Raw genomic sequence first — 267256 nt, 5'->3', positions numbered from 1 at the left:
AGTTCATTTCTGAGAAAGCGAGTTACTGCTTTAAGCCTGGAAAATGGGAACCACTTATCTCCTAGGTAATATAAACTGAATGAGTGAAACCTGATCCTCTCTGCTAGCACACCGTGCAAACCAGAACCATAAAGCCTCTTGTATCATCAGAAGGATATGAGGAGACTTTGGCATTTATTTGAAGTCATAGGATTTATCTGCATCTTTTGAGCACGCATCAGCTCAGATGCTGTACTCTGTGTTTTCACAGTACCACAGCCTGAAGACACGTGTGCTGTGAGCCTTAACTCACACCCTGTTTGCTCCTTGCCATTTTACATCAGATTTGCATTTTGTGTTCTCCTGGGCAAGTCAGCTGTCCACAAAACACGCATATTCTTTTAGGCATACATGACTCCTATCAATGCATTACACAAAGGCTCAGAAAAGCCTTTCTCTCAGAATTTTAAAATACAGTGGTTTTCCCGAGCAAGTGAAGCCTGGGTTTTTGTTATTGAAATGTATTTTGTTTACTGTACATGCTAATCAGTTCCCATATTGGCCTAGGTAGCTGAACTACTCCCTACCAGGAAGCCTATAACTTTACTTTTAATAACTAAGCAATGGAATAAGTGTTTATGTCCTGCCTTATACATCTCATATCAGTGCTTTGGTGGCCATTGTTACCTGTGGCTGTCCTGCTGAGTAACATTACAAAATAAGCAGAAAGACTGAACTCCTTGACTCTTAAATGAATTCTTCACACCATAATTTATTCAGAGTATAATTTAATTAGCTCAAACTTACTGTGGTCTTTATCTAGGAATTACATGTGAATGTTTGGTAGTTTTACAGAGAGGCAGCTATCACATAGCCTTACACATGTGCCTGGATCTGCACCTTGGTACAGTCCCCAGAGAAGCTGATGCCTTCAGAGGGTGACCGAAGGTGCCAGAGCTTGGAGCTGGACTCCAGTTAATGCAAAGCTTCCCAGATATCTGCTGGCAGCTCATCACAGCAGAGAGCAGGCAGCCTAGGAAATTTCTGGAGTGTGTGGAAGGTAACTCCCTGACACAGCTGGTAAGGGAACCTGCCAGGGGTGGTGCCCTGCTAGACCAGCTGTTTGCAGATGGAGAAGTGCTGGTGGGAGGTGTGGTGGTCGGTGGCCCTCCTGGGCATAGCAACCACAAAATGATTATTTCTGATCCTTGGTAAAGTAAGGAAGGGGGATCAGCAGAGCCTCTACCCTGAACTTCCAGAGGGTGGACTTCGATCTGTTCAGGACACTGGTTCACAGAGTCCCTTGGGAAACAGCCCTTAAAAACAGTGGGATCCATGCATGTTGGACATACTTTAATACAGAAATCTTAAAGGTACAGGAGCAGGCCACCCCCATGTGCTGGAAGATGAGATGGTGTGGAAGAAAATCAGCCTGACTGAATAGGGAGCTTTTACTGAAACTCAAGGAAAAGGGGCAGGCAACTCAGGAATTGTACAAGGATGTCATTAGGTCATGAAGAGAGAAAATAAGAAAGGCAAAAGCTCATCTAGAACTTGATCTGGCCACTGCTGTGAAAGATAATAAAAAGTGTTTTTATAAATACATTAACTTAAAAAGGACCAAGGAAAATATCCATCTTTTATTGGTTGGGCAGGGGAATATTGTAACCAAGGATGAGGAGAAGGCTGTAGTACTTGATGCCTTCTTTGCTTCAGTCTTCAACAGAAAGACCAGTGATCCTCAGGGCAACCAGCCCGCTGAGCTGGTAGACAGGGACAGGGAGCAGAGTAGATCCCCTGCACTCCAAGAGGTAGTTGGTGGACTGCTGAGCCATTTAGGCCCTCATAAGTCTGTGGGACCAGATGGAATTCATCCAAGGGTAGTGAGGGAGCTGAAGAGCTTGCCACTCTCCAACATTTATCAGGAGCCCTGGCTAACCAGGGAGGTCCCAGTGGGATGGAGGTTCACCAGTGTGACACTCATCTACAACAAGGGTTGGAAGGGGGATCCAGGAAACTACAGGCCAGTCTGCCTAATCTCGGTGCTGGAGAAGGTTATGGAACAGAACATCTTGAGTGCCATCATGCAGCACATACAGGACAACCAGGGGATCAGAGCCAGCCAGCCTTGGCTTAGGAAAGACAGGTCCTACCTGACCAACCTGATCTCCTTTTACGACCAGGTGACCCACCCAGTGGATGAGGGAAAGGCTGTGCAGGTTGTCTACCTGCCTTCAGCAAAGCCTTTGACACCGTTTCCGAGGGAATTCTCCAGGAAAAGCTGGCTTGGACAGGCACACTCCTCTCCAGGTTTAAAACTGGCTGAGTGGCCAAGTCCAGACAGTGGTGGTGAATGGTACTGCATCCAGTTGGCATCCAGTCACTAGTGGTGTCTCCCAGGGATCAGTATTGGGACCAGCCCTGTTTAATATCTTTATTAATGATTTGAACAAGGGGATAGAATGCACCTTCACTAAGGTTGCAGATGACACTAAGTTGAGTGGGAGTGTTGATCTGCTTGAGGGTAGGAAGGATCTGCAGAGGGATCTGGACAAGCTGGATCAACAGGCTGAGGCCAATTTTACAAGGTTCAACAATCAACACTTCCATCCCTGGAAGTCTTCAAGAAATGACTGGACATGGCACTTAGTGCTATAGTTTAATTGCATGGTTGTGTTCAGCCAAAGGTTGGATTCACAGATCACGGAAACCAGAAGGGACCCACAAGGATCATCAAGTCCAGCCCTTAAGCAGATGGCCCATACAGGGATTGAAGCCGCAACCTCAATGTTATCAGCACCATGCTCTAACCAACTGAGCTCATCTCAGGGTCAGTGATCTGGAGGTCTTTTCTAACCTTAATGATTCTATTATTCTGTGTGGTGGTATTTATATATTAAAAGGAAACTGTAAGGTGCAGAAAATCTGAAGAGTTCCAGATTACTATGTGTCCGAGTCCCTTATTACAGAGTTTGTTCTGTTGAAACTGAAATTTCTACCCTCTGTAGTCTCCTTAGGAGCTGTGTTCCCTGCCTGAGATTAGAAAGGGTGCCTACATTAGAAAGGATTTTAAATTCTCACAGCTTAAACTGATTGGGAGTCCTGGTGTCAGAGGCAGGAGTTAGTCCCAGTCTGTACCTCCACTTCCAGCTGCCTTCCCAGCTGCATTGCCCTGCTTACATTAGACTGTTTTGCCTATCCCACTGAAAAATAAACTTCATTCTTTTTTCTTTTCTGGTAATGGACCAGGGAGCAAAACTGGCATACTCTAAGGGTGAGCAATTATGACATTGCATGCAAGGAAGTCCAGAATGATTACAAGTGAAAAGAGGTCTCCCCTTGCCCTTCCTTTTTGGAGATGTAGTCTTAGCTCAAATTGTCTCTAGACTCCACTTTAAGGTATCTGGCTGTGTATTGTTGTAGCAAGAAAATTCAGGGCTGCACATGTTTCTCTGCTCTTCCTTTGTAGTAGAAACCACCTTTTTCTTTCCAGAGGGCACGCTTTGAGTTTTGATATTCTGTTCCCAGTCAGAACCAATTTGCCCACTCAAAAATGAAAGTAGAACCAAAAGAAGTGCCTTTTTCCTTCCATACTGAATTCAGTTGAAAAAGATTTATAAGCTTGATCAGTGTTTGAAGAATAACAATTGCTTTAATCTTTGCTGGAAAGCACAGCTGGGTGATTTGTTTGTCTCACAGAGACACGGCTGGCTAACAAGTATTATAGAAGATATACACAAAATGTTATGAAACAAAGAAAATTCGCACTAAGAGATTTTTGTTTTAAAAATGTATATTGCCTTAGAACTGTTTTGGATTGTCAATGGTAGGGTCCCGAACAGTGCATGCTGCTGTCTGAAAACAGCTTTCTTTCAATGGGAACAACACAAAAGAGCAAAAGCTGCTGAAAATCACCATAAGGACTCTTGATACTGACATGAGAAGAGCAACAATCACACAGAAAACCCTCAATACCCTCAATGGCACCCTTGTCTAGCTGGTCTGTTTGTTTCTTATGCATTTATGTCCTTAATATGGCCATACTGTTTCACATCCCTCAGTGCAACAATGGTTACGCTCATAATTAGCTTTCAGCAAGGAGGAAAAAAGTACTTCTAATTACTAATTTTTGCTTTCTCTTCTCCCCCAGACTTGTTCAGCACAAAAGAAAAAAAAGTCCCAGTTGTCAACTCTAATTAAAATATTGTGAAACTCATGGTGTCTAAAACATTTTAAAAATAATTTTAAAATGTGAACTTCACATTCACATATCAAAACATTAACAAACATGTGATGGTAGCTGCCCCTCTCACTACAAGTCATACCAGTGCTGGAATCCCAGTGTAGATGCAAAAACAATTGTTTCTGCCCACAACAGCTCTGTTACTGTGTCTCTAAAGCAAGGATAAGCTTATCAGTAGCTTGAGGCACCCTATCTTTATTCTGAAGACAATGTGAAGCTCTGTTCTTGTGCAGTACTTGAAAGAAGCAGGAGCTGTGAGGTCAATCAGCAAAGGCAGGAGGCACAGTGCTGCTCCCCGGACTGCACCAGGCTGGCTGTCGCATGCTAACCATGTCTGCGGGGCACAGCACCGGCTTTGCTCTGCTCTCTACAGAGGCTCTTCTGCAGCTCAAATGATAAGGACATGTGAGTCTCAAGAAAAGCAGAAATTGCTGTTAGGTTGTGAATGGCTATGGCACAAAGCACAATACTGAATGCAGAATCCCAAAGGAATTTATTTAAAAAGAAAATAAATCTCAGTAACAGCCTCAGGTTTAGAAAATGAAGGGGTTTTGTGTGATTTCTTTTCAGGAGAGATACTCGGATATTAAGAGATGGGTGACTCAGAGATACCACAGATGTTTACTATTCTACACTTTATAGAGTCTCTCCTATAAAATATGCCAAACAACTTCATAAGCCTTAATGGATTGAATGTTTCAACATCCTGTTGGGTCAGATTATAGCAACATAATATTCACATTAAAGATAAAATACAACACTTTCCCACAGTCATAAAGCAAAACTAGGAACAGTAAGCAGTCCAAGCTTTTCATCACTGCACAGTTAATCCAGTCAGTTGGCACATGCTTACCACATGCCAAGTACCAGCACTCACATCAAAGCCCAAGCCCATTTCTACACCCCCCTCTGCTTCTCTTTTTACTCACAAAGCCTTATTCCACAGCTCTTCATATGGAGAATATTTCCTCTTCAGCCAGTGGTGTTCTTTGTACAGTGCGGGATCTTCCCCTGTCAGTGATGCCTGGGACTTACCTGTCCTTTACAAGAAAGATGAGAAGTGCTAGAGAACTAGCAGCAACCTAACAATCCTTGCCATCCATATATTGCAAATGTGTTCTGGCCACAATCTGGAAAATACTATCATGACCCTGGCTGACTTTGGATCAGAAGTTTTATTTGCATGGATGGTATAACTGCTGGGAGGGGGTGCATGTGCCAGTAAGCGAGCGCACTTTCTCTGTGTGGTGACGTAATTGTTTTGCCTTCCCATATTCCCTTCCTAGGAATTGCCTAGGAGCTGTATGCAGAACATCTCCTATAGCATGGTAAAAAGTCCCCCTTCCCCTCAAGAAAACCAAGCTACCTTCCCAAAAACAAAGCTCATGCAAAAACCTCACATTGGCTTCTTTCAATTAGACAAACATGAAAACAAACGAAAGCAGCTTCACTCAGATGTTCTACTCAATAGTTTTCAAACAAAATCAGCTGCGTGACATATGCCACCAAAACAATAGCTACCAGACTAGCAGATGGTATGTTGTGAATTAATTGTTGACACAAACCCCAGATATACCACCCCATCCTCTCTTGACACCTAAACTTATTTCCCTGCTATTTTTCTCACCTCATTATATTTGCTCACAACAAGAAAAAAAAAATTTAGATATTCCTCCTGGATTTAGACATGAAAAGTCAACCTGCAATTTATTATTACTCTGCCATCTTTAAAAAAAACAAAAGGCAGTTTGATTACTGCAGAAAAAAAAACATGGAACAAGAAGCTCTGAGAGCCTGGATACCTCTACATTTCATAGAATTATAGAATCACTAAGGCTGGAAATGACCTCTAAGATTATCAAGTCCCACTGTACACCTGGGGTCACTGTTTTTACCACTAAACCATAAGCTTTTGAGCCATTCCTGGGCAGCCTGTTCCAATGACAGACTACCCTTTCAGTGAAGAAATTTTTCCTAATGTGGAATCTAAATCTTCCTGGTGCAACTTGAGACCATTTCTTCTTGTCTTGTCAATTGTTACTTAGGAGAAGAGATCAACCCCCACCTCACTACAACCTCCTTCCGGGTAGTTGAACAGAGCAATAAGGTCCCCCCAAGCCACCTCTTCTCCAGGCTGAAAAACCCCAGCTCACTCAGTGTCTCCTCACAGGACTTGTGCTCCAGACCCTCCAGCAGCTTTGCTGTCCTTCTCTGGACATGCACCAGCACCTCAGTGTCTTTCTTGTAGTGACCATGCCCAGGTGCTAGGAGTGGCTCAGTGGTGAAGGGCCCATCTAATAGAGCCTGCTCCTTCCCCCGTCTCCCACTTTTTGAGTACTGCATTCTGTTCCGTGCCCTTCACTTTAAAAAACACATTGATGTGCTGGAGTGTGGCCAACAAAGGGCTACAAGGCTCTTGAAAGGTCTAGAAAACATGTCTTATGAGGAACAGCTGAGGGACCTGAGGTTGTTTATTCTCACGAAGAGGAGGCTGAGGGGGCCTTTATCCCTCTCTACAACTCCCTGAAAGGAGGTTTTGGGGTTGGTCTCCTCTGCCGCGTCTGCAGTGACCGGACTAGAGGGAATGGCCTTGAACTGAGAGAGGGGACGTTTAGATTAGACATTAGAAAAATATTTTTCACTTAAGCAGGTCAGGCACTGAAATATTTCCCAGGGAATTAGGTGGTGGAGCCACCATCCCTGCAGGGGCTCAAGAGGCGTCTGGATCCAGCTTGGGTGATTTAATGGTTATGGGTTACAGTGGTAGGGCCGCGTGGACGGTTGTACGGGACGATCTCAAACTCCTCTTCCAGCCGGGACGGCTCTATGAGTTGGGAAGCAGCTCCGCAGCCCCGCCAGAGGCGGACGCGCTCCGCCCGCTGCACGCCCCGCCGCCCCACGGCTGAGGGGAGGGGCGAGACCCGGGCACCGCCCCGCGCCCCCGCCCTGGAGGGGGCGCCGGCGCGCAGGCGCAGCCCCGCCCCGCGGGGAGGTGCCGCCGGCTGCGCGCGGTGAGTAGCGGGGGCGGGGGGTGGTGTGAGCGGGGTTAATCGCCCCCGCCGCCCTGTTCCGTGAGGCCGCGGTGCCCAGTGCCCCGTGTGCCGGGAGTCCCCGCTGGGCTTTTTCAAACTGGGGCTAAACTGCCCTCTTCGTCCCGGTGGCGGCTCCAGGAGCCCCTCGCCGCCCGGTGTGAGGTTGTGCGACTGCGCTTGGCCTGCCCTTCCCAGGGGATCCCCTGCACCGTGTCTCCTCTGCCCCTCAGTAATCAGGGTTAGCCAAGGGCGTGTTTTTGCACCTTTGCTCAGGTGCTCGTAGGATGGTTTGGGTTGGAAGGGACCTTGAAAATCATCTCGTTCCAGCCCCGCTGCTAGGGGCAGGGACAAGACTTCCACAAGACCAGGTTGCTCACAAGCTCTATTCAGCCTGGCATTGAACACTTCAAAGGATGGGGCATCCAGAGCTTCTCTGGGCAACCTGCTCCAGTGCCTCACCACCCCCACAGTAAATTCAGTTTGAACCAAAGGTATTTGTGACATGCCCAGTGTGTGCAAAAGTGAGACCTGAGTGCTGGGCCTGCTGAGGTGTGTGGTTAAAGTGACTGCACTACAGCGGTGCTTGGGCTGTTCTGTCATGTAGAAGAGTTTCAAAAAAATAAAATTTTTCCTAGCATTGTCTTTTTAGCCAGTGGTCTAAAGACTGATTGTGCTTGGTCCGCAGGTAGATAAAGCATTAGCCAAAGGCAAGTGAAAAACCCCAAGCCCATTATGAGGAGACTTAGATATGCTGTATGAAGATGTGACTCTCCAAAAGTTAATTTTAGGATGTACAAAATTAACAGAATTGAAAATTGGTGTGCTTAAGTTGGGAGTGTTAGATGACACCAGAGGCGATCAGTAATATTTACACCAGCTAAAATTCATGCTGTAAGAAGACAAACTGAGTGTGAATTTGCATTCATTGAATGCAGTTCTTCCAGTTTTTTTACAGAAATTACACTTGCTTTTCATTCTACTTCTAGGAAGTATTCAACGTTAAGTAACATGTCTTCCACCAAACCTCCAAATGAAAATGAAACACCCAAAGAGAGAAAACCAGGACTGAGGAGCGTTCAGACAACTATGCTTTTCCGAGCTGTGAACCCAGAGCTTTTCATTAAACCTGTAAGACAGTCGTTCTGAGCGAAACTAAATATGCTTGAAGAGATAACAGTTGCTTTAAAGTAATCATTACAATTCTCTGTGCATTATATAACCATCTCTTGTTATGCAAACCACTCAGAAATGTAACTAAAAATATTTTTACTCTTTTCCATTTAGATTGTTGAGAGCGCAGAACATTACATTGTTTATTGCAGCTTTTATTTCACTGCTATATTGTCTGATTCTTTTGTACCTAGCCAAGTTGCTTTCAGAAAGACTGTTTAGAGGCATATTACCCATCTAATTTGACAGGTTAAGGAATATTATTACGCAATAAAAACAACAGGAGTTGTTTTTAATATTTAAATGGGAACAAATCATAGAACGCAAACTTTTTTGGTATGAAATGAGGCAATTTTTGGTAGCTTTTCAATATTTTTGATTTTTCTTTTTCTTTTATAATTAAGTTGATGATACTCAGGTTTTGTTAGCATTTTCAGAACCCAGGAATGAGTGAAATTTTTGCATATAATAAATACAGATTTAGTATAAGAAAAGTAGGTTTTGTGATAAGAATACAAAATCTGGTTTAGAGGATTGTAATCAAGGTTGCTTGGCAGGAGCAGAGTGCATTGTCCCAGTAGTATATCCAGATGAACTCTGTTAAAAGTTTGTAGTAGAGACCTTTAGTAATTGGGTTTGGCTTGTTCATTCATGCTCAAGCAGCATTTCCAAACAGCAAAATACAGAGTACTGGGCAATGTGCTGCTCTGTCTCCAGAAAGAATCTTCTTTTCCAAAGGGCATTCTTTTTGCTGTCAGAAAATTCAGTCTGCAAGAAGGCAGTGATGATTTTTGCAGATGTCACAGTAGTTTACTGCTCCGTTTCTAAGCTGAGATAGAAGAATGTAATGTTTGAGTTTAATGAAAAGTGTTTTGACTAAAAACATGTACCAAATTTTTTCTTGTCAGAACAAACCTGTGATGGCATTTGGACTGATAGCAATTAGCCTCTGTGTGGCCTACCTTGGTTATTTGCATGCAACAGCAGAGAACAAAAAGGACCTCTACGAAGCAATCGACAGTGAGGGGTCCAAGTATATGAGGAGGAAAACTTCCAAGTGGGACTGAGAATGTAAGAAAGGAAATCAGTAAATCACTCACAGAACTTTTCAAGGCAACTACTGCTATTTTCTCTTTCCCTTGAAATAATGTATTAATGTCTCTCTTGCTGTTTAATTCAATTCAAGTTCCTTTATAAAATGCTGTGCCTGTACAAATAAACTGCAGTAAAGATACATAAAAGTGATTTTAAGAATTGCTCTCTGCGATCTCCACAGAGATCATTGTCAGAAGACATGAAATCGCCTCGGACCTGCAATCAGTACTGGTAAATGCCTTAGAAACTGACATGAGAGTTCAGCTTTCTCTTTGCTTTGATTAAATGAAGTCAGGGGGTTATCTTTTTTTTTTTTTTAACAGCAAGAATAATGTATTATCTATGAAAAGAAAAGTTGATATCTTGATCTGTTGATAACAGTGGTCCAAGTAAACTAATTTTAAGGCAAGGAAGATCTGATAAAGCAATTGGTAAAGGGTTTTATTTCATCAAGGAAACTGTAAAATAGTGGCCAAAATAATCTTTGGATGCTTAATATACTCTTCCTTGCAAATAAAAAAAAGGAAATCAGTAGCCAGGTAGAGGAGAAAAAGTGAAACAAGTGCATCTCTTAAGAGAAAGGTAGGAAGAACTCAACCATTACCTTTTCTGTTTGGCATCATACAACAGATCAGTGAGCATGCTGGCATCAGCCTGCCAGTTGATAGCTTTAGCTCCAGGTTGGCCAGAGTTTGTGTAATATTCTTCACTAGTCAGCAGGACTAGTTTTATTTCAGCTGCATTCAAAAATTAAATTTCTCTATATTGCGAAGTACATTATATGACATTAATTTATTGCAGGTTACTGAACTCAAAGTAAGGAATGAAAGTCTGAAATCCCTAGGTACTGCTGTGAGTGTGGCAGGAGGGTGGGTGGGCATTGTGGTGTTTCCCTAGCACACGTGGTGGTCTCTTGTGAGCCTTTGAGCAAACTGTACAGGCAGGTGTCTTCCTGTTCCAGCACTGAGTCCTTCTCCTATGAACCTCCCAGCTGCTTCTGAGTGCCTGACATTTCCTAGACAGTGTCCCATTAACCAAACTCCAAAACATGTGGTGGGAGGGCACAAACCAGGCTATGACCTGTTTCCACCATGGACCCTTACTGATGTTCTGTTGCAGTTTTCCATTCAGTTTTCTTGTATTTACAGCCCCAACAAGGGCTCCCAGGAAGCTGAGAGACCTCTTTATTAACTCTCTTCTGACTAAGGTGGCTTCTGTCAGGCCAGTGAAGGAACATGCAGGAACTCCTGCTTTGCCACTCTGGGAACTGCTTTGGGTTTTATCCAAAGATTTTGGTACTGAAGATAAAAAAGGTGACTGACTGCCTTAAGGGACAGCAGTTGCACCATGGGATTTCTCTGTATCTCCCTTTAAGTCCTTCACTTTGAATCTGTGAGCTTACTCCTATTCTTGTTTTATAGTTAACTGTATCTTAAATTCAGCTGGGCTTTGGTTTAGCTACCTCCTTCCTGAGAAGGGAAGTGAGCTCTACCTGTAATAAAGCTTTTTTTTAAAAAAGGGCATTTTTGCAGCCTATAAAAGCAGACTCCCCTCTGTGAGCCTGCTGCCCTACAACAGCAAGGTTCCCGAGCAAATCTGAGTTTGCAGGTGAGGAAACTACTTGCCTTTTGATTGGTGAAAGGAATTTCCAGGTGAAATTATAAAATATTCAGAACTCTCATATGCTGTGCATATCCTGCAGAATATATTTTGTTTGGTGTTTGTGACGGATCTTTAGAATAAATCTGTTCTTTTAAAAATGGTCGCACAGGATTTTAGCTCTTTTCAGTTAATTGAAATGCACAGGTCTCGTATGTTTGCATGAATTTAACTAAATTATTCCCAAATCAGTGCTACAAGTAAGTATTTTTCCCTGTTTTTCTGCAGGCTTTTAAAATACACACTTTGTTCCTCTGCAGATGTCTGCAGATGAATTGAAAGCCCATTCTCTTATTTTCACATATTTGAGAATAATGCAGGATTTGGGTTCTCAAGATTTTCAGTTACGTTTTGTGAAGTGAATAGGGATCTGGCAGTTACTGGGGAAAAGGAAGTGGGGCTGGGAGGCATGAAAGATACAAGACTGACCTGGACAGGGTGTAGGCATGTGCAGGCCAGTGACACTTCTTGCAAAAGCTGTCTGAGGTGGGGCCTCTTGAATGTTGGCTGGAGTCAAGTCCTGTTAACCAGGTTACTTTAGAACTTTGAGTTTGAAAGAAGAATGAGTATTTAAATTTGTCCTATTATTTTTTTGGCAGCTGCTGTACAGATAACTACTAATGATACAAAATTTATATATAAAAAAGAGAGAAAGCAGTGCAAATACAGAGAGGTATGTGGTAGGTTAATGGATGTTACAGTATCAACACAGGCATTTGCTGTTTTAAGTACCTGATTTTTATCATAAGAACAATGTGTGTATAGAGATTAAAGGGAAAAAAACCCCACCCAAACAAAACTCCTTCGATAACAAAATTTGTTTGCTCAGCTTTGAAAGCATGGCACCCCTTATGCATCTGGAGAACGAGCGCACAGCACCAGTATAGTTTCTTTTGTTCTGTGTTTCTCAGTTTCAGTCTTCAATATAGTGATAATTATCTATAATGGATGATAACTGGCTTGACAAAAACTGTGAGTCAAAATGATTTCCTGGGCAGAGGCACTTTCAGATTTTTGCCAGTTCCTTACTGTCTGTGCTGACTTTCACATCTTTTTCCAAGAACAGCAACAAAATGCTGATTAAAATATCCAAAACTATAGCTGTTGTACTGCTCCTAAGATCTCCTTAAACTACGTGGTGTGAATGGGAGTTGTTGGCATTCAACAGCAAAAAACAATTGAACAATTAAAAGGCCAAAGCATACTGTGATGCTACTTAGCTATTACCTGGGAAAGTTAGTCCTCTGTGGGCGAAACCAGCCCTGGCCAGTAACGGTTGCTACGTAGGAAGCTGCATTTGGGCTGGAAAGGGGCACTTCATGAAACCCTCCCTTATCATCTGACTCCTGCGTGTTACTGAATTGTCAGCATGTGTAAATCCTAATTGGAAGGCAAAAAAGCTAACTTGGTAAAAAGTAATTGCCAATGATTTTTCTCCTTTCACTGGCTTGCTGTTTCCTGTAGCAACAGTAAGAGTTTTGCCTGCAAGTGAGATCTGTCAGGAATAGAGTTCTGATACTTTAGTAACTATTACAGAACAATACTGGAACATCACAATGATTCAAGTCCTGATATGGATTCCTTTGTTGTGCTGTGTGTTCAAAAAGGGTACCACCACCACCTCCCAGTGCTACTTTTGATCAGATTCAGGAGTATAAGCCTTCCAGAACACGGTATTAAACTCCTCATAAGATAATGGGAAAGTTCATTTCTGAAATTCCTTTCATTGCAATCTGAGATTTAGGAAAACCCCAAGACCTCTTGCCTCTATGTGTTCTGGCCAGTTGTGAATGCATTCACATCGAACTGCTGCACATTAGTAACTCCAGTATATTTGAGAGGGAACAGGGTCAGCTGTTCTGCGGTGCATGAAGCACTTGGAGTTGGGCATATGTAATGAAGTGTGAAAGGCTTTTAGCAAAGGAGTTACAGGACCATTAGCAAGTGTTTTCTAAAGCTCAAGTACTTTGGTAAGTACTATGTTTGGTTTGACATCTGTGCAGATCAAACCCATCATCCTTCAACAAGACACAGCTGGGATATTTTATCCTGAATCTCACCATCTTACACCTGATTCCAGCACCTGACCTAAGACTGAAGCTCTGTACAGTCTCTTGAGGTTTGCTTCTTTCATGGCATGCCACAGTGATAACCGCAGTGATGAAGGGCACATGGTAGCATTTATATGTTTGAGGATCTAGGAAGAATCTGAAGTATATGCTATGCCTAATTGTCATAGAAGTTTTGTTCAGCAAAAGTGTAAAGTTTTGTAGAAATCACGTTGTGCATGGTTTTTTAATGTGTGTTGTGAAGAGGATTGTTTGGTTTCTATTATAAACAATATCAGGAGTTTATTAGTGTCCTGAGAGCCCTGGCAGCAGGGTGAGTGCCATGCATGCCTGGGAACATGAGGCTTCAGCTTTGCATTGACACGCATAGTGTGTCACACATGCAGAAAGCCAGAGGCCTTCTCTTTTTCAATTATTTTCTCTTCACTGCTTGATAAAATGGACAGGCAAGAGCTGTGCCATCAAAGCACAACATGCTTTCATTACTGTGCAAATAGGCAGCATGACAGAACTGAGTGTTTGACAACCACGATTGTAATTCTGAATTTAAAAAAAAAAAAAGTTTGGGCTGTTTTTTTTTTTTAATGCTTGGCATAATCAGGACCTGAGATTTGAACTCTAGTGCCAGAAGAACTACTTGGCCAGAAAACTGACTGGCTTTGTCTTTGTGCTTGACAAGATGTGAGCTTGAGCTGGCTGGATTTTTAATTCACTTTCAGAACATTTCACTATTTTTCTTTTCTTGAATGAAGTTTATGGACTTCATTTTAAGTTCATTGTTAGGCCTTGTTTCAGCCAGCAACAGAACCTGATTAGGTACATTTCCTGAGAGCAGTAAAATACAGAGTTAACTTTAAATCTGTCCTGAAGGTTCATGTCCATCGAAGCTTGGAAAGTGATTAACAGATTTGCTGAACCTGGGCCCTAAGGGGGATGGAGGAGAAGGAAAACTGCCAGCATACTTCCTAAATGAAGCACACCAGCTGTAGCTTTATGTTCCTCTGTATGCTTGGCTCATGCTTTATATGGCTTTTTTGGATATCTGAGAAAAGACTGAAATACACAAAGAGATCCTTCTGGATCTGACCCTTCCTGCTTTCTGCACCACTTCACAGGGCTTTTCACCGCCGGAGCATCCAAGCGCTCCTCAGCCAGGCATTACTCAGCATGTCTAACACCTGTCATCCTTAGTCTTGAAGCCTCCCACCAGATGACAAAGGGCTCACAGAGAATTGCTGGAGTGTTTTGCTTTGGAATTTTATTTTATACAAGTTTCTAAATAGCTCTCTGTTTATACTGCAGGCAGTCAGAGCAATGCACTTGGCATCTCAAGAGGAAAGGCAGGGATGTTTACAGTGGTCTTAAGTTTTCAACAGAGTTCATTCCATTTTATGGAGCTGTTTTCCAACGGAATTGTGTCTCTTGCTGTCATAGTATCTGCTGACAATAGCTGGCAGAAGCTTAGTTCCTCCTCGTGTTCAACCATTCAATTACTTGCCATAAGACTGTTACATATTTTCATAGACCTGAGTGCTCTGGATTTGAACATGTACCATTTGCCCTGATAATACTGGCTCCAGGGACTAAGGGCTGGGGAGCAGGTGCAGAATTCTACAGCTGAGACAAAATAAGAGATAGATATAACTGAGGTAATTGCAAGATGTTTTATATTTGTTGGGGTTTGTTTCTTGCAGTTCATTTTGAGAACTCTTAGCTTAGCTCTTAGTGAGCTAAGTGTTAACTAACAGTGAGCTTGGACAGCTGGTAGTGGAAAATTTATTCATCATCTGTCTAAGCAAACACATCACTGCATGAGTGATTGAAGTGGGGTTTTAAGTGTAGGATAGATCAAAGTTCATCACTCTACCAAACTGGAAAGTGAAGACAAGTGAAGTCACTGATTTCTTGTGGAAGAGTTTAATTCATATAAAATACTTTGAACAGGTATTTGGCACACTCTGGCACTATTTCTGACTGAAAAGCCTTACCTCACTGCACTGTGGAAGCTCTGTGGATAGCTGACATTCCCTGTTCATTTTCCTCTTACATCTACAATGAAAAAATCCTAACTGCATGTTCACAGTTGTCTAATTAAATGCATAAACTGCACAGAACACACTGTTTGCATGTGTGTGTCTGTGTGTAAGGCAACACGAGGGGCAGTTCTGCAAGCTGCATGTTAGAAAACCAAGATGAGGTTGAAGAGTTTCAACTCTCCTTGAACAAACAGTTCAAGTTCTCTTACACTGATAGATAAGTAGATCTGTTAGTTCTTCTCTACTAGGGAGGACATAATATAATCATCATTTGCAATGCCTTACTGATCACATGGAAGGAAGAAGTCACCCTGTCTTACAAGGTTAGCCCACTTTTTGTCTGGGATACAGTGGTAGGGACTGATACAGACCATGGCTGTCTACAGGGGTAGGTGTTCTCTGTGCTGGACCTTACTCCTGGGCACCTCATTCATCCAGACAAGACCAAGGGCCCTGGTGAGTGCACATCCCAGGCCCTTCTTGATCTACAGCCTTTGGAGGCATGTTTGGAGACAGGCAGCAAGGGCTTCAGATCTGGCCAGCTGTGTCTGTACGTATCAGTGCTGCCATCACGCTCTGGGATGGCATTGCTCGGCAGTGTATGCACAGCACATACAGCTCATAACAGTCAGACACTGGCATTGCTTCTCATTGCCTCTTGGGAAAGGAAAAACATTTTGTTTTACTGCTTTCAAATGTTAAGTTGAAGGTGTGTTTGTTCTTCTTAAAAATAGACTGTCATCCTAAGTCTGTGTACTTGGTTTTGTAGAGATGAAAGGAGCCACAGCTTGGCCTAAGTGAGTAGCTTGGTAATATAGAGGAATAGACAAGATAGCAAGTAGTAGGATCACTGTGGGATCTGAAGAGCTGTTCACCATGGACACTATTTGTTATTTCAAGGAAATATTTTAGCAAGTAAAGTAACTAACCCTGATTTAAGAGATTTTTTTCCCCTTGTAGTTGTACTCACTGCACAATATTAATTATGGTTGACTGGCAAGCTAAAATAAAAGGGCATTTCATATTCTGTAAATTTCTGCATATCAGGTACTGTGAGTACATGAGCTACTGGTAGCTAAGAAAAATCATGGGTTCAGACATACAAGCAAGCCTTCCACTGCATGAAGCAGAGACACACATGTTTGTTGGCTTGATTTTGTTCCTGTTTGAGAAGTATTGCAGCATAAGAAGTAACACTACCCATTTTACTTGCAACTCTGATTCTGAGGGAGTGTGAATACATTCTTTATGACTGTTATGTCTGAATGATGCAAATAAAGAATCTTTCAGATAACATCTGGACCCTCGAATGCCAATGATGGCACATATTGACAGCAGAGTGCATGAGACAAAGCCTAGAATGGGAAGCTGTAATGCTGCAGTGAATAATACAGAAAGCAGGATTTCTCTATTAGTCATTCAGGAGATGTCTAATAATTGCCAAAAAGTACCACAGTCTCAGGAACAGTCAAACTTTCTCTCTAAGGCAGTGCAGTAGAAGACTGAAAAGTGGGTTGTCTAATTACTGTAGCTGAGCAGCTGAACTAGTAGAGAGCTGTGGAGTATGGCTGAGAAGCAGCTAATTAATAAAATAGAGACATCTTGCTCGTTAGTCCCTCAAAGGTCTGCAGAAGAGCTCTGTGACGTCTTAAAAGGAAGATATGCAGATTGTGAAACCTCTGAATGCCTCGCATGGAGAAATGAAGTGTGAAAGGAACTAATGAGGCTGGTAGCATTTGGAGTGGGAGCGCGCACTGTGTGTGCGTGTGAGGCAATTAAGGAGCCGCAGCTCCTGACGGGCACCGGAGCACAGAACAAATGCACTGTGTCTGTGCGTGGGTGGAGGGTACCCACACTGAGAGAAACCCCGCCATTGGGACTGGGGTTACTGGTGTAATTTCCTTTGCTGGGCTTAAGTGACAGAAGTGCAGCGTTACATTTGCTGCTACTTAAAATACAGACAGAGAAAAGCAATGTCAGTGACTAATAGCAGAATGCAGCAAGTGTCAGGTGGGAGATGCAGATGCTGGAACAACTGGCATTAATATTGCCTAGTAAGTACAGTACATGGGTGTTTTGGGGATATCTAGGCAGGGTTCTGCCTGGGCATGTGTTGGCAGTGACCAGAGAGAAAGACAAATCCTGGAAGGAAGACTGAGCCAATAACAAGAATGGAAATACCCTCAGGAGTGAGAAAACCTGTGCTCCCTTCATTGCAGTTTACTGAGACAAGCAGTCAACTAGCTGTCTTTGGGTCTGTGAGCAAACCAAGAGTAAGGTAAACAGCTTGACTAACAATAGGTAGTAATCTAACTCCAAGCCTCATTCTTATTGCTGGGTCTTGCCTTTCTTTTGTATATTTGGACTTTTCCACTGCACAGCTGCAGTCTGCTGTTGCTTTTCCTAAAACTTGAGTGATTAGCAAAAAATCCTACTCATCAAGGTGTCTGAGCACCATATTTTTCCCATTATTTTTCTTATAAGATTACATTCTTCCTTCCTCAAGTCAACTTTCTTAAAGCCACAGGCACTTCCAGTTTGTTTATTCAAAAATTTAATCCACAGTATAAACGGAATATTGCTGGCTATTCCACTTTATTCTGTTTTCCTTCACTGCTCCTTGGCAACTTAAACTGCTGATGCCAGATTAGTTGCAGGGCTCTGGGTGCTATTGCTGCTAGTCACAATAGCTGCAGTCCCTTTCCTGTGTTGCCTGTGGTATCCCACAATGATTCCTGGGGTTTGGGGAGTTTTGGATTTTTTTACCACACATTGCCACATGTGCCACACATTGCAAGAGTTGGATTTCAGAAAAAGAGTAATTGAACTTTGAGTCTAGCCAAGTACTGCAAGTACTAGGTTTTGTAAAAGAGTAGTTTAACTCTGAGGCTAGCATCTGACCTACTTTGACTCTACACCTAAGGTGTTAACCAACTTTGAGATGTTTCTGATAGTCCCTCTTTAGTATGAGGTATATAATCCTGATTTATACCCAGTTCTGATTTTCAATGTGGATTTAAAAGTCAGTGACCTGGACCTTCAGCCTTAAACTTCACCTTGAACGATCTTATAATTTCATTATATTGGTAGGAATTTGATGCTGGACACTTAGCTATTCTACTGAGTACCTTAAGTCCTTCTATCACATTCCCTTTAGAATACTAAGTATGTCTGTCTGCCATATATGCTTATTTCTGGGTCAACTGACTAGGTGATTCCCTCTCATCCTGTTTTCTGCTCTCCTGCTTCTACCTGGACAGCATCACCATTCATACTGAGTGACCTTTCAGGAGTTGCATCTAATTTCTCAGTTACAAAGGACATTTCTATTATCAATAATGATCTCAACTTGAATGTATCTTTCCTATATTTTGAGGAAAGTGGTTTTCTGCATACTGTTGTATTATAAACACATTCTTTGTATATAGGAATGAAATTTCGGGACTTTTGAAATAAAGGTCATTGTAATAAAAGGAGATTAATTCTTAGGTTACCTGAACTAGAATATTTAAATGCATTAAACCTTCAGAGCTGACTGTCATGAGAAAATGACTGAGGAACTCACTCTCAAAATACTGTTCAAGGGGATACACATTCTCTTACATTTCCAGTCTGACTTGATAACTGACCTACATAAGCTGTTCTTTACAGACATAGCTTTAAATAACCTTGGAAAGTGTCTCTTGGAGCTCCCAACCTCCTCCTCTAAGGCCTAACATCTTCCTTCTGAACACCAAATGCTTGCACTTTTTGGCTTGTGATTTTCACTGGCTGCAGGTTGGAGGACTCAAGATGCCAGCACCTTTTAAGTAAGCTAGCTAGAAGGTTTCCCTAACCGTATTTTCCACATTCAAAGCTTTTCAATAAACCATGAATTCAAACAAAGTGTTCTTAGATGTCGTAAGTAGTGGTTATGCGAGTAAATGCATCACTGCTGTGCTTGTGTCCCATTCCCTTTAACCTGACTTCTAGCCCAGATGTGGTGACAATATGACAGGTATGTTCCACTGTGTCACCGCAGTGAATTCTGGTCAGACTACCTGAATACAAGCATATTCTTGCTTATGTGTGCATGGCTGTGAAAATGTGAGTGAATCAAATTTAGTTTAAAATCAAAATTGCCCATAAATGTAATACACAAGAGCCCTTTGTTCATTTGAGGAAGAGGAAGGTATAACACTGAAAAGGTATTTCAAAGGGAGATCATAATGCTTCTTTGAGCCTTTTCCTTAGTTTGCTAAGTAGAACCAACACAGAAGGTTTTGGGAAACTGCATTCTCAAAGCCAATGTTGTCACAGTTCTTGTTTAGCTACATGCAGAGCACATTTTCTTTTGGGCACTGGCTCACAGTATTTCAGGCACTTTATAACTAAGGTTGTGTTACAATCTTTATAGTAGCACACCTAGATAATGAGTTACAAACTAAACATTTATACAGCTTACCTGGTACTTCAGCAGAAAAAGTACGAAAAAGCCATAGCAGAAACTTGTGGAGGCTCTTGCCAAGTCATAATAGGAGCTGCTATGGTTGAACATGCATACAAGTTATCTGAAGATGGGCAGTCCTGGAAAAAGAAAAGTGTAGCCTATGGCTCTTATGAAGAAGACCTTTATGAAGAGTTCCTGTCAAACACTACATAAAGTGTAATAAAGTATGTGAGGCCTGCAAACTCGTTAATCCCAAAGAACCAGGGTGCATGTGCCTCAGATCTGTCAAAGCACAAACTAGACCTGAAATATTTCCAGCTAGTATCAAAATGCCAGCTGGGTCAGCACTGGAGCTCAAGTGTCAGTTTTCCTTAAGGTACTGTAGGGCTGCAAGGCAGCACTAAAGAGGATCCTTTGGGGGTAACTCTTAGTACAGCCTCTCCCCCTTTGTACAAAAGGAGAGTTTTCTAATTAAAACTGGAAAGTTATTCTGGAGTTGGAGCTACATGTTGAAAAGAGATTGTGACCCTTCACTTTCTGAATCGGGTATTAAAAGTACCCTCACCTTGCTAAAAAGACATTAGCATTACTTTCAAGTAAGGCCACATTTTCACGTAATGAAATGTTCTGTATTGTCCTTCCCACCTTCTTCTTTTATTATGGCCCAACCATTTGCTCTGGTGCTAGGAACTGGATCAGGGACCTGATTCCACTTTAAGAGGGGAGAACTGTGAGTCCAGTCAACACATATATTTGTTACAAAACAGGATCTTTGCTCTTGATTCAATAGAGAACAAGGTAAATGCTTGCTGACATGTTTAATGCATTATCATTAATCATGTGGGGAATGCAGAGGAGGAAGTGGCTGCTGCTGTAATGTCTGTGCTAAACTTCTCCTAAACTCTCTTATCTCTGAGATTGACTGTTTTGTGGGGTGTGTGTGTGTGTTAAACTTATTTCCCTGCTAGAAATTAAAAGTCATATTAGTGGTCACTTTTGAATAATAACTTGGACAAGCCTAGGTTAAAGTTAACTGCCTGAGGTATGTTTGTTTTTACAGGGCAACTCTTGAATTCTACAACAGAAAAAAAACTCCAAACCTGTAAATGTGTTTGTCTTCTGACTTTAACCTAGAAGTATATTTATACATTGCATTCTTGTGCCAATGAAAAACCAGAAAACAAAGACAACAGATGCCATCACTATGATGAGGAAGAGGAGGCAGCTCAAGGAAATGAAAAATCTCCCATTTCTTAATGTGTTTAATCAATATCAGAAGATAGCTGTGAAATTATTATTCTTGTGACCAGCTTGTGTTAGTTTCCTATTTCTATTTAAAAATAAATGATTAAATAAATGGTAATTTGTCTATGGATAGTTGAGAATGGAAACTGGGTAACATTCAATAATATATATATATTTTTTCAATAATATCCATCTCTTAGTTATTAAACAGATGGTGCTCTTCTATAGAAGGCTTGCTGACCTCTCCTGGATAAAGACTCCTAAATGGTTGGGAATGCTGTATTTGTTAATGAGAGAAGTCTGATCTCCATCACAAGCTGGATCGATCCTTTCATTTGTTACAAACCACATTAGATGAAACCAACTGCTGTAGTCAACAGCAGAAAATTCCTATTCCATCTCACAAACCATGTGAAAGAAACTGTGTTTCAAAGTGTGACTTGGATAAGACTGTAATACTGGGTTCAGTTCAGTAAGCTGAGCTTTTTAAGTGAAAGCTTGGAATTACTAACTTTGCTGCCTGTGGCTGTTGTCAAGGCAGACATAAAAGCCACACTAGTCATAATCCATTGTCGAGAAGGGTAGAAAGATTTTTTATTTTCTCTACTGCTATTCTTATACCTCTTCACAATGGCTGTGGCTTGATTTAAGATTGGCTACTTAGCAAACAATGACCATTCAGGCAGTAAACAATCAGCTGTACAAGCAAAAGTATAGTTGCTACATATTATCCACAAGTTCTTCCTTGTACACTCTCAATGTCTCATAACAAGAACATCCTCCCCCCATATCCAGAACATCTTCTCTCATTAATATCTGCTTGGCCTTCTCTGTGGGTTTTACTAAAGTTTCAGATTTTCACTGTAATATTCTCACAGGTAAATTCTGACTGGTTTCAGGTCTGATTCTGAGAGACTGTTAGTCCAGCTGTCAATCTCCTCAGCTACCAAGGGTAAGTTCTTTTTTTTAAAATTCTGCTGCCAAAAGGAGCTCTATTGGCAGGTACTGGAGAGTTCCTGGTTGACTTTGCTGGAAACCTTGCAATGTTACAGAAACCACCAGCCACCCAGTGTGCTGCATATGGGACACGAACTGTAATTCACTGACATTATTGCTGGTCAATTAGAGGTGCACCCGTGTGACTGAGGCCTTGATCTGTGTCTCTGCTGTGCAAGCTGACACATGCTCTTGCAGGCTTGCCAGTTCTGCACTGAGCTCTGTAGAGACCATCCTCTGCAGGGCCTTCACTGAGGACAACGGGGAGTTGGATTCCTTTCATAGTATGATGTGGGACCACTATGATCTTGCCAGAGGATTCCTGGGAAGCTGCCAAAAAGACAGCAAAACTTTCTTTTATTCCATTCAGAAGGAAAATAACCTGGGATTCTCTACACACACCACACTAGCAGAGCTCTTTCAGTATGTGCCCCCAATCTTTTTAGCTTTAAATCTAAGGTTAAGATGTTGGAATGTACATGGTTCAAAGATCCTCCTGAACAAAAAGCTTCTAATACTGTAAAAGCCTGAAAGCCTAAGTTTCATCTGTTCCTGTGCTTGGTTCTATATAAGCAGCAATATGTTGAGTGACTTGGAGTGGGTCTTGAAAGTTTGGCAGTGTAAAAGGACATACATGGTATTGAAAGACTTCTTGAAAGAACTGAGCTCATTTGGAAGTGAATAATAAGGGTTCAAGTGTATAAGCCCTGTTAGTTTCTAAAGGCTCTGCTGCTTGCATCTTTTTTTCTTGTTAACTAAAATTATTTTTCCTTTACTAAAATTATTCTTCCTCTAAGAATACTAAAACTGCATCTCTTTCTGTTCCTCTAGTGAAAAAAATTACTTTTTTTGATACTGTAATCCTTAACATAAAATCATCATATTTTAATTGCCTTGCAGCCTTACTTAGGACAAAAAGCTCTGTTCTGCTGCAATTTATTTACCAAATGCTGGTACAGGAAGCAGGCTGGAAAACTTGAGCGGTACAGTACTGTCTAAAGCCCAGAGGAACAGTAAGAACCCTTATAACCCCACAGGAGGATGGCAGCTGGTGTTAGGTGGTGGCTTTTTCTTGGTTCTGAATAGGTTCCTGTCAGGCCTCTTTCCTCTTGTACACGAAGTGTTTTGTTAAATCCAACTTACGGCATTAAGAAGTTTCTGAGTTCAAACATGCTGTGCGGATTTGTCACTGTGAGTTGCTGCAGGTCTTCCAGAGCTCCTGGCAATAATGCTCTTACAGCACCTTCTACTGAACTCTCTTGAAAGTGGGAATTGTCCTTCCGGTAAAAAGTCATGCAGGCTTGATACCATAATGTGCTGGAAAAGCTGTTTGTTAGCTGATATCAGTATGACTTTTTACTGAGGATGGCAAAATTCTTCCCCTTTGCCCTTTCCTTGCAGGCTATCTTAATGAATCTGATGTGTGTGGACAAGAGAAATGGTGAGTCTGCCAAAGATTTACAACATTTAAAACCACCCTCTAGAATGTATGCTGGAGGCAGGAATTCTTGACTATTTTGCAGCAGTTTCTTTCTCCCTCCCCCTGAAAGTGACCATCCTACAGTGTCACTGTATGTGCACACAGAGGGGAGGAACCACAACATTTTTTTCAAAGTATTTAAATGATTTTGACTAATCTACTGGAGTCAGAGTCAAGGAAACGAGAACTAGCACAGAAATGTGTGAAAAATGGCAGACTAGCTTCTTCAGGAAATACACAGAATCACAGAATGGGTAAGTATTACAGCTGGTGGTGGGGTCCGAGGCTGTGACCCAGGAAGAGGTGCCCGGTCCAGGGAGATGGTTCCGAAAGGAATCGCCTTCCCGAGGTCCGGTGTCTTCCTCTCAGCTGCTGGCAGAGGAGCCCTTGCAGAGGCTGTCAGCTCTTTAGTGATATCAGCTCGTGATTCCAGCTCAGCTCTGCAGGGCAGCCTCTAGGCCAAACCAGACCAGAGAGAGAGACGAGAAGGCTCGTGTGGCTGGTTCCGCACGAAGGTAGCTTTATTGTGGGTCCCCTCCGGCAAAGGGGAGAGCCACGGATGACCTCTCTCTCGAGGGGTTCAAGGGAGCTTGCCTTTATAGGGATACAGGGGATCAGCAAGGGGACCAATGGATTACAGAGGGTCTGGGACAGACCAATGGGTTGCAGAACGATCTGCATAGTGTCTCCCAAAGGATTGTGGGTCTACCTTTCCTCGCCATGACCCAAAGTAGTTGCCTTTCCAGGGAGTCCTGCTGGGCGGTTGCAAAATCTTTTACCTCAGCAGACATCCCTCCAGGGCAGTGGCTGGGCATATCCCACAGGTAAGACTGGAAGGGACCATAGTTCCCATCTGGTCCAACTCCCCTGCTCCATCAGGGTCATCTTAGAGCACATTGCACAGGATTGTGTCTAGATGGTTCTTGAATATCTCCAGTGAGGGAGACTCCACAGCCTCTCTGGGCAATCTGTTCCAGTGCACAATCACCTGCATAGTAAACAAGTTCTTCCTCATATTCAGGTGGAACTTCCCATGCATCAGTTTCAGCCCATTGCCATTTGTCCTATTGCTCGGCACCACTGAGAAGAGCCTGGCTCCATCCTCCTGACAACCTCCTTTCAGAGAGTGATAGACATTAATGAGATCTCCTCTCAGTCATCTAAAGGCTGAACAGCTCCCTCAGGCTTTCCTTGTAAGAGAGATGCTCCAGCCCTCTCAACATCTTTGTTGCCCTCCACTGGACCTGGTCCAGGAGCTCCATGTCATAGACACATACACAGTCATCTCTCAGCTTTATTTCCCCCTCACACACACCCCTCACTCTGTATGCATAGCCCATTTTTCTTACCTGTTGTATTTTTTTCTTCTCTTCTTGACTTCAAATGGTGGAAATGTTGCCTCTGCTACTGTCAGTACAGGTAAGAAGCAAACATCTTCCCTTTAACTACAGGCCTCTAGTTAGCCCTGAATCTTCCACGGGACATGGAAACAGTTTTTTTCTTCACATGCTGATCAGAAGTCCCTTCTGTAGCTCATTACAAGACTGCTCTGAGTCACTCGGGTAGAAAATTTTTGACCAGCAAAGTAGACTGCCTCACCCACAGATGTGTGCTAGGAATATCTGTCTTCATTAGAAGTAGGGGGTGCAATGCAGAAACAAAGCAAGAGGATATTTCGTGCATGCCCTAAGAACAACAGCATTCCAGTCAGGTATTGTGTAAATGTTTGATCTGCTGCTCATGTTTTAAGGTGTGACTTGGGCCAGATTCTACTTGATTGGGATGTAAACAAGTTTACTGCCAGATATGCCCACTGATGTATAGTCATTAACTCAAGCTTTTGGGGGAAGTTTTACATTGTGGGTATTTTCCAGACAGTTCTAGAAGAAGTCTTATATAGGGAGGATACAGCTCTTAGCAGGCTGTAAACTTATATTCTTCCTTTTGATATTCTGTATTTATTTGCCCATCTATATGTCCATTATCTAAAATGCTGTGAAATCTCCACTGTAAGCAAAAGGTCAAAGAAATACCAGTGGTCTTTCATCAAAACATCCTTCCAGAATTTCACAGGTTCTTTTGAGAGCAGTCTGTGCACTAAGGGTCATCCACAATGCTGAGAAATAAGCTTTAATGTCAGTGTGTGCTTCCTTCAAAACTCTAGGAAGAAGAGGATATTTTTCAGGGTGAAGTAAAAGGGAATGTAATTTTCAGAGCTGACTGAAAAGTTTGAAGGTCTTCTGAAATAAAGAATTGCAACAAGTGCAGCCACCAGGCTTAGAACTGGCATGAAAATCCTTGCTTTGCTCCAAATGTCCATTTCTCTAAATATGTAAGTTACTGCTTTGATAGTGTTAGAGAGTTTGATCCTGAATTCTGTGTTTATGAAAGACACTTGGATCAATACTTAATGTGTTGTCTTTTAAATCTCATCCTGTAGGGTGCTTACATTTAAAGTTAATTCTATCCCAACTGAACTTTGAAAAGGGGTTGTGAAAGTTGTCAGTTGGAAGTTCTCAGCCCGGTGTGTGAAAGCTTAAAGATGGCTAATATGATGTGTCTTTTATCAACACAAGTGATTCAGTCCTTCAAACACTATAAACCAAGAATTTTACAATCAGATTAAATTGTTAATTGGGAGGCCTATTGGGAGGAATTATACTCGCCTAAGAACAGAGCAATGACATGAAATGAGCTAGGAGTAGCACTTCAAGGTAACTAATGCTTAAACATCAGTAATATGGTGACACACAGGTGGAGAGAATTATATGAAGTTCAAACAGATTAACAAAACTGTGGACTAAAGTCCACAGAAAACTGATTAAAGTCACAGATTAAAAGTAAAACAAGAACGTCCTTCTCTCCTATAAAAGCAACCACCCAGATGATTACCGAGATGACCCACCTTAGCTATTTCTGAGAACAAATATCCTTTGTCCATTATTGGAGAGCTTAATATTGAAATAGCATGATGTTGCACATGTATTAAGATAGAACAAACCATGAAGAATAGTAGAAAGAAACTCGGTTGAAAGAAGAGCATTATGCATTATGGTTAGCTGTTTCAAAATTTGTTTCAGTAAAATAATCCTGTTCAGTTCCAAATGGAACAACACAGGGGTTCAGCCAGTTAAAGAAAATCAGATTTTAATTGAAACTATTATGAGGAACTTTTTTTGTACATAAATATTGTGTTTAAATATGTTTGTTCTAGCCTAAAAGATCACCTGACAACAAATTAAATTTTCTACTAAAGCACAGCCAAACATTCTACAGTAGAGATAAAAATCAAACCTAGATTTTCAGATTGTGGTAGATTATCTATAATACCTTGTCGGGGTCCCTTCCCCCCTGCCATGTGGTCCTGGGAGAGGGGCCCTAGGAGGGAGACACGGGGTTTCCCTGCCCCTGGTCAGCCTCGTTCCCCATTGGTTGTTCTGTGTTCCCCTGCATGGGCAAGGACCCTCGGGTCCCGTGATTGCCTCAGTTCCTCGGCAGATCCCGGCCATGCGGGTGGGAAAAGAAACATATCTGAAACATCTATCAAGAATCAGTCCATAGATATTTCTTTTCCATGGGCCTTGTTGATTGATATGTGTGTTGCAGTATCCCCACTGTAACAAATGGTGGGTAATGCGAGCAGAACGATCCCCGATCCCTAAGGACAGTGACTGATTTGTGAGGAAACTCTGGATTTCTCTTCTTGTTTTTGTTTTGCTGTTCCACCTCTAAATTATGGAGGAACTGTGGGAAGACTCTTGGCTCTCAGAGTTGCATATGGACATTTATCTTAAACTTGAAAAGATTCTAGAACAACGATTTGTAAATTTTAGCTTAATTCAAGCTCAAAAGGAACTGAAACACATCTTGGCATGGTTGTTGAAGAACTTTTTCTACGTTTCTTGGGATTTAATTCTTACCAAAGACTTTTGGAAGACTGGACACAGTTAGTTTCTGAGTCAAAATATATGCCGATGGAAGAATATTTTTGTGAATATTATTTAATTACCAAGACCATTGAACAATGTCAGCTGTGTCCTTGCGAAGTTAAAACTGCTTCAGGGACCGTGCGACCCAGGCCACGTGGACCGAGCCCTCTGCCTGCAGCAGCGAGGCAGTTCCCATGCGCGGGCGGAGCGGCGTGAGCTGCAGTGTCGGCGGCAGAGTGAGGCGTGGCGGGAGTGGCGCAACCCGGCGGTGCCCGCCTGGCCCCGCGCAGGCATGGTGGAGTGAGCCCCGTGAATGCCCGACCAAGAGGGGAGGTGCACGGGCAGCAGCTGGTGGTGGAGCGGAGCCGCGCCCAGCTGAAACTCGCGCTGGAGCAGGGTGTGGGGGGGTCGTCGCTTGGGGGCCTGGCCGAGACGTGGGCGCAGCGCCAGGCAGCGGCAGCGCAGCTGAGAGCAGAGGAGGCGGCGTGCAGGGACCTGAGCTCAGCGGTGTGGCCCAGCCGGGCCCGCACGGCCCTGAATGCAACCCCAGGAAGAGCACGCAGGCACGAGCAGCCCTGACGGCCCCAGCAGCACTGACAACCCTGGCAGTTCCAACACAAAAGCGAGCGAAAGCGAAAAAGAAAGCAAATCCGCAGTGAGACAGAAGACAGCAGCCACTTGGAAAAAGGAAAAAATCACTGTAGCTAAGGTTTTTGGAATAATAAAATGGTATAATGTTAAACAAAATTATGGTTTTATAACAAGATGTGACAACCAAGAAGAGATATTGGTTCATAGAACTGCTATTAAAAAGAATAACCCTAAAAATTACCTGCAAAGTGTAGGAGATGGGGAAGTTGTACAATTTGATATAGTGCAAGGAAAGAAGGGTTTACAAGCAGCAAATGTTACTGGGCCTAGGGGTATTCCAGTCAAAGGCAGCCATTATGCACAAAATTATAAACAATATCCATCCCAGCAACTTCCCTACCCACAGCCTACTCTCCCCTTTTACCCTATACCCAATATGAACCCTTTCTTAAGTTTACCCCATTCCCAGTTTATTCCTAATCCGTTTTTCACCCCATGGCTTCCCTATACAATTCCCTTTCCCTACAACTCCTATCTGATGCCGAGGGGGGGATGGAAAGGGGGAGGGAAGAAATTAACTATTGTTGTTTAGAGTTCCAACAGGTACAAATAGAAGAAACCCTCTCCTGCCTCAGTTTCCCCACAAAGCATGCCCGGAGAGTCCTGTCTCCCTTCTGTCAGCCCTTAAGATGTTCCAGAGAATCTGTTTGGACGTTTAAAGACTCAGGAGGGTGGCTTGTTTTGTTTTGAAACTGTCCTTGTTATGTTTATCCAGTTGTTTTCAATGTTAAGTTTTAAATCTCTTTTTTTTAAAAATAAATGGGTGAAATGTCGGGGTCCCTCCCCTGCCATGTAGCCCTGGCAGAGGGGCCCTGAGGGCACAGACACGGGGTTTCCCTGCCCCTGCTCAGCCTCGTTCCCATTGGTTGGTTTGTGTTCCCTGCGCGGGCAGAAGGACCCTTGGTCCCGTGACTGGAACAGTTCCTCGGCAGATCCCGGCCATGCAGCTGGAGAAATAAACATCTCTCTGAAACACCTATCAAGAATCAGTCCATAGATATATTTCTTTTCCATGGGCCTTGTTGTTTGATATGCGTGTTACAGTATCCCCACTGTAACAATACCTCTTGTCCGCGTGTGCAGAATGCCCACAATTTGCAACACTATGGAATCCACATCAAGGCAGATGGAAGTCCTTACACCACCCTCAGAGTGGGATTTAAGGAGTTTCAAGAGTCACAAGGCTTGCAAAAGCCAAGAATTCTGAAAAGTGAGTAAAAGCCTTGAAAGGTTCCAGCAGGAGTGAAAATGAGAGATTCACTTCCCTCCTGATCTCCCCCTAGAAGGCAGCAAGGGCACTTCTCATGAGAGGCCAGATACTGGCCACACCTCCTCTTGGTTCATGTCTGGGTGAGGAGGAGTCCCTTGTTGCTTGGGCTGGGACTGAAGATTTGGACTACAAGGTCAGACCCAGAGTCTGAAAGGCAGAAACAAGAGCAGAAATCAGGGCAAGTGATTTGCTCACCAGTGAGTGAATTCTGAAAAGATGTAAGAAAAGCTGCAATTCCGTAGAGGCCCAAGTCAGGTATATGAAGTTTCTGTTTCTAATGCAGCCAACTATAAGCAGCTATCTAGTTAAAAGACATGTAAATACTGACTAAGAACTCTGGGAGATGTCAGTTAGCCTGCTCTGGGCTAAAAGGTATTTCTTACAGCTTTCTGCTCCTGGTTGATGCTTCAGACCAAGAAAGCTATTAGCATGCTGCTTCCCTCATGTGCAGGTATCCATATGTGCATGTCAAGATGTACGTAACTTATTAATAGTCTTCCTCCCAGGCACCACTACAGATATCTCTAGAAAAAATTCTGATTAAAATGAGACTTAATGTTTACAAAAAAACAGGGTTGTGTAAAAATGTGGTCTCCTTCAGGATGAGGGGGTTGTAGCATTGGCTGGTGACTCTCTTGAAATGATGACTACCTCTGGCACTTCAAGGGAGCAAGGCATGCTCATGACTGATGGTCATGTGTTTTACATCCTTGTATCTCCATACAGAGCTGTTACTGAGGAAATGCCAGAGGAAACAACTGGCAAAGCTTTGGCAGCAAGAATTCAATGTGAATGTAGGGATTTTCTTTCTGCTTTTCCCAAATAGTCCTAGATGTTGCAAGTGACCAACTTGAAAGAATTGCCCAGAACTAGGGCTTTTTGGAAGCTGTTACTTCACATTATATTTCTCAGTAAAGCAATGTCTTGCTGCAGCATGGGAGAGCACTTGTGTTCTACATTTATTAATACTGAAAAGTTTTAATCTGCCATTAAGGTTTACTGTGCTCAAAATTATGTGCCAGCAGTCACATTTCTAAGTGCCTCAAAACTATAAAGGATAGGTATTGTCTTGCCAAAGTGCTCCTGACCTCAGTCCTGTGGTTGTGCACTGGAGTCAGCCTGCACGTCTACATGGCCTCCAGCTTACACTTTGATAAAGGCTTGAAGAAAACTCCAGCTTCAGTCATGGGAAGGACCTGAAGAGAAAGTCAGCATGGTAAACTGTCCTAGCAAAGGGCTTTCAAAATTTTTTTCAAGACATGTCTTTGATGCAAAGCAAGCCCAGCTTGTGCTTCTCCGATGTTTGTGCATTCCAAGGAATAGGACTTCTGCTCTTCTGTCAGCAAGATGGATTTTATGACCATCTCTAAATCCTTTCATTTAGATTTTATTGCTATAGTTGAACGGTTCCTTCCGTATCACGTTTTGTGTACTTGTAATTTCACAAATTAGTTTCCTACCTCCTTAAGTTATTTTCTATCCAAATATTGTTTTCCATTTCTATTAGCAAGATTAGCTGACATGCCAGATTGAAAAAACAATCACAGCTGGCCAGTGCTGTATAAAGTCTTAGAATTCATTTCTAAAGTAAAAGGTAAGAAAGAAGTGCTACTTCAGCAATATTTCTGGTTTTCCAAAGGTTATTAGGCATCCCATGATGTTAAAATACCCCTTTTTTTCCAGTTCTTAGTGCTGCTTTTGAAGATTGCTACAAACAGGCACAGCTCTCTAAAGAGTTTTCCTGCCAAGTATTCAGCGCAAATTGACAGGGTCTTAAGCCTTAATAGTTGCTTTAGGGGAGAGAGGCTGTATTGGGAATAGAACTGCTTTTGGGCTAAAAAAATCAGAATTTTGGAGAACAGTTGAAATCTGCATATAACTACAAGGGTATCTATTTTGTTCCCAGCTCATTTCTTGACATGGGGAAAACACTGCAGGGAGGGCTCTGGAGTACTGTGGATAATAATCCTCTTGCCCTCCCTGTCTGATTCCCTGATCATTCCCTTCCTTTCTGACAGATGAATTAAGAGCATCCTTGTACATCAGTGAGAAGCCTGTAGCTGGATAAAAGTAAGCAGAATGAGAAGTTAACTTACAAACTGTGGAATAACCACATTCCCATTACTAGTACATTTTTTCTTCTCACACTAATGGAGTCAGACACAGCAGGATATTTGCTGTAAGATTCTCTCCTTCATCTATTTATTGGATAGTTGTAGTTCCATAACTTTGAAATAAGTTCCTATAGCCTGAACTGAGAAGAAAGTCTTCAGTCCTGCATCTCCTCAGGAATCCCATCAGTGCAAGGTGCTGCCCAGCAGTTGATTCTTAAAATTATTGAGCTCGAAAGAAAATTACAGCACCAGGGATTTTTTTGTTGTTGTGTTTTGTTTGTTTGCTTTTGCATAGTGGTGGGACATTCTATATGTTGCAATGACTCATCTGAACACTGTACAAGGAGGTGGTCACCTGTAAAAAAATTTAATGTTTCTGAATTATTATCAGGCCCAGTTACTGTTGAGCTAACCCATGAAATAGCAGTGTGTGCTTCTGGCCAAACTACTGCTCTTTTGAAACATAACTCATCAGGAATATGTGGCAACTACTTGATAAAGATCAAATCTATGATAAATCCTGCGTCTAGCTTTGAGCAGATTTTTTTAGAGGGATGATTAATGCAAAATTATCTTGATTACTTTTATAAATGCCTTTAACTGAAATGTTAATGTAATGTTAATATTGTTTAGGAGCCTTAAGTAGTGATTCATCTGAACACAGCTGAATAATGCATCTTTTGCAGGCGTTTCCAGTTGAGGCACTGATGGTATGTCTGGAATCTCTCCACTCCCTCTGCACAATGATTGCCAGAGCTCTCAAGGTTTGAAGGACAAATAATTGTGCTCTGCACCCTTTTCTGTAACCGGGCAAATACAGTGCATTTATTGTGCCTACTAAGGGATCCAGGCTAACAATAGTGAATTTATGAACTGGGTTTCTATGCTTCTGGGGGTTTTTTATCCAGAAATGCTCAAATGAAAGGTAAAATTTTTGTGCCGTGTTATCTGTCAGTGATTTTTTTTTTTCTATTTCTGAGTTAAAAGCCAAATTGGACTTCTTTGTCCAGCAAAATCTTGCTGCCCTGGTGACAGTTTCATCCTGGGGTTAACTGTTGTCTTCCCTGATCTGAGTTCCCTGTACAATGATTTAGTCTAAGGCCCCTTCTAGGTAGCCTCATATTGTACTGAGTCTGGTATGTTGGGACTGAGGGGAGACACAGCACTAGCATACTCAGACATACTTTCTTTAATGCAGAAAAATGATGGAGCTGGGAGAGGTAAAGAGAAGAACAATCTAACATTCCTTTATCATATTTCAAAAGGGAAGGTCAGACCCTAAACTGTATGTTAAATAATTGCTATAAATGTAATCTAGGATTCCTTTGAATGTTAACCATTAGTCTGCACTGTGCCTCAATGAGTCTGCAGTGGTTACATACCTAGCACTTATATAGCTTTCCAGGAAAGTCATGGGAGCTTAAAATAGCACTGCATGCTCTTTTGTGACTATGTCATTAAAGCTGAGCTGGTCAGCTCTGTTGGCCGGCACCCCAACTCTGTGCTCCAACCAAGGCATCACAAGCACAGAGGTTTCCATTTGTTGATATACAGGTTTGAGGAAGAAGAAAGAATAAAAATCCTTGCACCAAAACATTCTCAGCTTTGAAAGTTGGCTTTATTGTGAACTAATAGACAAGCTAAAAAAGGTGGCATGACTTGTCTGTCCTCACAAAATGGATTTCTGACTGTGACACTTCTCCATGACACTTTGGAAATAAAGCCAGATAGATGGAATGTATCTTCCTCTTGAAAGAGACAGGTCTTTGATTCCTGTGTGAAGACAGCCTTTCCCTGCACGGCTCCTTTGAAAGAAGCAAGCATAATAAAATGCACTTCAGTTTCTGCATCAAGGTGCAAGGTAGTTTTAGGACTCTGAAGAGTAGAAAACAAAAACCTGCATCACACATCTTATGTTTTAACTTCAGAGATGGTGAATGTGTCTGTGTTAATGGAACTCAGACAGACTCTCCCTCAGCCCAGCATCTCCACTGGGCACAGGGCAATGGGTGAAGCTTCAGAAAGCAGTGCTTTTTCCATCCTGGCAGTCATTATCTTCTGGGGTGCAAGCTCTCTGTTCACCTAATGTGACTCAGGCTGTGCCCTGAACTGGACTGCTGAGTCATGTAGCTGCTTCTGGGTTGTGTCCTCTGCAGCTCAGTGGTGTAAGAGCACCCAGCTGCAACTTTGTCCCCACACTAGCAAAATGAGGGTATGAGCTCAGACTTGAGCAACCTGTTAAGTAAATCCCATTTTCTGTATGTAGCTGGATAAAGGGGTGACTTCCTAGATGTCAGTCTATCTTCCTAGATAGCCAGTCTAATGCGACAGCAAATTCATCAAACAGCTGATATGCTTTCCCATGAATAAAGCACTAGGGTGTCAAACTTTGCAGAGATTTTTAAAAAACTGTGTATGTTGTTTTTAATGTCTCTTCAAACTAATTCGGGAATTCCTCCTACCCCAAAACCAGAAACTTTTTACTGACTGTCTGTCAATGGCTCAGATACGCCGCCAGGGGGAAGAGTTTATCTGTCTTTCAGGTACCAGGCCTCCATTCCTGGAACTGTTTAAAACTTGATACTAATTCCAGGAGAGAAACCCAACTGCTTTGGTTATAACACAGTGTTCTGCAACCTAAAGTCTTCGGTAGGTTACAAATAAGTTAAAGTAATCTTTGTGGTTTAGTACAGATTACATACCTTCCCTGAAAGTACGTTTTTCTTTGGAAAATAAATAATTCCCTTCCCTTCCTGTCCCCTCCCCATGTTGCAGGCAATTTGTAATTTTTGGATTCTAGTGCTATCTGAAATACAGGTTAATGCTACTGAAATGCTTAAAACAGTAAAAGAATTTAAATTCTCAATATGCTAAACTGAAAATATATTTTTCTTTCCTTCCAGCCTGCAGCCTAAAAGTGTACAGGCAGTTGGACATCTCCTACTGGGATTTATGGGTGTGGGCTAGCACTGATAGCTTTTCAGAAGCTCCATATAATTCAAGTTTTTGCAAAAGGAATGCAGTAACAGTGTGATACAGTCACTCATATTTATTCCCAATATTTTGTCTTTTGAATTAAGTTCTCTTCGGCATATAGGTGTCCTACTGACAACAGCAAAGTTGTATTTTTCAAAGAATGTCAGTTATTTCAATTGAAGTAAGATGTTCTTATATCTTATTTTTCCCCCGGGAAATACTCAAGCAGACTAAAATGACTGTGAATATTGAGGCAGGGGGAAGTGGGATGTTAAGGTGTGTGGTTTTTAAATTTAGGATCAAGCGTGTGTTTACTGAGAGACTCTCTACATAGTCCTCACCTGCTGTGCTTTGGTTTGCACAGTACAGCAGGCTTTGAGCACGTGAATATTTTGGGTGAAACTAAGCTTGAAGGAGAGCTCTGGCTCTTAATGCACTTAATGCACTTCAGCCACAAACAAAGGATCAGTCATTGGGACCAGACTAAAGTTAGTCTGAAGGAACAACTGCTAAAGTGTGTGTGTTGTGACTGTCAGGTCCTCAGCACCAAATGTTGTGCAGAGATTGTGCTAACTGCAGATATAGACACAGACACACATTGAAATAGTCTGTAAATCATCTTTAAAAAGTCCTTTAATTGCTAGGCCAAAACTGCACAATTATACGGGCTGTGCATACATACTAAGAACCTGGTCACATCCTACCTGCAGATTCATGCTCTCTCTGAAAGTATTTGTTTACTAAGCCTGTGAATGTGTCATCAGAAAGTCTCACTGACTGTTACAGGATGGAAACTGACTTTCTGCATCGGCAAAGCTGCAAATTCCACCTCCATCTCTACTGCAGACAGTGTTTGGTTGAATTCTGTAAAACTGCCCACTTTTAGATGATAATCTTTTCAGGAGGAAGTGTTACCATCACTGCTTTGAGCACCAAGTTTTAGAACTAACTTTTAAAATTTGCTTTTGTAGAAAGAAAGTTGGCACTAGCACCTTCTCTTTTTCCTTCTAATCCCAAAAACTACGTTCTTCTTCTCCTCTTGCTCCTCCCCACCTGCAACTCCAGAAGAGCTGGTTCTTGTGTGATTTACCACAAAGCACAGAGGAAAATCTCTATGACCCTAAGCTCACCAACAGCAACACGCTTCTGCTCCAGGAAGGACCCCAAAAGCTTCTCGTCCTGCAATTTGTAGAAAAAGAAAGGGGTCCTGTAGATTTTTATTCTCTTGATGAAAGCCTTGCTACAATTACTGAGCTTAAGGGTATTGAATTTTTAAAATGTCAATGCAGAAGACATATTAAGAAGCCCCATTATCTGTGCTACTAGAATGAAACCTAAGACTTCACAATGTCCGTTGCAGGATTGTTTTGATGCCTGTTCCACAGATCTTCCCAAAACATTTCCCATGGTGATGCTGGCACTCCTTGCATTGTACCTTTGTACACACACTGACAACATGGATGTAACCCTGCAGCTACTTGCCAGGTAGCATAGTATCATCTTAATTTTACTGATAAGAGTGACTTGTCTGAGGTCACAGTGGAAAAAAATTATCATTTTGATCTCATTGTGATTCTCAGTGGAGTTCCCTATGTCTGACAGCATAAATCAAAGGGAAAAAAATTAAATCAGTGGAAAACTTGTGCAGCTTTTCATCTGTTATCCCTGCATTCCCTGTGCCTTTTGAGCTTATTTGATTGCCTTTCAGGGACATAGCTTTTAAATTTAATTAGCATGTTATTGCTCTTTCCTCTATCTGATATGGAAAATCTGGAATTAATTGCATATTGACTAACTGAACCAGTTACAGCAAAGCATTGCATTCATCCAGTGGTGTGCCCACTGGTGTGTGCAAGAACTTGGGGGTCACTGGGCTGCTACTTGCAGGCACTATATCTGGAGGAACTGCCACCTCCAGCAGCAGGGATGAGACCTGAAAGCAAAGATGGCTCTCTTGCTTGTGTTGCAGAGCAAAGTTGCCTTGTCTGTATCGCCTCTGCCTGCAGCACTCACTGTGTACCACAAACACATTTTGTTTATACATGTATGTGTGAATTTATCTACATATTATATGCATTTATAGGTGTGTAAATACATTTATCTGTACCAGGTCTGGCTGGGATGGAGTTAGCTTTTTTATCAGCATCCCCTGTGGTGCTGTGCTTTGGATTTGGGGTGTGTTGTTAACACACAGGTGTTTTGGCTGTGTGCTTGCTTGGCCTGAAGGTTTTCTTTTTCCCACTCTACCTCCCCCCACCCCTGCAGACCATTCATAGAATGGTTTGGGTTGGAAGGGCCCTTAAAGATCACCTAGTTCTGATCCACATATACTCATACATACAATATATATACCCCCCCTGCTGCCATGTGGGGTATATATATTGTATGTATGAGTATATATGGGTCCACAAAAAAACCATTTGGGATCTGGAACATCTCTCTCATAAGGAGAGGCTGCAGGAGGTGGGCCTGTTTAGTCTTGAAAAGACTGGGAGGGGATCTCATTAATGCACATAAATATCTCAAAGATGGGTGCCAAGAGGATGGTGCCAGACACTTTTCAGTGGTGCCCAGTGAGAGGGTGAGGAACAACGGCCATAAACTAAAACAAGAAGTTCTACCTCAACATGAGGAAGAACTTTACACAGAGCGTGGCAGAGCACTGAACAGGCTGCCCAGGGAGGTTGTGGATGTCCCTCCGGAGATGTTCCAAACCCACGTGGACACATTCCTGAGTAGCCTGCTCTAGGTGACTCTGCCTTGGCAGCAGGGTTAGACTGGATAATTTCTAGAAGTTCCTTCCAACCCTAACGATTCTCTGGTATTAAGGTATGTATACCCACGGACGGTATGCATGTGTCTTTATACACACGTATGTATGTATATTTACACGCACCTACATACAGCCATAGCCGCAGACGTCCACGCACACGGTTTGTGTGTGCACTGAGATGTTCATGTACCCATACACACCTACACTCCTGTGCCTCTACAGCTGGGCATATATGCAGGCGTGTATGTTCTGCACGCACACCGGCCCATACATCCTGTACAAACACGCGTCTCCCTATGCGCTGTGTGTCAATTCACACCGCCGCGTGCCCCTCGCCGCTCTCCCGGCAGGCCGGGCCGGGCTGGGCCGCGTCCCCACGGCAACGCCCGGGGCTGGCGCTCGGCCGCGGCCGCTCCCGCCCCTCGCCAGCGGCCGCCGGCGCGCTCTGGGGTCGGGACGGGCTGCCCGGCGGGGCCGCGCCGAGAGGAACCCTCGCTGAAGTGAATGTAACCCCGCTAAGGCGTGTGTGCTTGGCCAGCATGTCCGGCGAGCTGACCCAAAGCGTGATCAAGAGAATAATCCGCCAAGTCGGCCTGGAGTGCGCTGCCCAGGGACAGACCCTCTCTGAAACCTTGGTGGCCTTCATGGTAAGCGCGAAGGGAAGCGTTCAGGGGCTGGCGGCAGCTGAGGCTTTCAGGACTGACCTGAGCTTGGAAATCTCTTGGTTTCCAATTGCCTGCATTGAGAAATTTTAAAGGGGCATCCAGCGACATCTAGTAAAGGGTCCTGTAAAAGTATTTTATTCCCCTGAAATCTGTGTGAATATAATGCCCCAAGAAGGCTGCAGGTCCTGAGTCTTGGAAACTCTCTGAACTCCAACTCAGAGCTCTTTCTCAGTTTTGTTATGCAGGCAGATTACCATTATTTTCTTTCAGAAATGGAAAAGAGAAGTGCTCTCAAGTTTTAATAACGTTTCTTCACAACCTCATAAATGAATGTGTGATCCATAGGTGAATGTTTAATGCAGCACCTATATTTGTTCTTCGATGTTTACCTCCTCTCTCTATTGTGATGGATAATTTTTTTTGTTGTTTCTCTGTTCACACAGGGCCAGGTAGTACAAATGGGCTGAATATTTGAAGGAGTGGGCTCTGATCCCACTTAAAGTGAAAATTTAATGGAATCAGTCTCAGTATTGTCCTTGGTAGACAACCATAAGTATCCTAAAAACATTTTACATTTTGGCTTCTCTTAGGAGACATAGCACTGCTGCAGAATATAGTCTGAATGCACCTCCAGAGATGTGTCTGAAGAAAGATGGAGCTAGGTTCCTTTTAAATTGTTGATCATCTCTTGATAAACTTGTGTATAAATGCAAATGGTTCACAGCAGTACTGTTGATCTGCTGTTTTTTCCCCTAAAGGTGACACTACAGATCTAGAAAATAGATTGGGCTCAAAAGCAGTATTAATCAATTAAGCAGGAAAATTTTAATGAGTAAAAAATTCATACAAGTGGCTGGCAAGGCACCCAGCATGAACACCAACTGCAAACATTAACATATTTTGCTGCATGCAGAATACTATGGGTTTTTTATTCAAATGGTAAATGTTTATACTGATGACTATAACAGCAACAAAGAAGTTTATAAACAACCATGATGGATTTTCAAAAAATGTTACTTAGGAAAATATTTTTCCAGGTAATTTTCAAAGGAGCTGTATTTAAATGTTTTTTCCAAAAAAAAAGGTTTTTTTCTTCATTTGCACCTGAGAACTGAGATTGAAGCTGACTAGATGAGAAATGAAGTGATTTTGTTTCATTATCAAAGATTGAAATGGATAAAAATGAATAGTAAAAGAAATACTGAATGCATCTGAGATTTTTCAGAAAATAAAAGGTGAGGTGTGAAGATGATATTTTGAGATGTAAATTAGTATCTTTGTTTTGGCAATCTCTAGGTGAAAGCTGTTGTTTTAGATCCAAGAAATGACTTTAATATGGATCGAATCCTTACAGAAAACAATATGCAGGATCTTATCCAGGTAATTCTGACATGATGTTGAGAGTCAGTATTTAGCTAAGACTACAGCATTATTTTCTACCTGTTCCTGTAACTAAAATGACATGCACACTTTCAAAATTCTAGTGCTACTTTATTCTCATGGTTCTGTTGCTAAAGACAGCAGTTTCTGTAAATAAATGCCTTAGAAAAGCTTTATATGGAGAGAATGGTAGCAAGGGGGCTCTACAGCTGTTGTGAAACCTGTAGTAGATCCCTGTCAGTTCAGATGTTTCCCCAGAGATGAGAAAGAATTCACTTCTCTGACTCTCTTTTTAGCGCTGTGTTACCAGACTGCTTGACACAACAAACCCATCCCTAAGCACAATTAAGATGCAAGTTTATTTTGATATGAACTATGCAAACCGAGGTAATTTCTAATATGTTTTCATAGAAGTTGATGCTGAGTTTAGAATTTAATAATAGTAATTACTGTTAAATGAATGCTGGCAGTAAAGCAAAATAAAAATCCCATGAGAAATTTACTGTACAGGAGTCTGATGTTTCAGTATGGGTATAGTAGGGAAAAGTGTACATAAAATTTGAGAGTACACTCTTCTCATCCTGTCTGAGAGATTTACTGAATAGAATGTATTAGGTTGCTTGAGGACAATTACACTTTCAGGTTCAGTGGTTAGCTGTTTTCAACCTGCACCTGCACCTGCACCTGTGTGTCTGAAGGCACTCAGAACTCTGCTCGTGTATCTCAAAGAGAACTCAGTGTTTTATCAATATCCCTAACCGGGAGATGTGAGTAATCTTGAACAATCAGTTACAGTTTTAATTGAGTACATTTTTGTCTCATCAGTAGTAATTTCATATGGTCTGAGAATCGGAATGTGAAAATAAAATGAGATGGGGAAAATGCCTCTGCTGTAAATGTAACTTCAGATCTCAATGGGACAGTGGAGGCTGGCTGGGAAATAGAAGACACAGAACAAGTACAGACATGAGAAAAGCATTTCTGTGTGGGGAGATAATGAAAATATTTTCCTGGTAGCATGGATTAAACCCAAAAATTAGCAACACTGGGAGCTGCTCCTAAATCCTCTGAACTCTATAAGCTAAGTAACTCCAGCAAGTTTTTGAGATCTTGAGTAGTGTTCAAATTTGAGCATGTAAGTTCTGGTGTGTTTGAAATATGTCCTACAGTCAGAGGAGTCCAGAGAGCCAGAGACTTGCTGTTTAATTTGGCCTGAATAGTTCTCAGGACTCTACTGGCTGATGTTAATCATGCTAATTATATTAATGTGTAACTCTTCTGTATTAAATTCTAATGGTGTGGTACTATGAACATCTCTTCCACATACCTGTCCTTCAGAAACCTTAAGAGGGTGCTCTGACTGTGGAAATGAATTGTACCCTCTGTATAAGCCAGATTTCAAAGAATTTAGATAGCACTTTCTAAGCATCCTTGTTTCCTAGATGATTTACTCAGTGAGCAGCAGCGTGTTCTGGAAGGAAAACTGGCTCCTATGGTCAGAGCTATCACAGAGGCTGGTGCACGTGCACAAGAAGAAAGAGAGAATATGTATCAAAAGATTGTTACTTATGTGCTGCTGAGATCTGGCCTGGGAGCCCCAACAGATATTGAGGCTGTCAGGGAGGTAACAGGTCAGTAAACTCCCAGCTGTGAAATTGGGCTTTTCTTCTTGAAAAATAAAATTTCACCTTCTCTTTGCTGACATTTAGATACAAACAGGGTAAACTGTGATAAATGCTTACTATCCAAACTGTCATTGCTCAGCCTTGAAGTGTAAATTTCCTATGGGTTTCCTACTTTTTGCATTTGTTCAGGAGAGGGTATTTTTTCTTATTTAATGATTTTCTTTTCTGTTCCCTCATATTGAGGGTTTTCTCCCACTTTGTAATGCTTATAGCTGCCTTGCAGAGTGTATTCCCCCAGGCAGAGATGATTACTTTCATCTCACTCAGTAAGAAGGACAAAGAACAACAGCTGAAAGATCTTGCCATGCTAGTCACAGGAATTCGTTTGTACAACAAGCAGTGCCAGAAAGGAGGAAGCGGCATTGAGGACTGTAAGTAAACAACTGCATTTGATCTGGGTATTCCCAATTCATTCTTCCCGGCCTTCTTCACTGGAGCTGCTCCAATAATTTCCCATCCCAGGGAGGCCTGTAACTGTTATTAATATTTTACAAATTAGGAAACTGAGAATTCAAACTTGTGCAGATTCTCTCAGGAAACCCATGTCAGTTGTAGCAACAGAGTTGCATCTAATATAAAGCAAGCTTTCTCACATTCCTTGACTTCACTGTGATATTTCCACACCTGTAATTCTAAATATTTGAAACAACCTGACTAGTGAGATAGGGTGGTTGAATCTGGTTCGCAAGTATTTGGAAATGCATGAATATGAGGACAAAATTTAGAAATTAAAATTTTATTAGAGGATCATTATGCTCAAATATTGCACTTTAACCATTCAATAATGATTTCATTATTTCTTTTTATACATATTTCGTATTTATTCTACGTGAATAGTGCCAGCCATCCTGAATGAAGCCATTCCGTCAGCTACACAGACTGTCGATGAACGTCTGAATTCCTGCCAGCTGCTAGCCCACCAGTACACAGCCCTGCTGGAATCCATGCAGGAAGACCCCCCCAGATACTCCCGGCTTAGTACTTTTAAATTAAAAGAAGCACTGTTCAATGTGAGACAGTACGAAAGCTTCCTAAGCATCCTTCTGGTGAGATATCATCGTGTTATATCCTGTGGACTTTTATTGCAGGTGGAATGTCTTCAGCTTACCTACTTGTACAGGACAGAAATATAAGAGAAATTATTCGGAAATAAATGAAATAAAATAAAATATATTTTTAGATAAAGAACCATAGATTGTTTAGGTTGGAAAATACCTTTAAAATCATCAAGTCCAGCCATTATCCTATTAGTCTGGCACTGTCAAGTGCACCATTAAAGAGTTGTTTGCATAATGATTCTCTGCCCCAAAAGGCATGAGAGAAAAAATCTCTGTGATGAATCCATAAATTATCTCAATTTTAGTGTGCAGACACCCCCAAAATATATGGAGTCATCAAAAATCTTTGAAGAATACAGCTTAAATGCTTGTTAATGAAGAGCTTTTCATTTGTGTTTTGAGAAACTGCAGGCATTTATTAGTCTTTCCTATATAAGGCATTGAAAAAATATTTTTTATTTTATTTTGTTCTCTTCATTGGGAAAATGTAGAGGATTTTCTATAAAAATTGGTAGTTTATGTGTGAGTGAAGTGTCTAAACACCTGAACATTTAAGGAAAAATGTATTTTGTAGAAAGCTAGAGTACATTTTGTTCCCTAAAACAGTTGTTCTGAAAATAGTTGAATGAAGAGATCCAAGTAAATACTTATTACTAAATACTTGATTTTTTGAGTATGATGCATCTTACCTGGAGTTCTCTTTCCAGTCTGATGCAATTACAAATGCTCAAGAAGTTGAATCATTGGGTGTTCAGGTTGAAGCAACAATGATGGTACTGAAAAACAGAATGCAGGATAAGACTTCCATAGAGTCCAAAGACGTTTTTGTAAGTATTACAAATGGAAAACCCATTACTTCTTCAATAGAAAGAAATTATTAAAGTAAGATACTTTGCTGGTGTGTTTTTGACTAGTTTATATTAAGAAAGGGGCTGCATATTTTTTCTCTATATTACAGTATCATCTGTGATTTTTGAAGGGACAACTAAAAGACTTGCTCTTAAGGCATAAAAAAGGCAAGGTACAATAAAGGAGCAAAGGAATTAAATGGTATTTTACTGTAAGTGTCTTGAGTTATTTGTCAGTATTTGTAGATTTACAGTGATATTTTCCTTTTTTGTGTGTGTAAATATTCTTTCCTGTTCCTTGCAGAAACTGTAAGAACATAATGGTTGCAGAAAACAGCACATCAGAGTGTGATTCTTTAAAAGTTCCCTTAGATAGCAATCCCTGTAATTACAGTATGAGTCACTGATATAATTTTTCTGAAGAAACTGGGTTTCTGTGATAGGGGTGTCAGCCTCTTTTCCCCTCACAATAGCTTCTGAACCTGTTGGCAAGTTTCAGTCACATTTGTCAGAGTCCAAAGATCTCAAAATATGTCATTTTCTGCAAGTTTTGTGAAAAAAAAAAAAAGAAAGAGCAACTAGAAACACACAATTAGAGCCTTACCAAGATCAAGTCTGAAATGGGCAGCAGCCACTGAAGGTACCTCTGCAGGATTGATATTCTGTACTGTTGCACCCTTGGTTGGGAGCTACAGGACATGGGAGGGAGGTATTGGGGGGAGAGGGAATGAGTGCTGTGAACTACAGGTATTATGGGGGAGGCTGCTTGATGAGCCTGGGAAAACCTGGGATTATTATGCTGGCATGTTATAAAGGAAACGGGAGAGAAATATGCTAGAAACCAGCTTCATTTAATTTGCTTTTCATGTAACAGCTCGTTATTTTGTGTGATTTGATTACCATTCCAATTCCTTGTGGTTAGCTCCTGCACCAGCATGCAGTTTCATCCATATTTTAGGTTATTTTTCAACATTCTAAGCTAATTATTAGAAGGCAAAATAAAGCCTACTGTGGAGGAAGAGGAAGATTATGACCTCCACCTACTCAGTTTATTTTTTACACTTTCCATAAGGGCATCCAAGCTGGAAACTCTTAGGAACAGCACTTTAACTGAGTGATCCAAGCTTCAGTTTATGTATGCTTTTGATTTTATAAACCAGATGTTCTCATTTGGAGAACATTTTCCCCTCTTGTCCAGCTGTTCAAAGCAGTTTTTTCTCTTCTGTATCTTTGTGGGGCTTAAGTGACTGATATACCTTATCCCTTTCCCTAAAAGCTGACTGTTGTTGTTTGCTGCCTTCCTAGAATTTTTTTTTGCTCCAGGTTGGTTAGTTGTTTTGTCTTCTCTGCTGAAGACAGAATATATAATGCCTTTTGATTTCAGATCCTTTCCAGATTTTTATATTAACACACCATTTAAATAACTTCTCTTGTCTTTGGCTTGTTGTTGACAAGCTGGATCCTCTACAAAGGTAGAGAAGCAGGGCATTCTGTCTTTTAAAAGCATAGGATAAGGCCTATATCTGTAGTAAATATTTGTTTTAGGAAAAATAGTACATTTCATTAGTATTCCTTGTTTTTTCTATTAAGAATGTTTTTGATCTTGCTGCCCTTCCTTTAATTTCTTCCATTTTTGTAACCATAACATTTCCACAGCATTAGCAATGCTGATGAATTCCAGAGCTGGCTCTGTTGGCTGTTCTTACGATAATGTTGTTAACATGCATAAAATGTGTTGTTAAGTGCACATTTCAGATTGGTTGAATCTCTTCCTGTAAATGCTCTCTGTGTGTTTAGATGTAACAGGGCACTTTTTATGTCATTGTCATTGAAAACAGCATTTATACTTAAAGCTTATAGGCTGCCTCTTTATGTGCCTACACCTGTACACCAGCGTCACTGCCAGGAAGGGCAGCTTCCAGTTTTGCCCTGAACCATGGACCACTCTGAAGAGGCCTGCACCCCTTCCATTTGGCACACGTGGGGCTGCAGTACCTAGTCACTCTGGAAACAGGGCAGACAAAATAAAAAAGCCTCATAGTTTGTACCTAGGTGTGGTTTTACCTAGTTTGGTAATTAATCAGCTGTGTTCCTTCTGGTCCTTATTCCTGTACACCATATTTTCAGTTATAAAACTGTATGTCAATGAAGTGCTCAATTCAAGGCATGGTCACAGAATACATTTATTTGGAGTAAAATACAGAAAAGTACTATTCTTGCCTGTGGGATGACATGCTGGATATACTTGCTTTAGGCATATGTGGTGGAAGCTCCTCTTACAGTGTCCCTGAGTTCCCCTTGAATTTATGGTTGCTGAAGGCCTTGGAGATCAGCCCTGCTTTGTTCATAGCGGAGACTTTTGTGCACAGTGCTTGGGTTACACTGTAGACATAAAACAAATCTGCAGTTCGGATCATTTTCTTTATGTTCTAGCCTCTGTTTATGGAACTTTCTAAGCTTTGGACCGGCTTTCAGGATGCAAAACTACTGCTAAGCTTCCTCACAAATATGACTGACAATCTGCAACAATTCTTGGAAATCCAATCACAGCTTTTTCCAGAGGAAATGCTAACATCTTTTCTGGAAGGAGTGACTGTGAAAAGTGATGAGGAAAGGATAAAAGAAACCATGGGTATGGAAAGTTAATACTTGTTTGTTTTCCCTCATTTTCCAGATTTTGTAGTTGGAATTTTCTTTACAAAAGGTGCTTTACAGAAGGTGGTATATATTGATTTTTTAATACTCAGAATTTGCACAGTAAATTAAAATAAGCATTGTAGGGTATAGATTTACACTTTCATGTAGTGTAGCTTGGAATTTTATTTTTACATGTAAAATTTAAATGTAGCTTCTAGATACAAGCATACCTTACAAAAATGGCAGAATGATCAGAGAATATATATAATATTTTAAAAGACTTTAAAGTGTATTTGTGTCTTTTTATACCTTTCAGAACTTTGGAAATGGAGGGGTAGGTGATAAACAAGATAATTTAGCAGGGTTTCAGTTACCAGAAGTGTTTGTTTGTAAGATGGTATCCCTAGGAACCAAGTGTTATGCCAGGGAGTTTGTAATACATGCGTGGGTGAAAACAAAATGGAAGAATAAGATATTACCTTCCTGTTGTTGTCCCCTGTTTCCAGAGAAAACTAATGCTACTAAAGAAGATTCCTGCAGGACTTATTTTTCAGTAGGTTCTCTTTCAAGGCAGGACTAAAGTTTGGCTTTTGGGATCTGGGCACTGCAGGTCATCCTGTGAAAATCAGAATAATCTGGTCATCCTGTAATATTATTATCTTTTAAACATCTGATATTTTAATATTGAAATCCTTCCTTTGTTTTATCTTTTCGTAGAAACCAGAGTGAATGTTTCTGATTTCAAGAACCAAGAATGGCTTTTTCCAGAGACTACTGATGATTTTGATGAGTTGCTAATCCAGTACCATGGTTTCTGTGCACATTCAATTGGTGTGAAAGGTCTCACCCTAGTAGGTATGCTTTGTAGTTAGACATTTTCCATACTATATATTTACACAAGGACTAGGGAAAATGTAAAGGCATTGTGAATGCATCCTCTTATGTCAAAGCTGGAATACTGTTTTTCCACATTTGCAGTTTTCACCTCAGCTAACTTATTTCCCTTGTTAAAGTATGGTTCTTTAAATACATGAATAAACTGCCCTTAGTAGAAGGTAGGAGGGCTTGAAGAGCAAGCAGGGGCAGAAACAAGATGGGATGGAGAAACGTTTCTTCCTGCTCTATGTGCATCTGTATCACCTCCACTGTAGCAGAATACAGGTTTGTTTACTGTTGTTAATGTGCTATAATGCAGGCATAGGGAAATGACCATTCCTTCTATTTTGTGTGTCTGTATGTTGCAAACATAGCCATTCATGCCTACATCACATGTATTTTTAAATAGTCATGAGAAAGTACTAAAAATCTTTCCTGAAAAGAGTGCAAAAGTGCACTTGATTAAGTCAACTAATTGTAGGAATTTTTGTCTCTCTAGGCTCATTTGTCTTGAAAGTAAGCCTTATTTCAGCTACCCTAGTTCATGTTTTCTGTCTCCCTATCCTTTCTAGAACCTGTCCATATAGAATTTTTTTAAACCTACTGGAGTTTGGGAGGAAAATATGGCCATTTACTTGTCAGTATTAAAGAACAGCTGTTTCAATAGCAATGTAGTTTATTTACACTTATTTAGTATTGCACATGAGAACATCTGTCCTGAGTTGGACTGAAGGTCTCTCTAGCCCTGTATCTGATTACTGCTCATGGACAGTCATGAACACTTTAAAATTACAAGAATTCCAGTCAGAGTGATCCTTCCTTTATTATATCTTTCCTTGTTCTAGCAGTTATGGGATTTCCTCTGATTAATGTTGAGTCTGTAACCTTCTGTTAAATAATCCTTCAAAGAGGTTTTTCATTTATCTAATTGATTTTTGAATCCATCTAGAGTTTGCCATGGGATATTCTTATTCTCAAGAGCCCCACAATTATATATGCTATGAAAAGGTACCTCTTCTTGAGATGGTTTAAGCTCTGGCTTGATAATTTCAACAAAGACTTGATAGTCCTTCTATTAAAGGAAAGAAATCTAGTAAATAGTAATTTTATATTGCACACAATTTATGGTTTTATAACCCACTATCATATTATTTCTTTTTTTTTCATGCTGAGGAGGCTTCTTCTTTAACCACTCCTTCTATGAAAGGTATCACAAGCCTTTGATCACTCCTAGATCCCTTTTACTTGTTCTGTTGTATTGGAACAAAATGTATTATTACAAATGTAGCCTACAGGTTGTTATAATGTTGGTTTTCTTCTCCTCTGTTTGCATACTAATAATTCCTTTTTTGACTGGGTATTTTCAGGGCACTGTCTATGATGATTCTGGTCTTTCCTGGGCAATGACATCTGAAGCACAGCCTGCCACTGTCCTTGATATCAGTTTGTGTTTTCCCATATAAGTTATTTGGCCTTTATTGACACTTCATTTTCTCTGTTAATTTATTGTTCAGCTTCCCAGCTGCTTTATCTGCTTCTTCAGTTATTCTCAGTGTTATGCTCTTTGGTATAAATGCACTGCTGATCTGCAATCAGATATTTGCTGGAGATTATAGGGGAAACATTTGAGAGTAGAGACTGGTTTCTTATGCCTTTGCTATATGTGTTTGATTTGTTGTTTTTCTGAGACATGCACTAAGGCATGCTGGATGTGAACTGATCAAAAGCAGTTTTACTGGCCTAACAAAACAGACTTTTCTATATTTGAAAAAGCTTGCTTTCAAGGGTTTATACTGAGTTCAGAAAAAGAAGGAAGTGAAACTAACTTGAGGGAAACACAGAATCTTGATTACAAATGTCTTTTGTATTGGATATCATACTGTTCACTATTTTAATTTGTGGAGTTTATTTTGGGTTGGCTTTTCTTCTCATTTTTAGGAAATCCTGCTATTGGAATTTTGAAGCACAAGGAGAAATGTTATGTTTTCAGTTCAAAAGAAGCTGCATACATCTTTGCTCAAGATCCAGATAAGTTCATTCAATTGAATGTAGAAAAAGCAAAAGAATATCCAGAGCTAATTCAACTGCTTGAGCTCCATCATCAGTTTGAATACCTTGTTCCACATGCGCAGGTACACACTGCCCATGCCTCTTGCTGAACAGCTGCTGCATCACTGATTGGCCTGTCCTTTCTAAAAGAGAATAGATGATACCTATCTTTAGTGAAGAATAAACTCTTCTGCCTATCTGAAGGTCCATCTTTTCCAGGTCTTCAGTGTTGAAAAAATGTTCCTACTTAATGTCATTTTCACCTTATCTCTTCATAGGAGAATATGCAGATCCAAAGCATTCTGGCAGTGATAAAAGCTATTAGTCCACAGCCTAGGCAGGTCTTGTGTCTGATGTTTATTTTCCTCATTTTTGCAAAAGTAGCTTAAAAGAACAGTAAATAAATGCAACAGAAGATAAGTCAGATATCGTGTTAACTGGAGTTTTAGCTTAGCAGTCCATCCATGTGTGCTGGATGAGGGTGTAGTGATACCTGGGGACAGAAGTTATGGAACATACTACAAAATAACAGACAAAGTAATAGGAGAGTTATGTGATGGTCCTACTATGTGAAATTCAAAGACTTGATTTGGATTTATAGACAAGATTCCCTGTGATCCACTTGTGAATTTTAGGTCCTTAGCAGTGGAAAGAATGTAGTCTTGAACTGGCCCTTGGTGTGAAACATAGTTTATATCCCAGCTGTAGCAGAGATGTGTGCATTTCTCCCAGTTATGATTTGTGATACTTAGTCCATTCATAAAGACAAACTGAGGTGCCTGCATCATAAAATACTGGTGGTAGCGGGACCCTTTTTTTTCCAAAAGCCAACAATTAAGTACTCACTAGGTATCCAGGAGCCTGCAACTCAGCTGTGGCCTCTGCCTCAAGGGTTTTCTGTCAGAAATTAAATCTATCAGATACTTAATGTTTTCCTTTTAGCAGGGGTATGGGGAACAAAAATATTGTTGAATGTAAAAATCATTATCCACTTGTGGTTTGCAGGTCTCTACTTGCTTTTAAAGAGTAGCATATCCATATGCTATTTCTCTGTATTCTTCTCATTAATGCCTTGCTTGGCTTTGGTTGTTTTTTTTCATTCAGGCCAGAAATGCAAGCAAATATTCGATGAAACCACCCCCAAAGCGTGACAGTGGTACTCAAACTGATACTCATATCTTGCCTCCAACTATTGTGAGATCCTATGAATGGAATGAATGGGAACTGAGAAGAAAAGCTATAAAATTGGTTTGTACTGTTATTACCAGATTTTCATTGTTATATAACAAAGTTGAGAATAAATTATTCTTAACTTTTGTTCCTTGAAACATAAATCTAACCTTTTATTCAAAGACATACACTTCATTACAACTGGGTCAGTTTTTTTTTTCTAGGTATTTTCTCTCCTTATTTCTAGACTTCTCTCACTTCTTCCATATTTTTCCCTGTTTTTTGAGCAGTGCTTCCACTGCTGTGTCTATTAATTTCAAATTTTGCAGTTGCCTTCCTTATGTAATAAGAGTATGTTGTTTTGAATTGAATTGCATGGAGTATTAAAGTTGTTCTACATTCAAATCGATTTAATGGGTTGAAGATACTATATATAATTTATTTGGGAAAAAAAAAGCCAGAGCAAATGTTTGTCATACTATCATGATGATTTTCTGATGGATTGGAAATCAGTCTGTCCATAGAAGGTTGACCACATACGTACATAAAAACTTTTCAATTAACAGCATATATTTCAGAAGCTTCTTTCTAAGGTTTGCCAGCACAAGTAGTTGTCAAGGTATAGCACCTGATTTTCACAATTCAATCAAAATGAACAACTTGTGAGTACAGGGAATATTGCAGTTAACAATATCAACTGAACACAGAATATTTAAAGGGATTTTTTTTTCTTCTGTGAACAGATGCACTGTGAAGGCCTGTGGTCCGCTGGGCAGCCTATTTCCTTTCTGTTTTTCTTTTTGCCATGAAATCTCTAACATTATAAAAGGAATCCAGAATTTTGAACTGAGGAGTCTTGCCAGTGTTGATAGCTTATAAAGGATTCTAAGAAATAGTTGTTACTGAGGTATATAAAAGAAGCCAATTAGGTGTACAAGAAACCTAGCTAAAAGCCTCTTTTGCTTCTGTAAAGGACAAAAGTACATAAATAAACATAAGATGTGGTCAATGGCTCTTCAGCATAAGCAGAAGTGGATATCTTCCTATGGATGTAAAATAGACAAACACTCCTAAGTATATACTAGTGCTAAAATGTTCAAAGTTTACCTTAATCTGATTCTTTTTGTGTCTTTAGGCCAATTTGCGCCGCAAGTTAACTCATGCCATGCAGACTGATCTCAGCCACATGAGAAGAGAGAACGTCACCCAAGTGTACTTGCCAAAAGATGTCGGCACCCAGACTAAGCGTGACAACTCAAGCAATGTACCCAAACCCCAGATTTTCCTGAAGGGTCTCCGAGGAGGATCATCTCCCACTACTCATATGGTTGCAGTAGATTTAACAAGACCACTGGATGAAACCTAAGTGAAAATGAGAAACCTGAAGATACATCTTCAATGTGTATATAAAAATCCCTGAATATATTCGAATTTAGACACTAAAGATTTTTCTGTGTCTGTTGATTCCAGGAACAGTTGGTCTGTTTCATTTATCTTATCTGTTGGGGCTGCTGACTGGCATTAAGTGACAGAAGTGATAAGACTGAAGCACAGATTTTAAATAGCAATTTAGAATCAAGATGTTCCCAAGGACTTTCACTTCTAACATTTAAATGCATAGCATTGTGGGATTTTACTGAAGTTTTAATGCAATGGTTGCTTGTTGAAAATCTGTCTTTAAGTGAAAAAACTTAGCCCAGGAGAGTCACTCAAGTGTCACAGCTCCAGCCTTAGAGCAGAACTGTGAAGAAGGTAAAACCAACAAAATGAAACCAGTCTGGCTGCTTGGGCCTGTCCATTTGTGATGGCGTTAACCCAACCCAATGAGTGTAGGCCAAGGCTGGGAGGTTGAGAAGAGGGAATCTGTCTTGGATGGTTCTGGCACCCTTTTAGGTCTCTAGCAATTTCTTGACAAAACAGTGTACAGGTGAGCACACTGCAAACCGTAGGAGCTTGACTTCAGGGGACCTTTTTGAAAGCTCTGTTTTGCTTGTGTTTGAAAAACTAAAGCACAACAGAGAAAAAGTTTCTAGCTTTATGTCATTGTGGCAAATATGTACCAGGTCTGACCAATGCAACTGCGGATAGCATTTCTGTTTGTGAAACCCTGAATCATTTGAGCTTTAGGATGAAACATCTTCTCAAATGGAAGCAGGGGGTACTTTAAAATAGATATTCTTTTCATGACAGTAAAGACTTCCACAAGCTGCTACCTGCACAATGCCTAGGTGCACAACTCTGATTGCATAGGGTGTGCTAAGGTTTCTAAATCTCTTTTTCTTGTGTGCCTTGTAATGCAGTGTGGTTTCCTGGCTCGTTCTTAGACAAGCTTGTGACAATGAAGCTCAAAGATTCAAGCTGCTGAATGATTTTTCTGTGGCATTGTGCAGGATAGCATTCTCTTGTTGTTTAACTGTTTGCAAGACACCTGACTTCACTTTTAGAAGTTATACAATAGGGATTAATCCCCAAAGCATTATTTAAAAAACAAAGGAGCGTGAGGGGAGCACTAGGAAAGAACTTTGCTAAATGGTTTTTGACTAGGTGATTTTCTCTGTTGGGAAAATAAACTAGTAGCAGCCAGATGTGCTGCTCCTCCATGTTTTTAAATCATGAGCAGGCACCAATGATTAGATTTATTAATTAAAATATCAATTCAATTACTAGCTGCAGTTTTATTTTTTTCCCCAGAGAAAAATACCCTGTCACTTCTTTATTAATAAACACTTTTTCTTGCTGTGATCTTTCTATATTATCATCATTTGCTTTGAGGCTTTTATGCTACAGTTCTTACCAACCAACTGGTATTTCAAGAATCCAGAAATACATTTTATTTAAAAGTAAACTGATGATTGAAATTTCATTTTATCCTACTTTGTTCTTTTCCACTGGAGAAGGTACTGCAGTGCTGTAAAATACTGGAGAATACAATTGTAACCTCCATCTCGGTTTTGTCGCGGCAGAAACGTGTCGGTGGCTACGAGCTTACTCCTGGCAATGAGAAATGCGTGTGAGATTTCCTGGATGTTTGCTGCCAGTAAAACAGTTCCGAAAAGCGGCCGGGTGGAGCAGGATGCTCTCCAGGATATCCAGGCAGGACGGAGCTCGACTCGATGGTTCGGCGCGGGCGGCGGGGCGCTCTGGGCGGCCGCGCTGCACTCTATGGTGCGATGGGAGGAGCGGCGGGGCACGGCGGGCGGCTCCGGCCCGGCGGTCCTGGCGCCTTCGGCGAGCACCATGTCGCCTCCGAAAGGTGAGGGCGGCGCCGCGGGGCGCCCGGCGGGTCCCGCGGCTCCTGGTGGGCGGCACGGCCGGAAAACGGGAACAATTCCCACCCGCTTCCCCAAGAGGAAACGCGACCCGCGCGCAGACTCCCCCCCGCCTCCCCCCTACCAGGGGGAGTGGAACTGGCCTCCCCGCTGGGGAGTGTGGCGCCGGGCGCCACCACCGCGGGAGCGAAGGGGGGGAAGGGGCTACGCGGGGCCGCGGGGTCGCGCTGGGGAGGGGCTCTCCCCGCCTGCTTTCCCGCCCTGCCGCTCTCCTCCCGCCGCCCGGGAGCTTCTTCCCGCGATGTGGCACCGCTGCGTCCCCGGCGTGTGGGCGGCGGGTGCTCCCGGTACGGGGCTTACCGGGTCCCCGGGACGCCTCCGCCTTTAGGGTCAGCCACAGCCGCGTCTCTCCTGCTGCCAGTTCCCCTCTGAAGGCGTCTGACCGTGGCGCAGCATCTTTGGGGCTTATTTTTTGGGGCACCTTTGGCGCAGGTGTTCAGTGCATGGGGACATCCCCTGCACCCACCCTGTTTGCGCCGCAGGTGTCCCTGAAAATGCCGGCGCGCCCGGGTGCCTACTGGAGTGTGTTTAGATTGGACATTAGGAGGAATTTCTTCACAGAAAGGATGATTAGTTGCTGGAATGGACTGCCCAGGAAGGTGGTGGAGTCACCATCCCTGGAGGTGTTGAAGGAAAGACTGGATGTGGCATTTAGTGGCACGGTCTAGTTGACTTTGTGGTGTTCAGTCATAGGTCAGACTCGATGATACCAGAGGTCTTTTCCAGCCTAATTGATTCCGTGATTCTCTGTGATTCTGTGTACAACGAGGCCAGAGCCCACACGGTCCCGAAGCCAGAAGCTCGGGCAAGCCGGGAGGGTTTAAATCGGCCAGGAAGGCGCCGCCTGCCCCTCTTCCAGCTCCCCCATGGAGGGCCTTGCCCAGGGCTCCCCAGCTCCCGGCAGTGCCTTGGCGGGGCCTGGAAGGGTGAGGGGCAGGAGGCTCCCAGCGGTGTGTGCCAGGTGCGCAGCACCCCGGATAACCTGGCAGGGAGCGAGTTGTGATCCCTATGCCAGGCTTGGCCCGCGGCTGCCTTCCAGGAGCCCTGGCGGGGAGCCCTTAGATGAGCCGTGGAAATGTGTGGGAGGCCCGCACTTGTAGCCCTTAGATGAGCTGTGGAGATGTGTGGGATGCCCGCACTTGTATCCTGAGGCTTTTGGCCTGTCTGGTCCCTTTTTGCCAGAAATCATTTCATCCAAGTGGGATTTACTATGAAAAAACCAAAAGCTTCTTCCAGTTCTTCTTTTCTTTAGGCGAGTATGAGTTCAGATTTACCAGCAAAAGTTACAGATGCCCCAGCTATGTTTTTCTTCTGCTCCCCTCACTGCACTGGTACTAATGCAGACATGTGAGCCAGGCTGGAGAAATGTCCAGGCTGAAAATAATTACAAATACTTTTTTACATAATGCTGGAACTATCTAGTCTAGATACTAGATTCATTATGTCTTGCTGCATTTGATTTACCCAAGTTTCCAAACCATTGACAAATTGGGGCGCTTTTTTTTCCCTTTTTTTTTTAAAAGGGTAGTTAATAGAGGCAAGAATTAAGTTTAGCTTTAGTTTGGTGGTGCATAGACTTAAAATCTTCACATGTCAAATCACAGCATTAGTGTAATTTTTGTCAGCACTGAAACATCATTAGAAAATACATTTTTGTAAAACCATATGGGGTTAATTATATTTCCTGGTTGTTATGCCGTTGGATTCCCTCCCCACAATCCAAACTTAATTTAAAAATGGATTACAGCTTGTAAGTCTCTTCTAAGCATTGTTAGTCCAGAAACTAACTGGCTCTGCCTTATGAAAGTGGTTACTGACGTGGGTAAGATTTTTATCTATAAGGAAGTAGCTAATTTAAATTATTGCAGTGGCAGGAGGTATTAACTGTACCTTGCAGAAATGTTACGCAATTGAAGACATCTCTGGCTTGAAAGAAACATGAACCAAAGCATTGGGCGCATTGGATTCAGCAACTCATTCCTATATTAAATAGCAAAGTTTTTACAAAACTGCTTATCCTGTATCTTGTTTCCTAATCAGCAGAGGAACACAAACTTCCACCAATTAAAGCACATTTCTTTAGGATATTCGAAACATGACAGTGGCCCTAAAGGTGCTGCTGAATGACCAGTATCTACCAGAGAGATGCCAAACATAACAATCTACCAGTTTGAAAAAGGATTTTGTAGAAGCCACACGTTTGCTGATGTTTCACGTTGGGTTGTGCCTTTATGTAGAGAAATCCCGTTTGGAGTTGTGTGCTGTTTTCTTTGCTGATTTAGATGTTTGCTTAGCCATTCCCTGACCTGGGAATGCACTGGAGTGGCCTGATAGAATTCTCAGGCCTTAGAGGAGTGCAGATTTATGAAAAACTTCCTTGTGCCAGGAGAGCTTGGACAGGCTAACTCCCAAATTTTGCAGGATAGTAGTTGGTCCAGGTCAAAACTGTTACAAGAATTGCTACTGATGTAGGAGTATAGCAGTGGGGAAGACAGAGGGCATAACGCAGATGATACACAGTCCTTGTGGTGTTTATTTTACTAGGAGAGCCTTAACCTTAGACCTTTATACAGGGAGTTTTTCAAGAAAGCCCTTTGTGTGAAGTCCCATCACCATTCAGAGCAAAATCTTCTTTTTTACTAACTTAGGTGGAAAATAGGGCTGAAGGAAATTCTGCCTTATTTATTAAGATTTGCTAGATTTCTTTGCTGATACTGAACTTTTCTTCTTTCTGCTTTTGCTAGTCTGCCAACGCTCTTTGTGTCAGAATTCAGTGTATTATGTGAAGAGGATCAGCTGCCATTTCAGTGTGAGTGCCTAGTGTCAGCTAAAGAGCAGGAAAGCATAGAAAGACTTTTTGATTTTTATTAGATAAATATTAATGTATAATTCGTTTTTCTAGAGCATCTATTTTCAAACAGTTGGAGTTCCTGTACCAGCTTCTTTGAGAAGGCTGTAAAATTTAATGAAAACTTCTTTATGGAAAGTGTTTCCTAACATGTAATTATTGTCTGCTGACACAGTGGTGTTTGATACAGCCCTCCAGCTGGAGAACACACTGTTTCAGTTTGTAAATTAAAATGGGGGTCACGCTGAGTCGTCTCCTCTGTTTTGTTTCAGAAAATGTCAGCTTACTGTTCAAGCTGTACTGCCTCACGGTGATGACCCTGGTTGCTGCCACATACACAGTGGCACTGCGGTACACCAGGACAGTGGAGACAGAACTCTACTTTTCAACGACAGCTGTGTGCATCGCTGAAGTTATCAAGTTGTTCTTGAGCGTGGGCATCCTGGCTAAGTAAGTGTGGGAGTGCTGATCAGTGTTTTGAAAACCAGTCCTTGCTTCTAACCTCAGGTTCTCAGGTACTGAAGTGCAGGTACATGCGAGAATGTGGCTGGATAATCGTGCTGTGGAAGGGTAATTTTAGAGCGGGTTAGAGTTTGTGAGTCCTCATCAACTGAAACTGCTTTGTATACAGCATGATATTGAGGTGTGTCCTCTCTGCATATTTTCTATTTTTGTATGCTTTGGAATCAGTTCAGAGTGTCAGCATGGATTATCCACGATGTTTTGGGTCTTTAAAATGTTGGTGTAGATGAAAGTTGGACTTTAATCATCTGCTGTGAGCCATTATCTGCTGAGTTACATAAAATTCTAGTGTTCCTACTAATAAATTTTCCCAAACAATGTTGCAGACAGACATTTTGCTGTCTCTAATAATCTGCAAACCAATGCTGAAAGACTGTGATCAAGAAATACTCGTTTCTGTAATCCCAGACTGCTGCTAAGAACTAGAACTTGTCCATGCATGAGCCCTCCCTCAAGTAGGGAGGCTGTCAGTCTGGTGCCTTTTCTGTCAGCTTGCCTGTGCTACATCCTTCCTAGGAAGAATCTTCATATTCCGGACTTTTCCAAAGCCCAGTTCTTGCTGTTGTGGTAGAATTTGTTCTTTTAGGGTCTCTGTCTCTCTTTGTGGCTTTTGGTACATCAGAAGGCTGGCTGTTATCTGCCAGAGGATCGTGGAGTCACATGATGTACTTCAGATTTTCATCAGATCTTTTCCTCTTAACATACAAATGGCATTTTATTTGAAGTGAGGCAATATTTGAGTGTGATCAACTGCCTTTTTTTTTAACCTTTCATTAAATGGAATGTGTTAGAGTAGGCAGGTGTGAGCAGTAGGGAATTTCTGTTTTTCTCTTCATGCACCCTGGGCTTCTCACTCTGTCAGCACAAAATGCTGGCAGAAATGACTCTGCTGACATGTGCTGTGGTTCTCACTGTTGTGACCAGTGAGGATCCCACTGGCTCTCTGGAGACTGTAGCAGCCCATGTTTCCCAATAGTGAGGGACCTCTGGGTAGCCTCACCTGTGTGTAATTTGTCAAATCTTGTGCACCTGGGACCCAGGCTGTTTATAGTACACCTAGTGCAGTGGGGTAAGGCATCCCTTTTGTTAAGGGTCTGTGTTCATTAAATGTATGAATGGTCTTTTTTACTTGAAATAATTAAAAACTAAATTACTTTTAACTCGGAAAGGAGTCTTAGCATGTTGTTGTTTTTAGAACAGCCCTGCACAGCCAAAAGTCTCTGTAGCCCCTCATCGTCCCTTTATCAGCAGAGGATGTGTAGAATAGAAGTGTAGCCAAGGGGGCAAGCATGGGCTGAGCTTTTCTTAGCTGATGGCAGAAACATATGGATTCTGTTGTCTTGTGTTGGCAGATGTGATGAATAATCTTTCTTCCTTCATTTTGCTTTTCATATCTCTACGGATTTGTGTTTTCATCTCTAATTTATTTTCTAAGCTGGGAATCCTTGTTTAATTTTCTGTGATCATTATAGTTCCCATCCTTAGAGCATTTCCAGTATTGTTACATCCCTTTTGAAACAGGATCCAGAGCTGCATGCTGTATTCAGGATGTGATTGTGCCATGACATTAGGCAGAGGACTGAAGGTGCTTTTTCTCTTGGCCTCAGTTCTTTTCCTAAGGATTCTGCTCATTTCTCTGAAGCTGAGCCTTGAGCTGGTGCTATCCAAGAGCTACTTGCATCTTTTTGTCAGGTGCCCATGACTAGATTAGAGAGGGTTGCTGTATTTAGGGGTTGTCATTTCCTATGGTTCTTTCTCCTTTATTGACACCTGAGCCTTATTTACCAGTTAAAATGGGAAGAATCAGATTCACTGAGCTGTTTGGAGGTTATAATGTCTATTCTGATCTGGTCAGCTGGTGGGGTTTTTCTCTCCATAACTGAGAGAGATATGGGCACCTGCAGGCACCATTCATCAGGCCATGCTCACCTCTCCTTGGTAGGATGCCTGGCATGCTGATGGGTCCAAAAGATGCCAACTTTCTAGTAACCTCCCTTTTCAGATCACTTATGAATATGCTGAACAGCATCAATTCCACGTAGCTTCATTCTATGTCTCCTTTACATCTTCCTTCAGTTTTAAATCCTAACCAATTTGTCTCACCCAAGGCAAGGTGCCTTTGTAGTTCAGTAACCAGTCAGAAGATAGAGTGCCATCTCTTTTTACTGTACAGCAGGATACATTTGTGTGGGTACCTTTTCTTTTTGAAAGAGACAGCATTGATAACTGCAGTATACAGGATACAAGAGTACAACTCCCGCGTTGTTCCATCTGCAGAATTTGTTTTCTTACACATTATTATATGGTGCCTTCACTGTTTACTCTTAAGGTATCTCCTGGAGGACACATTGAATGGATAAATGCCAAAGAATTGTCTTTCAAAAGTGAAGCTTACGATAGTTTAAACTGTGCTAAAAATTAAGTCAACTGTACCCTCCATTTCTCATGCTTATTTAAAGTCCTGTTCACCATCTGGTAATAGCATTTGCTACATTCTTAGCTGGTACATAACTACTTAGCAATGGATGAAGAAAAGCAGAGGTGTTTTGCAAACTCTAGTTTTAACTTCAGCTTTGCTAACAAATGCGTGTTTCTGTTGCACAGATGATAATTATTAGTATCTCTCACCTCTTCATACCTAGGAATTTGCTTTGTGAATGGGGTAATGAATTTATGAAAGGAGAAATGGCTTTAAAGTGAAAGAGAATAGCTTTAGGTGAGATATTAGGAATAAATTCTTTATAGGAATTCCTTTATAGGAATAAATTACCCAATTTTCTTGTACATCTTATTTCCCAGTCCTAGACAGTGTAATAAATACATTCAGAAATGGAATAAACAAAAAAAAAACTGCCCATAATATCAATGACTCCTAACATTTTGTACAGTTCTGTATCTAGTGCAAGTTACCATGGTGAGCTGTAGCATGAACTCTTCCCCTTTTCTTGTATTGCAAACTTCACTTTGAGTGCTACTTGTCCATGGATTTTTTTGTCATGGTTGTTGTCTGTGGCCAGACATGTCTGGTTTTTTGTGTGTGCTTTCTGTTATGGAAAAATACAAAAAGAATCCTTTGCAGCTGCCTGTATAAAGACTGCTCTTCCTACGGGGGGAAAAAAAGCCAGGAAAAGGAAGTATATGCTTGGTGCAAGTAGGGAGGAAGGTAAGGAAGGGGAGAAGTTTGAATGGAAGGATCATGAGAGGGTAAAGCCTCTAATTCTTTGTAGAGGAAAAGTTGAAGAACTGGAGTACAGAGTCAGGAGTTGATCAGGAAAGGAAAATATGCTGAAACGAGGTGGTTAAAGCTATTTATTTATACAAGTGTGCAACAGAAGCACAAGGAGAGTTAAATTTAAGAGCAGTACAGTTTGCAAGTTGAAAGGCCTGTGGGAGGGGACAGGAATTATTTTGGATGTTGGTATTTGTCAGTGCTAAGCCAGTGAAGATTGGAAAGGGGGGCTGTGGGAGAACTGGGAAGAGGACTGGAGCAGCAGCAACAAGTAAGCAGCAAATGTCAGATTGATGTGCAAGTGATAAGGGAGAGCCAGTAATGCAGAGGTCAGCTGTGAACAGCTGAGTAGCAAACTGCAAAAGGGGGCAGCAGCCAGCAGCAACGCGTTCTTCCCCATTGCCTGCTCTTTCACACGCTGTAATTACTTGAAGGAGAGGTGTGAAATGCAAGGACAGGGACAGGCACAGGGAGCTGCCACACACCTGCCAGACCTCTTCACGTGTGTGCTGGTGCTGGTCCAGCATCTCCCACAGCACAAGTGAGACCGGGAACCCATGGCTGACTGAGGAATGAGAGGTTTTTCTAGGTAAGTAGTGTGCAAGGGTACAGTCCTTTTTTGGCTGTACTGTGAGGCCCAGTTTAAAGGGGATCTGGAAAATCACGAGCATTTGACATCACACACAAACATTAATACCCAGTAAAAAAAGGGAGACACAAACAACAGCCTTCTGTTCCACTGCCTGTATTGACCCACTGCTACACAATAATGCATCTAACTTCCTGATTCCAGAATGTTTCTCTCACCTTCAGGGCTTTCTACTTGTTGAAAACCTCACTTGTTTTTTGCCAGTTAACCTTTTTTTTCTTGTATGAGCAGAAAGTACAACTGATTGTGGAGAACAAAATTTCAGGCCTCCCAAAGGATTCATTGATTTGATTTCTGTTGTAAAATACCAGTTTAAGAATGCCCTCAGTTATGCTAATATTTTATTTTGCAGAGAAACTGGAAGTCTGACAAGGTTAATAACATCTTTAAAAGAAAATGTATTTGGAAGTCCTAAAGAATTGCTAAAATTAAGTGTTCCATCTGTGGTGTACGCTCTCCAAAACAATATGGCGTTTGTGGCTCTTAGCAACTTGGATGCTGCAGTCTACCAGGTAATACACGTTTCTGTCAGTAACAGATCTGGAAATATATTTCTCTTTCCTGATTCATGAGGCACATGTATCAGGTATTTGTCTGCTGTGCACGCAGCACTCTCTTCAGCCTCAGTGTTAAAAGCCAAACTGTGCTTTGTTATATTCAGAGCATACACTCTGCTGCAGAGCTCTGGCTTTCTGAGCTAAGCCACTCACTGCTAGAGTCACTTCAAATTCACTTTGTTGTAGTTGGCGATGGATCTGTAGGAAATCAATGAATATAAAAATCTATTGTTCTGTAGTTGAATTTTCTATTTTATTTTCTTGTCTTGGAGGAGTTTCTAAAACCATGTCCTCTACACTACATTCCCATCTTCTTTAGGTGACGTACCAGTTGAAGATCCCTTGTACAGCTTTATGTACAGTCCTGATGCTGAACCGTACCCTTAGTAAGTTGCAGTGGTTCTCTGTCTTCATGCTCTGTGGTGGTGTTACCCTTGTTCAGTGGGAGCCTGCTCAGGCTACAAAAGTACAGGTAAGAGTTAGTATTTTGCCTCTTCAGCTAAAGAATAAACGATCATTGATCACTGGCTTTCACATTTATTGTGTACCAGTTCAGGCAAGCTTATGGTATTGCTCCAGTCTCACTTGTTGGAAGCGCAACTGATTGCTACAATTAGTATAAATTACTACAGTCATCATAATCAGTCTAATGCACCATCCTAGGAGTCTCTGAGTAATAGATTGTTTCCAGCAGTTGGCCTTGGTAACATCATAATTGTTGGAACAGAGAATTTGGAATCAAAGCACTGGGAGGAATTAGGAGCTAAGCTCCAGCACAGTGTGGGTATGTCATTTAAACACACCCTTCAGAGGTACTGACCTAATCCGGTTCTAGGGATGAACAAGTGTCTTCTGTTTCTTAGGTCATAGCTGCTGCTCAGCTACATTAGTGGGAAAGGCAGGTCAGGCCTCTGGGAATACCGGCCACAGCCCAGTAGACAGTGCCTCTGAGCACTGCATGAGTACCCACAGAAAATGAAGCACCACACAGCTACACCGAGCTGAGCTGAGGGACAGCCCTAGATAAGCAAGTGCATGTTGTACTGCAGTGAAATGCTGATAACTTTGCTCCACTTAATGAACTACTTCTGTGTCCTGATTTTGGCTGGGATAGAATTAATTTTCTTCCTAGTGATGCCATGAAGATTTTTTGCCTTCTCTTTTATACCCCTCTTACACCTTTTTTACAAGTTCTATATTCTTAGTGCTTTTTGCCTACATTCTTGGACTTATTTGTCCAGCTAGAAGACTAAACATTTTAGAAGCTTCATAGGTAGGGGTTAGTGTGCCCCAGACCCCAAGGTCCTCTCCAGAACACATTCTGTAAACTAAGATAGAACCATCCAGGGGAAGGCTCCTTGGGGAGGGGGGCTCATTCAAGCCTCTCATTAGGGAATTTTTGATAGATATGCTAATTAGTAAGACCTATAATGTTATACCAGATCTTTTGGGGGTGTGCACTGTGGTGTGCATTTCGGTGCATTCGACCTGGATGTAGTGCACCTAAGGATCCTTAAAATAAATACAAAGGTAAAATCCCTTTTCCCTTCTACCCATGTTTGACTCTTGATTTTAAGATGAGGAAAAGGCATCACTAGTAGCTGGTTCAGTGCTGTGTTTTGGATTTAGTATGAGAACAATGTTGGTAACATTGGTGTGTTACCACACAACACAGTTGTGGCTCAGTAGTGCTTAACCATGAGTCCAGGTCTTTTCAGTGTCTCCTGCTCTGCCAGTGAGGAGGGGCACAAGAAACTAGGAGGGAGCATGGCCAGGACAGCTGACCTGAACTGGCCAAAGGGATATTCCATACTATAGTATGTTACATCCAGTATTGAAAATCAGGGAATTTGGCCAGGAGGGGCTGATTGCTGCTGCAGGATGGGCTGGGCATCTGTCAGCAGGTGGTGAGCAATTGTCTTGGTTTTCTTGGGTTTTATATCTCTCTCTCCTTTTGTCAATAGTAGAATTATTAGTAAATTTTATTTTGATTTAAGTATTAAACTGTTTTTACATCAACCCACAAAGTTTCCCTTTTGTTTTCGATTCTCCTCCCCACTGTGGGGCTTGGGGGGGAATGAGTGAGGAGCTGGGTGGTGCTTAGTTGCCGGCTGGAGTTAAACCGTGGCACTATGGAACTGATTACTGTGAATTACTGAAGTGTTGTATCTTTTTTAAAGTAACGGCTGATGTTGCAGGTGGAGCAGAATCCATGGCTAGGGTTTGGAGCGATTGCTGTGGCTGTTCTGTGTTCAGGATTTGCAGGTACAGTATTATTTCTGTTCACGGGCTGCATCTAAAGGACTGGAGAACTCACAATGTTTAAAACTGAACATTCTACATTTGTTAACTGTCTTCCTGTAATAGTTTATTCCCTCTGCCCATAATTATCTTCTACTTCTGGTAATTATGGCAGATTCATAATATGATTACTCCCATTGTCAAGCAAATGATAGGAGCATGTGCCATTGGTTTTACATGATGCAACATAGAAGGCTGGTTTGCAAGTGGAAGTGTCTTTCAAATGCTGTGAATAAGACTGTAGGGAGCAGCATAATGACTCACTGTGTACATTTAATTAATGTACATCAATTTTATAAAGTTTACTTTGCAGTGAATAGCTCCTCTATGGTGATCACATGGAATAGTTGTATTTTTTTAACACAGGGAACTGAGCTCCTCTCTCAGCTCTTGCACCAGCCCTGAAATACACATTGCCATAGTTCTGTAGGTGGAAAATCTAACTGGGATGCAGAGGGAGCATGAGGAAAGCAGAGAGGTAGATTAGTAGCAGGAAGTCTGGATAAACTCAGTGAAGGAGTTTTGGTTTTATTTATTTTTGCTTTGTTCTAAAGCCAGTGTCTCTCCTCAGGGTAGTTTTTTCTTTGTCTTCTGGAGAAGGACACCAAAACTTTAGGACAAGTGAACTGGTGCTCAGAAATAAAGAAATGCAAATTACTTCTTAATTTGAAGTTTGGCTCACAGGGGCATTTTCCCCTGGCTGTAAACTGGATTCTTCCCCCCTCCTCTGTAAAAAACCAAGGTACTGTCACCCACCTCTAGTACTGTAAAATCCTGAAAGAATAATCTTATCCTGTGCATAGATGCTCATTACTCATGGAAAAACATTCTGGTGGGCAGAGGAGGAAAGGAGGAGAGTGTCATTCTTATTTGGTGGTGTTTCAGTGAAATGGGCACTTTGGAGCAGAAATACTAAATAAAACTGTGTAGAGCTCAGTCAGCTTTTCCTGGAAGGTTATGAATTTCCTCATTTAAATAGATGCTCCCAGGCCACAAGACAAAATACAGCCTTCAGAGTCTCCTGAAACTCCTGCTTTCCCCAGTAATGTGGGTCAACAGCTGTGCTTCCAGAGGTCTGCAAATTCAGAGCACTGACAGGCTGATGCAGACAGCTTGAGACACTTAGGGCTTTCTTCTCCTGCAAAAGGATTGCAGCTTGGGTTTCCTTGCTGACAGCTGAAGCTCTGGGGCAGCTGGGAGGGACAGTGTGTTTCATCCGCAGAGCTCCTTATGCCCTTGGGGCTTTACATGTTGAAAACATAAATCCTATTCAAATTCCCTTCCTCTTCTTCCTTCCCACGCTCACATGAAGCAGTTATTTTGGCATTAGACCTCCAGTTTCTGGACTGACCATGTTCTACAGTGTGTTTTATTATTCAAGCAAAAGAAAAAAAGAGGTTAAGTGTTTTTGTCACTTAGAGATCAAAAATAAGGTTTTTCTTCAAATTGCTGATCCTGTGATAATTCTCAAGTATCTGGGGCCCCAACAATGCTTTTAAAAGTATTGGACAGATAATTTAATGGCAGATCCTTTATGACTTACAACAGTTCTGAAGAGTGAGTTCTCTTATCGGCCCCCATACTTTCCTTCCTCTTGCCTAGTGGATTTGTGAACTGTATATTCACAAATCTAGAAGCATAGTTTTATTGGTTTGCCTACTGTTTTCTCAGTTTATAAAATTTGCAAATATGGTTCATACTTGCAAATTTCATGCCAAATTTCTGTTACATTGGTTACACCTGGTTGTGCTCTGTGGGTCTTCTCAGGGGGCAGAAATCTCAAGGTAGTTATTCTGAGTTATTTTAAAGGTTGCAGTCAACTAGTTTGTTGTTGTCTACATTTCAAAAATTTATATTCCTATGAGGTAATATAGTATTTCCTTGTTTTTGTAATTATTTGAACCCCTGAAATAGAAATCTGCTCTGTCATTTATTCACCATAAATACTCACTATACTCTATTAAATTATAAATTGCATTTTTTGTCAATAAAAGAATAGCAAGACCTTCCTTGAAGCTAACTTGGGGATTTTAGAGGGGGGTGTGCCTAGGCCTTCTAACACATGGGTCTTTGTGCCACCTGTGTTGGTTCCATATTATTTTCTCATATGGTATGAAGGATCTTGTGTGATATTAATCACCAATAAACTTCTAGTCAATAGGGCTCTCACCAGAAGGTCATGGAAGTGGCTGGTAAGAGTCTTGCAAACTGCTCTCCCTGTTTTGAAATGTGGAGGAAATTCCAGAACTTGACAGAGTCGTGATGGGTGAGCAGTGGTTAAAAAGGCAGGTGGTGATGGCCTTGCCAAATGTCTGCCTTTTAGTCTGACAAATGCCTCCCAAGTAGGATAATGAAGAAGTATTTGGGGAGTTTCTGTAATGCAGAACATAAAAATAATGCTCTTCAGTATGAGCTTTAGATTAAAATGAATTCCACTTCCTCAAAACCAACCTGTAGTTTCAATTAGCAGAAGGCTTCGATTTTGATTTGCTCTGTAATCCTCTGAAGCTGTGGTTTCAGAACGAGCTGCTCTGCCAAGTGCTCTGTGAGCACAAAGCTCCTGAGGAATTTTCAGTTTCAGTACTGAGGTAATAGAGATCCTCCCTTCCTCCCCTACCCCCCAAGAAAAATTGGACTAAAATCAATCAATCTAAAACTAAAATCAACATTAAATTATTTACATGGAGGCTGTGGATTGAAAAAAGGCAAAGATGGGAAAGGGTAAGGATAAAATGGATTGAGGGAAACCTTCCTGTTGAGTCAAAGCAGATCCTCTTGCTAGACTGAGCCCCAGGGCCTGACCAATGGTTTCGGCCTAAAGGTTTTAACTGCACTTAACAGCCTAATTTGAACAATTTAACAAAAGATTCTGTAAGACAACAGTAACTCGCTTATAGGCCTGAGTTAGTTATGAATCTGAAGTGTTTGAGAATGTAAGAGAGGAACATCCATAGTCCCTTTGCTGTAGCATATGCATGCTCACACAGATGTAAAGGAGTTTGTACAGGGCAAAGAATGCCCCTGGAGTTCAGTGAAGGGCTCACATGGGATGCCTTTTCATCTTCTCAGAGGGCCAGGGGTTGAGCCTGGAGGAGTGGGGGCACCAGCCAAGGATCCATCATTGGCCTTCAGCAGTGGTCTTCCAGGGATAGTGAACTTGAGAGTTTGCTGGCTCTAAGCGGTGTCCCACTCTGAGCGAGGTTGTCTGGTTTTAAAATGCAGTAAACCGTGAATCATTCTTCTCACTGAAATGTTTTTGGTTTTTTGTTTGTTTTGGTTTGGTTTTTTTCAGGAGTTTATTTTGAAAAGGTGTTAAAGAGTTCAGATACTTCCTTGTGGGTGAGGAACATTCAGCTGTACTTATCTGGGATTGTGGTGAATTTATTTGTTGTGTACATGTCAGATGGAGCCCAAGTTCTAGAGAAAGGGTTTTTCTATGGCTACACATACTACGTCTGGTTTGTCATCTGTAAGTATCTTGTGGTTTTAGTCTTTTGGCATTGCTTTTCCTCTTTAACAATGATATAACTGATTGCAGGAAGCTACAAATTCAGTCTAACACTCCTTCTACTGTGTTTTGATGGATTTTATTTAAAAGTATCATTTCCTTGGAAGTTACTCACTTACTCAATTTAAAATTGTGCTGAAACAGCAGCCTAAATAATTGACTAGCAAGTAGATCATCTTTAAGTGAGTCATATCTTATTTACTGGATGCCACATAGACATCCCATTCCACTGAATGATATGTTAAATCACTAATTAGGACAATGTAGCCCAAACCAGGAGCACACTAGTGGAGTAAAATGCATCATTTCAAGAGTAACCAACTGCACCTGTACTAATGGTAACACCTTATCTACTTCCTAGTTCTGGCCAGTGTAGGTGGCATCTACACCTCGGTGGTTGTTAAGTACACAGATAACATCATGAAAGGCTTTTCTGCAGCAGCAGCCATTGTTCTCTCTACTGTGGCATCAGTCATCCTCTTTGGCCTTCAGATAAGTAAGTGCCTTTTTGCCTTTGATTTGATGGCCGTGCATGTTTCCTGCCTGTCCAGCCTGCTATACACAGCCCATACCAAAGCCATCATTTGTGCCCCCTCTCAGTTTTTCTGGTTTTAGCTTCAAGTCTTCTCCAGGACTCCTGTGCACTAATGCATCATTGTCTCTGTTGTGGTGCACAAGGTGCCTGATGACTCTGTGCTTTCAAAGGCATCGGTGGTTTGTTCTTTCAGAAGCATCTACAACATCAAACAGAAAGGTTCTTTTGGTTTAAACAGCTTTATTTTCATGCATCACTTTCTGATGCAGTTTAGTGTGTGATACAGCTGTTTATCTGGAACTGCTGTTGATAGGTTATTATTTCTTGTTTGGTTTAGTACAGCCAGTGCCAAATTAATTCCTCAGCTATTTCTTCAAAGGGCTTTACACATCCCTGTTGAGTTACACCCACTACAGCATTAACTTCTACTTTCCCCATCTGCTGTGGACACCATGTCAGAAAGTCAAAGAGCAGCTGAGGTTTTGACTGACTGATGTGGTGGATGTTTTTGAGGGCAAACAGCAGATGGCTCTGGGCTGTTCTGCAGCTACAAAGGATTTTCTCCCCAGTCAAGTCTGCATCTGGTACTGTGCCCAGGACTCTTACTCAGTCCTTCACTGTTTAGTTGTGGGTAGTTTCCTACCTTAATCCAAAGATGATGTGGCAAAATAGTGGAAAAACTAGCTTTCTGATGTAGTATTAGTGAGACAAAACTTAGAGAAAGTTTGCATAACGAGAAGACAATCAGTGTTTTGCTGCAAAAGAGCATCATAAAGCAAGGGATGAAAAAAACCCCACTTAATTTTAAAAACTTACTTGGGCAGAGTGTTTTACTGACAGTTGACACAAATCAAACCTGGACTAATGAGTTTCCTTACTTGTTAATAGTTTCTTAACCCTGTCTAGACATGGAAAGGCAAAAAAGATGTGTCATCACAGGCTACTTTATTACATTCACTGCTTTTTATTAATTTTATCAATAAGCAGTTAAGTTTTTGTAATGTAAGCCTGTCCAGATGGCACCTGGGACTGCAGGAGATGCTTCACTCTTGCTTTTATGACCACCACCACCACATTCTTGCTGATGAGACTAACGGGAGACGCAGGGATTGTAAACACTCAAGAGTTCCCAGTGACAGAGGATGAAGCTAAATGCTGTGACTTACCAATAGCTTGCTGTCTGTTTAGTTATGGGTGACTTCAATACTGTCATTCAGATCTCATCATAACTTACACAGCTTGCTGAAGGTTTCTTCTTACATGAATATTTATTTAAGCTATTTTGTCTCCTTTCAGCTGTTACCTTCTCCCTGGGTGCTCTACTGGTGTGTATTTCTATTTACCTCTACGGATTACCTCGACAAGACACCACAAAAATCCAGCCCTCAGAGACTAAGAGCTCAAAAGAGAGACTTGCTCCTGTGTGATGTTGTCCATAAAAAAGGACAGATGGACAAGAGAAAAAACAGACTTTAAAAATGATTTTTTTTTCCAAAATTAGCCTTAAGCTAGTCATGAAATGGTTTAAGTGGGATAGACTAAAAGCAGAAGTTAGTTCTGTTTTACGTGTGGAGTTTCCAGTGGCTGACACTGAGGCTACACTGCAGCTGAGGAGCTGGCTGGGTATTTTATGGAAGGTATTCTTCATTCACATTGACAATGAAGAGTCTGATTTACAAGGAAAACCCAATGAAGGAACTGATCACTCAATTGTATATAATGTATATAACAGGGAAATCGGTCCTTTGTGTATTTGATAAACTGTCTTGCTCTTTGAGGGCAGAAATGCCTGAAAGCTTCATAAGAAATTATTAAAAAAAGCAACTACTGCCAGCATTTTCTCTTAAAATACTTGGCAATTGTAGTTTGATTAATGACAGGAACTGTTTCTCTTCTAGGCAATAGGTACAAGATGACACAACTCTACAGGGACTACCCCTGCTTTGAGCGTCACCTACCTCAGAGTGATTAGAGGCAGCCCTTGCTGTCTGGTTTAAAAAGTCAGAGAAGACTCTGAAGTTGTGGATTTCCTTATCTTCAAATGTTTTCTATACCTGCTGTAAGGGGTAGAGGGATCTTCTATGTGTAGTACAGAGGAACATTTGTATTTGTTCCTGTACCTCTGGCTTAATTATGAGTTAGTCAACACAAAGTTTCTGTCTACAAGAATTTTTCTCTCTAAACTTCTCTGTGCATACAGAGTGATGCTTGAAAATGGTTTCTGTGCACGTTAGCCTTTAATTTATTAGTGCCAACTCTGTAATTTCAACCTCCTTCCTCATCTTGTTAGGCTTTCTAGAAATTTCAGCTCTACATTGGGGGAAAACTGACCCTGGTGCATTTGGGCAGCTTGTTGACATTCACAGTGGAGTTGTAACATGACCAAGTTCATACTCTTGGATATATTCCTTCAGCCATTAATTAAGCAGCTGGGTTTTACTTGAAAGTGGGGCACATTAAACACAGCAGTAACAAACATGCTTAAATTCTCTTCCAATGGGAGAGGATGTTCCCCTCTGCCTTTTACTGACTGTTCTGTGTATCAGAGCAGCCACCACAGTGCTGCTCTTGGGAGTCGAGGCTTCCATGGTGGAGGGTAGTGCCAGGCACCTGCAGGAGCTCGCAGGTGCTGCTCCACCTCTCTCCAGCAGTGTGAGGCTCAGGGCTGCCAAGCAGCACCTGCCACGTGGGTCAGTGTACACAGTGCTGAGGGAACACTGCGCTTCCTGTTCCACCAGGTGGCCAACAGTCTCTTCTTGCTGGCCATCACGTCAGCGTGACAGAGGAAGGGCTGAGGAACAGGGTGTGGTGTGACAGCTGCCAGTTGGGCTTGGCTGAGGCTTCTGAAGGGGGAATGCAGCACAACACACAGGAAAAGGTCTCTGCATGGTCTGAGTAACTCTGTTTGTTAAACAGACAGAGCACCTTGATCCATTGTGGCATTAGGCCTTGGTACACAGTGGCAACCACAGGAATGGAGAACTTTGCTTAGGGCAGCACAGTTAACACCACTTCCTCTACCAAAAGGATGTGATATTTACATGGCAAATACACAGTGAGTATCTTTTATGGGAAGTTCCAGGTAGAAGTGCCACCAAATGCCCGAAGAAAGTGATTGTGACAGCCTTGCCCCCTGCAAATGGCCATGCAGCACCTGCTCTTCTGCAGTTGGTAGGATGGAGAACACAAACTTCCCAGCACAGATGGAGTTTTCAGCCTGCAGGAGCGGTGACACACAGGAGAGGATTCATATCATTGTGGAAAAAAATCATTTTACTAAGAGATGTGACTTTACATCACATATGGCCTCGTTACATTTGAGTTACGGGTGTAATGCCAAGAAGTTTCATTCCGTTGGCTAGAACCAAGCGTGCAGCTTGGAAGAGACAGAGCCGTGCCTGGAAAACAAGAAAAAAGTCATTTTAGGGTAGTGCTACAGAATAGGGTGTGGTTCCTGGAACAGCAGTTTGAAGCAGAGGTGAGAACACCGTGTGCAGCCTGTCCCTGTGCAGTCTCAGCCCCTACCAAGATTCAGATCTGCACATAACCTGAGCACTAGGGAACACACCAATGCTGCCAGAATTCACACCAGCTGCTGGCAGCCCATTATTGCACTGTCAACAGAGGGACACTTTGTCAAACAAAGGAAGCTGGAGAGGAATGTCCAGCCCAGCCCTTGTGGCAGAGCAAGCAGAGATGCCTGAATAAGAGTGCAATGACTAAAAACTGAAAATCTTTCATGCACCACGGGCTAGTACAGCCTGAGGATACTGCTGGAATCCCTCCCCTCGCTGTGCCTGGGTGACAAGCTGTCAAACAACTATGGGCTGCTTTGAAAATTTCACTCTCCCTTGTCAATGTCTTGGCTGTTATACAGCTGGCTGTTGGGAAGGGCTCTATCAAGCTTGATCCAAAAATCATAGTTCTTGAAAGCTGTCACATTGCAAGATATTTAGAAATATTTTTATTTACAGGATAAGGTACTGAAACTTTCCTTTAAATCTGATGTAGTCCATCTCCAAAGGCACAGATGCCTACAGTATCTAAGCTCAAACACAGACTGCAGCTCCACCATTTCCACTGAATGCTTTTCCCCTACAGCACAACTCAAGACTTAAATGTGACTTCCTACCAAAATCAAATAGGTAATTCCTTTTGAAATAGATGAAAGAAAACAAGAGAGGCAGTGTAATTAATATATCATTTACTGAGTCATTAGGGGGTCAAACATTGCCTGGGAGATCAGTTAAAAGAATTTGCATTTATAAGGAATGGCACATTAACAGTTGTCAGCCTATGTGCTTTAGCTAGAGAGGCAATACCAACAACTTGGGATATGTAGGTGGCAAGAGGGAGGAGACAGATTCAGTTCTCTCCTAATTCTCTATCTTCCCACATAACCACTAAAGGAAACCATCAAAAGTCAACCACCAATTAAATGCTCAAATGTTTACTCTTAAAATATTTAGAAGGAAAGGTGATGAGAAGGTGTTTGACTGGGTCTGGAGCAGCTGTCCTTAAGGAACGTTGTGTTTTGGGAGGATCAAGCAGAGCAGCCCTTTCCAGGAGGCACAACTGTGAACAGCAATCCCTGCATTCCCTAAGCAGTGCTGGCCTCGGGAGAGCCTGACTGTCGGCTCCTCCACCTGTGGGTGCGTATTCCCCCCAGTGGTGACACAGCTGGGCTGGCAAAGCCCTGATGGATCCTTCCACGGGGCTGCCTTGCCAGGCTCCAGCCCCCAACCCCGCGGTGCCGTACCTGTGCCATGTCAGGCGTGCTGCCTTTCACGGGAAGGGTTTTGTGTGCCACGGCTGCCAGGTGGCTGAAAGGGAAAACACGGGAGAACAGTGAGAAGGAGCAAGTCACTTGACAAATGCAGCGCTGTGGGCTACAGAAAGCAGCAGAACTGGAAGAGCCACCCACAACTGCAGCATGCCAGAGGCTGATTTCCAACAGCTTCTTCACCTGGCTGAAGGAGGGCATGGTTTTCTGTAGCCTGCATGGTGTTGATGGCACGCCCTGACAACTTAATTCTCCTGAAATAACCCCAAAATAATCTCCCTGCTAAACACATACCCTCCCACTCCCTGCCCTCCATCCCCCCAAAAAACCCACAAAACAATCTCAGGACTGCTCTGGGAAGATCCTTGACAACCTACCCTATCATTCCAAGATGCATGATTCTTTGTACAGTTTTCCTTAACTTGTTAAAGCCTTCCCCATACACAGGCTCTACAGCTTCCTCCACCAAGCCTACTCCAGCATTTCATGGTGCTGTCCAATCCCTATGGGAATCAGATACACAGTAGAACTTACACTAATAACAAGCTTTGTTCATGGGCTGAGATAGTGGTTAAAAGCAGTTTGGATAATATCAACATTTCAGCTAGGAAATTTTGAGAGGATGTTATCAGCTCAAATCTGCTCCTTAAGACATCATTAGTCCACCATGATTTTGGGTTCAGATACTGTGTTTCAGCCAAGTGATTATTTTTTCTTAAAAGCTGTTAAGCTTCTGAGGAGGGTCCTGGCTCCAGCCTTGATCTCTACTATTTATTACATTATTTGCTATCCTACTTTATATATTTCCTGCTTCATGGAAACTGTCCCACACATTTGCATCTTCCTACTATTTTTACTCTTCAAAGCAGTGCAGATATGAGGGCTGCAGAGCCAACTCAGGAAGACCTGTCCTCACTGGAGACACCACCAGTATCAGCAAACACCTTACCTCAGTGTGAGGAGGTAGCTGACAATGTGCTTGGGTTGCAGATCCTGAGAAGATCTATACAGGACCTCGTCATACCTGTGAAGGAAGAAAAGGATTGTTTGGTGCTGAAGTGGTACAAGGTGTACTCAGATAGAAGGCTCGTCAGACTTGCTTAAGTCAGAACAAGCACACAACCACCGCTGTAGAGTTAGCACAACTAATCTTCTGAAGCAGACCTAAGCCATGTCATTAGCACACAACTGATTATTCCTTCCTTGTTCACTTGTTACTGAAGGAGATTGCTTCTGCTCCTTATCATGCAAACACCTCGGAGAGGCAGGCTATAGCAAAGAGAACACGAGAGCTATATTTGCTCCTGGAACATTATGTCTGGTTTTACATCTCAACACTAATTGTAAGTTTCTAGGAGCAAAAAATGTGTTAAATAACCAAGGAAATCAAAATAGTCCGTTAGAGAGCATTGCCTTTAGTAAATGCAGATTAGAATTTTAAGTAGATAAAAAGAATATTGCAACATTAGAAAAAGACAAATCCTGGAATACAGAATCACACAGAATGGGTCAAGTTGGATGGGACCACAGTGGGTGGTCCAATATCCCTGGTCAAGCAGGGTCATCCTACATCACTTACACAATACAGTTAACTTTGTAAGACAGTATTAAACAGGGTAGTGCAAGCAGAGGCAGGAGATCTATGTTTTTTCTTCATGTGTTTTGCTGTCCTTTTTCACAGCCTGCAAGAAGGTACCAACACCTCTGGGGCTGAAGAGATTTCAAATTCAAAGTGGGGAGTGGACTTCTTGATCTCTGCTCAGCTCCCAGGCCCATCACTGCCAGCATGCCCAAGCTGACCTGCTGTGGAACCTTCCTCTCTTAAAGACAAGCTGCAGAACTGGGGAGTGCATCCTGATAACGAGGGCTCTGCAGTCATGTAAGAGTATAAAAAAAATCCCAAGAAACAACTCACATGTTTTCTGTGAAATACAATGGCACTGGATAAATAAGACACTACTGGTTTTACTGAGAGCTGTCTGGTCCTGCTGTTGCACAAGAGAGCAGGCAGCAAACCATGGACTGCAGGCAGACCTCTGGAGGCAATTACAGTTAATGGTAGGGCTCTGCAGCCAACATGTGCAGGTCAAAGGAGCCACCTGGTGCCCTGGCATGACTTTTGGAAGTCCTAGTTTTAAACAGATGGCCTCAGGAAGGTCTTAGTATGGTCAAAAGAGTTAACTTGCTGGCACTGCACAGTGTGCAATGCAGTACATAGGAATTCTGAAAGCTTTGGTCACCTCCAACTCCCATCACAGGCTGCACAACATGGACAACTCCCTTGTCTCCATAGTTTAATTATACACCTACGAAATAATGAAAACAGAAACTGCTACACTTTAGGACTGAATTAATGAAGAACATTACTGCTATTAACAGGTACCAATTGTGCATGCTCAGTAGCTCTGAAGAATCCATTTACCTCACCTCCTCTCTCTTTTCTCACATGACAAAAACAGAACATGAGGGACCAAGCAAATCTGCAGCTAATATTTATACAGAGCTTAGCACACTTTTGTGAAGACAAGAAATAATTAGGAGGCTCATGTACACAGAGTACGTTCCGAATACTGCTTTTTCCATCATATGGCTTCTAAAGCCACAAACACTTCAAATGTTGCAATCCATGTGGCACAAAAGGCAAGTCATTGCCCCAAACAGCCATTTTTTCTGATGACCATGCAGTCTGTGCCTTCTCAATACGTCAGTGGCATATCCAGATATTTATTTTAAGGGAACTGGTATTTGGAAAGAACACTAGACAAACCTGAGAAGATGCTGAAGAACAGAGATGGCATCTGGCTCTTGCAAGCACGCCACATTAACGTCAGTTAGCTCTGCATTCCCATGCATCTGTTCTAAACTAAAATGTAAGAATGGAAAACAAATGCTGGATGTAAACCACCTCTTAACAATGCTGAACAAAAAAACCAGTAATCTGTGTTTTTAAGAGAACAGGGTAGGCTCTGCTCAAGCTGAATAGAACACTGAGACAGACTAGCTGACTGCAACCTAAGATAAAAAACAAAAAGATTTGTGCTGGCCATTCAGTTAGCAACACAGTTAGAGACATGCATGGACAACAGGTCCAGAAGCTAAAAGGACTAGGGAGGTAGTCAATCCCCCACTAATGGTACCCTGGCACCACCAATACCTACACGATAAGGGAATACAAGAGGAACAGACCAGAGAAAGGGATCAGGCTTGCATGTTCTCCCCGAACACCATGTCCTGCTACCATTGCCTCAGAACATCAGGCTGCTACACACCTTTGGCCTGACCCAGGAAGGAATCTTACATGAAAACACATATTGAGGTCCGCTCTGGCAGTTCAGTAAAATTGATTAAACTGTTCAAACTGGACTCTTCTGAAACTCTTTTAAAAAAATAAACATGTCAGGTGTTTGACCTAAGCCAACAGGAAGAGATCTCCTTTTAATCTTGGTTACCAACAGTGGGAAATAACAATGTTAAAAATAATCCACTAGTTACTGTGCTAGCCAAAACATCCAAGTTCTGTGATGTGGTGTATTTTACAAGTTTTGTAAAATACATTTTGGCTTTTACATCAGTTTCCTTAGCTCTAGGCTACCATTCCTCATCACTGACACCAGCCACAAAGAGGCTGTTCCTAGAACTGAGAAAGTACATGAACAGTTAGCTCAGTTCCGTGGAAACGAGGTAGAAAATTAATTTTAATTGGCCTGTTCTTCTGGGAAGTCTCAATGATTTCCATCTTAAACTCACACCTCTGCTGAAAAAGTGAGCATGTGTCATATTTAAGGAGTTAGCACTACTACTACTTAGCAAAGCAGTAAGTTAATAAGGTTAAAATTCATGTCAAACTGTACTGTGCAGAAATGCTCCTCTTACCTATGGAGTCTGGCATGGGTGTACTGCAAGAACACACCTGTATCTCCCCGACTTTGGAGAGCTCGATCCCAGCTAAACTGGTAATCAGATGACAGAAGGCCCCGGAAGTCCTGCAACAATAAATTGGTGTCACCCAGATAGGGCTCTTCATCTCAATTTGTAACTTCTCACAGATGATGCAAACACCTCGTGAGGCAGCTCAGACTCACCTGAATTATGAGTGCTGCAAGACCAACCTTCTCTGCTGTCTCCACAGGATCTTGTACCTCTTTGGTTGCTGAAGAGAAACAGAAAAAAATCATTAAGTCTGCAGTATCATAATGACCTCTTGCTCAGACCTGGAGATGCCACTAAAAGAGCTTATCTTCCATAACTGTAAACTAGCAATATGGAAATTGTCAGCATGCATGCAGCAAGGAGTCTAGGATATAAATCTCTCTTAAAAGCTGAAAACAGCTGTTTCACATGGGCTTTTTCCCACTTTCCCAGATTTTGAGGTAAGAAGGATTCATTATGACAGGCCACACAGGCTACCCCGAATTCCTTTTCACAATTCTGACAGCCAGTCTCCAAGATCAGGGAAATGCAGATTTTGCTGAAAAACTGACAAAAAGCTCCAAGTGATACAAGATACATAAACAAAAAAAGGAAAAGTTGTTCTAATGGCTAATGGACCATTTGGACGTACGTTTAGGGAGTATTCACACCATCCACTGTAGATATCTAAACTGACTATACTAAGGGCATCTGAACTGGGAGAATCATGGAATGCTCTGGGTTGGAAGGGACCTTTAAAGATCATCCAGTCCGAACCCCCTGCCACGTTCAGGGAACACCATCTCCTTGTCCAGTTTACAAGGAAAATCATCAGTTTTAAAAAAGCTGAGAAGGCAGAGCAAGGAAGATGCATACTACTTAAGATGATCACATGGCTGACTCAATCCAGCACCTAACTCCAGAGAGCACAAGAGGGGGCAGCATTTCACTGGGAACTGCCTGAATCTGTACTGCATCAGGAGGAAACGATCCTGGAATCACAGCCCGATCGAGGTGCAGGCAAACTCTCCCTTCAGTACAATCTGGGGCAGAGCAGTGACCTCCCGGGCACTTGGAACAGCCACGAGGCTGGCAGGGTGACAAGGCAGTAGTGGGAGGCAAGCAAAGGTCACTCTTGCCAGAGAAAGCTGTCAGAGCTATTTGGCTGAAATCTGACTGATCCCTGAACTCCAGCCCCAACCCCACTATTGACTAGTTTGTCTCTCCAGAAAAAAGAGATTGTTGTCCCCAAAGGCAGGTAGTTCCTTCCCAGGGTATGATGAAATAATTTCACTGAATGTGAATTTGCAAATCTGTAATTTAGGGGAGTTCACAGAGTTGCAAAGAATTATTTTAACATTGTTTATATTATGGGAAGTACTAAAAGGAAGAAAAAGGGTGTATCACTGTGATTAGTGCAATGCAGGGAGAAGTGAAGGGCGGAAAAGATGACACAATTTGATCAACACAGAACATCAAAAGAAACTAATAAGACCTGAAATAGCTAACTTTTTGTGGAAGTCATGTTTTCTAACATCCTTGAGCGAACTTCATTTAAAACATCTTCCAGAAAAATTACTTCTCCTCTCCGAGTCTTCATGCCTTGAACTAGACCAAAAGACACATGCTGGCACCTGTGTTGAGAAGCAGCAGGACCAAAATTACATTTCAGTTGAGAGAAATGTTTGTGGTGTTTGTTCAGAGCTGGATTCTCTATCAGGAAACAGCAATAACAGCTGAATAAATAACACTCCAACGTGGGAAGCTTAGTGATATAATCAGCAACTCTCGTTTCAGCAACCAAGCTCCATACTTATTATATAATGAGAAAATTATGATCAGAATTATGATAGCCTGGTCATTTGTGTGCTCTCAGGAATCTCTCTTGCTACTAGCTTTAGTACAGAGGCCTCAATGCAATAATTTGCAATAAATTGAGGAGAGGCAGGATACAGACAGATCAAATTACTGTGGCAACAGAGATCTGTTAATATAATTAGAAAAGGAGTCATCATAATTCTATTGTGGCCACATTAAACTAAAAGTATAATTAATCATTGCTAATAATAAAGTATTCATTGCTTCTGCTCATAATAATCCCAAGTATTATTCATGATTGAGACTAAGGTAATTTTAGCACAAGCTTAAGCACTGTGAAAGGAGGCAGGTTGGTATTCCTGAAGGCTAAAACCCTTTATTTAACCACAAAAGACACACAGTCTGGCAGAGAAGAATATGATTTAGTCTGTAGATCCATTACTGACCTTTGCTCAGATTGCTAACAAGATTGGTAATTACAAGGAATTACAGCAGGGATACAGTTCCCTGCAATAGATACTTCAAGCCTGAAGCATGATTCAAACTCTGATTCTGATCTCTGCTGAAATAAAATACTTCAAGAGCTAATAATTTTATATGTGACCACACAATATCCCAGAAGCTATGCCACAAAGTCTCTTAAAAATTGTTTACCTTTTTCACATCAAGCAGTTATGAAAAACCTGTTAAATGAAAGACAGGGCTGTTTTTCCCATCCTAAACACACGGCAATGACTCCATTCACAAATAAATCAGACCAGCAGGAGTGGACACATAGAATGAAAAGGCTGCTCATGAGGACCTGAGGCTCAACTGCACATAATTCTGAGGGTTTGTTTCTCTGCTGGACTAGTATTAGTTGGGTCCTACAGACCAAATGTCTGCTTGTACCCTGGAGTCCATTACTTGCACACCAGCACCACATCTTGTAGCTTAGTTTCATCCAAAATGCCTTCATGATGTGTGCTATAGCATGGTGGTGGATGGACACCATCAGAAGATTCTCTTCAAAAGAGCACTCCACTGAAATTTCAATGTACATATTATACACATTCTTGGGGGAAAAAAAATTAACCACCAAACCCAGTATATAATTAAGATTTTTAGTACATACCTTTCTGCCCAGTCATAACCCATGAGCTTCAGTATTTGGAATAAATGTTGAAAGTGATTACTTTGACTTTTATCTGTCTAAGGAATAGAATTGATGCATATCAGAAAACACTACGAGTCTGATAAGGAGTAGCTTTTAACACACAAACACACAATACCACAGTGCCAGTAAGTCACTGCAAGCAAAATTAAGACCTACAAAGACAAGCAAGACTTGAAAATTGTGACAGCTGGAATCTATGGCAACGGGACTTCGAGTTATGTTAGAAAAAGAAATCCACCTTTTCAGAAATTATTATTCTCAGGTCATGAAGGCAAAGACACAAAGTGAAAGGAAACCTTGATGTTCTTTAGTTTCTCATGATCTGTGAGTTGCCCATCAAACAAAACATCTCCATTTTCACTTCAGAACCTTGCTGCCCGTTATACCCCTGTGTTACATCACCAGACTCCAAGGGTCTTCTGGCTTAGATACAGAACACCTCTTTAAGCTCTCTGCCTCCAGAACCCACTAGTTTCTATCGTCTCCAGTGTGATTTGTAGTTTTACATCATAAGGCAGGTACCTAAGTTTTTTTTAAAAAAAGTACACATTATCACAATTTCGTAATGATACATCTTGTGCTCTCTTCTACTTTCGGTTACTCTCCTACGAATTGAAGTAGTTTCTGACTGTATGTTATGTCTAACAACAACTACCATATGGGTTTCTAGCCACAGCTGTTGCTATGAGGTTCATTTTCCTACCTAGTTGTTTTGACTGCCTCACTCAAACTCCTTTTTATCCCTCCTTAAAGAAAAATGCAGAGATAACCAAATAATCACTATTTCCTCGTTTGTTTGGTGTTCTGCGACAGGGAGTGAGCAGTGCATGAAGTGCTTATCTTGTATTCATTCTCAACTCTACCACTGTATCAAGCACCTGCCTCCTCTCTCCTAGCCCCTCATAAGCTGCTCTGCTCCTGGGAGTCACCTCCCCATGCCAACTCACAAGCAAGGCTGATAAGTGGACAGCTGATAAGTGGACAGCAGTGGTCAGTGCTTCAAACAAGGCCTTCCTTTTCCATGCACCCTACAGATGAGGGGCATCTCTGCACAAAGCCAGACCTCTCTCATTAAATGGCTGGCTTTAAGGTAGAAGCCTGCAGTCTGACAGCATGGATTATATTTAATTCTTCATATATAAAAGCATTTTCATCTCCTTCTTGAGTGCAACATTCAATGGAATCTGAGTACTTCTTTAATAATATGCCACATCTTAAAATGTTTTGAATATTTTGCTCATATCACTGCCTTTTTATGAAATAAGTAGGATTGTTTTAAAACCTAAATTGGTGAATGCACTGATTTACAGCATTACAAGTAGTAAACCAAATTAATGTTCTTTTAAACAAGTTGATCTGATGAAAATAAGATCATCTTATGAAATAAGACTCTAGAGTCTCTAAATAATTTTCTTGTAACAAGATTAGGATTCTGAAATACATTTGTATTTAATTATTAAAGACTAAAATCATTAGCATTCTCATTTAAACCCATTAAGTCCTCCTGCCTCTGGTAATACTGAATAAAGTCCTAACTCACCACAAAGCAGTGCCACAAAGCAGCAAAGCTCAGCAAGACTGGCAGCTCCCTCACCAGGTTGTCTGTCCCACAAGAGTCTCCTAAGAGTTTGTTTCGCTCTTTTAGGACCCACTTTCTCAGCCCTCAGAAAGTCAGAAACGATAAAAATACTAACCAGGTCCTCTGAAAACTATACAACCTGAGCAAGGCTGAGAGGACAGGCCAAGGCTGATCTGTCATTTCCAACTTGAATGAGACATTGGCTATGATGGACAAATCAATCACATCACAGTCTAGATGTGCTGTGCATCTCTTTGGACTTGAAGGAGACCAGGGAGGCCCAGGCACGGAATTAAATAGTGACTGATGTTCAGGTACAGCAGCAGTCAGCTCGAGACTATTGCTCCTATGCTTGCTCACTCCATGAGCTGAACATTCAGCTGACACCCCGATTTGTGCAAAGTAGACCCCCAACTGTTCTTTTTCCTAACTGTTCCTTCTCCCTTGCTCCCTGCTACCTCCTGGTATAATAAACACAAATAATTACCTACCCACATGAACTAGACAGGAAACATCCTGAACATCTAATGCACTGAATTTTAACAGCCAGACTGCCCTTTGATACCAATGAACCCACTGTTCCAGCCAGCAGGGGCAGAAAAACTGCCGCCAAAACCAAATGTTGGGGTTTTAGGAGTTTCCCTTCTGTTTTCTTTTTCTGTTAAAGAATTTTCCCCATACATGTTTCCAGGGGGACAAATTACTTGGTGCTTAAGAAAAACGAAAGACCTGGCCACAGGAGGAGGGGTGCATCTGGCTACTCTCTTTCACCTGGGCTGGTGGGCAGTTAGTTCCCGGCGTTTGGACGGAGAGAGAGGCTGGAAGGAATTCGTCAGCATAGCAGGCTTCTGCTTTTTCAGCTGCCTTCCTTCTACTGGAGAAACCCCGGGATCCCAAGCCCACCTTTCCCTGCCCCACTGGGAGCCGGGCTGCGGCTGCCCTGCCCCTGTCGCTGCTTTGAGCCTTCACTGTATCGTAGCCCCGCACGCCCTGCCTGCCGAGACCTCCGGGCGTTCCCGCTGCAGCTCTGGAGTTTGATACGTCTCGTCTGCCACCCGGGATTTGTGCTTGTCCCTGCCGTTCCAGCCTGCTGTTCCCGAGGGTCCGGCCGGACACCGGGATCGGCTGCCCAGGGGTTTGTGAAGCTCCTTTGTTCCATCCCTTCCCGGGATCCCAGGGCACCGGTGCCGCGCGCTCCCCGAGCTCGCTCCGCAGCGCCCCTGCAGCCGCGGGGGAACCATCGCACCTGCCCTGCTCACCAGGAGCCGCCAGCGCCCCTGCCGGCTGCGAGCGGAACTGCACCCGAGGGGAAAGGGCCCGACAGCTGAGAAGGCTGGCACTGGGTTTGTGATTGTTTGCTGTCACTGCCATGGTTATTGCTCTTTGTTTGACTTGTTATACACATATAGATATATAATAGTAAAGAACTGTTATTCCTATTCCTCATGTCTTTGCCTGAAAGCCCCTTAATTTCAAAATTATAATAATTCGGAGGAAAGGGGGTTGCAATTTTTTTTCCTTCCATTTCAAGGGAGACTCCTGCCTTCCTTGGCAGACACCTGTCTTTCAAACCAAGACACCAAACGATTTTCCCCCAAAATAACCAAAAAGTTCCTGTTCTATGACAACATGTAAGAATAGTAAGCGATGGGAAACTTCCTGAAGACTGAAGCTAAAAGGAGGAATGTGGTTTAACTAGAAGTTGCACTTTGAACTATCTCTCTATTTACTGTTTTGCTTACTGATCTCCCTCCCTGCATCTTGCTATGTGTCATATTATATTGACTTTTGAAAAAGCTGTACAGAGTAGGTACAAAGACATTACCAAACACATCATGACCACATACAGATTTTTTCCACGTTACTAATTCTGGACTTCATATAAAAGAACATGGCTTTCATGATTAATTTTTTTTCTAAATATGAGAAGAAGAAGATTTAAAAGCATCACATGATATCTCCTTGTTAATATGAGATCAAAAAACAGTTTCAGACAAGTAAGGAGATAGTCCTGCTATTCATATCCATTACTGATACTGCTAGAATTGTTAAAAAACAAAATAATGAAACCAATAAATATAAAAAGATTCCCTGTCTACAACTGCTTCATTTGGATTGATTAAATAGTACTTTATGTGCAATTTCTACATAATGAAACTAAGGCATTGTTCAAAGCCATAAAAATGTACATTTCAGATAAGATATCAGGACTTCAGAGTAGACTGAGAAATTAACGGTCTAAAATTAATCTAAATTAGCATTTTAAAACCCTTTATAACACTAACAGCTTTTTCTGGTTTGTTTAATTATTAATTACAACATTTATACAGAAAATATGTCAAATCAAGTAAAAGTTCCTTTCAAACTAATTGCAATAAATTTTTTTAATAGAGAATAACTCCAGAGCTTATTTCCATAAAATCATGGAAAGGCTTGGGTTGGAATGGACCTTAAAGATCATCTTGTTCCAACCCCCCTGCTGTGGGAAAGGACATCTTCCACTAGAAAAGGTTGCTCAGAGCACCATCCAACCTGGCCTTGAACACCTCCAGGGATGAGGCAGCTTTTCTGGGCAATCTGTTCCTATGTCTTAGCACCCTCACAGTGAAGAATTTTTTCCTAATACCTAATCTAATCCTACTCTCTTTCAGTTTAAAGCCATTTTTGAACCATTGTAGGGGTCATGCACTGAAACAGAACCAAGAAACACTGCCACACAGAGGCACAGCTGCTGGGCAGTAAGGGCATCTATTTTACTGCCAAAAATACTGTGTGTCAAAGTCGTATTTCAAGCCAGAGGCCCCTGGGTTACTGGAGAGAGTCAGCACAAAAGTGTGTGCTGAATCTAGAATTACTTACCACATAAATCATGGTATCCCAGCTGTGCTTGTTCATTCTGTCTATGGCAGCTGCGAGATCTCTGAAAGAGATAACGAGAAACTATTTGGACTTTCACTCAAACATACCTCACTATTTGCCTCTTAGAAAAATAATCTGCTTTTTATGGAGGGGAGAGGACTTCCTGAATAGAAGGATCCATGTATGCCTTACACATAAAAAAGGATATGTATACTTTGCTGATGACACATTTGAAATGTTTTTTTAAACCACTACCTAATAAAATAACTGAGAAAATAGTTCTTTGGTGCAGAGTAAGTCCAGTCTCTGTCTGTCTATTGGGATGTGAGAAAAACAACCCTTCCCTGGAAAACTAACCCAGTGTTCAGCAGCAGCTGAAATAGTACAAAGCTCACTTTCACACACACACACACACACACACAGAGGAGTGTCACAGGAGAACCATCAGCCTTGTATTCCAGACTGAAACCCTCCTCAGGGGTCACCACAGCAGCCCTCCAGACCACCTGGCTGAGGGAGGGTACTTCCTAAGGGACATGCAGGATGAAAGGGAAGAGCATTTGCAATTGCACAAGACTTGTTATGGGATGCTTAGGGGAGGAACCAAAGGCAAGAAAAGAGAAGGAGAAGATGGTAACCGGGATGGGTGGCTTTGATTGCTGGTTTTACGTTTGCCTAGTTCTGCCCTGCACCTCATCAGCACAATCTGTCCTCTCTGCCCATGAAACTCCATTTCAAACTCTCCTGGGGTCAGGGGGCTCTCTCCTGTGTCTGCATGCGTGTTTGGAGTGTCAGTAGCTGGACCTGGGGACTACAGCTCATGTAGGCCCTGCATCTGTGGTGCCAGCAACTGAAGGAACTGGGCATAAGCAAAATGAAGTGATAACAACTGGAGTCTGACCAAGGGTCACAAGGCATCTCTGCTGCCAACAGCTGGAGTGAGGGCACACACATCCACGCATGACTGACAGCAAATATCAAGCTGAATAGCCAAGCAAGTAGGTGAAGTATCCTGGGAAGTCTCCAGGTGTGCCTTCAAAGATGAGGTACCCAGAGGAGTCTGTACTGTTGGCATCAGAGGGTCCAGGCCAGCTGCTGGAGAGACCACAGGGACCTCCAGCTACTGGAGGGATACATACTGCACATACAATACATATGTATATGACTTAAATTATTAAATAACATATATATCACATACATAATACAAGTATATATCTCAATATATATCACATACACATGTGTATCTATACACATACATATATATATGCCTATTTCTTCACAGTAATAGATACTCATCCTGATCACCCAGAGGGCAACAAAATGCCCAATGTGCTGAGTGGTTTTGGCCCTGTGCATGGGCCTGCTGAGATCAGGGGTTCAGCCTTATTCCTGGCTGACTGGCAGACATGGAGCTGTGGCATCTCTGTCTCTATTTGGCTACAGGATTCAGCAGCTCCCTCATGTGCAGGATTGACTGTAGCATCTCTCTAATACCCTTGCCCTGAAAAGCTGTGCAGAGTTTACCTTGAGGGCTAGACACTAGATTTATTTACGTTCCTGGCACAAAGAAACTGTTAAGGCTTCCATATTAAAATACCCAAGAGGAATTTTAGGATACTGATGAGATGGCAGGAAAACAGCAATAAAATTGATGTTACAGTGCTGGTGGTCCACTGAGTCAATGAAGACATGGCTGAACAAGCAATTTTTTTCTGCATCACACTGTCAATAAATATTTTAAGCAAAGGTCTTTCTAAAACCTTTATCATTTGGCAACTATTTATTAGATCCAGAGATCCCAGCTTTGTTTTCAAAGTTAGTAGCTGGAGAGAGTATTATGATTTATGCGAAGAGGAGATTTACTAACAGATTGCTTAGGGGGAGGAAAAGTATTTAAGAGCCATTTTCATCCCACCATAGTTACATTGCTAGTTTCACTTACTAGCGAAGGTGTTCCATCCTAGAAATAAAAAGCTTCAAAATCCATGCTATCAGTTACAAATGTGCTCATGTTCACAAGTTCCCTGGCAAAATAACTGGCAACGAACAAAGATGGGCTTGCCTTGTTATATAAAGAGATGTCCCATCACTGCGCATGACAGTGGAAACTGTTGAGAGGTCTTTCTTCTCCGAGAGATCCACAATTCCTGTCCCTTTTCTGTAAGTTGAGGGAAGACACTGATGTCACTGCAAGCTAGTACACAGGTATGTTCAGGTAAGACTGAGGTCAGAGCCGAAACAAAGGCCTCTTGCCACAAGGAGGCCTCCCTCTAGACACTCTCATACTTTTTCTTTGAATGATTGTCTCCTTTAAGTCTTTTTGTCACCACTGTCACCACTGCTGATGCCAGGGAGCAGCCTGCCCACATTCTGGTGCATTCCACGATTACAGCTTCCACCCCAATTCAGCCAGGCACCTCTTTCATCAAGGCAAGGGTCTCATCCAATTCCGCTCATTAAATGGCACATGCAGCTACCCAACTAATCAACAGGCTAAAACACCATTAGGAGTTGAACATTGTCATTGTACCCAGTTTGTCACAGCCAGGCTTCTGTGCTGGCCACAGAAAAGGAAAATGTAATTTTTAGCTGTGACTGCACAAATCCTGATGGTCTACCAGAACAGCTACCAAAACCATCTAGAGAAAACTCTTCCCCTCAGATTATGTACAAACCTCACTCATCGTATCTTGAGTGCAACTGAGATGTTAAATAAGCTAACCAATAGACTGCATGAGTTCATACATTGTTTTCTGAAGGAGTCCTTTATCTTCCAACATCTTTAGAACTTCCTGGGCCTTCTCTTGGTAAAATGATTCTCCAGAATATTCATCAAAGTGCACTCCTAGACGCTGATAAGTTCCAAGAATATCAAAGAAGGGTAACATCGTTAAGATTAAGGCTAATCATTTTTCTTCAGACTAAGTCAGATTATAGGTGACAGATCAGATACAGTGCAAAGTTTAATTTTATTCCAGTAAATGTCACTTCATTGTTAAAACAAAAGGATGCTTGAATTTTGATTTAATCAATTTCTGCATTAGAATGAATCTCTCCCTGAGTTGAATACAGTGTTGGATATAACATTCATGAGAAATCAGGTATAAACTGGTTAGAGCAATTAGTACACAAATTCTGAGACAGGTTTCTAACTTGCTGTGCCAGAGGTGAAACAAGTGGGTTTGGACATGAAACCAACCCTATTTTAAAAGGATGCTAAAAGGAATTTTAAAAAGTAAAAGCTACTCACAAACATTGCTGAGCATACAGAAATCACTATCATGAAGGCTAAGGGTACACTCAAGAGAGACAAGATGACCTTAACTGTCAAACCTGGTCAGGTCATCAGTTCAATACTTTTTAGTTTGAATGAAATTGGGAGAGAAAGACCTAGCTGTACCAGTCATCATGTGATCGATGATGGGTGACCTTCAAGATCCAGCCCAGCACCTACTTGCCCTCAGAGGTCAGCTTTCCACAAGAATTATCAAGTGTCTTGCTCAGGAGATCTTAACTTACAGTACTTTCTTGGCTCCAGTGATATGTTTCAGGGAAGAAGTTAAAGTACAGCGAGGTTATTTGGATTATAAACTGTTTCCCAATTTTTTAAGATTAATTTTTCAGTCAGTGGCACAAACATGTCCCATGGAACAGCAGACACTGGCTCCAGTCACGAGATCACAGTGTGCAACAGATGGCTGTATGTTACCTCAACTCCACCAGCAGTGAACTCCTGCTGCTACAATTTCTTACACCCAATTTAATATGCAACATTATAACATTAGATCAGAAATGTGAAAACAGAGTTATCTTCTAATAAAATTTATTACATGGAAACTATTAAATTTGGTGGGTTGTTGCTGACTTCAAAGATAAAGCAAAACTGAGCAATATTTATCCAGCACTGATTTGCCTTGCTGCTTAGCATCACACTCTGAACTTCAGGACTTCTGAGAAAGGAGAATTAGTCTAAAAGCCAGTTACGTGGACACCATTAGATAAAACGTATCTAGGATGTCAGCAACTAAAGTAACAGCCTGCTTGGATGAGAAATCAACTACTGTGCTTTTTCCAAGCAGAATGGGGCTTAACTGGGCATACTGAGAAAGAGCGTCCCCACAACATTCTAAAGTTTATGGGAAAGGCAATGAATTGATAACATTAGAGCAATCTCTGATCCCAAGTCAGTTCACTGCTTGGCAGTTTCCTGGATGAAAAGGTGCTGTGCACTGTCAATTATATTGATGAAACAATGGAGAAACAGAGACCATTTTACCAGCAACACAGAAAAAACATTTGGATGATTGGTACCTTGTAAATCCGGATGTATTCCTCAATACTGAGGTCTCTAAATAGCTTCCAAATTGACAATGTCTGCTCATCATGTTCCTCCAGTTTTCTAAAGAAATCCTTAGCCAGCTTTTTTGTGTTTTCATCTTCTGCTGCTTTGTTAATCTGCACATACACCTAAAATATAATGACACTGAAAATGTTGAAGTAGTATAATCCTCTCCTCCAATAAAAACAGTTCTACAAGAACAATACAAATTCATTTAAAGATGACATTTTTAATGTCAAAATTTTAAAGACATGTTAAAGCAACACATTTCCCATTTAAAGAATGAATGAATAGCCCAAAGCCCAATAGGAAAATGTTCAGCTTATCTTGAAAGAAGATGAATGTCCTAATTCCTTACTGCTGTCACTATCATCCTCTTCATAACCTTGAAACAACTGCAGCAGCAAAATATGGAAGAACTAATTTATGCATGAAAGGGAACCTATCGTGGACTTTTAAACCACAGACTTGTCTTCAGAGGACCACAAAATTGACATTTATAGCAACTGCACTGCCTAAAATTGAGATAGCAGTTGAAGCAGCAAAATCCTTGACAGACTCAGTATTTTACAAGCTCATATTCATAAGAAAGATTGATTTCACACAACAGCAGAAAAAGCACCATTTTGAAACACATCTCAGTCTTTGATATAGCTAGGGATACAGCTGAACAAACACTTAAAAACTGCGAATAACTGAGAAACTAATTTGGTCTCAAACAACTACTGTTTTAGAATCTTTTCCGTCTTGACTGAATACTGTTCTTTACACTTAAAGACAATTTTTTTAAGGTCATAAAGCCTACATGCTACTGCAATAGCTGGTATTTTAAAGCTTTAGTGCAAAATTCAAGTATTAAAAATTTAAATTCTAAGAATGGACTGAAATTATAAACAAAAATTAAGTAATACACAGTGACGCACAACCACAAAAATATGACTGCTTCTTGTTTTCTCTTTCAATCAGTCCTACAACTCTAGAACACCTCAGTGTTGAAAATCTATCAATTTAAATCCGCAGGGCTCAGGGACAAGGGAACAAGGGAATAGAATTTACCTGTGTCAAAGAAGCTGGCAAGCTCAGAAGAAGCTACCCTGCCACATAAACAATCTGACTAACATGCATTCAGCTGTTGCGTGTCCAAGTATTCAAACACAGTTTGCTCCTTTGCCGGGAGACAGATTTATACTGTCGTGTTTGTGACACGCTGCCTGAACACCAGAATCAGCCATAGCTCCCATATCCAGCTCCAAGGGTGAAGCACAGCTCAGCTTTGCGATAAGCAAACACTGACAGTGCCACACAAGAACCCTGACTGACAAAGCCCCATTAACATGTGAGATCTTTCTTTTAGAGGACGAGGGCTTGAACATCAGCCATTCATGAAATTTTGCTCATCTCTCCTCATGGTTATTGGATCTGTGCAGGAAAGTACATAAATCCCTTATGTGCATTGTTACACCCAGCACCGCTGTCACACAAAGATCACTTACAAGTACCAAAAGATCAGCAAAAAGTAAATAGTAACTCAGATGGTATTAGGCGTATTTGAATGAAGCATGCCAACAACCAAACCCCTATTAATCCTGGAAAGACAAATCTAGTTGGTCTTCTCTGAACTTACCTCAAAAAGGTGTTGTAAAGGACTGGATTTTAGTTTTTCTTTGCTGCCAAAGGATTGGAAACCAACACCCAATAAGCCTTGAATAATAATTAGATACAGAGTTAGACAACAGACCAGAGTATATTGAGAAGTTATTTTTGTAAGTCTAGTCTTAACACTGTAACCAAAGCCTTACATTTTAAAACAATATAATGGGTGTATGCTACAAAAAAAAAAATCAAAAGCATAACCTATTATTGCACTGCAAAAACACCCCCTCTCCCCCACCCCAACCATGGAAAATATAATAGCTAGAAAATAGTCAGAAATACTATGTTGATTTTTCAATTCCTCACGAAAGGAATTTGTGTTTCTGGACTTGTACAGAAAATTATCTTTTACACAGCAGCAAGCAGTAAATGAGAAGCCACACAGTGGAAACTGTCCAGCAACAGAACATACTCAAAATTCCTTGTTTTGCTTCCTCCCTTATTAGTATTACCATTTCAAGGACGGTAAGAACTGGGATACAATGTGGAATTCCTCGTATCACTCATGCCATGTTTTCAAGGGAAATTTTTGCTGCCTGCTTACAATATGCAGCTTTTTTGAGCATCCAATTTGGCTTCAGGACTTTCCAAAAGCCATCCAAAAGGGCAAGAAATACAAATCCCAATCTTTTTGCCTAAATGAAAAGACCCCATTAACTCTGTCAGTAATGTAGCAATATTAACATGTCAGTCTCTTAGATTATCTGAGGCTGGCTTTAAGGTCAGTTCATTCCTCTGAGCTGACAAGGACCAGGACCGATGTAGGAAAAGGTATGCAGGTATCCCTTTGGAAAACTCTCTGCAACTAAATAGCACTGTCTCAAGAACTTCCTTCTTAGAAACACTGAGTACAGAAGAAGATATGGCAGACTTAAAGAAGAGGAACAGGTTAGGTTTTAGGAAATAAAATTAGTCTAATCCAACTGACAAGGAGTTTAGTTAAGGACAGCTTGTTCTATGGGCAATCAGAGCTCGGTTTCCTAATGATCTCTCTTAAATATTAGTGTATCTAAACATTCCACTATTCAATGTTGACTTTACACTCCAATCTCCAGCACAGCTGCCAGTCTTTATTCAACCAAACACATCCTTCCACACATTTGCTGTCTTTCCCAAATTATTCCCAGACCTTGTTACACTCACTGGTTAATGGCAAGATGCAGCACATGTTGGGACTGATTGTGACTTAGAGGTGCTGACTGGTTAGCCAGCAAGTTAAACAAAACAGTTAACATTCTCTCTCAGAGGTTAATACATTGTATTTCTACCCTTACTCAACTGCCTACTGCCATTAATTCCGAAAGAAATTCACTCTCTCGGAGATATCTTTCTTTGTCAGATCTGGCTAAAGTTGCCCAAAGCATTCAAAATTTATTAGGAGCAGAGTGACAGGAAGACAGATGGACAGATAGTGTGACTGCATAAGCTTTGTTACCTTAAGAAACCTGCCCCAAAACTGCCTAAAGGCTGAGGGTTTCTTTGCTATGTTTCAGGAAAATATGTTTTCAATTATTATATTTTAAAGCTTCTGACAACAGCAGTTGTAAAACCAGCTGACAGATCGTTAATTACAGCACTGCTTCTGAGAAAGGACCCTTACAATAACATTGCTATGCTATAATTCTGTGAAGCCTGAGTATTATTTGTTATAATACCTGCCATATATTTGAGCTGAGCCAGCCCAAACAGAGAGGGGAGTACCTACTTTGAAAGAAATAGTTGGAACTACTAGGTCAAAAGCATGATTGTAAGAGCTGTGTGCTGCACAAATGGCACACATGTAAATAACAGGTATTGTGATCTCATACCTTCAGGAACCTTTTTATTAAAATACATAAAACTCCTGATATTCAGACTTCAGAGTGCTATTTAGTACCTTCAAAGGCAGACTGAATGAGGTCAGCTGAGAAGCCTTTTATCCACATAGCATTTCACTGCTTAACTGTCACTGCCACATTCATTATACAATAGTGCAGTGATAAAATTATGTCTAAGGGGCAAAAATGAATGAAATATGCAATGATGAAATTTACCAAATTTTTGGTGAACTCATTCTGTATTCAGTTCTTATGAAACAAATCATAAGTGAAGCAAAGCTGTGCTATAAGCTACTGTTTCATCAGAAACAGGATCAGGAAAGACAAGCTGCAGGGGAAATAATTTAATAAGGAGCATTCTATTACCGCTCTCACAGTCCTGAGAATGTTATACTGCACTGTCTAAAACCCAGGAATTTAGTCTAGAAGGACAAGAGGTAGAATAGAAATATTCTCGGCACTCTGGGTTCCTACAGAACTGAACATATTTTAGTTTTCTACACTTACAAATCTGAATATAAAAATGGAGTGAAAGTAGGTATTTACATTCAATTTTTAACCCAATTCTCTTCATAAAATTGATTCCTTGATGTCCCCATAAACAGCAGTACCATTGAAACTTGAGGAGGCAGCATAAGGGCTGGAATAAACAAAAGTGACCATTTAACAGACACTGCACTTCGTGTTTGCCATTTAAACATCAATAAATGGATGGTTTCCAGAGCCTACTGCCAAAGTGGTGGGGATTTTTATAGTTTACAGAGGTGTACCAGCTTTCAAGAATGAGGAAGTGGGCATGACTGCCTTTTTTTTAATGCCTAAAAATATTCCAAAACCAGCTTTTTGGGGGAAATTGGAAAAGTAGAAGAGAATATAGATCAATTTCTAATGCAAGATTAACAACAGAAGTCAACAAAGTTGTGAATGCTATGGATGGGTCAGCTGCCATAACAGAAGGATAGCTACAGATCCAGCAATGGGACATAAATGATCTCTGGTCAGGGAATAAATACCAAGGCATGCATCCTCAGGCTACACTTGAGAGGACTTTTCAGTCTCCACTGATCTAATGGACATTTCAGAAGAGGTAGGGGTGTCTATGTGTGTGCACACAGGACTGATAGTCTTCCAGGCCCTATTCACTTGCACATTCTCCACCTACACACCTCTCTTTTGCTACATTTTAGGGGGAAACAGTATTTTGGGGAAAGTGCAGGGATATCTCTAAAGATACAAACTCTCTGGGCCCCAACATGCCAAAATGTGGTTGTTGCGGAAATTAATTATGATCTATGAATAATGAGAAAAGGAACAACAACAACAAAACCCTCAAAACCAAGCAACCAAAGAAAAAAAATCCAAGCCCAAATGAAAAAACCAAACCCCAAACCAAAACATATAACCCCCAAACTACACATTTAATCTGAGAGAGGAGCTACTGAGGGACAGAAGGACAGTTGGATAAATTTGGTCCTGTCTTGTACATCAGTACAGGTCAAACTGCTGATGGATCAGTCTGGATTGTTTTCTTCAGAATTTTTTAAGGAGATGTACATCCATGGAAACAAGATACCATTCCTTATGAGTGCAGAGTGAATCCAACGGGCCTACAAAAACTGAAGCTGGAAACCTAGATCATATCATACAGTAGAAAAGGGCACAGAGTAAAAAAATATTGAAACGTACCAAACTGCATGCCCCAATCACCAAGGTAATTTATTCTTACTACTTCATGTCCCAGTGCAACTTTGAGATTTGCTATAAAATTCCCTGGTAATGAAACAAAAATGATATTATTCTTCAGTAGTAGGTAGTCTCTCATCTCTATAGAACAGTTTTCTGGTTTTGTATGATCAGTATTCAAAATGAAGAGGAAAATACTCCATAGAATTTGCTAAAATACCTGACAACCGAAAACAGCAGTAGCAGTAACAAGCAAGTTCCTTTCTGAGCAGGAACAGAAAGGCTGGGCATCTGAACTGTGCAACAAAGTATCTCACACAACAGGTATAAAAACACACACAGGTGTATGTACTGCAAAGTATAAGATCATGAAAAACCTTTTAAAGTCTTCTTGTATTCTCACAAATATGTGGCATTATACGCAATTCCATCACAGTCAGGCAACCTCATACCAGGTTAGGCAAGCACTCAAAATTCACGAACTGCTGTTAACTGTGATGCCAAAAAGAGAACATCAAGTCCTGAATCTCTATAGGCTGTTGGAGCACTTTTGAGTTCTACAATTAACACACTATGCTCCAAACTTGTCATATCATATAAGGACTTCTTACTTTCAACTGCTTTTACAACAAAAACCCTTCATCTCTTTCCTGAGCTTAGTTACAGCCTTAGAATTTACACAGTAGAAATACCCACATCCCTTCCTCTACTTTCCTGTGCTTCAAGGGTACCTTTTAATTACAATACTGTTGTAAAGGATGCAGAAAGCGCTCTCTTCTGCTGCTGTTACAACACCAGATTACAGCTTGCAGTTACTTTCAATTCCATTCTCTGTAGTTAATTAATTCTCTTACTCTGGGACAAACATAGATCTACAGAACTATTTTTGAAAGTGGTTTTCTTTTGTAACGAAGGATCCAGAAATGGAACATAAAAAAAGCTCAAGATATGTCATTTCACTCAACTATCTGTCCATAGAAGAGGCAATTACTTTATGCAATTAATAACTATACATGATACATTAAGTGTAATTAAAAACTAATACATTATTAGATACAGAGATTTTGTAGGATCTTCTGCTATAACCTACTAGTTTTTATTGTGAGATCAGGAAATGAGGGAGAAGTAAAGTTTTCCACTTACCATTAGAGCACTGCACAAGAAATTTATTAATTATTCTATTAGAAATTACAGCAACTGTGTCAGTAACACCGGCATAAAGTAATTAGCATATAAAAGCAAGCTTTCTGCAGGACAGCCACCAAGACATAACCATCTGAACTGCTCTGCAGTCCAGTGCAAATTGAGAATTTAAATTTCAAAGGACTCTCATAACACCTCAATGAAAACTGCCTTGGGTGTCTTTGAAGACCAATTTTTAACTACTTCATTTAATATTCACAGTCGTAAAACTATATTATGTGTGACTTAATAAATCTGCCAGCAACACACCATGTTCTTTTCTTCACTGCATAATGAGCAGAAGGGTTTTAATTAGCAAGTTGAGCCTGACACAGCCACTCACACCCAAGCAGTGAAATGCTAGCAGTGCTCTCCTGTCAAGGGAAGCAGGCAGACAAAGCAGCCCTCCCAGGAGACAGTGAAATGCACACTCACCTACTATGGTGGAACGCAGATGTCCTATGTGAAACTTTTTGGCAATATTAGGGGAGCTGTAACAGATTTTTACAAATAATGTTTGTTCAGTGTACAAAACTGCCAGATCACCAAGTTAAAAGAATTCAACCCATGCATCTAGCAGAGCTGAAATAAAACCTCCATTTTCAATCTTCCCATAAGATTCCCTGATTAGCTTCTGTCCTAGACAGCAAGTTTTCCTATCCAACCAGCTTTCCCTCCAGTATCAGATAACAGACAGGGTTGTGGTTAAACCACCCCACAAACCAACCCAACAACAACAAAAAAATCTAACCAAAGCCCAGCTGTGCTAGTGACAAAGAACCGAAAATATCTCCTCCCTTTTTTACATGTTTAGGACACATGGATCATTCTCCTCTTGTCTTTATTAGAGATAAATCTGATACCAGGATGAGAGACCTTGTGTACAAGGATCAGTAAGCAAAATTAAATCTTTCCAGCAATGCCCACCCCCACAATGAAAAAAAAACCCAACAAAATCCAACTCTCTACACAACTGTTTGCCCAGATTAAAAAAACAGAAAGTTCAGCTATGAAAATTCAACCTCCAAATTAAAGCCAAGTTCTTACTTTCTGTGACTATGGAAGCCTGTAGAGGGAATACTACTAAACAAAAATATTTATCCATAAAAAAATCTGAGTCAGCCACATTTCATTCCGTGAGTAGGTGACAGTCAACAAAATTGCACTGGAAAAAAATTTAGGGGGCGGCAGTTAACAAGATTTAGCCAGACAAATGCCTGTCTGCTTTAACAAGTCAGGGAGGAAGGTATTAAGGTGAAAAAAGAAATGGATTAGTGGCTGGAAATTCAGATTTTGTTGCTTCATAACAAAATAAAAAGATGCTTTCTTAAAAACTGAATGCTATTAGGCATTAAATGACAATATTCTTAATGGAGGGCAGTGTAAGGCACAAGCTCCTTAAATACCACAAGCATGTTTTGGGAAAAAGCCTCAAATCCCCGAATATAATTTATATTCTACTTGGTGAATATATCAGTGTCAAATACAGCTTAATATAATCCTGTAAAAATATGGTTTAACATCACAGGCATGACACTTTACAGCAATGAATGTCAACCGGAAAATATCAATCAGCAGACAAGGCAATTACCTCAAAGGACCCCTCGAATGGGCTTACCTGAACTCAATCACTGCCTTTTGTCTGGGAACTGTAGAGAAAAGTTCACTTTTTACTCCGTACTCTGAGCCATCTTTCCACACCTGCTGCAGCACAGTCTAAATAAAGCACAGTTGGAAAAAAACAAAAACACACACAAAAAAGTTTCATCAACAGAAAGTATCACCAAGAAAACTGTTTACCAGCCACAAAGGAGACTGATCCCACATCCTTTACTCACATTAGTAATCAGATTGCTGGTTTGCCAAGCAAACAAGGTCTCATACACAGATGAAAATGCCACCAACTTTTGAAAGCTGTATCTGATCAAGTAAAAAATTTAAGAGAAATTGTAGGCAGAATTTTGGTGAAAATAAAGGCTGAATTTTGTGGAAACCTTCTACTTTTTCAGTGCCAAAGAAAGCCAACTCTTCAATTCCCATGTGTCCAAACACCCCTTCTTTCTCTCTCCCATCTGCAAGTCTGTAAGGCCACTATGAATGATCTGTACTAAAATGTGTCCACTTTGCAAGTCTGGAGACTGTGTAAAATGACTTAAAAAATTCCTCAAGACAGTTTGTGTGAGTATTGTCAGTAATGTGTTCACAGCACCAAGTCAGTCCCTACACAAACTGAAACATGTAAGATCACACAGGCCAATGCTCTACAGACCTAATCCACAAAGCTGTATGCACTGGACAAGTTTCCTGAAGATAACAGAAGCCTTTAACAAAGTGAAATAAAGTGGAAATCTCACTTCATTCAGTGGAAATTTTTCTTATTTTTCCCACTCAAAAAAGCACTTTAAAATTTTTCTGTAACAGCTATTGATTTTTTTTTTTTAAGGAACAGCATCTGTAAAAAACCCTTTAATTCTGTTCTTACTATGACACCTAAGAAGGCAAGCTAGACACACATACAAAAATTACTTATAGATCTATTCTCTAATAGCCATTGACTCGGTTACAATGTATATGTATACTTCAGTCAGGATATTGAGGAATATATCTTCCCTTTGGGTTTTTTCCCCCTTGATTTTTTTTTTTTTTCCCAGTCAAGTGTGTAATGAAGGATCTGCTATCAAATACTTCTACTTCAGGTAAAACCAAGAGTATTTACAAGATCAAAACTTTTGAGCTGTATACTGTAAGAACTCAAAGTAGATGTAACCAAGCCTGCCTTTTAAAGCACAGAGAGAGAGGAAAATAGAAGAGTTATGATTATCAGTGAACATTGGATGCATTGTTTCCTCACAAGAAGAAACTTTCTTCAGCCTCATTCCAAATTCTAGGCCCACATAGCAAACCAGCAACAGGGATCCTCAGGGAAAACTTGTGAAAGACAGTTTTACATAGAAAATACCTTCCTAAGACAACAATAGGTATTCTATAGTTTTATACTGAGAAATTTATTTTTACATTAAAGCACTTGAAAGACACTACTCACCTTTGCTAATAATTCCCTGTTTATTGTAAAATTCACTGTTCCTGGACCAGCGCTGATTTCATTCACTACTGAATCACATTTTAGCTAAGAGAATAAAACAAAACAGAAACTCTAAATGAAAACAGGTAAACTGGAAAACTGTAATTCAATCCACTGTAAATATTCATTTAATCCCCTGTAAACATTAAATGTGATTTATTGGTTTGAAGCAATCACAAATGGATCATTTCATCAATGCTGTCAGAAAAGGGATGATTTTATTATTTCCCATACATGCTTAATAAGCTCTGAATATAACTCAGCTTGAAATGTCACACATATGTTCCACTTCAGACCCTTCCTGTGCACAGTCTGTGTTTTCTTTTGATTGGGAACAGTAGTTGAACTCTTTGTACAGACAAAAGCTGAGATACATTTGACAACTTACATGGTGGCTGCCAGCAGTTAACAAAAAAAAAAAAAAATTTAGTGACAACATTCTTCAATACCCAGTGTCACAAAATAAAGATATGAAAGGCCAATTGATTAAAAAGTTCATTTACAATTTCCATAAGGCACATGTCTTGAAAATTCTGAACCCATAAGGAATATTTGGCCAACCAACACCTAATGTCAACACAAATTTGGGTCTCTTCCTGTTGAGAACATTGGATCTCAACCTGTCAGCATTGAGAGTTTCTTATTAAACTAGCTGTCTTTCATAGTCAAGAAATTGTCTAAAAAAAGGAAAAAGAGGGAGGGAAAGTATATAAAATTATGACACAATCACCTTATCACTCAGTTAATATCTTTGAGAGAGGCAAGCTATACATTCCTACTGAAGCACATCACCATGAAGAGGAAATTGTACCCCCATGCTAGGTCTCCAGCTTAAAACAGTGACTTAACCAGGAGAAATCACAGCTAGCTTTGAAATTCCTTCATTTTCACAAGCTCTGCTGACAACAAATTCCAATGCTAACTGACAAGCTACAGGAAAAAAGCATTTATTGTGTTGACACTCAATTTCTTACCTTACTGTTTTACAAATGGTCCCTTGTACTTATGGGGCAGAGAAAAAATAGAAATACCCACTGGACTTTCTCCATAACATTTGTTCTGATAAAGGTATTTCTACATAATCTGTTATTTGTCATTAGCTTTTATCTCTCTTTAATATGAGTGCTCATTTGTCCTCTCCACAACTTTAACAACTTCTTTTCCAAGTGCCCTGTGGTCCTTCAGTAACCAGATGTCCCCATGCCCAAGGCTTGGAGTAGGATGCCACTGTGCAGTACAGAAGCACTAAAAAACCCAACACAATGTGCCCTCCACAAAGAACTAACAGTACAAAAATGAAACAAGAATCAGACAGCCAGATGAAATCAAAAACCCATGGAAACAAGACCCTTCTGACCTTTCTGACTATTTTCAGTACTTCAGAGCATATTGCTTCATTTATTGTCTCACTGCCCTACCATTTAGGCTATTTTAGTCAACTGGAAAAACTTCCATCTTTTTTTGCCTAGCCTAAATATCTGTATTTCAAATATTGTGACCCATTTCCTCAGAAGTCACTAAGAACATTCTGTTGAACCCTGAGGCACTCCATCAGCTGTTTATCACGACAAAAACTGGTAACTGCCTGCATTTTTCTGTCTCTGCTAGTTTTTGATACGTGGTTATATTTTGCTAGTTTATACACTGCTTATTACACAGTAGTATTATCTTCTTTGGAGAAGACATGACCAGTCTAAACAAGTTAAACTAAATGCATCTCCTATATTCACCACCCAACAAAAACACATTCTGAAGAGATTACGGATTGATTTTTTATTTTTCCCTTTGTCTAGTTGGCATGGTCTATTCATTTTGGGGGCTTATATTGATGGTCTATTCTTTACTGTTAAAATTGCTCTTCCATGTAAAGCTGTCCGGCTAAACGGCTCAGGATTATTTACTGAGCCACAAACAATAAAGAAGGGAGGAAACTTGCAGCTTCCTAAACACAGGGACTAGCAGCTGAGTTTAAAATGACACACAAGGAAAAAAAACCAAACTTGTTACTGTGATGATACAATCATTGAAACAGATTGAGAGGGAGGCTGTATAATCCTTGAAGGGCTTCAACACCTAACTGGATTTCAAAAGTCCTCAGCAACCTTATCCAAAATACCTGCGCTGGGGAGGATATGTGAACAGATAACTTCCTGAGGTACTTTCCAACCTGAATTATTTAATGTTTCTACATCATCTTTAAGTTGTGTCAGAACTTTTGGTTGTATATCTGTGCATCAGCAGTTCTTCTTCCACCTGAGTCAGAATATTTCTTGCTAGAAGAACAGGTCCAAGATATGGATAACTTCAACACCTCAGCAGTGAAGAATGACATGAGAAATAGTTTAGCTTCTCAGCAGTATTACAAATGGTTTTATTTGTCCTTTTTTTAGTCTTAAAACCTCAGCTACTGCCATTTCCCAAACAAACACACCTGAAAAAACTGCTGTTCTAAGAAAACTCCATTTCAAGCAGTTATGGATTTGAAAGTTTGGCCTGTTTGTCCCACAGGCTAACTTTATCCATTGCCTTTCCAGAGGCAGGTTTCGCAGTCTTTGGTTTTCCAAGCCATCACTCACTCAATTTCTTCCTCAAGTGCTGGACAACAGCACAGACCATGGTACACCCTTCAGATACCCACCTAACTTCACCAGTACTATTCACCTCAAACTGTTTGAAGACAACAATTTCACAAGAACCTTAACCAAAGCTGCTTCTCCTGATGCCTTTTCCTCATCTTAAAATCAAGAGTCAAACACGGTTAGAAAGGAAAAAGGGATTTTACCTTGCTATTTATTTTAAGGATCCTTAGGTGCACTACATCCAGGTCGAATGCACCGAAATGCACACCACAGTGCACACCCCCAAAAGATCTAGTATAACATTATAGGTCTTACTAATTAGCATATCTATCAAAAATTCCCCAATGAGAGGCTTGAATGAGCCCCCCTCCCCAAGGAGCCTTCCCCTGGATGGTTCTGTCTTACTTTACAGAATGTGCTCTGGAGACGACCTTGGGATTTGGAGCACACTAACCCCTACCTATGAAGCTTCTAAAATGTTTAGTCTCCTAGCTGAACAAACAAGTCCAAGAATGTAGGCAAAAAGCACTAAGAATATAGAACTTGTAAAAAGGTATAACGGGGGTATAAAAGAAAAGGCAAAAAATCATCATGGCATCACTCCAATTCCCTGTGAAGAATTCTGTGTACAATTACAGAAAGTACAGTCATCAAACTACTTTGACCCAAACAGATCCTTGAAGAAAATAATACTTTTTACCTTATGATGCCCCTTACACCTCTAGTCTGTAAGTTCATTATCGCATAAATATATAATGAAATCATTAGCATACCCTTTCAACAAGCTGCTGAGCTTGAAGATGCAGGTCTTGTGCTGAGCAATTACTAGAACTGTTTTCTATTACAGAAGCAATGGAAAGCTGGAAGTCAGCAACATGCCTGAAAAAAAGAACATATGAAAATCAGGAAAAAACCTTGGTGAAATGCTGGGGAGATTTGGCAGATCCAAGCTGACTCTGCATATGACAGCTGTAAGCATAACCCACAGATATCTGGAGATTCAGTACATTTAGAAAGCTGGACAAGAAGGCCAAATATCACCTTTGCTCTAATACAATCAAAAAGTAGATATGGTGAGAACACCATCTCTAAATAAACAAAAACTATGCTCATGAATAAGCAAAATTTACTTGCTAACGTTATTGCAACTCTTGAGCACAAGACTGAAAAAAAATCCTTTATAATTTCTACATTGGCTCTAAGCAGTTTCACATTCAGGTCATCAATGCTGAAGCATTTGCCATCCATGCACTGCCTATAATTTGCACAGGCTTGTAAGCAAATATATTTACTTTGAACTTGCTTGAATAAATACAGGGATTTAATTCGATTGAACTATCTTATAATTAGATTGGTATAAAAGGTTTGGGCTTTTTTGGTGTATTTTTTCCCCATAGTTCTGTTAAGCTTTTGCAGTAATAGGTATGACATGAAATAACAAAACATGACCAACATTGTAAGATAAAATGTAAACAACTACCGTTTTTTGGACACAGGAACTGCAGATATGGACTTTATTAAATTCTCTGGTGGCAGATCCAAAACTTTTGAAAGCTAAATTGAAAATAAAGAAAAAATTGGCTTAAGCAAAACGACAAAAATCCAATGAAAAATACGGCTCCCTGTTTAAATACCTACAGGGGATGCATCCTTTATATCAGAAATCTAATTTCAGCCCAGGTAAAAAAAGCACAAAACCTTCGTAACTATTATGAACAATACAATAAAATACTAGCCTAAGAGATGTTAAAGGACCCTTAGAAAAAAGGCAAGGGGAAACACCACAGAGGGTTGGGGGGTTTTTTCCCCACGAAGGATCCCATCGAACCCTCGCGTGCCATTATGGACTGAACTCGCCACGGAATGTCAGAACTGTTTGGATTGGCAGGCACTTTACACATCCTCTCGTTCCAACCTGCCATGTGGAGGGTCACCTTCCACCCCAGGCCGGGTTGCTCAGAGCCCCATCCGCCCTGGCCTGGGACACCTCCAGGGATGGTCGCTACACCTCCCTCAGCTCCCCCCGACCCCAGCGGGAATCCCAGCGCGCGCCCCAGGGACGGGCGGAGTGGGGCGCGGCGGGGAAGCGCGGGCCCAGCCCGCGGCTGCGGGTCGCGCCCACTGTGAGACGCCCGCGTAGGGGGGACCCGTTGTGAGGGCACGGAAGGGACGTCTGGCTCAGGGTGCACTCCCGCTCCGCGCCAGCCGCGGGAAGGAGCGGTGCGTACCTGGGAAGCAATGCTCCTCCGGAAGGAACCTGCTGCCATGACCGCACCGCCCAGCGGAAGCTCCACGGCCGACCCTTACCCCCCCGCCCCCACTCCTTTCCGCCCGCCCAGGGGCGGGCTGGGCCGTACCACTCTCAGGTTACAGGGGGAGGAGGAGGCCATTGGTTGCCCTAGGAGCGGAGGAATCGCGCAGAGAGGGCTGCACCACTGCTCAGGGAGAGGGTGGGGGGGCAGCGGCACGGGGACGCGCGGGAGGCGGGCGGCGCGGCGGGAGCGCGCGTGCGCGGTTGCTGCTCCTCTCCGGTACCGGCGGGCGCGGGGCGACATGAGCACGTGCTCCGTATCCAAGGTGAGGAGCGGGCGAGAGGGAGGGGGCTCCCCAGGGAACAGCGCGGCCTGTGCGGGAGCTGGACCCGCGGCACTGCCCGCCGCGCCCTGTGCCTGCTCCTCTTCCCGTCTCCTCCAGCTGCTGCTTTTCCCGCCTCCCTGGTGCCCAGGCTCCCGGTTGTCCCGTTCCGCTGCCCGCCCTTTCCCAAAGCCTTGCTGGCTCTGCGTCCATGCTCGGACTCGGTTTGCCCAAGGCGCTGTTTGTCCTCACTGCAGTCCCACAGAATCATGGAGTCTCCTGGAAGAGACCCACAATGACCGTGGAGTCCAGCCCTTATCTCTGCACAGGGCAGTCCTGGAGTCACACCATGAGTGTTGAGTGACGCTGCAGTGTCACCTGCCCGCTGCCTTCCTGGCACAACAAAAACCATTCCTACTTGGAGTAAATCTCACCCAGAACAGAGCCAGGGGTGTTGTGGCTGTAGGTTTTGTCACTTCCAACCGAAGTCTGGTGCTATCGCTTGCTGCCACACTCATTGCTTCCACTCCACCAAGTCTAATTAAACAAAGAAATAATAAATATGCTGTCTCCCACACGTAATGTTAAATATTTGTTATTGCCTTGATATTTCCGAATTGAAAGCTTTTATATGGGCTGTGTTCAGAGCTGGCTGTAGGGATAGTGCATTCATCAGAGCGTCAATGCACAGCGAGACTTGAAGTGTTGGATTGAAACATTTAACTTCTTACTTGATCATACAGTGACCAACAGCAGTGGTTCACAGCGTGTGTTTTATCATCACAGGAAAACTCCTGCCCCTTCTATTGTTTTTCACTGAGTTGTGATGTGCAGCTGCATCCTTTGGTGTGGAAGGCACTGTGCAGGTTATTACTTCCAGGAGTAAAGTGCTTCCAACCAAACTTAAAACTTAATCTGAAACAGCTGGATTTCACTTTTGACAATGGCTGTTGCCTGATAGTTTTGCAGTGAATCATGTCCCCTTACCTTTCCTCCCACATCTTACATGTAATACTTCTTTGCAGTTTTATGTTCTGGTCTCAGCTACGTTCAGTGGTGTGGAAAAGCCAATGCTTGTAAAGCATTGAGCAGTATTTGTGTTTGGTTTGATTAAGCATACATTCTTCTTTTGTGTATATGATTCGTAGTTAACTGTGGCCAATTCCATTTGTGCATGCAGCAGCACAAATAAATCCAGAGGATAGATTTTTTGCAGTGGAATTGTTCCAGAGTGTTTAGCACCTGTAGAATAACCACAGTTTTTGTCCAGCTGGTTTTAAATGGCCCTTAATATACTCAGTAAAATGGAATGTGTCTGAAGGCATCTCCAGTTCATGAGGCCGTTTTTCAGAGAAGGTCAATATAAATTGGTGTTTTACTGCAATTTCTTATTTGTGTAAGAAAGGAAATAACATGTCTAAAGTCACTCAGACTGGCAACTGTGATCAAAATTGAACACATCTCTGGTGTTTGATTTTCACTACATCATTCTTACTCTAGTGGCTGAACTATCCTAGGTTGAGTTCAGTAATCCTTGCTTGTGTAAGCATCTCCATTGAGAAATACAGGATTGAATCAGTCTGTTTATCTATTTCCAACACTTAGGTGTTTCCTTCCCCCTTGCTGCAGCACAAGAACCTCACAGTGAGAGTTGGGCAGTGCATGTGATTTCTGTTACACAGGAAATCTTTATAACTCTTTGAAAGAGATGAGCTTCTGTAGAGAGGATGGGGGAAGAAATTTCAGATTTTCTAGAAGAAAATGAAAAAAATCTTCAAGAATTCAAAGCTTAATACTTGTGTGATGAAATAGGTCTAACTGAGAGATGACTTCTCTCTACAGGAATTCCTTGGAACAGAGGGTTTTATATGAACCTTTTCCCAACCATTTGTCATTCTGCTTCTAACCATCTACTTTTTTTGAGTTGGGATGCAGTTCACTGTGGCTTGGGCATGTCATTTCCTTTTATAAGTGACTTAATAATACTCATTGCATTATTCTGGATTGTTTTCCATTCATCTCAGCCTCTTGCCTTTTGTTTTGTTTTTAACTGTACTGAGAAAACCGTACTGATGTGTCCCCAGGGAATAGTTTCCTTTTAATTCTAAACCTATTGGAGGTTTTGAGACATTTGAAGAATCTGCTGCTGGTCCAGTTAATGGTTGAGTTGCAAAACATAGTGGAAAAATGAAAAATTCCTAACAAGTGTGCTGGGTTACTGCTTCCACTAGTGTTCTACCTTGAAACAGAAATATAAAGGGGCAATATGTAACTTGATATTCTTAAGAGGCTGGCAATTCAGTTCAAATTATTTGTTTAATGGAGCACTGAAATAAAAGGACAATAAAGTGGCCTCAGGAGCCAGTCAGATTGATGCTTGTATTGAAGTCTGTTTGGGGTTTTTTTGCTGTTCTCTAGGGCTGCTTTGTTTTTAAACCAAGTACCAAGAAGAGGAGATCGTCTGAGAAAGCAGGTTAGTGCATTTTCATTTGTGTTTCTGTTTGAGAAGGGTTAATCCTGAAAGGTTCATCACATCTGATTGACTTCATATGATGAGTTCTGTAATTGCTGTGTGATGTTTTCTCTTGCTCCTTGATTGCTGAAAATGCATTTCTTAGGAGGAATGCAAGCAAATTATTGGCTAGACTTTTTTCATCTCCAGAAATCAAGATTGTGTAGCCATCTTTGTCTTTGCACTTTTTTTTTGCAAGAGAACTCCTCATCATGCTACCGTAAGGTTTTTACTCACTGACAAACAATTCACCTGAAGGTCTGAATGAGCCATTTTTAAGCTGTGGGAGTCAGAAATCATATCCCATCCGTAAGTCTCACATTCTGGGTATTTTGCCCAAATTTCTTGTGGAAAAGAAGGAAGAAAAGCCATTTGTGGCTTCTGTCCACTAGTATTTGCTGCATACTTTTTCTCTAGATGTGTATGCAGGTTTGTTTTTGTTTGAGGACTGACTCTTCTTAGAACCAGAAATAATGCATCTTAAATAGTTGCTATTTGAGACTCAGTTGGGAAACTGTTTTTATTCCTTATCATCACTAGAGCTGTCAAAAGATGTGACAATTTGTATGAAAAAGATGGAGAGGAAGGTAACGAGGCCAGATTTTTGTCATTGCAAGTTATTGCAACAAGCGAGGCCTGTGTCCTTAGACCACATTGAAATTTTACCCCTTACTGGATATTGTGGGGTTTTTTTGCAAGATTAGAAATGCTTGGATAGAAATGCATAATGTCCTAGGTAGGAAATACTTTGAGGTGGAAAAATAAATTTGGCTGGACTAGCCCTAAAAGAGAGAGGCAGAGGTGAGCTGGTTTGGCTTTTCACAGCAATTGGTTAGAGTGTTGTTCTAAAACAGTACTTGGATGTGCATCTGTTCAGTCTGGAAGCCCAGTCCTGTCCAATGTGAAGTTTTAGTTGTGAAACTCCACAGCATCAGTAGTTGATAATACTGTCACACCTCACAAAAGGCCTTCTGAGAACATTTGCACCAATAGTTTGACTTTTGGTAGTGAAAAAAGGATATTATGCCTTGGAATGTTATCAATAATATGGTGGCTGGATTTTCTTCAACTAAAAGCCTAAGATCTGTGTAATCAGAGCTGGTTATGTATTTTAAGTGATTTCTCTTAGGGATACAAATGAGGTGATAGTTAGGGGAGACAATGAAAATCGAGGCAGAGGGATGTCTCATTTGTCATTTACAGACCTGTTTTGGGTGGGTTTAGTGCTTTAGGAGATGGTGCTCATCAACTGGCTCTTTTCTAGAGATCCACTAGAAACCACTGCTGGTGTTCCACTGAATGGCAACCAGGTGGACCCACAAAACTTTCTGAAGCAAGAGAAAGTTGTTTTTTTTTTAAATTATTATTATTGTTTCTTATTTTGTTTATTTAATAATAAAGGCTGTTTGCTCTGATTTAGTCTTTAGCTTATCTGGGACTTGAGATAGAAGCTACTTCTTTACCTTTTGCCTGCATACTTGGGTAATAGATTCTGCTTGTTCCCTTGCTTATTCTACCAAATACTAGCAATTAATTAACTGCTTAAGAGAAAAGTCATCTCCCTGAAATATGTATGTACAGTTGGGTCCTTTGTTTTATTCTCAGGGAAAAAAAATGTTTTGTTTTCATGAATTTATTTGTGCTTTCCTTTGCTTTCTTTGTTTCCAGCTCATGATTTCAGAAGCAGAAGTGATGATGCAGAGGATACTGAGTTACGGTTTGTCACTTGTCAGTCTTTATGGAAACAGATCAAATCAGAAACAGAGGTGAGTCTTGTGCCTCACGCTCAAGGGGTGTTTTGCATTTGTGACAATGCTGCTTGCTTCTTTGTTTCTGGGGATCTTTTTGACATGCTTAAAAGTGCATGGCAGTTAGTTAAAGCAATAGGAGGGCCAGAAATACTGCTATCTGTCCAGAATATAAAATAGTAGTAATAAATGCATCAAGTACACCTTACTTGTAACCACAGAACTGTACACTTTTGAGGTTTCAAGCTGCTGCTTTTAAGCTTCTCTTCCTACTAATTGTCTTTTTTATTAACTCCTGGCATACTGCTGTTTCCTGCCTTCAATTCAGTTAGTGCTTAGGTGGCTATGAGGATTTTAGGCTGGTCTTGACCTTAGTGTTCCAGAATTCATACACAGCAGCCCAGGATTCATAGTGGATTTATGTGAACACAGCTGCATGGATGTCAAATACAGAATGATACTGCTGCAAGTAGGGTCCATTGAATTAGTATGGTTGGTGTGAATGGGGTTGTCTGGTGGGGGTCAGAGTTAATTTCATACTGAACTGTGGTCTCCTGACTGCTGTGTGTTACATGGCATGCTGTTGTTGTGTCCCTATAGCCAGCTGGCTTGCATTATAGTATGAATAATTGCTTCCATACAGCAGGAATTTCCTCCTCTATTCAGTGTCACAGATTCTGGGCAAGTATTCTGTATTCCTCTGCTTGCTCTTGGGCTCTAGACATTATGAGAATTTTTTCCCCGAAGTTTGTTTTGGGATGTGCAGTAGAAGCCAGATGGATGTAGCTTAAAATCTGGACCCTTGGGCTAAGCTCATAAATTCCTCTAATTCTGTTCCTACCCTTGTTTTCTTTGAGGCTGTTAGGAGTTTGCCAGATACTTTTTTCTTGTCTTACTCCACCTGATGGAATACAGTTCCTCCTCTACTGACATACTGATGAGGGCATTTCCTTAGAGTTTTAATTGCCCAAGGGCAGATTACCTGTAGTTAATTCTGCTGCTACACAAAGAATTTTCTTCGTACTGCTTCTGAGATATTTGTGATTTTTTTCCTTCTGAGTTTTGAATCATCATCCTTTTATCCCACTGTTGGCAAACGTGGAGCTGATGGTGGTTCTTACATATAAAATAGTGTGATAATTTGGATTGGAAGGGACTTTAGAAAGTTTCTAGTCTGAACTCCTTAAAGCAGCATCACCCATGAGGTCAGGCCAGGTAGGTGAGGGCTTTAGCTAAGTCAGGATTTCATTTCTTACATGCTTTCAATCCCTAGTGCAGCAAACCTGATCGGTGGCAGAGTATGTGGGAAGCAGGTGTCTTGCTGGTTTGGGCTTCTATTCTAGGGGTTCTGGTAGTGTGCTAAGGGAACCTAGCAGGACATTCTCCAGAGGTTTTGCCTGTGCACTGCTGCCTGCTGATTTGTTGGCAGGCCTTGTGCTTGTGCTGGTGTTTTCCTGATTCTCTGGTATCTGCTCGAGGTGTTGAAAAGACAAGAGGATTTGCCCCCCAAGGCAGAGCACTTTTGGCCTTTATATGTCCATCAAAAACTGTGGTGTGGTTGTGGCAGCACCATCTGTCATCTGGCATTGACGTCCTTTCATGCTTCTCACAACTGGAAAGCTGACAAAAGTATGGCAGGAACTGCCCTTTGTTTTTGGAAGGTGAATTTTGGGCTTCGTTTTTCTTCAGTATTGCAACGTATCCCAGTTTTGACCCCTGCTGTCAGAAGTGGCCTTGCAAATGTGCTTATGATTAACCTCACCAAGGGCTTGCAGAAATATTCTTGTCCTGTGAGGTGAGAATTCCATTCTACCAAGGTCCAGGCTAGAAAGAAAAAGGTGAAGTGCAGGGCTAAAATACAGTAATTTTAGCTCTAATATGAAGATAATGGTTTTCAGACCACATAACAAATAGTCATAACAAAACCTGGTGTCATGGCAGTGACTGAACTTCGAGTTCCTGTGACTTTTCCAGAGTGAGCAGTGTCATGCAAGCAAATTACTTGGTCACTTAGGATGCAGAGCAGCCTGGTGAACTTTCTGGAACATTATCAAAACAATGCTATTAGCAAAGTTGTTTTGACAGGAAAAGACTGATGGATTTTAGGAAAGTGAAGTAATTGTGTAATGCTATGGCAGACCAAATTCCATCATTACAAGTGCACAGTGGAAGAAATAATATATACTGTAATTGTGCAAAGTAAGAATTGAGGTTCTTGTTAGGTCATCTTAGCAAAAACAGTAGTGATCACAGGAAGCTCAGGGTTTGATGGAATCTGAAACAGAAGCTCAGAGGATTGTTACAGGATCTGTGATAATACAGGAGTTGTTACAATGATGTTATAACACTGATGGTGTAAATTCTTTCAAAAATGTCATGTTACAGTTTGTTCTGAGTTGCATAGAATTTATCAGGTGGGAGTTCAGAGCTGCACAATCAGAAAGGCCAGAAGGACATTCTTCAATAAGTAGAGGATGAAAAGACTAAAATTACTCTGTGTACAGTTTTATCAGTTGTTTAGGAGACCAACAGAGGCTCTTCTGTATTATGGAAATAGAGTTCAGGCTATTGAGCAGGGAGCATCTGACCTTAACTCTTTTATAGTGGCCTCTTCTATGCTGCTAGAGATGACCTTTGCCACCTCGCTTAAAATCAAATTCACTGCTGTGTGTGTCACTTTTTGCTGCTAATAAATCTTGATGATGATTTTGTTTGGGACAGGGGTTTAATCTTGTTTCTAACATCTGTGTTCTAGAGTATATATTGATATCCTGAACTTCAGAGTACAGGAGGGTTTTTTTGTCTGTTCCAGCAGAAGGCATATCTTGGTTTAGGGACAAAGACACACAGATCAAGAAAAGAAATACAAAATGCTGCTGATATACATATATTTGTCTTTAATATTTATATGTTCCTGCTTATAGAAATTCTTGTGTGAAAATCATCCTGAAGGTCAAAAGACAGTGTAGCAAACATGGCAGTCATGTGGTTTAGTATTTTTTCCTATAAAACATACTTAATGATTTCCTTTATTATTATTTTTACTTCTTTCATCCTGAATTCGATTTGGAAGAGCAGAATATTTTCTTTCATTTAGCTCTCTCAGAAAAATGTTTACAGGTGTTTTGTGAGGTGAGAAGGAAGAATAAGAATTTCTATGAACATTGTTCCAGAAACGAATTATACTGTTTTATATTGCCTGCATCACTTCGGCTTTGTCAGTGTGTTGGTTTTTTCTCCTTCTTTAAAGTGTGTGATGTGACAACACAGTTAAGCTCACTTGCTTTCCAAACTGTTGTTGAGGCACTTGACCAGAAGTTCCAAGATGGGAAACGTGATGCCTTAGGTTTTAACTTTTGTATTTTTTAAATCCTGTACTGCCTAGTGTGTAACTCTGAAGTTTCTTGTAGCCTGTTAACTTCTGCTCTCTCATGCTAGGTAGACATAACAAAGCCTCTCCAGGCTTTGTCTTCAAGGACACCCAGACCGTCCTAGGCCCAAAAAGTATAAACCAAAAGCCTTTGAGAGGGGAGCAAGCAGAGGGGAATTACATCATTAAACTGAAGCTTTAATTGGAGAATTAACCCTGATATGCAAATGAACCAAACCTACAAAAGTGTGAAGAACTCGTGACCTGTTGTCCATCTTGGGGGGTCCATCTTGGCAGCAGCCTCTGGCTCCCCAGGGTGTACCTCTGAAGGCCCTTCAAATAAATACCTACCTTTATTCCCTTACTCCTGTCTAGTCTCTGTTTTTAGGTGGACTCTCAAGGCATCAAATGTATGTTTGCCACACAATGAATAAGTTAGTGTGGTTTATAGATCACAGTAAAATTTAAACCCTGGAGTTTTAAGGGTTAAAGATTATGCAGGAAAGGAGTAGAAAAAGGAAGCTACAGTGGTGTTTTCACATTTTTATAGATAAATTCTCTCTGTGTATGTTTGCAGCAAATACAAGAAGACTTGAATAAGCAGTTGCTTGATAATCTGGTGAGTTTTTTGAGCCGGTCTCATTCTGAGTTTCAAGAGAAGACAACAGAATGGACTTGCAGGATGAAGTTCAGAGAAATCCCTACTGCAGCTCTTGTCTTAGGTAATTTTTTTAAGATATTTTTTGTTATGTACATCTGATTAAAACTCAGACAGATCAAAGAAATTTACATTGCTGACTCCTAGCAATTACTGTGAGTAGTATCAGCTTCAAACATGTCAACAGAAGAGATTGGGCGGGGAGAAGGAAGTCAGATAAAGCCTCCTTCCCCTTTTGCCTATGTTGCTTAATAGTCCAGTAAGTCAACAACTCCCCTACAGGTCTGTCTTAAGCAGCTGGTAGTGATTTGAGGTTTTTTTGTTTGAGGCACTGGAGGTACTTTGATTACATCCATGTTTCTGCTACCAGCATGCTTGGTGGTTTCTACGACTTAACCCTGGAATTATGTAGCTTCTGTATTTCTGGTCTGTGTTCTTGCAGAGCATCTTTACATGTAGGAAAGTAGTGTCTTTATCTTGGGAAAAGAGCAGAGGGTGAAGAAAATAGCTGGAGATGAAATTAGTGAAGTTCTGAAGTCTTTTTTTTTTTTTCTTCCCTTCTCCTTTCTTTCAGAGGTTTGCAACTGTAAATCCTAAACCTGATTCAAGGCAAGTTGATTACATTTTCAGTGGATTATTTTAGGGAAATTAAGATCAGGCCTGTGCTTCAAACTTACCATGTAGCCACTAACAAAGAGTGGAAGGTACTCTACTTTTGTAGGTAGTATATTGAAAAACTACTGCTTCAAATATTTCTGTGGAAGCAGCTCTGGATTGCCTTCTGGAGGGGTTTGCTCTTTTTTTTGGTTGATTTAAGGATATTAACAAAGACAGTAAATACTACGTTGGTCATAGTGAATTCAGACTGTGGTTCACAGTAATTTATGGTAATTTTCCTCTTTAGATGAGCCATGAGAGGATCCAGGTATGGTTACAGTATCCTTCTAGAGAAGGTGAATTTAATTTCTTGTCTGCAGGCCTTACATGGCTGTGGGTGGATTCTGAGGGATGTTAGAAAACCAGTCCTGGTTCTTGCAGGTTTGCACCTTGAGAAGACTTTCTTTAAAAAGCCCCACCAAACTATATGATAAAGGGTCTTCACAGTGGCTCCCTGTTTCTCTTAATTCGGGAGTGTCAACATGTGTGTCTAATCTTTTGCTAGTTTTTCATCTTTCCTCACAGCTGATGTGATACTTTTCATTCTTTCCTTAAATATTTGAGGTATCTTCTGGTTTTTGTCTACTGTTCAGTTTACTGTTCAGTCATTGTGCTCATGAGTCATGGAAAAATGCGCCTTAAAATTTTGTCCTTTTCTTTCTAGGTGTGAATGTTACAGATCACGACTTGACTTTCAGAGGTCTCTCAGATGCCCTTCAGGATAACATTACTCCTTATATAGCCTTGCTGGAAGCCAAAGATTGCCCAGGTAAATACTGCAATAGTATTGCTGCTTCTTTTGAATAAGATATCAATTAACTAGGAATTCTAGCTTTTGACCCTAAATGTAAGAATAATGGACAGAGGGATCTTGAAGACTTTCCGAAGATTTGCTCAAACCTATGTCACCAGAGCAGTAATGCCTAGTGTATTTTGAGAGGTAGCCAGTTCTGTTTAGAACAGTGAAGATTGACATGCTAGTTAGCTGTAGCATAAGTGTTAAGAACATGCTGCTTAGTGTATTGCATGTTGATATTGTAGGTTGGTTTTCTTCTTGTCTAATTGGACAGTGTATGTATGCATTCCACTTCTTAAATGCTTACAAGTCACATTATTTAGTGAGAGAATGGGTAGAATAAAATTGCCCCACCCTCCTTGCTCCTTCTTTATTTTTTAAGTAAAAAGATTAAAGTCACTTATGGCAGCATCTTCAGTTCTGTGGATTGGCTGCCTTACTTATTCTTAGGTCACTCTAAAAAGCATATGGCTGGAGCTCAGGGAAAGATGGAAGACCAACATCTTAACCTCAGTTGTTGCTATCTAGGCAAATTGCATTAACAGCATACATATCATTAATGCTTTCAGGAGCATGAGATGTGCATTCTTGAGAGAGAAGGAGAATAATCAGAAATGTGAAAAATAATGACTAATAACTTCGGGGTGGTTTTTTATAGTATGAGACGGAGAACTGTTGTCAGATAACCAAATGTTTTTACCACGTGTCTAAAAATGTTTTGTGAAGGCATAAAAAACCTGATGCAGAAGCTGATGGGGCAGCTGATGAACTGTGATATAGATGTGGACTCACTGGAAGATGAGGACTGTGTGCAGGTTTCACAGAATAGAATACGTTGTTCAATGTCTTCTCTTATCAGCTGGTATGAGAGTGTAACAAAGGTATGTTGCTGGCATTTTTTTATCCCCAGTTTATGAAAATACCTGACCTTTAGATGTTTTTAAAACAGAAATTTAATAACTCAGCTTTCTGTGAGAAAGTGCCAAAGGTTAATTTTTAATGTAATGCTAAAAAATAATGTGATATTGAGGTGATGTGACTATAATATGTGACACATAGAACAACTGTGGAGTTAGTTACTGATAATGTATGAATGTCAGAATTCTGAAACACAAGCAAAAAGTACTTTTTTTGTCTTATGTTTAATTGGTAACTGGAAGCTTAAAATGCAATATCAGCTTCATGCCAAATACTTTTCTCCCAGGAGCGCTGAGATATTTTGTTTATTAAAACAAAAGTTTACAGAAGAACGGCCATCCAGGGCAAAGGTACTGTATTAGTGCTAATGAGCCATGATGTCATCTGCAGCCCACACTACATTGGCAAGCAGTACGGAAATAACTTTCAAGATGTGTTTGTATCTTTGTGTTTGCTGAAGCTATTGAAGTTTCAAGTTGTGCTTCTGTCATGAATACAAGTTACAACTGATTTTCTGACGACTTCGTCGGAGCAGTGTGATAAACCAAAGTGTACTGAGTACATGCTCTTTTTATTAGTGGGTAAAGATACAGAAAATAATATAATATCTGTATACGCAACTCAAATCTTCTCCCTCAATCCCAGCAGAACTCCACCAGTTCTGCCTCTCAGAGCTATTCTTTTCATTGTTGGGAGTGTGTGTTTAAAATCTGTTTATTCTTTGTACTTCATGCTGTGCCAAACAGAAGGAAGAAAAATGGCAGTTCTAGATGCTAATAATAAATACAGCTGACAAAAAGTCAGTCATGTCACTTTGGAGTACTATAGTATCATAGATATGATTCAGTCTTCTTATTTTGCTGGCTTCTGTGTATTAAAGTTTAATTAATGGCTTTAAAGAAAACAGATTCTGAAACTCCAAGCAAAAAAAGAAATTCCTCCTCTAGACACTGGCAGTCTCCTCCAGTTATAGTAATATTCAAAGACATGGAAAGTTTCACCACAAAAGTTCTTCAGGACTTCATAGTCATCAGCAGGTAAATGTGACTTGAACTTTAGTTCTTTCACTCCTTTACCCATTTTTTTTTGCAGCTGTTTTGAAATGTAGCAGTGAGGCCAGTGGAGCATTGGAATCAAATATTGGTGCTGCTTCTTTGCAGCAGTGATTGAGCAAAAACTACTTGCTGGGTTTTAGGCGTAAATTATGCTAAAGCTAACTTGTGGCTGTGAACCAGAGTGCATAAGGGCTAGGTTGAGATAACCGGTGGTTGATTTAATTTTTCACATAGTAGAATTTATTGGTACTAGTTGCTACAGAATTTGTGAATGTGAAACTAAGCTTTTAAGATGTGTATATCTTTTAAAATTGTTTTCAGAGTGTATTTTTGTGTGACTACTGATGTAATGCTGTGTAAAGGTCACTTGCTTACTAATAGGGGTGTATATGAAACTTCCCCAGTTGGCCAGGATCTGTAATCAGCAGCTGACTACTGTAAGTGCTCCTGTGCTTCTGTTCTTCTTTAGCCAGTCTTCAGGCATGCTGATCAAAGAATCATGCTGCTCTCCAAAAAGAGCATCTTGCACTTAAGTCCCCAGGTTGGAGCTACAGTTAAAGCTGTCAGAATTGGGGCTGCAGTTGTACAGTTAATTCAGCTGCAGTGTGTGCACCTGATATTACCTCTAAACAAGGCCTAGGCAATTCACTTGCTGAGACACAGGCAAGAAATCGTATAGCTTGTATTACTCTCTTCATCTCAGTCTTAAGCATGTTTAATAAAGTTGAAGTGGGTAAATATGAGAGGTTCCTCTGATTTGTTAATCACAAGTTCTGATTCCCTTCTAAGATTATCAACAGTGGACAGTAATATATGAAGTTTATTAGTTTTATGTTTAAGTCTTCAGTAATTTCTTTTGAGGAGTTAGAGAAATGAAGTAATTGTGGGATAACAATTAAAATACAAAGTCAGAAGTTTGCCGTGGCAAAAACAAAGGAAAGAAATAAATTTACAATTTTAACCTAGACGGTATTTAAAGTAGCAGAATTTATACTTCCTTGAAACTACTAAAAATGGAAAATAATGATGAAATGATACTGAAAACACTGTATTTTGTATAAATTGTATGCTGTCCACAAGGAATACACATTCAGTCCTGGTTTTCAGTTCTAAAGCAAATACTAAAAAATTACCTGAAGAGAAAGATAATCTGGGGAAGTCAGAATTTTTTTTCTTACATGTGGTTGGAACATAGAATGTTGGAGATGTTTCATACTTATTTTGAATTTATTAAATGGTGTAAATCTTATAAATTTTCTTGACTTACCTATTTAATGCATCTTCTTATTTTTTCTCTTTGAAAAAATTCTATTATAAGACTCAGTTCTCTGGATATAAATTTTTGGGAAGGTAGGATCAGCACAAGACTCTATCTGAAATGATGCTTTTTGTGCCACTTTCTGAAATTTAATCCTAAAATGAAATTTTATTTTCTTATCTACTTCAGGGCTTTAAATAGCATCCTTTCTTTTTCGTTTTATTTGACCCCGAAATTCTTTTGGTTTACTGGCAATGAATCTTTTAATTTACCCCTCTCTGCATCTAAGCTCAGTGCTGTAGTAGGAACACAATGCATTTGTTACACAAGCTTCTATAATGTAACTATTACTTTTTTTTCCCTTCCCCCTTTATCCAGTCAACATATCCATGAATTACCTCTAGTGCTGATTTTTGGAATCGCTACATCACCAATGATTATCCACAGATTACTTCCTCACTCAGTTTCCTCTCTGCTGTGCATAGAGCTTTTCCAGTCCCTTTCTTGTAAGGAGCACCTGTCTACTATAATTGACAAGGTAATTCCCTTTATAAATAGAAAGGAGGAATGTGTGTGTGTTGAAGCACAGTTTGCATGTGTTGCCTTTAAAGGCAGGTTTGTCTGAAGGTTTTGAAAAGGACTCTGCTCCTGAGATCTGTGGATTTTGGATATTTCTACTCGCAGCTGCAGAGCAGTGTAATACTGAGAGCTCTCTTCTCATACTGAGACACATACACACACACACACACACCTGCTTTCGTCTTGCATTTGCATTGGCTTGTGCAATTACACTTTGACATTCACACTTCTTCATTAAAGTCAAGCTGTGATTTCAGTTTTACTTTGGTCCAGAAAAAGATAGCTTTGAAACTTAGCCTAAACTTTGAAAAATAAAGTTCAGCCTGAGTCTTAACCACCTGTCAAACATTAGCTGAGTTATCCATATGTTCAGGCCATATAAGTGTTGTGTCTGTGGATTCTTGGTAGAGTGTGCTGGATTTCCAAAATCTCTGTTACACATGCTAAAAGTAGTGGTATCAGTGTTTATTAAGCAGTCTCTATCCTATTTGTAATTTTACAGAAATAGCATTAAGCAAAACTAACTTCAAACGTTATATTAGTGGAAGATACTTAGGAAGATGTGGTAAAATAATAAACTGAAAATCAATCTTTGTATGGATGTTTTAGTAGAAATACTATTTTTAGGAGTTGGCAGTGTTTTTAGTATGTCGTTTAGTTGAATGCTAACACATACTAAGAGTTGTATCAAGTTGTTTATATAAGTTTTGCTAATTTGAATTCAGGAGAAAATTTCTACTATGGCTACTTTTTCTTTTTTCTCCCTCTTAGCTGCTTCTGACACCCCGGTTTCCCTTTAAACTGGGTGAGAAAGTTCTGCAGGTGCTCATCAACATATTCCTGTACCATGATTTTTCTGTCCAGAATTTTATCAAAGGATTTCAGGTAGGCAATGGTAACAAGAATTCAAATTATGGTTGTGAAAACAAAGGGTAATAACAAGGCACTGAAAGATGTCTTAGGTTCTAATGTTGCTGAATTGTATGAAAAAATATCCTTTGTAAACAGTTTGGATCTGTGAACAGATGGGTGTTTTAAAACCTTTACTGATAAGGGTTTAAGAGCAAACTTGTAGGACAGGTATGAAGAAGCACATAAAAGCTTACTCTGCCACAAAACCCGTGATATTTTAAGGTTACATTTAAAAGGGTGACCTGGCTTAAAGAAAGTGGGCAGAAAGAGCTGTGTTTTGCTATAGATTAATTTGTAGCTTTCTAACACCCCTGGCAGAAGTCTCCAGTTCTGATCATCTTTATGGGGTCCTTGTACTCTGGTTTGTCTTGATGTGAATAGGCTACAGGAGTGTCTCTTCCCCGCTTGAACTCCTCTGGCAGTTCCTACCTTTTCAGGGAAACAGGAGCTGCAACATCATTTACTTGGTGCCTCAGAGTAGGTAATAATTGTGCTCTAAGCAGCCATGTAGCAATGTGGGAGTTACATTTACCCTCTCTCAGGAGGCAAAGTGGAAGAGCTGAGGGTTTCCAAAAAGAGTCTCTACCGAGCGCAATAGTTAAATTTTTATTGTCTTATATAGTTCTTCATATCTAGATATATTTCTGTGTCTAGGTCTCCTTGTAGCTCTTGTGGATTGCAGACAAGAGTTCTCTGAAGAATTTGTAGCCCCTGTCATATGTTTTAATGTGGGACTGTGAAATTGTTTCTTTCTTGCCTAGTTCCATGTGTGAACCTGAAATAAGCCCTTTTAATGTCATAGACATTTAGAATTTCATTTAGAATAGATTTTTTGATACATAAGATTCAGTGATTACATGTGGCCAGGAGAAGTATCCTGGCCATAGTACCTCTTCCTGAAGACAGAGCTATGTGGGCTCTCATAGGTCTCAACTCCTCTTATGTGAAAGAGTCATCAAAATTTAATACTTCTCCATTGGCCTGACATACAAATACAAGTTTTAGACCTGACAGTGTAGGGCTGTGTCCTTGTGTAGTAAAAGTATTCAAGGATGAAGCAATTTCAGATCAGATTTTCTAAGTGATAGATACAAGAGATCACCATCATGTCATTATATCTACGTGTGATGTTATGTAAGAGGGGGGAAAAGCTGAAAATGAATAGCACATATAGCAAAGAAGGTAATTAATGTGACTGTTTACAACTGTGTAATCAATGTCCTGTAGTGACTTATGGAATATTTATGAATTGTAATTTTTTTTTAAAGGAGTATCATTACTACCATTGTAGTATATGCAGTGTAGTGGTAAGAAAGCATTAAAAGGAAGGAGCTGGAATTTTATTAACATCCCTAGTTCTTGGTTTGTTTTCCAGCTCTGTATTGTGGAACACTTCTATTCCCAGCCTCTAAGTGTACTGTGTTGCCAACTGGTAGATGTTAAGAAGAGAGTTTATTCTTTATCACATGGTCAGTGTGAAAACATTCGGAGACTGCCCTCTTTCAGAAGGTAAAGGTGGAAATACATTTTCTGGACAATCATATACTGAGTCAGCTTTAAAAAAGATGAAAAGAATCTGTAAATGTAGTTCTGTGAACACTGTAGCTCATTTGTGCACGTTTCTGTAGCAAAGGTAAATTGATCAGAGGACAGTTCTAAATAATTTCAGGAAGCCTTAATATTCTAGTCTAGAGAGTACAGCTTCTGTGATGTGTAATCACTTGAATTGATTTTTTTTTTCTTCTTGTTCTTAATACAGAAACAAGTTATTCTGACAAATGACTGTAAATGACTTTTGAACTTGTTAAACTGATTTGAAGCATAATCTCTAGGGTTTTGGAGTGGCCTTTCAACTTGTTGGATTTGACTGTCCTTTTTGAATCTTTCCAAAGAAAGATACATATTTCTTACAGCAGCATAAACATTTTAAATGTTTCTAATCCTAGAATCTTCCTTTACATTATAATTTTATGTTGGTTTTTTTTTCCTTGCCATAAGGTATGTGGAAAAGCAAGAGTCAGGGAAACAGGTTGCACTGCTGACAAATGACAGCTTCTTAAAGGTAAAATTTTAAGAATATCCTTGGAGAACTGAAATAACTTGCCCAATATATCACTTGGTGGAGGATAATAAAATACAAGACCAAGATGTATAGTTCTGTATAACATCTTTCATACAGAACATACTGTGCTTTGTGACCAGTAATGACAAATTAGGATTGGCAGGTCAAAATTCCAGATCTCTGGGGTTGCCAGGTCAGCCTTTATACGAAGCTGCTCAACTTTATTACATCAACTTTTAGTTATATCTAGAAATATAACTGCTTAAAAAGAAGGATACAAGGTTTATTTATGGCCAGGTCTTTCCATGCTTCCTCAGACTGCCTTTCTTGGAAGGTCAGTTAAGTGTTTGAAGAATGTGTAAGTAACCTTGGAGGTTATTTCTTAAGTTCTTAATCCTTCATAGCCTCACTTTCTGTTTGAACTCAGTAGGGCAGAGTCTCTGTCCCAAGGCACACATTCACACTAGACCTCATACAGGATTAAAACTAATTTGTTAGATGTTTATCTGAAGTTTTGCCAACTGATTGAAGCCAGACTACTACTTTTGTGAGTCCTTTAGGAATTCACCAACAAAAATCTGTTGGTTATTTTCACCATCTGAGCCACTCCCAGTAGAAACATTGCTGAAGGTAAAGGGTTTCTCCTGACTCTTCATTTCAAGTATTTGTAACCTGTCAGGCAAATGGTACTTGCCTGGTGTGTAAGGCTTTCTCAAGTATGAAAAACAATGGTAATGGCTGGAGGGAGGTTAGGAACAGGCAACTTTGCAAGTGCAGTTACAGTTTTCAAGATGAGACATGATTTTACATCATTTTATGATCCATTACCTTCACTGGCAAAAACAGCTTAAGCTACTACTATTCCCTTGTCCTTTATCCACACCTGCTTTGGAAGTTGAATACTCATGCGCTTAAACTTTATATGTTTTCAACTTTACATGTTTAATAATACACCCCTTATTTCACAAGCTTCACCCTGTAAGTTTGGGAAGGAAGCTGGAGTTCTCGTGTTTAGTTGCATATCATGCTTCTCACAAATTTTAATTGAAGACACTTGTTCTGATCTCTACAACAGAGGTAGGACCATTACTGCCTTGCCAAGCTGGCAGTGTATTCTGCCTGGGAAGAAAAGGTGCTAGTGCTGCATTAATGAGGTGCTGTTTATTCTGGTGTCACGCTGATCTACAGTATCACGCCCAACTTTGGAAACACTTTCAGAGTCACTATAGTAGTCTTCCACATAAACTTACTATTCGTGTTTCAGCACCAGGTCACTTGAGTCTTCCATCTTAGCCCCTAAACCTGCAATACACTTTATCAGATGCATTTTTATTCCATGTTGTTACCACTTCTTTTAAGAACTATGGGAAGAGTTTCACCTGTTTAAAATAATCAGTTTTAAAAGTAATTTTACATCCTAATTTTTAACCAATCTGTCTGAAAGGTTTCATGGCAACCTTAATTTGAAACTATGTAAATGTGGCAATTTGTGTCTTTTATCTCTGTTCTGGAAATAATATTGCATAGTCTTCTAAAAACATTTTCAAACTCTTCTAAAATGGATTATGCCTTTTCACTTCATTATTTGGCAAAATACATTGCTATTTACTTATATTAGCTATATCTGTCTTGAGCTAGGACCAAGATGAGGGAAATACAGATGTGTTAATAATGCTTGGGGTTTGGGGAAATAAGATTGATATAGCAGCATTAGAGTGAACTTGCTTTCTTTTCTTAGCTTATTTTGTGGTGGGGATAATTTCTTTCTTAATGATCCTACTTAGAATTAAAATACGAACTTGTGAGTGTCTACCCTACGGTTTTGGAAGTTGCCTTAACAGTTGTTATATCAGTGACTCTTAAATTTCAATATATAAAAAGTCTAGGGGGAGAAATATCATTCATGTTTTTAATAATTTAAAACTTTTTTTAACATCAGAAAGCTCTCTGTAGCACTGTCTTTGTTACTTTCAGTCTTTGCAGTATGATACCTTTTCTTTCCATACATCTGTACTTCCTTATATTGCCTACAGACAAGTTTTTGCTTTTCTTTTATTGTTGATACCCTTTGTTTCAGTTTAACTCTGGTAAACTTCAGTGGCTTATTTTATTTTCCTCTTTCCATTTGGAATAGTTTGCTCAGAGTTAAGCAAAAGGGTAATGTAGAGGATCCTGTGGTTTTTTCCTCTTTATTTTTGTCTGAAGACAGGGGAGAGAAGATCTTTTGATTCACAAACTTAAACGTAAGGAGCCCAAAGTACTTTAGTACAGTTACCAGAATTTTTGAGTGTGGCTTTCCAGAAGTGTTAGTATGTGCTTCCATGGGAGGCCAGTGATAATGTGGTCCCATCCAGAAAATTCAGTAGAAGCAGTCAATAATTTTTTTTTCCTAAATGTGATTTTTTAATTTCTGTAGTTTTCAACCCATGAATAAACAAAAGTCAAATTAAAAACACATAGGAGCAGCAACTGAGTATCTGCTTGTTTTCTGTGAACTGGTCTTTTTATGTACACATAACTAATAAAAACAGCAGCCACCCACAATATAAGAAATAAATTTTTAAATGCATTTGTAGTATAAAAATGCAAATTTTCAAGTAAAAGTAGCTACATAACTTCTCACTGCCTGATAAAGGGATAGTGTATACTCTTACTTTTGTGAGATGACATTTCAAATCTAAAGGCCTAAATATAGCTGAAAATGGTAAAATAATGCTAATCAGTAGCAAATCTCTACTGAGCTGGAGGAAGAAAGTAAAGGTAACAATATGCAATGTGAATGCAGTGAACTGTTAAAATACAGCTTGTTTGCTTAGTGGTCTCAATTTAAGATGGGTGATTTAAATCATAACACACTACAATATCAAAACTTCAGAGTCATTTTAAGTGCTGTATGAGAGTTTTAAATGGATGTCAGAATTACTTCAAAAATTGTTCTATCACTGTAGGAAGAAACAGAGAAGTTGCTGGAGGACTTACATGTTTACCATGAAAATTATGTTTCAATTCTGAGATGTCTTCATGTTTTCACATCTTCTCTTCCGAAGTATCCTTTGGGCAAGCAGGTGATGTACTGTTATATGTGCTTTTTGTTGTTTTTGTGGTTTTGGTTTTAGGGGGTTTTTTTGGCCTCAAAGTATGACATCTAAATAAATATTTACTCTTTATTTACTAAAGTGCTGTTTTGCCCCCTGCTTCTTAAAATGGAGACAGATGCTTTCTTGCTATGGGCGGAGGACAGCAGCGTGTGGTTTCTTTACTGGCAGGGATGATACCATGTCAGTCAACAGGAAGGAGTTTCCAGGAGGAGGCAGGTGCACAGATTAGCAAAAAAATCCACACACTGACTTTCCCACATCTGGGATTATCTGTATGCATTGCAGACAATGTACACTCTCCTACCATCTATTAGATTACTAGTCAAATTCAGATTAAGAGACTGAGTTTTTAGCAACCTTCTGTGCAGAAAAAAGCAATAGTAGGAGGAACAGTGATAATTGCTCTTAATAGTCCTGTTGCTCTAATGTAGTTTAATCCACCTTCTCATGCTAAGTGATTTCTTCCAGTAGAAGAGCAATTACATATTCTGTGCATGTGCACTTGTCTCTCAGTTCTCAATGTATTCCATACTGTTGCTAGAATCTGTCACTGACTACAAAAGCAGCATGAACTGTCCCAGTATTTGAGAATAAAAGGATGTTTTAGTTGGGGCATTTGATTGGAGTTCCTTTCTGCTCACTGCAGTTCTCTTCACCTGAATGTTGTTTGCAACTTGGTGCAGAGCAACAGCCTCCAGCAGAAGCTTAATTCTGGAAGATATTAAATGCTCTCATTTCTTTTGCAATCATTCTACATCTTTGGAAAACAAGCTCTAAAGGAATTGCATATTGCTTTGAACAGCTTGTTGTAAGATTTCCACATTACTTTGTAAAACACTTTATCCTTTCTTCACCTTCTGCATAACAGATCAGGGAGTTGCACTGTGCGTGTTTGGAAACCCGAGTGTGGGAGACAGAGGAGTATGAGTCATCTCTTCAGCTAGCAAGGTGATTTTTTTTCCCCCCATTTTGTTTTAATACCACTGTACACATGGAAAATATCAGTCATCATTTCTTCTGGAAGTTAAAGCTGAGGATATTGCTTGTTCACAGCTAGTTTTAGGGTTGTTTGCAAGTGTAATTGGCTGCTGTTTTCAGTTTGGTTTTCTACTGATTTCTGTGAAATTCAGTCAGGTTCTAATATCTCATATGCCCTGAGTAATTATGCTGAAACCACTGAGATTACTTTGTGTGAATGAGAACGAGTTGGGTTTTGCCTTTCAGAGTATAATTGCAGTAGATATTATCAATCAAATTATTAGTCTTAGTTGGCTTAAATTTTAATCTGTTAATGATAATTAGAATCTGTTCCAAATGAATAGTAGCTGAGGCCTTTCTTTTTTATTTTACTGTTTCCTTCTCTTCCTAATTGCCTTAACAGTTTTTACAGGGACTGAGTTAATTTTTTGTGATACTGTGAGCGTAGGACTTTGGGAGAGCCTGTACTTGTGTTGTCTGTCAGTATTTAAAATGCCAAAATCGTCAAAGCCAGTTTTCTTGATAGAAAACCTTTCAGTTGCAGTGTTGCAGCTACAGACTTCTAAATGTGCTTTAAACAGACACATGGCAGGTGTCTGTCTCCTGATAGTTGCACTCATTCAAACAATCCCTTGGCTCTGTCCCACAGGGAACTGGTGTGACCCCGTTACTGTAGCTGCCTCTTCCAGACCCCCTGAGCTGGTCAGGTTTGATGTGTCTGACAGTAAAACTGCACAGAAAAGCCGTACCAGTGGTGGGTGGAGGGTAACTTTCTGGGCTGATACACACACAAGGAAACACACTCCTCACACTGTACCTTTGCCATACTGAGTGGTTCTTACGCACAGCCACTTTTCTGTGTTCTTTCACCCTCATCCCTTTGAAAGGATTACATGCTTGAGTTGTCATTTCTGCAGTCGTTCCTTTGTGTTCCTTCTCTGACTCTCCTGAATCTTGACAGCACTCAATCACCTCTGAGCTCTTGCCCACAATGTGTCATTCTGCTTTCCTCTACTGCCTGTCTATAATCTCTTACTAACTCTTGGCCATTTTTCCCTCTCCTTTTTCTTCTCCTGTGTTAAATTTGCTTTCATCCTCTCTGAATTCATCTGTCACTACTCCTATCTCAAAGTTGATGCTACCATCAGATTCTGGCTTGCTCCCCTTTTATTCTTATCTGTTCATCTCCCTCCTGTTGTTCTTCTGGTCCTGGCTCCCACTGTGGGAGCCTCTGATAGAAATACGGTGATCATGGTTGCTGCTTTCACTGATGATGATTCTATGATTCTTTTTTTTTTTTTAATCCAGAAATTTTGTCATTTTCTAACAAAACTCCTCCAACACAGTTTCTTCAAATACTTTGAATTCTAGCTGTGATTATCATTTTTTCAGCTTTTGACTTCTGTTTGTCTTTTGACAAATACTTCCTCTTGTCTCTGCTTTTTCTATATAGAATCTTGCTGCTATCTTTTAGAAGAAAATGATAAAATGTAGTCTTTCCCCTTCTACTCACAATCTTTTTTTTTTTTCCCCTTTTGCTCAGGTTTAGAAGTTATTCACTGTTCCTTAATATCTCTGCCTTCCCAGGAGCCACATCACCTGTTGATATGTCCTTATGTTCACCCCTCCCCATCCCATATTCCTTTTCAGCGTTTTTCTGGAATCCATCTTTTTTCCCCTTGTATTTAGAAAGTAAAAAAATAGAGAAGCTTTAGGTCAGCTTATTTCTCATTCTCTAGCGAAATCTCTCGCTTGCTTTTTATTAATTATGTTTGAATATGTAGGGTTTTAAAGTTGCTGAACCACGTTTCTTACATGATTGGTTTCTCTACTTCAGCCTTTCCCTGGACAGGCTTTTATCCCTTCTGCTAGAAGTGCTCTCCTCAAAGATGGTGCTTCAGGTAATCTAACTTGAGCAATCTAGACAGTAGTTACTCTACCTGAGTTTTCCAGAGTCTAAAGATACCATGGGATGACAGAGAGAATGTGTGAGCTTTAGTTCATTTTGCATTAATTCCATCAGAAGAGAGAGATCAAGAAGATTGGAGAGTGTCTCACTTGATTGGTTATGTAGAGCTAACTGGCTGGGACATCTCATCAACATTTTGTGTGGCAAAACTTCAAGGACTGTCTGCCCTATTGTCTTCTGTCTAGATGTTGTACTCTGGTTTTTGTCTGCTAAGTATGGATGGCTTTTCATCACATGCTGCTTATCACAGTCCTTCCCTTCTGTGACCAGTCATTTTGGTGCTGACCAATCTGGTATCGCTTCTTCAGGTGATTCCCCACTTCAGCATTCAGGAGTTTCTGTGGACTTCATTCTAGCTTCCTTTTTTCTCTTTCATAACTTTTGTCTGAATAATCAGAGACATTTATTTACTGCCTTTTGGTAATTTGAGATCTTCCTTTCTGCTTTAACCCCGAGTCCTCACGAAATTAAAATCTTAACCCCACTGATACCTGGCATACTTTGCAGTAATCTAAAACCTAGAAGGTTGAAAAGGATCCTTTACTGATTTCTCATTTGTGATAACTGTCTTCTTACCTGTTCTTTGGGCCCTGTAATCCCATTGTTGTAAATAATTTTTTCTAGAACTTGCAATTTCCTTTTGAATAATACTATGGAAATAAATTTGTTCTTTCCCATTCACAGATCTCCAGATCTGGTTATCTTCTCTCCATCTTGGGTGTTTAGCTGCAGTGTTTTGTCTGGCCTAGAACAAGCTATCTTGTTTACCCATTATATTATACAAGACAGTTTCAAAATGTTTTCTAGCCTTTTGTGTGGTCAAGGGCATCCTTTCTGTTGTTAACTCTTTATGCTTTTCTGTATAAAACAAGTGTATCTGAAGGCAGTACTTGACTTGCAAAAAATCTGTAACCCTGAAGCAGATAAACTGAAGTTCTAAATTTTAACCTTTATAAGCATTTAGTATCAATTGCCAGTTAGAAACTAGAGCTCAAATTGCAATTATCCCTCCAGACATCCACAAAGCTTCCCCAGCCTCTTCTGAATTCTTCCTTAAAATCTTTGTCAGTTTTTAGGTAGCTGATATGGAAACCCACTGCCTGAGACACTGACCACCATCACTGCTTTGATATCTTTTAAAGTAAGGTTTTGAGACTGGGCAGTGCTTGGTGACATTTGGGAAAAGCCCTAATGACAAAATAGTAAGTAAATGCCGAGCTGGAGGCTGGCTAGATGATTTCGAGAGATCCCTTCCAACTTGGATGGTTTTGGGATTCTAGTGATGGTTAGATGTACAGCAATTAAATACAGAAAACAGCATACAGATTTCTTTTGAGAGTAATTTTGAGTCACATAGAGTAATTCTGTGGATGTGTTTACATAGTGGGGGTTTTTTACCATTTTATTTACCGTTCTTGGGAATGAGTTCTCAACCCTACCATGATTGGGTTTTGGGTGTTGGGGTTTTTTTGTTTTGTTTTGGTGTCTGACTCACAGTTTCAAAAATTGCAACTCCTGCGTCCAGCAAGTGTTTTTAGATAATCAGAAAAACCACTGTTCTGCAGGAAAATGTGAAGGACATCATCGCCAAGCCTAATTGGTTTGTTTCTTTCTGTTAGTGACAGCAGGAAAAAAATTGACTTTGCTTCAAGATTGAATGCTTAAAATTGTGGAGATTTTTTCTATTAAAATTAATTTTTCAATTTTATTTTTTTAAACTTTTTTCAGCTAAGAACACTTGTTTCATCATTCTGTGTTTCAACTTCAGCCAACAATTTATCTTTTAGGATGTTGAATAAGACTGATTTGGTAACCATGCTCCAACAGTGTGTGGAAATTTTGATGTCATCTTCTGGAAAGGAGTTTGATAAGACAGTAGAAAAGTTGAAGGAGTTCTTGACCCAGTTTCAGAATCTAGAAGGTGGGTGTGAACCATCATGTATTCCACTGGAAATTATATAAAAGCTGTTTTGTAATCTGACCAATGAGTTCCATTTTCCCTGAGATAGCCTGTCATCATATTAAACCATCATATTTGCAGGATTTTTTTTTAAATACATGGACAAAATTAGGAAATGTTTGTATTCTTTACTGATGTGTGGTTTGTGTTTTTTATAATACAGAAGAGTGATGTTAGATAAGAAATTGGACAGATCAGCAAACATTATCCCCTAAATCTCTCATAAATGTATTTTGAGCATTTTAGCAGATGTTGCAGTCGTTAAAAACGAACTATTTTGAAAGATAAAAAGCAGCAGACTTCCTTATGACATGGTATTTAGCCCAAATGCGTGTAAGTTTCTTTCCCCTGCACGTTCAGAGCTAGGACCCCAAGTGCAGGTTGTCAGGGCTCTGCTGTCAGGCTGTAACTCATCAAGCCCATAGACTTGATTGTTCATGGTAGAGGACATATTTCACAGCTTAGCAAGGCAAACGAGTAGCAGCATTGTGTCTGTCAGAGGCAGGTTAACTGACACTGCTGCATTCTTTCTGAAATAGGAGTATGATGTATTCCAGCATTCTTGGAATAGGAATTTCCTTGCTTTCCCTGAATTATGGAGAAGCACTGCCCAAAGATTGGCTTTTGAAGATTAATTGGTTATCATCGGGTCTGTTTTATGCATATTAATTAAGCTCATGACCAGTGTGGTTGCTACCCAGCATTTGGACAAGTAGGCAACAACCCCCAAATGCAGTCAATATTAATTAAAGTAGTCATGTAACACTGTAGGGTTAATGGAGGGTTGTCTAAAAGAAACAGCATGTATTTTTTAATAGTTGTAATAAGAGCAGAGCTATGGTAGAGAAAGTAGGTCATCACTCTGAAAAAGCTGTGTGTGTCACTGATGGTACCAGCACTGAGGAATCTGAACTATGATGGAAAACTAAAGGTTTGTCTAGTTTGGAAAAAAGAATTGAAGCCAAAGGCTTTTAAGTAGTTGGATTTTTACCTTGAGGAAATAAATAAAGAACAGCTCTGGGGATTCAGAACTTGCAGAACTATAAAGCAAAGACAGTATTTATTTTCACTTAGGACTTGAAGATGGTTTTAAAGTGGAGAAGGTCTGCTGTATGCATGAAAGATCTTTGTTTTCAAAGTGGATTTAAGCTCCAAAGGAAAAGTGAGAAGGGGAAGTTAAGATACACTGTACATTAATAGATTGCTGGGTTAGAGAACTTACTTTATATTTTTGTGATGGTATTGATCTTCAGTGGGAGTTTTCAGAAGTCTGCCAAGAATTTGATGTACTCAAATTGCCGACAGAGCCCCTAGAGTGAAAGGATAGTCCAAAATACTATTTTTTTATAACAAACAACAAAGTCCATTGTCCTGACTGCCTAATGAACTGAAGAACATAAAATGAAGCTTGAACAAACAAAATGTCTTCACATTCAGTCTATTTTGAGCTGAAGGATTTGTAAAATAAAAAAAACATATTGGTGTACTAGTGGAGAGGAAGTTCTCTGATTTGAAGTCTTCAGTACTCTCACAAATGTCCACAGGACCCTGGAAGATACCAAATTGTTCTCTGCAGGTCACCAAAAAGCTTTTAAATATCATGATTGTCACTGCTGATAGAGCTTTACCTGTGATGTGTGGGTGAAATCTCCATCTGCCATCCTCTTAAGTAAGGCAAGAAATCTAGATCCCTTTTGTTTTGATTATCACTCGTCCTAGCATTGATTCTGCTTTGGGATTCTGCTTCTTTGTTTTTACCTAAAAATTACTAGTAATTGGTGCAATTGATCAACAAACTACATGTCCATGAAGATGAAATTTTGTTCTAAATTAAGGTGATGACAAAACGGCGCAATGAAATACCTCAGCATGTTTCTGTTTGCTGCTCTGGTTGCATTTTCTGGGTTATGTAGGGGGAACTCGTTTCTTACTCAGTATTTTTCTGCACATGAGAAGGGAAAAAAAATGCAGCATGTGGGTTTTTGAAGACACCAAAAGCATCAGTAGTACTTAGCACTAATCTGTCCAGTTTATAAATGTTGAGAGTATGACTTAGGAGACTTAGGAAGGCCTAAACAGAATTAAAGCGATGTGCAGGGCTTGTGCTGGGCCTTTGCTCAGGGCTGAATTGATTCTGTTATTTAATCGCTGTTGGCTAAGTTGCACTGCAGACTCCTTTTTTAACAGTCTTTTACAAGATGCAAGACCCAAAAACTGCCTGTGGTTGGGTCTATGTGAACAAGTAACTACTGAGTACTTCTAAGATTGCTTGGGTTAGGAGGTTTGTGTAGGAAAAAATTACCCCACATATCAAACATTAGTTTTGTTCTAGTAGCAGAAGCTTCCCAAGAACGAGATGTGTCCGTATCGTCACAAAAGGAGCTCCAGAAGAAGACAGACCTTTATCACCTTCAGAAGGTTAGGCCTGCCTAGGCTTTACTGACTGGTTCCTTAAATTAATGTTTTAAAATGTTCATGGTTAGTTCTTCCCAGCTTGCTGGAGCTCTAAGTAAAGGGTTGTGTGTGAGTGTCTCATCTTAAAAATGAATGAATAAGTACCAACTATGTATTTCAGGCCTTCCTGACACATAGAAAATTACAGAAAATATCTATCATAAACCAGGATTTTAAAATGCAAATTAGATGTGTTTTCTTTTTATTTAACTTGTAATTTAGACATTTCGCCTAAACATATTTCTTTGAAATTCTCAAACTCCTACGGGTTTGAGAACTGAATACATTGGCCTAAATAAAAATAACTGCATGATTACATTTCAAACATCATCAGTGAGAACATGCCAGCAAAAATTAATTATACATGCTAAACATGTAGATTGTGTTCTCCAGAGAATAACTGCCTCCCATGTAGTCTTATGCACCACTTTTTTTTAAAGACTTTGTTGGAGTTGAAGGAATCAAGAAGGTCTAAGAAACTGACAAAGTTTGAAATGCTTCGTTTTGAAGTTGTTGACTATATAGACAGTCTTGTAAGGTGAGCCTTCCTGTTTTATATTCCTGCATTAGTTTGCACCACAAGTTGCAAATGAAATTTTACTAACATGTTAATCTTGTCGAAATTGTGTCTCAGTCCCTGTGGCACACTTTTTCTTTCCCTTCCTATTCTTTCTTTGAGGATTCTAAAAATAATAACTAAAAAAACCAAAAAAAACCCGCACCTCTTTTTCAATAGATCAGTTGAAATAATTAGGATACGAATTGACCAACCTACTTTGGCTACTGAGACACTGTTGAGGGAGGAGTGGGTGTAAGTGGCAAAATAAAGTCAAAAGTCTTTACCCTAATCTTTGCTGATCTGTTCTACTTATGAAACTGTACAGATGTCAAGTGTGATATCCTGTCCATTTTGGGAACTGTTTTGGTGAGCAACCCATAGCAGATACAGTTTTGGAGGCAGCTCTGTAGTGGAAAATGTGAAAGGCTTGTTGTGGTGGGGGCAGAGATGAAGGCACTTGTTAATTATAGAGGGTGGGGGGGAGGCAGAGAAGCCAACAGAAGTATGACTGTGCCAAGCAAAAAGCTTCAGATAGGAAGACAAAGATGAGCAGAGACTCATGATGAGTCCTTGAGATAGATAAGCAAGATCTGTGGAGCGCTTGACTGGGTTAGCACTGTAGCTGCTGCCCTTATTTTTAATTTGTCAGTGTCCCAGCTAGAGTTCCATGCTAAGTCCATTAGATGTAGAGTTGATAATAACAGACTTCTCTGCTTAAAAGTTTATTTCAGTGCTGTTCATCTTGTTTTGCAGAGATTTTTCAGTACTGATTGGGAAACATGCATTTTTGTAGTCTGACTGCAGCAGACTTCTGTTGTTTCCCTTAAGCTGAAGCTTGTGTCTCCACCACTCCCCCCATACCTCCTGCTTTTCCAGAAAATACCTTGTTCCTGCAGACCACAGAACCCTGCATGAGATCATGTATTTCAACGCAGCCACTGTTCTCCGAGGGCACCTGAATGCTGCCCCCAGGACGGCGCTGCACACAGCTTTAAATAACCCACACTGGTACCTGAAGGTAAGAAACAAGTGGGCTGTTTGTGGTGCCAGGGTGGTTCTGGAAGGCTGTGTGAGGATGGTGTGCAAGGCTGAGTTTTGCTGTTTCATGAAGCTTGGCACATATTCAGCTGTTTTGCAGAGAGCTAGCAAGTGCTGATAAGCAACTGGGGACTTTGTTCAAAGAGCTGGGGAATCTGTCTGGCTGAAATAAAGAAGGTAATTCTGGAAAGAATTCTGTAGGAGGAATCCATTTTCCAGAGCGTATTCTAGCCATGATATTTTCTTTCTTCTGTAAATGTATCAGGAAGGTAATTTTGTCCTCCATTACAATTGGGATGACTGTCCATGGGAAAAATACAGTGTCTGTTACTCTTTCCAGAAACTTTCTTTATAGGGCTGGTGCTCAGTCCTCACTATGTAGATTAGCTGCAAGGTAAAGACTTCAGGTGGAATCATAACATTAAAATAGCTTAAATACAGCATATTTAACTGAGTCCTTTGTTTTTCTTGGTAATTTTATTTTCATACTTGTTATGTATTGATATCCTATGTTTTCTGAGTCCAAGAAAAGGATTGTCCTTGATTCTATCAGCCTAACCCTTCCCTTTTCTAGAAGAGAAAAGCAGACTATATTCCACTTCTTTCGTAAGTCAAACTGACAGGATGACCAGAAGAAAAAATAGACTAGGATTTGGAAAAGGAGTGAACATACATTTCTTTTTGTCCTTTATTATAGGTGGTACTTGAAGTTGTTCTTATGCCCTAACATTTTTCTTTAAAAACTGATCATAATTTTGAAGGAACTATTGGTTGTAGCTGTATCTGAGTAATGTGCTATTTGAGTCAAAGCCAACACTTACCAGGAACCATAAAGATCAGCCTCTGAAATCTACAACCTGATTTGTATTGGGTTTGTTGGCACTGTCCTTGATTTGAATGAGGGTTATCAGTTTTGCTGTGTGCAGGAGTTATTACTGAAACCACTTACAGAGCTTATTTGTGAAAACAGTAGTTAGCAAGTTACCATTAAAGAAACCTAATATGAACCTCAGTAATTTATATTTTTAGAAGTTGTGTAAAAATATAGACTAGGACAGCTAGGAAGATCTAACTACCAATGTGTTTAATAAGTATTCTTTTCTCTGTGATGAGTTGACCAGATTTAAAGCTCTCTGTCATCCTGTACTTTGTACTTGGACATGCTTTAACATATTTCCAATGTTTTCTGAGAAGACTGTGAATTTTTGGCATAGTTTCTAACAGGAGCAGTATTGGCTGAGTACCTTGCTTAGCATTTTAATCCATGTGAGTCAAGTATTTTTTCTGTCTACAACTTTTGTGTGGTTTGTATTTTTCTGCGCCGTGACCAGAGCAGAGTTCTCCAGAACTGTTCCTTCCAGAGGGCCAGTACAGAAAAGAGCTTCAGTCGAGTACCATAATATGTGATGCATTGCTTTACAGGAGTCCAGTCCAGTTACTTATTTAGCAAAACATGAACCGAGGGTTATATTTATGGAGGTGGGGGAGAAGAGAACCCAAAAAAACTGCACCAAACACAGTATCATTCTGTTTTCACTGATCCCTTGAAAACTGAACAAGCTGAAACTTGGGATACCAGCTCCCATGTTAGGGAAAGAGGATTTGGTCCTTGGGATCACAGCATTGATTTCAGAGCAAGGTATGAGTGTATCCTCTGTCTAGCCTTGGAGCAGGGTCAGGCAAGAGCATTTCCTCATCAGCAGTGTTCTGGGTTGCTCCCACTCCTGTTCTGTTCTTTTGGGAGCAGCACCTCTGTGCTGTGCAGATGGTTTCACAACTGGCTGCTCATTCTAGGGCAGCTTCCTGCTTGTCAGCCTGGTTATTTCTCTTGGGACCACACGTGTGCTGCAGCCTCAGGAAGGGGAGGTTTCCCTGCTGGTAGCTGCGGCTCCCTCCGGCTGCACTGCAGAGGCTTGGCCCAGTGATCACAAGGGAGGCTGGGTTCTCTCAGGTGCTGGCACAGACCCCGCAGTGCCCATCAGGAGTATCTTCCTGGATCACTCTCAGCACTTGTGTGTGACCCAGCTAGATACTAATTTCTACAGATGAACCTGTTCCAGGAGTGTGCAGTTGCTCTGGAAGTTGCATCCTGTCTTGGTTGTGATAACTGTCTTGACCTTAAAATTAGAAAATCAGTGCAAAGTGTCCAGCATTGCCAGGGTGGCACCTGGGTGAGTAGTAGGAAACCACAGAGCTGGGTGCAGTAAGAGAGGGGAAAAGAGAAGGGCGTAGTGTTGTCCTTCTGGGCAGTGGTGAGCCACTAGATCTAGATCAGCCAGAAGTGTAACCTCATGTGTGCCAGGTACTAACACAGGAGTATTTGACACTATTATGGTACACTCCTGAGTTACAGTCTGATAAACTAATGTCTGCATTGTAATATTTTGAGTTAGCCATATTGCTCTGAATTTTTCTGGAAACCATCTTGTAATGAACTGAGAGATATTAACCTAAGGTCTACAGCTTTTTATGTTCCTTGTAGAGAGTAAATAAACTTGAAAATTGCTAGGTGTACTGGAAATTGTGAAATGTCTCATAAGTACCAGAGTCCAAACTGGAGCAGAGTCTCAAAAATTGCAGGGATTGAGATCTATGGGTAAACTAGAGATTCTTGAGCAAAGTTACATTCTTTGCCTAGCCTTCTTTCCTATCTTGAAAAACATTTTTCTTTTGAAGGTGTCTGTCATTGCTACAGCTTAATAACTTCCCAAAAGTAGATTGTATATTTTACTAGCATATGAAAGCATTTCAGAAAAAAACTTACATGAGCTGAAAGGAATGATCAGTGGTTGTTTTCATGTTAAGACAGCTGACTTCTTAGAGTGCATGAAACTGAAATGAAATGCCGTCAATTTCTCCAGCTGTACAGGGGGTTTTGCCTCTGGCTCGAGTGGCTTTTTAACTTCCCAAGTAAATGGTTCAGTGCTGATGACCTGAATCCAAGGGGCTGGAAATCTGCCCAGCAGAAAAGGACCTGGGGATGCTGGTCGAGAGCGGCTGAACATGAGCCAGCATGTGCCCAGGTGGTCAGGAAGGTCAGTGGCACCTGGCCTGTATCAGCAGTAGTGTGGCCAGCAGGACCAGGGCAGGGATTGTCCCCCTGTACTCAGCACTGGTGAGGCCACACCTCGAGTGCTGTGTTCTGGGCCCCTCACTTTAAAAAGAACATTGAGGTGCTGGAGGGTGTCCAGAGAAGGGCAACGCAGCTGGTGAAGCGTCCTGTAAGGAGCAGCTGAGGGAGCTGGGGGTGTTTAGCCTGGAGAAAAGGAGGCTCAGGAGGGACCTTATCACTCTCTACAACTGCCTGAAAGGAGATTGTAGCCAGCTGGGGGTTGGCTTCTTCTCCCAGGGAATCCATGACAGGACAAGAGGAAATGGCCTCAAGTTCCACCAAGGGAGGTTTAGGTTGCATATTTGGAAAAATTTCTTCTTGGAAGGAAGCAGCATTGGAACAGGCTGCCCAGGGAAGTTGTGGACTCACCATCTCTGGTGAGATTTTAAAAGACATGTAGATGTGGCAGTAAAGAAAATAGTTTAATGGTGGCCTTGGCAGTGCTGGGTTAATCATTGGACTCAGATGATCTTAAAGGGCTTTTCCAACCTTAACAATTCTATGAATTTCCTGCAGTGTAGAATACTTTGTGAGAAATTAGATTTTTGCCTTTATAGATGCTGAGTTTGCCAGAGATAAATGATTGTTACATTTCAAAGATAAAACTCTTGAGATGAGAGAAGCAATTATGATTTTCAGGACATACAACAGATCTGTACTAAGTCTTCCTTTCAAGGGAGCAGGGGGAAAAGGATACTTTCCTATTTTCTACATGGCAAATCATGACTTGTATCTTCTCTTGAGTCCATAAAACTGACTATTTCTCTCATATGTAAATAGAACTAGCAAAAAAGTGCATAAAAGCATAATCAGATAATCACTCATTCCAGTAGATGCTGCGTAAGTGTATGAAGTTACTGAAGGAACACCAGGAGTGAAGTAGGTGTGTGGGGTTTTGTTGGGGTTTTTTTGATGGTATGCTTTCTTATTTTCCTGTTTGTTGGTTTTTTTCTTTGTACCATCAACTTGCCATTAAACACACAAACAGTAAACATTTGCTTAAAATACCTACTATCTGAATTACCTGAAATAATGCTTTATCTAGCCCTTAAAATTGCTCAAGATTAAACACTGACCATTACTGCCTTCAATTTTTTTTCATCAGAATCAAGCTTTGAAATGTGATGGAGGAGGCATTTCTAATAAAGCCCCTGACATATGCATAGTGTATAAGCTTCATTTGGAGTGTGGCAGATTGATTAATCTCGTTGATTGGTTAGAGGTATGTGATGATGCAAACAGTACCTTTACCTGCTTTCAGTATTCTGATTTATCTTTCTGCTGCATGTCTGCTTTTCTTTAGTGCCCCTTTTGACAGCTTAAATCATTGCATACCATGGTCCACAGTACCCACAGTAACTCAAATAAGTAATGCTCTATTGTGAATCATTTATTTCCAGCTCTGTTATTCTGTGGTGAAACTGTTTCGCTTCTGTTTTATGCTCTGCACAGATCAGATTTTGTGCTTAAAAATTGGCATTTCTTTTTTGTTTTTAAGTATTCTGTGACACTTTTACAGAAACAGGCAAGTGGGGCTCTTGGAGAGAATGCTTTTGCCAGGGAAAAGCACGGGTCATTCTAGCTTGATAACCTGTCTCATACTGTAGCCAAGAGAAGAGGTAGTATAGGAAGAGAACATACATTAATGTGATAAAGTCTCCGTGGCTAACAATCACACTTCGGTTCTAAAGTTTCCTGAACTTGAGTGCTTCTTCTGTATTTTGTAAACCTACCTGGATGTCATTACCAGTACATTTTAGTAACCACAGCATCCTCTGCAAGAAACTCTGTAGTTCAACTACCTGCAGTTTAGAGGATACTCTTTTTTACTTGTTCCAAGTGTGTTCTGTTTGCTGCTGTCTTGCTTGTGTATTGTATATTTCTATCCAGACTCTTGCTGTCCCTCAGTTTTAAAGATTTCTTCACAGCCAACTTACCTCTATCACTTCCCCAGAATATTTAAGCAGTCTCACTTTGAGAATATTTTTTCAGTTCTGTAGTTTCTCTGAGAATGGGTCAGGACCCGGAACTGTTTGAGATTTAAAATGCAGGCACGTGAGTTCACAGAGTGATGTCTTGCATTTTGTATTGCCATGGTAATATGTACCTTGCTTGCTCTTCAATTGCTGCTGAACTGACACGCTCACAGAGTTCTCCTTGCAAGATCTTACTGCCCCTGAATGATAGCTTTCAGCTCAGAGCTCACTATTTTGTATCTGTCTGTCTATGAACTGGAATAAATCTGTGCTGTTTTTCCCTTTCTAGGCTTTCTCAACTGTGGTGATGGCAGCTGAGGAACCAAATGCAGATGCAGCTTCCTCAGACCAGGTGGATGATACTATCCAGTATCCTTTCTCATTTCTCTCAAGCTTGCCATTGAAAAGCTTACAGGATTTATGAACCAGGGGTTTTAAAATACAGTTTCATGTGCCCTAATTAACTAATTTCAGAAAACTTAAACAGTCTTAATGTACTGAAAGTGTCTAAGAAATAGATCAGTTGAAATAGTTGGGCTGGGAGTGGTGTGGTAAGAGAGCAGCTTTTGTCTATAGGAGTTGTTTGGGTCTGAAACAGAACCAAAAGTTCATAAAACAAGTTGAAACTGATATAATCATCAGAGTTGGTATGGCTGCTAGATAGGGGTAGAGCATTACTGGGGAACAGATGGAAAGGGGGCTGTGACCTAGAGAGCAGATGGAGAAACAGAAGCAGTAGTTTATTATGTTCTAGTACCTTAGAGCTGAGAACTTCGTTTCCACAGGACACCCGGTCTGCTCCTTACTTTGTCCTGATCCTGAACTGAGGTCTAAAAAATATTTAATAGATGAGCATTAGAACCAAAACTCATGGCTTCAGCAGTAGTGCTGCTACAGAGAAGAAATGAATAGTTGTACCAAAAAAGACTTAACTAAAAGAAGGATGATTATATGCTCTAATACTATACCTGGCTTTCCCGGCTTTCCTTTTTTACAGGCTCCACTGTTAATTGTCACTCACAATAAATTAAATTCTGTAACTCAGGAATATAAACCTGTATGTCAGGCAGGCAGCAAGAAAGGCAGAGCAAATAAAAAGTAAGGAGAAGGTGGTGCTGTGAAACCTCAGAAGAAATCTCCATAATTATCTATCCATTTTTTTGTCAAGGGACATAAAAGTATAAATTCTTGTGAGACGCCGCATAATTGGTATGTTTGTAGGCTTTAAGCTTCTCTCAGCAGTGGGAAAAAGAACTCTTCCTTTGCTGTCACGTTGTATGCATGTGGCAGAAGTACTGATCAGATTGAAAATTTGTGCTTCTGTAGGCAACTCGTGCTCTGCCCTTATTTCCAGCAATTTTATTGTGCAACACGTTGTGTAATCTGTGCTTACCCTGACTTAGAAATCTTGCCCTCCTAGAAGAGAACAGTGTCTCTGTCACTGTGTCATAAAAAGTGTACTTGGTTTCCTTCACCACATGTCCAGTGCTCGCTTTATTCGAGCTGTTTCTGAACTGGAGCTCCTGGGCTTCATAAAGCCCAGCAAGCAGAAGACTGACCACGTGGCAAGGCTGACATGGGGAGGCTGTTAATGTGCCACCAAGGTGCCAGTAAACCTTCCCAGGAGAGCGAGGGCTGTGTTCCCACTACACCACTCCTCGCTAACTTTGCATACTGAGTCAAAGTCAGCGGTGCCTGAATGTTGAGAGATACATTCTGAGTGCCTGGACAGGCTTGAATAGAGATGTTGTTTTTTAATGCTCATCTTCCCTGTGTAATGTTCTGGTCTATTAATGCTCGTGTTCCAAATACTGTATTGTTGTGCCAGTTCCAGGCTTCTTTGATGTGTGATATTTAACAGACCCCTGATACAACTCAGGCTAGCAAGCCAAACGGGCAGCACTGGCTGTGTAGGCCACAGAAGTGATGAAGCAGTATTAACATCCTTATAAGCTGATAGGATTTGAGTCATTATTATAAAATGCCTTCTAGCTCCCTGAACTAGATTTAAAAACAAATAAAACAAGTATGCTAAAGAAGACAACAAATTTTGTGTTCAGGCTCTGCTGTGTGTTCTTCCAAACTGGTCCTAACTCCCTAAAAACTCCTTGAGGAAGAGAAGGGGAGAGAATAATTACGAATACATGAAGTTTTGCTCTTTGGTAAGAGCAAAAGTTAACTGCTTAAATAATTTCCTTTTTCTAGTGAAGGTGATGGGTATTAGCTGACTTTTGCTGTTAGGGAAATTTGTGTCAGCATAGACTGAGTACATAGTACTTGTGCACTCAGGTGGAAGATAGGAAAATCCCCACGTAAAGCAGATGTTGTAACCTCCCTCTGCCGAGGGTTTGTGTTGCATGCAGGCACAGGGAATAGCTGTGTGAAAGGCAGTGGAGGCTGAGCATGTAAAAGCATTGCTCATCTGATGATCAATTTTCAAAAAGCCTTCTCAGACCAGCCTTTTTCCTTGACTCCGTCCTGTTTCTCAACCATGGGAAAAGCCTTTAGGAACCAAAAGGGAAAAGCTGCATTGCCCTCCAGAGCAGTGTGTCTGCTGTGCTTCAATAAACCCTGCCAGGGGCTGTGAGAGGCGCATTGCAGCACTCTGTATGGGCAGGAACTTCAGGGCAGCCCGACCACCTAGGAAGGGCTGCAGTTAAGGGAGGTGTTCAGACTTCCTCCCTCCCAGACAGCTGCAAAGTTGGGTGGTAATTGCTTTATTGTAAAAGACTACCTCCACAACTTCCAGACATCCTCAGTAGACTGAGAAAGGATTACAGGCTTCACTTGCCTACTGAGGAATTGAAGTGCTGCCCTTGTTTAGCCATCACTAGACTCCAGATGCTCCTACTTAGTTGCACTGGCATTTCAGCCTGGAGCTGTGAGGATGAAATCATTTCCATAAACCAGAGCTGCACTGGAGAGGGGAAGTCATGTTAGAAGAACCAGTAACTTATGCAGCCATTTCCCCAGGAATGGATGTAAGAGATGTCAGGCTTGTTTTAAATATGTTCAGAGAGGGTAGGAGTCGTGTGTTTTCCAATTACAGTAATTGCAGAGTCACAGCAACACATCCTGCTGTGTCTAAGTGAGAGTCTGGTTCTAAATGCTGCCAGACAGTTCAGGAGAGGGAGGAGGAGGAGCTTATCAGATGCTGCCTGAACACACCACTTGGGAAACAAGGACAAAAACCTCAAGAGCTCAAATTTTTAGGATCACAGTGGAGCACTTGCAAAAGTTCCAAGACACAGGTAAAAAATTCCCCTGTTCTTCCCTGGAGCCCAAGCTCAGGGACCTGTTCAGTAGCATATACAAGCAGCTTTCTAGCAGCAGAGGAAAGCAAGACATTTCAGCAGAGGGGAATGCTGGACACCCCCCATCCTGAACCTCGCCCCATTTATCTCAAAAACACACTTGACAAATGAAAGGCAGCAGCACCAAATGTCTCTGATGTGTAAGAGGAGAGGGAGCCAAGTGCTTTGCTGTGTAGCTGGCCCCTGCCACCCCTCTGCTAACCTTACTCCAGGTAACTTTCACACCCCTGGAGGGTAAAACATTCCGAAATAAAGAGAAACCAGCCTCAACAGTGTGTGGCCTTTAATCCCCAAATGTGCAGGCAACATGACATTAAAACAGTAAAATTAATAATGGCTGTTTCTTCCCTTTAACTAATAACAAGTTTGTAAGGTTAAAGTCACATTTGCTGTGCTACATACGGTTTCTCAGAATCAAATCTTTAATTCTGTACTTGGTGCTTCATCTTCTTCAGCAAGGAGGGTATGAAGGTTGAACAGTTAAAAACACAAACTAAACTGGTCATAAATTTAATTTAGTTCACCTTTCTTTCTTCAGAAGCTGGACTCTGCAATCAGTCCTACCTTCCTGGAAAGAGCTTAAACATCACTGAATCTGGAACCAACATCAGCAACAACTGAGACATCCTTACATACCTTAGCTGAAATACAGATTTCAACTGGAAAATTAAAAATTAAATTCTACAACTGTCTGCATAATAATAACCTTTTGCAGACACTCCAGAAAACCTTCACTGTCTGCAGTGTTCACTTGAAGAAAACAGGACCAAAAAACCCCAAAGTGCCAGTGTCTGTAGTAGTTCTGAAACCCTTTTTACAGTGTAAAGCCTCACCTCTGAACTAACTGTATCATATTCTTAGGTAGCCACATCTTTCAACAGAACTGCTGCCAAAAACCAGACCTGAATGCAAGTTAACTCTTACTAAAATAATTTTCCAACCCTTAAGAGTTAAAGATGCTGTTCTTTGACACCTCTTTACACTACTGCACTACTGGTTTCAAAGACCAACTTTGTAATTTTTCTTTTATCTTGAAGCCTACAACAGCAATAAACTCTAAAAATAGGCCAGGTGCCTGTAAAAGCCATTCATTCTCACATTTTTCATCACTGAGAATGACTTCTAACACAAAAGTCACAAGCACTGGTTAACATGAGCATAAACTCAATACTTTACCAGCCTCCATTTTTCTCCCTACTGTGGAATCAGAAAGCTTAAATCCCTCCCAGTTCCCAGCTCGGGAATGAAGAGAGCTTTCACAAAGCAGTTTCTAAGCAGAATCTGTGACTAGTCATGCTGTTCAAGAGCACACAAGCAAATCCCAAGTATCAGCACACAAGATTGCTTGAATCTCCTTCCTTTGCAACCTTGAAAAATGCTGAATCATCTCACAGCTATAAGCTCTCACGCCTAGACACAAAAATCAACACATGCTGCTTTTCAAGTACACAGCAACAGATCTGCTTGGAAAGACATATACACATCAATACCTTAAAAACAGGTTAACCAAGATCTTTGGTTTCACTCTGTTAAGTTCCAATTAACTGTTCTCAGCTTGCGTGGCTTTTGGGTAAGACTGCAGTTACACACAAATAGCTAAAATATTCTGCACGTGGGCACCACAAAGTGTAGTGCCAGTGCATAGTTACTGAATTGTACCCATTTCTCCTTGACTCAAAAGCCTTTGAAAAGGCTCTGCAAAGCAGGTTTGTTTTAAAGCACCAGCCAGCGCCTCACAGCACCCCAATTTCCCTACTTTTTCAACAGCCATCAAGCTGTCAACCATTTTCCTACTGAAGAGTATTACGTGTCTTGTTAGAACAAGCCTTTCATGTGTGATTCATCACACCAGATACTGGCACTGAGATTAGGAAAATGAGCCAGTTTGAAGTCCAAGACAGGTTAAAAAACGAAAAATTTCAAAGAATGCAACCTTGTTTCCAAAACAGGCGCAAATTAGGCATACCACAGCTGTGATACATCAGCACCTACGGTGCCATGCTTTTCATCTGCCACAAGACTGTTTATTATGCATCACTTTAGAGCAGTACAGGAATGGGTAGGTGCTAACATGACATCACTTCTTATTTATAAATCCTAATATCCCAAAGGAAAAGATAAGAACACAGGAAATACATGAGATATATCAGGATACCAGAATTTGCACGGTGGTCCACCTAGAAGCAGTGGATTTTCCTAGCCTAGGCAACTTAATAAAAGGTCAAAAAGTGAGGAGCAGGAAGGAGAGGGACTGAGGACTCCAAGGCAGACAACAGAAATTGCAGCCCTTGGTAGTTTTATCTTCAGTGACAGAAGACCTGAGAGGGGAGTCTCTGAGAGAGCAGAGATTTCTCGTTTTTGGGATTCTGAAAATAAAGTAGAAATAATCCAAATATTTAGGTAAGATAGGTTTCAAGAAAGTGAGCAGAAAATACTCGATACTTTGGCAGTCTGTCCAATTCTGCACCTTCAATCTCACTCCTAACTGAAAGAGTTCACCAAGAACCAGAGCTCAGCACAGGGTTTCTCTGATACTGTTAAGTAAGCATCAGCATGAGCCAATTACTGAGTACATGTACCAGCTTCAACTTAAAACTCCTCTGTTAATTTGAGATGGCACAGAGATCTATCACAGAGCAGACTTCCATTTCACCAGAAGCTGACAGTAAGTTAGAGAAGACAGCAGTTTATAACCAAACGATTACTCTGAAACTGCTTTCTTGTCCCCAAAGCAGGTAACTGAAGGCCTTTGGGAGCAGTACTTCCACCCCACAACACACAGATCTAGACTTGCCATGTAGGAACTTTGCAGTGATCCAGAGACTCAGCACTGCCCAGACAGCAGCAGCCAGCAGCAGTAGAGCAGTCTGTCAACAGCTGAATGCATCCAGCAAGCGCCTCAGCCCTTAACAGACATTACACACCTTCAGCTCTTGCAGTACCTACACTGTTCCAGCTTGCAGGACATGCACCTGCTCTATCTCATGAACAAATTTCCTTTAAATGTGTCATTGAAATCTGACGGAAGGCAAGTGCAGCTGCTGTTTGAGTCAGCTGCAAGTTACATCACCAGTTTCATGTCCATTCTGTACCAAACGTACTTCCTCAACACAAAACAATACAGCTGATCTAAGGAAGATTTCTCTGCCTCTGAAGAATGACCTGAGATTTTAATTCACCTTCTTCTCCTCATCTTAAACTGACCCACCCACTATTGCTAGTAAATAAAGTTTTCATTTAAACACTCAGATTTAAGTTTATTCATACACAGCAAAAGTTCCACCTGCATATTAAAAACAAACAGATTAGAAGTAAATGTTTTATTCTTCCAACTAAATTCCAGTACTACAAGGGCAGTAAAACAATGATACACTGAAAAATTGCAGCAATAAACATTTGTTAAAGACTGATAGAATAAATAAAAACTACAAAAATGAGAAATCATATAAACCCATTCTTAACCCCCAAAAAAGTCATGGAATACAGAAATGCCCTCCTTCACTATTTCACAGGCAGTACTGTGGGCTATTTGCTTAAAATTGTCCTGGGATTACATTCTAATTTAACTGTGATTACAGCTTTGTTGTAGTGCACAGTTATGAAAACCACACTAACTTCAGTCAGAAGTGTCATTCTACATTTTTATTTACACAACCAGTGAAGGGCAACTTCTAGAACACCAGCTTTAATCCTTTACTTTTTCAAACTTATTAACATAAGAAGCCAAATCGTAATGATACAGCAAATGAGGCCACTGGTATTATTACAGGTAGCAAAGGTCCACATCCAGGTGGTACTGACATCAGGGAGCACTCCAAAACCAGTTGCTGCATAAGAGTGGTTGCCACTGACAAAAGCTTGAAATAACCTGTGTTCACAGGGGGGAAAAATATGGCATTGCTGCAAGTCTTTACTGGGATAGCTTGCAACAATAAAACAGGGTGTATAGGGCAGCCCACATATGCAGAAAGTGTGATTCATGAAACATCTGGAAAGAGAAAAAAAAAGAGTTAGTGACAGAGGTAACAAATGTCAGCTCTATGCAAACCTGCTATGGTAGTATCAGAACTGGTTTCAAAATGAAAACCCCAGCATGCTGTGGGAAAACAGTTCTAGATGTTTTAAACACAAGCTGCGTTTTCTCTCACACATTCCTTTCAACCTCAGTATTCCGTATCATCAATTTCGAGTATTTTACCTTGGGGCCTAGCAGCTTAACAGCAAACAATGGCCATTTAAATTATTGAACACTTGGTAATTCAATGCTACTACAGGGATCAGAAGAAATAGATACTCACAGCTGGCAGGCTGTTCTCCATATCGTCGCATGATCTGATCATGCGTGAACTTCACAAATGCGTCATATTGTTCTGCAAGGATGAAGCATTACAAGTGTGAGTATTAAGTTTAACTCAAGCTGAAAAATACTCAGGGCTAATTTTTATACACAGAAATCATCCAAGTTAAACACACCCCCAACTAGCAGTAGTTTTAAGTAACGTTATACAGTTCATAGCTGCCGTTTCTTTTTTTTCCTCCAGAACAATCCAGCAAATGTCCCCTTAATTAAAAGACTTTCCCTTACAAACTTCTGTGAATGAGGAAGATAGCAATAAACTCGAAGAGAATTATGCTGCACATAACAAAGACCTCAATATACCTCACACCTGCTGAGTATCACACATTGTATTTTGAACAAATGGAAGTCTGCCCAATTTACAGATCCATAATGGAGGCAGAGTAGTTAAGGAAAACATGGCATAGAGGCCAGTGCTAGGGTTGGAAACATAATCTGTCTGTTCCTATCACTACCAGATGTAACAAAATTAATTTAATGAAATGGAAACACAAAAGTACAGGAAAGGGATTTGCTACAGAGTTAGAAAATCTTTTTGATGACCACCGAAAAATCAAAAGCAAACAAGAAACTAAAAGGATGAAATGCTAAGTGACTAACTTTTGAGTAATTCCAATCACAAAAGTAGCTACTATGGGAGACATACAGTTGACTGTGGACTGCATGAAAACAGTTACTGTGTCATTTGAAATGAAATTTTGATATGAAACATACTTGGCTTTGAACTAAGCACTGTTATTTCCCAGAAAGGTTACTCTTTCTATACACACATACATACAAATACATTCGCAATATTTTATTCAGTTTTAATACTGCACTCATCAGCAGGATATCACCTTTCAGAATTAGGAAATTGAACAAGGAGAGTAATATCTACCAGATGCCGCTCCTCTCCATTCCCCTTCCTCCCTTGTGGGAAAATACATGTGCAGCAATGTGGGGTGTTCTGAGAAAAGGGCAAGGTCAAAGAAGGCAATCTTCAACCAAAAATGCAGTTAGATTTGTAGTGGTTCCTAGTCCCACAGGTTTGCCCCAATAAAGTCCCCATCCTCTTGCAGGGATGAGCTTCACCTTTGAAGTAAACAGGGTATCAGTAATCAGCAAGTAGTGCAGCAGCAGCAGCCCAAAGTACGGAGCGGACCCAAAGATCTGAGGACATTCATCCCTGACCAAGGGGGAGTGGGATCATGGCAGCCAGCTCCCCTCTGCCCACAAGCAGGACCTGTTTCACTGCAGTTCTGACCAGCGGCTTTTCAGCAGCCATGCAAGGACTTCAGCCAAACAACAAAAAACCACGAAGAGCAGACTGAAGGATCTAGTGCCCTGAAACTATTTCAAAAAATAACAGCAACTGGAACTTTTCCTAAAAGTATGTATTAGAGGCCAAAACTGAACTTGCAAATGTTCTTTTTTAAAGGTGGTAGTCAACATACACAGCTGCTTTGTAACATCATCCTTGTTAGAACTATGGCTTGGCAAATTATTTTAAAATCCAGTTACTAAAAAGTCCCTTTCTTGTGACATTCAGATTCAGAAGTTAAGCAATCCAAAGGTAGGAGCAGCCTATAGTGAACTACTTGAAAATTTAAGTGAACACTGCACAAATATTTACATCACTGTATCATATATAACATCCTAACCAAATATTTTAAGTCAGGTGACTAAATGACATGAACACAAATACAATTACAATACTATAAAAGGCTGTTTTTCACAGATTCTTTAAAACCTTTCAAGCTAGTGTTTCACTAAGGCGCTTCCAAAACCCAGTTTGTGCTAACACAGCAGTTTCAGGTAACAGAGGCAGAAAGAGAAATCAGGGCATTACAATGATCTGAGTTTTCCATTTACCCCACATTTATTCTGCATGAAAAGCAACTTTGCTTGCAAAGAACATGGAAGAAGGAAAGAATAGGCAGTATCTGGCTAACTACCTACATGACAACTCTGATTCAGAAAATATCCAAGATGCAAACATTAAGTCATTTGAAAGAAGCTATTCAATTGAGATTTATTATGGAATTTCCAGTTACATTTCCTTTGACTTCACTTTCATAAGAAAGAGTATCACCTTACTGCACAAAGTTTAGAAAGGGATATAACCATTCTGTCAGCACACAATCATAACTGGCCTTCTACGTGAGGAATTTCTAAATTCTTTTGTCAGTCTCTCTTTCTAAATTCCCATATAATGTTGAAAATGTATTACTAGCTTAATATATGTGATGCAGTAACATGATCTTCCTAACTGCTCTTTTGGTGAGCACCATGGCAAGAACAAGTAAACCTAAAAATCATCTCACTAAACCACAACTCCCCAGATAGAATTCAATCCCCTCCCTTTCCCAAAAACAAACCCAACAGTGCTCCCTTTGGGACTGAAAGACAGTGCACATGTAAGGAACTTGACAGAGGGGCTTCCTGTTTGTAGCTTGTACTCCAAAAGTGTCTGGAACAAATGTAAATCTATCTGGTCTTCAAATGGTTATGATGCCTGCTAAATGAAATGCCATTTAAGAAAATACTAGAAATGACCCAATTCCTAATACACATAAATTAGGAGAAAAAAAGTTTTATGGAGTCCTAATTAATCACGCTGAAGCAGATTAAGAAAAACACTGAAATGGAACACCAGGCCCAAAGCAGCAGAAGTATTCATGGCTCTAGTTATAGTTTTAAATAGATGTAGATTTAAGAGGGACATACAACTATAGCAATTTCTTACACAGAAATGGCAGATCAGCAAGTGTAGAACATGAACAGAATCTCAGGTGCAGAGACAATACTATCACAAGCAACCCACAAGCCTGGTGATTTTCCGCATGTGCATGCTTGTAAAGGTTTTATTCCCACACCTGAAGAGACCTGCCAACTTTAATTCTGATGTGTTTGCAGGACAGAAGCAGAACAGCAGTAGGTACTCAAAACCAATGCTGCAGAACAGTGTGCTCAGATTTTTATTATCATCACACTAAACATTAAATTAGACTCCAAATAGTATTGTGAAAGCACCTAACTCTGAATGCACAAGAATTTAGGTGCTCAAATGCTAACAAGAGGCTTAGAAGTAAAAGACCTCAAAAACTGAAGAAAGGTCATATTTACAATGCTGACATTAGCACGATCCTTATGGAAAGATAAGTTGGCATCAGGTGCCAAGAATTTCAGCTGAATTGTGAAATACAAGAATTCAGCATGGAGCATCAGAAAAGCAGTTGAACTGACTCTCAAGCAGATACCAAACACTGCTGGCACCAGTGTAATGGTAAGTACTGGGAAGAGAAAGGGAAATCTTAGCTACTGTCATCTTGCCAGATTCCAGAAAAAGGAAGTCAGTTCCCAAGCAGGAAAAAAAAAAACCAAAACAAAAAAACAGTCCTTCAAAAAGAGCTCTAAAGGCAGTCTTTCTGGAAGGAGAAAAAGAAAAAAATAAGAAAAAGAAAGAAAAAAAGAGGAAACTACCAATTCAGACACAATAGCGAGAGAAAGTTCTAACTGAAATAAAACCACTGTCTGCACTGACTAGTAACAGCTAGGAGTCATAGTTTCTATCCAAAGCAGCACAGAAGGAAAAAACCTATTAAAGGGAGTAAACGTCGTTTTTTTCTGTCATGTATGCAACCCCATTCCTTCATCAGACTAGGTCAGAAAAAAACATACACTGTAACAAAAATAAGAGAAGTTTTAGGCTTTCAAACTCACTCTGACATATTATTCTGAACTGTATAAGATACCTGCAAGTTTTGTGGTCAAAATTTCTTCATACTCTTCACGGATTTTCTCTTCACGTTCTTTCAGCAAACGTTCACAGATCATTCCAACTTGTCTGAGAGTAAACAGGGGCTGTTCTTTTTTCAATGGTGATGATGCTGCAGATGAAGTACCTAAGATTAAATATTTGGGCATACCAATTTACAATTACAAATAGATCAGAACCCGTTTTTTATAATCAGTTTTTTCACACCTTCCACATTAAAGGAACTTTACAAAACATTTGAAGAAGACTTTCTGTGCTGTTTGACCCTCCTAATCACTATTGAAGCAGAACTGGATGCTCAAAAGGAAGACATCTGCAATGGACAACAAGTACAGCTATCAAACCCCCAAGAGTGTTACACAAACCATGCGAACACCATTTACATGGCAGTGTCCATGTACAAATTTAAGCTTCTATTTTATATAAAAATTACAGTACAGTATTACAGTGTATTGGTGCAAAGACAGATGCTTTTGCAAAAGCCTATTACAGTATCAGCAACAGAGCAGACAGGATGGTCTCCTGAAAACGATGCCAGCTTTCTGTCCTACCAATTCTTAAAATGAAAAGCTACCATCTTCCAGACCAATGCTATTATTGCCAAAAAAGTAACCAAGGGGGAAAACTATTTACTCAAATGGAATCTGACAAAATAACAGAATATAGCAGAATTACACACAATTTATGGCCAAAAAACCAACAGTAACTGGTGAGAAGGTGCCATAAAACACCAAGTAACTAGAAGAAAATGTTTACACAAGCAGAGTCTAAGAAAACATATGAAAATTACACAGAATTATCTGGGTACCTGGCAAAGCTGGTCCAGTATGGAGAAATGCATGTGGCTGTGCATCAGTAGAACAACAAGGATCTGTCTGCTGGAAGCTATTTTCTAAATGTCTTCTCTTCTGCATGCGTTTGTACTCCTGTTTTATGTTGTACAGAATTTGTTCTAAAAAAAAAAAAAAAAAAAAAAAAAAGAAAAAACCCCTGAAAGAATCATCTTTACATTTCACCATTTTGCTTGATTTCCATTCAAACATCAAATGCTGTAGATAAATAACAGATGATAAAAGATACACAGACTCTTAAAAAATGACCTGCAAAACCCACAATGTTTTACCTAAGACATAAAACAATTAAACTAATTAAAAGAAAGGTAACCCAGACTGTTTTCACCAGGAGAACACTAGCAAAAGTGCTCTTAGTTAAGGTCAAGTATTGGCACCAGAGTACTGCTAACAATAAAAACCCAGCATCCTAAAATTTAGGAATACACATAGATAAAAACTTGGCTGTAAGACTTATACTGGTATTAATTATCTTCGCTTCATTTATTTAATCTGCAATTTAATCTTTCACCCACACACAGCATTTATCACTCATGCAGTTAACAGTAACAAGAGACTCTAGAATAAAACATCCACATGAATTACCATTCCTCTCTGTAGGTTGAGTGGCCTACAGGCAGCACACTGAAGAGGAAAACACAATTTAGGCAATATGCATTAAGTGCCTACTGCTTAAAATATCAAAGAACTGGAAGCTGACAAAATACTAAAGCTTTCCAGAACATTTCTGACAGCCTCAAATTAATCCAAATAAATACAGTGGATGGATCAACAGTCTTTTTCAAAGCAGTATGGCAATATGTAGTGCAGCTTTTGATTGCAATGAATAAAGTACAGCAAATTATTTTAATAATCTCATCTCCATTGTAAAATCATAAAGGAAGAACTAATCCTTGCAACAGAACTACCAATCCTGTGTGCATTCTCTCTGAAATTCCACATACCAAATGGCTCTCAGGTGCATCAGTGGCCTAACTCCATATCCTCTGGCAATGTAAAATATTCAAGAAAAAAAAAAGTCATTTTCCATTTTTTACATGAGACCTTCCCATAAAGAAATTTCCAAAGATTCTCATCCTTTATGAAACTCTTACTTTTAATGCTCAGAGGCATTTAAAAAAAAAAAAAATCACCTGCAGGATTGGCTTCCACTTAGACTGCTGGACTTTTTACCAAAGACAGCTTTCCAAAACTCAGGTACATATAAATCCATAGGATCATGTCAGAGTTGCAAAGGACTCCACTCAGAACCTTCCTGTTTCTGGTTCTCATTTTGCCAATACAATACCATGAAAACGTAAACCAACTTTCATGTTTGTAATCCGTAGGCTACTGAAGTTCCATACCTGAACATTTTCTAGTAAGGAACCATGTGATGCAGGTAACTTCAGCTACCACCTTCTTCAGTCAGTGGCTGAAGCCTCTGCTAGACCAAGTGGAAGCAAACCCTTAACAATTCTCACTCAGTTCAGATGTTTAAATACTGTCATGGTTCAATTCCATGAGTCAATCTAGATATTTCCAATTTATGAAAAGAGAGAAAACTGTTTCCAGTCAACAGGAGCGTCAGCAAAGGAGCTTCTTCGATTTTGTCCATTGATTAAGGACTTAATACCTTTCCAGTCCCATGCCTGCAGTTGTACAATTTTTAACTCTCTACTGGGATGTCAGTAATATGGTTCAAAGACAGCAAATGCAGAAGATGTAATAAAAAAGCACAGCATGTAAATTAAGAGAAGGAACCACCAGAAAGTGGTGGGGGGTTGGGGGGAGCGGGGGAAGGAAGTACTCAGAGGGGATAGAAGATTCATACTTTCTGTAGGACAAGATGCACTCCAGTATGGTACAAAAGTACATAAATCATGTTAAACCAAGATGCAGTCAGGCTTCCAAAATTAAACAGAATCCCATGTAGAGTTTGTCATGTGCACACACACATCAGTCACAGAACAGCCTAACAATATTTATCTTCAATGGCATTATGATGGTAGAACAATACTTCTCCTCAAAATCAAGTGCTGTTCTGGCTGCAGTGATACTGCATAATTCTGAATGGGAACCAAATTAGCTCAAAGGATCACATCTGTCCTAAAGCACGTTCACACTATGAAAAACATGACTGCACATATTCACACAGCATTTGTATTAACAGAAGAACATAACAGACCATGATCATCCTTCACTATGACTACTCTGTCCTGGCCATACTTTCCGAACTCCATGTGAACTGCAAAAACGTCAGCTAAATTTCAGGTGTAACAACTTGGATAAAAATATTTTCTACAGTTCTTTCTTTTATCTTTTTGCAGAAACATTCTCAAACCACATTAACCACCAAAAGCATTAAGGACAAAAAAAGTAAACAGACTCTGGTCAAATGATAAAACTGCAAGAGTTAAATCAACAATCATATGCCATGTTTCCTCCAGTCCTAACAACCCCTGGAAACTAAACAAGCAATAATTTAGAAGAAATGTTAAAATACCAGCCAGAATAGAAGGAGCAAAAGCAATGGGGGCGTGTGTGTGGAAAACAGGGAAAGGAGGGAGAGAAATCAGGTGTGGACTTTGGGAAAACACTAACAACTGGAATAGAAAATTAAGATTTGTGCACCAAAGATACATGATTCTATTCCAAATTATACTGAATTATGGACAAGGAAGTCTCAATGGTATCACAGCAATTTAATCTACTTCTAATTTGGCAACACTTTAAACTGCCACCTTCAAATCTTGCTGCCAAAATCACAAATCTCAAGAAGCACTACTGACAGATATTGGGAGATCCCCATCCTAACAAAATCAGTTTGACAGTTTGCATTACTGTGACTTCAGCTAAAGGTACAGAACTAAGCAAAGTGGGCTAAAGGAAGAGACTATTTAAACATGACACTGCCTACATTGCAAACACCAACCAGAAGAAAAAAGCCTGAAATGTTAAGCACTGACTAAACACTTGATAAGCATGTCCAGAACCTGGTTTGGTAAATGGTATTCCTCTATTCAGAATAACTTAGAAGATTTAAGGCACTATTGCCTCACCACAGGACTGGACTATAAGCTGTACTCAGTACCTTCCTGATAGGAGGCACAGAGACTGAAAATGACTCATCTCATACTTCTCGATTTCCACCAGTTATAAAATAGAGGTTAACAGTCAAGAAACACAAGTTTAACATAGCACCAAACTTTCAGTGACTTCTCACATGAACAATCAGACCAGGAATGCTTCAATTAAAGCAGGCACATTTTTGTATCAGCAAAGACTAAGTAGATATTAACTTAACAGTACCATAAAATCTTAAGACTTAAAACAAAACTACTTCACTGTGAAGTGAAATGTAAGCCTGTGAATACTTATGACTCATTCTAAATGAAAATCTGAATGCCAAATTAAAATAATCTAGTACAGTAAGAAAAACTGCTTAAATGCACCAAGTTACTTCCACCGCTTACAGTTCTGTTTCGTAATTCCACAAAAATACTTTTAGAGCATCTCAGCACTTGCAGGAAGCCATGAAATATTAAGGTAGTGCAAACCAGACAACTTCTGAACACCACCTATATGGCAGACATCTAACTGTAAAGACTTTTAAAACTCTGACCCAGTTAAACAAAACTTAGAATTAGTAGATCCAACCTAGTATTGCTTCCACAATACATTCCTGCTTTTTCAAGTTCAGTTTTTTAACTTCTCTTGCTTCCAATTAGTTCTGACTATTCTCTCTGCAGTGCATAACTGAATTAAAGCATGCACTGAACTGGTGTCAAACACAGGACAGTTTTTTTATGTGCTCCTCAGTGTGGAGGACCAAATTGTCCTTTAAAATGATGACATGCACTTTAATTAACAAATTATTTTATATATAAAAACTCACTCATTAAACAAAATTTAGTCTGTGAGTTTCTCTAAGACTATTAAAATTTAAGTGAGAACTTGAATCACACATATTACAACTTATTACATATTTTAAATAAAAGCTTTCATCCATCTTGAACATATGCTGAAGTTCAAATCAGATATTGTACATCAGACAACGATTTGATCTGAGACGACAAAAGAAATATATTTAATATGATGAAACACATCACTGTGGCCTATCCTCAATTTCACTGTGCTCAGTGTTTCCTACTGGTTAGAGATGCCTCTGAAGGCACAGAGCTATTTAACAGGAAATACCAAGCAGAGGTGCTAAAAGTGAAAATCAGACTTGCTTAATCTGGTGTAGCAGCAAGAAAAAGCTACACTGCTAACACACCAAAATGAATCAGTACTTCATAAATGGCATTTCAAATTCAACATGACTACGAATCTCCACCAGCTACACAAGAGTCTGTTTTATGCCCTCTTCTCTTTCAGGTTCAAGGCTAAGATAAAGAATGACAAGCAAAAACTGCTATTGTCTCACCATAACCACCAAAGGCATCAGGAATTCAGTCAAATATACCTGAATATAACAAAACGCACGGATACTCTTTTTTTTTTATCCAGAGCTGTGTACTGAGAGCATAAAGTTCAGTACATAGGCTCATTAAAGTTTGCATTCAAGTCTTTCAGAACTTGAGATGCTGTTTGGAGAAGGAAGATTTCCAGATGAAGAGAGGATGAGATATGAACACGGCAAATTAGAGTTCAAGTTTGATAGTGAAATATGATTGTCACACTAATGGATTACAAAGCCAAATATTCATTTCCAAGGATGATGCAGTCTTCCTACTTCCTTTAATTCATGATAAGAAGTTAATCTTTTGCAAAATTCTGCCATCTAATTGCGTCATCCTGACCTGTAATTACCTAGAAATTATGTACAAAGGAAACAGCAGTTCAATTTAAAAAGGTTACAAGACAAACAATTATTTTCTCCATTTTAATAACTGCTTATCAACTATGAAGGTGCTGATTGTTTCACCTGGACGATTTTCTTCTTTGGGTTTGATTTTTAAACTATCAATCTCTCATCACAGTTCCTGGCTTCTCTCACTTAGCTAAAGGAAAATTCAGCAAAACACACAGGAAAGTGACTCAATGTGCTGAAATCAGACTAGCAGTCTTCCTGGCCTGAAATGGAACCTTTAGCTCAGGTTTCAGTTTGCAATGTCACCATTCAACATATGCATTCAAACTTGAACCATGCTTGAGATTTGTTCTAAGTTATCAATTAGATATTATCCTGATGTCAATGGCATACATCTTCAGAGATTTCAGTTCTGTTAAAGCAAAACTGCTCCACTATCCTAGTTCAAACTAACATACATATTTCCATTAGGCCTTCACCCTTATTCAACACTGATGTTGAATGATGTTACCATACTCCTACTTTTGGTCTCCCCACCCGACTACTGACAAACAACGTTAATTTTAAGATGCCAGTTTCCCCTAAAGGCAGCACTACAGCACAGCAATGGGTAAAGGTATTCCTCAGGGGGTTTTTCCTACTTAACTAGAGAACCCTAGCAGAGACATAAATTAAAACAACTCTTACCCTCTTGCTTTGGTCTCAGATATCAACCACTCCACTTACACTTTTTAATCAGGCATGTTAAAACGTTAGTAAAACAAGGTATACTCTTGGAAACCATGCTCCCCCTCAGAGGAGCATGCTCTAAGCCCAAGAAAAAACACTGAGAATGGGTACATGCTGACACCTCACAGCCACTGGGTATAGCTACAGCACAGACAGAAGCAGCTTGCCATGGACTGGGGCCCAGAGCAGGCCACCTCATGAGACCCAATTACTCCAGGTTCCAGGCTGACAAAAGTTCTGGTTCTCCCACAGGCTGGATGCTCACATACGTATTAGCTAATTCCACAAATGTGTTATTTCATGCAGTCCCAGTTCTCCTGATCAAGGGACTGAGGAATGAAAAATAAATCAAGCAATGCAAAATGTATTAGGCACAGCAATTAGATCTTTCCCTTCACATAAAAAATTGTCACATTGCATTTATCAGACTTGCCATTAAAACAGAAAAAAACTTCTTCGACATTTTATGACATCTACAACCAAGGGTATTCAACACTTATAGACACCACAGGCATCTATACAGAATTTCTCATATAAATTAAATTATGAAGTCCAGATGCAGCTATTATGTGACTTCTTTTAAGGGGTGGGAATGTTTTGTTTTGTAAAATCCTAATGATTTCTGCAAAACTGGAGCACAATGAGAAACCTGGCATCTCACCAAGATAATTTAGCAATAAATACACATGTGGATAAGCTAACAAAACAGAAATTATGGAGAAAGAGATGCAGCACTACTAATATGTCACATTCCAAAGCCACTGGATCTGTTCATTTAAAAGCCAAACCTATGCTTGGCCATTGCCTGACCAAGTTTCAGACAGAAGTAGTTCAGTTTGCTCAAGAGGGCAACTCAAAGGTCATAGGAGGACAGCCCACAGGGAAAACTAACAGTTCTTTCTATACAAAAAGGTCAAAGGCATTTTCTTGCATTAACTTTGAAAAACTGTGTCAATTAGATAAATCTTTTTCCAGACTCTTCTGTAAAAGAAAAAGGACCTATTAAAGGCAAATTTATCTACCTTCTGTTTTGTAAAGAGTCCCTCATAAGAGGCCTGTTCTCAACAGCTCCACCCACTAGGGTTTTTGGTTTGCAACATTAGTTAGTTGCTGGGGAAGTGTTGAGGCAGATGAATGTTTCAGATGGAGAAAAAACTGCATGTCCTAAAGTCTGTGGATTTTTAAGTGATTTCATTAACTGTTTTTAAATGCAACATTCTTTTTGATTGCATAAAGTCCTTACAAGTTAACCTCTGATTTTGGATGGTGTGAAAAAAAGCTACTGATCTCAGTTTGTCTTCAGAGTTTCTATGTACCAGGACTTAGGGGATTTAAATCCCTAAGATCAACATTATTTCTCCCTTCTGTCCTCCCATCTCTTTCAACCATTATTTCCCACCGTAGCTTCAATCTCAGAAAGATTCAGACATGCAGGCTTTCAATAACTCACCTGCCTTTGAATTTAAAAAATTTAAGTGTAGTTTTTTCTTTTTTTTTTTTCCCCCACTTGCAAACAACCTGTCCGTCACCAGGGTAAAAACTGCAAACAATGACTCCAAAACATCCACTGGAGAACAGAGAAATAATATTGCCACTGCCTTCTCCTTTCACCCTTGAATTCATTTAACAGCTTTGAAACAGAAAAGCACCTTTTGGACTTCAGAAGAAACCCAACAAGTGTATGCGTAACACACAGGCAGCATCCAGACCCAGGTGCAGTTATTCTGGTTACATAGAACAGTCTCATTTATAGGTAGAACTTACGTGAAACTAAAACTCATCTGTAGTTATTTAAGCAGTAGAAATATTTTTAAGAGGAGCCACTGTTTCAAAACTAAACCAGTTTTACACCAGGCAGGCATGTTCTGCACTGCTTACAGTGAACACAGTTTTAAAAACATCATTCTACATGCAAATAATGCTATTCAAAAATTAGCAAACATATTCATGAGTATGCTCAAGCCAGTAAGCACAATTCCATAGAAAGTAGACTGTAAAAGCCACAATTACAGTTTGGCTGCCAAATTCACCAAGAAACTGGAAGTGACCTAACAGCTGTACAAATAACCACAAAATATTAGAACACTCTTGTGAGAGAGAAATTTCATCTTGAATAAGCCTACCCTCTCTCAAACAGACATTGGTTATTTGTCTATGACCACTCCATACAGACAGCTGTTTTCTCATCTGACTACCACACTGTATTCTCAAGTTCTCAGTACACCCCTCAATCAATTGGTATTCTGCTTCCAGATAATTCATTTCTGAAATGATAAATGATGTGATAAGAAGTCCTGGTGCTGACATGGTCTCCACCATGTGAAGTTAAACACTACCAGAGTATCAGGCAGAAGAAAAATGTTTAAGCATGAACTAAAATCAAGTCTAAGCACCAGGTCCTTTATATCCAGAGCTCTGATTTCATATGACAATTAATTTTCATTACACAGAATTCAGACAGATGCTTCTTAAGCGCTGGAAATCTAAGCATTACAGTAACAAGCTGAGAAAAGCCTAAGTCAAATCAACTGACTTCTGGCTATTGTTAATAAATTTCCCAACACAAAAACTAACACAAAATGGTGACTCAGTTGGGAACACTTTTTAAATTGAACTGGAATTCTTTTCACACACAGCAAGATTCATCTGACCCTAATGGAGACATCTGCATCAGAAATAGTCATGTAAAGTCATTTTAGAGTCAATGGAAAGCAAGGTATGTTTCTGCAGCACACTAGGCCCCAACCTAAGTCAGAGCTCTAGAATAAACCACCTGATTCTTCTAAGTGACTACCAGAAAAACTGCAAACTATTAGGTCAGATGTACATTTACAAAATTAGATCACACACAATCCTTCAACAGACCCCTATAAAACGATGACCTCTACTTTGCTCAGTTGAGGGTCGAAATGAAATACACACCATGTCATAATACCTCCAAATTCAATTTAAAGTAAAAGCTACGCAAGCTGATTAACAGATTCATTTATACAGCACAGTATAAAGATTTTATTTCTGTAACAGAAACCACAGAGGGAGCTTTTAAGCAAAAGCCATGTAAACGTGCACAACTTATAAATGCTCCAAGTTTTCCTTAGAAGCATTCAAGTGCTGTAAGAGACATTTTGATTTACTGTGCTTCACTCTTCATTATATAAATTTTTTATACATAAAATACATCCTTGTCTGTACAGAAACCACCTTTTCACATGGATTGCCACCTGCACCTCTGGTTTTCTCAGGCGATAAAGGGGCCTGTGTTTGCTCAATTTCAATAACATTTTGGTTTTTAAGCCCTTCAGAATGGTTAGGGTAGGAGCTTAGGTATTACCTCAAATACTGCTGTAGATTGCTGAAAATTTTATTGATTTGTCTCCTTTCAGCAATACATATTTACTGACCAGACAATATCTATATTAAAAATTCATAACCTAAGCTCTCCAAATCCCAAAGAAAGAAACCAAAAGGAATCATTGCAAAAAAGCAACACTTATCCTTTAAAAGAATCAAATTAATTCTGATTTTAAATATCTATTTCAAAGTACATGTAATGCCTCATTGTACCAGGGAGTGCCATCCATCACAGCTCTCATCCCAGACCGCTGACTCATTCAAGATCCTTTCCTAGAGGTTCAAAAAAATATCAAGGCACTGATGCCAAATTTAACTCTGTATGCCCTCTGTATTTCCTCCATATCAATTTTTTATTATTTGATTAAAACTTGTTAAAAAATGTATTCTATGGTGCAGTTTTCCAAATTAAGAATATTGAAACAAGGCACTGTCCTACGTGGAGATGGCAATTTGAACATTCAAACTTAGTGCCTGGTAACCTGGAGCCAACTTTTGTTACAAAAGGGAGTACCAAACACAACAGCGGAAGGAATTCTGCTGCAACAACTGCAGAGGGCTTTTTTTTTTCCTGCACACAAAGGACACGGATACATCCATACCTCGGCGCTACAGCCGCTCATGGCCGCGAGCTGCACCGTCCCTGAGTGCATTGCTCGAAACTGCCCACTGGACTAAGCACGGCACGGGCCAATCAATCCTGCGTGCTCAGCCAAGACTCGTTCCTTTCTTCTCTCCCTACTCGCTGCTAAAAAGAACTCGGTTGATTTTTGACAACCATTACACAAGCAGACCTCGAGCTTTTAGGGCCGCCGGTTGACTCATCTCTCGCACCTTAAGAATGTAAAAGGGTTTCGTTCTTGCCCCGCGTCTCACAGACGAGGAGACCGCCCGATTCCATTTTATCTGCCCTCAAGGCAACTCTCACCCTTGTACACAACCGCTTTACGCTCGGTTTTCCTACAGAACTTTTAAGGATACCACAAAATGGGTTAGCCGGGACGATGGCCCGTATTAAGAGGCTGGGAAGTGGGATTACCCCTTTGTTTTATCCGCTTTTGCCTTTTCCCACTGGCGTTTTGCGGGTGATGGATGACAGACCAGCCTCCCCGCCCTACCCCCTCGCCCTCCCCTGATGTATGAGCGACGGGAGGAGGTGCCGCCGTCTCGACCCACCGATAATGACTGCGAGGAAGGAATCGACTGGGGCCCCGCCGACTCCCCCACTCCCGACCCCAGCCCCACCTCGGTCACACCCCCGTCCCCTGCCGCCCCAGCGTTTCCGCAGCTTGACTCGCCCCTGCGGCTCTCCTTGCCACATCCAGGCACCCGTGGAACAGGAGGAAAAAAAAAGCCGGCCTCCTCCTTTCCTAGGATCGAACTTCCCCCCAAACAGCACCCCCATCCCCCCCTTCCGCCGCTCGGGTCCCTTTCTCCAGTCTCACCCCCCCGCCTTCACCGACCCCTTTCCTATGGCCACCCGCCCGCATCGGCTCAACCCGCCCCCCCTTCTTCCTCCCCGTTCCTCCTCCTCCTCCCCCTCCTCTCCTGCTGCAAACGGCCATTTCTATTGTGTCTCTCGGTGCCAAGCCGAGCAGGGATCGCCCCGGCCGCTGCCAGTCGCACAGCCCAGCAGAAAATGGCTGGAGGGGGACGCCAGACCCACCCAACCCTCCCCTCTTCTTCCTCCTCCCCGCTTCCCGACCGCGTTCCCGGCCCCCTCCCCGCTGAAGTGCCCCCGGGGAGGGGGGGCTGCCGGGCACAGGGGGTGCCGCGTCTCTCACCTGTGGTGAGCCGGGACGACACCTCTCCGAAGGGCGAGGGCTCCATGCGCAGGTATTTCTGCGGGGAGGAGGCAGCGGCGGCGAAGGAGGAGGAGGCGGCTGAGGCCGGGGCTGACAATGGCGCACATCGCCTTCGCTTCGGGGACGCCGGGCTCAGCAGCGGGTCGAAATCCAGAGTCCTTTTCAAAGTGGCGCCGCAAGCCATGGCGCGGAGCGGCCAAGGGGGCTCCGAGTGAGGGGCAGCGGTGGAGGCAGCAGCAGCCGGCCCTGCCCAGAGGCGTCTTCCCCGCTGTCTGGAGCGGGCTGGGGGGAGGGAAGGGAAAGGAGGGGGCGGCTGCGTCAGGGCCGCCTCCGCCGCCTCCCCGCCGGCCTCTCTCTAGGGAGCGGCCCCGGCAGCGGCAGCAGCAGCCCCGGCTCAGTCCGGCTGGATCTCCGCTCTCCCCGCCCGCTCCGCCCTGCCTGGCCGGGACAAATTCCGCCCGCGGCCGGTGGCGGGGCGCGAGCAGTGCCGAGGGGCGCGGTGCCGGTCCCAGGTGCGCGGTGCGGGGCGGCCGATGCGGGGCGATGGCGATGGCGATGGCGGGGCCCGGGCGGCGGCGATGGCGGCGGCGATGGCGCTCCCGGCCGTAACCCCCGCACCAGCAATATGGCGTCAACAACAACGCCGCCGGTTCAAACGCCAACCCCCCCCCGCCACGGAGGCTCACGGGACTCGTGGTTTCCCTGCCTCGGCCCCCGCCGCTCAAAGGCAGATGGCCACTGTGGAGCTGGGACTACGACTCCCGGCGTGCACCGCGCCGGCAGGGCAGGCTTCCGGGTTCTGGTTTAAATCCCCCTGGGAGGGTGCGGGCTGGGGTGTGGATGGAGGACGCGGCGGGACCCTGAGGAAGGGTTGGCGGGCTCCCTTTGGGACGCGGGGACACAATGGGGGCGACAGTCCCGCCCGGCCTCCTGTTGCCGCAGGTGTCGAGCGGGTCTGGCGGCGGATGTACGTCCGCGTGGCGCTTGTCTGCATGTGAAATCGGGGGCAAAGTGCGTTTAGTGGCCTCCATGGTGAGGGCAGAGCAGGGAGCGTGCGGGAGTCCGAGGTGACAGCTAGGGACACGCATGGAAAGGCCTCACGATCTCGAGATCTGTCTCACGGCGTAGCTGAGTGGTTTCCTTGCAGTTGCATAAAGCACATTCTTGCTTAAGGAGGGTGGTGAGGGAAGAGGTTCAAAGAACTATAAAGCTGCTGCTGGGAAGAGCACAGCTCTTTCCTGTGCAGCTTCCTGGTTTAAACAAACTGTGTTACAGGTCACCACAGTGGGAAAGCTAACAGAGGCTGATAACCCCCAAAATACATGTAACTTTCAGGTTTTCTGTATCTAATACTGTTAATTTAAGCATGAACACAAAAACAGGTTGTCTTTGAAAGATAACAATGGTGAATATGCCCTCATAAAGTTTTAACACTGGTGGTTTTTGATTGTGTTCTGAAGTATAAGCTAGGCTTTCTCTAAGGGCATAAAAATCCCCCACAAACCTTACCATCCTTTTGAAGCAGGATTTGCTGTACATGTTTGGTGTGTGGCACATACTGTTAATTAAGCCACAGGGACACCCAGTCAGTCAGTCTAAACACCAATCTGATTGTGCTGGCACTGTGGTTGTGCTGCTCTTGGGGTAGCCGAGGTTTCAGGTGATGGGGTGACCTAGCAGAGCCTTCCTTCTCAACAAATGATTTGTTTTCTGTGGTAGATAGCTTGGGACAATGTTGGAGCAATTAGGGGAAGTTTACCTTACCTGAGTTGCCTTGGCCTAAAATTAATACTGGAAAATCGCAAAATTAATCCTCTGCTGTGAGCTGTTCCTCTGAAGAGGAAGTACTTAGAGTATTTCCTTGGAAATGAGGATGCTGTCAAGCCTTTCTAAAACTAAGACAAGTTCTGCTTCTCTGCAGCAAGACTCAGGAAATGTATTGATGTTATTACAGTGTTACAATTGTCCTACTATTACTGTACTGGTATAACTACTTCTGTGGACACTCTCCTTTGGAATAATGCTGGCTGGTTTTCCATTTGTTTAATTCTTCATTTCCATTACATTTCCCTAAGCATACAGTTTTCCCTGTGTTTGGGCACTGGTGTTAAAAATTCTTACCAAGCAGTTCACCCAGCAAGACTAGGGCAAAATTCCTCTTGCAGGCTTTGAATTAAGGAAACCCCAAGTGTCTCTCAGTGTGTGTATGATGCACCTGTTTAGTTTGGAGTGCCCTGTGTCCTGCTTCTGACATCATCTGTATGCTGAGAAGTGCCTGTGTTTGGGTGCGGTAGTGGAAAAAAAAGATAAATTTCAGAGTAACCATTGAAATTATTCCCATTGAAATTATTATTTTGGATATATATTCTCCATTCAGCAGCAGCAGCAGCAGCAAAGATTTGGCTACATTAACCATGTATCCTAAGGACCATTCAGGCACAATTTAAGTCAATTAAGACAGTCTGAAGAATCAGGTGAAACTTCATCAAGATAAGCTACCAGAAAGCACAGGCAGCACTGTAATTGTAAGCAATTGATTAGAACTGTGATTGTCCTAATCAACAGAGTTACTTGGCTTTTATCTGACCTTTAATTTGTTGAACTAAACTGAAACAAGTCTGATTTAGGTCAAAATAAGAATTCACACAGCCCTTTGCAGCAAATTAAACCCAGCCAAACCAACATAGCTTTGCATGTAGACAAGCCCTAAGGCAGTGAAATGTCCAACAGCAGTGACAAAGTGCTTGATGGTTGTCAAGGAACATGTGTTTTTACTTTCATTGTGGCAGGAAACACCATAGCGTCAAGGCTGCAAACCACTGTTTATATTGTTCTTTCTTCTACTTACTTATTATATAACCAATTTGCAGTGCCCCATTATGTGCTACATGGGGTGCCTTTAAAATTGTATATTATAATTTATATAGCATATTTTTAAAATAAATAGTACCCATAAATTTTATTAATACTGGGAATGGGAGACCTTATTCATAGCTGTCGTGCTAGATTTTATTGAATCTGTACTTCAAGCATGACACCTGTTAAAAAGGCAAGTCCTGACTCAGGACAATATTTTGACCTCTGTACAGCCCTGATTGAGGTGGGAAAGTAGCCCTTTCAGTGTATTGCTTTGGGATGGTGATGGAAATGTCAAAGTGGATCAAATGATAGGCTTTGTGCATTCTCTTTTCTTCCCTTTCCTTCTGCCTTTGCTCCATTTCCCCAGTGGGTTTTTTTTGGGTTTTTTTTTTTGTGTCTTCTTCTCATTCTCTTTATATACCATCTTGACTTTGCTTCCTCTTCCTTTTCCTTGGGACATCCTATTCATTTGATGCAGGATCCACATCACAGTCCCTACTTTTCTTCTATGCCATCTAACCATATTATTCCATATTATTATATTAGTTCACACGTGGCTCATTTCTCATTAACCAGTCGTGCTTGCCAGCACAGAATCACTGATTAGCTGAACAGTTTCTAGGGCTTGTTCATTTCACCCCAAGTGAACAAAACTCACTTTAAGTGGTGTCATGCCACTTGAATTTGGACATGGGCACTTACTTATGTGTTAGGCACACACTGTGGTTGCCGATTTTGTGAACAAAATGCAGTGGTGCTTATCTGCCATGATGCCAGTGTAGTGTTTGTATGGTGCCAAGTGAGAAGGGATTACTTAAGTTGAAAAAAATGGAGGTTGGTACAGGAATTGTAAGGTGGAAAAAGCAGCTGAAAGAAAACTGGGGCAAATTTCTCAGTCTGCTTTGCTGTACAGGAGTGTAGACAGTGCTGGCCAAAGGGAAAGGATACACAGGAACAGGAATGAAAGGCAGAGGTCAATGAAGGTCTGCTCTGCTTCTTTAGATTCTGACTTATGCTGATAAACTGTACCAAAAATTATGATCTGAACCTGCAACATGCACTGACTTTCAATAGGACAAATCTCTTTCTTAGGCCTGAGATACTAAGGTATTTCCAGCAGAAGTACAGAATACATTTCCCAATATAAAAGACATTCAAAACACCTGTTTCCTCTAAAATACGGTGTATACTTCCACATATTCAGGAAAGATTAATTAAAACCAGAATCTGTATAGGAAAAGGTAACTGAGCTTTATAATAATAATAGAACTATAAATGGAAATAATAATAGAAATCATAATGAAACATTATTATAATAATCGAAATAATAAATTATTAGAAATAATAATAGAAATATAAATGGAAAAATTAGCCCCAGGAAATGAAAGTGTTGTTATTTAAATGTTATTACCCCTACTAATTGTTGAAGTCTATGATTTTTCTCTAAAAGCATAAGGAAGAAATAAGTTCACGAGATCTATTTTAGTGATGAAGACTGTGTTGATACAGGAGCTGTCAGTTACCTCACCCAAACTGGAAATAAGAGGAAGATTTATAAGTGCCAGAGGGATGAGTTTCCAGAACACTCTTCCAGTAGCACTAGTATTGGTGAAAATAAACCCCAATCTTTAGTTGCGGGTTAGGTGGGCTTTAGGTAAGGCTTGGTATTTTTACAAAAAGGGGTTCTAAGGTATTGATGCTTTCCGTGATGTGAGACTATTGAGAATAACCCAGCAGTTTTGTAATACAAAATGACAACAACTAAGTCACAGTGGAAGTAAGCATTTTATTGGTTTGCTGTTTTTGGCTGAGACGGAGTTGACTTTCTTTTCAGTAGCTGGTGTGGGATAGGTTTTGGATTTGTGACTGAAACAGTGCTGATAATACACGGATATTTTCATTTTTGCTGGGCAGTGCTCACACAGCATCAAGGTCTTTTCTGCTTCTTATCCTACCAATGAGGACACTGGGGGTGCACAGGGAGTTGGGAGAGGACACAGCCAGGACAGCTGACCCCAACTAATGAAAGGGACATTTCACATCATATGGCATCATGCTCAGCATATAAAGCTGGGGAAGATGAAGGGGGGGGAATTCATAGTCACACTATTTACCTTCCCAAGTCACTGTTGGGTGTGATGGGGCCCTGCTTTCCTGGGGAGGTCTGAACACCTGCCTGCCCATGGGAAGCAGTGAATCACTTCCGTGTTTTGCATTGCTTGCGTGTGCAGCTTTTGCTTTCCCTATTAAAATGTCTTTATCTCAGTTCATGAGTTTTCTCACTTTTACCTTTCCAATTCTCTGCCCCATCCCACCAGGGGAGGGTGACTGAGTGGCTGTGTGGTGCTTAGTTGCTGGCTGGAGTTAAAATGTGACAACTTGCAAGGATGTGAAGCAGGAATAACCCATTTGAGTCAGTTCACCTATATTCAGAATAATATATTGAAGCTATAAAAAGAAAATTACTAAACTCACTGGTGTATATGCATGAATTGTGCTAACAGACCTGGATATAGAATAATTAGGAAGCACTGAGTAAAATTTTGCAGCTCTGACTACTGCAATTACCTTAATGATTTCAGGAAAGCATCAACTAGCAAAGTGTGCATCAGTACTCTTTTTTATCTGTTGTCAGTCACAACCTTGTGTAGGATCACCAAAAAAAGTAATGGTGTATAAGGAGGGCAGTGTCATAAGGTGCTGGAAATGCTACTGCAACCTAAAGAAAGATTGCCTTACATGACCCTTAACCCCCAATGTCAAACATTTTTATACACTAACATTTACATTGTGCCTATAATTTTTCTTTTTCCCTTTTACTATTGTTAAGAATTTACATTTTTAAACTTCACATATAATTTTCCCTGCCTGGATTTTGGACAAACACTGCACCATGTTAAACTCTGCTTTGCTCTTGGTCTTAAAAAAAAACCTGGCACAGTGCTTTAGCAGAAAGGAAAACTGTACTTCTTATGAAAAGATTTTTTTTCCAAAATGTTCTCTTATATCTTTGTAAAAGAACTTTTCATAATTCATTCTAACGGTAAAGGAGCAGCATGGTTTGCATAATAATTTGAGAGTAGAATTGAGTCAACTAAAAATATATTGAGCTGGAATGGCAAAAAAAAATTACAGGCCAAATATTAATAATGTGAGTAATACTGAACATGTAAATTAAGAGCCATTGAAGTCAAATATGCTGAGCTGTGAACATCAGTGGACGGAGCCTGGATCCTCCATGAGCTTACACAGCTGAGATATAGTGAAAGTCAGGCTTTTCTTCTGTGCCAGTATGTTAGTGAACAAGCCAGCACAGGACAGAGTGACAACTGAGCTGTATTATCTAAATACTGTTGGCTTCCTCATAACTAGGAGGATGTTTGAGACACTGTTCATCCTGTTCACTTGCAATACATAAGAAATGGGCAGGTACTTTCCACTGCAGGCCCGTTGCCTCTTCGGAAATTTTGCATGGAAGCCAGCTGAAATTTTTGCTTTTATTAAGCTCAATTTTCTGCCTAGAACAATGAAGAACTGGGAACTTGAGTTAAAACTCCTGTTTTTCCAGATTGTTTACTAAGGGTTCAACTCCTCTGTCACTATCTTACCTGCCTTATCCATCCTTCTGTTTTCTTCAGATAGTACCTGGCTACATTTTGTTCTCAAAAACTTCCTCCCTCCCGCTGCAGGTGACCTCCAGGATGCTCCTTGGTCTCCCAGGCAGGTGCTATGTATCTGTGCTCTACTGTCTATACACACTTATGGCTTAACCTACTTTTCCACCTCTTGTCAATCACCCCTCTGTTCCCCTTTGCCAATCCCATACAGTGCTTCTCATTTAGCATACCTTTTCCATTCATAAAACAAAAGACAGCACCCATCTTCTGCTGGCAAATCCACTCATTGTTCTTTCTCCACCACCACTGCTAATTCTGTCATCCTTCAAGCTGATCTGCTCCTTTTTCTCTCTCATATGAAAGCTGGTTTTAGGTCATGGTTGTTCTTCTGTGAAATATTTCCAACAACCTGTTTCCCCACCTCAGACGTGTTTCCAAAATTCTTCCCCAGACTTAGGTCACCTCTAGCCTGAAGATGCTCATAAATCACCAACTTTCTAGAACTCTTTCCCAGGGAATCTTTAGTTTCTCCTTTCCACCCACAGTTCAGAGTCTCTCTGTTCACCATTTCAGGAGACAAAGCTTTCACTGCCCTCCTCACCCTTTTTCCTCACTAACCAGGAGCATCTCACCACCTTTGTGCCCCTTCTTGGACGTTCTTGGGTTGTTCATCCCTTTGGTTTCAGGCCTCACCTTTGGGGCCTGGCATTCTTCTGCTGATGCATTAACTTGGTGTTTGTGTCAATCCCACACATTCTGGTTCAGTCCAGCTTTCCTCTAATAACTTCCTTCCCTCCTTCATCCCCTCCTCCTGCTTTCCTCAGAGGACTTTCACTCATGCTGCCCTTTTTTCTTTAAGCCTGGAACAACTGCGCTCACCTTGTGAACCAAATCCACAGTGCCTTCATTCAAATCTCCCCATAAAATGTACTTTTGCCATAACACCTATCCAGCTCAGATTCTTCTCCTGAAGTATATCCTCTATAATAAAAAGCAATCCTGTTTCATAACAAAACAAAAAGAACTGAGCAAGAGACTGACAATGCAATTAATTTTTGCCAGTTGCTTTCTGCCAAGGGCAACATGCTTGCTCTTATCCCACTCCTTAGGATTGTCCTCCCCATGTGCCTCCTGTTTGTCCTTTTATTTTGCTATCAGCTTTTGATTCCTTCCTGAGGGCTCCTGGCCTGATCCTGTGCTCACACTGGTGTGAAGTGAGGAGTAGCTCCACTGCAGCAAACAGAGCTTTGCCAAGGCAACATTTCTGTGGAAGGCAATCAACCCTTTGTTTTAATATTAGCTAATAAAGCCTGTGCACAGCTCCAGCACAGCACTCTGGTTTTAATTAATAAGAATTAGCATATACAGCTACATACACTCTTCTTTTTCCTTCAGCTGCTTTGAAGAAAACCTCTTTGTATGTCTTCCTGGTTGTTCTATGTCTTGACTTTAAAAAAGCCCCAAACGAATAAAACCCCAAAACCAAAGTAACATCAAACTCCCACGCAAACAAAAGGCTTTGCTGCTGCCGGTGGCGGGAGTGCTGGGAGCAGTCCTTCCCGCCTGCAGAGAGGAGCCAGCTCCCAGCCCCTGCTCCTCGCCGCTGGGGAGCCGTCCAATTCCCAGCCCGCCGTCCCTTCCTCCGCCTTTGCACAATCCCACTGCAGTGACTTCCCAGTCTTAATTGGAGCCTCTGGGCATTATTGTATTATTATTATTTAATAAACAACCACATAAAACACTGGTTGACATTTAAATAAAAGTAAAGAAGGGAAAGCTCTGACTCCTAGACTGTTTTGTTCTCGTGTTGACTTGGGTGGAAAGTAGGAGCAGGTTTCCTATACAATGCCCATGCTCAAAAAACACATGCTTACACTTAATGTTATAGGGAAGTGGGCCTACTGTAGATGAGCAGGCCAGACCTACTGCAGCTGTCAATCCCTGCTGCAACATAAGCTGTAAATACAGAGTCATAACCTGAGCATTCCTGAGTAAAATGCACTGCTTTTCTTGCCTGAGCTACAATTTGCAAGGGTTCAGCCTCATTTTCGGCGTTGTGACCCCCAGCGTGTCCTTTTGAGTGGTTATCTGAAACTCACAGCCATCAGGATGCTATTAAAAAATAATAAATGGAGAAGATAGTTTTATTTTTGCTTTTGATTGTTTGAGGCATTCCAGTGTGAGAGTTACCATGACAAAAGAAAACGTGGTATCCTTGAAGTGAACGCAGAGGAGCCCAACTCGTTCAATAAGGTTTTGAAAGAAAAACAAAGAGCTGAAGGCCAGATCTGACTCCTTTAGAAACAAGTCTAAAATGAGACAGGATTCAAAGTGCTTAAAATACTTTGGTGACAAGCAACAAAGAAGCGTCTGTTACTAGAATTGATTGAATTAAGGAAAGGGAGAGAAAATCTTGAGAACTTTTTAAAAAGTAGAGTTTTAATGTGTGGTGAGTATAAGGACAAAATTCTCCCGGGCCACGGCTGGAGGCCTGAATCAGCATAACTCTTTTTCTTGAAGAAAGTGAAAACTAGACAAGGGCGAGTACATGCACCCTTATTATCATTTTTCATTGTGGATCAAAGAGGAGGAATTCAAAGAGCTGCCAGCTCTCCACTTTCCTGCAGTGAGTCTGGAGTGTGGGCTTCGTTTATTTCCCTCGGTTAGGCAATGCTTCTCTATTACTCTAAATGATCAGGTCCTGAAATGGACTTCTTGTGAGAGCTAAATCGTATTCACTTGTTTGTGTTTCTAAAGTATTCAGGAGGAGTGAAACATTCCTGATGTTTATAGAAATTATGTATACATATGCTTTAATTCCAGGGAGTTCACCCCTCATTCTTCCCACCATTTCATTACACGTTTGCTTTCCTGTATTATATATTAAAAACTTCATGCAGTGGCTCACTTGCATTTACATATATGGACTGTAATATTTCTGTGATGTTGCTTGGAACTGCTGTATGAACATGTTATATAGAGTCAATGTGGGCATGACAAATGTATTGCAGATTTTTTGTAGATAAACACAGTCAGTGAATGCAAATATGAGTGAATTTGTGTGCATGTTTTAATATCTAAGCAGAGCTAGTAAGTGCATGACACCTATAACCACAACTGCCAGTGTGAACAGGGAAACTAGTTTTAAGGCATTTGCACTGTTTTAAAGGTGCTGGACTTTGAAATATTTCAGCTGTAATGGTAGAGAAGTGTTCATCCTCCAGCAGGTATTTAAGTGTGTGGACTCTGTTATTGAAAATACTGACTTTATTAGCAGCTGATATGCAAAAGTCCTTGTGAAAACAAGTACCAGAATGAGTACTGCCTTATGTGACGACTGCCTTATGAAGCAATCTGTGGCTTTTAAAGACATTATGGAAATCTTACTTTGAAATGGATTAAAAAGTGCTGTTTGATGATCTTAGGGGAATGGTGTTAAGCATGGAGATTTTTTTGGAAAGCAAAATGGGAACTTATCAGAAAGGTGCTGTATTTCCATGAGCAGCTGCATAGCCAGTAATAGCTCTGGTCTAGAAGCGGGGAGCTTGCTTAGGAAAAGCACGGCAGGGACATATAATGTAAGGAGAAAATGTAATGTGCTTGAATATGGACTGTAGTAATTCCCTAGAGGATGATGGAGTGACTGCTTTTTGTGAGAATACTGAGGCAAAATTTATTAAATTGCTACCAAAGTTGTAGAGAAGTGTGTTCTGTAAAGATTTCTAGTGCATTTTATCAAAACCATTTTATCAAGGCCAGATTGGATGGGGTCTAGTGGAGTTGTAACGAGATGATCTTTAAGGTCCCTTCTGACCCAAACCATTTTATGGTTCTATGAAAGTGTTCATGTCACAAAAAGGAGATACATGCAAGTCCAAGACTTTAATCAACAAAAAGGCAAAATGAAGCTCTTTCAGCTCTTTCTTTATTCATGAATACAAATATTTGCTTGTTTCTGTATTTGGTGGAGGTAAAGTTGTCCTTAACTGGCCTGCAAAATATTTCCTAGAGGTATAGCTCAGATTTAACATGTGCAGGAAATTGTTTTGAATTCACTGGAAGTCCACCAGCTCTTTCTAAATAAAACCATATTGGTGTAGATGTTGAACTGCTACAACAAAAGTTATGTTTCTCAGAGAGAGGAAATTAAATTGTCTTTGTATCTGCATTTCTTTAGAGCTCAGTCCCAGTGTCTTATTGATGGAAAATCAGAAGGAGACAGTCTTCAAAATGGCCAATCAACTGAGGAAACCAGGCTGGGAACATCTGTATCTTCCCGTTTGAAAGCCTCGCCTGTTGCTTGCTCCTACAGAGTACCTGGAAATGCTGGTAAAGAACAAATTACATTAGTGTCATTGTATGTTAGCAACTCTTTTTTCAGTATAGCATTAGAATGATGTCAGGGGTTGATGACATGTTAGGTTGTTCCAGTAAGAACAATTACTTTGGGGGCAAAAACAGTGAAGACCCTGTCAGACACTGAACAATGTTTTTGGTTTTCATGTACTGATTCATCAGTGTTTATAGGCCTCCAACATGTAAATCACCCTGAGGTAATCTGGAAGGGAAGGATATGAATAAGCCAATTAAATTGGCAGAGAGCCTAAGGAACACCCTGTTTAGGGATAAAATCACGCCTGTTCTAGTGCCAGTAGTTTTGGAGAAAGAAATAGACTTAAAATCTTTGCAGAGTTAAATTTTTTTGTAGAGAGAACTAATTTAGAAGACTTTGGTCTTCTTTTGTGTGAGCTTGGGTAACTGAGATAAGGTAGTAAGTGATGTGTTTTCTGCAAGTAACTTTTATTTTGATGACACAGAAGGATGCCATCCAGGTTGCAGAGGGTGTAGGAACTAGTTGCCTCATTTATGGTAATTATTTCGTATTCAGTTTTATGATATGAGCATTCAAAGGACTGAATTGCCCTTTATCTTTCCAAGTACCTCCTCTTTTTTTTTTTTTTCTTTTAAATGGAGGTACAGTTTTCCATCAGGAAGCTTCTCCACTCAACTCAGCAGTTACTAGCATACATTAAGGTGCTCTATATCTAAATAATAACAAAAGCAAATACTCTTTTCTTGCCATCTGCCAGGTCTGTGCCTTCAGAGGTGTGGTGTAACAGGGAAAAAGAGGCAGAAGTGAAGAAAAGTTTTCATTGAAAGTTGTACAGAGGGAAAAGTATTTCCATTCTCAGTTTACTTCCTTACAGTATAAATGGATTTCCTTTGAGTTTTCAAGAGGCTTGCTGCTTGCTGGAAGACTGGCTATGCTTTGCTGTCATTCCACTCATGTCTTTGAACTCATAGGTCAATTCCAGTCAGGAAAGTAGCTGTCTCTCTAGAAGAGACATATCCTGTATATGCCTTCACTGGAGGAAAGGCCCAGGCAGAACTCAGATGTGGCACCAGACACTTTACATGGGAGTGGATCATTATGACCTCTGCAAGTACCAGGGAAGCTATAATTGGCATTTGTACATTATTAAGCACCAGAGAATTTAACTGTAAACAGGAATCCATAGGAAATCAGGAGTCACCAGTTACATTGCTCACAGAGCTACTCATTTAAGAGCAGCTTTTGGACATTTTTTAGATGCCACTAAGAATGGGGGAGAGGTAACGTCCCCTTTTTTCTCCTCCATCATCTTTGGAATTCTAGAATTGTGTTCATGGTTGAAGGGAAGTAACTTCCTGAAAACAAAAACAGCCAGAAGGCAACAGAGACATGAGATCACTAGAGACACCACTATCAGTCCTCTGAATGCCTTGGAATTGACAACATCAGGAGATCCTAGATATAAATGCACAGATGGTCAAAAGACCCAGATAAACATAGCTGTTAAGACGATTTCAGTGCCTCTCATGTAACCCCAGCCTGATAGCTCAGCATCTAGCTCATACCAGTCTTCACACCCTATGGAGACAAAGAGATGCCTTCCAGGAACAATTTGTACCAGCCCAAAGTAGGTATAAAAGAGATGTGATGAACCTTCTTTGTCTGTCTGTCTGCATTGTGTGCTGAGGAGGCACAGATGACCGCCTGAATTTTTTAGACAGCAGGTGTTCACTGACATGAATCCCAAGTTTACTGTTCAGCTCCTACACAGTTTGACCGTACCTTGCTGGCAGCAGATCAAACTCCTGTTATTAGATGAGGATGAGAAATTTTGCACCAGAGGTTTAGTTCAAGGATCCCTTTTGTTTTGAACTGGAACTAGAGATTCACTCATCCTCTTGGAGGTGTCTCTGAATGCTGTTCACTTTCAAGCATTCAGGAACTGCTCAGAGCAGTCAAAAGAAACAGAAATAGCTGCTTTCACTTCTCTTGTTAGTGTATGTGCCCTGAAGAAACAGGAACCAAAGTAAGGTTAAGCTGGGTTTAAAGGAACAAGATAATGTTTGGTAGAGGAAGGGAGAAATGCATAAGCTGGCCGTCTCTAACTTCAGTGTACATAAACTGTTGCCATGTCCCCAGGAAAACAAGGGATTTGGGAAATAGTCTAAATCTATGCTGCATGAAATACAGAGCACATGACACAAGCCTGAGTCCCTTTGTCTCAATAGACAGCGCTCTAGAATTGGTGTGACCTTACTTCTGCCCTTGTTAGTCTGAAATATGTAGCACAGCTGTAGGACATAGTTCATCATTTATCAAGGGAAAATACAGTTCTGGATGGGAACATGGAGGTGAAAAGTGTTCTGCACACCACGTTCACTTGCATGTTGTAACTTGCTGCTCGGAAAAAAACAGAACGCTTTGTCTTCTTGTAACACTGGTGAGCAACTCCTTATCATAACCTTGTAAAAGGTTTCAAGTACATTCATGAATAGGAAGGCGATTAAGATGACACATCAAGGTTTTCTGAATACTTTTTTCTGTTCAGATGCATCCTCATATTTTTCTTAGTTTTCATCCCAAAACAAGGTGTTTCTAATCTCTGGTGTGATTGGTAGATCACTCTTGGTGGCCCACCTTGCTGTGAAACTCAAGCCGAGCAGTAGGAAAGTGAGTTTACATGAGGGGCTGTCAGACCAAAAGGAGCTAATTTAGCTGAAAGGCCCTGCAATGACCTTTGCAAAGAAGGCCACTATTGCTTTCAGCAGTTACTGTGACAAAACCCAAGGATAAAAATCTGGCAGCCTGACTAAAATGTTCAGTGGGAAAGAACTTAAATGGGGTATTTAAAGGATCTAATTTGTAGGGTAGAAAGAGGAAGATATCTGTGTAGCTGGAGAGCAACTGAAAGTCTTGCTCTGAACACATCCATAAATCATCATGCCAGGTAGGGTATTTTTTCTTCCTTCTCGTATTTCCCAGGCTGTGAGTCTGCTTTGGCCACAGATGCTTCTCTTCAACAGTCCATTAGAGCCCTGAGACTGGGTTTTGAGCAGGCTATGTAGGAAGGCTGTAATACTTCTCTCAGTTTGCAGCTGAAGAGTAAGGTGTGCAGCCTGATATGCTTTTTTTTGAGGAGAGGACTCATATTAATTACCCTACATCTAAGGAAATCTAATTTCAGAGCACAAGGACACAGAGGAAAAAAGGAAGCCTGATTTTTCCAGGGTTCAAATGATCATATTAGTACAGAGATTTGTGTCACAGGGAGTGCCTCTGGGCCTTCTTGCCGCCACGGTTGTTAACAGAGGGCAGGAAATCAACTGAGACCAATGACTTCAGTGACAGGTACCAGGGGAATACAGATGGTATCTTTGGCATTAGGCTGAGGGGGCTGCAATTGGTGGTGCAATGACTGAAAGGTTTACCCTGTGTCTCATTGCTTCTAGGGGTGTAAAGGAGACCATACAGACCAACAGCACAAGTTTCACCACACTTGCGAAGTTAAAAAACTCTAGTGGTTCCCTCTTCTCTAAAGTGTTTTGCAAAGTCATGTTTGGGGTATGAATGGTATGGACATGTCCAGTTCAGTGGAGGTAGAGTTAGTAGAGGGGGTAGGTTGAATTTATATTGTAGTCTCATTTTCTTGATTTGACAGAGCAAAGAGAGAAATCCCAGAAGCCACATATTTTGAGATTTACTCTGAGTTGGTTACACAGAGCAAATGAAATAAGTAGATAAGCTTTCTGAGATCACCACTCCAACGCTGATGATGTATGGCCCCTCCTTTCTACCTTTCCAGTTCAGCCCCCTGTTCCTACCCCTTTAGCTCTGTAGCCCCAAGGACCCAGTTAACACCTGCTCCTTGCTGTCTGGTGCCCTCTGGTGCTGCAAATGCCTGCCCAGGCTACATCCCATTGCACCCTTACACACCTGTGGGAACCTGCCAGCACCCCAACGGGGACCTATGCTTTTCCCCACTGCAGCCTGGAAGTGGCAAGGGCACTCTAGTATGCCCTGGAGCAAGTGGGACAGGCCCAGGAAGTAAGAAGAAGCTTCTCTAGCCCTGTTTCTGTTCTTGAAGGAGGAGAGTGGGAAGTGTACAGAATCCAAGTGGTCCCCCCTCCAGGTATATCTCCCTTGCTTTACTCCCTTTCCCTTGCTTTAGCCTCTAACTTCTATCATCTATACTTTTTTATTACTGTTACCTTCACATAGTTGCCTGGTCTCACTGCTGTATCTTCCTCCTCCAAGACACAGCTCGTCTTTCCCCTGGCTATTCCTACCACACACTGATCCCCACTCCAGACAACTTATACTGCAGTGCCCATGGCTCAGTAATGATTGGAGCTTACACATGCTCAGTTTTATTGTTCAGAAAACAGGATTACAGTATCTTTGCTGTCATTCTTGTTCCCTTTAATTAATCAATGCTAATTGATTGATTGATTGATGGTGGCTCTCTGGTTTAACAATCTCCCAAGCCCAAGCAGCAGCCACATGCCTATCATTCCTGTATATTTACCTGGAGCGTCCATAACATATTAACCTCCAGAAACTACTTAGAGTGTTTTCTAAATTAGTTTGTACAAATTGGCAGGACTAATTTCTCTGGACTAAAAGAAAACTGATGACGGAAGCAGATAGCAACAACAGGCTCATGGGTTGTTCTCTTGATTTTGGTCCAAGTAGTTTTTACCTTTCCAGGGACTGAGTGTATCACTCAGTGACTACAACTGCACACTGATGGTAGGTTCTTGCCTGCAAGCCTGCTTCCCCACACCTGATACTTGTGCCCTGTTCAGTTTAGTTCTCCCTTCTTGAGATGGTCAAATGCTGTTCATGATGGTGCTGTCACAGTGTGGCACAGTCAGTAGCTGTATGGAAAGACCAAGCTTCACCTACTGCGTGGGCTGCAACATGACATTTGCAATCTGATTAGCTGAAACTTCATTTAGCATGGACTTTTCTGGCAGATTCATGACCTGAGGACCATTTGCCTGACAAATTTCCATTCTCTGCCACAAGGAGCAATTATAGGAAGAAATCCACAACATTTTTTTTCTGTTGTTTTTGTTTGTTTCTGTCTTTCCTTATTTCTTTCTTTTTGACAAATCTCTCTTGGTAACAGCTAAACTGATTAAACAGAAAATAAGATATCTGCCCCAAACTCAACCAAACCAAACCACCAAACCCAACTAGCAGACAATGAGCTGTTGGCAGGCACTAAGCTTGAAACATGTGAACTGTAACTGATAAAGGGTTGGCAGAGATGTAAGGAAACAGAAAATGGGACCTTATAAAGAGAAGTTGGGCAACCTTCAAAAAAGTGGTGCTACCAGTCCTGTCAATGAATACTTAGATATGGCCCTTGCAGATTGCAGGTCTTTGATGCAATGCTCACTGGTGAGTCATTTGGAAGATCACTAATTGAAGGATAGAAAATGGCCTGCTGTAGCCTGCAGCCATTATGAGCTGTGCATTTTTTTAAGGGATGTTTGTTGCAATACCCTCTATTTTCTGCAGATGGGGTGTGGCTCTCCCATTCCTGGCAAAGTGGCTGGTGCAGCTTTTGGTTGGGAAAATATGGGTGCTGTTGCATGACAAGCTGGACTTCCCCTAGGGGGGAAGCCACCTTATTCCTCTCCAGTACAGTATCAGGGGTGTGACAATTCCCTAAAGCACAATGAAACCGCACAGAAATCTGGCAGCTTTACCTAGTTTGTAGTTATATGGATCTGCCTCATAAAAACATCTGAATCACATTTCTCACTATCTACCTAGCTATATAAACACAATCCCATCCTGTTCTTAGGATCTGGGCCTTATATTCTCAGACTATGCCTCCATTTCCTTTTTTCATCAGAGGTCTTGTGACTCTCACTCCTTACATAATTATTTGGGCTTTAGTGAAAACAGCGGTGTTTGAGCCTCCAATAAAATGAGTGACACTGTCACTCTTTGTTCGTGTTATATAAATACAGGCACACAAAATTTCTTTGGCGGTGATGCATTAGAGAAATTCTTCATGCAGGAGGCAAGGGACACCACACTGAGCCTTGCGGATGACAGAGCATAAACAGCCATCCTGCAGCTGTTTCCATGGTGGATAAGAAAACCACGACACCTCCTTGACTTGTTTTCACATTTCTACCACTCTGCTTTTCCAGACCACTCACTTTGCCAGCTGAAGACTGCCTGGTCAACTCTGCTGGAAGCCTGGGATCATGGAGAAGGAGACAGACTGTAGCACTGTGCTGCAAGTATGGGAAACATGGAATTAGTTTTGTGGAGGCCACAAGGAGGGAGCAGTCTGGTGAATATTCACACGGACACTACATCCAGTCTGGTAGGGAGAAGCCGAAATGTACTTTGCATGTTTATGGGAACATGGAGGGTGCTGTGCTAGGCCAAGCTGATTAAGTCTGGTATCCTGCTTCAGACAACAAGGAACACTGGCTGCCAGAGGAGATGCAAGAAATGCTGTAGTAAAACAAAGAATTTCCCATGCAGCATGGACATTTCTTGTCATCCTACAATATCTAGGTCGCTAGTTAATCACGTCAACAACTAGTCACCAGCACGAGTTGGGAAGGGTGAAGGCTTTACGCTGAACTGTTCCAGTCAATGCCCTATATGATTCCTCTCACTTAGCTGAAACAATAATGAACAAGGAATGATACCCTCCTCATCCTGTTCCTTTTGACAAACCCCGTATTGTTATCAAAGGTGTAGGTTCAAACCTGTCATTATCTCACACAGAGCACAGTAAATATCGTGACTAAGAGTTAACAGTGTGTCAACAATGATCATCTGTGAGTCTTACTGTCATGATTTATGTGAACTGAACCAAGTTGTCAGCTGCCTTCTTCAGTGACAATGCAGCAACTACTCTGAATAACCATCTTCCATGACTGAATACTACAGGTAAAAAATGCAGGTGAACAATATTTTACACACAGAGATATGTAACTGATTACATTACAAAGAACTGCAAGAACTTGTAGTTTACTTTTCACTTTTAGGAATTTGAGTGAGGAGATCTCATTACCCAGAATCAGAATGCATCTTGCTTGGTGAATACAATAAAAAATGGGTTCTTCAATTCGCTAATCCACAAACATTTCAGAAAGAGAGAGAGTTCAGCAGCACAAGAAAGATGTATTATTCCTAGAAATCTCCAGACTCAACTGCTGTCCTGTATCTGATTCAGTAGCATGGCAGTTATAACTGAGCACAAACATACCTCTGTTAGTAAACAGGAAGAAGGTGGGCAGCAGCACCAAGATGGCTTTGGGCTGTGTGAGTACCAAGGTCGGGGCTGTGAGATTGCTGATATGGGTAAGGTGGTCAGGGTTGCAGAGGGAAAATCTGAATTGCCCATCACTGTGTTGTGATAAGAAAGGAGGTGCACAAGGAGGATGGTAAGCTTGGTGGGCACCTAACAAGGCAAAAATGAGAGAAAACAATGCTTCATTTCTATTTCTTTGACTAGGAATTTGCTTACCTTTTCCTTTAGATTGAATACTCTGTGTAAGAGAAAGCACTGAGTGCAGCATTGAAACATAGTGTGTTTACACTATGTTAGTGTACTATTACAGACATTGTGTGACACGACTGGGGAGAGGATGGGTTATCAACAGGTAGCCAGAAGCCTGGGGAGAGTTTCTTAAAATTTGTGTGCTTCCATGTGCATCTCTTCAAATCCAACCCAGTCTGTTTTGGGAAAAAAACTATGACTGTGCTTCATTTATGAAAAAAAATAGTTAAATCGGGACAAAAATATAAGATCTGTGTAGTTCCTGAAGACAGGAATTTCTCACAGGATGTTGCTAGGGCATCAGATAAAAATTTTAACAAATGGGTGTAAAATTTTTATCACAAGTCTGTGTTTAGGAACCCTTGGAACTGCTTATATTTTCAAAAGTGTGGAATCATGGACAACTTCAGCTGCTCTCTTCTTTGTGCTTTTATTTTGTGAACAGAATAGAGCTCAGTTGTTCAGGCTTTGTGCAAGTTTTTCTACTTGCCTGAATTGGGAATCATAGACTATCCTGACTGGGAAAAGGACCCACATGGATCATTGAAATCCAGTTCCTGGCCCTGCACAGGATCACCCCAAAATCATACCATGTGCCTGAGAGTGTTGTCAAAATGATTCCTGAACTTCTTCATACCTGGTGCTGTGATCACTTCCCCAGAAAGCCTGTTCCAGTGCCCAACCACCCTCTGGGTGAAGAACCTTTTCCTAATATGCAACCTAAATCTCCCCTGACACAACTACCACAGGCCATTCCCTCTGGTCCTGTCACTGGTCACCACAGAGAAGAATATGCATAAGAGACCATAAGATGAATCAGCTACTTTTCCTGTCCTTTATTTGAAGTTCTTTAAAATGATCAAATCTCTGCAGATGCATAAGCTTATCAAAATATAAATAAATGAAAATGAAAATTTTCTGTTAAATGCCTTCTCTCTCTCCACTCCAAACTCGTGGTTGGAGGTTCCTTCTTATCAGTCAGATCCCTGCACCAATCAGTGTGTGGACACAACCTTCCTGCCTCCCAATGGCTCCTCAGGGGGAGAAAAATCTGCCCAAATGCTCCTAAACAGAGATTATGTCTTCACTGATTAAACTTCTTGAGGTAGTGATGTGTCCAACTGGGCTTATGACTGCAAATGATGATTAGTTTCAAGCATAGTCCCAAGGGCAAAAAAGGCTTCACCTGCCAAATTTGGTTAGTTTTCCCAGTTGAAATGTTTGTTGATGACTTGCATGTGTGGTTGATGAGCTATATCCTCAAACATCTCGGTTATATTTATCTTATTGCCAATTTCTGTTGACAGGCTTTTGGAGGGAGGAGAGAACATCATGAATGCAGAAGAGCATCTCCATTACTTAGGTCATTTTCTTTTTCCCAGCACATGGATCTAAAATGGCCCTGCTGTCTTGTTGCCATTTCTTAATTGCATGGGTCAGAATTTAGTTAGCATTAATTTTCTGTCCCTAAGTGTTTGAAGTCTAGAGCTATTCCAGAGAATAATTCTATTTCATAACAGCCTTACTGTCATGAATGTGTCTTGATCATCCCTATTCCAGCCATTCAGAGATCCATGTCTGAGCAATTCTTGGTAGTAAATTGTTTCTGGCAGTCGGTGCATGAAGACTTTTGAAATAAGATCATTTGTAGGAGAGAAACATTAGGAAAGTTGTGAGCCCATTAGGGACCTGATTGCAAGACAGTATTGTCCTGATTCTTCCATTTTGTAATGTGGGGAGATCCAGCTGTTTTACAACCCGAAGTCACAGCGAAACCTTGGGCCATATAACTGATTTCCCAGTGTGCTCATGGTGATCAGTGCTCGGGACCAGACAGCCCAGGATGTGGCATTTCTCCCTGTCTGTGCTTTGTAGGGGTGTGGGCTTCAGGGAGCTCCTTCCCTACTGCTGGAAGAATCGACTTTATGTTGAGTAAGTTCGAAAGAGGACCCTGGCTTCTAGACAGATGTTCTGATATGTGGGGCACGTCTGGGTGTATGTGGCATGATGACTGAGCAGAGGCTGTCACTTATGTGCCTGTTTAAAAGACTCGTAGGAGTGCTACCAGCAAGCAGCTCTTGGGGCCAGCCATATCTGTGCAGTGCTTTTGGGGGTACGTCCACTCTCTCTTGAGCAACTGAGCAAGTGCCCAGAAAGTCAGATGGATGCTGTGCCCCATACATCACTTCCTAAACATTGCCCTGTCTCTAATCCACAGCTGCTGTGGACTTTCAGCATAATGTCGCTTTGTTTGAATAAGCAGCAACAGCGTCTAAAGAAGCAACAGATTTTGAGACAACTGGAGCAATCATTCTTTGATCCCTGGCAAAGCCCAGGGGCTTGATTATTATCCACTGGAAGGAGCTGAGATAAATAAGTTTTCAGGGGTAGGCAACTCAAAAGAGGTCAGGCTGGAGGAGGATTAGAGTGACGGGTGAGAGGGTGCGCCCTCCTCCCAGGATAATGAGGTTAGTCATGAGCAAGCCACAGGGTCCTCTCAGAGCCCAGTGCTTTTACAGGGCTCACATGCATTTTCTAGGAGCAGGCAGGAATGCTTCTCTCCATAGACCTTTGTCACCTCCTTGGAAGCTGATCAAACGCATTTTAATAAAAACCACCATTTGACTCCTAATGTTTTTATACTGATTAAGAACATTGACTTGGCTGACTGAACAAGGGAACCCATTGTAGCTCAGCTGCTTTATGTTGGAAAAGCTTTGATCGGACTGAGTGGGAGTTTAAGGTACTCTATAAAATGAATTTTGGTGATAAGCTTATAAACTGAATTTGAACCTTGCACAGGCGCCAGAGACAAGGAATAAACAGCTCAATTTATATTCTCTAAGGATACACACCAAGACGTCCCTTTAACCTTTAGTTATATTGCATTGGGGGTCAACCTGTTTCTTAAACTATTTGAAATTATTTGTCCAGATTAGCTGTCCATGCTGAAGATGGAGAGCTTTGAGGGTGGTTCCCAAGAACCCTGAAACCAACTATAATGAATGAGTTTGGTGCTTTACTTGGAGAAAAAAAAGCTGAATGAGTTATGGAGCTGCTAAGTAGCCCCAGTTCATTCACACATAGTTGAGGATGATGTGCTTATCTTGATCCCAACACAGTATTGTTAGAATACCTTATTTCAAGGGCATTCCTGTCTGACATCTTCCCTCCCTCCCATTACTTATCAGCCTCTGTAGTTATATACAGAGAATTAGAAGAGACTGGTATCTGACAGGAAACCTGGGGAGCATGTAGGATTCATCTCCCATTTCTGCTGAAGCTGGTGATGAAACTTGCAGTGGATCGAGTGCAAACAAGCTCAGGTGGTCATCCTGTGAAATCTTCTGGTCCAACACATCTGGGGAGGGTGTAAACGCACAGGAGACAGTCTGAAGAGTCTGCTAACTGGTCAAGTAATTATTCACCACCACTGGTGTGTGCAGCACCGATCCCAGCACAGCCATTAGGGAGAGTCCAAGGCTGCTGCAAACCCCAGGAACAAAGGAATTGCACATCGCAGCAGCAGCGCGGTCTTTGCCCAGAAGAGATTCTCTTTAGAAGGTGAGATTGTGATCTGTCTGAACATATGTCTACATACTTTATCAGAGGTTTTACTCAACTGATACGTAAGTCTCACAACAACGGGAAAAGACAGTTCTATTTCCATTTTTTCAGGGTGGAGACTGGAAATGAAAAACCTGAGGTCTGGCTCTGTGATGGCCTTCTGCATATCTGCAGGCAAGCCACTCCCAATATCATGCTGTTCCTGAAGTCTCTCCACATCTACCCCAAGAGATAATTGCTGAGATCCAGCAGCCCCCTGAGCAGTCATTCCTCCTTCCCAGCTTCAAAACAAATGCACTCCATTTATCATAGTAAAAGGAATATTTTTTTTTAAACCTAGATTACATTTTGTGCCCTGCATATGTGCATATGCCTCTTCATCCCTCCTGGTGGCTTCTACCCTAATACCCAACTCCAAATAAGTATAGAGACCTCAGTGGTATCAAAGTTACATTAAATTTCCATGAAATTGGGAAAGTGAATAATTCAAATGTCACTTCTCCTGAGAGAGAAGTCTTACCAGATGTCAGAGGGGAAAAGGGATAGAGGGACAGAGAAAAAGACATGAGAAACAAGGCTTCATTTGCTCATTCTGTTGCACACAGTGATTTTATTTTGTGTTTTCTGTTTGCTTTCTCATGACCCATCATTCTCTAAACCTTATTCATGATTTGAAGTGTAAATTAGTATATTTGCAATCAAATATTGCTCCCATTAGCCCTCACTTGCTCTCGGCATTGTATCTGGAAGGGCCTAATGCTCACCTGGTGTTGACTCTCCACCCATGACAGGGGTAGAATTTAAGTAGCAGGGACGCTGGACATGCAAACGGAACAAGTCTGCTGGGAGCGGGAGAAGGCCTATTCATTGACCAGTTTCACCATATGCTAAGGGAACACAATAATACGTCTAAATTGGAGACAAATTGCAAAAACTAATTTGTGAACTGAGGCCCCATTCCTTGGGGTAAAGTTCTTTTACCTCCACTGCCTTTGCCCATATAGAAACAACTATGGAAAAATTCATCACAAACCATCATCTTCTGCAAGCCTTCTGAGGGCATTATTAACTTCTTCACATGCTCCTGTTCAGGAATCATAGACTTCTGAACACTCAGGTTTGAACTGACTAGCTTTACCCGCAGCCTGCTCTCTTCATGACACATTATTTTATTCATCTGCCCTAAAATAACAAGGTTTAATTGGCAATCTGGTTCTGATTTACTAATATCTCCTTGTGCATGGAAGGAGACCTCGAATTCTATGTTCTCATTCTCAATCAACGTCAGCTTGGTATTAACTCAGTGTTATTACATTATTGATTTTATTCATCCCAGGAGCTACAGCAATTTATCATGGAATTTACACTTCTTTAACAACCAACACAAATCAAGACCATTTGTTAGGCTTGCAGTGTAGAGTAGAAGGTTTTTGGAATCTGATCCTCATTTTCCTTTACATTTGTTTAGATTTCCAGTTAATCTGAATTCCTATCTTGCCCCTTTGAACTCTCAACCAACTGTAAATACTTTTGATAAATTTCCATGCTAAAAACTATATTGCAACACAGTTCTTTAAAAAAAAAGGGAAAGCCAACTGCAAAATACCCAGTGCTTTATGATGTATTGATGTAACTGGTTCAGGGAAATAAACAGTCAGCTGCTTTAGGTTACACAGTGGCCAATGTAAACAATTAAATCGGTTTGTAACCTCAATCATGCATTTGGTTTTGCTACACAGTATAACCATTTGCAATTTTAACTCTTGAAGGTGTGTTGTGAATTTAAAATGTCCTTTCCCATTGCATTTTACTGTCTAACTTATATGGAACATATGAAGAGATTCTGGGAAAATTCATAGCATGCTTCTGCATTTGTTCAGTCTTCCTCTCTGGCTGGACTCTGTGATGTCTGGAGAGATACTGAAAGGATGATGTCAGAAGAATGGGAAGTGAAAGCTGATGGGAATTTTAGTCAGATGCTTTGAACTGTTGATTTAAAAAAATAAAGTTAATGACTACATAGCTGAAATGCTGATTTTGTATTTGGGAGAAAGGATGTGGGACACCAGAGAAGTCACAGCACTGACTGGTGTTAACAGAGGTACTTTTTAGAGGGCTTAAGCACCTTTACTATCTTCCTTCACATTACAGGAAAATCCAACACTGGCTGGAGTGCAAAGAAAAACTTTGTAAACTTTGCTAGGCCATATAGTAATTTTATCACTCTCCTGTATTCATCCTGTTCTTGCATCTATTATCTAAGTATAGTAAAACTAAAACTTTAAGGGCATACTGTTGCTTAGTGGTAAGAGGGCAAAGATGAGACTTGAATTAATAGAAAGGGACCAGTTCAGCTGCATTTAAATTAAAGCACATGAGTAATCTGGAAAAAGAAGGATTGCAAAATCTGTGTGTTCATGGCATTGCCAACCTTCAGTGTTACCTAATGTGGTTGGGATTACATCATCAGAACAAACTTTCATCAGTTCATCACGGTTTGCTTATGTCACACTATTTTGAGCTCAGCATGGAAGTGATGCTTTCATGCAAAATTTGTCCCTTCCTGAGTATTGCAAACACTGTCAGAAACTCCATTCTATATTACCACAGCTTGCCACAAAGTACCTAGGAAGAGAAGGCCACTCCACCCAAAAATATAAGATAAAAAATATAGGAGCTAGAGGATTTGTGCAGACTTTCTCTTTGAAGTCACCAAAGCAAGACTTTCTTGGCCTTGTTGCTCAGAAGAATTTCAGGAACATACATTACCAGTAGTTTCCACATCAATATCCTGGTCTGGGTCTCAGCATTTCACATGGTGGAGAAAGGTGAATACCTGGGTACCTGACTGCTTGTGAGGTTTGAAATAGAGGAATGCAAGAGACAGGGAAGAGAAGACCAAGAACTTCTTTTGGATTGCCTGGGTAGACAAATGGGGGTTTTATGTTTTTACAACTCTGATAGCACAGCCAGCTTGCACCTGTGCCAGAAACTTTTATGCGTTCGCTGTTTGCCTAGTGGTAGCTGAGCTGCTCAAAGGGTTGTAGCGAGATGTTACCTCTCTTCTCAGGCTGAGCAGTGGAGCAGGAACTCTCCTCCAGGTCAGACCTGGGGTCACCAAAACACCACAGAAGGCACAAACCAGAGCAGCTCTGTGGTACTGGGGGCAGCAGGAGGAAGCAGAGCAACTGTGAAAGGCAGGATATGCTCCTGCTATAATGTGCTCTGCCAGTCAGGGCCTGAGTGAGAAGCTGCTGTGCAGCTGTAACAAAAGACTCAGCACTCTTCTATAGAGACTGGCCAAAGCATGGGATTTGACAAGAGCTAAGATGGTTACCCCAGCTGCTGCTTCAAGGGGTGCAGAGGGGTTGCAATTTACCCTGGTCTCTTTGTCACCATCCAGGTGCACAGGTAAGCAGGCTCTGGCCTTTGCCAGTTTCTCAGATCAAGCCACAGGAAGCCCTAAGCACTTTTACAAACCCATGCAGCAGTTCCACAGGTGCTGGGCAAGAGCAGGCACGCGACAGCTATCAGATTAGCCACTGACCTTATGCTGTCTTTTCACGGCTCCTGGGAGGATGTGATGCAGCACAGAGGCAGAGCAGCACAAGCAATCAGTGCCTTGTCCAGCACCCAGCATGCTTGTACAAGGTTAACCCACCGACAACTTTAAACCAGCATGAGTAGCCAGAACTGATTTATCAAAGCTTTGCAACATGTGGCATTTGGCTTGGCACTAGGCACACTAGTGCTAGTTTCAGTGTGTTGCTGGATCACAGGTCTGGTCTGTGGCTTAGCCGGGGTGTTTGGATGGGTTGGTAGTTGTGCTTGGCTGTGCTGTGGAGGTTTTGGTATATTCACCTTTGCTGCCAGTGCTGCAGCAGTATGTAGGCTCCAACTGCTTCAGCTACAAATCACTGGGCCCCCTGGGCCAAGCCCTTGGGCTCTGCAGGGGGGTTTGACCTGCAGCAGCTGCACTGTACCATTTGAACATTAAAATATCTTCACTTGTTGCTCAGACTCCCTTGTTTTCTTCTCACTGGCTCTGCACAGCTTAGTGCTGTCTCAGGAGTCTCTCTCAGCAAAGGTCGCTCAAGTCATGTTTCCGCACACAGGGAACTTTTCTCACCCTACACGGTAACCACGGAGATTTGTTTTCTTTTAAATTCCTTTCCCTTAAGTTCAATGCTATCTTTAGATGTCATCCTGTTTTGACAAATGTCCATGTAGTTCCTGATACTATCAGGGAACTGTGGCATGACAAGGACTGGCTTAAGTAATGGCTGCATAACTCTGTCAGGAATGAATGATGCAGCCCATTCCCTTTTTGGAAACACTCCCATTTTCAGTGATTCTTGCTCTGACGCAGCATCCGGCAGCCAGTCATGGTCCAGCTTGCCCAGGTTTTGATCTTTCCTGTTGCCCTGACCCTCTGCAAGCATCTCATTGCTGCAGAGTTTGGCTCACTCTCTGGGATTTACAGCCTGAGAGACTGGAGGGTTGGGATGTACAAAAGTAGCAGGGCAGGTAAATGAACACTGAAGCGTGAAATGGTTAACCGTGCTGGGATCTGGACTCTCAACCTGGCAAAGTTCCAGTGACATGCCTGGAGCTGGAGTATGGACCTAGAAGTGCTCTTCCTGCCTCACAGGATAGGCCAGTTCTGTTCTGGATGCTGGTAATACGGTCTTCCAAGCAGAGGCTGTGGAGTCTGAGGGCAAGTGGTATACAGTCCTCTAAAATTTTGTGTCTGGCATGTAGTTGCACAGAATCACGGAATATTCTGAGTGGGAAAGGACCCACAAGGATCATCAAGTGAATGGCCCATACAGGGATTGAGCCCCCAACCTTGGTGGTGTTAACAGCATGCTGTAACCAGTGGAGCTATATATCTTCTTCAAAAAATTATTACTGTCTCTGCTTTGTGCTAATATTATACACAACCGGGTAAACATGAAATCTAAAGAGTTTTGTTGTCTTATTATTCAAAGAGAACTTCAAGTTTGCTGTACTCAAGAAATGTGAATGTATTTTTTTTTTGTTTCTTACAACATTTTGTATTAATCCACTGATGCTCTGGATATAGTCACTTGTCTCTCTGTAGATGTGTGTTTATCAGGGCTAACTAACACGGTGCCTTTGCTTGTTTAAACGCCACCGTTTTCCTGATGGTTTTCCCTCAGCAACATGGAAGTGAGCAGGAGACACACCAATTCTCAGGCTTCCTATCTTATGTTCCTCAGTTCTTGCCTGGGTGAGGCTGTCATGAGGACCTGTGCAAATGTTCCCTAGGAGAGATGTTTTGCCAGCTAGAAGATGTGCACGAAGCAGAAAAGGGGCAGCAAGGCTGTGAGTCTCTCCTCTGGCATCTCCGGCTTTTTAAACACCCTAAGCTTAAGCTCAGAAGTCTGACCATTCAAGTTCATACTTCAGAGTCATCAAATCAAAATATTATTGGAAATCTGACCTTAATTATAGACCATACAGTCTGACATCACCTTCAGCTAAATCATAAGATGACATTTCCATCCTATAATGGACTGTATAAACCTCAGCTTAAAATGGTGAACAAAATTATCCCATCATTACCCAACTGATAGAATGCCAGTGTGCATTCAGAGGCACAGAGGTGATCTTTAGCTTCACATGTGAACTTTATGTTTCTTTAATTAACTGCATCATACTGCATGTTGGCAAGAAGCTGTAATGATACTTCATCCTTCCATCGACCGAACGTCAGAAAGTTGCAATAATAATACTGTCAAGAGACAGACTAGGTCTTGATTTAAGAACTACTCTAAATACCACAAAACAAAATCCCTTTTAATAGTTCAATATTATATACTCAATATGCTTATGTTAGTGAGTTCCTTAGTATAAACAGCTGGGACAAAAATCAATGTTATAGCTGGGTCAAACAGCTTTACAAACAGTATTTTGGATCCAAATAGCTAAGAGCTTTGAGTGTTGTGCAGGTGGTTGTAGGTAGGAGGTGCAAAGGATGATAAAGTTTGGTCAATTGTATTTACTTATGAGAAAATACTTGGCTTTGCCTAAGACACAGTGAGGGTTTGGGATGTATTGGGCTTCCTCTCCAAGGATTGTCCGCATGACAATTCTCAGCTTTTTTTCTGTCTGGCAATGTTTGGTACATGCCTGGGTCCAGCTCCAGTCCCCAGCCCTCCTCCTGCATCCGTTTTGCTGCCTCTCAACTCCAGGAGCCCTGCTGTTCTCTGCCTGTGTATCTCCTGATGCTGGCTTGATGTTAGGCTGGGTTCAGGATCCCAGCCTGGCCTTAAGCCCATAGACATCTGTGGAGGCACTTCCCTCCAGCAAGTAGTGCTGAGGCAGCCCAGGCTGGCATACCTCCATGCCTCATTCCCTGTTTACATTTCAGGATGTAAGCCTGAGATGTAACTCACATTCCAGGAGACAAGTACTTCTGGTCTGCCCTCAGGTACTGGGCATTAAGCAGAGGCGATATGGTGGCAGTGCAGCTGAGGGCTCGAAAAGCGGTGTCTGTGGTGTAGCTGTCAACCATGATCTCCTTCAAAATAAGATGAAGTTGCTGAGTTCTTACCCTGTTTTGCCCCAGGCAGCTTCATGGACTGAGAAGCTTGATTTTTTGGTCACCCTGAGCCATGCAGCTATACAGGCTGTTAAATTTTCTGATCGGAATCCAACAGGTCTGCTTCTGTGTCTTGCCTTCCTGTTCCTTCCCCTTCTTTGCCTGTACTCAAGGTGAGGTGCAGGGTTCAGCGCCCTGCATGTTCCCTTTCATAGGAAGTCTGTACCAGAAATTCCTTTGCCACCCCTGCCCCTGGCAGCTCATTCCCGGTGCAAAGCCCCAGGCCGATGCCACAGGGGCAACCATCGGCAGCTGAGGGCATGGGAAGGGACTCTCATCCTCCGGGAAGATGCGTAGGTAATTCCACCCTTGGCCCATCTTCTCTGCCCAGAATTTAGAGCAGCTTCATGTGTTTGCTTTTGTTTTGGGTTTAAATATGTGCTTGGCTATCTCTAAGAGCTATCTCAAGTGCAGGGGTGTGGTGAGGCTGCATAATTTAACCCAGCCTGTGACATCCCACAGTCTGTCTCTGTAAGGTTCCTTTACCTCCTTCATTTAAGTTGGTTTAATAGCTGTTCATTTAATTCCCTTATTGCCACTCTTCTTTTAGCTTAATGAGACATAGTCTTAAGTTGGCTGGTAATTGAGACAGAGGAAATAAAGCCTCTCAGAAACAGAGCAGGCTCCTGCTGAAGAGAGCCAGTCTTTTAGAACACCCCTTCATTTGTCTTCCCAGGAGGAAGGATGTTCTGGGTGCTCATGTGGAGGCCCAGTTCCTACCCAAACTTTCATCACATACACTCCATTTGTCATTTCCTGTCCCTGGGGTTCTGCAAAACCCATTGACCAGGCACAGTGCCTGCCATGCCAGTCACCTCCTTCACACCTCAGTGGAAATGCTCAGGCACCGAACTTGAGGAGCTTCATCCCCACCCCAATGGAGTCACTGGAAGAATGAAAGCCTCTGGCTTTCACAGGGTTAGGGTTTCAGCCTAACCATCACTCTGCAGTTGAACAGCTACAGGCCAAACACACCCACAGGATCCACAGCATACATCTCTAGCAATATGCTCCAATTTCATATGTATTTGCATATAATCTTATCAATTAGGGGTTTTCCACTAAACTCTTGCTCTGACATGGTGAGGAATGTTCAAGACAGCAAAATGGAAAACACAGCAGGGAGATATGAACACGTGAACAAAGAGGGCAGCCTCTTCTCTCCAGCTGGCCCTGTCACCCTTGGTTTTGGCTTCCAGAACTGCCCCATGGTGGTCCTAAGGAGCACATGTGACAAGTATGGGCAGCAGCATTCTGGTCCTCATGCTTCTTCTTTCTCATTGTATGTTGTGATTTGCTGCATGTCAGACACCAGCCCATCAAGTCTGCATAGAGCCTGCATTCAAATCACTGACCAAGGTATTTTTTTAATCCAGGACAAGGCGGATCTCCAGATCTCCATCAAGGGGGATCCTATTCAAGATAGTTGCTTGCTGCCAGGGATTTACAAGGTGCAAGGGGAGTGATGTGTTGTCTGTTAGGGACAGAAGGCAAGAGGATAATACAGTGCTGTCATTTTTGATTTCATAGGGCAATATGCCACTCAAAGTGTAGTTTTAGTCTTCAAGGGGATAGTATTTTCTTGTCTCTCTCTTTTATGTTTTTAATTCTCTGTGAGATAGATAAGTGCTGTTACCCACTTCTCTTGGGCTGAAGTCACAGAGGATGTGAAAAGTGAGAAGCTGAGCTCTAGGGTCTAACCATCCCCCTTCAGTATTGGACTCCTTCTTGGTAAAAGGGAAGAAGATGGGCATCCTTTCTCAAGTGCAGCCAATCTCACCAAGCCAATGGCATGATTTCCTCATAGGCAAACTTGGGAAGTGGAGACTAGATGAGTGGATGGTGAGGTGGATTGAGAACTGGCTGAACAGCAGATCCCAGAGGGTTGTGATCAGTGGCACAGGGTCTGGCTGGAGGCCTGTCACTAGTGGTGTCCCCCAAGGTTCAGTAGTGGGCCCTGTATTGTTTAACTTATTCCTCAATCACTTGGATAAAGGGACAGAGGCCTCCCCAGCAAGTTTGCTGATGATACAAAGCTGGAGGAGTGGCTGATACCCCAGAGGGCTGTGCAGCCCTTCAGAAGGACCTCAACAGGGTGGAGGGATGGGCAGAGAAGGACCTTCTAAAATTAAACAAAGGCAAATGCAAGGTCCTGCACCTGGGGAAAATAAGCCTGAGCACCATTACAGGCTGGGGGCTGATCTGCTGGAAAGCAGCTCTGCAGAGAAGGACCTGGGGGTTCTGGTGGAGCACAAGCTGTCCATGAACCAGCAGTGTATCCTTGGGGCCAAGAAGGCCAATGGTATCCTGGAGTGCATTGTCAGCAGGTCAAGGGAGGTGATCCTACCCCTCTACTCTACTATTGAGGCCGAATCTAGAGAGCTGTGTCCAGTTCTGGGCTCCTCAGGACAAGAGAGACATGGAGCTCCTGGATCAGGTCCAGTGGAGGACAGTGAGGATAGGACAAGAGGCAATGGGCAGATGTTCCACCTGAATATGAGGAAGAACTTCTTTACTGTGCAGGTGACTGAGCACTGGAATAGATTTCCCAGAGGGGTTGTAGAGTCTCCCTCCCTGGAGATATTCAGGAACCATCTGGACACAATCCTGTGCCACATAATCTAGAATGAGCTGGGATGTTGGACCAGATGTTCCACTGTGGTCCCTTCCAACCTTACACATTCTGTGATTCCGTGACTCTGTGAATGGCAGTTATACACATTTCTTCCCATCTCTGTTGTTTTTCTATGAATATATTCAGTTCACTCCTGAGGAACAAGGATCCTGGACACGTGTCACTTCATGGCAGACAGTTGTGTTGTGGGTCCTCTATGAGGTTCAGATCCTCTGCAGTGTGCTCCATGAGCACCTCAAGTGCTTCTGAGAACCCACCATGATTATGTCTCCTTACTCACAGGATTGTGAAGTCCCTGCAATGCTTTCCAGCTGCGTGTCAAGTCTGGTCTGGAGAACCCAGCTTTAGGTGAGAATACACTTCAAGGGCCAGCTGCACACAATACTGACTAATGCTTCTTTTTCCCCCCAGATACAGCCCTGTCCAAGATGGGTTAAACACAGACCACCAGCCATGCAAACGATCCCTTCATTATATAATTTTTTTCCCCCCCAGAAGCTCTTAATTTGGGATGTATTTCAACTAGTGACCTTGACTGGAAAAGTACCAGTTCCCATACTGTGTATCTTGGGGATACCCTGTCTCATTAATAAGTACCTTCATTTCAGAGTATTGTCTATTTATTTTGGAAGTTTTACCTCCCCTTGTTGAAAAAACAGAGATGAATTGGGATAAATACAGGCAGGAAATGGTTTCCATGGCAACACTAAGAATACATAAGAACAACCTCATCATTCACTTTTATTCCTTAGATACACTTTTAAAAGAAGTTTGAGCTACATTAAAAGACATCTCCTGTTCACAGCACCCAAGTCAGCAGAAATAATCAGCCCTGATTTCACTTTCAGTGACATGGGAACTAAGTTCCTTTAAAAAACAGGGACGAAAGGTCTTAGTTTCCATGGAATGAAAGCTCAGTCAAAAGAGGAGTTCATTCAGATTCAATGCTGGTCAAAAAAAAGCCGCTTTATGCAACATTCAGCTTTGCTGAAGTGCAACTCAGACTAACAAACTTGCAGCATATCCTGCTCAGAGTCTTAGGTTTTGGTGAAGCCTTGGTCAGATTGACTGTAAACAAAATCTAATCTAGTTGTGTGACACTACTGGGAAGGAAATCCGTAAAACTCTTTCTGAGAGCTTATTAGTGGAGACATCAAAGCTTGGTGTGATGTAATTTCTACTCCTGTCACGTTGCACTACTACATTCCCTCCTCCCTCGTGGTCTGCTTGCCAGTTCTGCCAGCCTCCCCACAAGCTGAAAGGTGCAGGAGAGACATTTCAGCAGTTTGGATGACTTTAGCTTCCATCTGGAATGGCGTGTCTAGCCTCAGAAGCCGGGACACAGTCTCCTCACCCAAGTTGGTCTACAGTCTGTTGGCAGAAGGGTCCTCCTGAGGAAAAACCATTTGGGAAGGTTTCAGGCTTAGTCCTGACACATTTCTACCTCCAGAGCAAGCAAGATCTTCCCTTTCTTGTCATTACAGAGAGATCAGATTGGCCAGCAAAAGTCACAGCATCCCAAGGACCTGGTGTTCAACCTGCTTCCTTGTCTCATGTCTTTTCTGGGATCGCTGCTTTCCAAACAAAAAACCCCATACTGTATGTAAGACCTATTTTCTTTCTTCTCATCTGCCTAAGCAGCATTAGATTTTTCTTCTGTAATGCTGAGGGGTTAATTCATAAGCACAGGTACACATCATTATCCACAACCTGGGTTTTTATTGAACATGTTATTGATGCTATGGAAGGAGGACCCGTGGCTGATGACAGGTGGAGATGATGACAGAGAACATTTGTGGTGATAGGAGGATCAGTGGTTTAGCTGGGTGCAAACAAACCATATGTGCTTCAATGTGTGTCTAACGTGAAGTCACAGATCTAGGAACAGAAGTGGCAGAACATGAGAAGGTCTCCAGGGCCTGTCTGGCTCATTGGAAAGAATCTGGTCTCATTGGACCCCTGACAACAAGACTGGTCACTGCTTACCATTGCCTGATGAGGACAGATACTTGATGGCCAAATGCTTTTTGTTCTAGATGAATAGAAAAACTGGGTGGAAACTGAAAGTAAGGAAATTCAGATAAAAATAAGATGCATTTTTTTAATGTGAGTGTAATAGTAATGACTTCAAAAAAGGTTGAAGTGTTTTTTCCCCTCATAAGAAACTTAATATTTGTGGTGGTTTTCTTAAAGGTAGATGATTTCCAGGTATGAACCATGTTATGTGGGGTATCAGAAAAGGTAGTCACAGTGGTACTGTTCTAGAGCCTATTGCATGACGAGCTGAGCAGTGGAGAAGATAGTCCGATATCATGGCCAATCTGGTACACTCAGCCTCTTGGAAGGACTCATGGGAAGAAAGGGGATATTTGCAGAAGATTGCTGATACACATCTTCCTTTTCCTCAGGCCCCTTTGGAGACCCCCAAGAGGGAGAGTGTCTTGTTTACCAGTCCCCGTTTATTTGGTCTTGTCATCAGCTTAACTCCATTGCTGCCTTGTGTTAGTGGAAGGGTTTGACAGTCTCTTCTGAGACGGATTAATAGAGTCTTCCTCTGAAGTAGCTCAGTGTGGCCCAGCTGATGGTGCGCAGACAGCACACTGGCAGGCAGTGCTGGCGGAGCTTTGAAGAGGATGATTGTGTGGGGGACTGAAGTGTTAAGAGTTAATAACTCAAACAATCGGCCAGTTGCAAAAGCAGCAGAGTGCGTTGCTGGGGCCAGGTTTGCACCCCTAGCCGAAGGATAGAAGGAGAGTTTTTGTATCCGTGGTGGCAAAACCTCTGACCTGCATAAGAACAGCCCAGGTGCAGAAGGGGGTGCGCTCCCACCTCCAGAGGATGACCAAGACAAACCAACCTTTGTTTAGCAATAAGCTGGGTTTTGGGCCAGATGGGGGGGAAGGCCGATAAGAAACACATCCTGAATAGGTGGGATAATGCTTTTTATCATGACAATGTCCTCCCTTACACAAGTAGTTCAGGTGTAAATCTCCCCTGCCGGGAGGTATGGAGACATTCACATTCACATGGGCTTGAAGGTTTTCATCCCTTCTGAGGGGGCACAACTGGCTCAACTACGCGGGCGTGAGAAACGGCTATCAAGTCTTAGGAGGAGTCATAAACCATCAAAGACCCCCGAAGCGCCCCCAGACTCACTTTTAGGGGGCGCTTCGGAGAGGACTGGGCGCGATCCCCCGTGTTGCAACACAGTTTAAATGTCAACCGCCCTCCCCTCCCCCGGGAGGTACCTGGCTGTTCCCACCTGAAGCTGAGCGTTTATTAACCCCTTGAACTTTGTGTTTTGTGGGCTTCCCTCACGTCCCAACGGATTAAGACTGCGACCATCACTTGGACCAAGGGACATTGAAATTGCAACAACCTAGTTCTCTTGCTTGATCCACTGCTCTTTCCTGTCCACTATCTACTCTTATCCTTTTATTCTTGTTCTCTCTTTTCCTTAAAATTTTTCCCAAGTGGTATCTTAATACTTTCATATTGTTATATTTTTACAGATAATAACCAAAACAGCTACATACCTTTGTTCCATTGAAACCAAATTGTTCTAAAATAAACCTGCCAAATACACGTATATATGGACACCAGTCATTCAGTGTCATTTAACTCTAATCAGCCCCAAGGGATCTATTAACAAGAACCTCAGTAACCCTCGAGTCCAGGGCTGGGTTGTAAAATATGGTTACTGCAGAGGTGAGAGATTTGCAAAGAGCCCCAAAACCTGAGTCTGTTTCCCACTGATGTTGTGCCACTCTGGATTAGCTCATAATAGGAAATGATGCTGTATCCAAAGACAGTCCTAGAAACTAATGTAGTCACTTCCTTACCTTCAAGGGTCTGATTAAACTCAGAAATTATTTCTAAACCTGCTTCTGCATTTTCCATCTAGAGTATTACTAACTTCAAATGAAAAAAAAAAATCCGAAATGCTGCAATACTGTAATGATGAAATATGACTGAGGTGTGGGTGGTTTTGTTCTGTAAATGAGCATGCATTGTTTGTTTCAAGATCAAGATACAACAATTGTATATAGTATTTCTGCTCTGTGGGGTGAGATTGTACCGTCTATAGTGCTTGGCATCAGGGATGGACTTTCCTTATCATGCTGCACTTCTTAAACAAGATACTTCTCAAAGATAATACCTTTGTTCAAGAAGGGCTCAGTGCTGGCAGACAAAATGAACCAGTTTATGGAGACCAGACTGGATAACCACAGCACTCTCTTTCTGGTTTAAGCTGCAAAAGAGGATTTCCTGAGCATGAGGAACAGGACAGCTAAGAGAGGTAGTCTAGCATTGTGGCCAAACACTGAGACCCATCTTCTGAGAAGGAGCAACAGGAAGAAAAGAGAAGAACTGCTTAATAGGGAACTTCACAAGGCCCATGCTCCATAAAGGGCTTCTCAATGCAGCTTGCAAGCCAGGCAGTGGGCCAGGAGCCAGAGCAGCAGAAGCCATGGGGCATGGCCCAAACTTGCATGATCCATGGTGACAAAACTTGTGGAGCTCCTCTTTTGGGAATGAGATCCCTAAGGGCCTGGCTGTGCCCCTGCCTGCCCTGGGTGTGTAGAAAGAGGAGGTGTATACACTCTCCTGGGCTAAGATACAGGAGGGCTTGGCTGGAGGATTGCTAGTGCCTCTTCACCTGCCCTAGCTCTGTTCCTGCCCAGGATTAACTCTGTGCAAAACCCTCACTGATTTCAGCAATTGTTGCCTAAGCCCCCCTCTCCATGCGTCTGTGCTTCTCTGCCATGTCTATCAATTAAGCAAAAGCCCCAGACATCTTTTTGCTCATACAATGCTTTAATTATAAAGTAGTTTGCTTCTGATTGGCAATTACTCTGCCTGGGAATGGGCCTCACTAGTGGGTGGGCTTTCAAGACCTGGCTGTCACTCATCTGCCTTTTCCCCTTCTCCATCTGGCTGCCGAAGCATGAGGTCTCACAGACTTTTCTGTGAAATAAGAGCACTAATTAAGAAGTGGATTGGATTGGCCTTCACTAAGGCAGTATCTTTGGTTTGTTTTTTTGGTTTTTTTCCCTTTCCCTCCCTGTGAATAGGAAATGTCTGATACTCATTGCAGTTCCTAGGCTAACCCAATCACACCGTGGCACCTGGCTCCTCCTGCCAGACGTGCTGTAAAGGAGAGAAATGAGATAGCCATGGCACATAGAGAGCCTGCCACTGACCTGCTTCTGCTAAAGGCTGTGGGACTACCCTGGGAAAAACACTTCTCAAAAATACCATCCCAGTCCCAGATGCTGGGATGAGATCTGAGGGGTCACCATGGGGATCTGTGCAAAGGGAAACCAGGGGACAGGGCTGGGTGTGGGGAGCAAACTGGGCCTTCTTGCTCTGAAATCCTTGAGCTAAAGACCAGGGACAGAAATGCAAATGTGAAGAAACTGGAAGTCTCTTCAGTATCCTGACTCAACTGTGCAGCTTTGCAAGCTACCCTGGGGTGGGGGACGGGTGCAGGAGCCTGGGCACTGTCTGTGGTCTTCCTCCTGGCCTGGGGAAAGCCTCAGCCCCCTCTTGACCTCACCTGCCCCCAGTCCTGCACTCTTCCATCCCATGACATCCTGGCTGCTGGCACAAGCCGGTCCCAGCTCAAAAATACCATAACGAGTGGAAGTGTCATAGTGCAGGGTTGTCCTGATATGGCCAAAGGCAACCTGCCACCAGCAGGAGTCAGCCACTGTTATAGTGGTCTTCTCATAAACTTTCTATGGCCGGTGACATCTGGGTTGTTCAGCATATTCTCCTATGTCAGTTGACCCCTCAGACCCTATCCTAGCCCTTTCCCACGTCAGGAAGCATCTAGAGACAGAACCTTTTCCTTTTGCAACTAGAAACTCCACAGGATTAGGTCTTAATACCGTGCACTTTGGTTTTGCTTATTAGAATCAGACCAGTCGTTATTCAGCAGTGAATATTGGCAAAGATCAAATATTTTGTGGCACAGAGATTAGGAACTGAGCACATTTTCGATGAAACTCTCCCTTTCTTCAGCAGCCTGTGGTTTTTTTGAGCAATTTAGATTCAGCCACTAGAGAGCAAACTTCTTCTTTTTATCAAATGGCAATTTATATATTCCTTTAAAAAAGAATCGTACAGTTCTTCAGGCTAAAACCCATGAAAATTGAAAACAGCTCTAAGTTTACAGAAGGGAAAAGAAGCTTGCTTGCTCACTCTTTTTGTCTTTTTCCCTCTTTCTCTCTTCACAAACTGTGTTTCAAGAAGAGAGAATAAAACGAGTGTGTTTTGTTGTAGTGAAGGCCTCTGTTAATGACTGCAGAAGCTCTCTTCCTTCATGTCAATCACTAGAGGTAATTGTTCACCCTGACATTTGGCAGGCTGTGTGAGTAGAATCTCAAAAGGAGGCCTTGGGATGCCAATAGGACACGTGTGTGCAATTATGCCAGAGTTAGAGAGGAGGGATCTGCAAACTATTGGGATTATACACATTAATATTGGAGGCTGCCTCTTTCTGGATTAGTGCTGAGCAGCTCGGCTCCTTAGACCATGTGGTTTAAATGCCCTTGAGATGTGAATGCAAACAGGTTGGAGAAGTCAAATCTTTCTGGGAGGGAGTCTTGAGCCATGGGCTTTCATTTGTGCCTCGGTCTTTCACAGCTAGGACATGCCCTGCTCTGATGGTGAGGACAGGTATGGAGATAAGTGGTTTAACAGGAGACAAGTCCCGTGTATGGACTGGGACTGTGCTGTGTGTCCTGGGCTTGCCAGCCCAGGTAGCAGCAACAGGAGGGAACTGACCTGTCTCGGGACCACCCTCAAATGGCCCAGAGCACTAATGAAGCAAAGCTAGTTCTCTCAAGATCTGGCAAGCCACGTCAGCAACTGATGAAAATCAGCTCTTCCCAGGAAAATGGAAAGGGATTTTGTGAAGTACTTAGTGTTGTCATTAGTGTGTACTCAGCAGGTTATCTCTCTGCCTCTTTTTGTGAACTGACCAGCTGCAGATACATGCTGTTGCCTAATGTTCAATGAGATGTGCCCTTCTGGTGACTCACAGGCATGATATTAAGTCCCAGGAACTGAGATGAACCTTTAAAAAAGGGTCCTCCAATGGGCTGTGGGTGATATGTGATTTGACTGCTAAGAGGACAAGTCCTACTGTTTAATGTTCTGTTGACATTATGAATTGCCCCATGGGGTGATGTGGCCCAGATTTAATCAATTTAATCCATTGTACCAACCTGGGAGCTAGTGTTTTAGACTGAAACTGCTTTATTTTCTTTGTGCTACATTCAGCAAGATGAAGTGGCTATGAAATGAATTAGTTGTACCCCTACCACATGCTGCGAGAGACTCTACAAGCCAGATGTTTTGCCAGGTCCCCAGGCACCTTAGGATTTTGGACTCAGTCAGAGCAACTACCAGAGTCACAGCTGGAAAATCTCATCAGGTCATTCTGTTGCTATGTAAGTTTTTATATTTTCTTGTGAAGCCACTGATCTTGAGACCAACTACATCTTGGGCAAGTGCTGTACAAATGCAGGCAGCAGGTATTAAAATCCTTTTACTTCTATCTTGGGAACATCAAGGTGTTTGGGAGTTGATGAGTCAGTTTGGAGAGTGTGGTACCTCCATCCCTCTTTTTGATGCAACTTAGCTACAACTATGACTTCAAAGATCCATCACTTCAGGGGCTTGGATGTGAACAACTTCTCTGTAAGGTCACAGAGATCACAGAGGTACAAACTGAGAAGTGAGGACAGAAGCAGGTTTGGAGTGTCCCACACTGCCAGGCATCCAGATCACCACAAGGGTTGGTTATTGACCTGGCTGAGCAGGTCAATGGTGTGACATCTCCTCTGACCCTCTACTAATACCTGCTTTGGTCACCTCTGTAAATAACTAGTAACCCTTTGTGAAGTGTGGCTTTGGGCAAGCTTGCTTCACCAGAGAAGCTCCTAGCTGGCGCTCAGATTAAAAACAGCCACTGGACAAAATAAACAGCTCCCAGGACACCTTGGCAGCAGCTGCATAGCTCATGTCTTTGCTCTGTGTTTGACAGCCCAGTGCAGTGTCAGTATAAATTCAGCCCTTGGCACATTCAAACCTCTTGTACACTCTTACCTTCCCAGCCAGCTTTTAAAACTGTGTCAGAAGCAAAAGCTGATTATCAGCTTAAGCAGTGCTGTTTCTCCTCTTTGGCTGTAAACATTGGCCACAAGCAAGGGCAAAACCAGCACCTTGAAGTTTCTCTAGAAGGGGCCTCTGGATAGGAATTCTTTAGGCACTCAGCATCTACTTCATCGACAGGTACATCAGTAGCATTAATAGCATACATTTAAAAGTGCTCTGTGCAGCTTCCATGTAGGGACAAGGATCTCTGTCTTTTTAAAAAAATAAGGCTGTGATGATTTTTATTCTGTGTCTGAAAACCCATTTCTGCAAATGTTTATGTGTCTACAATTAGATCCCATAAACTCTTAATGGAATGGCTTGCACACTTTTCCCCAGGAACTCTTCTAAATGCCCCTCATAAGTGACTGTTTTCAAAAATACTTTTTGCTTTTGAGTATCTGCTTGTATTTTCTATATCCCTGTGGGACAGGCTGCATTGCTATTACCATGCTGCGGTTGCTGAGGTCTCCATCTGCAGCATGTGTTGGTGCTGGACCACCCTGGCATCTGCATTTTGTGCCTCCCATGAGTGAGAACCTGTGTGCAGGGATGGGAAGGAGATGCATCCACCATGGGGGAAGGACCACGCTTGTAAGCTGTGGTAGGAGTGCAACTTCCTGTGGACTCTCTGCATGATTTTAAACTATGGCTCCCCTATTCCAGGCCCTGAGCTAAAGCATGTGTCTGTATTTCTCTTGGGTTTTTTGGCTTGGAAATTCTTTGTATGGGGAATTTTTTTAGTGGAAGCATTAAGGACATTTTTTCCTAAATCCTATGGAAAATATTTCATGAAGCACTGTGTTGTGATTAACAGAATTTCATTCTTGGCTTCTGTTTGCTTTGAAAAACTATTTTTACCTCCCTTTTTATACATCCCTTCTTTTCATACAAGAAATGTATCAATTTTAATAACATTTCTGTCTGTCTCTCTGCCTAAAATTAGACAGCCACTTTCTTGTCTCTAACCATCTCCATAGTGTTATGCTTTTCCATTTCTTTCCTTTTTTTTTTTAATTTCTTTGTGATTTCTTCCTGGAAGACATGGCTTGCAGTGAAAGTTTACTGATGCTGGAAAGGAAGATAGAACAAGATCAAATCCGGGCTCTGTCTCACTTACTTTACTCATCATGTTCCAGGAGTGTTCAGTTTTTTGTCCTTCAGCCTGTGACTATCTTTCAAGGCCTTATCTTTGTTTCTTGCCCTGAAATGAGAATTAACATCTCTGGTTAGAGGAGACTAAAACCAACATGCCACTGCTGTCTGATATGCTCAGGTCAGTCTGGGGTCTGCAGCAGGATCCTCTGCGTGGGGATAGTCTAATGACATTTGGTGTCATTCCCTGTCTCAGTGGGGTAAGGCTGGTTTTATGTGACCTCGAGCCTTGCTCAGCAGTTCCCTTGTGTGGTTTTAGGCTTAAGCTGGCAATTAGAGCTGTTCTTCTTTCAGTTCAAATGCACGTTTATCATGCAGAGAGCATTGCTGTCTTGGAGTGGTCCCAGGCCTAGCCTGGGGGAGCAGAGCAGAGAAAGGAAATGGGGTGTGGAGGGTGGGGGGAGAGGCCAATCGCCTCTGGCATTATGAAACTTATGCCCTATAAAATACTGCAATTATATTGTTTTCTAAATCCAGTGGGAACTGTTGTTTTTCAAGCAATAAATATCCTCCTGCAGTGTTGGCAGCCATAATATGGCAGCTCTGACAACCCGAGAGTGAAAGTCATTCTAGTAACATGAAACAAGACCAGTGTTAGTGACTTTCTTTTAGTTAAGATGAGAGAAACAGTCAAAAAAGGTAAATAAATTGAAGGTTCAAATTTGTTTTCCTTTTCCCTTCTAATAATCTCTTTACAATAAAACCAAGACCTTCACTAGCAATATGTTTTTGAAAACATTTTGATAACAGAGCATTGAAAGATGCAGAAGGAATCACTAATGACTGATAGACCAAACCCAATAATTTTTATGAATGATGCTCATTTTTTTTGTACTTCAAACTTTTCAAGGCAAGATGATGTAGGCAATCATTCATTCTTTGAACACTGGCAATATTTTCTTTTCCCATCTCTCAGCTGTTTTGGTCTGGGATATACAACACATTCTATTGGTATTCCTGTAGCAGAAATTCAAATGAATAGCAGATACATAATAATGAAAAAAACAGAATGACATGATTAAACTGAGGTTCTAACACAGAAAACCTTACTTAACTTTCATCAGCACTAGAGTTAGATGCTTCTTGAGACAAATGGGAATGAATGTGCAGAGCATTTCACTGTTAATGCTGTACCTAAGCCATATGCACTAATGTGCTATAATAATTAAACCACTCTGTTATGGAAATATATTTGCAGTTTGATCTGTCATTGGTTGAATGACAGGATTTGTAAACTAGATTTTCACATTTATGGAGAACTGTCCTTGTGCAAAATGTCCCTACTTTGATGCAACCTTGGACCTTCAGGTAAATTAGTCAAAATTGTGTACAAACAAGCCCATTAACATATGTTAGACCAGATAATAAAATTGCAATACAAATGTACTAGGCTCCCTAATGTAATGGTGTTGACTTGTAGTATTCCTTGGGAAAACCCTTACCATGGTGCAGATGTTGCAAACCCAGGTGGATCTCACATACCCCATTTTTCTTATCAGCTGCGAGTTGTACATACTCACATCTCTTGGCCATCATCACTGCAGATCCCAAAGACAAGGATAGACCTAAAGGAATATAATCTCATATTATCTAGTTAAAAGGGATGTATTTTGCTCTCCAAATCATTTTTCTCTAGGCTCAAACACTGAGTGCCATTGTTACCCAGACATTTTTGAAATATATCCACAGTTCTCACACTAAATCTTAGTCAACAGGCTATGTGGTGAAGTAGTTGATCCCAAATTAAACCTTTGGGTTTTGTTCCTCTGTGTCTAACAATTTAGAAGCCACAACTGACTTCAAGGTGTGCTTAAATGAGAATAAAGTTTGCAGCAAAACCTTCCCTACTGCAAGAACCTTGCATATACATTTGTAATTATTAGCGCATTACCAGAGATGGTAGCATAGACATAATAAAATGATTTATTTTATTTTCCTGCCAGCACATGTGTGTGTCTTAATTGTGTATCAAAGATACTCTTAGAATCCTCTTTGTCATGTAAATATGCTCATTGGCTAGTAAATATTAATGCTGCACTCTGGCTCCAGCTGTGAGAAGATTTTATTGTTGTGTTAGTGGTTTTGATTAGCCTCCAAAAGGTTTTGCAGCATCTACTCTATTTATTTGAAACGTACAGAACTGCTGCAAGCAAGGGCTGCTACAAAGAAAATCATGCACTTTCTTTCATTGTTTTTAATTAAGTTTGTGCCTCTTTAATGCTTTGGAGTCACTCTCTATGAAATTCCAGAGACAGGGAGGAGCTGCCTGGTACTTTTTAGTTCCAGTTTTCAGCGGACAGTGCTGAAGTAAAAGAAACATATGTCACGTCTTCCTATTATTCTCCCTAATTGTCACGGCAATTTACCCACGAGCTGACATGATAGCCATGGAGGGAAACGGAGCAAAACCTTTTACATAACTCTGGGCTCCACGAAATCATGGAGGCAGATGGAAAGGGGAGGTTTGGTGTCTGCTGGGCTGCGCTGTGGGGGTTCTCCCCCATGAGATCAGCTCACAGGGTTGGTGGCCTGTCTTGACCTTTCTTCATCCAGCTGATGCAACAAAATCCTCCTCAGCTGTCCCTGCCATATCCCTTACAGCAGGGCACAACGCTCTGTGGAGTTACCCGAGCTGGTGGTACTGAACGTCTCCCCGACTGCTGGACTGGTGTCTGTGGGATTGGTGTCGCCCTATGCAGGGACCCAGGTGCTGTTGTGCCCATACCAACATGGCTCTTGATGGTGAGAGGCACATTCTGTGGATCCCAGTTTTTGCAATGAGAAGGTTGTCCTGAATTCCCACATCATAAAGAGTGGGTGAACTTGTGCTGTATCCCTCCCTCCTGGCTCTGAAGGGGCTTTCTGGAGAAATGAACAGCAGCGATGTGGTGATCATATCCATTCCCTCGCCCAGGCTACCACAGTCAAAATACTTTGGCAGTGTGAGCTCTGGTCTGTGCTACTTCACAGACAACCTCAGAGGAAAGGGTTTTGCAGGGAGATAAATCTTTGAGTTTGGGTGATTGCTTGCTGGGACAAACCCAGTTAGTCTTGCAGGGATGATATTTCTTTTGCCCTTTGATTTGACTTTAAAACTTGAATTAAATATGCCTAGCAGGCATTGACTTCTGAGCTGGGAAATTGGGCACTCTCCTCTGTCAGTGGAACATCTGGGACCATTAGCAGTGTCTGCTCCACAGTGAGGTCGACCCAGGTCAGCTTAGATGCACACATAACATTCATCTTCTGAGACTTCTGTCCATGAGAAATCCAAACCATTGCACCCTGGTGGAGAGGCTGTTTGGACATGACTACTTTTACTTATGGTGACTATGTCTGAGCCAATTTTTTGGAGCTAAATTGCCAGTCCCCCGTGCTGGGTAGTCTCCTCTAAATTGCTGGCTGTTAATTTTCAACCCAAAGACCTTTTTTTGTGGGGGGCACTTTTCAAAACTTAGTGCATTGGTGGGATTGAGCTCTGTTAGTAAGCCAGTTCTCACATGGAGGTCACCAGCACCTCTAACCTCCTTTACATAAACCTTAAATAAAAACCCACAGTACCTTTGCATGCTGAAGAATAAGTCTTGTTTCTATTATTCAGAAATTGCAGCATTTTCAGCTGATCTTTTAAGTGGTTCCTAATAAAATTGTTAGGACTGGAAAATCTTCAATAACATTTTTAAATACAGCCCAGCTTCACAGTAATAAACTGAGCTTTTAACAGTCCTCTTTTATAACAATCCCAACAGCAAGAACTAATTTTTCCTCTGATAATGAGGCCTATTAGCAGGACTGTTCACACAGGGCTGACCCGGATTCAACAGTCATATGATTTTTTTTTTGGTAATTTTCAAGGCACATTGTGTTTAGCAAGTAAACATACAGCTTTTCCTCTTATTCTTGTCTCTACTTGTCTCTTTAACGATTGTTTGAAGGTTTCTAAATGGAAAGCACAGAAGTAAAATGCGGTGATGTTCTATGCAAATAGCAGCTTGCTTCGTTATTCTGATGCAGCTAATTGCTGAACCCCGCTACAGCGTGTACTTTCACAACGGGAACATTTATCCTGTTCCCACTGGGGTTTGTTATTTGACAATACAACACTTCAGCTTTTAGTATGGGCAAAGGACACGATTATTTGTATACGCTGACATTTATCGTTCCACACAACTGCTTGGTATAGGCTGCAGAGCTGGAAGATGTCTCCTGAAAGCAGTAGTGCAACTCTGATTGCTTCCCACAAGAGCAGGGTGGGTGAGCAGTTCCTACCAAGTTTCTTGCACCAGAACTTGCAGTATCCCCTCCTTGCTGGGCTCCATATAGGACCATGGGAGGCAGATCAGCACAAGGGCTGCCTGTGACCTGCTCATGGCTTCTGAGTGAGGCCGACTTGGCTTGAGGCTGCAGGACAAAATTGATGTTCCTGGTCCAGGCATCTCCCTGACACCAGGCAGCTCTTCCTACACGTGTCCTTCACAAAGCACCCAGCACCTTGCAGTGGTGAGTTTTGAACGTACCTACTTTCTGCTGAGAGGGACATCTCATCCAGGAGAAGTTAGGTTTGGTCCTATTGCCCTCTTGTGGCTGCCCAAAAGAGGCCACAACTGTCACTGTCTCACGTTTGCACACGTGGTACCTGCCCATTCAAGCTGACATAACTTTCCTATAACTTAAAAGCACACTGTTGGTTCCCTAGGAACTCCTGCGTAAGGTAAGGTGGAGCACCAGCCAGGAAATCATGACATTTCTGGAAGGGACATGGGGTGCCATTGCAGGAGACCAGGCACAAGGGTGTTTCTGGCCGAGCCTTCCTTCCCTCCTCTTCCCTCACTGTCACAGTTGCCTTGTGGCTATTTTTCAGCCACATGACAACAGCAAAAATGGTTTGACAGAGTTCTCCAGGGCTCTCATATCCAAATATGACCATGAAAAATGCCCTGGTAATGCTGGCAAAGCACCCTTTCCTTACTGTTGCACCTGAAATGGACCCCATGTATCAATAAAGCGTATCATGGTGGTGCTTCTGTCCCTGTAGGACATGATGTGCACAAGGTGGGGAGATCACTGTTGAAGGGTTTCACCAAAACCCAATGGTTAGAATAATAACTAAAAAAAGACAACTAGGAGGAAAGATAGCAGAAAAAAAAATGGACACTGTAATTGTCCCAAAGTCTTAATGCCTGTCAGTCCATGCATGTGGATGTCCTGGGCTCAACTGCACCTGAGCTGCTTTCTCTTTCCTGCTTCTCCTGTCAGGCTGGCAGCATGTGAGCAGCCTGCACACCCCACTGGTCCTGCAGCTGGTGTTTATTCCTACAAATAGCTTGAAAATTTACTCTGAGATACCTAAAAGGACCATCAATAAAATCAAAGCAGGCTTGCATGCAAATAAAATCTACTGATAACAAGAGGTAATGCTATTTGGTTTTGGGCAAACAGGGCAATAAAAGCTGAAATATTGAATGAAAATCTGCTTGCTTTATATTGGCCTTGACACAGTATTTTACTCAACATAGCCTGGACTTAATGGAAAATCTTGGCCAACAGTTAGAATCAGGACTATAATATTCATAAACTAGTTGTGGCTTTCAGTGTGATTTTCCCCAGTGAAAGTCATGCAAGAATAAAAAAGGAAGAGTCAGTAACAGTGTAATTGCATCACATAAAGACCGCTTCTGGGAAACCATTAGAAGTTTTAATGTTTTAAAATGAATACTGAATTCACTTATCCTTGATAAAGCATGTGGTTCCTTTTTCTGCTCCCAGGTGCAGATGTGCTAGTGCACAGAAGGGCCAGAACAAACACCATTTGCAATTCAAGTGCCTTTAGACCCCAGATGAGACTGTCTTGTCACCATTTCCCTGCTATTATGTAGCTTAAGGGTAAGAATTGTCCCTCCAGTCCGATGTTTGCCAGTGACTACCAAAGACATGACTCTAAGCTCTCACTAATGAAAACATCAGCTCTCCTCAAGGTAACAGAGGCACACATTGACATCAAACCACTGAAGTAACATCAAATCAGGCTGGACTCTTGGAGCTGGCCATCACATAGTCCTGGTCTCATCTGATAAAGTAAGGCATTAAAATATCTGGGGTTTGCATATAAAATCATCACCTCAAGGGGTGAAGAAAACCTCTTCCCTCCAGGGCCAGGCGCAGTTGTGCTGTCGGTATGTGAATCGTGGGATGCCAGCAGGGACAGACATGATGCATGAGAGCTGCTAAGTTGTACTTTGCATGCAGCAGATGTTCAGGCAGGTTTGTTTCTTTTGCAGGACTGAGTTCCCAAGCTTGTGCCTGGGCTAAGGTCCCCTGATGGGCCCTGACGGTCTGCAGCATCCCAGACCCACCTCATGCCTTCTGGGCTCTTAGTCCTGTTCTTTTCAACTGCACATTTGATCATTAACAACAGCAGATAGTACAGGACATGCCATATATTTAGTTTCTGAAGAAATTAACTATTTTACATCCACAGCTCCACCATCCTCTTGCTCTGTCGCCTGTCACTGCAGTTCCCTTGGATCTCCAGACACTGGTCCAACCTCTGCTTGGCTCTAGTGTCCATCTGCACCCAGTTCCATACAGCATATCAAGTTTTGACTATTTGACTTCAACATCCCTTTTCTGAAGCCACAGGATCAGTTAAGTCCTTTGAATGACACCTTACAACATTTATTTCCATTCATTATCAGGGAACAGGAAGAGGGTTGGTACAAAAATGAGCTGCATTCATTGTCTGTCTTCAGCTGAGGATCTTTGATATTTCTGTCCTGGTGCAGCTCAGACATAAACAGTATTGTCAAATAATTGCCAGGATCAGATGAAGCAAGTTGCCATCTGAGAAGCTCCTCGCCACGAGACGAGAGTTTTTCTTTCTTCACACAAAAGTTTCAAATGCAGCAGGGAAAGGTTGAGCTTGTTGCCTTTCTCAAAGACAGACTTTTTTCTTTGCCATCCAAAGCAAGAATTGCAAAGGTTTTAGCATGAATTTAAGAAAAACACAGGGCTGAATTGCTGAAGTTAAAAATTACCAAAAATAGCTGAGCATTTCTTTTCAAGGGAAAGTTCTGTAATATTGAACTTACTTATAAAAGGATAATATCGAAGTTATAAAAGGGAGTCCAGGGCTTCTCCAAGCATGCCTGGAGCATCAGATGATGTGAGGTGGAAACAACTGGTGTTTTCTGCAGCAGTAGCTAATGCCTGTGTGTCATTTAGTAGCATAGGCTTGAATATGAGATCTGCATGACACACCAAGTATTTAATGATGATTCAGAGGCCACCATGGACCAAAAGGTCAGTGATAAGTAATCCAAATTCCCATTAATATTTTATAATCTCTGTGCTTAATAGAATGGCTGTGTCTTCTTTGGATTTGTACAGCCACTAACACAATGGGATTTTGTTCCCATCTGTTACACTTTTCGTTGTTTGTGACTGGTATTTTTTCAATACTATCCCTAAATAACCACAGAAAATGGAAACACCTGATTAAAAAGTGACCTTTCTTGTGATTTTCACCTGTACATGGGACTTTCAGCAGTGCCTGGCATCCTCTGTGGGTGGAGTTTGATGGGAGTTCTCCTGATGGCTTCACAAGAGGCAATGGGAGGCTGTTCAGTCAGCCCCAAAGTTTGTACTTTCCACATTGTACAGGAACTGAAGGATCTGCATTTGACACACAGAAAAACATGTCTGCCCCAGAAGACTCCACCAGGCTCTGGCTCTGTCACTGACCTTGTATGCACACAGGGAGGGGAGGGGACACTGGGTCACCCACTGCTCCTGTGCTTTCCTCATGCTCCTGACATGTTGGAAAGAGCAAGGGTATCTCCCTCTCTCTCACCTCTAGGTGTGTTTTTCTGCTTCATCATTCAAGGAACAGACTTGCTAGGTGAATGGAGAATGACCCCAGCCTCGTGCTTGGGCGTGTGTGATGCTGGAGATGGATTTTGCAACCTCAGTGACCTGGTAGCCCAACCGAGCTCCAGGTAGGCCAAGCTGGTACTAATTAATACCAAACACTCTGTCCAAGGCACACTTACATTTCAGGATGCACTGTCTGAGCCAGCCATATTGCACATTTTGCATGCTCATGCTTCTCCTGGTCCTGCTGCAGAGCCAGCCTGTGCTCCTGTGGCTCCATCCCAAAAAAGGCAAGAAGTGTGCTTTCCTTCTTCCACCCTGCCTGGTTGTAGTAGGGGATCGCTATGTTGGCCTGTGTTGGCAGCCTTGTGATCCTTGTGTTGTAAGAGGGCTGCGAGCTTTATAGGGTAGGTTAACCTAAGATATAAGCTCACTTTGGCTGGGTCACTTTGGAATATTAATGTGAATGTTAAGGTCAGAATATTAATATTGTCAGCTGTGCAAGTGTGCTGCTTGTAATTCATAATGATTATGCTGAAGAGCAGCACCATTTCTGTGCCATGGCAGAGCCATTTTCTACTGGAAATATTCCACTTCCTGGCTGTATTACTTCAGCCTGGACTAGGAAGTTTCTCATGACTGGGAATGTGCACTGTCCTTCCCTGCTCGTGAAGGGCACACGGGCAATGAAAATCTCTGAAATGTTTGCATTTTATAGACCCAATAAGCTTTCAAATCAAATAACATCTCCTTTTTTTTTTCCTCTAGGAATAAAAAGAGTGATTTAGTTAATGTGGGCACGAATAATAGCTTTTTCACAGTTATATTTGCTGCTTCTATTTAATTTCTCTGAGATGACTAATTGTTTTAAGAGCTGTATTCCCAGAGCAAAACAAACAGACAAACAAACAGCTCCCCTCTGTTTCACTCCGCAAAGCTTAAACCAGCCCAAATAAGGACAAAATAGATTTTGCCATCTGTAACTGTAAGTTTCCTCTTCCATCAGACTATTGCTTGAAACAGATAAGGTTTTCTTTGCATTAGCAATTAGGGCACTATCTCTTTTTGGACAGATCTGAATCAGCCATCATCCTAAGCCAAGATCAGAGACATAGGTAGTGAGACTGAAAGCAAGTTCAACAAAGCAGAAACTCTAGTTCAAGGAGCTGTTTATGAATTCAGACTTTCTTTATTAAATTAGAAAGAAAAATTCTCTCAGGATCCAGCAGTCTCCAGTGAAAATGTGTTCATGTAATTTTGTTGGTCTACAAGCTCTCTTTCCCTTTGGCATTACTATAAGCAAAGCAGAGTAACGAAAATACTTTGTTTTATAAGGATGCATAAGTTGTCCCATAGGTGTCTGCTTCGGTAGCAGGATACATACTCATTATTTATGATGCAAAAGACTGTGTCCCTGAAGGATTTCTCTTCAGTCCATAAAACCTAGCATTTCCTTCCTCGGGGTGTTGACCCAGCTTCCTAAATTTGTTTTCTCTCCTTTACCATGTTTTCCAGACACTGCAGCTCAGAAAGATGCTATTGCAATGTGATCAATCTGCAGCAAGTACTGGGGTCCCAGGGAAATGGCAGGTGATTGAGCAGGGCATTTGCCAAGAGCAGACAGAAGAGCTACCTGCCTGCCTGGCATAACCCTCACATGCCAATAACCCACAGATTTTGTGGTGGAAGTGTGGTGGACAAAAGAAGGTCCCACTCGAAGTTTCTTCTCTCTGCTGGGTTCCTGCCTGAGAAGTGATGCCACATGGAAAACCAGTGGCAATGCATTCAAGCTGGGCAGGATTTAGCCCCCAGAACTCACTTTTGTTGCTTGTAAAAGGGTTATCCTGTTTTTGGAGGAAGGCAAGGATATCTAGAGGAGGATCTGAATCATCCGGATTAACACCCTTACCTGTGTCTCAACTTACTGAAGTACCTAGCTCTCTGCTCTTAAAGAGGGGCCAGAGACAGTGACACACCCGAATTTTAGACAGACAGACTTAGGGAAATGAGTCCTGACATGGTGATAGACTGCTTTCATGTCGACCATGCTGCTATTTTGGAATAAAACCTTCAGATTTCTGGGACTTTTACGAACTACTAAGCAGCAATATTAAGGAGTTTGTGGCCCAGTTAAATAATCCACATCATTCTCTTTGTTTTATTCAATTTCGCTCTGTTTTTTCTGATAGTCAGTGACAGCCATTTTCCAAGTGCTTTCAGCGTGGAGGTACACTGATGCTGAACCTCATCAGCCTGTTGCAAATACATTGATATTCACACAGTGACTTCAGAGCCACGTTCCTGAGGAGGGTGAGACTAAAGCAAGCAGACGCTTCTCCAAGAGTTGTTTCTGCAGCAGCCCATCTAGGCATCCATCTTGGGAGCTGGGACAAGCTAAAAAAACATATATGCAGAAAGCACTGTTGTGGAAAGCTTTGGCTTGTGCAGCTGGGTTGTGCTCTCTTAGGGGGGAGATCTGTGTGCCTCTTCTTTTTGTGCCCTGGAAGGATTTGGACTTTCTCAAAAGAAAAAAGCATTTCACAGTGATGCTACAAGGTGAATTAACAATGTTGCGGTGGACTAACTAATGTGAATATTGCTGAAAAATCCCTGGCAGTAGGGTATTAGCTACTTTCTGAAATGGGCAATGCAACCTCTGTATTCATGGACTTAGTGCTGTTCCATTGCTCTGTTAATTATGAGTATCCCATTTACACTTCTAGTTAATTGAATTGAGAAGGAATGTGGATCTCTTTCACCATACTCTGAGTAGCTGAATGACCAGAAGAAGGAAAGATATATGGAGGATGATGAGGGTTATCAGAAGCTTCCTATGTGTTTTACAATCGAAAAGCAAGGAGTGAGGGTCCTTTGCCAAACCATAGAGAAGGCATGTGGGGGGAAAAATGTATCTAGGATATATTTCCTGGTCTAAAAGTGCCATGTCCCTAGTCAGAAGCCAATGTCACCTAGGTACTCAACTGGTTTTATGTTTAAACATGAATCAGCATAACTTCCCATAAACTAGTGTATAACTGCGGCAGCATGAAGCCCAACTCATACTTTGAGGGAGATTGTGGTAGGTTTAATTAATCCTCCTTAATTGTTTGATGAGCAGTACTATCAGGACAACATCAGTTAATTTCTGGTATGTAGAACTAAATATGTAAAATTTAAACGTGTGAGAAGTAAAAAGATTGAAAAAACCCAGAGCTGGGCAAAGCTGAAAAAGTAATTTAAGGTGGTGTAGGGAAGTTTGTGTTTGCAGAGAAAGTCTGCTGTGCTTTTCTTCTTCAAGACCTTTCTCAGTGCTAGGGAAGGGAGTGGTTCTATGCTTGCCATATGCTGTTGTCTGAGTTAATGTGGTTTCCTCATTTTTCAGGAAGGATTATTCTCCAATGATATGCACAGCCTGTAAGCCTTGCTTTTTATTTTCTTTATGAAGAGTAAGTCCAAAGCTGCAGCAGTACCAGAGACAGTGGTTGTGGGTTGTAGGATGGCCACGAGGAAACTGTGCTAACCTCCTTACAACGCAACCAGAACATCTTACTGCTTCAGTGGCTTGGCTCTGAAAATGTGAACTTTGGTTTTCCAAGAGACCCACCCATACCCTGGCTAGGATTCAGGTAAATCCTGAAAATTTCTACATGTAAGAAGTTTTGCTGTCTCCAGAGGGGAAATATCTCATGGTTTTCACCAGGGAAACAAGGAGCAATACGAGAGATCCCAGGGCTTTTCAGACAGGAGTCATGGCAAGGGTCTAGCTCTGCTCTACCTGTGGCACAGGGAGCATACAAGACAGTCAAAAAACCCCAAAACCCAGAAGAGCACAGTGCAGTGATGGTGAGGCTGTATGATGTCTGCCACTGGCACAGCCGTGTGTGAAAGCAGAAGGAAGTAGCTGCAGGTGCAGCAGCAGTTTCTCAAGGATATTATTCCGTTTCTAGTGTGCATGAGGATGCACTATCCCTGTATCTCAATAAAGCTGTTTGCAGACTAAAGAACTGTAAAAAGGAAGGTGATTTTTGATAAAAAGTGATGAACAAGTACAAGTCTAAAATGATAGACCACGTATCATCCTGCAACAGATATTTGGTGTAGGCAAGCCTTGGGTCAAAGATAGTGAGCAGAGAAGCACCACAACTATCCATGCATGAGTGATAACAGAGGCCAAAGTTTTCACATATGGAAATCTCCAGAAATACTAAAAGAGGAGCCTGGAAAAATCTACAGATTTATGAATATTATTATCTGTGAACTTTAATTACACTGACATTTAAAATGAACAGAAATGGCACTTTAATTGCACTGTAGCCACACTTTTATTGCATACATTTAAATACATTAGAAAGAGGTTAGATCTGTACTGTGCTGTATGGGACCAGTTCAGGCAGTTAGACATTAAAAATATGGAAAATAATGGAGATTTCAGAGCTGCACCTTAGCTAAGGATTACTGGTTCAGTAGTTCTCTCTCAGTATCATAGAGGAGCAAAAAGAAGTCTTCTACAAGCTTTTTGAAGTTCTCCAGGGAACTCCAGGCACTGGATTCTAAAGTCTGCTAGGATGAAACTGCTTGTGGGCTTTAGATAGATGGCCTTCTCTGTGATGCTATTTTCAAAACAGGCAGAGATTTTTCAAGAAACTTGAATTTCAAGAAAATTCAAGTTTCAATTTTATGATTATACATAACTGTTGGGGTCCCCCCCCGCCATGTAGTCCTGGGAGAGGGGCCCCGGGGAGGAGACACGGGGTTTCCCTAGCCCCTGGTCAGCCTCGTTCCCCATTGGTTGTTTTGTGTTCCCCTGCGCAGGCAAGGACCCTTGGGTCCCGTGATTGCCTCAGTTCCTCGGCAGATCCCGGCCATGCAGCTGGGAAAAGAAACATCTCTGAAACATCTATCAAGAATCGGTCCATGTATATTTCTTTTCCATGGGCCCCGTTGATTGATATGTGTGTTGCAGTATCCCCACGGTAACAAATGGTGGGTAATGCGAGCAGAACAATCCCCAATCCCTAAGGACAGAGATTTGTGAGTAAACTCTGGATTTCTCTTCTTGTTTTTGTTTTGCTGTTCCATCTCTAAATTATAGAGGAACCGTGGAAAGACTCTTGGCTCTCAGAGTCGCATATGGACATTTATCTTAAACTTGAAAAGATTCTTGAACAACGATTTGTAAATTTTAGCTTAATTCAAGCTCAAAAGGAACTGAAACACTTCCTGGCATGGTTGTTCAAGAACTTTTTCTACATTTCTTGGGATTTGATTCTTACCAAAGACTTTTGGAACACCATTTGGACACAGTTAATTTCTGAGTCAAAATATATGCTGATGGAAGAATATTTTCATGAATATTATTTAATTACCATGACTGTTGAGCAATGTCAGCTGTGGCTTGGCAAAGGGAAGCCAGCCTCAGAGTCTGTGCGACCTCGGCCACGTGGACCGAGCCCTCTGCCTGCAGCAGCGAGGCAGTTCCCGCGCGCAAGCGGAGCCACGCGAGCTGCAGTGTTGGCGGCGGAGCGAGGCGTGGCGGGAGCGACGTGACCCGGTGGTGCCCGCCCAGCCCCGCACAGCGCGTGGTGGAGCGAGCCCCGTGAACACCCGACTGAGAGGGGCGGCACGCAGGTGGTGGCTGGTGGCGGTGGCGGTGGAGCGGAGCCACACCCAGCCGAAACACGCGCTGGAGTGGGGCGTGGGGGGGTCGTCGCTCGGGGGCCCGGCTGAGACATGGGTGCAGCGCCTGGCATCGGCAGTGCAGCTGAGAGCAGAACTGACCGGCGCAGCCTGGCCTGCGCAGCCCCAAATGCAACCCCGGGAAGAGCGTGCAGGCACCAGCAGCCCCAGCAGTTACAACATGGGAGCGACCGAAAGTGAAAGAGAAAGCAAAAATGCAGCAAGACAGAAAAACAGCAGGAAAAATATCACCGTAGCTAATATTTTAGGAATAGTAAAATGGTATAATGTTAAACAAAATTATGGTTTTATAACAAGATGTGACAACCAAGAAGACATATTCGTTCATAGAACTGCTGTTAAAAAGAATAACCCTGAAAAATACATCCCAAGCTTGGGAGATGGAGAGGTGGTGGAATTCAAAATTGTACAAGATAGAAAAGGGTTACAAGCAGCAGAGGTCACTGGGCCTGATGATGTTTCTGTAAAAGGCAGCATATATGCTAAAAATCGTAGTCATGTTAGACAATATCTCCATTATAAGCCTCCCCTACAGTCTCCCTTTCCTTATCCCACCTTTCCCTTTTACCCTATATCCTATTACCCCCAGTGTATTCCCAATCCGTTTTTTCACCCATGGTTTCCTTCACAAAACCGTGCCCTTGCCAGTTGTTTCCCCAAAAATCCCTTTCCAATGCCGAGGGGGAGGATGAAAAGGGGGAGGGAAGAAATTAACTATTGTTGTTTAGAGTTCCAACAGGTACAAATAGAAGAAACCCTCTCCTGCCTCAGTTTCCCCACAAAGCATGCCCGGAGAGTCCTGTCTCCCTTCTGTCAGCCTTAAGATGTTCCAGAGAATCTGTTTGGACATTTAAAGACTCAGGAGGGTGGCTTGTTTTGTTTTGAAACTGTCCTTGTTATGTTTATCCAGTTGTTTTCAATGTTAAGTTTTAAATCTCTTTTTGTTAAAAATAAACGGGTGAAATGTCGGGGTCCCTTCCCCCTGCCATGTGGTCCTGGGAGAGGGGCCCTCGGGGGGACACACGGGGTTTCCCTCGCCCCTGGTCAGCCTCGTTCCCATTGGTTGTTTTGTGTTCCCCTGCGCAGGCAAGGACCCTCGGGTCCCGTGATTGAGCAGTTCCTCGGCAGATCCCGGCCATGCGGCTGGAGAAATAAACATCTCTGAAACATCTATCAAGAATCAGCCCATAGATATATTTCTTTTCCATGGGCCTTGTTGTCTGATACATGTGTTGCAGTATCCCCGCTGTAACACATAACTCTGCATAATCATGGCCGTTGTTATAGGAAGGTTCTCACAACAGCCTCCGAAAGCATCTGAGATAGCCATCCTTGGAGCTAATGGGCTGGATGAGATGGGTGGCACTTCATATCCAGTTTGGGAAGACTGTTGAATTTACAGATCTGAGGATCTGACATTGTCTATCTGTGAGGTTATGGTAGGAACCAGACTCCTCCTGCACTTTCATTTTTTGGTTGAGAATGCTGATGGAGGTCTGACATTGCACTTCTTCCTTGCAAACCTTCTTCCTGTTTGTGGAAAGTTGTTAGCAAGGAATTTAAAAAAAAAAGTTCTGCTGTTAGATGAACCCTTAGAAGATATGTTCTGTTAGTGGTTCAGGCACTGAAGAACTTCACTCAATTCTTTAATTCCTAACCATCCCTGGGCAAATGACTCCATCTCAGTAGTCTCTACTCAGCTGTGCAGCATTAATGATTTCAGAATGGAGCTCTCAGCCTCAGTTCTTCATCTATAAAGCCATACTAGTCCTTAATTCATAAGCATTATTTGTGATCAGACATACTGACAAGGTGGACTACGTAAGAAGACTTTCTTACTTAAAACTTTCAGAAATGGAAACCACAGGTTTGTGCAGTTTCTGTGCTAAAGGCTAAGACTTTTGAAAGTTTGAAATGGATTATTGCAGACTCCCCTGGTGACTGCAGCATTTTGTTCCTTGTCCAAAACATCTGTCTGGTGCCGTGAATACACAAACCTCAACTCTGCCCTCATGCACCTAAGTGCAGATCTTAGGTGCTGATATGCATATATCATATGATGAGCAGGTGGGAAAGTGTCTGAAAGAAGTGCATTGGTGGCTTCCTAGAAAAATGAATTGTCAATTTAATTTTAACTTGGGAAATATTTATGTAGGACATCGTGACCCTTTAAAAGATCCCTTCCTTGGATGTTTTTTTCTGTTTTGTGATTCACTGCTTACTTAAGCAAGTGTTGTTGTTATGCCCTGCTCTGGTTTTGCTTCAAGATGCCTTTTCAGTGGGTTAAGTTTGAGAGTCCTCATTTCAAAAACACACTTCCTCATCCCAGAGGTGTGGCTTGCATTCTTCATTTCCAAAGATGCTTGTGATTTGCATTTTGATATATTAAAACTCATACTTCTCAGATGAATCCATTTTACAAAATTATCTAGATCTCTTTGTATCATTGACTTGTCATTATTTCGTGTGTCACATTTTGTACCACCTGTAAATGTTAGTGTTCATGGCTTTAGTTTTTCTTATTGATTAAAATACCAGCATAACTGTTACATGCTCTAAAGAGATGCTATAATTGTGCTATAACTCTGTTCTGTGTTCCCACTGATAATTTGGATGATGTATATGAACCATGAGGAACTGCTAATATGCTGAAAGAAAGGACTAGAAATCTGTAAGCGTATTCCCTAATGAGAGGCATGGTCTGAAAATAAAGAGGATCAGTTTCAAGAAGTAAAAATTCAAGGTAGCACACTCGGGTAGAAGTACCCCCGTACAGGAATATCTAATGGAGAATACTTGGTTTTCAGCAAATCTGCAGAAAAGACTGGAGTTTTCCATGAATTGCAGGTTCAACATGAGTCAACTCTGTCTATATGATGAAAAAAGAAAGAGGTAAGTGTTACAGTGGGGAATATAGATGTCTGTTTAGCCTGCAGCACAAATTAAATATTCCTCCTGCTCTGGTCAGCACTGGAAGGGCGTCTGCTGCAGCTCTAAGATTGATTTTAGATGCTGCACTTCAAAGGAAATGGAATCAGCTGGAGGGAATCCATAGGAGAACACCACTGCTGACACATCTTAAAAACATGGGCTCCACAGGAGGACTAAAGTAACTGGGTCAGCAGAGTGTACAGAATGAAGGACTTATACAGCCTTCAAATTTGTTAAAAGTATCTCTAAAAAGAACAACTTCCTTGCCATGTCTGTAGGATAGGAAGTGCACAGCTTAACTTGCAGTTACTGGAGGCTTTTAAATATGGATTAAACAAGCCCTTGTGGGGGCTGGTCAATGTATCATTGACTTGGGACGAGGGTGATTTGGATAACCTACCAAGTTCCTCCTGGTCCTCTTTTGCAATAGTGCAACTACTGACGTACAGTTCTATTGTTGATCTCTTTTGCTATATTTGCTATAAAACTGAGTTTTGGAATCACAAATGCCTTTGAAAATTGTCATTGGATTCAGGGTCCATGTTTACTACTGCTTTTCAAATCCATCAGTACATCTAGTGTGTGCTACACTGACTTAGACGCATGTTGACTCTACACCACATGCTGTGGTTGGGTGAAAATACAGTAAGGTCCTTTGGTTTTGAGGCCACTATTTTGGGGCCCTGCCAGAACATTTTAGAGATGTACATTTCATTTTTCTCATGCTCTAGCTTTGACCCCAAGCTTCTGCTGAGCAAGGTGCTTGTGTATGCTAATGTATGCCTGAACTACTTTGTATTAGGTCCTTTTTTTTTTTTAATTGACTTGATTTGCTATATTTACACGGTAAGTTATGTGGTATGTGGATTTCATGGGACAGAGGCCAAGTTCACTTCTTTTTGACAAGATTGAGTGTGCTTTCTCAAAGTAGCAATTGCATATGACTTGCTCTTGCTACTTCAGTCTGGGACTTGTGAAATCCTGCATACAGATTTCCATAACAGGAGGCAGCTGGTCACAGGGAGATGGGGAAAGTGGGATACTCCAGATGAAGAAAACACCCAGAGTCTCTCAGACCTGAGATTGTTTGTTGGGCTTTCTAAAGCAGCTGCTTCCCAAAGGACTAATTTTCCCTGCAAATGCCTGGCTCAGGAAGCACTGAAGCTATATTGCTTTGGCCACGTGCATACGGTGTCAATGGCCACCAAATATGACCTGGTGTCTCTGTTCCTATGCCATAATTTGCCCATATCCAAACGGGACCATGGCCTGTAGTTTCCTCCCATACTGGGTGTGCTTTACCAGTCATTGTTGCTCCTGAGGTGCAATGGCATGAAGCATCAGGTAGGATGGGAGTGTGTCAGGGGCTCCTGTATGAGTTTCTTGCTTATTTGCACCCCTGTGATGTTTGCCAGCTCCTCCAGAGTGAGTTGTTTCAGGAGTGTCTGTTAAATTGGCAGTGACTGACACTTATTGCCAGCACCCAGGGATTCCTTATCATTTGAGAACTACTGGGACCTGTCTAATAATCGCACTTTTCACATGCACCTTCTCATCCAACCCTTCCTTCTGTGGCTGTTGTCTAATGTGATCAAAGCCTTTACCCATCACATACTCTCTCTCCACTTTGTCGCTGGTGAGGTCTGATGAATCACCCTCGTTATTATTCTGAGCCTGCAGGTCACCCAGACACAACACAGTGCCCACACAATGGTGACAACTGAATTATAACAACTTATCAGTTTCCTTTGCAGCACAGATACAATATTTATGACACTATTAATGCACAGCGCTGTCAAGATTTTTAAAATGAGAGTAACTCACCTGCCCCTGTCATACACGCATGTCCTCTGTGTTTCAAAAGTGTCAGGAGAATCCTTGTCAATTTTTCTGTCTTAATGGTCTTCTGCCATGAAGCCTGAGTCAAAAATGGCAGGCTGTACCACAGCAAATTCTGATGGATCTTTCTGTGGAGACCGTCAGCATAAAACTTTCAGCTGTGTTGCTTAAACAAGTGACTTAGCCTTGAGGCCATGGGGATGTATAAGCACTATTTCCCCCTTATCTCCTCATTTTAAGGAGAATTTAACTCCCAAATATCTTCATAGATTCATCCCGTAACCTTACAGGGCACTTGATACTCGACAAAACCAATACATGACACAAAATTCACTCTCCTGGATCAGAAGGACCAAATTATGTTGTGGTCTTTATGCCAGGTTGGATGTCAGTTGTCTCCCTAGGGTCAGGCATGGGGCTGGCATCAACACCACGGTTTTGTGCTCTGGCTATATTAGCAGAAATATGACTGATTGCCCTTGACAATGGGTGATCTGGAACAGGTTTGTACTGCCAAGGGGTGGGAAAACACATGTGCTTGGAATGAATGTATTTAGCACCTCAACTTTAAGCTCCCCCTCTACCTGGCTCTGAAGGTAAGAACTTGTAGCTACAGTCAGAGACTCTCACAGTAACTTTGGGAAAATACACTCAATTATTTCCGACCATCATTGCTCTTGCAGCAGAAGCTGCAGTGACTAGTGACTTGCCCATGGACTTGTATGTCATTCAGGCACTTCTGGATTGCTCTTCTTTAGCCTTCTTCAATTGTGGGTTCATATACAACTCTAGGAAAGAGCCTAGAGAAAGCTGCAGAGCGAGGGGAGGCAATGTACAACTGGCCTGCCTCATAATTTCTCCTAAGAACTTGCTTTTCTTTTTCTTCTTGAAAAGCTGGTTATTAAATTTCCCTCATGTCTTTGCACTGACCTAAACAATAATTGAGCTCTATTACAGTCACTAAATAAACCTGGTCTGAGAGACCCCCATGCTACTGGCAAAGGACATTTCATGGCACAGCCTTTCACTACCCTCCTCAGCCCATCTCTTTTAAAATGACAAACCTGCATTTAGAAAAAGGAAATTTACTGTGGCTTTTCTGTGCAGATGGTGATAAGTGTGAGTTAGCATTTGTAAGCTTATAAGCACATATGGTTTTGTACATATCAATTAAGGCAGTTGGCTAATCACTCTAATATCATTACTGATTCATCTGTATTCCTTCAAATAGACATTTATACTCAGCCTGCTGGTTTTTTACGTATGGACTGGATTGTGCAATTCTCCCTGTCACCATTTGTAGTCAATAACATTTCCTTGGCACCAAAGGGAGGAAAAGGGTACATTTTAGAACTGTGTGGGTAAGTCATTTGGCCCATGCCTTATGTATAAGGCATGCACATAAAATATTTGTGCGTGTGTGGTTTCTTTTTAAAGGATCTGCTAGTCATGCTGTGGGCTGAGTGACAACAGCATTATGTTTGTGCACATGGGACATACATGCAGATTCATGCATGAACTCATCCTACTGTTAGCAAGCCTGTTGTGCATGGCCGAGCATCTTGACCCTAACCAGCCTCACCTCACAGCCCTAATTGGCTCAGTACCTCCAAGGTACCTGAGTCTCTGTTTGGACTTTGGGAGGTGTTTGGGATCAAAAAAACTATGTGAGCTGTGGGAAGGTTTTAGGAACTGGGTTGCTTTTCCAGTGTTTGTGATGAAATGACCTGGGTCATCCCCTGGTACAGGAAACCTGCAGGACTGGAGGGCTGTGTGACCTTCAAGGCCATCCATTGACCGGAAGAGGTTCACCCCATCTGCCCTGATCTAATCCATATGTTCTCAGAGCTCATCATCCTGCCAAAAATATGGTGCATACAGGTTGTAAAATGACCACTCTTGACAAAGATTTTAAAAAGGAGACTTGGGGATTTTTCCCAGCTTTAGGTTCAGGCAACAAGTAATATTCCTATAAACACTCTATGGGATTTTTTGTTCCTTTCACTTTTCAAAACTTCATGCCCACTTTTATTTAGCTTTCAAGTGAATGATGCATAGTCTCACCAGGGAAGTGGTGAATTCCCAACGGTGGACACTCAAGATTCAGAGGGACAGAGTGCTGGGGATCTTGTCTAGAACACGCTTTTGCCAAGAAACATTGGACCAGATGATCTTTGAGATCCTTTCCAACCTATAATGCCAGTTCAGAGCCAGGACCTGTTGCATTTTAGAGAAGATAAGATTTTTGGGAGTGTCTTTACCTCTGCCTTCAAATTGTTTTAAAAACTCAACAGTTTTTAAAAAACAAGGGTTTTTTTAAAAGAAACTGTTTTTCTCCAAAAATTATTTCTGGTTTTGATGCTGAACAATTATCACTGTCTAGGAAAAAAACCTGCAAGTTTTTAGAAGAAAAAAACTAAAAAGGACATCAAATGAATGAGATGTTCACTTTCCTAGCTGTGGTCCAAAGGACAATTTCTATGTTAGCTCCTCACAGGAATTTATTTATAGATTTTTGCAAGCCGCGGTGTTAAAACTGCTATGGAGAGGTGGCAGGATGATATTTTTAGAACCCTACCTAGGACCTGGTGGTGTGATTTCCCCATAATTCCCTGGCAACTGTATAATGGAAATTGCAGTTTAGCTATAGCAAAGTGAGGATGAAACTGATAGTCCTGCAATGTCCAGCACGGAGCTCTGCTTTTGGGTGGTTATGGGTAAATTTGCCTGTAATGGAGGTCTCCTAGAGAGCCAGCAGTGTGATGGATCAATTTCCAGTTCTCTTCATCTCCCTCAGTACTCCATCCTTAGTTAACTGCAATTAATTAGACCTTTGTTGGCCTGGAGAGACCTGTGTCCAGTTGGTGCCACACATTCCCAGTTGCCCCTGATGTTACTTGAAACTGGGGGGCACAAAGTGCTCTGGAAGCTGGGTGCAGTTAAAGCCTGGGCCAGGTTCCCATCTGCACATTTGTCATTGGACAGACTTGCCCTGGGTACAAACTAGACCTTGCTAGCAAAAGGGTCTTCTCCAATGACATTTTTCAAAGAAAATGAAGGGGAGGTGGGCAAAATTTTTCAGTAGAGAACACTTGTGGTTTTGAGAAAAAACTTGAAATACTTCAGATCCCCCTTCTCCCTCACTTTGTCTGTGTTGTGTGATTGTGTCTGCTGAGGGGGACCATGGTGTCTCCATAGGGGTATCATGCAACACCTGTCAAAAGAGGTTTTTTGGCTGCTGATTTACTGACACTGAGGTACAGGAGCGTGAGGAAACTGGACTGCGTACAAAATGTCACTTCCCAATCAAAATACCTTAGTCGTCAATATGTAAGAATAGTGTACTTGCTCATAATAGTTTTTCCAAAACTAAATTGAAATCTCTGTAGAAATCAGACAGTGATGAAATACTTAATAGAAATTTAATTCCAAGGGTTTTTCATCAGAAAATTGATTTAATTTCATCCCAGAGCTAATCTTGCTCCCTTGATTAAATGAGGCAGAGAGAGTATTTGCCGGTTGCACGTATCACTCTGGTCCCTCATTTAGCGGTGTGTTTTTGGAGGGAGGAGACTTCCTGCATAACATCTTTGCAGGTTTTGGTCACCCTATCTACTTTGTGACACACAGCTGAGGTCAGCTGAGGCTGTTAATTTTCTCTAAGAAGTCCATGCCCCTCCTCACTGGAGTGTTTTGGACAAGACATTTAAAAATCATAGTCTTAACAGCTCCCCAAGGCCATCATCTCCTGGTTTTCTCTTACATAAGCATAGCTACTGAAACACTGGGCACTTCATCCAAGGTAAATGTCTAAGCTGCCTCTCAGAGATGGGCGTCTCTCAGAGAGCTGGTTCACTTGTCCTTTTAGGAGGGGATAATTGGAAGTGCCTCTCTTCATTGCCAGGAGGGAGAGGCTGACTTACAGATGGATGACAACAAGTGAGATAAATCAGACCCAAATTGAGCTGAATTTTGAGCTCATGCTTTATTCTCACTACAGTCCCTCACCGACTTCTTAGGCCCAAAGGCTGATTGTATTACCCTGGGGGAGGAGGCATTTTGGTAGAGGTCTGAGGACTGAGAAATGCAAACGCATTATTAGCAGCAATAACTTAGCTTCCCTCACCCCCTTAAAAGCTGCATCATCTTCAGTGGGGGCTGATGCATTAACCCCAATTTTGGCATTGCCAGATATTAAGAGTTTCAATCTTGAAATGTACCATTTTCTTGACAGAGTAGTTTCTACAGAGCACTGTACTGAAAAAGAACCTGCTCGCTTGAAACTGAGTCTCAGCCATGCTTTGCTTTACTTTGAGTAAAATTAGTCTGCAGGAGAAATCCTGCAGTCAGGGGATGGAGAACGAGAGGGTGCATGACCTCTATTGCAGTTTAATTTTTGAAGGTGCATCTCATACAGTTATAAAATGCTTTTTGACCTGCCGGGGGATGCAGCCAGACCCCAGGCTGCCCCTTGTGAGGTTCACTGCAGCAACATTTCTCTGCTGCCATCTCCTGTCCAATGCCCATCCCATGGCCCCATGGGACAAGGGCAGGCCAGCAGTGGCTGGAGGCTGGAGAAGCCCTTCCCACCTTTCCAGGATTTCTCCCCAACATCTGCAGCCCCAGTGGGAAGGATCAGTCTCCACCCCCATCCTCTGTGAGGTCAGGCCAGTCCATGAGGAAATGTGGTGCCCAGTGGTCTGCCCTCTGTCACTGAATTTTCGGGTAAGATTTCTCACACAGGGCAGCTCTGCCCTCCTGAAATCCAGATGTTTGAAAGGCCCCAAAACACCCATGAATTTTCATGAAAAGCCTTCAGAGAGATGCTGTATACTGACCTGATATCATGGGTAATGTATATTTCATTTTAGGGTTGTACACCTCAGGTGTACATAGAAAAATCCTGAGCTTTGTTTACATGGTTACCAACGTGTCCACTCTCTCAATAAAGTACATTACAGTGGTGCCAACTGGAAATATTATACCTAAACTTTAGGAGACCAGGCCATTATCATGCTCTGATTTCAACGACTTCCCCACTCTCCTCACAGGAAAAACAATTTCTTCTGAGCTGAAACCTGGCTCAGAGGACCTCTCACAGAGACTGAGTTTGATAATATTCACTGCAGACATTTTTTGGCTTGGAGAAATACAATATAAAATGGAGCTTGGCAGTTTTGGATTTCTTGGGGGATGCTTTTATACACTCACAACTCTTTTGTCTTGGAAAATTAGTTCTTTTGAAGAACTGGATCATTGGTGTACATCTTCTTTTATTAGAGAAAGAACAAAAGACATTAATGAGAAAATGATGCTATTATATTTTATTTTAATAATTTGTATTTTATATATGACATTTTATTATATATTATTACATTAAATTATATACAATATATTATATATGTGTTATATAAATTATATTACACATGTTATATATGTGTAATACAAATATATATTTTATAATATATTTAAGTTACTTTTCTTTTGCTTTAGAGACAGAATTTTTCTGGAAAACAAAAGCTGGGTTTGTGTATTTTGCTGCATTTAAGTTGTGAAAAGTACTGTTTCTGATGACTCTGGATTGCTATAAACCATATTGCTCACATTTGTCTCAAAAGCTGATTTTTCTTTCATAAACATAATGCTTTAAAAATGCATATTTTAAATTCTTATCAGAAGAAAGTTCAGTCATACAGTGATGTGATTTTACTTTTAGGGATTTTGCTTAGTATAATATCTTGAGAAAGACATTCAGTTTAACCTTTGGAATGACTTTGGGAGCCTAAAGAACTGTCATGACACTGTTTCCTTTATGTGCTGCCATCTTCAGACTTTCATAACCCATCTCAGTTTCTTTCCTTCATCTCCCTATGACAGTCGCTTATAAGAAATATGCTGGCTTTCCTTCACACTCTGTTGGCATTTAAAATATGTATTGAGCTTTAAGAAGTTCCTGCTTCTATTTATCACAGAAGCACAAATCACAGAATGGCTGGTGTTGCAAGGGACCTCTGGGAGTCATCTAGTCCTCCCCCTTCCCCCCCCACTAAAGCAGGGTCACCTGGAGCAGGTTGCACAGGATCACATCCAGGCAGGTTTTAAGTATCGCCATGTTTTATCCAGCTTTGCTCATAACTCATCCACTTCTCTGCCTCCCCTGCTAAGTGTGATGGCCATGTAGTTTTTGGTAGAGAGACAGCACAAAACTGCAAGGAGAACAGGGGTACCAAGAAAAGAAATTGGCTTTCCAGAAAGCCTTCCACTTCTTCTCCAGGTAATTACACTCCCTGTTGCTTGTAGGTTTTTCACCTTGACATTTCAATATGTCTCTGTTCACATTTCTCTCACTGTTCAAGGTTTACAACAGGTTGTGCCACTAGAGCAAATGTTATCTGAGACTGAGTAGCCCCTCTTCTAGTCTTTTCTAGAAATTATATTGTTGCAGTCACTAATCAAACAGACCTTTTCCTTTTTTCTCTTTACCAAAGAGGTTTTCTTCATAGGCGTAGTCATCACAGGAACTGCAGTGCTGTCTGCTGAAAGTCTCCAATTTTGTGTGAAAACTTTCTGCTTAACAAAAGAATCAGTAATGCCATTAACAGCTAAATAAATGGACTGTAAAGTCCAAATTGTCTTGACAATATACAGTGATTTGTAGTAGCCAAGCATTTCTCTCTTCAGCAGCTTAGCACAAGGGTACCAGACAGCCTCACTGCTCCAAGCAATGGAAAACGGATCATTGCTGCATCCCCCTGTGCCCCTAAAGCAGCTCCCCATGGCGTCAGTGGCTGTGAAAGTGGCCTCTCAAGTGACATTGTCTCCTTTCTAATAGCTACAGTGATAGGACAGTAATGTTTAACCCATGGTCAGAGATCCCTGAGAGGGGCTGTGGAGTACTTCGAGGGGTACATTAAAGCCAAACAAGACAACTACCACTTGCAATTGACTTCTGGGCTTTTGCACCTTCCTGGAAACCATGGACAGGCCTGTGATGAGTAAGATCACAGGCTGAAAACCACTGGCCCACAGCTAGCTGGCAGAGCTCCTCACTTCCCCACTCCTGCCACCGCTTTTTAAATGTTTCCAGCATTTTGGTCTGTTAGTAACATATTTCCTCCTTTGTGCGTGGATAAAAAGTGAACCCTGGGAGCAGGGAAAATGAAATCCACCAAGCTGTTTTGGACTCTGTCAAGTGGAAAGAAATGAGATAGACACTTTCCAAGTGCTGGCAGTAGTGCCTGACTGCTCCTCTTTGCGGGACGGGGTGACACTGATTGGCAAGTTTAAGGAACCTCTTGCTCTGGTTTATTCTGAATTAACGAATCCTGAAGTGCTGCTGAGTGACCAGCGATTTCAGTGTGTCTCCAGAGTTGGTCTGCTCAAACCCTTGAGCACCTGGAAGAGTAAACACCAGTGACTCTTGCCCAACACTGCCCACAGCAGTCCTCCATAACATGCTCCTCCTGCATGCCCGTGGAGGTCCCACATTCCCTGGGGAAGGCAGGAAGGGGGATACTGTGTGGGAGGGGAAGGCACTTTTCTGCTGAGACTGTTGAAGGGAAAAGAGCACCAGCCTGGTGATTCCTGCCCCAGTGCCTGACCATCCCCACACAAGGAAGCTGTGGCCGTTCAGATTTTGGGAAAGGCTTCTTCCCTGTGGCCCCTTTTTGGTTCCCCTCTTGGTTTCCTACATCCTACCCTGGTGCTCAAAGAACAGGGACACTAGGCAAAAGTTTATTACTACACTTGTAGATACTTCCTTCAAATACTCCAAGCACTAAATTGCATATTCCTTCTGCAGATAGGGGATGAGTGGTGCTGCTGAAAGTATGGCTGACGTCTGAATTTGGCCTAGAGACTTCCAAGAAAATTTTGTCTGCCTACTCCCAGCTACATTTAGCACAGCCAGTCATTTGTGACTGTAGCTTATAAATACTCTTAACTTCTGGCATATACAATGGGAAATAAAATACATCTTACCTAAAGGCCAAGTGATTATTTATTACAGTCATTATTCATTTCTATTGTCATTGCTAATGAGGCTTGCTGGGCCATTAGCCCAGCTAAGGGTCCCAGATTTCCTTGGCATAGCTATCTTCTCTTTTATCTGATATGTGGTTCCTGGCTGGTACATACACAAAGGGTAACTGGGCATCAGAAAAGGAAATTCACACTTATTATATGTCCCACAGTTCATTATAATGCTATAGTGAACTATGTTTCTCTTTCCTTCATTCCTTGTAGCCAGGTAAGGATCATTCTGAAATGAAACATTTTTATTAAGCTGCTCTGTGCTGTGTCTTCTGACTCTTCAGATAGCAGTGCCAAATTAAAAACAATCACTCCCGTGTTTGTGTTTAATAAATATTTCAGTGCTGCTCAGTAAGGCTGACACTACTGCATTAAGGACACTTGGAACCATGTCCCACTGACTCATGGCTCTGTTTCTTCCCTTCAGAAGGTGGCGTGTGAGACTGAATCACACCACTCACGCTGTGTGTACAGAGGGCTGAGCAGGGAGACTGTCAGCATGACAGGCATATCCGTTGTATATCTGATGGAGTGAAAAAGTGAGTGATAATTAATCATCTTCATTCACTGCCTCCAAAACCACCCAGTTGTATCCTGCCTATGAAAGGACAATTGTTGTGAGCTTAGCTTCTCTTCCCCTCTCTGAAGCTCAAAAGATAAAGGAAATGCCTTTTGGCATGAATGTAATGGGAAATGGGTCAGCCACAAACCAATATATGTTCTCCAGTGGCTGGACTGGTGTTAGCAGCTCCTGCCTATTTTATTCCTAGCCAGATGTTCATGAAAGCTCATTGCCTCCTGAGGTCTGCTGCTTTGCCTGTGGGACTGCATGTGGAACAGGCACAGGGGTGGATCTGGCTAAAAAATCAAGCCAAAAGAACAAAGAACTATTCTCCTTCTCTGTAGGCTTGCAAATAATCACTCCAGAAGAAATGTGGAAAAGCAGCAGATTTGGGGTGGAGTGGTTGGGTTGAACCTGAAATGCTTACAGGTTGTTGCAGCCATGCCTGAGGGATGATTCCTTCATTCCCTGGTTCTACAGAACCATTTCTAGCTGACACCCCGCCATCTGCATCTGTCAACATCTTTAATTCATTTTGCACAGCAGCAGGGTGCTGGGGGGACTGTAAAAGGATGGGGGCCAGGCCTTCACTTCCAACCATAGTGCACAGTTAGCTCCTGTTCAGTTCAGGGCTGATGACCAAGTTAGAATCAGGTCATGGCCAGAACATGAGTGGAACCAGGCAGCAATGGGCCTGACAACAAGCCTGAAAACAATACTGAAACATCGAAGTATTTTCAAGCCCAAGTGCAGACATGGCTGGTATCTCCTATCTATGGGGTCCAGGCCAGTCATACATTTTTTTGCGTGCCTTCGAGATCTTTCTTCAGCTGTACCCCTGAAACATCCATACATCTTGAAAAGAGCCCAGAAAAATCTTTCTGGAGTACCTCGCTGAACCCAGAAAATAGGAGTCTCACTGAAGCACTTGATACTTCATGTATCTCTCAGCTGTGCATTGGGAAGCCTCTCACTGCTGTCATTCCAGGTAAAAGGGAGTAGGAGCACCCGCTTTGGCAAGCAGTGCTGGTACAGCTGCAGTGAGCTGAACAACTGTGATACACCCAGCTGTCAGTGCTGCTTGATGGTGTGCATGCTCAGTTTTACCCATTCCGTCAATACTAGTGTTTCCCAAGTGCTGCCATTGTGCACAGAGGCACAGACCATGGAGGCAGGTGCCATATATTTGCTAGAGACTTCACATCCTTGTGCCATCATGTCCCTGTGGACGCCAAAGGACCATTTATAACTGTCTCCAGAGGGAGCAGAATTAGGGACATGCAATCACAAGAAAGAAAGTGACTTCACAGACAATCAAATCCAGTCATCTGCAATCATAAGCAACTACATCCCTTAAGTGATGTCAGACTCTACTCTGAAATCAGACACTTTTCTTTACCATCTGTTCCACAATCCAGAACCAGTTTAATTAGAAGAGAAAGTCTCTAGCTACTCAGTGATCATTTTGTACCTTTATCATCTTTCCAATTCTCCCCACAGACTGGAAGTTCAGGTGTCCTGCTGCTGACATTTATTTGTGGTGCCCTAATGCAGGCACAGTTTCTCATCAGCAGTTGCAGAAATGGAAGCTTGATTAATCCTTACTTGAAAGTTAGGTCCTGAGGTCTTAGTCCACAAGCTGGGATGTACTAGGGGTGGAAGCTTGTTTACTGGTTCTCTGAAATGCCTCTTCACACTGACATTTGCCTAGTGTCTTTGTCACCCTAACTCTGATTGTTTTTTTCTCTCTCCAGTGAATCATTTATGCACATTGCTGCTATCAGAGAAAAGTCTTCATTTTCAGCATACTGTCAGGAGAACTTCCTTTGAAAAAATCTTACTTAGGCAAGCCTTTCAAATGAAAGAAAAAATGCATCACTCCTTCTTCTGAGTTTTATAAAAAGGAAAGACCTTTTTATGTCATTTTGTCCATCTTTCTGCTGATACAGGATTCTCTATTAGTATTACCTCCAGGGTCAATTTAATAGGTTTTCATGGTGATCTTTACAACTGGATTCCTCTGGGGAGAAAATTACTCCATAGGCTGTGGTGGGCAGTTCTCTCTCTGCACAGGGTAGTTGACACTTATGATGTCTCCTGCCTAGGTAATAGCCATTGCATACTTTATTCTTCTCTAGTTTTTGTCATCTAGCAGCTGCCTATTTGACTTCACTAACCTTCCCACAGGAGTCAGTGCATGCTATGAATAGGCTGCCATAACCATATGCAAGATTGGAAAGTAACAAAATTGGCCTGGTTTCATTGGATTTCTCACTGCTCTTCTTTGAACTCCCGAATACTTATCAAAATCTATTATTTTCAGAGAATAAGTGATCTTAGCTAAAGAGCGACTGCAATAAGAGCATCACTCTGCTGGAGCAATTACATATGGTAATTTTCTGTGTGGAGAGGTTGTATGAGAGACAGCAGGTCCATTACCATGAAAGAGAAAATATCCCATCTTACAACATAACGTCATCACTGAAGAAGACCAAAAAGGTATTAATCTTTATTTGTCTCTACACTTCATTGTCAGTTATTATGCCTTGAGCATTGTCACTGCTTGGTCTCTTGGTATTGCTGCCACTTCACAGACTGCTCCTTTTGGTGGGATGCTTTTGTTATGCATAACTGAACCTCGCTGCATAATTACATTCTGCCTGTGACTCAGTTCCACTTGATTAGTGAAGAAGGAGGATTGGAAAGTACTGTGTGGGTCACTGAGTGCTATCCTTAGAGTTTCAGGTGATTGTGCTGTAGATGTAAATGTAGGGTACTGAATGGTCCCAGAACCTGTGCCTTTCCATACATGTCTTCCAAACATCCTCAAGCTACCTGGCAAAGGAATGTTTAACCCCAAATATCCATGGCTGTCAGTGTGGCTGAGGCCTGGCTATAAAAAAAGTGGTATTGGACACTATGGCAAAAGCAATGCTGCACAACTACTCTGCCCTCCAAAACACTAAGCCTAGAAGTTCCTGGGGGCTCATGGACTGAATGCTCCAAACAAAGGGTAGAGCAGGGTACTCATGGTGAAACGGGAGAGGCAACAGTTTTCAATGATTGCTGGTCATTCCAGCCTGTGCATCTGTCATGACTGCAGGGTTGAGGGGACATTAAGAATGGGAAGAAAAAAGCCTAACTTGATTAATTCTTCTCAAAACACACAAGGATTCCAATGGTTCACCAGAGGTCCTCTGGGACGCAGGTTCATGTGGTATCAACAACCCTAGGCTCACTGTTGCTTGCAAAAGTCTTTTCTGGTACTCATGCTGTGGCCTTGCTGTTTTCTTCAGCAAATAAGAAAATCTAGCCAAGGGAAAATAAGTGGTATTGCTATGAAATAATTACTTACAGTCATGCTCAAAAAATGCTCTTGATTTGCTGTGATATAAAAGGCAAAATATGAATGTGTTTCAGACTTAATGAGCCTTCCCTGTGCAGAAGAGTCTAGGAAGCTGAACAAGGTTAACAGAGGTAAAATTAGACTTTGACTTTGGTCTGTGAGCTCCCCCAGGTTTTTAGCTTGGCTAGTGAGAAGGTCAAACACAAAATGTTGTCCCTGGTTTGGACCTTGGGCTGGTGATTTACAAAAGGTGTACAAAGCCCCACTGCTCTGAACGTTGCTGGTGTGGGTGAAGGTGAGAAGAGTGTTTCTTTGCTGACAGCTCATGGCCTTTATCCTTTTCTCATCCCAAAAACTTTCTGGTCGTGGTGACTCTGTAAACCCTTCTCTGATGGGTCCTTGCCTTTCTCTGACTGCTCCAGTGACATTTCCCACCCTTCTCATGTATCTTTGTCCTCTTCTGGGCTGGTGGGGTGAGGTTTTCTTGGAGGTGATGGGCAGTGTCACCTCTGCCTACACAGGGTGCTCATGGACCAGGCTGAAAACCATGCTATTCATCTGCTCGGCTTTCTCCTGCCTCCTTCATCTGCTTTCCCTACCTCGGTGCTGGAACAGGCTGCTGGACCTTCTCCCTTTGCTCTCTGTTTGCATTTGACCATATGGAGACTCTCCTGCTCAAACCACTGGGTCCTGGTTTTGCCTTGCTGGGTGTTTTGAGCAGATTTTCAGCTATTTCAGCTCATGCAGGAACATTTCAGCCTCTGCAAAACACTCAAACAAAGCATGGCTCTTGCATCCACCAGCTTACCCAGTTGCTGGTAAAACAGTACCTTCATTTTGTGGTTCGTTTTTATTGCCTTTCTGATGATAAAAGCTATTGTGGTTTACGCCCAGCCGACAACTAAGTATCACTCCCCACCCCTTGGTGGATGGGGAGAAAATGGTAAAACCTGTGACTTAAGAACAGTTTACTAATGGAAATAAAGTAAAATGTAATAATAATAATAATAATAATAATAATAAAAGGAGAGTGGGAGAGAGGAATAAAACCCAAGAAAACCAAGTGATGCACAAGACAATTGCTGACAGATGTCCAGCCTGTTCCCCAGCAGCGATTGGCCCCTCCCAGCCAACTCCCCCCAGTTTATACTCTGGGCATGACATTCTATAGTGGGGAATATCCCTTTGGCCAGTTCAGGTCAGCTGTCCTGGCCATGCTCCCTCACAGCTTCTTGTGCCCCTCCTCACTGGCAGAGCATGAGACACTGAAAAGTCCTGACTCAGAGTAAGCACTACTGAGCCACAACCAAAACATCTGTGTGTTACCAACATAATTCTCATACTAAATCCAAAACACAGCACTGGACCAGCTACTAAGAAGAAAATTAGCTCTATCCCAGCCAAAATCAGGAAAAACATAAAACTTAGTTGTGCATATTTGATTAAACTTTGAGGGAGGCCACAAGGTGATGGCTCACCACACATCAGAGTGCTTGCAGTGGATTTTTTAACTTCTGCAGTTTCTTTAATAAACAGTCCATACAGTCAGCCAGCAATTTAATGCTTTGTACCAAAACATCCCCCAATGCCAGTAAAGCCTCTTTCAGAAAAAATCACTTTGTTAATATCTTTCTGACTTACTGAGAACACAAAGTAACTTGTGTCATGGTCTTGTCCTGCACATCCCAAGTCTGACCTAAACATGGGAACACTGGTATCTGGACAAATGAAGAAAAAACCAAGTAACACGAAATAATCAGTCTCTTTCTTTCCTACAGCTAAGTGCTCTGTCTCTCAGAGGAGGGTCACCAGGATGTGCTCCTTTTCTTAGTTCTGGAGATGCTGTTCAACATTGTTGCGAAGCCAGGCAGCAAAAGAGGTAACAAAATGGGGTTTTTGTCTAAGCTTAAGAAATTTGGGAGGACAGGAAAAAGAACCTTGGAAAACAGAGATAGCCTGAAATTGCCTGAAACTTTGTGAACTTCTGGCAATCTTCAGGAAGGCAGACTTTCCAAACTGAAAACCAAATCCTGAGGCATTTGGGGCCAGCTGATGATGCTTTTTTTTAGTCCTGCTCCATGAAGATTAAAACAATTATGGACTGGAAATAGTTAGTTTACTTACTATTACTTTTTAATGATAATGTCTGTAAACTTGTTTGGTTTAAAATGTTATTTCATCTGGTTGATTACATTGTTCTAAGCCTGGGATATCCTAAGGTTTAGCAACCACACCATGTCATCACACTTTTATATCCAGAATGAATTTTTGCATGCTAATAAAATACCAGTGCTTCAGCTTCCAGAAACCTCAGAGGCAAATATTTTATTACATCATGAAACTAATTTTTATTGCCCTTCTGTTCTGTGAAGCAGAAACACAGAGCAATATGAAAAGAAAATCAACTAAAGTGGCCTTTTCAGCAGCTTTTCAGCCAGAATTTCTTTGTTAATCTCCAAGGTGATATGCTCTTCAGATTGACGATCAAAGCTGGGGGGGTAATGACACATTGTACAGACTGAGTCTACTGAAAAACTCTCTCTGGTGAGGAAGCATTAACCATTATGGGACCTCACAGACCATGTTGCTGACTTGCTCAGAATTACAATGGTGTGTCTGCCTCACAAGCAAGTGGGAGGCATAGATGTTAGTGCCTGCTTTTGTGCCTGGTCACAGTGAGAGCTGACCGGATACTGCATTAGTTGTTGGAACAGTGGAGTTGGAGCTCTGCTGTAACATCTGCTGCAGTTTTGTGATCTGACTGCTGCAGTGTAAATAGTGAATTATTTCATTTAAAAGAACTCTTGTGGTTTATTCTCCCTGTTTGCTGGAAGACAGGAGGTGTCAGCCAGGGAAATGCATTCACAGGCACTGGGGCAGTGCTGGTATTTCAGACAGTGGTCAGGGGATGCTGTAGCTCTCGGGGACATCCAACAGCTGCTGCCAGGATGTGGCATGGACAGTCAGCTCAGACAACCAGCTGAATGCTGCCAGGAGGTGATGTTCCATGGCTGGGGCAGAGTGGAACCTGCCTCACTCCCAGATGCCCAGACTGGAAGCTGCTGCACTTCCAGATGTGAGTGTGTGCTGCCAGGTGAACTGGCCATTTATGTAGCTATGTACCCCTATTTATGTGTCCATTTGCCGAGGCTTGGCAGGCAAAAGGGAGTGTGTGTATGCACCATATGAACAATTAAATGTCTTCAGATGCAAATGGGAGTTCTGTGCATCCTGTGCTGTAAACACAGCGATTTGTGTGTGCTCATGCATGTCCTGTCAATGTTTGTTTAATGCTTCAGTTGCACTCACTTTTTCACTTTTGGTTTGTATTTTAATGTGCAGGCACTTCCCGAAGTCTATCCACTTAGCAAACATCTGGCCTTGCCAGGTTTTTAAACTGAACACACATTCTAACAACATCTGATTTCTCAGTCAGCACTGAGAAAATTGATAGATCCAATAACCTTGCCTTTCCTCCTGTGCAAGGCTGGCTGTCACTCCTTCCCTAGCACACCCTATTTTGTGTGTCCCACCCAGGTCTGGGGGTTGCAGCAGACAGTCCCAGCCAGCCCCTTGCTCTACAGAAGCTCTGCTCTGCTTCATAAGCCCTGCAGGATCCCTGAAGCTCACTTGTGGCCTTTGGACATTAGTAGCTTCTAAGGTCAATTGATTGAGCATGGGAAGCCTGACTCTTCTTCGATAGGAGGTACTTTTATTTGTTAAGTGCACCTTCAAAGGCTCACCTCAAATTAAGGGTTTAGTTAAGGATTTAAAGTAAGTGAATATCTAATCAGCACAATTATGCATTATCAGACAAGTAACAGAGTTGAGACAATTTGCTTTGTTGGGTTAGTATTTGAACAGGTTAATGTGGAGTAAAGTGACATTAATGAACAAACACAAGATCCAGTGAAAGTCAATCAGGGAGCCTTCATTAGACAATAAAATTCTCCCTCTCTTTGCTTGGTGTGATGCACCACAACCTGGCCTTCAGCTCTTTCTTTACAGATTCCTAAAGGATTAAATAACTGAAACTTTCACAGCCTTGTGCTCACCATCATGAGCTTATGTGCCAGAGATGACCTTGATATACTGTCTTCACACAGAGTCAGAGTAAGCAATATAAGAGCAAACTTCTGCATCCTAAGCCAGTGCTCTCAACAGCAACTCCCAGCTACCCCGAATGGTTCAGCATGCCCATTTCCAGGTCTGTTTTTGTTTCTTTCCAAGCTACTGGTTTCCTCTCAAAGAACTCTGGAGGAGGAGTTGCTGGTCCTCACTCCAGCATCACTGCCCAGATGGGGGCACCAGGCCGTGGGTGCTTGCCACTCAAATGGGCACATATGGACTTTGAGCTCCAACACCTGCACAGCCCAGTTTCAAACTCTGCTTCCTGGGAATGCTCATGTGTACAGCCTGGAAACACTGCCTTTACTCAAGGCTTTGTGCTGATAAAAGCCTGTCATATGAAAATGCAAGGCAGCAAGTACCAAGAGAGGTTGCTGGCCAAATTCATTAAAATCTGTGAGTGACTGTGTCTGGGAACATTCTGGCAGAGCTCATCCAGCTCTCCTACTCATTAATGCTTCCAGCACAGCCATTAGATGTGGGGTTAGGGAGGTGCCGATGATTTGTTTTATCACTATTTAACAGTTAGATGAACTTTGGCAATGATCTACATTGATCTAAAGACTCATCATGCAGTTGAAGGGCCACAGCTGAAGGTCTTCAGCTGGAAACATGGTCTGGCTACCCCCCTGAGGCAGAGAAGGCATCTAGCTTTCCCAGCTGCTAGAGATGTCCTCTTTCCTCTTCTCCTGTGTTGCTGGAGAGGAAGCCCCTGTCCTGCACCTGCAGTTAGCTGAGAAGATTCTGGACCAAAACAAGCATTATCAGCTGCATTGTCACTATCTGAAGTGCAGCTTAAAGAAAGGGTGAAGGAATGAAAATCCTGGTCACCTGCAGCCCAGGATGGCTACTATGGAAGGACGATAAAGGCGTCTTTGTAGACATGGTGCAGAAAAGTCCTTGGAGGACTGTGGAGGGGACTGAGCTCTGGGAACTTGATAGGCTCTGGGAACAGGAGACAGTTGCCTTCATAAGATGCATTAACTAGTTTTACAGACATTTCCAGGATGTGAGAGCTTTTTGAGTGTAAGACAGACATTTGCAGTTCACCTGTATGAAGGTCTTTTCAGCATCAGCAAGGGAGATGAGGAAGATACTTTTGATTCACATAGAAGAAGAGGGAGTTTAATGAGGATCTGCAGGAGGAAGACACGTGTATGTAAATAAGAGCAGAGCAAACAGGCCTCCAGGTACTAGAGGTCTGTGTAACTCTTGATTATTTTATCCTTACCATTTTCACAAGTAGGTCATAGAAAGTTGCTGATGGGGTCAGCTTCCAGCTTGGTATAACTCAATATAATTGATTCTAATGGGTTTTTTAGGTCATAAAAGGTGATTTCCTTTAGGACTTCACCCTAAAACCAGTATTTCCAAAAACCTGGATAAGTAACAAATGCATACTGAAGTGATTTCTAATACTCAGGATTTTAATGAGACTGCTCTCAATCATTTTTACAAGATGATGATGAACAAATGCTCCAATTCCCTCTACTTCTTTTTCCTAGTATAGGAAAGTAAGGGTACATAGCATTATAGCTATGAAGTATCAGAAGAGAAGCATAGGAAGGCTAGAAGTTTATAGAATATGCATTTCTTCAGTATGTAGATTTAAGTGGGATGGTCTGCAAGGGGGTTATCTCTGCTGACAGCTCAGGCTAGCACAGCCTCACTTTTACCATGCAAACATAGCCATGCAAAGACTTTCCTTAGCCCAAAGTGCAGGGCTGAGAGGTGAGAGGACACCAACCCTCTCCAGGTGCAGTGTATCAGCACTGGACTACTGCCTGTCCAGGGCTTCTGTGGGAATGGAGCATGGATAAGACCAACTTCTGTAGTTCCCTCCACCATCAGTGTCCTGCTTGTAACTCTCCCAAGGCCTATTTGGACTGTTTATGTGAGTGTGAGATGCTCAAAGGGTAATCTTTCCTTCCTCTTCAGTCAGATGCTCTGTGAAGGGAGGGAAAGGGCAAACTCCTATGAGGAGCAAGTTAAGGAGAGGTGTCACCACCCAGAAACCAGGACTTCTGCTGAGGAAGAGGGATGCTGGTGGGGTTGTAGGACTAGTGGGAATAAGGACAAGGTTTCTGTAACAACTATTACCACTTTGAAGGAAAGATGAGTTAGTGCCTCAAGGAGGGACATCCCTGATGCAAGCCCAGATAATCAACATCAGAATCATAGTCCTGAGGGGTTCTGCACCCTGTATTGCCTTGAAGAGCAAAATTGAAGACCATCCTGGCAAGGGAACAGCATCCTACGAGCACTAAGTGCTACCTCAGCATGACCAACCCCAGAGCTTTAATCAATGTCAAGCAGCAGTCCTCTCAAAGTATCAAGGGATTACTTTAAAAGCCATGAGGTATTTTCCAAGGAGGTTATGACATTTATTATACACCATCTCTCTGTCCATTAGGCTGATCCACAGGTGTTAAAAGAGAGAAGTGAATCTAAAAATAGTACTTGGTGCACAGGCTGCACAGAAATCCAGCTCTGCCTATGCTCCCTTTGGAGCTAGCAGTCCTTTCCCAGTGCTCTCCCATAGTGCTCGACACCTCCCTGGAAGCAGCAGTGGTGCCCATCTGCCCAGTCTGCTCAAGGACATGAACTATGCCTCACTGAGTTATGGAGACCCCTTTCACAGTAACACCCTCCATGGTCAAAGCAGCCTTGCAGAAGTTCCCATGTGGTTTCAGCCTGTCTCTGATGGCCCTCTCCATGCCCATGGAAACACACAGGTGGACCACAGGCCATGCTCCCATCATCTCACTGCTGAGCTCTGTGTGTGCATGCGGCTCTTACTGTCCTCACAGGCTACTGACACCAGCTTTCCCACCATCCCTTTTACTTCACCCGTTCTCAGGTACAAAGATTTTCCCCTCTAATTCTGCTCTATGAGGCAGCAAGAGGAATGGTGTTGACTGAACAAAACTCTCAGCTTTTCCTTTTATAGAAGTCCTTAGGGGAATAGTCTGGTGAATCTTTCCTTCTCTGAGTATGCAAACCTGTGAACATGACAGTATATGCTCGGGGACACAGATCGTTTCCTGCTACAGGAAAGGAGGGGCAATACAGGGTGGGGGTGCTGAGTGTGAGTAGACAGAGGTGACAGCTACACCTCCCCAAACAACAGCCACTTTGCAGTCAGTCCTCTCCTGTCTTCCCACAGGCATCCCACATCCACTGCGGGAGGTACACCGGGGGAAGAGCCACGTGGTGAGGAAGAGACATGTCTATCCAGAATGGCAAGCTGATGTTTCCACCAATGCTGCCTTGTTGGGATGTGGCAGTCTCCAATGGGGGAAGCATGAATAGCAGTGCCGCGTGCTCCCAGGGCAATTTTTCCAGGTCACTTAATGCAAATAAGCAAAAACCCACAGCAAAGTTGAAGGCAGACCATAGCCTAGCCACAGCTATGAAGGCAGTAGATTTAGGAACTGGTTTGCTTCCAGAGGTGCTAAAGGTTTGGAGAAATTAACTACAGTATGTTGATGTGAAGATTTATGAAGGGATCAAGGAGATATGAAAATGAAAGAGTCAACAATATCAGAGCATGACATGAGATAGTGAAGTATTTTATTTCCATTGCTTTCAATATTATCTCTTGGTTAGCAGGAAATAATCTGAGCAGGGAGACTGCATAGCAGAGGTACGGAAAATAGATGTGATCATTTTCCACAGACGCAATGAGCACCACTCTAGATATTTTATAACTTGCTAGTGTTTTATGTCATTTCTTCAGACATCTGCGCATTAGAGTGACTGAGAACTGCAAATGATGTATAGTTAAGATATCCCCCTATAATTAAGCTGAAATAATGCTGGATTATTCTAGCATAATTATAGGGGGCTATTTTAACTATTAGCTCATTAAAAAGCTATGATGCAAATCTCATTCTGAAAGAGACAAAAAAATGAGGGTATATGAACAAAATGTCAGTGGTCCTCTGCTGAGACCAGATGGAGAGGTATAACTATATTCAATTTATCAGTCAATATATTTAATTACAGCCAGGCTTGGATGGAGCCTACGATGGCCTTTTATTATATTTAGTGTTTGCAGATGGATGTGGTGATTCAGAAGTGCTTGGGAAGGGAATGTGGTACCTATGCAAAAGGGTAGACTTAAGCTGAATTTGGTCTGGGTTTCACATGAAGTCCTGCCACATGCTCCTCTCCAAATGGGAGCTGTCCCTTTGCCCACCTTGCCCTTCAGGTGTGGCACACAGGGATACAGAATTGCATGTGCCAGGCCGTGCAGCAGTGTTTGAGCCTCACGACGAGGCCAGCCCCAAGAAGCGTGCAGGTGACTGCAGCCACCACAAGCCCCACCAGAGCACAAGGAACTCACCTGTGTCTAATCTGCTTGGGGTCAGTATCGGCCAAGTGCTATGCAGCAGCAATGTTTGGGTAACAAAAGGGAGGCAGAATGCGCGGCTAGTCGGGTTTCTGACAAAGGGCATCCTGCAAAGAGAGCTGCCTGCCCTCGCGTGCTCTGGTCCAGAGGACAGAAAGTTATTCTCCATCTTGTTAACTCCCTCTGTCCCCTGAAGGACCCCAAGGGGGCCAAGGCATCCTGAGCATCCGGAGAAAGGAGCTATTGCCCTCCCCCCTGCACTAGTTTGAACCAGCTTGGCTGTGCTAACCGGTGAAAAGTTGTCCTGGGACAAATCCCTGATCCTGCTGTGCTGGTAAAAACAAGGGTGTCTCTTGCCTGGCCCTGCATATAGGGTGGGATACAGCTGGGGCACAGTTAAACCAAACATTGAAACTCCACGTTCTGGACTTTCTGAGACCTCCAGGATCCTTCCCTCCAGAGAAGGGGGTCAATGTATGTTAGGACCAATCCCTAACTGTCACTAGGGCATCACTTTACAAGGGTCAGGTTTTCCATCCCAGTTCAGCCACTAATGCTGCCTTGCTCAGAGTGATTTGCTTTGAAAATACAGTTGGGTGTGCTTGCTCTGCCCAAAGGGGCATCTCATCTCTGGCATCTGACAGCAAGCATCAGGGCGAAATAATAGACCAGAGGCTAAATAAGAAAAATTACTTCTTGCCCTCAAGCATTATGGCAACAAATGGTGAAGAACATGCCCTCAGGGAACAGTGAAATGAATGAGATGAATGCCTAATGTCCAATAACTACATGTCAAATCAAAGACCAGACTCTTAAAGCACAAAGTTGGCTGAGTCTGGTGAATGCAAGAAGTAGAGAGTCAGCAGGGAAATTTATTGTTGCACAGGATGGCACAGTATGTAAATCTTGCTGGAGAGCTATTTGTGCTTGTCATTGGCTTTTGAAGAGTAGATGAAGAGTGTAAGACTTTGTTTTATAGCAAAATAATGAAGGAGAAAAACCAACAAAAAGGCAGGAATGACAGTTCAGTTAAAACTGAAGTCCCACACAAGTCTCTTTGTGGTCTAGGACTCAGCTGTATATTGTCATTTCTTTTTCTCCCCTCAGCTTGCCCCAAAACTGGCTGCTCAGCTCAGGAGCAGCAGTGCAAGGCAATGTGAACAGGGAGAGCCAGTAAGAAGCCGGGGACATAGCAGAGACTATTTTTATGCTTGATTGAAGGACTCATGGCTAGACACGATTGGGAAAGGATGTTCTGGATTTTCACCGAAGAAGATATCTTTCTTTATTTTAATTTGACTAAAGGCTTGCTGAAAACTAAGAACGTGACCACGAGCCCAAATGACCTGTCAGAAAGCATTCACGTGTGCGTGTTGGATGTGAGCAAATGGAAAGGGTGCACATGAAGTGCCCCACTGATTTATGCTAAACTTGACAGTGCAATGCTGCACCCTGAGACTGCAGAACAAGTGATGTGGTTACATGAGTGAGCAAGTGCAGTGGTTACCTGCAGCAAGGTCTGCAAAGAGCTTCAGAGGATGTTGCTGCCTCAACCCCCGGGAGCACGGATCTGTGCTGCCCCTGCCCTTGCCGCTGGGAAGATATTTCATGGGAAAAGGGGTTTGGGGACCTGGAAAAACTGTCACTGGTGAGATCGGCACCCAACGCCTCGGGAGCCACTGGGTGGCGTATGAACGCTGGCATACGTAAAAGAGCAGGATCCATGGAAAAAAACACAAGGCAGAAATACACACAGATAATTACGTGGGCTCTCTTTGGACCGGGGCGAGAGCAAATGAAACCAACCTGGCTACATTAGGAAAGTGGTTACACGTCATTCTTCCTTTAACAAATAAAAGTCCAGATGATCAAATATCAAAGAGTAAAGTTCAGAGGCTGTAAAAGCAATGAGCTAATGAAAAATCACAGCACAGCTTCGCCTTTGCCGTGCAGGGTATGAACAGGGGACCACAGGGGTAACTGCAAGTGCAAACAGCTGCCCAAAATCATTCCAGGTGCTTAAATATCTGCTGGCAATGGCCAGTTGTTTGTGCCTTGCTCAGCTGGACACTGGCGATGCGACGGCTACAGTTATTTAAGCTGTGCAGTGCCTCCAGGTGCTGATGTGGCAGGAGCACCACGGGTCCCCAGGCACAGCCCTGCTCAGCTCCACAGTTCAGTGTTTTCATTTCCTATAGGAACAGCCGCTCCCAGGACATTGCCTTTAGCTCACAGGGGCTGAGGACAGCTGGCTTGCCAGCAGTCGGCTTTGCAAGCCGGCTGAAGCCGGGAGAGTTTTCAGCAGGAGTCAGGAGCTAGTAATACTTCAACTCAGCACCCTCCAGACTCCTCACATTTTCCTCCTCCATGTGGTTGGTCCCTGCCTGATCTATAACCCTTGCTGCATTTCATGGACTCCTTTCCCTCTGTTTGTTTAATGTGATTAAGAAAATATTCATAATGTTTCTTTCCCAGTTTTGCTCATTGCCTGGAATTCCCCCTGCAGAAAAGCAAGCTCTCCCAGCCTCGTGCAGCTGGACCTGTGAATATTGCAACAGAGAGATGCTCGGAGGAGTTCCTTGTTCCCAGCGGGGTAAGGCCACAGAGTGACAGAGAATAGGAGACACTCTGAGCTGTGATGAACGTCTTGAGACACATTTTATCTGGTTTTACCAACTGTCAATACGAATGAACAAGAAGCCTGCTTTGAGGGACTTTCTTTATATGATGGTGGGGCTGGAGCAGGAAAGTGGGGGGAACAGCACTAAGATAAATGATACTATTTTCAACTAATTCAGATAAGCATTTGTTCTGAACACAGCAGCAGCACTATGAATGCTCTTCAGTATCTCTGAGAATCCCATATTGTAGACATGAGGCACTGACATGCTTTCATGCTGTTCAGGCATTACACAAGTGGCAAAAGGCAGGAAGGTGCAGTTATCAGCCAGGTTGGGGCTATGTTTGCTCACCACACTCACTTCCCTCCTTTGTGTGAGGTGAGATCATGAGGTATATCTGCTCTCAGCTGCCACTGATTCATCACTGCCAGCCATCACCAAGTCACCGGCAGGCAGCGACTGTCCCCTGCCTGCAGGTGTCACAGGAGCAAGAAGAGGACTTTGGTGTGTGGGGGAACGGAGAAGTGGTTAAGCAGAGCAGAGTGATGATAGCCTTGAAGCATACTGACGCCCCTCTACCAGCTAAGGAAATAGTTTTTCATCCAGCCTGGAGAAAAGAAGAAAATTGGAGGTGAACAGTCCTCTGCAGTTTGTCCTTTCCCCAGCAAACCATGGCTAGCGTGTCCTGCCCAGCTGTGGGAAGTTCATGTTCCACCTCCATGACTCAGCATCCCTCTGTGAGAGGGAGATCATTCCCCCAAGGGCAGCAGTCCTTACTGCCTGTGACTGGCTTGTGCAACATAAAGGGAAGGTGCTGTGTGGCTTTTGTGAGTTTTGACAGAGCAGTAGGTTAGGGCTGTGGCTGCTCTTCAAAGGGATGCCTGGGAAGAGACAAGGAAAGTAGCTGCCCTTACAGAGCAGTGGACTAGCATGCAAGCCCTGATGGAAAAATAATGCTCCTGCTGTGAGAGGAAAGTCTCTCATCCCTGGGAAAAGGGCTGGGAGTGCATCTGCACTGATGTTGCCTTCCTTCAGGGGCACAAAGGTGCTGTCTTCCCTCTCCTGCCGATGGGAAGCTGAGGCAGAGAACAAAACTTAATTGATTTTTATCCATGGCAGAGGAAGTCCTTGGTGGAAAGGAGGCAGGGACCTGCATCTGAGGTTAATGCCCTCAGTGTCTCCTCTTCACTACAGGCTCTCATGAAGACTCCTATGATTTTGGGGAAAGTCACTTGATCTGGATCAGGCTCAGGAAGCGTCATGAGGGATTTCAAGTAATAAATGGCAGCAAAATAGGAAAGGAGAAAAAGCAAAGCCTGGCCCAAGTTCCTGAGCAGAGAGACATTTGCACACATCTTTATCTGTGAAGATTTCCTCAGTATTCAGCATTGATGTAAACTCTTCCCTCTGAACAGCACCCAAAACACCAGCTGGCTCCAGCAGACTGCAGGAGGCACACGAGTTAAGTCTAAAGAAAGCCTAGGCACAGCATCCCAAAAGTGACAGTCACCCCAGTCTCATGCAGGATTGTGAGCTGCTGTTTCCTCCCAGGTTAGCAGAGGGCAGTGAGATTTCGGGGGTTTACTCCGGCATTGGGGTGTCACTTTTAACCTAAGCATCCCCTCCAATTGTCTGCAGCCTGCCTGTGGCTGCAAGGGTGATCATGCTGCATGGATCTTGAGTCAGCCAGAGAAGAAAAGGTCGTTACTTCTTCCTTTCTTTTTTGTTTTTTATTCCTTTCAGGATAATAGAGTTCTTGTCTCTCCAATTTTGGAATTTCCACAAGATCCTGCAGTCCAGGATACTCCATCCTTAAAGACAAAATGTAAAAATAAGCAGAAATAATGATATAAGTCTATACATCAGAGAATATTACAGTTAATCAGCAGGACGGCCTGACTGGCCTCCCTTTGCACTGCCCAAGAAAGTGCCGATAAAACTAGATAGATATGTGACTTGATCCTGGTGCCCGAACACATTAGTCAATTTTAATCTTTTTATTTTGCAATAATTAAGGCATCAACTGTGCCCTTTCTGTCTGAGGGAAAGTATATAATGCTTGGAAGCACCTGGGTATGAAAAATACTCTTTATTGATGTCTTTTCAGACTGTGCTTTGACACAACATTGTCCATTAGGGCCCCAGTGCTCCCAGAGGAAGCATTCCCACCCAGCACCAGCCCTAGGCTCCTGGCACTTCACAGCTGGGTTTATGGGACAGCAGGGCTGGCCTGGCTATAGTGCTCACATAAAACTGGATCCTCTCTTCCTATGCACCATGAGCACATGGCCTAGCTTTTCCTGGGCATTTGAATACCTCTTCACTCCTATTTAGGGGGGAATGCAAGCATGCTGAATGTGGCCTGAGGATTAGATGCTCTCCAACGGTCTTAGGGACCAAGAATGGGCATCATTTTAGGTGAACAAGTGGGAAATCTGAGTGGCTTCACATGCACCCTTGATGGCTCTGAGCTGGGCAGCATCCAAGTTTACCTGCATTTTTACACTGCTGTAGAGCACCAGCCCTCCATCTTCAAAGTCTGAGATCCACAGCTCTGGGACTGTAAAAGGAGACGATGGTGACACCAGGATTTCTATTTGCATGTGTCACGAAACATGTAACACAGCATCCTATTTAAATAACAAACTTTTGCCAAAGCACAAATGCCTCCTACGAGACTCAGGGTGCCCTCAGCTTGTATCTAAGTCACACACAGCCAAGGGCACTTGCCACCTCCCGGGAGGTGCTGAGCAGTGGGTAGCATGACACCAGGAAAAGAAGGCTGAGGCAACAGAGGTCCATGGCTGGAGGGTGTTGTAAGTGCTGCATGCTGGAAGTGTGCTGCAGCACCTGTTTCACAAGCTCTGGCTGAAATCAATGCTATTAATCTCCTGCTTCCATGAGTACTAAATGCATCCACACAATGAGAAAGTAGCATCTCACTGATCAAAGTCAGCTCTGTCACTTTTGCATCCACTTTGCTATTATTCACACCTCACAGCTGGATCAACGTGTGACACATTGCAGTCCTTCATTTTTCTTGCTCTGGATTACAAGTATTTTTAATGTTTACCTGCTTGAAGAAATAACACATTTTACCCAGGGATAAATCTGTTTTTTATTTGTTCAGAAGGCCAGTTTAGATTACTTACTCAAAGATGATGAATGAATTAACTACTTGAAGGCTCAGAGTAGAGCAATATATTTTGGGTGTTTGTTACACCAGAGAGGGTGCATAACAGGTTAGTCCATCAAAGATGTATTTATTTTATTTTAAGATTTCTTGATTTCAAAACAATAAAATGCTGCTCATGGGTAAACTTCCTAAACAAAGGAGACTGCCAATGGGCCTGACAACGTTTCCTTGGTAACATTTCTTAGCTTTTACCCCAGTGATTGATACCCAAGGATAGCCATTTGCTTTCTGCAGAGGAGCAGGCTCAATGATTCTCTTCCTGGCTCCTGAAAGCAGAGAGAGGAGAAGCAATCCACTACAGCTGATGTGGCTTTACTCATTATTAAAAAAAAAAAAAAGGAAAAGGGAAAAAGAAAAACAAAAAACCCCCCAAACAATAATGACCTAGGAAAAAAAATAGGAGACAAATTGCACTTAGAACCTGATCCAAAAAACCCACTGTACTTGACAGAAAAACTCTGACTTCACAGGTCTTCAGACTAGATCCCTGAAGTGTGTTTAAGACTGGCCTTAGTCTGAATACATTTCTCTGCTGTGCTCTTTGCTTTCTTTGATTAAAAACCTTTTGTGCAAAGTTTCCTTTTTCTGTTTGGGCTGCCAGCCCCACTGCTCATGGGGAGCCCTCAATACCACCTACCTTGAGAAACAGGCAGCCATGGGAGGCTCAGTCCTGTTTTGATTTTACAGTAAGATATTTCCAAATTTAATGCAACAAAGAAAAACTGCATTTTCAAGCCCAGTCAGAGCTAGTCAAACAGTGGGCTTAGGTGTGTGGGGAGATGTAAAATGCCCAAATGGTGCCACTCATGCCAAAGCCTTTTGCAGTCACCCAAGTGACAACACTCGTGCACTGACTGTGACTGCTAATGGAAGTGCTTGGCTGCCAGTGGTCCGGAGGTACTGCCAGCTTCAGTCATGGGCAACTCTGCATCAAACACCACAATGAGCCTCAAATTATTCCTGAAGATACAAGAAACAGCTTTCCCTCTCCAGCACAATCATGGCACACCATTGTGGCTTGGGTTGAGCAGATTGTCCTGTGCCTTTCTGTACCTTTAAGGAAGAGGGGAGAGAGCCGGTGGAATTCTTTTGGAGGTTTGTGTTCCAAACAGAGATAAGCTCACTGACTTCTCCTGCCCAGCTGCTCCGCTTCTGCAGCAGGCAAGAGAGTTACATTCCTTTTGCTTTTTAGCTAGCTTCTTATTCGTTAGCTAAAGTATGGAGCCTTGGGACTTTGGTGTCTTCTTCTTCTCTTCTGGACTGTTCAGCAACACCAGAACATCACCGGGAGGCCCTACACCATTGGCCCAGAGGGGCCCATGCCAAACCCCAGCTCTGGAGAGGAGAGAGCCACACCCACAAAGGACTCTGAAATCTACCCAGGTTCTCTCCACAGCAAGAGGCTTTATTATTTAGCATTATTCTTTTCCGTGCCTGCGTGCACTCTGCTTGTTAAATAAATAACTTTTTTTCCTTTTTAACTTTTCTCCGAGGAATTTTCTTTCCGAACCTGTGGGGGATGGGCAGCTGAAACCTGCTTCCTTTGGAGGGGTTGTTCCTCCCAAAGCATTTCCCTCAATTTGTCTCAAATCAGGACACAGATGAAGAGGACTTGGGTGACTTTGCAGCTCCTCAACACAATCCAAGGATCTGGAGAGAGATCTGGGAGGGCAGTGATGCTCAGGGGAAGGATGTTTTGGCTCCATTTGCTTCTCCCTTGGTCTCATTTGGTTCTCCTTGGCCATGCCCATAACACAGTTCCATTTGCAGGGGGCTTGAAGCTCTCACTATAGCTCTGTGCTGTTTGTCATGTCCTCCCCACATTTCTCTTCCTTGCTAAGCATTTTTCCGCTTCTTTCCTTTTTTTAGGGTTTGAAATAAAGGTAGTTGCAGCTCTGCCCCTTAAAAGAGAGGCTGCCAGCTTCAGCAGGCAGCAGCAATATGCTTCTTCCACAGGGTTATGGGAAGGAATGGGATATGGCTGTCTGGACACCTCAGAAATCATTGCAGCCAGGCAGATTTAAGTAAGAATACATTTGGGGTTTGGATGGCTGGATATCAGAGAGGTTCATCTTTCCTTTCTTTCTTGCAATTTATCCTGTGTGTTTCTATACCCCAATTTTAGCTCACTCCAAGCTTCCCCCATCCAAATGCCCCTTTCCACTCATGTCTCCTAAACCTTTCACAATACATACAGCCCTTCTCCATCTTTTCTTTTCCTCTGCTACAGGACCCCTCACTCCTTTGTGGCCCTCTAAATGCCACCATCGACCATGAGGCCCTTGGTTGACAGCAGGAGACAAGCAGAGGCTGGTGTCGCCAGCTAAGGGCCTGTTCCCTCAGCCCAGACAGCAGCACTCACAGAGGATGTGGCCCCTTGCTGCTTCCATGGCTGCTGCAGTCAGAGGCGTGTGTGGCAGCTGGGAGGCTGAGGGAAGGACTGATGGAGGCGTGAAGGACAAGCAGTGGGATCACAGCATGCCTCACTTCTGTCAGGGAAGGGGCTAAATCGATGAACACACAACAAATCAATTCTGTTGGGGTTTTTTTTGGTAATGTGATCTTTTCCATTAGGATGCTCACCAATGCTCCATTAATAGCTCATTCAACTGCCAGTGCTGGGTGGTACCCAAGGCCTGAGGAAATGCAAAATTTAAAAAAAAATGGATAGTAATTGATCCAGAGAATTGTATAATCATATGATACAAGTGGCAGATTTTGCTTTTGTAAGCTGAGTACCTTATTTCCTGAAGCCTGAGATACATTCACACACTAGAGAAGCATTATATGACTTATAAAATTACCCAGTCTTTTTATAATCCAGCATCAGTACAGCCTGTCCCAAATAACTCTTTTTAAGATGCACTCCACAGGCATATTGTGTACCTAATTATTTCTCTTTGGTTTTCTCCCCTATTTGTTTCATCCAGTGTCTCCCTCTTTCCAGTGACAAATTGTCTGTACTTGGAGACATAAATAAAGCCAATTAAACCTTTAAGGACACCCTCCATGTGCCAGCTTCAGCACTCCTGTTGCTGTTTCTCTTTCCTGAATAACATACATTTCAGTGGATGGCTTTTGAGGCCTTGGGGTACAAGACTCTGCCATGGAGGAAGGAAAGGGGAATCTGTGGACCCTCTTCTTCCCTTGTGCAGGAGAGAGGCAGATGAGGGGCTCCAAACTGTAGGAGGTAAGGAAGGGGCAGGATAACAGGGGTCTATGCACAAATTCTCACTCCAGGGATAGGGGCTTCTTTCTCCTCAGACAGAGGATACATTTGTCCTCAGATCTGGGGAAAGAATGACTTGGTGGGCTGAGCTGGGACATGCTGCTGGGCACCCAGCCTGGTCCTGCCTGCTGACATCCGGCACCTCGCCGGGCACCAGGGCAAGAAATCTCACTGGGGTGACATACACAGGAGCTCTGGGATCATCTCCTTCCCCTTTCCCTGAAGGATCACCAAGCACCCTAGCAGCAGAGGCTGGATCTCTGAAGTGGGGCTTTGTGGTAATCTGGCAACTCCCAACATAAGGAAGCCCAGGACCCTGGGGAGGGCAAAATAAAAAGAAATGTGGTGGAAATCACTGTCTCCCCTTCTTGGCCAACCAATCCTTTCCTGGCCTGATGCACAGCCAGCAAGTTTTAGAAGACTCATGGGTCTCTCCTCTACAGGTCAAGCCTCTATCTACCTACCTCCATCCTCTCTGAGACCCATCCATGCTCTGCACCCTGCACAGGACTCAGTCCCTGGTGGCCCGGCCAGCTTCTACGGCCAGTTCACTCCTGTGTGCCTACTCTCGCTTCTCACTTGAATTACAACAACCAGAAAAACAAGCTGGGCAGCCTTCTGCTCTGCCACCCAGCCACCCCTTTCAGCATAAGAGCATAACATGTACACAGTCAAGTGCAAACAAATGCGTTGCAGAAGCTACACCAGCCGCAGCAAATGGTGTCAATCTGCTTACAGCAACAAAATAAAACTTTGCTCACGTGCCACAGAAAAGCAGGAGGTTGCTGAAAAGCTGCAGATCCAGGCAAGCATCCTTGAATCATTTGGTCCATGCTTCACACTTTACCTGCTCTCATACAGATGGAAGGAATCTAGAAAAGTTAGCCTCTAGGAGCAAAGTACCATCTCAGAAGATGTTGAATATAACTAGCTTGCTCCAAGCCCAGCTAGAACGGATGTGGTTTTGTCCCAGGGGTTTATAAATTACTCCTACCTCTAGTTTTTACAGGAATGGGCAGCCACTCTCCTGAGAAGGTAACTCAGTCTTCAGTGACCTGGTCCCAAATGTTGCATGGCAGAGAAGGACTGCGTTGAGAAAAGGCAATATCCCAGGAAGGAGACTCCTCATTGCATTTGAACTATTTCTGAGGGCTTTGTTGACCTGGAAGGTGGGGTCAGGACTTTCTAGACTAAGCAGAAGGTCAGGCTGACTTTTGAGAGAGAGGAAACTGAGTAAGGCAGCCCCTATTCATATCTGGGAAAAAGGATATGTGCTCTCAGCCTTGTGTATACAGCCTGAATTAGTGAAGTAAGTATTCTGTAAATCATCTCCTTCCTTGCAGCTCTGTTTTCCTCCAAACAATGGAAAGGAGAAACTGGAAACATGCTGATATGATAAGCAGGGGGATGAACACAGGCAAGGTCAGAGGTACTCTTATTACTGTCTTCCTGGATGTAGACATACATTCCTCACTTCTCTAAAAGCCGAGGAAGGACTCAGCTTAAAGAACTGTCTTAGCTGTGTCAGACTCTTGTCCTTTCTACCTGGATGCACGTGGCATGTAACTAAGGAAACTAAACACACTGCAGATGCTTTGGTTTGAACTGTCTTTGCTGAGAGTTGGTTGAAACACAGGACTTCCATTCTGCAAGAAATCCTGACATTTGCAAAAGTTTGGTTCAACAGAAAAAATGAGTAATTTTCCCCCTTGTTTTGGGGTGACCTTATGATGTGTATCCCATATCGCTGCCTATGCCCAGAAATTAATTTTTGTGCCTTTCTATGCCTCTAAACTGAGCCTGAAAGGGGGAAGGAAAAAACTGAGCAATACTTTCTCAAAGCAGTTTGCAGCTCGTTCAAGGTTACAAAAAGGTAGCAGGTTTTTTTTTTTTCCCCAGCTGGGGCAGCGGAGGGAGGAAGCACCCGGCTTGCTGCTTTCCAGTCAGTTTTTGGCCACTTTTTTTTCAGTTTCTTGTTCTCTGGAGAGAGACTGAGAGTTGGACTTTGGATTTCCTTCTCTGGAATTTCGGATTTTTTTCTCCCTTTTCTACTGGACTGCTTGATTGCTGTAACATCAGAGCACATCGGGAGGACTTTCCACCGGGCACAGAGGGCCTGGCCCCAGCCCAAGCCCCAGCTCCGAGGAGACCAAAGGGAGGACTCGAACACTTTCCCAGGTTTTTTCCTCTACAGCGAAAGATTTTTCCATCTAACATTATTCTCCTTCCCATGTGTTTGTTAAATAAATAGTTTTATCTTCTTCACTTTCCTTCGAGGAAAATTTATTTTTTCCCGAATCTGGTGGGGGAGGGGTGGTTGTGCCTTCTCTCAGAGGATATATTTCTAAATTTGCCCAAACTGGAACACCCCTGAAAAGGAAAATCTGTGGGGAGGGTAAAAAAGGGGAAAAGAATTGCTTGGAAAAATCAAACCATTGCAATTTTTTTTATTTTTCCCCCAATGCAGAACAGAGGAACAGCTACCTCTGTCTCCTGAGTATCCCTCCAGCCATGAGCTGAGCAGATTCAAATCCTGGTGAGCTTCTGCCTGTGCCAGAGCTCCCATGGCTTTGGGCTTACCACAGCAGAGCTCAGCCAGCTGGGTCTGGGAGAGACTGTCCTCATAGCAGCATCACCTTGAGCTGACAGGGAACCAACCCTGCTGCAGCTGACCTGTTTCTGCCACCTGATTTCAGTTTTCTCTATCTCCCTCTTGGGTTTGGGGCAAAAGTTTGTTTGCACGAAAATTCCTTACTAGACTTTCTTGACATGATACATGTCACACAGACACTCCCATGGCTGCTACTTAAAAAAACCCCAGTATTATTTATCTGAAGGGAGGAAATAAACCCCATCAATGCAAACTGTCACATGGTTGTGTCAGAGCCCTGAGCCTCTATCCTCATCTGTCAAAAAGGGCTGTGGTGATGGCACTCGTGTATGCTGAAAGGGATTGTACTGAGATGCTGGAAAAAGCAACCTGTTAAGATGACTGGCTCACTGCTCTGCCCAAAATGGCAACATTTGAGCACACAATACGTTCAAAGATGATTAAGCCAGGAAAGTGTATGATATGTGAAACCAATTCTTATTAATACCAGACTGAAACGCAGTCTTGTACAAGGAAGAGAAATCTCCATGCTCCTAGTAATGGGGATCAGAGCCTTAATGATCATTACATTACTAAAACTGTACACTAATACCACAGCAGGTCATGGGGCTAAGAGCATATGCTTCTTTCTTTGTATTACATGCTTTTATGTCTTCATTTACTCCACCAATTCTCTCATTATTTCCTCCTCATCTGCTATTCACAGGCGTAATTTCTTCGGCTGACATTCCCCTCCTCTCTCACTAAGACACAATCGATATTACATCATCTGCCTCGCCGCAATGCCTCATGCGCCACAAGGTACATTGGAGCAGGTTCCTCTGGGACTTGTTTTCCAGCCCCGCTCCATCTGAATCAGTAAGGAAAGGAGGATGCTGTGCAAAGCCCCGAGGTATGGCTGGAGCAGAGCTCAGGCAGCGCAGTGGCTGCCGCTTCAACCTCACTGCCTGCCTGTGAGAAATCCATATGCTGCCATTTGCACTTGTAGCCTGCCTTAATAAGCCATTAATGAGGAAAACAGTGTAACAAATTAATTGAGTCCACCTATGAATTAAAAAGGTTGATGATGTTACTGAGGATTTGCCCCAAGGTAACAAAGCAGAATCTTTATTTATTTGTCCCCCAGAAAAAAAATAGTAATCTAATGAACATGTATGAGTCCTTATAACCTCAGTAAAAGAACAGCAAAACCTGTCCATCCCCACTCACAAAATGTGTATCCTTGGAGTGGCATTACCATTCTCACGGCTCAGTCCTCTTGGTTGTGTCACCATAAATTGCTGGGTGATTAAAGTCAGCTCATTTCTTACAGTTCTGTTTGGCTTTGAGGTGCTGTCTTCTGCTCTTTCATGCGCTGCTGTCTTCTAACAGGGTCATATGAAACAGGGACCTTGTATAATTTCAAAACATGTTGTCAGCTGGTTCAGGAGGGAGAATTCTGCAATTTTTTTCCTTATGTGTTTTTTTTCTTTTCATTTTATTTCCTGATTCAATACTGCCTGTCTTCCCTTGCTCTATCTAGCTAGCATTTCCTACTCCTGGGCTGTCTGCGAAGGAAAGCTATCTAACTCTGAAATGTAATAAAAGCCTCTTAAGTGATTTGGGACTGCGTAGGAGAAAGAGAGATCTTTAAAAGCAAACATTACTGCTAGGATGTACATGTAGCTTAATAGGATTTTCTCCTTCGAAAAGAATATGAGCTCTTAATAAGAATCTTCTGTGAATCTGATTTCTTAATTAGACAATCTGAGATTAAGGGAGAATGGGAAGATTTTATTTATTTAGGTATACATCTAAACACATTTTGTGTGTTTTCAGTGAAAGCTGTGTGAGAAGATACCCCACATCTCAACAACATTGAGTTGGGATTGTAATTTTTTCAGCAATTTATTTCTGAACACTATTTCCGCATCCTCTCTGCTGTTTTGTCTGTAATTTGCTTTTGCCTTTACCCAGTCTCTCCAAATTTCTTTCATCCTTCTCCCTTTTTTTTTTTTTTTAATTCTCTGAGGCCAGGCTGCTTCTTTCTGCAGGATGACTGAGAGGAGTGTGAAAATGAGTCGCACAAGTCTTACTCACAGTTTCCTCTGTGTTTGCCCTGCGTTACTGGGACAGACCAAAGCTGTACAGATGAAAAGAAGCCCACAAGCTACTCTGAGTAAGCTCCTGTTTAGGATCCTTTAGTGTCATACGTGTTTTTTTTTTCCTAAAACAGGATGGTCTAAACCAGCAGCCCCTGTAAAAGATAAGCAAGGTAATTACAGCAACGAGATAAAAGCAGAAATGGTTCTCAGACAAAACCTCTGACGATTAGATCAGAAGTGATGTGAAAGGACACCCACTGAGGAAAAAGGAACTCGGCACTGATAACATGGGGCATTACCACACAGACCTCGGAATATCATTTCCTATTTTTTTTCAAAATTCAAAAGCGGAGAAGCTCATATCAAAAGGGCTCATGGCTCTGTATGGCAGGTGTTTCTTCCCCTTTTTAGGTCCTCCTTGAATCCAGGCCTGATCATGTTCTGATATCATGTAGATGAAGAGTAAGAGAATAGAGAAAAATGCCATATTTTAAAATACAATTGCTGCAGCACGTCAAAACTAGAAAGAATGGCAAGGAACATCAGAAAGGTCTTGACACAGCAAGATAACTGGGCAACATTATGGCAAACGAAATGGAGTGTAAAATCTCCAGGAGGCAGCGCAGAATGGAAGAAATAATTGACTGTAGTCACTCTGAGGAAAAAATATATTGGAATCATCAAGGGAAGTGCAATGAAAGTGACTGGTGAGTGCTGGTCCAAAAAGTAGTTGGAGAGTTTCTAAATGGTAAATGGAAAGTGTTGCTGGATAATGCTGATGCAATGATGTAAATAAATTATATGACTGACCTTTAGATGTGCACATATATGCGGTCTTTGCAAATAATGTGGCAGGAAACAGAAGAAAGTTCAGGAAGGCTGGAGGAAATGCAGAGGCATGGACAGGTTTCCAAAGAGACTGAAAATATCAAAATCACTGGTCCTAGAGTAATTATGAGAGAAAAGAGAGAAGAGGCCTAGGAGAGCTCTAATTTATTTGTCCTCAAGCCTAAGTACACTAAGAGCGAGCACTCGAAGTTAAAACTAAGTTGAAAAACGCCCCTAACTCATCATGCAGCTCATCTTGAGAAACCATCCACCTTGTGAGTGTCCCAGAGTTTTCTTGCTGAGAGCCATATGGACAACATGCCCATGTCACTGAGGAAGCTGTTGTGCAGGGGTTTAGAGTTGTCAGCTGTGTGACAACAACCATCCCAGTCCTGCGTTGTTGTAGTGCTAGGTTTATGCAGTTTATGCAGTTTAACAAGCTGCAGCTTTCCCTGAGAGCTCAGTGGAGCTGCTGGGGGCAGTGCGACCATTGTCACCCTCCTGTAGTCCATTTTGGATGGCTCCACGGTTTTTGCTCTGGTAGCTATCAGCTCTACAACACAGTGACGGTGAAGGAGGCAAGAAGGGTCTCCCCATGAGGGTTTCAGAGGGCTTTTAATAGTTACATCTCATCCCAGTGATCCCCAGGGGCAGAGAGACCTCGTGATCCGGGCACAGGGGTGTTTTGTCAGATTGCAGGGGCGGTACATGGGCGGAGTTGGGGTACAGGAACCAATAGGGAGAGCCCGAGGGAGTGGCCAGGGCTAGGGGCAAGGGAAAGGGGTGGGGGGGGCAACAGTGTGGGATCAGAAAAGCAGTGGGTAAACAGATTGCCGCACTGCATCACTGCAGGCCAGGGCACAGCATTTGTCCTGCTGCAGTCTGGGGTGCAGTGCTGGACCTCCCCTGGAGGGGCTGTACCCAGGGCCGCCTTTGCCTGCAGGAACTCAGCTGCCAGTTTGAACCTGGATGTGCAAGCACACTGGGCTGCAAAACCTTTGGCTGCTAGAGCCTGAAGGAGAGTCAGACTATGAGTGCTGTGAGTTCTCTTTCAACGGGGTACAGCCTCTGGTCGGAGTTGAATATCCCAGTGCCTCTGAGGTGGCTTCAGTGCTGGTGACAGTACTGAAGTCATATTGTGAGGCAGCCAGCAATTCCTGGCGCTGAATGAATGCAGCAAAGCTGATTACCTCTCCATCACCTGCCAGCAGTATCACACGGGTAGTAAATTTTGTAGCTCATTTTTTTGATGATCAACCTAAGCCCATGGCACAACCCGCTGGCAGGGACAAGCCGGTCTGTGACCTCCTCAGATCAGAGTGGTTGCATGAGTGCAGTGAGGTGGAGACCCTCAATTCTCTGGTGCTTGGTGAAGCTCCAGCACCTGTTATTTCTTAGCGCTGAAATGAGCATCTCTTTTTCTCAGCCTACATTTCAAGATGTGAAACTGCATTAGAAAACAGAGAAAGGCAAGGGAAGGCAAGGCAAGGCAAGGCAAGACAAGGGAGGAGGGGAAAGGAGAGTAGAGGGGAGGGGAAGGGCAGGGAGGGGAGAGAAGAGGAGAAAGCTTATGTCCTGGTCTCCACCATAAAAAGTAGAAATGGACCAAGGGTATGCTTCAGTGTCAACACAGGACTTAGGAGAAGGAGCCTGTTTTCCCAAACTTCCAGCAATATCTGAGACACATGCCAGTTCCTACTAGGATTTTCCTGAAGACCACAAACTGCATTTTAAGGTATGATCCTGATCTTCTTTGTCATGAATATGCCTATTCCACTAAGCTGGATATTCTACTTTGTACTGGGCCTCAGTCTCCCAGTGGCACAGTTTTCACAGCAAGGGAGGCAGGATAATCTGTGCTGGGTTCTACTCTCCCTTTTCCAGTTCAGTCAAGATGGGAGCCACCTTTTTTGCCCAGGGATGCCCCAGCAGACCTGGAGCATGGTCTGTTCCACTGAAGTTTGGGATGGGATAGCACTTGCAATGGGGCACATACTGGATGCTGCCTGCTGTAGTTGCACTTAATTTCCTCAAAGCAGCCAAAGCCTCATCAGTGTGACCCAACAGCACATGGAGAACTGCACAGGGTGGTCAGGGCAGTGTGTGCTCCACCACAGCAGTCACTGAGGACACAATCTCTGCTCCTGGGCACCCACCTGCAGCACGCAGGTGCTGCTGGAGCTCTCGGAGCTGCATCATTGCGCGGGGCACTACAGAGAGAAATGCAGTGCAAGGTCAGGTGTTGAAACCCAGGTCCTGTCTGAGGACCAAGGCCAGGGAGAGGTACCACTCTGACAGGGAGCATGCAGAGGCCAGGTGTCACCCCAGACACATGTCCCAAGGTGTGCACCATACTGGGGCAAGGTGATGCTGTGGAAGGAAGAGGGAGGAAAAAGTCTGCACCACCTGCTGCTTAGCAGATCTGCCATCGTGCAGTGTTCTAACCAGTTTTGCTATCTGCCTCTCTCTTGGTAACTTACCTCCTTGCCTGCCTTCTCTGTCACAAATATTTAACTCCCTGATGCAATTAACTTGCTGGTCTCCATTTCACAGGCTTCAGACGCACTTAAGCCTCAGAGTAGTTGCCTTAATATCAGTGAAAAAATTTCCAAAAGTGAGAACTATTCAAGTGAAGAAGAGTTTACCTATAATTTGCAGCAATTTCTCGCATTTCAACTCTGGACTGTGCAGCTTTTTGAGCCAAAAAGATTTAGATGCTTTATATGCAAGATTGTTGCATTCTCCTAAAGCAATGAATGATTCATTCCAGTCGTGACTGAAAAGCTTAGGACTTGCCTACAGTTGGAAATTTACCAAAATAGTTATTCTGGAAGAAGTCTTGGGGTAGCAGCTCTTCCTCTGGAATTAAAATGCCCACACAGTGTCTGGTAACACCGTTGTCATTCTGGAAGAGCTGTTCTGCTACATTTGCAAGTGTTGACCCTGGTGTCAGAGGCTGCCAAGCAGGTTATCCTCGCTGTGGGATTTAAGACGAGGAGGTAAGAAAGGGTTTGTTTTGGTGTCTGAGATCTTTTCTGGAGTGTGTTTCTGAGAGACCCATAAAACTAAATGGGTGGGAACAACATAGCAGATTATTAGCACCAATGTTCTCCACCAAACTGGAGGCGTAGAAGTGCAGTAGAACTTATTTTATGACCTAATTTCTAGTTTAAGTTTTTCATCAGAGATTGCCTGGGACATAAGGACACATTGCTATATTTTTGTAATATTTCTTCTTAGTTTCATGTTACAGTTGCTAGCAGAAAAAAATTTTTGGTTTGGCCCTTGCTATTTCTTAGAACCCTCATGTCACCACATTCCCAGCCAATCTGTTGCAGTGTAGGGGCAGAATACCAAGAGGCCAATGTGCTGCTTCCCTGGGAATGTGGAATCTGTCAAGTCCCTCACATGCTTTATTTTTCCATAGTGCTACTGAGGGACAGAGTCCAAACCTAGGCAGGCTTGTGTTCCCTGCAGGTGTAAGGTCCACTTGTGCTGATGTGAATCTTGAGGTCTGCTGCCCAGCTGCACCCTGTACTACATGATACTGATCTTCAGGAGCACCAGATTGCTCATGTTGGGATTTTCATTGGGCTAGATGAGGGCCACACACATAAAATGTTGCTCCAGGAAAAAATGCAGCAACCTCGTACGTGAGGGTACTGCCTCCAATGCCCTGCCTCCCAGGCGTGTGCAAGGCTCCTGGTGTTAAACATGCCAAACAGGAGGCGCTAAAGTCAGTGGGAAGTAGTTTTAAATAAATTTTTGTGTTTGAGGCCTATCTGTGTGTAAAAGTAATCTGTGGTTTTGTTAGTGCCCAAAGATGCAGCTGCCAGGCAGCTTCTGCTGTTAAAAGAGGTCTTGCCCCTGTGGAAGAAAAGCCTCCAGCACAACAAAGAAAGGGAGGCTCAACATTCCTGGTATTTCTACATTAAAAATGAACAATAATTAATAAAACAAAATAAAGATTTTAGGTCGTCAGGATACATAAATAGAAGAATAAAAGTGCCTGAGGGCACAGTTCCTGCCTTTTGCAGCCCCTTGCATTGACTTCTAAAAGCCAACGGCCAGCAGTGCCGTGGCCAAACCAAGTCTCCAAGTAACCTCCCTTTCCATTTGGTGGACACACCAGAGCTGACACTGACTGGAGAAGGAATGAGAAAGAAATAAAACACTTTACTACCTGTGCCATTGCCTTTATTGTCTGTTTTTAAAAATATCCCCAAGGCCTAATATATGCCATAAAACATAACATAAACAAATATAAACAGCAATGCACAGGCAGGATTTAAGACCACCCACAAACGGTTCATTTTCAGGCATTGTAAACTGGCAAGAACACATTAAATGCTATGCATATTGCTGGAGCAAGTATAACTGGGAAGGGTGCCTAGAACATCTCACATGTTTCTGCCCCAAGACAAATGTATTCTGGGCAAAGATTACCAAAGTAACGACTAAGGATTACATCCATGCTTGTAAGAACAGTTATCTATGCTCCAGCATGGCACAGGGAAAGAAAATCTCTGTGAACAGAGAATGGGGTGCTCTGACATTTTCTGCTCAAAAGGTATCACATGAGAGACATGAAGAGCAGAAAAAGCCTCCAAGCATAGACTTGAAGGATCATAGAATATGCTGAGTCAGAAGGGACCCATCAGGATCAAGTCCAACTCCTGCCCTTGCACAGGACAGCCCAAGAATTGCACCAAGTTCCTGAGACCATTGTCCAAATGCTTCTTGAACTCTGTCGGGCTTGGTGCTGTGACCACTGCCCATCTCTCTGATTTCTCAAGGTCTCTCTGCAGGATCTCTCTGCCCTCGAGGAGGTTGACAGCTCCTCCCAATTTAGTGTTGATGGCAAACTTACTTAGTATTTCTTTGAGTCCTGTGTCCAAGTTGTTAATGAAGATGTTGAAGAGAGCTGGGCCAAGGATGGAGCCCTGCAGACCCCCACTAGTGACTGGTTGCCTTTCTGATGTCAGCCTGTTCACCATAACCCTCTGTGCCTGACCTGTGAGCCACTTGCTCACCCACATCCAGTGCCGTTATCCAGCTGTGTGCTGGACATTTTGTCCAGAAGAATACTGTGAGAGACGGTATCAAGAACTTTGCCAAAGTCCAAAAAGATAGCATCAACTGGTTTTCCTAGATCAGCTAGGTGGGCTATCCTGTCATAGAAGGGAGCCAGGTTTGACAAGCAGGACTTTCCCTTCATGAAGCTGTGCTGGCTGTGGCTAATGACTGCATTGTCCTCCAGGTGTTTTTCTACACCTCCCAGAAAAGTCTTTTACATGATTTACCAGGTACTGAAGTGAGACGGATAGGCCTGTAGTTTCCAAAGCCTCAGGCTCTTCTTTGTTCCTCATGCCAGGTGCATTAGCAGAAAAACACTTCAGGTGTGGTACATTGTAGCCAACAGCCAGTGAAGCAGATTCAGGCATCCTATTAGCACTGCTTTCTTTAAGTTTTGTGGGTGGTACACCATCCCACTGCTCATCACTGGCAAGCCTGGTTTTGTCCCTTTCCCCATTCCAAGCTAGTTTAAAGCTCCATCAATGAGCCGTGTTAGCTCCTGTGCTAGAACTCTTTTTGTGCTCTGAGAGAGGTGTAAATTTGTGGCTCCAGACTTCACGGGGGGGAATTCTCTGAGGCAGAGAGTGGGGATGGGGGTCAGATCAGCTCCATCTTCCTCTGGGCACCCACAGCAGCAGCAGCAGCAACAACAGCAGTAATATTGCAGTACATACAAGGTTTGCACAAAGCATGCCGTGATATTCAGTGCAATGGCAGCAGGAGGATTCTGTACCTGCAACCCAGAAGCTTAAGTGAAACCAAAATTCTGCCTTTCCCAGAACCTTCTGGCAATGCTGCATCCCCAGGTGCTGAGCACGGTCCGCTGCTTCATTGCAGCTCAAAGTAGCCCTGATGTTCAACAGCATTTTCTGCAAAGTGTAATCACTTTCCGTCCCCTCTGCCCCATGAGGGCTCGCAGCACAGATGTAGCACTTAAAATACAGAGCTGAGCCTGGCCTGCAAACAGAGGGCCTAACTGGAACAGTGCTGGAGTAGTCAGGGAAAACTGTGTCCATTTTAATGAGACATCACAGTTAGATTTGTTTGTGTGATTCTTTAACAGCCAGACTGCAGAGAGCACTTTTAGTCCTGCTCAGTTGTAGAGTCCCAGGAGTCTCTGCTGCATGTCACGAGGAAAATGTGCCTTCCCAGTAGATGAAGGCTGGGAGGGTCTTATTTTCAAGATCTATTTCAGCTGATTGGACTTGTCTGTAAGTTAGATACAAGCATGATGAGAGAGAATTCGTGAGAGAAAATGAGATGCGATTCACCTGTAGATTGTAAAAATTGAGATTTAACTATTATGTAAGTGTTCATTCCAGGAGCTGAGTATTGGAGCTAGTGTTTTCTCAATCACCACTATTCCATTTACTCTCCTTCAGAGCATTGTATTCCCTGGAAAACTGATGCTGGCTCATGAATAGGCAATTACTTGTTACCTCCTTGTCCTCCTGCCTGGAGGAAGGAAAGGAGAAAGGTGCCCCAAGGATGTCTTTTCACTTCTGGAAAATGGTAGCTTGCAAGTGCAAATGATGATTTTTTTGTTTTGTTTTTATCCTTCAGGAGACTCCAGGTAGAAAATACTTTAAAAAGCAACTTAGTACAGGCTTGCCTGAAGAGGTTCGGAGTGAGACATATACAGGCTGATGCAAGGGTTTTTTAGCAGCAGTCAGGGATTCATCAGGTCTCAGGAGAAGAGCAGTCTGAAGGACATCCCTGGCAGTACGCTGAGAGAGACCAAACACAGCTTACCAGAAGAATGGGATGGAGAATTAAAAGGTGATGAAGATGCTCTGAATTGTAGCCCATGAGATCAGCATCAAAAGACTGATCAGCCAACACAGTGAGAGGGCATAGGGTAAGCGTTAATGGAGGGGAATGGCCAGATCCTGGGGACTGCATGGGGGGCCCATGTCATGCTTTCTGGCCCACAGAAGTACAGCACTGGGGGCTAATCCCACTTTCAAGGGGCAGGCTGGGGGAGAGGAGCATCACTTCTCCTTGCCAGGAGCAAGGCTAAATGGCCACTGACTTTTTCCAACCTGTTGCAAAGCACTTTTCCCTGAGAGTTATTATTTACCTCCAAGGCATGCTTTTATTTGCATTTTCTGCAGAGCTAGCTAGTCAATATGTGGGAAGAATATTTTCTTTTGGTTTGCAGCTGGTATACCTGGAGGTTTGACTCCAACTTGCTTTGGCAATCCAGTAACAAAATATTAAAGCTTTTATGTTTTTTATGTTAACAAGCTGTGGTGTTTGTTTTAGTGTAAGGCTTACATTTTCTATATTTCAGCATTAAGCTCGCTGCACTTTATGAAAAATTTAAAAAAAGCCAACGGTTCTCAGTGCTCTGTTTGTGTATTTCTCTTCCAATCCTTTATTAAAGTGCTATTAGAAAATAGAAAGTTGCATAAAAGAACTTGGATCTCTTTATTGTAAATATGCTAAATGGGATTGCCAACTCAATGAACATTTAAAATACATTTCCTAGCCTGTTTACCTTTCTGAAATTTATGTGTGCTTTATATGCAAGTTTAATTTAATTTCTTTATTAAACCTGTTATCTGTAAATACAAAAGACATAAACTCTCCCTTTAAGAGGGAGAGAATAACAGATCGAATTGTATGAAATGGTAGCAGATGTTATTTTTCTCAAATAAATTAATTTAAATAAATTGCAGAGAAACATGCAGAAACAATTGGGGAACTGAACCTATGCTTCTTCTAGAAAAATATTTGTGGCACTTGTGTTCTGGAAACATGGTCTATTATGAAATAATTGAAAACTCCGGTTTCTGTAGTAAGGGGCCCATTTTTAAGTACAGTAGATTTACTGGTGATGTACCCAACAGACTGAAGAACAGTTGAAAGAAAAGTAATTTCCCCACCCTGCAGAGAGTCATGACTGAATCTCAGAGGCCATTTGCTGTCAGATGACTTTCAAGAATTTTTAAATCTATCTGTGGCATTGCAAGGGAAAAAATATGACTGCCCCAAGCACTCAGCCATAGCTTTATCAGCAGGTTGAAGACTACATTTCCATAGCAGAACTTTCCTCCCTGAACAGCTAATGTATCCTCACAGATACATCCTGTGGTAGCTTTGCCGAGATCTCACCTCTGCTCAGGTGAATATTCATCAGGGTTCAATTTTTCTACGCTTGTCTGGTCTCAAACTGCAATGATTGCTTTTTTTTTAATGTCTGAAATCTGTTTTCACAATGTTGCATGCAACCTGGAAGAGTGGCTGCTCTTTGTACAGTCAGCTCTTCCCTCTCCCATCCCATGGCTGCCAAGAATCTCAAATACAACTGCACCTCTAGTGCAACAAGAAATTAAGAAAAGAACAATATGGTTTGCAGGTCATATAAGAGTGGAGCAAGGGCAGCAAGTCAAAACAATGACGGTATATGTTGATTTTTTTCCTTTCCACCATTTCTCCTATAATTTAACCTGACATCCAACCTGACAAGAAGGAAAAAGCAGAAGAGTTGTGTGGTTGAGAAGAAGCAGATGGAGGAGTTCTCTCTATTCACAAGAGATCTAATAACCCGCCTATACAGCAAAAAGGAAAAAGATCTGATTGTCCTGCTCCCTGCTAGTGGGCCACTTCTGGTCTGTGCCCTGGCCCTTGCTGCCTGGTACATCTCTGTTTATGCAGTTTAAAAGTTTCATCACCCTAAGCAGAAGCAGAGTGCACTCCAGGAATACCCTCTGTTACTGCTAAACCAGATTGATGAGAAATTCAGCCCCTCTCATCTAAGATCTCTATCCTCTTATCATTACAGGCAGATCCAGTCCATAAGCTCAGCTGTGTCAGCTTAGCAGTTCCTTCTTAACATCAGCACTTTTCAGGGAAATAGAAGCTGTGGATTTCCTGGTGCTTAGCACAGAAGAGGATCCTCTGGTCTCTCACTGAGGTCCCTCAGAGGAGTCTCAAGCCAGCCTCCATGGTCACCAGCAATGGACTTTCCTGTTGGGACTGGGGCAGGATTTCTTATTCCTACCTCTGAGATTTGTAAGTCATCAAGAGCTCACTATAGGGGCAAAGCTGCCAAAACCCTGCTAATCAAACATCCAGTAAATTCAGCTGCCAGTCTTCTTGTCTGAGCTGCTCAGGAATAGAGGACTACAAGGAACATCACTTAGGCCCCAGTAAGGGCACAGCTGGTGGGAAATATCTTGTCTACTCTGGTAGTCTGAAAGTGCAATGGATCAGCTTGGGACACTTCAGGCCTTTGGAGCATATAAAGCCCTGGATGACTCTGTTTACTGTATAGTAGCAGCAGTTCCATATAAGGGGGCAAGAAGTTAGGGATGCAGTTTCTGTTTCAGAAAGGTGATACACTTAACAACTCTGAAATATGTGGGGTAGCATGAAACTGTGAATTGCCTTTTATTTTTCCAACATATTTTGAACACAGAGCATCAGAACAGCTTTGCAGTTAGGCAGAAGTTTAAAAGCATTTTATTATATGTGATAATAAAGATACATCTTTAACATCTTGTCATGTATTCAGAGGAGATAGCCTCAACCTTGACTTTACTTCCAGCAGCACCTCCTTCCCTGATGGCATATTCTCTTTGTTCACATTTTAAAACTGAAGTGCTTAGCTGCAGAGACCAGTAGAAGCAGCCTCAATCATAAGGAGAAAGCAATAAACAGGCTCAAGGATTTGGATGGAGAGAAAGAGGCCAAAAGGGAAAAAAAAAATCTTTTAGTATAGTTGAAAATAGGTTTACTGCTTCCTTCTCCTTGAAACTGGATTATCACATTTCAGATGCAGCATTTTCAGACCCATTTCTCATGGTGTTTTTCAGTCTTCTGGTCAGGAAATATGCCTCAACTTCAAGGTAAAGTCTTGGAGGCAATGTGTATCTCATGCAATACAAGTTAATTTATCTTGTATTGCATGGTTCCTGAAGCCCAGGTTTGTTAAAGGGGAGGAAAAACAGTATCCCCAACTAAATCTGGAAGCCCAGTATCTGATTTTCATAAGTTTGTCTGTCCCTTCAAATATCAGCTCAAAAGACCTCCTCCAGCAAAGTCTAGCTATAAAAATGTGACTGGTCCCAATGAGTTCAGCAGAAGTCCCACAAGCTTCATCAGCAGCTTCTGTGAGTTCAGGGATTAAGCCCTTCAAGTGCTTACTGTGTTACAGGCTTCAATGCCACGACATGCTCCTGAAAGTTATGAATTGCACTGTTTTCAAGCAGAGACACGAGGAACAAGTAACTGGCCAGGACTGTCATGGGGGAACATAATGGTCTCAAAGTCAGTGGTGCTGCACAGACTCATCAGACTTTCCCAGGTGTAGGTTGTTCTGCACATGCACAACAATGAATTAACTCTTAGCTCTAAAAAATGCAGTGTTCTTACAAAAAAAAAAAAAAAAAAGAAGAAGAGACAAACAAAATCTCAGGAGTTCTGGAAGTTTGTCAAAGCCTGCAGGGCTCTTGGGATGTAAGACTGTGGTGGTCACAATGTGTGGCTTTGCTGATGTTCCCTGGATGCTGAGAGCTGTTTTGGTGCCAGAGGAAGAGCACAGCATGGAAATTATGGCAATCTAATCTGTATCTGCCTGGAAATACACGAAGAGGTTGCCTTGAGCTGAGTGCCTGCCTTGCTGCCTGCCCCACAGGCTTCTCCTGCTACAGGCAGAGCTGGGCAGGTTGAGAGGAGGAGGCAGCAACCCATGCAACAATACCCACTGCCAGCCTGCATCTCTTGGAGCAGGAGCAGGGAGCCCTGCTATACTGGTTTCCCTGCAGGCCCTGTCCCAACCTGACCCTTCTTCCTCTCCTAAAAGGTCCAGCCAAGGAGTCCCCAGGAAGAGATGGTGCTGATCAAAGGTGTGGGAGATGGGAAAAGCAGTGCCTTTTTGCATATTCAGCTCTCTGAGCACCTCTTCACTACAATGCTCCCCCTGAAACACCTCGCACACATGTGCCTTTCCCTTTCCCACAATTTCTCTGACCCCCTTTTGCCCCAGGCATCACCACACAGAGTCCCCTGACTCTCTTCTAGTAGGGCTTCTACTACCCTTCCCATTATTCCTAGTCTTCCCTGTTTCATTTTAGCACTGGCATCAAACTGCATTTTATTGCTCTATGAAGAGCTTTGTCTGGTTAGGTAAAATCAGTTATTTGCACTGCCTGAGAAGAAATACTCTGCAAATAATTAGTTCTTCATGATTTTCAACCCAGATGATTCTGCACTGAGTTTAGGGCTCAGTGCTCAGTGTGGTCCTCAGTCAAAAGCAATTTCTGCTCCAGACTGGAAAGTGAAAATTCAGTACAGCCTCCATGTGAACCTATAAATCAGCCCGGATTTAGAGAGGAGCCTTATGGACCATTAAATCCACCAGGCTGCTGATCTAGATAAATGTATAATTTTATAGCACTTTCAAACAAGATGAGGTTCGTCTGTTTTGTGTATGATCCTCTTACACAGCTTCAGCAGTAACATAAAGTCCCAAACTCGTGAAAGCTGTCACTGAAGGAATGGCCTTATGCCAGCTTATACCATCTGAGCTGAGCTCTGTCCAGTATATGTAATAGCAATTAGAGTGCGGGGTGCGCTGTACATCTGACAAACTGAGCCATGGCATAATCAATAAACTTAATTACATATCACAGCCTGCCCACAGAGTATACAATTTAAATTCAATTATAATTCCCAAAAAATGATACATAGCAGAGAAGATATATTTATCACTGAGGTCTAAATCAGCTGTGCGTGTCAAGGCTGACACTTAAAAATGAAGACGTTTATAGTTTCTGGAGCCCAAAGAAACCCACATAAAAAAGCACATTCTTTTCTTCTCAAAATAACTAAAAATGATGTGTCACTGATGGAGGATTCTTTGCCCAGAAAATGAGTCCAGAACCACAGTAAGCAGCACATTGTCTCCCCAGAGCCCTGAGCATAAAAATTTGAGAGGGGAGGAATCACAGGATCATCTCCAATGAAGCAGCCAGCAGACTCATCTCTGCCTCCACTGCCCTGGCATCCAAGACACAGCAAGTCAGGAAGATGCCTCCTAATCCAATGGGGCCAGAAACTGTCCCCCAGCCTGCCTAGTGCAACATTAAAACCAAGAAACCTTGGTCACAGATATACTAAGTGCAAAAACTGTCCACATGTGTTCTCATATGAGAGTATCTGAGTTTCATCTTTAAGGACCTCATTCATCTGTAAATCTTCCCCTGCAGATAAAGTTTCTACAACTGTCCCAGTTTTTAATGTTTGTGTAGCATTTTCTTGAGGTTTGATTTAGGCAGTCCCTTCTCTTTTCTTTCTCCCACCAGCATCAGGAAGGGATTTTGCTGCCTTCCATATGACTCAGGATGTGAGCAGGGGGGTTGGGGTAGGTATTCTTGCTCCAAATATGTCTTTCCTATGACAAATGCACCAGGATGTTACACCCTGAGGAATTAAAAATGACTAGGTGGCAAGAAGTATAAAGCTAATACCAGAAAAATAAGTCAGGACCAACAGCCAGGGGATTTGCTGCACAACTTAAAACCAATGGGGTGTCCTGATCACCAAATCAAATGCTTTGGTACTGTAGGCACCATGTCCCATAATCATAATCACAAATGTATTAATGACCCGTTCATACCCTTTTGTTCTTGTGCAAGTGCTGCCCTTCAGCATAACAGCTGTTTTCCTTCCCTAGTGTCTACCCCCAATATGTTTATAGATAGCAATCAGATCCTTTGTTTTGCCAGATTTAACAGGGCAAGATCCTCCTCCTTCTTTAAAGCGAGGCTGCCTGTTTCCTGTTCTTGGGTCTGTTTCAATTGATTTTGTCTTTTGTGGATGTGGGATACCAGGCTGACATGGATGGATTGAGGTTTGCCTCCTACACAAGTGTGGATCTTTCCCTTTCTCTTATGTGGATTACCAGGCATCTGAATTACTTTGACTGTTTTTTTTTCCCACAGAAGTAGGTGGTTACAGTCATCATTAAGTCCAGTTTGACAGAAATCAGCCCATGCCATGTCTCTAGGCACTTTCTATCCCAGTCCCTGCTTAGGTCCTTCCAGAAGCTGTTTGTCTGAGATTTAGTCTTGCAAGGATGAGCTAATTCCCAAATTAAAAATGTTACCTCACTTCTTTCTTCACCCTTAGGCAAAGCTTTTTTCAAAATCCATTTTGGATCTCTGGCCTGGAATTGAATATCATTTGTTGGTCTCAGTTTTTGCTGTCTAGTGCCAATGACTGCAATGTTGGATGCACAGAAACCTCCAGCTGCCCAGGAAGGAGCCATGGCTGCCCCACAGCAGAGGGAATCCAGCAGGGCCTCTCTGACTGGCATTGTCTTTTGCTCCTAGTGTCTTAAATCAAAGCCAGTCTTCGTCCATGTTCTACTCCCATGGGCTTGGTAAGGCTCACGCAACCATTTTCCTGCATCTCTCCCTGTGGACCACTGCCTTTTCTGCTTGGGACAGATGAATCTTGTTCCATCCTGGTCCCACTTTCGATTTGGCTGTGGGAAAAGAGGAAGGTGAGCAGCTGTTTCAGCTGGAGGACCCTGTGTAGGACTTCTGAGAAAGTCTGTCCAACGTGCCAGGAGGTGGGACAGCCAAAGGGCCCCTGGGAAAACAAAGCTGAAAGAAGCTTGCTCCCTACAATCTCCCCCTCTTCGGGACAGAGGTGGCAAACACCTGCCCTGTCAACTCACTGTGTAACTTGGTGTATTTGCCTTTATAAATTTGCCTTCATCGAGGGAAAACACTGTATTCCTGCTATGTATCAGCTGTGAATGAGGCTATCACAATAGTTTGTAGGATGAAAACAATCATTAGGGCAAGATTTAATTTTTCTCCTTCCCCATTCCATTGATTTTGAGATGTAAAGAGGTGTGAAAGCTACAGATTGTCTTGTCTTCACTTGGATGAAGTCCTCAGCAGCACTAAACTTCATGGCTGGTGCAAGCAAATGGCACACCTTTCTTTCCCTTGAAAATCTCAATTTTCTGTGATTCTGTGAAATCCTCCGCTTCTGCAGAATCTGAACAGTCATTAAAAGAAAAAAAAAAAAAAAAGAAAGAATTTACAGCCCTTTTGATTACAAATTAACCCCCAAATGTGAGCAGAGCATAGCTGATGCTGTGCAGGCTTCCTGCCGCTCCTGGCAGCCTGAAACAATGGCTTGAACTTGTACAAAATCTGCTGCCCTTGTCAAGGCACCAGCAGTGCTATCAGGAATGCTCAGTGATAACCCTGAGCCTTCCACCATTAGAGTTTCACATTATCAGGAGGGGTGTGAGTTGAAGAGGAGACAGAGTCCTATGGCAGAGAGGGTGTCCTTGCAGGGAGACAATGGCAAAGGGAAGAAGGAGATTGGTGTAGGTGTCTGAAGGATTGTCATTGCCACCTCCTCTCTTGCCCAGCTCCCCTGGGGCTCCTGCTGTGGAGGGGGTCTCCTGTGAGGTTATGCTTGGTCACTGGAGGGGACCTAGGGCTAACCATCAGTTACTATGTAGGAGCCCTGTTACTCTGCCTGTTCCTGCTTCCCATCTCTCTGACACCAGCAGGACATAGTTGTACCTCCAAGATTAGGACAAAGTCTGATATTTATAGAATAACCTGCAGACAGGGTTCCAAAGATGATCTGAAAGTGCACCTGGTGGGTCAGACTTAGGGTCCTCCCCATTCTTTGTTACTCAGAACAAATATGCTGGATGCAGACTAAGATCTGGAGATAGTCATGG

General features: G+C 42.1%; 6 protein-coding genes and 1 long non-coding RNA gene across 17 annotated transcripts; 4 read left to right on the top strand and 3 right to left on the bottom strand.

The window, feature by feature from the left end:
- Nucleotides 1-7168: 7168 nt before the first annotated feature.
- SMIM8 (small integral membrane protein 8) lies at nucleotides 7169-11283 on the top strand. The gene is made up of 3 exons (XM_039569928.1): nucleotides 7169-7233; nucleotides 8241-8382; nucleotides 9333-11283. Exons 2-3 carry the CDS (start codon nucleotides 8263-8265, stop codon nucleotides 9489-9491), a joined length of 279 nt encoding a protein of 92 aa, XP_039425862.1. The 5' UTR covers nucleotides 7169-7233; nucleotides 8241-8262; the 3' UTR covers nucleotides 9492-11283.
- Nucleotides 11284-37563: 26280 nt separating this feature from the next.
- Nucleotides 37564-52377, top strand: CFAP206 (cilia and flagella associated protein 206). Of its 3 annotated transcripts, XM_010404436.3 has the most exons (12): nucleotides 37564-37793; nucleotides 39108-39191; nucleotides 39488-39578; nucleotides 40634-40822; nucleotides 41089-41247; nucleotides 41714-41922; nucleotides 42642-42761; nucleotides 45216-45414; nucleotides 46137-46274; nucleotides 48234-48427; nucleotides 49449-49592; nucleotides 50650-52377. In XM_010404436.3, exons 1-12 carry the CDS (start codon nucleotides 37686-37688, stop codon nucleotides 50878-50880), a joined length of 1866 nt encoding a protein of 621 aa, XP_010402738.1. In that variant the 5' UTR covers nucleotides 37564-37685; the 3' UTR covers nucleotides 50881-52377. The 3 variants fall into 3 exon arrangements, with proteins under 3 accessions (XP_010402738.1, XP_010402753.1, XP_039423932.1); XM_010404451.3 differs by lacking the exon at nucleotides 39488-39578 and having other exon boundaries at nucleotides 37752-37793; XM_039567998.1 differs by lacking the exons at nucleotides 37564-37793; nucleotides 39488-39578 and having other exon boundaries at nucleotides 37800-39191.
- Nucleotides 45216-52649, bottom strand: LOC120411601. Its single transcript, XR_005604030.1, has 2 exons — nucleotides 52389-52649; nucleotides 45216-46035 (listed from the first exon to the last, which is right to left on the bottom strand). It is a non-coding gene; the product is annotated as an uncharacterized LOC120411601 (long non-coding RNA).
- On the top strand, nucleotides 51179-69144 carry SLC35A1 (solute carrier family 35 member A1). Of its 2 annotated transcripts, none has more exons than XM_010404473.3 (9): nucleotides 51179-51266; nucleotides 52478-52767; nucleotides 55964-56141; nucleotides 60444-60603; nucleotides 60968-61120; nucleotides 62847-62913; nucleotides 66242-66418; nucleotides 66819-66953; nucleotides 68289-69144. In XM_010404473.3, exons 2-9 carry the CDS (start codon nucleotides 52512-52514, stop codon nucleotides 68417-68419), a joined length of 1257 nt encoding a protein of 418 aa, XP_010402775.1. In that variant the 5' UTR covers nucleotides 51179-51266; nucleotides 52478-52511; the 3' UTR covers nucleotides 68420-69144. The 2 variants fall into 2 exon arrangements, with proteins under 2 accessions (XP_010402775.1, XP_010402766.1); XM_010404464.3 differs by lacking the exon at nucleotides 51179-51266 and adding an exon at nucleotides 51353-51441.
- A 1094-nt stretch (nucleotides 69145-70238) lies between these two features.
- Nucleotides 70239-101763, bottom strand: RARS2 (arginyl-tRNA synthetase 2, mitochondrial). 4 transcript variants are annotated; one of them, XM_010404422.3, is made up of 20 exons: nucleotides 101660-101762; nucleotides 100912-100985; nucleotides 100205-100310; nucleotides 96814-96897; nucleotides 95389-95486; nucleotides 94206-94261; nucleotides 92592-92675; nucleotides 89060-89136; nucleotides 87408-87563; nucleotides 85842-85948; nucleotides 85159-85254; nucleotides 83097-83157; nucleotides 78617-78693; nucleotides 77194-77318; nucleotides 75858-75925; nucleotides 75649-75758; nucleotides 74543-74638; nucleotides 72725-72799; nucleotides 71752-71815; nucleotides 70239-70390 (listed from the first exon to the last, which is right to left on the bottom strand). In XM_010404422.3, the coding sequence occupies exons 1-20, from the start codon at nucleotides 101696-101698 to the stop codon at nucleotides 70304-70306; spliced, it is 1740 nt and encodes a 579-aa protein (XP_010402724.1). In that variant the 5' UTR covers nucleotides 101699-101762; the 3' UTR covers nucleotides 70239-70303. The 4 variants fall into 4 exon arrangements, with proteins under 4 accessions (XP_010402724.1, XP_019144134.1, XP_019144125.1 ...); XM_019288589.2 differs by lacking the exon at nucleotides 101660-101762 and adding an exon at nucleotides 101347-101464; XM_019288580.2 differs by lacking the exon at nucleotides 92592-92675 and having other exon boundaries at nucleotides 101660-101763.
- A 152-nt stretch (nucleotides 101764-101915) lies between these two features.
- Nucleotides 101916-139930, top strand: ORC3 (origin recognition complex subunit 3). 4 transcript variants are annotated; one of them, XM_010404403.4, is made up of 20 exons: nucleotides 101916-102008; nucleotides 104424-104478; nucleotides 106186-106283; nucleotides 110213-110357; nucleotides 111615-111719; nucleotides 112473-112627; nucleotides 113565-113701; nucleotides 115356-115515; nucleotides 116328-116441; nucleotides 117844-117977; nucleotides 118467-118530; nucleotides 121479-121595; nucleotides 122497-122576; nucleotides 126363-126496; nucleotides 128871-128953; nucleotides 129430-129527; nucleotides 130425-130566; nucleotides 134804-134920; nucleotides 135964-136043; nucleotides 137161-137725. In XM_010404403.4, the coding sequence occupies exons 1-20, from the start codon at nucleotides 101985-101987 to the stop codon at nucleotides 137264-137266; spliced, it is 2148 nt and encodes a 715-aa protein (XP_010402705.2). In that variant the 5' UTR covers nucleotides 101916-101984; the 3' UTR covers nucleotides 137267-137725. The 4 variants fall into 4 exon arrangements, with proteins under 4 accessions (XP_010402705.2, XP_010402695.2, XP_010402713.2 ...); XM_010404393.4 differs by having other exon boundaries at nucleotides 128868-128953; XM_010404411.4 differs by lacking the exon at nucleotides 134804-134920 and having other exon boundaries at nucleotides 128868-128953; nucleotides 137161-139930.
- A 2298-nt stretch (nucleotides 139931-142228) lies between these two features.
- AKIRIN2 (akirin 2) lies at nucleotides 142229-159224 on the bottom strand. Of its 2 annotated transcripts, none has more exons than XM_039569907.1 (5): nucleotides 158613-159224; nucleotides 147911-148054; nucleotides 147080-147214; nucleotides 143287-143358; nucleotides 142229-142976 (listed from the first exon to the last, which is right to left on the bottom strand). In XM_039569907.1, exons 1-5 carry the CDS (start codon nucleotides 158815-158817, stop codon nucleotides 142966-142968), a joined length of 567 nt encoding a protein of 188 aa, XP_039425841.1. In that variant the 5' UTR covers nucleotides 158818-159224; the 3' UTR covers nucleotides 142229-142965. The 2 variants fall into 2 exon arrangements, with proteins under 2 accessions (XP_039425841.1, XP_039425842.1); XM_039569908.1 differs by having other exon boundaries at nucleotides 147080-147229; nucleotides 158613-158983.
- Between the last annotated feature and the right edge of the window lie 108032 nt (nucleotides 159225-267256).

Source organism: Corvus cornix, chromosome 3 (assembly GCF_000738735.6).
Source record: "Corvus cornix cornix isolate S_Up_H32 chromosome 3, ASM73873v5, whole genome shotgun sequence".
NCBI lineage: Eukaryota > Metazoa > Chordata > Aves > Passeriformes > Corvidae > Corvus > Corvus cornix.
This window is presented reverse-complemented; position numbering and strand designations above follow the sequence as displayed.

Coding starts and splice junctions, on each gene's coding strand:
- SMIM8 (XM_039569928.1), top strand. CDS start 8,263: ATGTCTTCCACCAAACCTCCAAATGAAAATGAAACACCCAAAGAGAGA. Junction 8,383..9,332: donor CAGAGCTTTTCATTAAACCT/GTAAGACAGTCG, acceptor TTTTCTTGTCAG/AACAAACCTGTGATGGCATT.
- CFAP206 (XM_010404436.3), top strand. CDS start 37,686: ATGTCCGGCGAGCTGACCCAAAGCGTGATCAAGAGAATAATCCGCCAA. Junction 39,192..39,487: donor ATATGCAGGATCTTATCCAG/GTAATTCTGACA, acceptor CTCTCTTTTTAG/CGCTGTGTTACCAGACTGCT. Junction 46,275..48,233: donor GAAAGGTCTCACCCTAGTAG/GTATGCTTTGTA, acceptor TCTCATTTTTAG/GAAATCCTGCTATTGGAATT.
- SLC35A1 (XM_010404473.3), top strand. CDS start 52,512: ATGAGAAATGCGTGTGAGATTTCCTGGATGTTTGCTGCCAGTAAAACA. Junction 52,768..55,963: donor CACCATGTCGCCTCCGAAAG/GTGAGGGCGGCG, acceptor GTTTTGTTTCAG/AAAATGTCAGCTTACTGTTC. Junction 60,604..60,967: donor TGGATGCTGCAGTCTACCAG/GTAATACACGTT, acceptor CATCTTCTTTAG/GTGACGTACCAGTTGAAGAT.
- RARS2 (XM_010404422.3), bottom strand. CDS start 101,698: ATGGCAGCAGGTTCCTTCCGGAGGAGCATTGCTTCCCAG. Junction 96,898..100,204: donor CTCAGCAGCTTGTTGAAAGG/GTATGCTAATGA, acceptor TTATTCTCTTAG/CTAAAATGTGATTCAGTAGT. Junction 89,137..92,591: donor TGATTGGGGCATGCAGTTTG/GTACGTTTCAAT, acceptor TTATTATTCAAG/GCTTATTGGGTGTTGGTTTC.
- ORC3 (XM_010404393.4), top strand. CDS start 101,985: ATGAGCACGTGCTCCGTATCCAAG. Junction 116,442..117,843: donor ATTTTATCAAAGGATTTCAG/GTAGGCAATGGT, acceptor TTTGTTTTCCAG/CTCTGTATTGTGGAACACTT. Junction 122,577..126,362: donor TCATCTCTTCAGCTAGCAAG/GTGATTTTTTTT, acceptor TTTATCTTTTAG/GATGTTGAATAAGACTGATT.
- AKIRIN2 (XM_039569908.1), bottom strand. CDS start 158,817: ATGGCTTGCGGCGCCACTTTGAAAAGGACTCTGGATTTCGACCCGCTG. Junction 147,230..147,910: donor TACTGGACCAGCTTTGCCAG/GTACCCAGATAA, acceptor ATTTAATCTTAG/GTACTTCATCTGCAGCATCA. Junction 143,359..147,079: donor TTTGACCACAAAACTTGCAG/GTATCTTATACA, acceptor TCATCCTTGCAG/AACAATATGACGCATTTGTG.